We start from the raw sequence: 288,358 nt of genomic DNA on the forward strand, positions 1-288,358 counted from the left end.
GAATGTCCATGCATGTCACTTCATTGAACTTCATCACACACCTGCCTGCTTATATGTCCAACCTGTTGCAGTCCCTCACAATGACAGCACAGCTACACAGTGTGTCAATGACTCTTCACATCTTTTTATCATCTGCAAACTTGCTGAGGGGGCACACTGTCCCATAATCAGGATCATTAATGAACATATTAAACACTGTAGGCCCCAGTGTCAACCCTGGACTACACCACTAGTGACAGGCCTCCAGCTGGAGATACATTGCCACTAAAGATAATCCTTTTCAGTTTTCAGTCCACCTCACTGTCCACTTAAGGGGCCACTAATTCATCAGTCTGACCAAAGTGCAGGACCCAGCACTTACCCATGTTAAACCTCCTACAGCTGACCTTGGTCCATCAGTCCAGCCTGTCCAGACCCCTCTGCAGAGCCTTTGTACCCTCAAGCAGATCAACACTCCCACCCAATCTGGTGTCAGCTGCAAATTTACTGTGGATGCACTCAATCCCATCATCCAGATCATTGATAAAGATATTAAACAGAACTGTCCCCAGAACTGGGCCCTGGGGAACACTGTTTGTGACTGGCCACCAACTGAATTTAACTTTATTCACAACTCTCTGGGATCAGCCATCTAGCCAGTTTTTTACCCAGCAAGGGTACACCCATCCAAGCCATGAGCCACCAGCTTCTCTATGCTGTGGGAGACAGTGTCAAAGGCTTTGCTAAAGTCTGGGTGGACAACATCCACAGCCTTTCCCTCATCCACTAGGCAGGTCACCTGGTCATAGAAGGAAGCCTATGGATTTCCACTCTAAACCCTTTCATAAATATTTCCTTCTGATACTTGATCTTTGCCTTTCACTGATTTTTAAAAGCCTAAGGACATACATTCAGAGTATTTTTGAGAGTAAGTGGGGGAAAACAATAAGGTCTTTGCAGTATAAAAAACTGACCTATTTTTGAACATTCCTCTGAAAAGAGCTGAGTCTTGCAAGTGGAAATCTGGCACAAGAATGGCAGTTTTAAAAAAATCTTATGGTGGAAGTAATTGTGTTTGGTTTGAATGAGTTATGACCATTTAAATCACGTATTGAATTGTGAATGTCTCTCTCCACAGTCTGAGTGCACCAGCACGAAGGGCTGCAGCATCCACCCATATATGAATTATATATGGATTAAGTTTGCTTGTTTTAGCAATATCAAGAAGGAAAATGCCTGCAAAACTAGCTTATGTTTTTACTGTGAAGCAGAAAGAGCAGGGGCTGCTCACTGAGAGGACAGGTTGCTGAGGACCTGAACGAGGTCAGCAGGACAGATCTGGAGGTGGTGCCCAGATCCAACGAGGAGTCCAGATCATGATGCAGTACCATGGTCATGAAGCAGGTGTGGGGTCAAGCTGGGGAGTCAGTCTGTAGTGGCAAGGCTAGGACCAGATTCAGATATGTCTGGGCAGCACCATGGTGACAGGAATGGATGGGAGGCCAGCATGCAGGTGAGAGTCAGGATCAGGCCCAGTGAGGGGAATCAGAGTTAGACATAGCCTGTAATGGTTAAGGAGGGCCATGGGGATGGGGAGAGGCCAAGGCTGCAGTGGCACTGGAGCACGGACTGACAGAACTGGGACGGGGTGCTGAGAGGGTGTTCTGGGCCATTAGCACAGCCAGAGGATGGATACCACAGGGAGGCTGGCAGGGCTGGTAAAGCCCATTGGTACTCTCTGGGCCCTAAGAGATTTTTCCTTTTTTGGATTTCTATAAAACTTGTGATATGTAATACTGGTCAGCATCTTCATTAATGACTGGGATGGTGGGGCAAAATGCACCCTAAGCAAGTTCACAGAAGTTAAGAAATTGAGATGATAGATCTGATGTTCTGAGGAACCTTGGCAGGCTGGAGAAGGCATCAGACAGGATCCTCAAGAAGTTAAACAAAGTCCTGTCTCCAGGGAGCAATAGCCCCAAGGACCTAAGCTCAGGCATTTCTACTGCTAAGCAGTTGCTAAGTGAAACTTTAGTAGATATCTACATATTAGGTAAAGTCCTAAAGTATACATCTGAGGCTGCAAGCAATCTTTAAGCATTGATCCTGCACTAAATCACTTTAATTTTCAGTCAAAAAAGGCTACTTTCCCACAGGAAGTGGGTAATGAAATGTGTTGTTAGTCAAAGCCTGCCTAGGTGCCTTGTCAGGTTTTATTACTGATTGGGATCAGGTAGTCAATTCAATCAGTTCCATGGCAATAAATTATTATGGAATACAGATTTTTAAAGATGTTTAGCTGCCCAGAGACATAACAAGCCTCCAAACAGCTTCAAAAGCATTGTCTTTGTCTTACCAACAATACTTCTTTCTGGATCAGCTACTGCTGTCATTATACATAGTGCAATGTGAGTGAAATCCCAGTTGTAATGTGTGACATCTGATTTCAATAGCTTGTTTGCTGTAATTAAGAACAGAATTTGTTATATGGCACAAAGAATGATAAGATCATACTGAGATCCATAAATTTAAGTCTATTAGCCCTTCTCTGGATACTGCTGTAATTTAGATTTTTAATGGAAATCCAGTTTTAGTAACTCCTACGGAGTATGTTCTTTTCCAATTGGCAAAGAAGCAAAATCAGAACCATGAGGTACATTTTACTTGATTCATGTTTGCAAATAGCTGAGATTCATCCTTGGCATGAGAAATAATCAGCAAGAATCTATATTTTAATCAGAATTATTCAGATTGTTTTATTTTAAAAAGACTATTATTTATCTTCTTTCTTCTTTTCCTCTTCTAGGCCACCACTGCATTTTACATATCTGCACCAAAACTGATGTCACAATAAGCAACATCTGAATATTCCCAGATGGCTTCCGTTAAAAAGTTTATCTTAAAATCACCAGATGTTTATATTAAACAAAGCCAGTGAATATATGTGGCCTATTATCGTTGAATGTTTCATCAGGTAATTTCTAGAACTACAGGAAAGATTTAGTATGGCCAGGACCGACAGTGGAAGCGCATGTGAACTACCAGAAATATTACATATTGCACTGTGTCCAAAAAAGCAGATGGTGAGTGATAGGAAGAGGACAGTTATTATTTAGGGCCCAGAAAGGTTTGGCTTCATACTTTGTTTGGGAAAGTCAGGCTATGGTGTAACAAGTAGTAAGGACAGTCTGTATAAAAGTGAAATTTTAAAGAGATGGTAGCAACCTCCAAGCAGATCTAAAATATAGTCACATAAATGCAATAAACAGCTAATGCAATCCACACAGCACCATGCATACTGAACTAGTCTCTATGCCCAAAACCAGAAGCCAAATGGATACATGTTATTTGTTTAAAGCTGGAACTTGATTTCCAGTGAGACAAGTGTTTTGCACGACCTTATTCAAATGCACTGTAACGTGTTGAAGAGAATCTCCTAAAAAATACTAGAGGACACCTAAAGCATACAAATTAGTGATAGGTCAATACCTTTCCTCTCCATAACCATAACCCCCACTCAGATTATTCCCTGAGTATTGAGCTGAACTGAAGCGGTGCTGCTGGATTCAAAAATTAGTCCAGACAGCATTTGTTCTAAAATTCAGAAAGCTTCCTCCTTTTACTCATGCATTTCTACAGACCTCTGCAGAGAATTCCCAGCCCTTCACATGCACAGCCAGAAATCAGGGACAGAGTGCTGTAAGTGATTTAATGCTGTGTGTAATTTGAAAGATTTAAACACGCAAAGTTATTTTGGCTTTAGGCATTTTAAACTATAACACTTCATATCACAGTGTATTGGTTCATGTCTTATTTTTATATCTACAATGTTTTTAAAGAAAACTTGTTCAAATAAAGTATGACTGCTTTTATCAGTTTAGGCTGAGTGCAACCACTAATATCCGCATAAGAATTTTTAGCATAAACTTACAGATACCAAGAGTGAATGTTTTCTTTCCTACAAAATTTTCAAATCAAATTATAGATACTTATATGTTGGTAAATAGGAGATCCTGAGTTTGAATCCCAGTGGTGCCTTCATCTTACTCTGCTGTGCCTGGGAGCATTTTGTTAACAGCAATGGCCAGGTGCCTGGGCTGGAGATGGCCAGGGCATCACTGCTGTTTCTGTGCGGCTGCACTGGACAAGCTGGAACTCCGGTATGAACTCAAGTCAAAGGGACTGTGACATGTGGATGAGTCCATGTGGCAGCAGGACACCCTGAAGCATCTGTGGCCATGGGTGAGCCCATGCCAGAGTAGCTACATCTCCAAGCATCTGTGCCCATGGTTATGTCTGTGCCACAGCAGGTATATGTCTGAGCGAATTGTGGCCCAAGGATAAGTCCAGACTGGAGGAGGTACACTTGAAGCATCTGTGGCTGTGGATAAGCCCATGCTGCAGCAGGTACACCTTGAAGCATAAGTAGCTGTGCGTGAGATCATGTTGGAGCACCTCAAAGCGTGTGGCTACGGATAAGCCCATGACAGAGCAGGCACCCCTGGAGAGATTGCAGTCATGGGAAGGCCATGTTGGAGCAGGTTTGCTCCTGAAGGGACTGTGGCTGTGGGTAAGGCCACGCTGGAGCAGGTATACCTCTGAAGGCATTGTGGCCCATGGATAAGGCCACACTGAAACAGGTGCATCTCAAAGTGATGTGGCTGTGGATAAGTCTATACTTCAGCAGGCAAACCTCCAGAGAGACTGTGTTGCATAGATAAGGCTCTACTTGGAGCAGGTAGTCCCCTAAGGGACTGCAGTCCAGGAATAAGTCCAAGCCAGAGCAGGGGTAAGGGAGGAATTCATTGCAATGTTAAACCTGATGGTCTGTCCAGGGGTGGAGAATGTAACGGAAATACCTTTAAATTGTTGTAACCCATGATTTGAGCTGCATGTTATGGGAATTGCTATAGCAGGAATCACGTGAAACAATGGAAGACAATCCTTACATGAAGCACTGCAAGTGAAGCAGTGACTTGATGAGCTGGCTTTGGCGCTCAAAAACTCCACGCAATACACCACCTCTCCTGTCTGAGAGACCGCTAAAACAGATGGAGCCCAGAGTCATGGACTAAATTAATTCAGTAAACATTTTGTGGACATTTGCGGGCATTTGTTGTCATTTTACAGACATTTTACAGGGGAGGTCCATAGACTAAAGGAACAATACTCGTGTATTATATGAAAGGATGGAAAGGGTGGTGGTGAGTAATGGGAAAGTATTGGATAGTGTAGGACATGAGCATGACATAAATGGTATGGAATAAAGGGTGGAGAATGTGCTGGTTTTAGCAGGGACAGTTAATTTTCTTCATAGGATCTTGCATAGGGCTATGCTTTGGATTTGTGCTAGAAACAGTGTTGGTAATGCAGAGAGGTTTTAGTTGTTGCTAAGTAGTGCTTACACTAGTCAAGGACTTTTTCAGCTTTCCATGCTCTGCCGGGTGCACAAGAAGGTGGGAGAGGACACAGCTGGGACAGCTGATCCCAACTGACCACAGGGATATCCCATGCCATACGAAGTAATGCTTGGCATATAAAGCTGGGGAAGAAGAAGGAAGGGGGTGATGTGCACAATTTTGGCGTTTGTCTTCCCAAGTAACTGTTATGCATGAAGAAGCCCTGCTTTCAGGCTGGAGATGGCTGCACACCTGCCTGCCGATGGGAAGTAATGAATGAATTCCTTGCTTTGCTTTGCTTGCACATGCTGCTTTTGCTTTACATGTTAAACTGTCTTTATCTCAACCCACAAGTTTTCTCACTTCTACCCTTCTGGTTCTCTCACCCATCCCACCAAGGTGGAGTGAGTGAGCAGCTGTGTGGGGCTTAATTGCTGTCTTGGGTTAAAACATGACAATAAGCATGTGAAAATGTACAATATCAGTAGTTTATGGCCTGATTTATGGCCTTGACCATCACAGTTTTCAAACCCCTGGAAAGAAGACTGTGAAAACTGATCTATTGAATCCTTGACAAAAATGATCAGCAACAAGGTAAGGGGGAATAAACAGGTGCTAGAAGGAAATTCCTTAAAACAGATGTTCAAATTGTGTTCTCCTATCCAGCTGGAAAAACAATGAAGCCAAACTAAACCAGATAGAAGCACATTGTGAAACAGTAGGTACAAAAACCTGACAGAAAACAACACCCATCAAGTGTCTTCATCGGTTAAGGTTCAAAATCATTCAGGAATGATTGCTTCCATTTTTGTTTACTAAGGGAATTGTGTAATAAAGTAGTCAGAAATGATGTGGCAGTCTATTTCTAAGTAGTTTTGCCGATCACATTTTTGTGCAGTAAAAACTGTGGAATGAGTTCATACCAAAAGGTGAGCTTAACAAAGGCCTATTCAGTTAATGTCATTTTGCATACTCCCACCATAAACAAAAACACTAGAAATCAAGCCAAGAGGATTAAGAGAGAGTACAGAGAAGATGAGTCAGCTTATGTTAAAGTTGGTGTTAATCAGAGAAGTTAAAGGATTACATATGGGTATTTCTGATGCTCACCATGTCAGAAAGAAAAGACACTGGAGTTGTATAGAAAGCCCAGCTAGCACTACAAAAATCTGTTAGTTTGTAGCATTCAGTGATACCACCTCTGTGTGTGTGTGCTTACTTTGATAAGAATTTCCTTCCTAAGAAAACTCTGTTTAAAAATCAGAACATTATAGCCACGCCCTGCTCAGTAAACACAGCAATTGAGCTAGTCAGTGGCAGTGAGAGGTGCTTTTTAGCAAGACCTCTCAACCCAGGCCATTTTCCGTAGTCCACAGTACTCACCTCTGCCAATGTCTACAGCTATTGCTTCTGGATGTTGGAAAGTACGTCCCTGTACCATAAGGTACATCCTATGGACTTATATTCCAGGAGCTTGTCTAATGCATGCCTGAATCTGGTGATATTTCCTCTACAAGTTTGTTTAGGAATAAAATCCAGAAGTTAGTTAGATGCTGCTTAAAAAAGTACTTTCCTTTAACTGTTTTAAACTGATCTCCTTCTAGCTTCAATGCCTGAACTTTAATTATTGTAGAATTCAGTGAATGTCACTCACCTTATCTGCTTTCATGATTTTGTAAACCTCAATCATATTCCACATCACACTGTGCCCTAAATGAAGAATCTAAATATTTTCAGTCTCAACTCACAAGACAGTTTTTCCTCTGATCATTTTAGTTTTCTCTCTGGGCATTTTTAGTTGCCCTATGTCCCTGAGATGCAGAAATCAGAACTGCACAGAGTATTTAAAATGTTGGTGCAGCAAGGTCTTCTATACAGCAAAATTATATGCTCTGTTTTACTCTCCTTACCCTTCCCAATGATGTACAATATTTTCTGGGTTTCTTTTTGTCTGCTGCTGAACATGGAGCCAAGTATTTCAGAGATATGTCAACATATAGGGACATGACAATTAATGTCCTTTGTACATTTAATTTAGGTAGGTTATTAGAAATCCATTGGCGAGGCAATACTGCACGTTTTGGAACTGACAGGCTTCTAGATTTGGGATCACTGTCAGTGACTTTAAACTGGAGTATTGGAAAGGATTGTGTTATAATTATCTCCTGACTTTTTCTCTTACATTGTACCAGTTTTTCATATGACTGACCTTGAACCTACTGGGATTTTTTCCTACTGAGTATACTGCTCTAAATATGTTCTGAGATTATAATAGTCTACAAAAAAGGTTATATAGCACACTTGTATATTTAACCTAGGTACTATGTTCTTACTTTTTTCACTTAATTCATTCATTTCACCTGGGATAGTGACATAGCAAATGTTTTTACAACTCACAGTGCACAGCCATGGTAGCATATATTTAGTGGTAATTGTTACTTGGTATGCTACATGATACTTACATGCCTTAACTCTTCTGAAATGGAACCTCTTTGCTAATATCAATAATTTTGTACAAATAATGTTGTACAAACAATATACAAAAATTGCCTAATCACCTTTCTTTTTCCTCATTTTTATCTACCAGCTAATTTAAAACTCTTGCTGATATCTTTGTCAAGGTTCCTCACTCCACTTTAGAACTTCTTTGGTTTAGATCCCTGTGTTCTTCTGAGTTCCCTTGACTTGAGTTTTATTAAGACTCTTCCTCTTTGACAAGCTTCAGAAGTACTGTTAAGCTTCATCCAAAATCATCTCTGCTTTTCCTTGTAAGATCTTGTCCTTTATTGGCTTACAGTACCCTGCCATATACTGATTCATCTGCAGTCTTTATAGCTGTTCCTTGCACCTGTGCAGCATCAGAAAGCAATTCAATGGTTCTTCAGGCAATTCTTGTAATTTTTCTCTCTAAATTTGATCTAATCTATAAGCCTGAAGTTAGTGAAGATCACTATGACAACAACTTGCAGATCAGCTTCTCTTCTCCCCTCTCTTCTGATCTAATCTAAAACCTCTGTTCGACTCTCTCACTTTCTCTGTTTCTTGATTGGCATTGGCATTACTACCATCCGGCCTATCACTCAAAGCAATAATGTGGTTGCAATATTTCTCTTCAATTTCTGAATTTTAAAATCTGGAATGTGATTAAAATCCCGATGCTTTTGTGAGTATAATAACTTAATATGTGGGTGTTATGAATATTTCCTTCCCAAGTAGCCATATGGCTAAAACTCTCCTCCAGACTTTTATCATATTATGTTTCAGTTTCTGCAGCACCCTTTTCTGTGGCTTTGCTTATATGAGTCAGAAATCTTTTACAAGACGTAATTTCTTAGCTTTTTATTTTCATCTTGTAATCTACGCCTATTTCAATAGCATTATCTGCTTCTTTTAACTTTCAAGCCCCAAAATCTGGAATTCCCATTTTCCTTTCCATTTCCACCAACTATCACTTTAATGGACTCACACTTTCACTTGGCTGATAATATCTGCTCCTATCATTCCTCTTTCTAGCATACCTGTGTTTTCTCCCATGCTTAATGTACCCTTTGGAAACATGCTTAGTGCAAAAAGCCATTCAATTAACCCCTCCTAATACCATGCTTTGTTGTGATAGTCTTAAAATTGCCAGACAGTTGAAACCGTTACAGCACTACCACAATATGAACAATATTTGTAATAACAGCAACCTTTAAAAGAATATTCTGAAGATTGATTTTAAAACAATTATCATTTTCTAACAACTGCCTGTTTTGAGAAAAAAAATGTATTATTTCTCTTTAGTTGACTGTTATTTATGTAAATGAACCACTCCTGTCTCACTATGCACATTTAGTCCCACTTCAGATTAACAGGTTACACTAATATAGCTGAAGAAAAAAAAAATGAGCTCAGGAACACATGAATATTTATAAATACAAAATTGCATCCCCTGTAATATGGTGCCCTGTTTGGCTTTTCCTCCATTATTCAGTTCCAAGAATGTTACATTACTGATACTTCTGTCTTGACTTTGAAGCATTTTCAAGTGGAAGAATGTACTTAATTACACCACTCTGGCACTATACTGTAGTGTTTCAGGAAATATTTGTGTCTCATTACTTAGAAATATAAGATGTTTCTTACACTGTTGAACACTAAGTTTTATACTCTGTCATGTACAAATGTGTGCAGTGTGGGGGTGAGGGGGGTTACATTCTCAACTGCAGCTGAGAATGGTTAAGGAAGGGCCTAATTACTTCTTCCCCATGATGTAAAACTGCCAAATGAAATCTTTGCTTATATCTTCTACTTCTACTGTTGAGAGTATGGTTTACCTCTCATTTATCCAGGTAACAAAGAATGTTGGGTTTATGTTCAATTTTGACCCTTCAGGGCTGGGTGCCTGCTTGCCACTAGAGGTGAATCTCTTCTCTGAAAAACAGGATAGAAACATTCCTACCTAGCCATGTGTTTCTAATCTGCTAAACAATCATGGCTGAGATTTTGGCTTGGAAAGAATATGGAATCCTTGCAGATTCTTGAATACTGGCAAGCTGGTCAGAAAACCTCCCTTTCCCCTGAAAATTCACTTTCAGGATCCTGTACAGGCCATTACTTTGTTATCAACAATCACCACAGCACTTCAGTTTGTATGTATTGTCTTGAAAGCAACCAATTTATTCAATTTTTTTTTTTAAGGGACTTGTTATCCTTTGCATTACAGCACTGCAAACTTGACCCAGTTTATGGGAATTTGAAGTTAGGCTCCTGGTTTTGTTTAGCTGTGAGCCTTTTGTCTGGAACACAAGCAATTTGAAAGTTTTATATGTTTCAGACTTGTGATTATGCCAGAAGTTAACCAATTAGCTTGAGAATAAAATGTCATAAAACAGCTTAAAGATGTAATCTTTTAGAATATTCCTAAAGATTGGAAAGGTATTCCAGCTCCTATATTTCCTTTCTGGAAGACACTTTAACAGTAAGAAGTCTAGAAATCTGATGTCTGCATTAGATAAGAATCTGTAAAATAGCATTGAATTAAGATTTTATTTAAGAGTCTTGGCAAGCTAACAGGGAAAGAAACAACCTACCTTGTCTTACACAATTACTATATCAATTGCTGAGTTTCACACTAATGGAAATTCATTCTGAAATGGAACTTGTGAGGTGCTGTATTTAGCCTTGACTTTTGTGATCGCTGGCACTTGACCCAGTCTGGCTATGGTAATTCAGCAATATTTGTCACTGCAGATTTAACCACTGGCTGTTTTTTACTTTTTCTTGAACTAAAACCCACTGGATGAATCCTCAGGTGGACCTACTCTAACCTTAGTACCTTATTGATACTTATATCTCTAAGACTTATCTTAATCTGGGATTTATTTACTTAGGTCTGAAATAACATGTGTACTGAGTTTAGAGCTACAGGCTGGAGATTATATAAACATTCTTATCTATCCTTTTTGAAGACAGAAGAGGAAAGAGGGAAAAAATCTTAATGCGGTCACATTTCTTCTGATGATAGTTTGAACTCTTGAAATGTTTCCACAGTTATCTAAGATCCAAATCTTCTAGTTCTCAAGAGCTTTGAAAATGCAAAATAATTACCAGAGCAAATAGTTTTCTAGGTAATTATTCTAAGAATAATGCACAGTCCCCTTACAGCTACTCAAGCCTGGCCTTTGATAGGCATAATACTGATACTCATGGGGTTTTTTTTATCTTCTTCCTTTCCCAGATTCCTAACATGGGATGACTGATGCCACAGCTGTTGTGAGTTGTACTAAAGATTGTGTGGCTTTCCTTCTGAACTGCCTAGTGAGTGTTCTGACTATTTAAAGAGCAGGGTGATCCAGCACACTGAGTAGGGAATGGCAGGCTTCATTAAAGGTTAAGGAAATCTTTTAAGGAAAAGATTTCCAGTTAATGGATTTGATGTCATATGAGGACAGTCTTATGCTCTTTTCAGCAAATACAGTTTATAAATAATTCTTCATGAACACAGAAGCATCCCTTTACTAATCTGGATGCTTCATTAATATTTTTATCCTATTCTTCTCTGTTAACTGTCACATTTACATAAGATTTCTGAAAAAATATGATAGCAAATTCTTTGGCTTGTGATGTCTTGTTTTCATGACGGAAAAAGATATATGCAGCTTTTTATGAATAAGAAGTTGTTATTTTCTTTTTTGTTCTCATCCAGATATGGAGATTATATTCATGACAGCATGCTAATTTGCCCCAGGGTGAAAACTTATAAACCTTCTTGATAACAAGAAATGGAAGTAATATTTGAGGAAAATGGGATTGTTGTGGGATTTTTATGGTTTTTTGTTTGGTCGGTTTTTATTTGTTTGTTTTAGTTAATCTTGTCTACATCCTGCCTCTCTTACTTTTGGCCCCCAATAGCAGGAGGCCTAGGTAGTACAACCTCACTGTCATTGAGCAGAGAGGAGAGGACTTTCAGCTAGGTTGCAAACAGCAGATGTTCATGCATCAGACCTGGAGAATTTTGTATCTGTTCAAAAAGACATGCTTTATTGCTGTAATTTTGGAGGATAGGAATCTGGCCAACTATGTGGATAAGTTGGAGAGAAGCAAAGCACGTTTTTGCAAGTTAAGGATTATGGTCATTTCTGACAGCTTCCTTAATGAAAAATTAGAGGTTGATTAGAACCAAGTGGATTGCTGAGCTCTTCAATCCTGACAAGTTTAATGAGACAGGGAGATGAATCTTGATCAAGGGGAAGCTGCCCCTAACTAAAACTTTTTCTTCAACCCCTCAGCGTATTTTGCCATATGGGAGATCTATCCTCTGAGGAATACTGCTTTACAAGCCTTTTAGTCAATGACTGAGAGATTTCTTTTTCAAGCAGATGACATTTTTCTCCCCTGAATAGGTGCCAGAGCTATCTGAAAGATGATGTTTCAGAGGTGTTCCAATGAGGTGTTGACAACTATGTATAAAAAAGTTTGTCACTGACACTTTGTTGTCATTCCACAACAGTGTTAATCTGTATGCCAGTTGTAGGGTCCACAGGTTACAGTGTCACAGCTTCACTGACAATGACGTTAATATGATGTTATGAGGTGATAAATTTGTTGCATCTATATTATTCTCAAAATACAGGGAGATAGTATTGTTTGTAGAGACAGTACAGAATTATGTGTATTTTTTCCAAGATTATGTCCTTTCTGTGGATTTAGGACCCCATTGCTATGTGATGATTGTCACTTTCCAATTCTGCCTCCTTAGCTTGTTGCCTTCCATGTTAGGATACTAGTTGACCTGCTTTCTCCAACAGCCTCTGTTCACATTTCTTTTTTTTTTTTTTAATACTAGAAAAAGGTTGATTTTTTGCTTGTTTTTAAATCATTTCCTTCCCCTAGAATATAATCCATTTAATTTTCACAGCTAGCATCTTTGTTTTATTATTGATTGGAATGGAAGGGTTGACTGAAGGCTCTGAAGGATTGGAGAAGAACCAAACAATTGTCAGAATTACAGTTCCTCCTCACACTTAATATGAATCATTTAATTCAGAAACAGGGATAAAGTTTTGCTTCTGGAACTGGATTTAACCAAATAGCAGTTCATGACATTGACAATAAATATCATGCATAGTTATGTGTTTAAGTTATTGTCCAAATATGCAGAACAAGGGCTTCCTATCATGGCAAATTTAATAAGTAATTGTTCGGGTTTTGTGATACTACTGCTCCAAACCAAAGAAAACCATTTAAATTATTGTAGCTGTTGTTTCAAACAAAGGAAGCCAAATATAGGCAATAAACTTACTGCCACTGTGCAATCAGAACAGGAGCATCTACTTGTTAAAGATTCATCTTTAGTAATACAATAATTGAGGTTTTATCATGCAAATGCATCCATGTGGCACAGAACTGTAGTCTATTTATCATATATGTAAATTTTTTTCCATCAAAGCTGATTCTTTCAGGATGTCATCTCAGAATGTCTCAGAGTTGTCATCTCACAGTGACTGATTTTCGTTTCCTAGTAATAGTGACCTGTTTACACATGGAGAGTGCACTCAGAGTGTTTTTGTCCAGACTCATATTTATGTCTCTGGTTTTCTGTTTTTGAGTTTTGGAAAGTAGCTGTGGAAAATGTCTATACATACTTGCTCCTCTTTCCCTCTTTTTTAGCAAACGTTACGGAATAATTCTGCCTGTGCTCACCTTTCAGAAACATCAGAAATTCCAGCTTTTTGTAAGAGTGGCACAAGAAACACTGATGTGTTAACAAAGATGGTGCCTGCTCCACAGCCCTACTAAAAGTATTTGCTGAAGTTGTCCAGTAGTAAACTGAACTCGAAGAATTAAATTTCCCAAATCCTCTGTGTAAGGCAGTAATAGCACTGCAATTTTGAGGCAGTGGTCTTTCTTTGGCCCCTGAACTGAAGTGAAATTCACTGAAAAAAAGTAGAAAACACTCAGGATGCTCTACATTGATCTTATCCTCTGTCTAAATAATTTACTAGAATGTTAAAATGTCCCAACAGTGATGACTCAAATTTTAATTCAAAACAAAAACTATTATTTATGTTAAATTAATGTCAAAAGTGAGTAACGTGAACTCTAGCACCAAAAAAACCTCTGAATCCTCTAACAAATTAAGGTCAGCCTAACATCTGCTTTCACAACACACAACCATGCAAAGGACGGAGAGGTAAGAATAACATAACAGTAACAAGATTTCTTGCATCGGTATTCTTTTTAAATAATAAGATGCAGAATGTGTGACAAGTTTACCAATTTCATCAGGAAACTAAACCCATGTTTCTTTTGATCCATAAAATATACCATCTTCCACATCTGAGGGTTTAAGCCTCAGAACCTGATACAGGTAAAATAGGTGTCGAAAAAGTTTTACTAAGCTTAAAGCTACAACAATGTTCTGACTCCAAATACATAGAGCTAGTGAGCAGACACTGCTAATTATCTGCCCCAAAGAGTCAGAGACCATCACTGACTCCACAACCAGGACTTGCAGCAAGCATATATAATCCACATGGGCTTGTCAGGTTGCCACCACGAAGAGACCCCTTGAATATTTTCCTGTTTTTATTTCTTTAAGTAATGTTTAACTGTAGATACACAGAGCCAGATTGCAGGGTAAAAAAAAACAGTGAAAAAAAATTAATTTGGAATAATGATAGTGAATCTATTGAAATTCCTACGGTTGAGGGCAGCTGGAAAGTATTTATTATTTTAATATTTTCACTATTACCAAAGAAAATATGTAGGGGTGTTTATTTAGATACATTTTCCATTTTCTTAAATGATACCAGTTTTGGATTCTACCAGTCCCAGTAAATAATCTAAAATAATTTATTGAATTGGAGTTCTAAGACCATCTACTAGAAGTCATGACCAAAATGATCATGATAGATACACACAAGACAATATAGATTTATAAGAGTGAAGATGTACTCAGGGAGATTGGAGAAAAAAAAAAAAAGATGTTTTTCATGCCAAGAACATTAGCTGCTGAATGCTTTAATATCTGTGAAGTCACCACTGGAAAATACAGAAATACTTTTGTAAAGGTTATAGTAGAAATTAATTCTTTTCAAACTTAAACAGGAAATGGGGAAACAGAGGCCAATGTGGTTAGAGGATATAAAAAGTTAGTATAAGCAGTAAGCAGAAGGCTTTTAAGTAATGCAAACAATCTGGAAAGGGAAAACATTGGGAGTCATAAAAAAGTTAAAAGACAGAAGACCAAAAGGAAGAAGTGGTGTAGAATTACAGGGGATATTTCAACCACCTATAAAGATTTCTTTGAATAAAGTGTATCTGCAGTGAGCAAAAGGAAAGTAAAATAGGTATGAAAGTAAAAAATTGATCAGTAAAACGGCTGTAGAAAATCCAGCAGAAGAGACAATGTCATTTTGTTTCACAAATGATAGGATAAAGTGATCAGATGTATTTAAAATTAGAATTGTTTGATCAGTACAGTCAGTGAATTGGTTCATGGGAACGGCAAGGAAAATATTTTGCAAAAATAAAACCTAAGAAATCTAATTTTTATTACTGCAAAAAAATCTTTGCAAACCTTTGATTTAGATATTACTGAACGTCTCTTTGATCAGTGTTTGTGGTATCTGAAACACTGCCTGCCTCTGAAGACTGCACCAGAGAGGAACATAGACGGTTCCTGGAAAATCCTCTGACACTTGAGGAGCAATAGGAACCATTCTCAGTACAGAGGAAAACATTTTGCAGATCCTGAAAAATCAGGGAATGAAAGTATAAATTTCTGGTTCCCATTTATTGTCCAATTTTTTGTTAAGTATATATACAAAGAGCCTGCCTAAAGCAGAATATAACAAAAATCTCCTTTCCGTCATGTGATCTGGCAATATTGGACTTGCTAAAAGTCCTGTGACATGTGTGAGGACTACTGGCAAACCTAAAGTTGCAGGCAGCTTGTGCTGTGTGACTTCCTCTTCCTCTTTGGATTCAGTAATCTGTTAAAACAATTTGCATAATTTAATTTTGTGCCTACAGAGTGTATTCCAGAAATGTTATACACTCAAGCAGTTAATGAGGCTTTCCTAGAGAGACTACTCCAGTTCTGAATACCTTGCTATTTGGAATCTATGCCTTTCACCAATTTGTGCTTTCCAGATTTAATCTTCCCATGTTTTCAATTTTCAAGTATTCCCAGTTTTCTGAAGTTTTCTTCTAACATGATTTAAATGATTGTTTACTCCTAAATGGTTCTCTGTCAAGTCCCAGAAGCTGGAACTTGATTTTTTTATTTGTTTAATGACTCCCATGATCAATGATAGCAATGTATGCACCATTCACATGCACCTTTCAGGCCACATGTATCTAAAGACATTATAATGTGCTTTGGAAAAATTCAGTGAATTCTAGACACTTTTATGGAAACCAAACAGATGTATGCTTACCTACCAACAGTCACTGCTGCTGACCAAGTTTTGGATTATGAAAGGATGAACCTGGTTTTCATGTCGTGTGTAACTCTATGCAGAGCACCAAGCTTTTCAATTCCAACATTTTCTTACTATGACTAAAGACAAACTCTTACTTCATATGTGTACATTCCCTTCTCTTAGACTTACAGGTGAAACTATTTGTCCTTTCTTTCCCTGTAAACATCCTCCAGGAAGGCAAATAAAAGCTTTGATATGCAAGAATTGCAATCCCTTAAAATGTACTTGGACTTTTTCCAAACAAATAACCTTATAGTCATATTTTGTCTAAGTCTACTAAACTGTGAGACACATTACATTATCCACAGAAGTAACATTCACTCTGTTATCTCCTGATTTTAAAAAGACAATCAATTCTATATAGGTTCACGGACTGAATCATATTGTACTTAGAAGATGATATTTTTTGTACTAACCCTTAAATAAGTACAATTTTTATGTTTTCACAATCTGGATCTTGTGACAAAATTTAAAAAATCTAATCAATAAAGTAATCAGTTTGATAAGGGATCTCTATCTTCTTAAATTGCTTAAACACATCACTTTAAGTGGTGATCATTTGATATGCAGAGCAGAGGAATTATGTTTAACTGCCAGAAAAATGTTTTTTACTCCTCAAAGAGCAATTTAAAAGACTTTTGTACCAGGAGCAGAAGGCACAGATAATTCTCAAAATACTTCAAAACTTTTTTTCTCTGTTGTAGTCCTGGGCTTGATCCCAAGGCTTAGCCAAGGCTCGTTTACATCCATTTTGAAAAGAATAGCAGTGGGGTTGTGTACTGCCATGAGAAAGGGGCTTCACATTCAGTGAATGTCCTAGAAACACAGGCTCCCAGGATGCAGCTGAAGGTCACAGGGCAGGTGCCAGCAGTGCAGGTCTGTGGCCTGGACCAGAATTCTGCATTGTGCATTCCTTTCTCCTTTGCAGCCTGGAAGGGGCATTAATAGCATGTAGTAAGTGTAGTAGGTTATGAGCACTCGCATGGGCTAATGTGCAGATTCTGTAAACCTCTGACTCTGTTTTTGTGCAGTGTTCACGGAACTGGAGGCTTACTAAAAATCTGACTTGAAATATTTAAAAGGAAAAATCAGCTATCTTGCCCCAAGTCTGGCTCCAGTGGAGTGGCCTGTACTATAAGCTAGTGCAAAGCAGGTGCATGGAGTGTACAGTTGCAGCATATTGACTTCTGCAAGTTTAAAGATGATGTGCAAAGGGATGGAACTAAACCTGTTAGATTACAACTGTTTAGATGCCTGCTTGATATAGCAGTTGGTAATAAAGTGGATTTCCTGTGACGTGGATTCCTGTGACTTCTGACAGGGATTAAATTAAACAAATTAGTTCCATTGAATATTACATGCTAAACTAAGTAAACCACTGTAATTCTATTGCTAACTGATACAAGTACAGCTGGCTTTCTATGTCTCTGATTCCCTAGTTTCCTGTGTTCAGATCTGTTGGGTCTGGGATGAATACCCACTGCACTCTTGTAGATAAAACATTTGCACAGAAATACTTAAATTAAGGCAGAATATATTCAGAATACTTTAGAAATAGGGATCCTGAGCAATCTGCCTTTGTGCTGAAAGATTTCTGTCTTTTGTCTTGGAGTTGGAGAACTTTGATAATGTCACTACATGTTTTCACCCACAGGACATATCACAGTGTGTTCCCAGCCCTGACCTGTATTTCTGTGTTTGAACTGGAACTATTTGCCATTAACAGCTGAGATATTACGGATTTGCTTTTCTTTGAATATCTTCACTGCCATGTGAAGACAAATTTCATGTCTGACCTGAGGGAAACTATCACAATGTCTTTCATCATCTCTTTATCAGCTTTCTCTCATGGATGATTTGACTATCCCTAAAATAATGTATTTTAGGGCAGGTCAGGGGACTCCTCTGCCCTAGATGGCCAATTACTATTTGGCAGTCACTTCATATAATATTAGGTAAAAAGTCATAACGTTTTTTCTCCAAACTATGGTCCACTATTACTCCTGTCAAAAATATTGTTTTCAACAAAGCCAGCATTTTCCACCAGAAAAAAATCATTCACAGGAGATCTTCTGATGTTTTCTGGAGGATAGCGCCAGATGCTTTCTCTATTAGAGTATTGCAGTTTACATAAAACCTTCATCAGCCTATTGGTTGGGATAACACCTTTACCCTGTAACTGTTTGTTAGTTTTATCCAATCCATCAAAGAATCATTTGTATGCCACATGGTGCTGCTTGCAATAACTCAAATCATATAACTGAAACATAAATATATCATCAAAGTGATGAAAACAGGTGTTGGATCTGATTCATAACCCTGATAAATCTTTTTTTTAAACATTGTATAGCTGTAATATTTCATATTTCCATAGCACTTCCCAGGCTGTGAAGCCTAAAATTTCCCATCCAGAAAGGCAGAAAACACAAGCTAAATGAAGAATTAGAGGTGGAGTTTTCTTTCAAGCAGTTTCCTTCTAGCTTGGAGAAGACTGGTTACATCTTTGTGTACATATAAAAAAAAAAATCACTGGTTGATATCCTAATTACCACTTTAATAATTTTAAATTTAAAGTTTAACTGTCTTGATTCAAAGTCTTGGTGGCATTGGAGTCTGGATCATTATGTGGTGAGAGGTACAATTTCCTGTAAAATTTTATGTACCTTGATTTGAAGAGTGTCTAGAAAGTGGATTTTTGTTATATTCTTACATAAGGAAACAAAATCTGATTTACTTTTACAGCTTTTTTTCTGCTTTCTGTTAATATGTGGAAAGAAGTCAATCATCTCTGGAAGCTTAGAAAAAATGTTCTGAATTTCTCTTTGCTCCAAACAGATTTATCTCTCTCCAGCATCTCCAGAAGATTTTATTCTGGGCAGTTGTAGCTACCTGTCCAAAATACCTTTCTTTTAGATCTACGCCTTCCATTTTTCTTGTTCTCTCGGGAAACAAAATAGTTATCAAAAACTATACATAAACAAGAAGTTGTCTGCTACTATACATCTACTATAAGGTCTTCATTCCCCTGCAGAATATTGATTTGACCTAAGATTAATTTGGTGCCTTGTCTATTATTTTACTAAGAAGCTAAGTTATTTTTTAGCTCACTACAGATGATCATAATGAATTAAGCTTGTTCTGTTCCCACGCCTAGTCATAAGTGACTTGCAGCTTATCATCCATTTCTGCAACAGGTGCCTAAGCACTCTCTTAGAGGAGCAGAGTTTCCTGGATAAAAGCCAATGGTATATTCAAGTATCCTACAACAAGAAAAAAAAAATAATTCAAAGCCCATTTTGAAAATATATAAAGATCCAGTCCCATGGATTATCTCTGCAATTTCAAAACTGTAATACTTCTTTTTTTTTTTCAAAAAAAAAAAACACCCCACCCAAACACTATACACAAAAGTCCCCCACTGACCTTCTCCATTTTAAATTTTTATTCTGCATTAAAATACATTTCCTAGTATATTTCAACAACTCTAATAGCATGCAATAATAAAAGAACAGGGTGTCAGATTACTGGGTCAACATATTGCATAATAAATTTAAAATACTCTTTTGTATTTGAGTGGATAGAATATATCCACAGGCTTAAGCATTTCCATGTGACATCTCTGTCAAAATTACAAAAGTTTCAGTTTTTTGATGTTAGTTTATTATTCAGCTAGGCAGACATCTGCAGTGTTAGAACCACATCAGGTTTCCACCTCTTGTTAACAATCCTGAATCCCAAAGACAACATATTACAGAAGAAGAAAGGACTAACATCTTTCAGATCAGTGAAGTCTCCTCTCTATTTCATGGACTTGGAATTCACTGCACTGCTGAAGCTTACCTAACTTATGTGCAAAGATAGAGTGCTAATGTACTGTCTTTTAGGTCATCATCTAGTAAAAAGTATCAGACTTGGAAAGATTACATTTTTCCCAGCCTAGTCAATGTGTGCATATGATTCTGGGGCAACAGAATAGCCCATTTATTCTCTTAACTGTACAAACAATCCTTATTACTGCAATTATTCACTAATTCTATCAGACTCCTTGCTGAGTAATCATTAGTGTCCTGCCAAAGATTCACAAGCTTGAAATGCACATTGAGCTGAGCATAAATAATTCCTCATAAAAGTTCATCTTTTTAACCAACCCCACTGCTTGAAACGTTTGCAGCAACATGAGTTGATGTGTTAAAAAAAAATGATGGCAGACAGATTAAACAACCTGCTGACACATAAACAACCTTATTTTTCTTCCTCATTCTATAAATAACCCTACTGCTCAGGCTTAAGAATAAATGACCACTGATTTCCATTTGACATCATCTCTTCCCTAACAGACTGCTGCTGTTTGCCTTTTTCATACCCAGCAATTGAACAGGAGTTGTGTGTTTTCTACTCCAACACAGAAATGGAGAAACAAATACTTCATTTGGAGTCACATAGATTCCTTAAAGACAAAAAATGGGCATTCTCTTGAAAGCACAGCTGCTTTTAAGAATGTGAGAATTCAAACTTTATCCTGAAAATAGTTGTTGGTGGGTGGGTTTGGGTTTTTTTAAAAACTGTGTGTATTTTTCTCCTGAGTCTCTTCCTTTTAGATTAGATTTAATCTTGCCAGTGCTCTCCACAGCTTAAATTCTAATATAATTCCTTCTTTCTCAAAAAGTTATAAAAATCAAAGTAACCTTCTAGCTTCAGAAAGATTTTTTAAATGGAATTTAGACTAAAGGGGAGAAGAAAGGAGGGAACAGTACAACGGTCTCTCCTCAGCACAGAAGTGTTTAATTCTAAAGGCTGTGCTGATGGGAAAAAAGCCATACTACAGACTTGATAACTGTTATTTCTTTTTGAGCAAAGACATATGTAGCTAAGACAGACACATGAGCTCTCTATTTCACTCCATCTGTGATTTAAACTCACTGCTGATTCTGAGGACTATGCAAAAAACCTTCACATTTTTCTAGTCAGTATCTATGGCAGGCAGGATCTTAAAAGCTTCAATTTCTGATAAAAAAGGAGGGTGACTGATGCTGATACTGGGTATTCTTTTTCTAATTTATTTTTTTTCTGTTTCATTTCAAGTGCGTGGATTTTAGTAATGACAATGATACATACGGCTCCAGATTGTTAACTTTTGTTTATTGTTTTGTATTCTTACACTTAGGGAAAAATCATATCAAAATATAGATTACAATAAGCATCTGTGTGATACAGAAAACCTGCAAAACCTAAAGTTAGGGGGTAAAATTAAGCTGTATAAAGTCCCAAAACATTAAACTTCCCACCACTGAGGCATAAGGGAACCAACCTGCCTCTGAATGGGAATTCTCTGTCAATTTCTAGCCAGTCTCAAGACAGCTTTCCTTCATCCTTTTTTTTCCATTTGCAGAGGAAGGAGGGAAAGCGTGTCTGTATGGAAGCATGGAGAATTTTATTCTTAGTGATAAGGAAGTCTTTGCTTTCTTCCAGCTCAACCTGCCTACCTGACTAATTAGTGTGATACTGAAGTGGTCTTAAGACAAACTGATTGTGAACCTACTTCAAAGATCCTAAAACTGGAAGGGGAAGAGGGGACAGAATCTCTTTTTAATTTCTGGTACTAAAGGAAGAGTTCAAGAAAACAACAAAAAAATTCATGGCTTTGATTTCTCTTGAGTTGCAGGGTATTTCTTTATAATAAACTTCCAATGGGAAGAAGTTTCCACTTTTCTTTTACCTTTAGCATTCATGTATTTACTGAGATTCTAAAAGATACTTAGACCTCTAATTTCCTGCAATGTTAATTAGTTGCCTCAATACATATCTCTTAAGACATCAATTTGGTTTTAAATATCTAAATATCTTTTAAAACTGGCCCAGTAATATACGTTACTGTGTATTATTCCTTGACATTTAAAATGCTTTGAGGTACATCCATTATTTGGATGCCTGTTCATCAGTGTGACTAAACTTTCATATTATGCTCATAGTACTGGATTTCCAAGGAACACAAATCACTATGAAAAAAAACACAAAAATTTCGTATGTGATGCCACTGATGTGGCTAAGTCTTGACAGAAGCCCGTAATAATGGTCTGGGAAGGTGGGAGCTGCAACTGCTGAAAAATTAGCTAGTGAAAGGTATCCCCTCAGCCTGTGTAAAAGCAAGGAGAATATGACCATATTTTTCTTGTTCATAAGTTGAGTTAAAAACATTCATATTCTAGAGTTACTTTAAAAAAGAAAGGAGGACTATAATGGAAGGTGTAAATCTAAATGGGCCTGACTGAAGAAACTGGGCTCTGTGGTGTGGCCAGATCAATGCTGATACTATAGAAAGTTACCTGAAACAGGAACATATGAGGTGAAGCATTTGAATAAAGTTTAGTGAGTGAAAGGGGAAAGAAATTTATGTTTGACGAGCTTTTAAAATCCTTCACTAGGTGAACTATTGACTAGTGAGGGACATGAGTGCAGAGACGCTGTAGGTCCAAGATTCAAACATGGTTGAAAACAGAAACCTGCTCTGGGGGCATCATCAAAAGTCACAGTAAATGACTTTCCTTTGAATTCCAGAAACTTTTGCTGAGCATCACTACTGACGGTTGTTATGCCATGATGTTTCCACCAACCTTCCTTCCACAATGTATTGGAAGGACTTCTGAGGAACACTGTTGCTAACTAAAGCTCCAAGTGGAAAATCCTGTGGAGGAAAAGCCAAGGCAGTGGCTCTGTGTTTTCCTTTTGTTCTGTGTGGTGCTGCTGTGAGATATGAAGCACAGCTTAAACCAGATTTCATAATTACAGTTTACTGAGGATGAAATACATCACAGAAAACAAATTTGCAATTCTTCCCTTAAGAAAACACATATGTGTGTTCACACACAGGGATGTGTGACTGGAGTTGAGGGTTGTTTTTTTCTGGAACTGTTAAACTCTTCAGGAATGTTAAAACACTTGCTGTCTTCCTTCCACTCCCAGTCCTTTCACTCCCTCTCTGACTTTTGCGGTTGCAATAATGCCATTATGCTAGCTTCCAGTAAGTATGACAAACTGTTCTAATTAAGTCATTTAAAACAACAGTTTTATCGCAAACATATGTGAAGCAAAATGTGTTCTTAAATTAATTTTCCCCTGCTCTTTTGTGCAAATTAGATGGCTTCAGCCATTGTAAGTGTGGTTTAGGAAAGCTGGAGTTGTTGGAACCCACTGTTTTGTGACAAGAGGATGCATTTCTTGTTTATTGAAATATATGTGTTGGTAATATGTGTTTACAAGGAATATATTCAGTTTGTTGAAGTTTAATTCAACTAACATAAATACTCTACATAATACCTCTTAAAATATTTTAATGCAAGGAAGTGGACAAGCTGTGACTTTCTTATGTAGAAGACCCTGCCTTGTTAATTCTAGAATTAAAATGGTTTATTCAATTGGCATTTATGGCATGACACAGCTATTTAAGTATTACTGTAAAGACACAATAATAGTTTCTGTACTTTTTTAACATGTTTTAAATTTAAATGTTTACATTTGAGAAAATCTGTTTAAATCTGCTTAGTAAATATTTCATTTCTGTAAGTACAGTGTTTGGTGATGTAGCTGTCCAAAATCAAGATTCTAGACATAAAAAACAATGTTTTACCGTAAAAAAAAAAAAAGCTTGTTTAAGGATGAAATGGAAGCTTAGGAGTAGGTCTGAAAAAACTATTTAACCTCAGCATGGCAGAAATTAACAGAAGGCTCCTAACTCTACTGTAGAAACTGTTGGTTTGGGTTCAGTGTTCGAACTCTGTACTCAATACTTAGGGACAGGTAAGTATTTGTGAGGTTGGTCATCAAGAGTTCATTTGCTAAATTGGGAGGTATTTAATCTTAATCTCTAATTCTTTCTACAAATTCACAGAATCACATAATGGTGGGGGTTGGAAGGGGCCTCTGGATATCATCTTTCCCAACCCCCCTGCTTGAGCAGGCACACCTAGAGCAGGGGGCACAGGAACGCCTCCAGGCGGGTTTTCAATGCCTGCAGGGAAGGAGACTCCACAGCCTCCCTGGGCAGCCTGTGCCACTGCTCTGGCACCCTCGCAGGAAAAATGAGGTGGAACTTCCTGTGTTCCATCTTCTGCCCATTGACCCTTATCCTGTTGTTGGGCACTATTGAAAAGAGTCCATTCTCATCATCCTGACACTCTCCCTTTAGATATATATATAGGGATTAATGAGATCAATTTAGTGATTTTTTTCAGGCTACACCACTCTCAAATAGGAATTCAAAATCTGAACTCTTTTGGAAGAAAGGCATATATGCAAGATGCTTATCCCACTTTCATTCACCCAGAGATATGAGAAGCATCATTCATTAAAACTGTCTCTCTGCCTCAGGATGTGTAAACCTAATCTTTCCTTCGGGGCAGGTATTAGAAACCAGGTCTTTCAATTTCTTGAGGAATGATCCTTGTGCTGGATTTTAAGAGTTTAAGCAGTTAAATCCTCAAATCCCTAGCTGAAATGGGTCTAACTCTTACAGTATAAACAGAATAGGCAGAGTTCCTTCTCTGAAATAAGTACAGTCATGAATGGAGGACATTAGTGTCAGGAAGGAGGAAGCAATCTTATTTGTTATGTATTCTTACTTTAAAGTGATCCACAGCCCTACCACTTGCAGCTCCAGAAATGGCATTACTTGCTTTCCCAAAGTTGAGCTCTATCAGAGCTCATCACAGAGTCTTTTTCCCTCCCCTCCTCAGCACTCACATCAGAGCCTGTGGCATCCTCTCCTGCTTCAAGCCCCAAAGTGTCAAAGTACCCTGACAGATGTCTGTCTGAGGCCCCCAGGGGTTACCTGCAACCTTCCAGCTGCTGTTTGCAGAAGCACAGAATGAGGATCCAGCACAGGTCTTCAGATCCTCTCATCAAGGTTGCAAGAACATTCCCCGACTGCTGGCACTTACTGCCACTTTATCCTTGGCCACTGAGGTCAAATAAACCAACTTTTTAACCTGCAACATCAGGTCTTTACTGGCTATCCCCATAGTAACCAAATTCTATCTTCTTTTTCTGGCAAGAATTTTAAAAAAACCTCAGACACCAGCTTTACCTGTTAAAAATCTGTCAGAGGGCAGACAACAAAGATACGTCTAAAAAGATAAATACATCATCTTAAGAAGGACTATATGTTCTTGTGCTTGCTGAAAGTAACAATGTCTTCAGAATGGCTGAGAACCATGAGTAATTCAAGTGTGCCTTCTCGTCTGTCTTTTCATAATACACATCACTCTACTCAATGCACATACACTATATGTAACACATTTGCAAAATGAACCTTCATTTACCTGTTAACTCAATTTTCTTAGTTTTTGTTTCTTTAAATCCTGGGTATGGCTTAAATACACTTGCTTAAATCATTTGTGTGTAACTTAACGTCTAGCGCAATTGACTGTGTAACAGACGAGACCTGTGTTCAAGTCCTGGCTGGTTAAGAAAAATATTTCTAAGATTAGAAATGTGTGGTGGAGGCTTATCTGCAAATAAATGCTTTTATCATCTGCATGTGTGATTCTCAGTCCTGGATTTTCTTTCTAGATAACAGATATAATAATTCTAAGTGTTCAAACATTTTTAACAGAAAAGACTGAAAGTGAAGTATGACCTCCACAAGTTTCAAAGATCAGTGGTATGCAGGGTCCACCTGCACAATGGTACATACAATTTGTTTTGCCATCCCTGTGTGGATAGGGGCAAACTGCCATTGGAAGAACTCCTTTGGCGGCAGCAGCTCATCTCCAGCTGCTTTCTCTCTTCTGGAGGCTATCGGTCTATCCTTCCTCTGAGGGGCGCAACTCTCATCTTGTGACTGTTGTGCCTTGCCAGAGCATTGTTGGGCTTGCCCATAACAACAACCAAATTAAGTACCATAACATTGTGACTGATAGACCTCTTACAGAAGAATAGGCCAACAAAATTAAGAGCATGGTAGTTCTGACAAAAAAACAGAGAGCAAGAGATAAAATGATTATTTAATACTTGCTACTAATGTTTGCTTGTAAGAGAGGTAGTCATGAACATCCATACCAGACTGCAGGTACAATCTAACTGACAGTATTACAATCATTAATAGCACACAGCAATATGTATTATGGGAAAGGATTCATGAAACCTGAAACAAGGCGGCAGATGGGAATGAACTACCAGAAGTAGAATATTTTCTCTAATTTGAAGCCTGTCTACAGCTTGTATCTATGGAAGGAGGAGACTAAGAATGGGCACGCCTAGTTTTTCTATCTATACCAGCCTGTTGCTGAGGATCTTTGCCATGTCAGAAAATTATTCTGATAATGGTTGCTTGTTCTCAGCTTCTTTCTCCTTTGTGACAGAATAGACCTATTCAATAATGCTGCTAAACATATACCTATGTTTATAAGAAAAATGTGAAGAAACAAAAGTTTGAGCCTTGTGACATCAACTCCAAGGTATATGACCTGTGGAAGGGAGACCAGAAGTCACTATGGGTTGCAGGCAGGCTTTTCTGTGTTTCACAGAGAAAAACGATATAACCATGCTCCCAGAAGATATTAGGGCCAGCCAAAAGGACACACTAAGGATAGGGCTGTACCTCATGAGAACAATCAACAGGAGCACCCTGTTGGAGAACCACTTCTCCAGTGGTTCTCCAGTGGAGAAGTGGTTCTCTTCTGAAGAACCACTCAAGAAGTTATGCCATTGTATTTGTCTTTCCAAGAGCAACACAGGACTATTAGGATTTAGAACATTGCTAAACACGGTGAGCTGTTGCACATTTTGGCTATAAGTGATCAGAGAATTCACTTAATATGTTGAAGACCAGAAAATCATCCTAAGTAAATTCAGATATACAGCTTTTGCCCCATATGGAAATGTCCTAAAGAGTCAGAGAATGAAGGTGTGACACTGAGCAGAAAAAATGTCAAGACTCATAAGGTCATAAGGAGGAGATAGTAGTATAATTTTATAGCCTGAAAAGTAGGGCAATGACCCGTTCCTCATTGTCAAAGGACTGCTCTGTATATTATTCCATGTTTTATATAATACATTCGTAGATTGCCAATAATTTTTATTTAAAGTATATTATTTTATTCAATAAAGCTGTTAAAGATTATAGCTTAGTCACTGTGTTTGTATGAATTCAATTTTTAGTGTAGACTAAAATTTATACCTGTGATCAACCTTAATTATTTTCTTGATGTGATACCTCATCTCAATTGAAGATAATGTATAAAAGTCTCAAAAAATGATTACAATATGGACACACAACCTCAAGGTTTATTATTCTTTTTAAGGACTGAACATTCCATCTGAATGGAAATCAAGTCAAAAGGAACAAAAACAGATAAATAAAATAATTTTGAGAGACAGTAGTACTGCCATAAGAGTTAAAAAAAAAATTTCCTTTATGTCTGATGCAAGAAAACTTTACACACTTACTGAGTAAACCTTTTCAGGTCTTGACTGTGGCAGGAGTATGTTACATGCCAGCTGGAATAAAACATGAGTACTTTGGATGCCTTCCAAAGAATTACATGCCAGGATATTGAAAGTTCCAAGTATCCCATCTTGCCACACAACTGAGCCAACACTTTTTCCCCTCAAGTCACTGTTTTGCATCTAAGAGAAACAGAAGTGTGAGAATGGAAGTGATTCTGGTATTAGCCAAAAGTGAATGAGTGATGTCTATTTGTTTAGGTACTTGTATGGTCCTATGACTTATTATTAAGTATGTTAACCAAATATTTAAGAAAACTGATTGGATTGACAGACTTTCTTCTTACTTTAGAGACTATTCCTCTCAACTTTTGATCCTATCAGAGTGTGGCAATAGTATCTCAAATGTTTGACGAATGACAAAAATGCAGACTATCTGTTTAGTTTCATACAGCTCCATTTCTTATTATAAATTTTTAATAATAAAATAATTTTTAGAAGATGCTTCCTCCTTGCATGAATTTAAAAATAGCCAGGTCTTTAAAAGACAAATTCATCAAGCACTGGATTTTTCACCTGCTAACAGGGAATGTGAGTTGGGTTAGACCATCATGAGGTAGGTTAGTTTTACCCTACTGATCATGTGTTATTGCAAAACAAATCTTGAGCTTTTGCATATCTTGAAAATTTTGAATCCAACATTTCAGAAATTTCAACCACTGAAGCTAAGGGGAAAGAGATTAACAAGAATGTAAAGATTCACTTCTACTTATTCCCACACACAGATCTTTTGTCAGGTGCCACCCAAATGTGAGTCTGTTGACTCTCAGAGGTCTGTACTTGCAATAACTAGGAATCTAAATATCTGTTCCTAAGGATTCTCAGAAGCCTTAACCCAGAGGGTGGAGTTGGTATCGTTAGGTGCTTACTTCCTGCTCAAGCCCTGCCTTCAAGTACAGCGCACCTGCTGGGGCCAGAATACATGTAGCAATGGACAACTATGTTCCTTCTTTTCTCTGGTGGCCTAAGACAGCCTTAGGCCTCACTGAGTACTAGAGTTGATCCTCTTTGTCTCAGTGGATTTAGCACAATGCCTATTCACAAGTCCAGAAGGCAGTTTTCAATAGATTGGCAGACTGAGGGGTTTTTGAGCTGTCTTGAAACTTTAGAGATATCAGTTCCCAGTTTGTAAATATCAGTTAAATAGACATTTGGAACTTGTGTAAGTATGATCCTATATATTAGAATTTCCTGCTAGGTGTTCAAAATCTGGTCTCTAATGCCTCCTCTGGTCTCTAACTGCCACAGGAGCAGGGAGTAGTCAATGGTTAAAACACAGTTATGCTAGTAAGTGTTTTAACAAGTACTAAGCAAAAGCAACAGTAAATATAAGAACTTAAAACTCTGAATCTCATGGCTTATCACATGTATCTTCTGTAAGATAAAAAGTAAACAGAAACTGAGTTACCAAGCCTTTTAATTACTGATTTGGCAATGCTGCAGAAAAAACAAAGCTGAGTCACCTTACTCCAGATGATACATGAAAGACCCATGGCAGTTAATTCTGCAAAGACCCTTTTTGTACCATGAGTAGAGATTCTTGTGTTTGTATCTGCATGTGTATGAAGTCCTGTCAAAGGCAATGCCAAATCAAAGATGGCTTTTTATATGTGTCTCTGATTATTCTATAGCTTATACTCATCTTTTACTACTTAGCTTGGTGAATGCAAAGACATGCATCTGTGACATGCAAAAAACATTTCAGCTATAATAAACTGCTGCACTGCAACAACAGAAGGTCTACCAACTTCAAAAGGCATCACATAAAAGCCAAGGTTTGATAAAAATTTCAACACTTTAGAATAAGTGATTGTTGGATCCTGGAAATGGGGATGCATTTTTCCCCGCTTCTTCAATAAACATCCACAATAGTCACATAGTTCCTGTTGCAGAAAACAGAAGTGAATGTCAAAAATCTTAAACAAGGCAAAAATTACAAGTTTCTGCTTCTCACTCTACTGATTGAAATTACATAGATTAATTAACTCCCTTACAAAACATGCACAACAGTAAAAGGACTTCTGTCTTGACTTGGAGATACTCTGTGAGAATGGAGCAGTATCTATGTACAACCCTTCCATTAATCTGGAGAAAGGATGCTTTATCTGATGGACCTTGAGGCCTCAGGTCACCCTTTGGCTTCTATACAAACAGGATTGAGCATACAAACCCAATCTTTTCAAAGGAATCTCCTTTGTACTTAGATTACTTGATTTGTGCAGCAGCAAATTATTAAGAAACCACTAAAAGTTTGGATTCCAAAATCACAAATGCAAGTAACCTGTCCAGTAATTTCTGTAAAACTTGGATTTACAGGTGAATTTAAGAGAAGGCATAATCTCTTGGAAATTTAGGAATGGGATTATAGATTCCAATGTCTGTCAAACTAAGAAAACAACTCCCTTGAACTTCACAGAGAAAGAAGACAAGGTTTCAGTAGTAGGCTAAGGCAGCCTAATCTCTCTGTAAACTGGCTAAAATGTTGGCTCAATTGTCCATTTTATCAGATTACACGGGTTTAGGATTGTGTTTACTTTCAGTGCCTCTAGTTTAGGTAGATTCCAAATTAGAAGGTCAGAGTTGTAAAATATTTATGGAAACTTTAATCAACACTTCTCTCCTAACAATCTGCAAAATTTAGCGGTTTTAAGAAGTTTCTAGAATCCTTTGTAGCTCTTCCTTTGTTGTTTGTTTGTTTTATTAGTTGTTTTTTAATTCAAATACTGAGAAGGTTGTTGAAGTCACAAACTTACAAAGGTACAGTATACTAAATGGGGCTTACCGGGTTTGTTAGGCACACTACTGATGCATTATTTTTCAAGTGCAGAAAAAGGAATGGAAATTTTCAGAGAAACACAAATGTTTATATTAAGCCTTCTGATCTTTACTATCTTATCACGAGATGAAATCTGAGTTGGTGTAAGAAACAAAATGGCGTTAATGACACAAATAAGGTATCTTTAAATGTTAAATGCCTGAGCAATAGCAAGAGCCAAAGAAATTTCAGATCATTACCTATCTCTGGATACCAGAGCAGCCTGGGTTTGCTGTTGCTATAAAAAGTAATGCACATTTTAAAGCAAGGGACAAAAAGACAGTATCTTCCCCACCCATCAGACTGTAAATGATATGTGGGAATTTCTTTTCATTCACTGTGCTCATGCTATTTAAAGTTCTTTTCAGAGTGGAGTTATTCCATGTAATATCTTCTAAAGCAAGAATATTCAATGCTAATTAAATTTAGCATTTTTCAATGCTAAGAAATATCAGTATAGGGGATCTATATGTCCATTTACTAAATATGGTATTAGACACCTGTACCAAAAGTAATTAGGTATAGTTATTGGCTAGAAGGAGTATTCATCAATATAATTTTAGAGTGACTGTATGGGTTGAAACCTCAGGAACAGAAGTGTATGTGTATTGGGTAAGACATAAGATCCTTTTAGCCCAGTAACCTGTGTCTGGTATTGAATTACTATAGAAACAAATGTCAGTAGCATAAAAATAGAGACATCCCAGGGAAACTAAGATACAGACTCTTCTTGTGATCTGACTTTCTTAGACAGAAGTTATATTTCTGCTAAAAGATAAGATTGGACATGCTGAAGAGGTGTCACACAACTATTTTACAGATGTTTAGACCAAACTGTCTCACTTTCTAAAGGAGTCTTGTAGACTCTGGGTCAGGCCTTCAGCTAATATAAGTCAAGCATGTTAGTAATTATGGCAACTTTTCTGAAAGTAGAACTGGCCTGTTTTTCTCTCTACATTACCTACTAATCGAGTGTTTAATGCTTGGCTTGTCAAACAACCAGCCTGTATTTAAATGGAAAAAATTCAGTTTGATTTGGATTATCTTCCTAAGCCTTTGCAACATTACATCCTGTTTAAAACAAAATAAAAATCATTAAAAAAGTAAGGTAGAACTGTCTTTTGCTGTCACCTGAGTGCTACTAATTTTTCCTGATGCTTGCTAAAAAGATCAGAAACTATTCCACTGTTTTAAAAGAAAACAGATAAGCAAGGTTATGAAAAAGTTAAAGCTTTATCACTGTGTTTGTTTTGTGCCTTTCAGCCAGGATTACAAGCCAGAGAGCATAGGCTCTAGAGCTCCTTTTTCTGAACCAGAAGCTAAAAATGGACCGGTGGTAATTACCAAGGAAGCAAACAGCACACACTTGATTCTGACAATTTCTGTTAGTAATAGTTCTTACCTAGGGAGAAGGGGAGTTGTGAGTTTTCCCAGCACAGCTGCAGAGAATTGCAAATTCTCTGGAACAAGTTTAAAGCTGAGGTAAGCAAGAACAGCCACTTTGTTTGAACGAGTGGTGGATGAGACATTTGGATATCCACTGAAAATATTACTTCCTTGAAAATACCTGGCATCGCTTCTCAAAGAAGCATTTAATAAAATGTAAACAACGGTATGTGTCACTGTGCAACTGACATTTTAAAGACAGGTCATAGGTCCTGAGAGACTGCTAGAAATGATGTGACTGATTCTAGCTATATTGATTGTGGGAGTTTGGAAGGAGATTGTTTCATAGAAAATATTGTTTAAAATTAAAAGAGCATAGTGGAAGAGCATTAATGCCCAAATTAATAACAGGTGACATTAAAATTATATAATAATTTGTGGACACTGAATAATGGAAGGATCAAATATTTTTCAGTTATAATTTTCTGAATTTAGGAGTAGAATATGGGAATACTTTTCTATAGTTTGGAAGATTCTGACTGGTGCCTCTGTGTGCTTTATGGGCCCAGTTCAGTAAGGCATGGACAGAACCAGTGTGTTCTTATGCCATCACTTGGACAACAGTCAGTATCTCAAGGGACTGCTTGGCACTCACAGTCCGGTCATATGTTCATCAGGGAGTAATGGATCTTTCTCAGTTACGTTTCTGGCTTCTTTCTCTTAGTTTGCACCATGGCTTTTAACATAATTTAAATCTGGGGAGAAGGGGAAAAAGTGGCAGAGATTCATTGTCTGTTGATAGGTAATTCATCAATCTAAAATGAAAGCCTTGAATGTGCGAATGTTCACCTTTGCTTTACGGTGTATGACACAGAAAAAATAGTTTTTTAATTGCAGAAGCTGGAATGGGCTTTGAGATAGAGGCTATATAAATCCACTGTAGGCCTGCAAGTTAAAGAATTGCATTTTTTACCTTTGCATTCTTGCTACTGTACTCTAGTCCTTTCCCATGTTTGGGTTATTAATTTAATCTGGCATTTCTCTTGCTCGGACTTTTCTGACTGAGGTGCTTTAGGAGTGAATCCAGACAGTGTTTTTCTTGTGTGCTCCAGATGTTTGCAATAACATACTACTGAAATGAATGCCAGCAGTAAAGGGATATTCCTCCACAGGAAATACTTTGTATCTGTCACCAACCAATAGCTCCTTAGGGAAAAAAAGGCACCAATTTGTTAGCTGACAGTTAACCAATAAACAAAAAAAAAGTAATCTTGGTAAAATTAGATTAAGTATATAACTTCCAGTAACTAAGTTTGAAAAACAAGCATAAGAAATTACTAATATAAACTATTGCTTTAGGATTTTTGTGGAAACATATTCAGTGACCATTCTCCTTCCAATCTTACCACCTGGTGGCATCTCAATTTTGAAGAAAAAAAAAAAGAAACTTCTACTATTTCCAAGAAATTACGCACAATGGATGCAACAGAGAAAAAAAAAAAGTATTTTATCTCCCATTATTCCTATACTTTAGATACATTTTGATGGATACTTGCAAGAGAGATGCAAGAAGCGTAGTATAATCATGTTTTCCCTTCCCTGACCCATTTCCTTTCTGTTTTCAGTCACATATAGTATTCTGTCAATTTGCATTAAGACAGCTGTTTTTGCTAATTCTCTCCACCAAAAGCCTGGTCATTGAAATCAGTGTTTACCGTGAGAGCAAATACATTTCTGCATCTTTCAAGTATGTGTATGCATACAGTTCAGTTTCCTTATTCTCACAGAGTCACACAGAATCACAGAATCCCAGGTTGGAAGGGACCTCAGGGATCATCTAGTCCAACCTTTCCAGGAAGAGTGCAGTCTAGACAAGACGGCCCAGCACCCTGTCCAGCCGACTCTTGAAGGTGTCCAACGTGGCCGAGTCAACCGCTTCCCTGGGGAGATTATTCCAATGGTGACTGTCCGTCCTCACTGTGAAAAATTTCCCTCTGGTGTCTAATCGGAATCTCCCCAAGAGCAACTTGTGTCCATTCCCCCTTGTCCTCTCCATGTGACTCTGTGTAAAAAATGAGTCTCCATCTTCTTTGTAGCTACCCCTTAAGAACTGGTATGTGGTGATGAGATCCCCTCTGAGCCTCCTTTTCTCAAGGATGAACAAACCCAGTTCTCCCAGCCTATCCTCGCATGGCAGCCTTCCCAGTCCTTTGATCATCTTGGTGGCCCTTCTCTGGACCCCTTCCAGCCTGTCCACATCCTTTTTGTATAGTGGGGTCCAGAACTGTACACAGGACTCCAGGTGTGGCCTGACAAGCGCTGAGTAGAGCGGGATGATGACTTCTTTATCTCTGCTGGTGATGCCCTTTTTGATGCAACCGAGCATCCCGTTGGCCTTCTTGGCTGCAGCAGCACACTGTTCGCTCATGTTGAGCTTTCTGTCCACCAGCACCCCCAGGTCCCTTTCCACAGAGCTGCTCTCCAGCCAGGTGGATCCCAGTCTGTGCTGCACTCCCAGATTATGTTTTCTCAGGTGTTTCTTCCACATTAATGTAATACATTCGGGTTTTTTGCTTGCCTATCCAGTGGGTCATTGCCAAGTCCAAGCATTGCACTGTGTAATATTTTCACAATGTTAGAACCCATTGTATAATATGAATGGACAAAGTTCACATAACATGGACAAAGTTCATAATATCACATCACCTCTAGGTACTTGCATTCTGACTGAGTGTGATTTTATTATCCTGTCTTACTAAATCCATAGGATGTGCTCTATTGAATTTTACACTTAAAACTGAATTTTTGTTGAATTAAAACAAATCACAGATATAACTGATACTCATATTTTCTAGTAAGATGCTCCGTTTCTTTATCTAGGTACTGCGGGACTGCTTGCAGCAAATAAATAATATAAATTCTTTCTCTTGTGTACTTTTCAGAGCTTTTGACATTTTTGGAGAAATATCACTAGTTAAAATTTGACAGAAGAAAGCCCACTGCAATTTAGTGCCTGGGGAATACCCCAGATGGAGGATGGTTCATTTGCTACGGTTGTTTTACAGCTCACCAAGGAAGCATGATTGATAGAACACAAGTGGTTCAAAGAGGACTTAGTTTCAGCAAGTTTATCTTCCAGCTAGGTGGTACTTCTTATTTCCCTGTGAAGCAGTAATAAATCTTGGGAGGTGGCATTCCAATACAGAGACATTATACAGATTTTTCTTTGAACTGTGTTAACTAATGTGACACTCCATCCCGGGCAGATTGATGGAACCAAACATGAGTTATGCATTGGAGGCATTTTTTTCATATTTAATAGAGAAATGTTTGCATATATTTTCAAGTTAGGCCAAAATAACTAAGTAATTTCTTTCCACAACATCACTCAACAAAGGATTTGCCAGCTTACTTTCTTGTAAAAGTAACTTTTATTGCCACCCTCATTATACACATTACAAACAACATGCAATGTAAATAGATTTGGATTCCATAAAACTCTGCTCTGTTTTTGCCTCTAAAGGAGAACAACATACTCTAAGCTGTCTGTTCAGTTTCTTAAAAGCTTAGCTCCCTCCTTCGAATTCTGCTCTAAAAATAACTAGCCCTGCACCATCTTCACCAATATTTAAATCCTCATGAGAAATATGTGTGGATTGTGCACTTGACTAAAAGCATGATATGACTAGTTTCGTACTATACATCTGGTATGCCTGATTTTAAATCAATATCAGGAAGAAATAGGTTGGAGAAGTCACACAAGAACTTGGTGCAATGGGTGACTTTGCCTGAACCCTGACTTCCATTACGTTTGCTGGTTACTGCCAGGAAATGAGCAAACTTAATTCAGAGGTATGTAGTCTATTTTGTGAGATCCTGAGCTTCTTTGTGACAGAATAACTTGTTTTTAAAGAAGTGAAATAACAGAGTGGCATTTAATTATACCACACTTCAGAAAGTACATTTAATTTTTTCCTTTAACTGAAGAGTCTTTCAGTCTCTAGCCAAATGAATTACAACTCTTACAGTCTGGAGCGTAAGCCAGTGTGACTTCCTCAACATAACTGTTGAAGAATTTTTTAAAAATTAAGAAAAGAGCACCAGTTAAACATGGGAGCATTTTGGAAAGAGATTAGCCCACTATTCTTTTAGGATAGAAAAGATAAAAGATAAAAACCTGTGTTTAACAAGTACCTGGAGTGTAAGTTAGTGGCACTGTAGTATAGTTTAGCTCATTGTTTTAATGTAACTTATGATTATTTTTGAAGATTTCAATGAATATTTTAATTAGCATGTGTCCAATATGCAAGCCTGTGGCAACTGAACTAAACTTTCTTCCACAATTTCGTTTGGGATGAAAAAGACTGGTTTACGGTTTCAGTGCTTCACTGTCTTGTAGGTGGACTATTTCCTTTACAGACAAATTCAAAAGAGGGATAGAAAATAAATTAAGGTTTTATTTTATTATTCCTGAAATTAGTTAGATCAGCTAGGTATTTTTTTGCTTTGCAAAGTCTTTAATTTTTGCAAAGTTTGAAAGTGTTTAAAACAAATCAGAACATTCAGATTAAAAGTGTTTTCTTTGACCTAGCATACTTTGTTCAACATTTACCTTTGATAAATAGCACAAATCCCAAACAAAGTACCTTCAAGAGGCAATGGCAAATTAATTTTTAATTAATGTACCTGAAATACTAATGACTTGGGGAAGTGGGATGTAGTTCTACATATATAATTTGTAAAGTGCTCATTTGGTTTATATTGTTACATAAAGGTATGAAAATTTTATGGTACTCTATCAGCCCCTCCCAAGTAGGTAGGCATTTGGGGACTTTTTTTTTTCTTGGTTTGTTAGTTTGGTTATTTAGTAAGAAAGAATTGCCTAATTTAAAAGTAATTACATTTCTGTATTTCTGATATGACTGGTCTGGCTAATTCTCATGGCAAATTATTTCTGTGATTCATGTACATTTTATGATTATTCACGATTTCCTGCATAGTTTCCAACTCTCTTTGTGACTCCACACAAAAAATAAATAGCATAAATAAAACAGCATGATAAAATCACTGCTTTGTATGTGTGTTCAGTTCATTCTATTTGTGACACTGGGCTGAGATACAGGATTTTTTTTCCAAAAGGAAAAGTGCCATCTACTGAATCACCAAAACAAAGTTCTGCAGCATCTTGAGAGATTTTTCTGAGAGATGTCCTTTCCAATTACTGATCAGGCCAAGCCTTACTCAACTTGTGAGCTTTAATGAGATCACAGCTGGCAATGGTATGGTTGAGTGCCACATTACTTCACCAAGTGTTCATTTAATGTGTGTTTTGTTTTTGTTTGGGTGCGCTTTTTTTCTGGATTAAAGAGTGTTAGTGGAAGATCAGTGAACTGCATTTTGGAGGTCTTAGGCTTTTACTTCCAAACTAACTTTCTTCCCCAAGATTTCTAGGGAGACTTCTTGTGAACCCTCTGCATTTCCTTAATGGCCTACAGAGGTCAGACTTCCAGTAAGGAGTTACTCCTCTTTCCCCTGATCAGCCACTTCAGGTTTGGTGAAGGTACAGACTGAAAAAGAATAAACTGAATAGACACTAATAAATAACATTTACTTGCAGAGACAGAAGCAGAGGAAAGGAACAACTAGTAGATAACTTTGCTTTGAGACATTACCTATTAGATAACTGAGACGTTTAGCAAGGTATAGTACATCTTTTGAAGGCATAGAAGAATTGCTTTCAAGACCAATAGGACAATGAACTTTACTCAGGACTTAGAAAAGCTGTCATTTTTTTTCAGGGATAGGCAGTAGATACTCGGACTAATACAAAATATCAGCCACTATATAATCCTGCACACCTCTTAGAAGAATGTCACTATAAAAATGGAGGTATTGGTGAAGTGGACATGAATTCTATCTTCAAAAGTCTGGGAAGTCTCTAAACATGGCCACAGGATTCAGGAAATTTGATAACTACAGGATTATGCGTAAAGTCTTGTCATGACTTAAAACAAACTTATGAGATACAACAGGAATCAATTTTCCCATCTTAAAATAAAATTATTTAGCAGTGACAGGTGACAAGGCTTTATATAGAGGTAATAAAAAGATAAGTAATTGTCTAGGAAAAATGTGTAATCATGAATGCTCAATTAGGCTAGACAACATTTAGAGGGTCTGTAGCAAATCTGGTAGTAATTTTGTGACAAAGTAGATGATTTGGCAGCCAAGAGGGCCAACCGTGCCCTGGGGTGCATCAAGTCCTGCATTGCCACCGGGCGAGGGAGGGGATTGTCCCGCTCTGCTCTGCGCTGGTGCAGCCTCACCTCCAGTGCTGTGGGCAGTGTTGGGCACCACAGTACATTAAGGGTATAAAGCTACTGGAGAGTGTCCAGAGGAGGCCACGAATTTGGTGAGGGTTTAGAGGAGAAACCATACGAGGAGTGGCTAAAGTCACTTGGTTTGTTCGGCCTGGAGAAGAGGAGGCTGAGGGCAGCCCTCATGGTGGTCTGCAGCTTCCTCACAAGGGGAGGAGGAGGGGCAGGCGCTGATCTCTTCTCTCTGGTGTCCGATGACAGGACCCGAGGGAATGGCAGGAAGATGTGCCGGGGAGGGTTAGGTTGGGTATTAGGAAAGGGTTCTTCCCCCAGAGGGTGGTGGAGCCCTGGAACAGGCTCCCCAGGGTGGCAGTCACGGCACCAAGCCTGACACTCTTCAAGAAGTACTTGGACAACGCCCTCAGAGACATGGTGTAAGTTTGGGGTTGTCCTGTGCAGGGACAGGAGTTGGGCTCAATGATCCTTTCGAGTCCCTTCCAACCCAGGCCATTCTATGATTGTATGATTTCTACCAAAATGTAGTAGAAACTGTCCCTTACCTATTTAAGCCATGTTATGTATAGTTATGTACAGTATACTGTTATACAGTATCCTTAAATTCTGTCAGAAAATAGACTTTTTTTTTTCTGTGATTATAAACTGGATATGCACTAGCTTCTGCATGGATAATTTCACTGATAGGTTTTCATAATTTTTTCTTTTTTTCTGTATGTACACCTTTGAGGTATAGTATTCAAACATATTAATTAAAACTTACTCAATAACTTGTGGGCTGCTTTTTCCCTAATTTAGTGGTGACTGCAGTTTGGAAATTCAGATTGTATTACTTAGCTAGCTTCAGAAATCATATGATGTTGTTGCTCATACAGAAACAGTTAAGCAAAAATAACCAGCAGGAATGGTTTTAAGAGTCAGTGTTGGAAGAGCTTTTGCTTTAGTAAGATGAAAAAACAATCTACCATGAGACTTGAGGAAAGACACGGGCTGTTCTTGAACACAGCCTTCCTGAAATTGTTTAAAAGGTTTGTGAGACACTCAAGGAAAAAAAAATCTGATATATGACCACTAACAAATGATTTCAGCCAAACACTGCAGATTTTATAGTGGTGTGGAAAGATAATTACACCTGACCCAAGACAGTAAGAGGTGCTGTCAGCCCCCGTCTACTCAAATCCTAGTCCTAAACCCTTCGCAGAGACAAATTGCTCATCACCAGGTGAGGTTTTTACCATGTGCAGACACACTGCTCTGGGCAAGGTTTCTGCTTTTTCCCCTCCTGCTTTAGCTAGGTTAAAACGTCTCAGGCTGCCAGAAGTCTCAGAAGTGTTTACAGCATCGAAGTCAGTTGCAACCATGCAGGGTGATCTTCGAAGTGGGGCTTGGCGGCATGCCCTCTTGCTGTTCATAGCTAGCAGGGGGTAGAAATACCTAAAACAATTCCTTTTACCTGAACGTGCCACCTTTCACAGTAAGATGCAAAACCACCAGGGGTGAGCGGTATCTAGCAACCGCCTCCTTTTGCCCCACAGATCAATCTCTGAATAACAGTAGGGGAAGTGTGTGTTTGAAAGCAGCACTGGCTTCCACTTCAGAGAGCGAGCCAAGTAGCATATATTGGTAGATCTTCTTGCTAGTGTGCATTTTTATTTCTGTCTGATAAGGTGGAAACCTTTACTTCCCAGCTAGAATAGGGTGTACTGATCACTGTGTGCTTGTGGTGCAGTACCTAGCGGTAGGCAGAGACATGTCAGTGCCTTTTACCGATTTGGTGGCATTTGCAAAACACCGTCCTCCCAGTAGCCTCCTTATAGCAGCGAAGTCCAGAACGAGCAAGCTGCACCCCACAGGAGCGAGGATGGTTGCTTTACAGTGCAGAGGTGCGCGAGTGTCACCTCCCCGTTATGACTTTTTCACCAGAAACAGGCACTGTTGTCGTCTCCCTCGACGGGAATTTTGCAATGTGCCAGCTACTAAAAATGTTTCCTTTTGGGGGGGACGGGGACACACGACTGTTTTGGAGGCTAAACATCTTTCTTCGGCACAGCCCCCGCGCCCGGGGATTACCGTGGGGGTGCTCCGCGGTGACCCAGCACCGTGCACTCGCCCCCACCGGCGGTCGGGCGGGAACAGGAGGGGTGCGGGGGTGCGGAGACCTCCTTCCGGAGGAGTCGCCCTGCCCCCCTCCGCCCCCCGGAGAGCGCGGGCGGGGGTGATGCCGCGGGCGGCGGCCGCTCCTCCCCCGGCCCCTCTCCCCGCCGGGAGCCGGCGCGGGGGCCGGGGCCGGGGCCGGGGCCGGGGCGGGCGGGGCGAGGCGCAGGCGCGGCGCACGGCGGGCTGCAGCCGGGCCCCCGCGCCGCTCCCCGGAGCCGATGGCAGCTGCACAGCGCGGCCGCCCGGCGGAGCGCGGCGCGGCTCGGCGCCCCCGGCGCGGGATGCGCGGGCGGGCAGGCGGCGGCGGCGGCGGCAGCGGCTGCGGCAGCAGCTCCGGGAGCCGGAGGGACGGGGCCGGGCGGCCGGCGGCCGCCGCGCTCGCCTGACCTGCGTGCCCTCCCTGGCCGCGCCGGGCTGCCCCGAAGGATGTCCGCCCAGTCCAAAGCGACCGCATCCTCGTCCTCCTCGCCGTCCGAGGGGCCGCCGGCAGCCTCCAAAGCCAAGGTGAAGGAGCAGATCAAGATCATCGTGGAGGATTTGGAATTAGTCCTGGGGGACCTGAAAGACGTGGCCAAGGAACTTAAGGAGGTGAGAAGCAAAGGCGCACCCCTGGCCTGCCCCGTGGGGGGCGGGCACCCCTCGGCCGAGGGTCCTGCTCCCCCCGGGGTTCCGCTGCTGCCCCCGGGCTCCTTTCACCACTTCTTCACCGCAGGTGGAGCAACTGGTGTCCGGGCTGGGCGCAGGGCGGCCCGCGGCCGTGCTCCGGGGCGGGCGGCTGTGCCTCGCTGCGGCGCCCGGCCGTCCGGAACGGGACGGGGCGGCGCGGCTGAGCCCCGTGTCCCGGCTGCGGTGCGCCCGAGGGACGGTCGTGCTCCCTCCGCCACGGCTGCTAGGCGGCTCTTCCCGGGGACTTCCCTCCTTGGCGCAGCCATCGGAGTTGGTGTGGTGTGGGTTTTTTTTTTTTTTTTCTTTTTTTTTTTTTCCCCCGGGAGGCCGGGGGTGGGGTCCCCGCTGGGCGAGGAGGGTGTTTGGGGGAGCTGCGGGACCCGCAGCCCTGCCCGATCCCGGGCTGAGCCCGGCTGGCATCCTGACGATGGGAGAGGCGTCAGGAGCGGCTGCACTCAAGCTCTAGTGGATTTAACTTTTGGGATGCACGGTGCAGCCCCATGTTCGCCCCCGAGCAGCAGCCCGTCTCGGATCTCCCTGCCGGTGAGGGCTGGGGGCGTCCCGGACCCCCGCACCCGCCGCCCTGGGCGAGGGGACCCTGCCTGGCGCGACAAAGTCTGCTTCTGCGTTTGCAGGCAGCTTCACCGGGAGCTGAGCCCCCTGTTTATCTTGCCTGTCTGGCAAGATTGCCGTTGCAATCTCCTTTTTGCCGGTGGCGAGTGTCGTCTCCCCTAGGTTAATCTGCAGACGGAGTGTGATTACCGCGGGCATCTTCATAAGCAGGGAAATGCTGTAGCTGAAGGAAGACAATTCGGCTGTCCTTTTGGAGATTTTCACGTTATCTTGATTTTGCTACACAACTGGTCGACAGATGGTTGGATTATGCACCTAAATCCAAGTCCAGAATCTCTGTGCATTGCTTTATAATCTTGTATTTGAAATTTTTAACAGGCTGTGTTTTTTTTGCTATCAAATATTAGTTTTCTATTTTAACAACATTGTCAACAAGTTTCATTCAACAGACTTCTGCCATCTGAGACAGTCTGAAACTCACCCAGTGCTCCATATAATGTTGAAAGATGTATAAACACACAGCTCGCTAATCACAGCTGTTAGACTTCTTTCTCACCCACAGTTCCAGATTTCTCCTTTCTTCAAAATGTATCTATAATTTCTCTTTTCCTTAACATGCTGCTGTCCATGCTTTGTAATTTTTTGAGGTATTTTGAAATGGAAATAAACATGTTTTTTGTAGGGCAGTTCTTTAGACGTTTTAAAGAGCAAACTGCCCTCTCTTGCTGCAGAAGCACATTTTCAGGACCTGGAGAGAATGTACTGTGTAATCTGTCCCAGAATGTAAATAATTCTCTGCACATAATCAGTCCTAGCTTTCCTCTAGTGAGCAAACAAGATCACTGTAGGTGGAGGTCGTATGCCATCATTTACTGTGGCATATTTTATCTAAGCAAACTTTTCTGTTCTGGTTGATGGCATCTGTGAAAGAGAACTGGGTTTACCTCTGCTTGATGGGGAGGTGGCTTGTGTAGAAAGAACTCCTTTCCCAAGCAGAGCAAAATGTAAAAAGGAAGTTGTAGAGAAACGGTGTTGTAACTCTGTTAGGTGCTACGTACCTGTTGAAGGTTTGAAGGATTGCCAAGAGCATCTATTTTGAGAAAATAAAAGTAATTTTATAAAAAGGATAGTTAAAGCTTGTTCAGAACCACGAGTTTTTGAGTAATGCTTTTCTTTAAATATGTCTTACAGAGATGATAGTTGCAATACTCTGACGAACAAGGATGGCATAGGCAACTCTCTGCTTGTTTGCAATATTATCATTATGTGCTAAATACACATCGTGTGACACTTATTTTGAAAAAGCTGCAGAGGATTGCCATCTGAGTACCTGAGTCTGCCTTTTGCACTAGGGACTAAATCTGTACAAGAGCTCTTGATCTGCAATGTATACCTTTTTATGTGAGGGTTAATTGATATTATAAGCTAATAATTAGTCTTGTTCATAGATTGTTTGTAGGTGTTAGAAAACATTGACAGATCTTTCATTAAAGCATATAGGAAGTTGGAGTATAGTCACTTTTGGATTATCATACACAGGGGTATACCTGTGGTTCCCTTCACTTGTGGTTCCCTACTGTAGGACCAGGCAAAGTGATAAACTAGAGGATATAAGTTTGCACTTTCCATTTCAACTACGTATTGTTCTTCTTCAAATGTTTTGGCTAACTTTTTTTTTTTTAATTTTCACTGTGTGTTTGCTGCAGTCCAACTGTTGTGGTACAACCTTTCTGTTGTTAATTCCTTTTTCTTTTTAATTACGAATGTAGTATTCTGAGAATAGCCTCTTATTCTTTTTATTACTATTCTGTTAGAAAAGACTTCAATTCTGCTATAGAGGTAGGGCAGGAGGGCTTTTTTTTTGTGCAATTACAGTAATATTTAGTTGTGATATTGAAAATATGGCATTTGTAGAACACTGTTTTTTCCTATCTATGATAACCTTTTGTTACCCTAAATATACATTATTTAATTATTTATTAATGTATTAATGTACTACTTTAGGTATTGGGATAGACTGGATGTCCTCTCCTAGTATCTTTCAGTCTTCATTTGTAAGTTTTTATATTCAAAGTACTCTCAAACTGAAGGATAGTTTCATTGCTTCAGAGTGGACTGTTCTATAACAGTGAAGGAGTATGGTTGTACAAGACTTGTATGTCTTGTTACATTTAGCTTGTTATAGTTTACTTACATTAGTGCATTTGCATCTGCCCTTTTTTCCAAAGATTTTTCTAACTGATGCTTTGACGTTTTTCTGTATTTAAAAGGGGGAAGGCAGGAGTGGGGAGAGGATGGGCTGTTAAATCCAGATGTGCAAATCATGAAGATTACATATTTTCTGTAAAAACATAGGACTAGATAATGCGGATTAAAAGAAGTACATGTTAGGAGTTACTGTGTCTCAGAAATGGAACATCTGTCTTTTTTTTTTTTTTTCCTTTTTTCTCCTTATTTATTGGTCTGGTTTGCTTTGGCTAAGGTAACCACAAAAGACTAAGGACGGAGAGGGGGGTGACTGGGAGACATGTTAGGATGGAGTGGTCCTAAGTCCACAGTCTGAGCTTATGTATGGCTAGTCCTCTCTAGGGTGCAGTTAACTAAGGAAACTAAGGAGAGACTTGGCCCCTTTTGTCTCCTTGCTAAAAAGAAACACAGGGTGGGTGTGTACCAACAGTGGGATGTGTTTTTGTGCTGGAAGAAATTAACGGATTTAAAATGGATTGAGTGGCTGTTATTTGATGAATATTCCAAAGAAAAATCAAAGGGGTGCCAGAGGATTGAGTAACACTGACTGTTCCTTTAGTCCAGGCTGTTTCAAAATGAAGTTGGTAAAGCCTTTAATTGTGATTCTCCTCCATGGGATTGGATGAAAGACCTTTTTCTCTGGAGTCTGTCTAGAAGGATGGTTATTATTAAGTGTTGCTTTGCAGATTATATTTATCTGTCTGGTACCTAAATAATGAGGTGATGAATGCTGCTGGAAAACAGCAGATGTAAAATGTATGATGTAGCTCTAAGTCTCTGATGACTTAAGAAGAGATTGTAGGTGGTGTGCATGCATACTTGTGGACAGCAGGGCACAGAGATCTGTATCATCTTAATGCTAATATTTATAATTTTAAAGACTTCCCTGCTTTCACATTTTCTAATAATGGTTCAAATTTCTGTAGCCTTGCACTTGTTTATATTAAGGAAATACTTAACTAAATAATTTGATAAATACTTTTTGTAATAATAAGATTTCATCATGCAGAACAAATTCCTGGAAGTTATGTGTGAAATGTTTGCATAGCTTTGAATTGGCTAAATATGCTTCAACCTTTTATCGAAAGGAAGCAGCTGTGTAGCTATTGCCAATGTTTAGAATAATCCAAAATGGAAGTGCAGGAGAAACAGTAGCCCTTACAGGCATTGCACATGCATCAGTAAATTTCCAGTATTTTTGAGTCTACCTCCTCTGCTTTAAATCCTCCAAAATGTCTTGCTGATAGAACAAGTGATAATCCTCCCTCACCTAACTGACACATTTATTTTCCATAAAGATGTGATCTATAAAATTTGGGCAGTACTTAACAAGTAATATTTTCTAAGCAATCATGGAACTAGCAGGTGCCAACCACCCCTCTCTCCAAACACCACGACAAAGTTTGTTGTGGGGTAGATGGCTTGATTCCATAACCAGGCCAGTCATCATTCTTTCAAGTGGAGGATGGTCATGTATTCCATGGTCTTCATTTCTGGATCAGGCTGGCAGTTGCATATTACAGTTTCAACACCAATGTTTTCCATTCCATTTTTGTTCTGGTGTTCAGCTAACTGTCCAGATGGCAGGAAGGCACTTCAGCTTCTTGCATGTTAATACAGAAACTAGGAAGCTGCAGTTCGTATCTACCAAGAGGATTAGAGCAGCAGCAATCCTGTATCAGTATCTCTGATGTGCAGGCAGCAGTACAAACACCAACACAAAAAGTGTTTTGGGTTCATATTGCTGCATGAAGGTGGGGTGTGGGTGGGTGGGGGTATTATAGCATAGGTATAGAATGTACTATATAGAAACCAAAGAGTAGGTCTAAGAATAGCAGAACATTTTAATCCCTTCCTTCTTCTCCTGCTGATAACCTGCTCCATCTCCTTTTTGGGCTCTCTCCAGATGTCAAGGACCTGCCACTTGGTAGTGGCAGTTGAAGGAAGAGGTTCCTGAACTTACTTGTTCCTAACGTTAGACATCCAATAAATGCAGATGCCCTTCTTACATATAGATTCTGGATGCTGGCCCTCTTAACAGTGTTCCTCTCGGAGTCTTGCTTCAGTGGATGTGCTCTGTGTATATGCAGATTTTGTTAGTAGAGATGTGAGAGGGGCTGAAGCTTTCTTGTGATTTTTATTGCTGTAGCTGGCATTGTGGTCCAGTTCAGGTGGACCACGTGGTCAGGACCAGGGGTCAGGGCCAGGACCAAGGTGTCGTATGACTAATGGCATTGCCCATTCCCAAACTTGCTCATCTCTCTAGCAGCAGAGTTTTTTTTCTGATTTCTTATAGCAATTCTTAGTGACAAATGCAGTTGTGAACTGTACCTAGATGTTTATTATAAGTGCATAGTATGAGTCGTTATGTAAGACAGGCACTGCACAGCATCTTCATTGTGATCTGCCCAGGGGTCCAAATGGGGCCATGGAAGTAACAGAATTGTAATTTTCCTTTCCTTTTATTTCTTGTGGTCTATGAAGCATTTATATAGTTATATACAACAACAAAGTGCAAATGTATTACGATAAAATTCTTGCGCTGGTAGTGTTGGTAAAGCTAACGGAGCTAAAAGGTAACTGTGAACCTTAAAAAACCCCACGTTTTAAGGTTGGCAGAAACATTTTAAATGCTGATATATGACAAAGTAAGGTTGCTCCACATCTGATTCGTAACCAAAGCTACCAAAAGTTAGTAATTGTATTGTGTAACACAATGAAAAGAACGTCTAGTGTACATATAGAGCATTGCTTGTTAATATCAAGAGGCCTGACAAAGGGAAGCACACTGTTAATTTGTGCTAGCTATTTTTTAATAAACACTCATGTCAGCTACTTCATTCCCTTTATGCAATACTAAACTCCTGATAGTAATATATATTGTGCAACCGTGAGCTAAATAGAGCATATATAAATTCAGTTTTCAAATAAAACCGGTACCACAGTAAAAATATATATCTTTGTGCTAAAGTTTGAGCTTCACACAGTCTGTGCACTACGGACCGTGATACAGAAAACAAAAGTAGTGAGTAGTGAGGCATGAACTTTGGTCTGTTGCAATCAGATTTGTCCATTCGCTTCAGTAGGAGCAAAATTAAGCTTAAGGGTGAATGAAGTTAGTTTTGGGCTGCTTCATTTTTGCCAAAACTTCAGAATTCAGAGGAATCTTTTGCTGCAAAGTGTATGTATGAATGCGTCCTACAAAAACAGTGACTAGGTTGAGCACCATCACTGAAGTTTTGCAGATTTTTGCCAGTTTCCTCTGGAAATGAAACAATGCTTCTGTTCCCATTACTCATATTGGACAAAGTTCTGGAACAGTATTCTGGCTTCCAGTCAAAAACTTACAGCCAAATTGCTACTCATGGTCAATTTGTACACAACTAATTAATACTCCTCCTGGGGAGGTGCAGGAGAGGTACAAATGTCTCTGAGTTTAAAGAGTACTTTCCCATAGTGCCTTTTTCACGATACCTTAATGAAGAGAGCATCACTATATCCTCTTCTAGTTTTAATTTTTTTTTTTACAGCTGCAAAATATTGCTGGCTCATAGTCTTCATTGTATATTATACCAGTTTTTTGAAAGGCAGGTGAACTGAAGGGTCAGTGACGTCACACGTAGCTCATGTATACCCTGCTCAGGTGCCCCCATTTTTTATTTCAGCAGAGATTATTGCTGTGAGGCAGACAGAGTGAAGGGCTCTGTTTTGAATATGTGCTACTGCTGTTGCCACATAACCTGCGGCTGATGTTCAGCCATGCAACTTATCACTAGTGTAGTTACTCATACATAGCTAGGGATTTGTTCTGTTCTGCTAGTAGTCAGGCTTTTTGTTTTTGTGTTGATGTTTTGGTTGCTTTTTTGTGTGTGTGTGGTTTTTTTTTTAATAGATGCAGTAAATAGCAGCTAATGTACATTGTTTTCTTAAGGTAAAGGTCTTGAGGTAGCATTTCACTCAAATTTCAATATAGGGTGCATATTATCTATTTTACTGAATCTTTAATGTGTTAGCTGTGAATGTATGATAAGGACTGCAGCCTATACATGCCTCTTTCTTTCACAGCTCATGTCCAGCTCTGTATATCATCGACTCTGGTCATTCTTGCTGCAGCTACCTGCAATGCTTCAAAATGCCCTTTTTTACTGTACTCAGGGGAAGGAGAAAAGCAGGGCTTGCTTTCACTGTGGAAGGGCTGAGAAAATCCTCTTGCTACAGCTTCCCTGTGTCAGGCTGTGTGTGTGTGTTGGATGACGGGGGTGGGAGGGCTTGGTGGCTGATCTGCTGGCATTCTGGTTTTGATTAAAATTACTGTACTACAGCTGATGGGAGTAGTGAGGAGCAATTGCCTCCAAACAGGAGTAGTACCATCAGTTGTTGCTTTTGCAAAAATTATAGTACGTTCGTATGCCTTTAAAGGTTTACAAACTCATCCATTGTTTCATGCAGCGTGTGCCACATTGTATTATGAAGACAGAGCACTGATGTTGAATCATTTCCAGATTTCATTGTAGATTATTTCTTGGTAATCTGAAAGATTCTGCAATTTTAAAACACCTTTCTGTTTTTTCTCCTTAAATATTTTTTGATGAATCCACAGTAATTATTTTAGACTTTCAGTCATGATGGTATTATGTTCTGCTCTTCATTGTGGCCTGTTTACAGTTCTTTCAGTGAACAGCTTCAAGGTAGCAGCAGAGTAAGCCATCCTTACTTGCACTGTAGTAATTTGTGTTATAAATAAGAGAAGAAGATAATTTAATGCTTCTGAAAATAGTGTGAGAAATTTATTATTCGTTTAAAGTGAGACCATCTCCATGGGTCTCCAGGACTTTGATGGGGAATCAAAAACTAGATTTGGGCTTTACATTCAACTGCAGAAAGTGAGATAAGTGCTTAAAGTTTTCAGAATTTTGGTATCTAGTAGCATTTTATACTTTCATGGAAATGGCACTTTTTTAAAACAGGCAAAGATGGAGATTTTTAAAATGAATAAACGAACAAACAAACATTAACAAGTAAACAGTTTGGGCTTGCTTCTCCATCATAATTTATTGGTTTATAGCCATGTAACTGTGTCCTTTCTGTATAAAATTAATGTGAAAATGTGAAAAATCAAGGTCAGTATGTTTTTTACTGTGGCCTAACAAAAACCATGTATAATTCTTTCTTGGCATGCATTGTCATTGAGTTCTTGTTTAGTTGGTTTGTTTTTTTTTTTAATACACCTTCTGCTTTTTCTTGCCTTTTTGTTAAAACTGGGCAAAAAGAACACTTTTTTCAGTGTTAGTTCTCTGAATTCTTGTAAGGGCACCTGCTAATGAGAGAGTAATTGTCCAGCTAAATTAACTACTGAAAGTTCAGTGATTATTGGATAAATAATAGGAACAAATATATTTATTTTTAAATACAGAACCACGAACTGGTTGAGGTTGAAAGGATATTTTCCAACCCATTCAAGAGTCACCTAGACCAGGTTGTTTGGGATCTTGTTCTTGAATATCTTCAAGAGCGGTGGCTCCACAACTTTGGACTACCTATTAGTGTTGAATCATCCTCACAGTAAAAATGTTTTGTCTTGTGTTTAAATAGAATTTCCTATATTTCAGTTTGTGCCTGTTGACTGTTGTCCTCTCATATAGCACCACTGAGAAGAGTCTGGCTTTGCCTTCTTACTCCTTCCAATCAAGTATTTATGCATACTGGGATAAGAATCCCTTGAGCCTTCTCTTCTCCAGGCTATACCATCCCAATTCTCTCAGCTGCTCCTCATGTAGCAGATGCTCCAACCCCTCAGTCATCTCGTGAACCTTTTGCTGGACTAGCTCCAGTATATTCGTATCTGTCTTGTACTGGGGAGCCCAGAACTGCACAATACTCCAGATGTGGTGTCAAATAATCAGGTATATATGCAGTGAAAATACTATGTTACAAACATTAGCTTCCCTCAATAAATATTTCTTTATCTGAAAAATTTAAATTAGCTGAAAACCATATTTTCTACTTTTTCATTAAAGTTGCAGTAACAAATGGTTATGGACTTCTCACTGACTGTGATCTGAACCTGCATTTTTCTTACTTTCAGACAGAAGAATACATAACAGATTTGCAGTATAACTCCCTATATGAATGTAACGGATGCATACACCAAGGGTTTGGAGCTGGTGTTCAAAAGTGAGTTCAGGTACTGGGGCATGTATGTGACATTAGGCAGTGATGACGGGAACGGAGGGCTGCAGCTCATTCTCATTTTACAGGAATGCCACTCCTCTTCCTCTGTAACATCTCTCCATGAACCTGTGATCCTTTTCCCCACCTCCAAATGAAATTGTCCAGGCAAACCCAATGTAATAATTCAAACTAACTTTGTGAATCAGTCATTAATTTTGCCCTTCTGAACCAACCTCTGCAGCTGTCAGTTTTCACTTTGATTTCTCAACTTCTGTTGTATCCTATTAATCCTTCCATTTCCACAAGGCTTTTTGTTTTCCTAGCCCTTTTCCTCTTTTCCCTTGTAACGGTTTCTGGTGCTTTTGCAATGTTATCTACCTCACTGTTAGTGAGTTATCAAAGTGACATCTGGCTTGTTAAACATGGGAGTGCTTGTCTCTCCATTCTTAAATGTTGACTCAGGAAAGTCAACATCAAAGTTTTAAGATTGGTCTTAAGACTTTCAGGTGACTCTAGCATTCATCTTAGTAACACAATTGTTCTCCTCATGCATCTTTTGCATGCTAATAGGAGATTCTCCTGTGTAGGATCTGGAAGCATTGTAAGCACTTTTTTCTAGCTCAATTTCCAGTCTGGTATATGAACTGAAAACTGTGTTGTTTGGATTCCAAAGTTGTCTTGGCTATTGTTACAAGCAGAAGTTTTTTGTTTAAAGTCCATAATAGGTTAACTTAGCATTGTTTTCCAGCTTTCCAGTTCAGCATCCAGAATATTTAAAATTCACTCCCATCTTTTCTCAAAATACTATAGTGCTACTCTCTTAAATAAAAGATTTTCAGTCACCAGCTAGAGTGCCCTTTATTCTCGATGTGGTTTTACTGATGATTGCAGAGATCATCTGAATGGGATAAGTTTACCACAGCAGGTGGTCTGTGCTAGTGAGTTTTATCTGTGGTAACTGGCATGGTACAGTCTAGGCTTATTTGACTTCCATGGCTTATAGGTAATTTTATGGAACAATTTAAGGTTCAGTAAAGCTGTGGTATTTGGATAAAGAAATGTCTTGTGTATGGACACTGTGCCTGCTAGTCTGCATAATTTATTAAGACTAGGAAACTATTTGCCTCTGCTGAAGTAATAACTTTGGTTTATTGGAATCAAAGTACAGATGGTAAGGTGAACCTGTAAGGCTTACAGAAAACTAGTGTTTACTAGAACGGTTATGTTGTGGCAAGAGAATGAGGAGGTTGTGATTGTTAGGTTTTTTTGTTACCTCTTGACAATTGGTTTGCATGTGCTTGTTTTTCAGATGGTGGTTATTTGATTCCATCTATTAAAGAAATTAATAGAATTTGGATGGTTGGATAGCAAGCCTTTCAAATCGTGTGCAAACACTTTAGTTAATTATTTTCATTAGCTGTCTTAAATGTTAGCAAGCAGAGCCTTTGCTGATGTGATACAGTGTAACCATCAATGTATTTGGCTAAGCTGAGACTTTCACTTGATGAGTGTCGCGGAAAATATAGTGTACTACAAAGATATATGAGACAATAGAGCAGCACCAAAAACCTTCAGCCCTCAAGCCAATATATTGCTACATGTAGTAATCTTTAAAGCAGGGATGGATGGATAAGTTGCACAAAAAAAGTCATAGTGCTTCAGGTGCTTCAGGTGCTGAACTAGAAAAAAAAATCTACTGCACAGGAGTGAGAGCTTTTTATTTAGTACAGGCTGTACATAGTCTGTTTCTTGCTTCAGATTAAAGCAGCAAGAACAAGACAGAAAAAGTGGTACATTGAAAATACTTAGGTTGATCTTTGAGGAATGTTTGAAGGATATAGTGAACCTGAGGACGCTATGATGCAAGTAGGACAGTGGCTCAAATTACTTTCCCCCCCTGTTTCTAAGGTGGTGTATGGTGAATAAAATTAATTCGACTTTGTCAGAGCTGTGCGATCTTGTATTAACTGGCCTGTTGTCGTTAAGCAGTGTCAGTCGTTCTGGAGATTTGATATATATATGTGTGTTCGTGAAGTTGGTGCCTGATTCACATGATTCATGTTCTTCATTTTAGGAGAAATTAAAACACCAGTACTTTTATAGACAGTAATGTGTATGAATTGCAATGACGAGGTTCCAGTTCTTTTATCTGAGGCGTAAGTTCATTCCATACCAATGATTTGTAGTCTAAGATTGATTAAAGCTAGACATAGGTAAGAATTTTGCATTTAATGTTAGGTAACTGATGGAAATATCTTTTAAAAATGTCTAAAAATGTCTTCTAAAATCTTAGAAGTCCATAAAAGGACTCGTAAAATCTTTTCTTCACTAGTGAATTTTTTCTGAGTGTTTGCTGCAAGTTTGTAGGTATTATAGGTAGCATCCTAGTGGAAAAATTGACCGTCTTAATGAGTGGCTGCTATGTACTATGTCTAGGAGATGAACACTTGGCTAGCATCATGAATTTCTACTTCAAGTTTCTTAGGAATTAAAAAAAAAATCACCTCTATCAAAGTCAAAATTTATTCAGTGTACACAACCTTAGAAATAGGGCCACTTTTATGCTTTCAGCAGAATATTAAATGTACCTAGTCAGTTATTTTCTCCATAACTTGGTAGTCTGCTGCAAACTTACACTTCGTTTAGAATATAAATTATTTCTGAGATTGAATGTTTAACAGATATTAGTCAACCAAGGGCTTAAAATAATATGCTAAAAGAAAAAGTTAATAAATAACACTCTGGATGAATTCCTTCTCTGGGAAAAATGTAAACAACCTTGACTTGATGCTTTGCATTATGGACTGAGGTGTAGTTAGCAATAATCTATTATGAAAAGAATGAAGGATCTATATTTCTGTAGATCTTGTGGAACATTTGCTAAATGTGAAGAATGCTTCTGTTTAGTTTTCACCACTTCTGACAGTGACATCTCATGATATAACGTTAATGTCCTGGTAATATGTGACAGCTTTTAGAATGATTTTTGTTTCTTTTATACCTATCTTTTGAAAGAGTGGCAAGGCTCAGAGGGAATTTGGAACATTATTGAGCCTTAATTTTCTAAAATCAAGTTCTTGTTTTAATAACTGCTTGATTTGTACTTCTCCCATGTTCATCGATTATTTCTCAGCTTAATTTATTAATCAAGAATGAGGCATCATTGTTATCACTGTGAATTACAGATATGATATGTCTTCCTTCTCTGCATGGTTTCTTGTACCTAACGAAACAAAACTGTCAGTCACATATACACTAATATATTGCAATTCAATCTTGATCAAGTGGATTTTATGATACTTAAATGTCTATTTTGAACAGATTAAATTATTTCCTTGCTTTCTGTACAGTAACTATAGCCTTGCAATATTTCAGTACAATTTTTCATTGAAGAACTTTGTATAGACTTTGGGACCCTGTATGGCCAGAGGATAAGATGTCAGCATCTTGCTTTCTTCTAACATACAGCAGTAGCGAGTGTGTGTGGCTTTAAGGTTTTTTTCCAATGAAGATGATGTTCTTGGAGTCTTTGTGTGCTTCCTACTGCAGACTGCCATGGAAAATAGACATAGGAACCATAGTACAATGTTTTTATGAATGTAAACTGTTTATTCTAGGCAAAAAAAACCCCAACAGGCAAACAAATAAACAGTGACAATAAAATTTTGTTAAAATTTTAGTAGTGGTACAGGTTAGGAGGAGGTTTATCAGTAAGTCTTTTCCCCTTAGCAGTACCCTTATCTTTGATTTCCTTCTGCTTCTGACTTTTGTAAGGCATTTATTTGAGATGCAAAGTTAATATGTATGATAAATTAACATACATAGAGCACCGTGGTGTTGTGGCTAGACTACTTGCAGAACTTGTCTCCTGTGACACAGACATGTGCTTAACATAATTTTCTCTGTTCATGCATGTATGTCCTCTAGTGGAAGTGGTTGCAGATGATATACAAGGCATCCTCCATTTTTTAGGAAGCATATCCTATTTCTAGCTCCATAGAAAGAGACCTTTCTGAAGGAATGATTTTCTTTAAGGATATTAAAGGGGAACTAATTACCTTAGTGTTTTCTGAACCACATCTGAGGAACAATGAAACTGTAAAAGCTCTGTAGGGACTTGCAGCCTAAGTAGAAGTATTTACAGGATGAGGTAGTGTGGTTGTCAGTATTGTTGCAGTGTGTACTTTATCAGGAAAGAAATCTTGCAAATGAGTAGTCTGCTTTCCTAATGAGAAGACAAACGTGTTGCATTAAATTCAGCAACAATTTAACAGTTTCCTTTTATTCTCCAAAGAATACGTTCAGGATGAATGTTGACACAGTGTTATCTTTATTTGCAGACTGCTCTGGGGCCTCTGCTGCTCATCCTTGCCTTGTGTAACAAGATTGGTAGTTTTCACTACAGGTGTGAATAAAGTTATAACTACAAAAAAGAGGAATACGAATTATTAGTGAAATTTTTTAGTTCGTGATAAAACCTCAGGATGTTGTAGGTGCTGGAACTGTTGACGTAGAACGAAGAACTTGGATAAAATACAGGAAGTAAGAAAGGAAGAAAAAGTAGGGATGCTGATCATGAAGGAAGGCAGATGGTGAGAAAAAAAAGCTTTGCTGACATTTTTTCCAGTTAGAAAAAGAAGATGAAATTGCAGTAAAAGACATTCCAGCCATAAACTCAGCTTATGATATTTTCTGAAATGTCATGACTTTTCTGTGTGGTGGTCTATGTTTGATTTACAAATAGATGACTGGAAAGAGCAAACTATGTCTTCTGAGTCTAAGACCCTTCTATTGGAGGCAGATCACATGTTTCTTTGTGAGTTTACCTAGCTTCCTTTTTAATATATCCATTTCTTCTCTTGTTCTTCTCTTCCTACTGTTCACATTGGAATATTATTTTATAACAATTTATGTCACATATTGGAATCTTTTAAAATTTTTTTTAATCCCCTCTCCTTCCCACCCCCCTGCCCCAACCCACAGGGTTTATTTGCTAGTGTTGTCACTCAGCTCAGTAGCTCTTAAATATTTCTTCCTCTACCTGTACTTGTGTGTTGGTATTTTAGTAAAGAAAGTCTTACTTCTTTTACTAATTTGGTAGACTTGCTCGCAACCATACTCCTTCTCTTCAGCAGATCTCACCACTTAGCATCAGTTGCAAAGTCTAATTCAGTTTGTTAATTATGTCTTTAACAATATATCCTTATTTACTGTACAATCTTTATTTCCATGAAGTCTTGGTGGACTGTTTATCTCTGTGTGCTCTTTGAGGCGGTTTCTCACCAAATTTGTTCTGGAACTGAAGGGCTATGGTAGTTCTGATTGGTTTTGTGCTTTTACTTGAATACATTGCAGAAACTGCAGTCCTCCTCTGTATCCAGATGCATGAGCTTCTCAGTTAACCTTGTTAATCAGTCCCTTGTGTTCTGTCAACATCTATATTTTTTAAATTTGAGACCATTTTCTGTTTTTTATTATTGTTCTTCTTATTATTAATTTTATTTTTTAAAAAATGAAGTGTGTTGCCTACTGTCATATGCAGGGTTATTTTTATGATTGCTCTTTCTACTGGGCCTGAAAGGTCTGAAATGGCCTAATCTCTTACTGAAGCAGTGACTAGTTGAGAAGGATGTGTCTGGTTTCATTCTCAGGAATACATGTATATTACCCTTAACAATAGCAATGTTGCTTGTGTTACTGGGTATACTTGAGTTAGGAGGAGATGGGAAGTGCAAAGGCCGGTGAATAAGTAGTTTATTGGACAATTAAGTAGATACTGTGGGTTTAGTTGGTCTGATAGGTTCAAAGACTAATAATTACCAAATGTTTTTATGAAACAATGGTTACACCACTGTAGTATTATTAATTACAATAATTTAAATGACAAAAGTTGAGACTGCAAAGAGGTAAGCTGAAAAAGGCAAGACACGAAGTGAAGGAAACTGATGTTAGTCTTTAGAGTGTGAGTAACGTCTGTGTGGTCTGGCAAGGAAATCTGAAATGTCAGGAATACAACTTCAGGAGGGATTTCCACTGAAATTTATCCTTGCTATTCTTAATTTTATTTTTTTCTACCTCCTGTAAAAGCATCGTCTTAGTCACCTTAAATTGCAGCTTTTACTTTCATGAAGAAATATGTCCACTGTGACTTTTCTGCAGTGGTAGTCTCCTATTGTTATTTATAGACTTAAGCTCCTATTTTTTTTGTTGTTAATATTTTGTTCTTTGGATGTTAGACCATCATAATATTTTTGTGTTGTGCTTCTTTAAGGAAGCATATGTTGTGGTTCTGCTTTTTTGCTGCCTGTTTTCTCAGACCATGATTATTTTCCAAAAGCATATTTCATAATATCTTTTCCTCTTCTTCTCTGTCATTACATCTTACAGGAAACAAAGGCTATTTACATCACTTAAATTCTGTCCTTGTTCTAAGACAAAGTAGTTCTTCTAATTAACTATCATTAGGTGTCCTGGCCTGGTTTGTCTTGCAGCAAACCCTCAGTTCTCTCAGCAAGGGAGTGAAGTTTCTCAGTGTTCCTTTTCTTCTTTGAGGGTTAGGTTTCATCTGTTGTGAAACCATAGCCAAAGAGTAGCACCCTATTGGAACTGGAGTGTCCTCCATAGCAGATGTTTTTTTCCGCTCCTCTCTCTCCAGTCAGTAGACTTCTGGTAAGGTTTTTCAGGCTCTGGGAAACATTACATCAAGACATTAAATTAAAAGCAAGAGTAATAGCAGCTGAAGATAGCAATTTAAGTGGTGGTTTTTTTTTATGAGGGAGTGACATTAAGCATTTGTCTTTGTGTGTTGTTAGCAACCTACTCTATCAGTGAAGAAAATAATGTCTGAAGGACTAATTTGTTATAGTATGCTGTGTATTAATGTCAAATGAGCACTGTCCAAAATGGCTGGGTACATTTGCAAGAACATAAAATGCCGTTCTGAAGAGTTTACTTTGTTTTGTTAATTTAATTTTGCTTTGTTTTGTTTAGCAGACAAACATAATGTTACAGATAGCATAACAGATGACTAGATTGCCAGGTGCTTCCCATTATAAAATACCATTTTCAGTTGTTTGTAACTTTTTTGTTAAGGCCGAGTGGTTCAGACAGAAATTTTCAATGCTGAGTTCTGCATCATACTGGTATAATTTTTTAAAAAACCTTTATTTTAGACTAAGTTGTTGATCTATTTCAGAGCAATAAGAATGGGAAAACTTCATTGTTTCAATGCTTGAAAGCTTTTTTCCCCCACTTCCTTTCTCTACTCTAGCGAAGGAGTCTAGCCTTTGCCAGAGTATAGTTTTCTTTACCTTGGAAGCATGTATGACATGACCAGGGGATGTAAATGCCACCTCTGAGCTGCAAAGCAAGTCTGAGCCCAAGACTCTGTCTGACTTGTAAGTGAAAAGGGTTTTTTTTTCTCTCGTCCCCTGAGTAAACCATTCTACTCTGCTGAGCTAACTTGGTGAAGAGATGCATGCCTGAAATGAAAGGAGAAGGTTGAACAGCAGGTTGAGGGTAAGCTGGGGGGAGGATGCTGCAATGCACATAAACTGCATGTACAATTTACCTTTGCATAAGGAAAGGTTGGTAGAGGGAGATGGGAGAATGAGCGTAAACGAAAAACTGATATGATGATAAGGCTGTGACCAGAGATTTGCATGTTTGAAGGATCTGGGAAGAAGATGTCAAGTTTGAGACTTTTGAGCAGAATCTGTGTACTGAAGTCTCTCTCCTTCAGAGTACTGAGTGAGGAGGCTCCCAGGATCTTAGACTGTCTCCCACCTTCATCTCTAAATGTGTGAAACCCTCTAGGAAAAGGTCCATTGCTCTCTCAGATCCTTCGTATCATGGCTGTCAATTATCTTGTTTCTTTATGTATCAGGGGTCTTACAATGATCTACATGACTCAACTATCAGTACGGTGCCAGATGATGGAGTTGATCTTTTCCTCGATCTTGTTTTGCTTTTAAACTAGGAGATGCAACATGAACTTAGGGTGTGTATTTTTAAAATGGTTTCTTTATTGGTTTTGATGCAGTTTCCAGTTGTATTCTCATAACTCTTTTACGTGAGACTCGGCCTTAAAGTATTTTATGATGGTTCATGCTTGCTAAGTAAATAGCTGTGTAATACTATATTGTTATAATTATTTGGTGTGGTAGCCCCTGCTTTAGACATAGCATGATGTTAGAGCTTTTCTGAAGGGAGAATTAATTTCCTATTGGGCTTTTCTGTGATAAGCGTCATTATGGTCCTGGAAAGTCTCGTAAATGTTTAATGAATTTATTTTTGTAATACGTTTGAGGTGAGGGGGTATTATCTCCAGTTCACAGATACAAGACTGGAGGGCGCCAAATCCGAAACAGTAGAAACCTTGTTTTTCAGTGTATCAAGCACTTTATAGCTCCACTGACTTCAACTGTAATAGGCTGATCTTCAGCAAGTTGGATGTGAGTATTTCAGGTCAGAAAATAAGGAATACACATCTGCAAGGTAGGTACAATTTTGATGGCAGTGATTTCCTATGGTACCACCAAGCTGTGTGCAGAGGCAGCGGTAGAGTCAGGGTATTTTTGAAACTGATTTATTGAATTAGCTACTGAATCATCTCTCCCCACCCTGCCCTCCCTTTTATTTTTTAAAGTCTCTGTTGCTTTTGTACCTTCCAACACAATAGTCCTGGGCTCTTTTACCAAATGAAATTGGTCTAGTCTCAGGCCAGCTTGACCTTTTCCATTCAGTCAGGTGGGAGTTATGTTGAAAGTACTGTGAAATCCAAGTCTGGACCATAAAGTTTATATACTAGGGGCTCCAAGTAAAATTGTAGGGGCAATTTTGAACCAGTGACCCTAATTTTTAAGCTTTATATTTTGGTAGAAAGGACACTAAAGGAATGCAAAGTTTATATTAATTTAAGTGGTCTAGGAAAACATGAATCATATATATTGAAAACAACATCTAAACCCAAATCCGTTACTGAATTGAAGCCAATAAAAATGATAAGTTCTGAGATGGTTTATGCAAAATGAACCAAGAGCTAGCTGAAATTAACTAACTGAATTATGAAGAAGTATAATAATGTGTCTGTCTGTTAACTGTTTTCAGCTGAAGTGCTATCAAAATCAGTATGCATTAAGGGAGAAAATACCACCAAAAAGGTGACTGTGTTTTTGGGAAGAGATTTCAGCTGTGTATTTTCATTATTTGTGTTCTCAGAATCTCTTTTGCAGAGCCTTTTGCAGAAGGATCTTCTAGTGCTCATGTAATGCTCACTGATCACAAAGGCGTCAGGTATAAGCAGCCAGCTATTTAAAAGGTATTTCAGGATCTGTGGAGTCTAATCAGTCTATGGAAATATTTTTACTTATGATTGATTAAAGTAACTGTAAACATTAATTTTAAATTACCTGAATTGCATGGTGTTATTAAATCAACATTTTGTACTACTGATCTGAGATATTATTTTCTCTCCTACAGTTTAAATTTACATAAATCTCCTGGTTTAAATTTCAGGCCTGTTTCATCTCATTGCTCAAAGATAAACTAAATTATTTGCATTAAAAAATTAGTCATGCTCTTGAAGAAATGTGCACTCTTTTTACTATGTTAGCTTGATCAATAATCACCTTTAAAGATACTATGACAGTCACAGAGACTCTTTTATTCCCTAATTATAAATGATCTTGGCCACTTTCAGAAGAAGTTAAAAAAAAAGAAAAAAGGAAGTGGAATTTGCTTGCTCTTAATTATAATGTATACTGTGAAAATAGACTGGTTACAATTTTCACCTGAGTTTTAATAAAGCAACACCATCAAGGAACTAAGGTAGATGCTGTTTAAAATTGTAAATTGAAATCCATAAAAACTAAGCATATTGCAAAAAGGAAATCCTTCCCATAGGTGAACTGTGCAGTATACTATACTTTGGTTCCATGGCACATTTAACTTTCTTGTAGTGTACTTTTTATGTAGTAAAGGGACACTGAGAATGAAGATATGAATCTTTTACAGTACTCACTCTTTCTATCTCTGGTGTTCCCTTATTTCTTTCACTGGATATTGTCAACATTTTATCTCTTATTATCAAGGCAATACAGTTTCTGGCATAATATCCCATTAGGGAAGACACTGTTCAGCTACCGCTCCAAAATGTTTTCATTCCTGAATTGTGCTGTAGCATAAACCTGAAGTTGATGATGTATTTTGTTTTGCATATGTTGAAAGGCTCACCCCTACTTGGAGAAAGAGGAGAGGAGATATTTTTGGATGTTTTTGTTATATTTAGAGGTGACAAATCGCTAGGTTACGTGTAGCTAAAATTATGCCTAAGTCAGCAGTTGAAGCTGAGAAGAGTTGATATTGGTCTTTTGTTGATTTTTATATAGCTTTTGTGCTTTAAGGTTAGCAATTTTAAGCAAAACAGAGTTTAGTACAATTTTGATTTGTGTGCTGTGGTCTGTCCTTTATGCATGCCGATGCACAAGTACAGTCTGTGTCTTACCTGGTTTTCTTTAATGTAGTTTCTTTCAGATCTTCTAGTCACCCCTCTAGATGATCATTGCAGCAGTGTCGAAGGTCTGGCATGTTCACGGCCCATTTGTCAACTTTCTTGCTCAACTGGTGCTGTGCTTTCATTGATGTGCGTCTGTTCAGATGGTGGAAAGACCATTTTTGCAGTTTCAATAGCTGGATGAGAATTTCTTTTAGATTCAGTGGGAAATGGGGACTGTTGTGGAAGCAAACGTCCAAAACAAGCCCTGGTTCAGGGCTTTGGCTGCAGTAAATTATTTTTGAAAATAATTTTAACATCTGAAATTGATTCTATATTTGAAATTAAACCCTTAAGTTAATTATTTTTCCTTGGTTGACCTAGTTGTAGGTTTTATTACAAGTATAGTGCACCCAGAAATATCTCCTGACAAAGGATTTTGAAAATGAAATGCTGTGTAACATCATAGCCTAAACTCAGCTCCCCATCTGTGCACTTGGTTTGACTATATCTCCCTGACCTCACCAGGGTGTTGTAAAAATAACTGCACTGAAGATTGTAAAATGCCTATATATTATGGTAATAGGGGCCATGTAAGTACCTAAGATAGATGGATAGACAGATAGCATTAGTGCATTAGAGGGTTTCTTAGAGAACACTAACCAGATTAAGTGCCAGTGTTCTCCTATGTAGCAATGTTAATTGGCAATTTTTGGCAGTTGCACAGGCGCTAATTACTTTTTAATAGAACCAATGGAAGAAAATTTTCCACTAAGCTTTTATGGATAATTATTGCAATTTTTTTCCTTCCAGGAGCTTGAAAGTTTGCTCTTACAGCATCCATCAGATCTGTCTTCCAGATAAATGGTAGCATTACAGCACGTACAAGATTGTATTCTGTAGCTTTATGCTGTCTCTGTCTGCTTTTTAAATGATACTATTTAGAACCTACTCCTCAGTGAACAGAGGATTTATACAAATAGCACATTAACACATTGCTTTGTCTTATTCAAATGCATCATGCTTCTACACAGTGCGTTACGTAACAGACACATCTGTAGGGACTGTCCACTCTGCTCAGAGCTTTTGAAATGACACCTCATGACCATGCTGAATAAATGTACAGGATTGCTAGGATTTAATGCACTACATTTTCCAGTGTCTGTTTCTAAAGGTTTCCAGGATTTAATCTTTCTGTGGCTCGTTCCCTTATTATATATTCATGTTGTGGTCAAAATAAACAGAAGAAATTGCTGTACGAACGGTCTCAGAAAGACAAGATCCATGTAAGATGATAAACTTTAAATCATGTTAAAAGATGAGTGTGTCATTGCAGTTGGACTGAAACGATATTGGCATCATCTTACATCACCCTTCTGTCAAGGGTTTGTTACAGTTCATTGGGATTTTAATGTAACACTCATCTTTCATAATGCGTCGTAAACCAATACGCCATGTCTTCTCTGTGGTAATGAGTTAGGCTGAACACTAATGGTTTTGCCTGCAAAGCCCACTGTGGCTTCAATATTCCCCATTGGCTACAGGGTAAAATATCAGGTCTTCAACTCTGGCATATTCCTTGAAGGACAAGACCTACAGATTTAAAAGGGAATGAGGGTTTGTGTTGGCCAAATTTTGGTAGTTTATCAGAAGGTTCTTAAGGTAACAGGTATATGTAAAAAGAAGAGTGTTTTGGTGGGCTATGGGCAGGTAGGGACAGTGTGCCCCAAACCATCCCCTCTGTGGGGATTGATAGAGAGTTCACTCAGGTGTGTGTAGGCCCTACATTCACTCTTGTCCTGCATTTGGCTGTAAAATACTGCTCTGACAAGCCTGATCCTGCTTGAAAGTTTACCAGAATTTGGGAAAAAAAACCTTTTTCTTATTTTTTTTAGGTTTACTGGAATAATTATCTAACCACTAGCGAAAAAAGGGGGGAGCAAATGGTTATATTTGAAGTATTATTCATAAGGATTTTGTTCTTAATGTTTTATATAGTAATTTCAATCTGTACACCTAAAGTTATAAATTACACCATGATACAAAATGATGATTACAGACTAAGAAACCTGTGTTTGAATTAAAAAAAAATTAAACATTAGCAATTGCTAAACCTGGTTGAAGCAATGTTTGGAGACCCATTAAAAAGATCTTTTTAGTGTTTGTGTGGATAAGGATAATGTGTTTATAATATAGTGTATGCTCATTCTCTTCTCTAGAGCCATTCAGTTGATTTGTGTTAATGGCTTCCCACTGCTTCTTTCTCCCTTTCTTTATGCTTGTCATTTTTTAAAAAAATCACTCTTCCCCCTCCCAAAATCACCTTTTCCTTCCAAGCTATCTCATTCCACTGTCCTTGTAACTTGGTGGTGAAATAGTCAGCATCACAGACCTTGCTTACAATACTTCATACGGCATTCATTCACGCATTTCAAGGGGTTTAAAACTGCAGCTCCCTATGGTTTTAATCATGATGAAAAATCTTGTTATCCTGAAACTTAAATAAATAAAACTGCAAGTTATAAGGTTTGTGATGCTTTCTGAACTCTTTTCCAGAACTATGATACTTTAATCAGCTTGTACTGAAATATTTTATTAATTTTGTAAGTTACCAATTTATACAGGTGCACACAAGTGAATAAATGAGAAGGGGTAGAAGCAGAACTGGGAGAAGAGGCTTCTAGGAAAAGGAAAACACTCTTAACAGTTGGAATAGATGGAGGATGGCAGAAGCATATCTGTGTGAAGTTACCTTCAGCGTCAGGTGTAACTAATTGGACTGGTTCCCTTACCTCCTAGTGGTAGAAACTGCTACAGATGTTTCAGACACATGATGTGAATAACCTGTGCAAGGCTCTTGGGAAGATGATTAAATCTAAAAAGTGCTATTTTCCAAGACTGGGTATACATGAAACATGGAACAGGAAACAATCAACACCTATAAAAACAGCTATATGTAAGAAGACCAAGTAGCATTGAAGACAAGGGATGATATTCCTTATAAGTCACTCTGCATTTTATAACAACTTAATCCAGAACTCCGATTAACATCTGGCTGTTGGGATAGATGGCTAGCACAGGGAACAATAATGGGATTGTCCTCAGCAGCTGCCTTTTCTCATAACTCAGAATTCATTAATGGAATATTGCAGAATGCTGATACATGTAGAAGTTAATTCATCAGAACAAAATCCTGACTGTGTGGTCATTGTCCACAGTTGTATGTAGTCCAAGGTCCTCCCTTCAGTTCCAGGCCCTCAAATCATGGACCTTGATAAATGCTAGAGTTATCCTCCTATATGTTATCAGATCTGCTGATACTGCTGTTGTGCCACTTTTTCTGAAGTGTGTGTAGGAAGCAGGAGTACACCAGGACATTTGCTATATACATTTTCTTGTTTAAGACTTCAGATGTTGAATTGCCATTAATACAGATAGGATTATGTGATGGGTGTTTGGAAAACAGGATTCTCTTCTATGGTAAGAAACACTGGATGTATAGAAGGGTCTTAATTCTTACCATAGCCCTCGCTGTTTCAGAAGTGAGTTTGTCATTTATTTGAAGCTGGGTTCAAAGGCAATTCCTTCTTAATTCATATGAAGATATGAAACAGCTTACGGTTCTTAGCAGGAATGATTTCTTACAGTGGTAAAAAGCTGCAGTTTGTCACACAGAATTTTAAGCTTATAGGTAAAATCAAAGTAGAGGACAGTGGGTATGTTTCAGTAATTGAAATGTTTCCTAAATCTAAGTCTGTAAACGCTGACTAGACCTTACCAGCATAGGAAAGGCTAAAGAGATGGTGCTAAATCTAAGGAAAGTCTAATGGTGGTGTGTTTCTGCTAATAGAGGCACCACATCCTCCTTTTCTTCATTAGTGTAAAATTATTAGGTTTAATTCTGCTTTTTATTTTTTAAATGATGATGTCAAGTACTTTGGGGAGAGAATAATTAAAAATGCAGATTTTTTTTACAGTTAAAAGTAATCTTTAATGGTTCAAAATCTCCTTTTCTCTGTTTGGTTTTGATGATAACCAGAAGTTTTGTAAAGAGGTATTTACTTGTGGAGTGTTCTTTACAAGATCCTTAATTAGATTTAATCTTCCTAATTTTATCTCATTAGGTGCTGAGTAAGTTTGTCTCTAGTGACCATTTAACTGCCTGGATGATTTAGGTTGTATTCTTATTCTTATTTTGGCTCTTGCCTGAGATAAGAGAATTGCAGTGGCTTCAGCAGTTACTGATTTTTTTTAAATGCCAGTTCAGTTTTGAAGAAGTACTAAAATTACTTGAGTCGATGCTTTATAAAATATTGTCCCTTTGAAAACACGGTAATTTACGTCATAAACCTTGAAATACTAAGAATGCTATTAAAATGTCTTTCTGCAGGGTTTATTTCAGATATAGTTGTTATGATGGCAGCAAAAGAAAACAAGCTTTGGTGGGTTGACCTTGGGTGGCTGCCAGACCCCCACACAGCTGCTCTATCATTCCTCCTCCTCACCAGGATAGGGAAGAAAATAAGATGAAAAAGCTCATGGGTCGAGTTGAGGACAAGGAGATCACTTATCAGTTACCATCATGGGCAAACAGACTTAAATTAGGGAAATTAATTTAATTTATTTCCAATTAAAAACAGAGTAGGCTAGTGAGAAACAAAGGCAAAACCTAAACCAGCTTATCCTCATCTCTTCATCCTTCCCAAGCTCAACTTCACTCTTGACTGTTCTATCTTGCCACCCCTGAGTGGTGGAGGGGATGTGGCATGGATTGCAGTCAATTCCTAATGCTTTGTCCCTGCTGCTCCTTCCTCCTCATGTTCTTCCCCTGCTCCAGCGTAGAGTCCCTCCCATGGGCTGCAGTCCTTCAAGAACTTTCCAGTGTGCAGTCCTTCAGAAACAGACTGCTTCAACATGGGTGCCCAGTGGGTCACGGGTCCTGCCAGAAAACCTCCTCCTGCATGGGCTCTTCTCCACAGGCTGCAGTTCCTGCCAGGAGCCTGCTCTAGTGTGGGCTCTTCACAGGCTCTGGCTTCCTTCAGGTCACATCTGCCTGTTCCGGCATGGTGTCCACCACAGGCTGCAGGGTGGATATGCGCTCTGCTGTGGTCCTCCGTGGGCTGTAGGGGGACAATGTGCATTGCCTTCTCCAGAGGCTGCGGGGGAATCTCTGCTCCAGTGCCTGGAGCCCCTCTTTCCCCTCCTTATTCACTGACCTTAGTGTCCCCAGAGCTGTTTCCTTCACATTACTCTTACCCCTGCTGCTGTTGTGCAGTACTTTCTACCCTTTTTTGAATACGTTCTCATAAGGATGCCACCCTCTTGTCTGCTGGGCACAGCTGTGCCCTGCAGTGGGTCTATTGGAGCTGGCTGGAGTGGCAGTGTCTGGCACAGGGCACCTCTGGCCTGCTGTCACAGAGGCCCCCCTGCAGCCCCCCTGCCAGCACCTGGGCACCTGCACCTGACACGTAAGTCTTGTTCCAGAAAGTAAATGGAGTGTGCAACAGAAATGGAGTACAGCTTTGATTAACAGGTGATATTTTTAATAGGAAACCCAGACGCTGAAGACTAGAGGTAACTGTTCTCGACTTTAAGTTACACTTATAACTTTGGGATAGGTAAAGCTGTATTTCTTTTTTTTTTTTTTTTTTTTGTGTAAGGATTCCCTCTTCATGTGCCAAAAAAAAAAAATCATGTCTTATCAATAAGATGCTTTTTTGTTTGCATTATCACAGTGTATTTTGGACCTTAGTCAAACCAATATAGAACCCATAGGATCTTTCCTTTGCTTTTGGTTTCTAATGGAAAACCTGCTAGGTGACTAGCTAAATAGCACATTTCATGTGTGATTGGTCTGCTAGGCTGATACCTGGCAGGCTTCTTTTCGGTGGGATTCAAGGTTTTTTTTCTCTGCCCCCTTCAGCTGTATCAGTGTTAAGCAAACTTGATAATTTTTCCATAAATAGTTTCTTTCTTGCAATTTGATAAAATGATGAATGGTCTGTTGATGAAAATGTTAATAATGCTTTAATTTTTTTTTAAATTCACAGTGCATTAGACGTCTTAAGTGTTATGCTAGTTTCAACTCCAAGACAACATTTGGTTTTAGGTTGCCATAGGTAAGGGGTAGGTTTGGGTGAATGCTTTGTTGCAGCTTCAGAGGGACATTTCAAGTTTCCTTACAGGAGCAGTTCACGGTTCTGACAGTAAGAGCACTGAATTAATTGTCAGTGCATTCTGATGGCATTTACCCTGGGAGCTAAGAGACTTTGTTAGGGCATGAAGCCTATTCTGACTTTCCTGAAATGTAATCCAGCCTCCAGAGATGGAAGATTGTGGTTATTAGTGCAAAACTACTATTTTAACAGGTCTGATAGTAATAAGCTGTTAAAGTGAACATCCTGAACAATATCATATTAAGAGTCTTTATAAGAAAAGAGCTGACAGCTTACAATAAAGGAAAGAGAAGCAATATTAAATCAGTCATGTCACGCTTGTTTCCAGGAAGGTGATTTTAAAATTATTTTTGTCACCCAAAGTGAATTTGAATTTATAATTGACTGATTTTTTAAGACCCCCTAACATCAGCATTGTAAGGGACAAATATCTCAGGCAACCTACAGCTGAGGCAAAATCAAAAAAGTAAAATGCAGAAATTTCAGAAAGAGACAAGGAATGACAATTGTAGACCTTTATGTGTGACTCCTTGTGTAATTTTCTCAGGTGAAGAGACTCAAAGTATTTTATGCTCAACAAATAAGCTGCTTTTCTATTTATTGAATACGTTTATCTTGTGAGCAGGTGGATGCTACAGCACATCCTTGGGGAAAGCACAGATCTGAAGTATTAAAGTATTGCAGGGCCCAGGTAGGATGAGGAGAATAAAGTGAAATCGGCTTGGCCTTTTATGTTCTATATGTGAAATATTTTAGTTCAGGAAGAAAAAGCAAAACTGAAAACAGCAGCTGAGAGAGTCTGTACACAGCGTCTGATTTTGCTTCAGGGACAACCACAGCCTGCCACCAGGCTTCCTAGGTTTTGTGCAAGTATTTACATTGCTGCTTAGAACAAAATACTGCAGGCCGGAAAGTGGAATAGACTCAGTCAGTAATTGGATGGTGAAGGCAAAGAAATCCACAGGTTGTGTCCACAAGTACTTTGTGATTCAAAATTATTTATATTATTCAGTTACTTATCAGGACCGTATTGTCCCAGATACTGTAGAAGAATATCCTCAGTGGTTTGCAGTGTCAGTATAAGACAAAAATCAATGGGTGAGTATTAGCTGGAAGTACAGGAAAACAGTATTGATCAATATGATTAGTTCAGCTATTGCTTTTCACACGTTTCGTAGGAGATAGAAGGAAGATAATGGTTTTCTGCAGAAATATCCCCCCCTACCTCTGTGGATATCATTGGAGAAAGCTTTTAAATTCTCACTTGAAAATTTTATGCTGTGGGTTAATCATGGATGCTCTGCTATTACCATTCCCGCTGCAAGGCTGAGTGAGAGCACACGGTGGAGTATGGGGAAACGAAAGCAAAACAAGTAATGTCTGAAAAGGTGTTCCAGTACAGAGGAACGTCTTTTAAAATTACTTGTTAGGTTAGTCATCTTTGCAACAACATTCTGGATAGTTCTGGATGAGGCAAATTTATCTTTCTCAAGGCCTGGGAAAATGATGTTGCAATAATCTGTACAGTTGCTGGTGACTGCCCTCTGCCTCAGCCGTTGCTGATGTTTTTCATAAGACTTCTGTCATCAGAGCGTAGTAATATTTTTTGGCCAGTAATGATTATGCAGGCTGTTTAGCAAGAGTGCCCAGCACAATACATATATGTTATAGATTACAGAACAACTACCTTCTTGTACAGCGGCTCTTTCTCCATCGGTAATCACTCTGTCTTGAGGAATGGAAGCCTATATTTGTCAGTGGCAGCAAACCTGTCTCCTGAGAACAGTTCTTGTAGCATAGCAAGAACTGGATGCTGGAAGTGATATTGGTGGCTCACCTGCCCCTAGTTAACTACAGCCTTCTCTGGTGAAGCCAGAAGTTCTAGTGGACAGATGACATCACTGCATCTTTCTTTTTTTTTTCCCCACTGCTTACTCACCAGAAAACTATAAACTACAGAAACTTTAGAAGTAGTTTCTTCTCTCTCAAAGCCAGCCCTTCTCTGTTTTTGCAAAGCAATGCCATCCCCAGACACAGAATCTCCCTCTCAGCATTGCTGCACTGTCAGATTCTCCCAGTTTAGAAGGTCTCACTGCAATACCATGTTTTGTGATTCCTATTTGTCTGGTTTACTTAAAATCTCCAAACCCAGTGTGGAGCAGATATCCACCTGCAGCCCGTGGAGGACCCCACGCCAGAGCAGGTGGATGACCAAGGCAGGCTGTGACCCCATGGGAGGCCTGCACTGGAGCAGTCTCCTGGCAGGACCTGTGGCCCAGTGGAGAGAGGAGCCCAAGCTGGAGCAGGTTTGTTGGCAGGACTTGTGACCCCATTGGGGACCCACACGGGAGCAGTTCGTGAAGAACTACAGCCCTTGGGAAGGACTCACATTGGAGATGTTCGTGAAGGACTGTCTCCTGTGTGAGGCACCCCGTGCTGGAGCAGGGGAAGAGTGTGAGGAGTCGTCCTCCTGAGGAGGAAGGATTGGCAGAAACAAAGTGTGATGAAGTGACTGCAACCCCCATTCCCTGCACCGCTGGAGGGGAGGAGGTAGAGAAAATTGGGAGTGAAGTTGAGCCCTGGAAGAAGGGAGGGATGGGGAGAAGGTGTTTTTGAGGTTTGGTTTTATTTCTTATTACCCTACTCTGATTTGATTGATAATAAATTAAACTAGTTTCCCTGAGTCGAGCCTGTTTTGCCTGTGATGGTAATTGCTGAGTGATCTCTCCCTGTCCTTATCTTGACCCATGAGCCTTTCATTATAGTTTCTCTCCCCTGTCCAGCTGAGGAGGGGAGTGATAGAGGGGATTTGGTGGGCACTTGGCATTCAGCCAGGGTCAACCCACCACACATGGGAATAAGCATTGCATCATCTAAGGTTTCTGGAGGTGCAGACCCTCCTGCTTGCTTCCTTTCTGGACATGTATCACATTGTAAGCAGTACCTATTTCAGGAAGACTGTATTTTACTTATCCTATTTTTATAAAACTTTTCTAACATCATTGCTGTCTTTCGTATGTGAAGGCTGCTATTGTTTGATTGTATTTTTCCAAGTTTAAAAGTATCTTGTAGGTTGATGGCACTCTTGAATTTTTTTTTTTTTTTTTTTTTTTGAGGAGGCTTTTACTACCTAAGCTCTGAAAGCTCTAATTTGTGGCTGCGGTGGGCTATTACTTTTAATCAGCTAGCAGGAGAGATTTTAAAGAACACGGTGTGCAGAACAGCACATCTTCTGGGTTCACTTCTGTGTATGCACAGATCTGTTGCTCAGATATATTGCTGTTGCCTTTTGCAGAGCGGTTTTGAGGCATCTCCTCCTCTTTATTCAAAGACATTTAAAAACAAAAGAAAACAAAAAAAAACTAGACTGAAATTTCCTTGTTGGGCAAGCATCAGAAACGAATTATGCTTAGCTCCAGTGAATAACTAGAAATAACGTAGGAATGAAATTGGCCAGTAATGCTGGACCTTGGTTTTTTTTTTCTAGACCATGCAGGCATGATTTTTTCATATGAAACTTCTTTTAAATTCCTTACTGCTTTAAGTATGGCTTTGAGGGGAAAAGTGTTTTTCAGCATTTCAGTGTATTTGCTGCATGACTGATGCAGCCTGATATGACTTATCACAACATGACTTGTCATCAGAAAAAAGCTGAGAAAACAAAAGTGAGTTCCTGGAAGCTAATGCCAAGAAAACCAGTGTTAAGGGCAGAGCGAGAAAAATGCATGCTTTTAAGAATGGCTTCTCTCTTCTCCTCTTATTTCCTTTCCACTTAAAAAAAGCTGGCTGGTAGAAACTTGGCAAGTAGTAAACTTTTAAATAAGATTCTGGACTCGAATGCTGTTTTCTAGTGATCGGGCAAAGATAAAAATATAGAGGATATTGCTTTGCCCCTTTTTGGGGGAGGCATTAACCTCTTAATAGGTGAGGAAGGCTAATAATAAAATAACTGTGAAGGTTGTAGATTTTAAATGCTGTATAGTAATTTGAATGTTGGAAGCATTCATTTGCAGTAGCCTAGCCTTTCAATCTTGTGTTTCAATTTTTATTTTCTTTTAATTAATTTTCTAAGTTTATTTTCATAAACTTTGTGGAAGTCAAAAATGAAACAGAAATCAAAATATGTTCTCTGTAGTCAGAAGTATTTGATAATTTTGTACATATCTAAGCATGTAAATACACTGAGGAGCATAATTAGTTTACTGAGGTTGTACTGCTAACCTCTTGTATGGCAAGATGAGAAGACAGTGATAAAAGGGTTGTTAAATAATGTCTATAATGAGTTGAATTCTGTATTTAACTTGGTAAGAGTGAGTTTATTTGAATGCTGATTATACTGGAAACAAATTTGGAGCATTTTTGGAGTTATTTTAAGGCCTTTAACAGAGTCACAACCTATAACATTTGTGCCCTACGCCTTAGTATTCAATATCATATTTGCTGACCTTGTGCTTTTAATGTCACAATCAAAAGTGGGAACTAAGGTAGGATTCCAGTACAAGGGACCACTAACAGTAGACTGATATGTAACAGCATGACTTGAGAATGAGTGCTACATTATTTTAGCAAGCTACTTTCAGTCCAGGATGGAAGAGAGAGTATGAGGAAGGACATAATGAGCCTCCAGGTCTATCTGCATGAAAAAAGCAAGCTGCTGGAAAGGAGACATGAAGAGATGTAGTATGTATTCACTAACAAACACTATAATATGTCTAGCATATGATCTTATTTTGGGGATCATACAGTGTGAATATATAAAATTTCTCTTCCTTCCAAGAGGCAATGGGCACAGGGGACAAATGAGCAGGGGTTTTGGTCCAGATGACCTCTAGAGATCCCTTCCAGCCTCAACCATTCTGTCATTCTGTGATTGCATTAACATCTGTTGTCACTGGATCCTGAGAGAAGTGAATATTTAAAATTAAACTTAGTTTGGGGTTTTTTTTGTATTTTTAAAAATTCACGTTTGAATTTTAATAGCATGAATTTAAAAAGAAAAATTTTTTTCATTACATATCACTGGAATTTTCTAATTTTATGTTTAACTGCAAAATGTATAATTGTATATTTCTTAGTTGCCATTCGATTACAAAGAAAGAACAGCAGGAAAATTAAGACATAGCTTAACAAAAGAGTGCCTATATTAGAAATATTTTTTCAGTTCAATTTCCTTTCTGTGCTGTAATTTAAATGTGTTATTTACCAGTTAAGGGAATTAAAAGAAAGTAGCTTAACAGTATTTTGTAATCCTTTCTCAAATAACTCACAGTGAGTTAATATCCTAAAAGTCATGTGACTCATTGTGAAAAATTAAGTCTTGTCTTTCAATGGATGTGATTCTTATTCTGTAAGCATATCTTTTGTTAGTGGAAGCTGCCAGCTGCACTTTTTAAGGGGTTCTAGTGTATTATCGACTAATAATTGCCTTGTAGCTTTAAACAGATTCAGAGTTATTAAGGATAAATCTCAGACTTGTATTATAGGCAGGTTCTTTGACTTACATACTACAAGTGCTGAATGTCAGCTTTAGAAATCTTATTGAACTGTATGAATAAAACAGGATGCATATGAGGTAATGATTAGCCAGTCTTCTGAAAATGACACTGAAAATGTACCTAACTCAAATTTAGGTATAAGGTGTTACTGTCAATAACTTCTGAATTGGGAAGATGAAAGAAATTGCTTACCAATATCATGTGGGTGAATTTTTGCATTGCTTGTTAGAAGCCTGTCACGGAGTCTCCCAGCGTGGATGTATCAGAGCATGCTAAAAAAATCCCACTGATTTGTTTACATCACCAGTATTATAGGACAGTTTTAGGTGTTTTTTTTTTTTTGTAGCTGGAAGGTATGTTTTATTTTGGCTGTGTTGCTACTAGTTTGGTAGTTGGAGGCTTAGAAAGTTCAGGCAGTTACTCTTCACCTTTATGAACATGTTCCTTTCTGAGCTCTCTATGACTTCTCAGTGTGGTTGTAGCTAGCTTGATTTAGTTCTGTGAAATAAGCATCAGCAACATGTCAAACCAGTGACTCCTGAAGAAAAATACCCATAAGAACCCTATTAAAAACCATAAACATATAAAAATATGTCACCTAGAAATATTTATTTTTCAAATATTTTGAAGTGTGATTGTTCTTTTTTGGGTTGTATTTTGGCTCTGTGCAGAATATATGTGTGGAAAATGGCTTTTTTTATTCCCCCCAAAGGTTTCATCTAGCTTGAACCAGGGATAGAAAAAGAAAGGGGAAATGGAAGAACATGACTAAAATGCAAACACATTTTTGAAAACAAGTTTAGTGGTGTTACTGGTCCAAGTGTTTTTGCAGGGGTAAGCCTCCTTTTCCTTTTCTAGAGTTAATACATGTTATCACATGGCAGGCATCTCTTGTTTCCTCAGTTACTTTCCTCCCATCTTCCTTGCAAGTGGAGAAGAAACATTTTTTCAGGAAATACTTTCCAGCTTGCTGGAGTGGTTTGCCAGTTTTAATATCATAATAAGTAGTGTTTGAAAGCTCAGTTTAGGCACTACCTGCAAGTATATAATTTATTTTCAATATAGATAAATACTCATAGAAGCTACCTGTCCTATTCATTTAAACTACCATCTTAGGCTTACCAATTTCTTATTTCCATCCTTGTTTTCTTCCAGGTCTGCATATCAGTTGGACAGTTTGGGAAGCACAAGATCTCTTGGGAGTGCTTAACCAATTTCTTGAATGCAACTTCTTTTTTTTTTTTTTTTTTTTAACATGACTGACAGTGCTGGGTAGCATTAATTTTTTCGTTATGGGATTCGTGAATCCACTTCTGGTACGTTGAGATGGTTGAGTCCTATCAGTTGCAAGTTCCTGTAATAAGATTATGGGAACCTATTGGTGATCACTACTGGAGAAGATGATGTTGGGTCAGGATGGTGTTCCTGAGGCTGTCCTCTGCCTCTCACCTGCCTGGCGTGGCAGTGCCCTTCAACCACCTTAGTGGAGTTTGTTCATTTAGAAAGGGTGCAAAGGCATATGCAGTCTGCAGGGAGTTGCACAGGGGCTTCCTATGTGGAATCTCTGCCTTGCAAATTAAAAAAAAAGGCAGACATACCTTGAACAACATACATTCTGATGGGTTGCCAGGTCTCCTGCGTTGCCTGCACTTTTTTTCAACACAACTGTAAGCATTATAGTTTTGCATCTTCACAGTTTAAGTGATTTTGGCAGAAATACTCCAAACATTACAAAACGTTCACATACATAGGTTCTGCTTAGCCTTCATTTTGCTGCTTGGGCCAGCCAGAGCACTTCGAGAGAGTTTACCCAAAACTGCTGCTCTTCATAGAGGTCCTGGTTTGCTTGGAAGTCCCAGCAACCACTCCCTTCTCAGCTCTAATGAAGAGTTATAAGCCAAGGGGTAGTGTGTTGTGTTATCATTCATGGAGTGCTGTTTTAGGTTTGTTGTTTGCTTTTTTTTAATTCTTCTAGCAAATGAAGTAGAATGAAAATGACAAAGATTCCAGATTATATCACTGATTCTTTAATTTGTATGTTATAGAGTATATGTGAGCAGGATGGTAGCAAAGGAAGATGTGCTTACACATATATTTCTTGTCAGAAATATGACTAGAGGCAGGTTAGCAGATACAAACTGAAGGACATCTGTCTGTGCTACCTATGTGTGCCTTACTATTTAATCTCATTGCAGTCTATTGCAGATGTTCAGTGCTTGATTTAGAAGGTTAGAGAGGAAAAGGGTAGCAGCAATAACTAAAAAGGCTTTATTTTCTGAACATTGTTTTTATTTCTTTATTTCCTTCCTTTGACCTTATGTCAGGGGTGCTGAATACCTTCAGTTTCCTATCAGGTAAAAAGGAGACATCTTCCAGAAGCTCAGTATTTCTCAAAGCTAGCTATGTGTGATTTGCCTTCCTTTTTTTTATCATATATGGTGGTGGTAGTTTCTGAGATAGAAATATTAATAGTAATTTTTGAGAGGAAGTTATTTCTTCTTAGGTTAATAGGGATTTTAGGGCTAGTATCCTAGCCTATTTGTCCAAAGGTATTGAGAAAGAAAAGGTTTTTTTAATGCCTGAATGCCTGGAGACTGGTTTTGTTGTGCGGTATTGATTTTTAAGGTTTGGGAAATTTGAGATGGCTTTCAGTGAGTTGCCTTTACATCATCATCATTCTCAGCATATTTTAGCAAAACCTGTTTGTTCTTTAGGAAAAAAAACCAAACCAAAACAAAAAACCAGAATAAACTTGTTCATTTCACTACAGAGAATGACCTTTACTTTTATTAGGCTTTGAAAGGTATAAAACTAGGGAACCTAGATAAAGGAACCTTTAACTCCCTCCCTTCCCTATTCTCTTATTTGACTATGAAAAATAAAAAGACTAATTTACCTTAAACTTTAATTTGCAGGGCTTTATCTGTGCGTGGAATACTTAACTTGTTCAAGTATAGGTCAAAACAATCTAAAATTCACAGATCTTTAGAGTTCAGAATTATTCTGATGTCTGTATAGTCTCTGAGCAAATCCTTCTTTTTGTAGAGTTCACGCTAGAGGGAAGAAATGAGAGACCGCTTTGGACTGAAAGGCTGTCTGTGGGCCTGGGTAGTGGCAAGGGCTTAATGTAGGGCCTAATTTCCTAATTGCCTGTTGGCTGCATGTTGAAAGTGAAACCAGAAGCATCTCAACAGAGGGGCTTTCTGAATGGGAAAGGCATTTTTAATCCCTGACTATGGTGGGTTGACCTTAGCTGGCCATCACGTGCCCACCAAGCGGCTCTATCACTCCCCCTTCTCAACAGAAAAGAGGGAGAAAATACGATGAAAAGTTCATGGATTAAGACAAAGACAGAGATCTCTCAGCAATTACCATCATGGACGAAACAGGCTTCACTTGGGGAAATTTAATTTAGTTTGTTGCCAGTTAATAACAGAGTATGATAGTGAGTAACAAAACCAGAACTAAAACCACCTTTCTCCTGCCCTTTTCTTCCCAGGCTCAATTTCATGCCTGACTCTTCTACATCCTACCTGCAAGCAGGGAGGGGGGTGGGGGGCTGGGCAATGGGGATTATGGTTAGTTCATAATTCTTTGTCTGTGCTGCTTCTTGCTCCTCACACTCTTCCTCTGCTGCAGTGTGGTGTCTCTGCCACAGGATACGGTCCTTCACAAACTTTTCCAATGTTTGTGAAAAATGTTGTGTTCAAATCCTTCCCACGGGATGCACTTCAAGAACTGCTCTATTGTGGGTCCCTCCCATGGGTTGCAGTCATTCAGGAACAGACTGCTCCAGCGTGGGTCCTCCATGGTGCCACAGGTCCTGCCAGAAAACCTGCTTCTGTGTGGGCTCTCCATGGGATCACAGCTTCTTTCAGGGCACATCCACCTGCTCTGGTCTGGCATCCTCCTAGGTTTGTAGGGTGGATATCTACTATGGCGTAGTCCTCCACGGGCTGCAGAGGGACAGCCTACTTCACCATGGTCATCTTCTTGGACTGCAGTAGAATCTCTGTTCTGGTGCCTGGAGCACCTCCTCCTGCTTCTTCTTCACCAGCCTTGGTGTCTGCAGTGCCGTTTCCTCTCACATTTTCTTACTCTTCCCTCCCAGCTACTGTTGCACTACATTTTTTACCCCTTCTTAAATATGTTATCGAAGCGGCGCTACCACTGTTGCTGATGGGCTCAGCTTTGGCCAGCAGCGAGGTCTGTACTGGAGTTGGCTGGAACTGGCTGTGTCCAGCATGGGGAGAGCTTCTTGTGTCTTCTCACAACAGGCACTGCTGCAGCCACCCTGTTACTGAAACCTTGCCATGTAAACTGACAAAAATACATGACAAAAGTAACAAAGCTTCCATTTTGGTAGCAAGTCAGTTGATTAGAGCATCATTTACACTGTGACTCAGTAGAGAAATAGACATTTTGGCTCATGGTATGAGACCAAAATTCTACTTTGGAAAATACTATTATACATGCCAATTTGATACTAAAATTTTCCTGTGTTGTATTTAAAAATTTATTCTACAAGACTATTGCATTAAAAATACCCCAGAATTTCAATTTTTTGTCTTGCAAATGAAATAGATGAGGTTAAATTTGGTAGATTTTAATCATTTGGCAAAGACACTAGGGCTGCCAAACCTGGAAGCTTAGTAAATAATTACTTGTAACGGTTTCAACACTGAGTAATTAACATTTTGGTGGAGAAAAACTCCTCTGCAGACTAGTAAACTGTTAGCATATATGCTAATGTAAGTCTAAAGCCATGATGATCCATGTGAATTTTAATACGGTAGAGGCTGTGTGAAAGGTTGATAGATCTTCCTTCCACAACTTGCTTGTGGAGTGGATCTGCTGTACGCTAGTACATCATTGTCTGGGTATGCGCAAGAATGGTCTGTGCACTCTCGTGAGTAAAGCAGTTGTCTCGTCATTCAGCAGAACTAACGAGATTTTTGGTGAGTGACCCCTTTTTTTTTTCATGTCGTAAAAAAATGCTAATATGGATAGTTTCCAGCCATTTTCGGATTTCAGTTGGATCTAGCAACAGCAAGCTAGCTTGATATATAGCAAACTTAATCTGTGTTAAACAATGAGAAGTTAGTGCAAGTATAGGTGAGAAAGTTTATAGTAAACTTTTAAGATGGTGGGCAGAGTAAAAAGTACTGGGAGAACGGGAAGCTATTCCTCTGTTTTATAGTACTGCACATTCTAGAGGATGCCACAAAGCCTTTCTTGGAAAGCTTTTTATGAGAAGCCCTGGGACTTGTCTGTGGTGACAGTGTCATGCATTCTGTACCACCCATTGTAAGCCATGCAGTATTTCCCCTTCAATTTTCTCTATTTCAAGATGGGATGTCAGGAGGGAAGAGGTTAATATTCAAACTGCACGTTACGAAAAGATATTTTGTAAGTGACAGGACTTTTTTTTTTCCTTCTTCTCTGCAACCTGCATATCTTTATTAGAAGGTAACAATAAGTAGCATTCACTGTTGAAGCTTGCTTGAAGAAGCAAGCTCTGCTTTGCTTCTTCAGCCAGCACTTTTTCTTCTAGCTCTAAAATGGATATACACTTCATAATTATGCCTTCCTTTTTTTTTTTTTTGTTTTGTTTTAATAGGATATGAGATCCGTAAATAAGTACTGTTTCTTTCTTCTGGAAAGATATTGTGGTTTCCGTTTAGTACTTTGGTAATATAAATGGGTAAACGAAAATGCCATTTGCAAAATATTTTAAATTCTTTCTGTTCAGAGTATGTTTGACACCATAATACAGATCCAACTTTGTAGATAGATTCCAGTACTTTCCACCCCTCTTACTCAGCAGCTATATTTTTGAATTAATTTCATTACTATTTCTTACTTTTTATGTCTTGTTTGGCATGTTACATTCTTTAGAAAAATCTGTAAACAAAAACGTTTTGTTGGAGTATTTGCGTGAAAAGATGGTGTCAAGCCTTTTTAGTAAAGTATTCAGTCCCATTTGTTTTTTATAAGGCAAGACAGTGGGAAGCTTGGCAAACAAGCATAACTTAATTTGCTTTCCAAGATGTGAATGCCTCTTGAAGTGAAAACCCACTCTGTTGCAAATCTAAAATTAGATTACTTATAATACATTCAAAGCTGACAAAATAAAATTGCTCCATGATGAGTGTCATTTTGTTGATATGAAACTTATTTTTAAATCCTTTTTATGTGGGCTTTTTCATTTAAGTTTAAGCTGGTGTTGAATACTTCAGTCCTTAGAGTCTTGTTCTCTGATAGATTTATATATCTTTTTATCTTAAAATAAAAGGAAGGGAAGTGAGGAAGTGACTGGAAAACTTGTTGCACATTCCAATATGTGCAATCTGCTGGATTCTTGACACAGCTTCCACAGCCTTAACCCCTGAGGATATTCAAACCCAATAATGGATGAAAGAAATTACAGAGAGAGAGAGTAGAGCATCCTGTCTAAACCAGGCTTTTCTGCAATGAGTCTGCTCCATGTCAAAATTTCCACAGAGAAATTTCCACATGGAAAATTTTCACTGATACTTGTGTTTTGTTTTTACCTCTTCTTTATTTCAGGTTGGCTCATGTGGCACTAGAGACTTGGAAAAGATGAGTCTCTTAGGACACGTTAACTGTGATGCAGGTGTAACAGGAACAAGGTCAAACCAAGTCCATGCCAAAGCAGGTATAGCTACATGGTGCTGCACCACTTAGCGTATCTTGTTGGCTTGCTTCTGAGCCTTCTGGGAATTTTACAAACAAGATGTAGTAGCTCTGTGGGATGGATCTCTTTGACACAGCTGATTTAAGCAAAATGTTGTAGTCTTTGGTACAAGATAACCATATCTTGCATTCTCTGTGCTGCACTAAAGCATAGTTTATTGACACTGAAAGCAGTCAACCCACTGAGTTAGGTAGGAGTTGAGAAAATGATGCATCTGGAGGGAGTGCACCCTAATTCAGGCATGGCTGTATGATGCTTGCTCCAGACTCACCCTTTGTGGCAACAGATAATGAAATACAAAGGTGCTGTGTGAGCGATTTCACACCTACCAGTACCATCTTTTTAGACATCTCGTCCACAATATATTCCTTTCTGTGTATTCGTCTTCCTGAGAGTTAAGTTGCTGTTTCATAAAGGTACCACATCGTGAGCATTATTCCACTTAGCAGTGGTAGAAGACAAATAAATTAAAAATGAACAGGTGTAGTATTTTGCAACTTCCTTATTTACTCTTGTCTTCAGCAGATAACTGGTTTTGCTAATAACCTTCTTGTTTATATTCTCACTTCCTGTAACCCTTACATCACTTATCTTAGTTAAAATCTGCATTTGACAACTTGTCTTTCCCCAGATGGTTCTCTGTACATTTTTGGTATGCTAAGGCATGTATCTGGATGGATTACCCATGCCACAGATTGAGCATGAGATTGATTTAGGGACAGAAAGTGGGTCATGTCAGGCTAGCCTGAAAACTATAGTAAGGATTTAGATGACCTGCTTTATCCAGTGTTTTGTTTCAATTGTGGTTTACCAAAATAATTCTTAAAATAGGTACTACTCAATGTCACCTTTTCTCTAAATGATGCCTTTGCCAAGACAAATACCAGTTTAGGGGAACATCAATATATATCCCCCACTGATTTATTAAGGAAGTGAATCAGATATCTTTTCACATCTTAAAGTGATTCTCTTACTTTAATGGCTTGTGTTAGCATGTATATTAAAAGGTGGACTTTAGCAGATAAAAGTTCTTGTCCACTTGCAAATGTATGTATTTGTACCTGGGTCAGCAGCGATGACACACACAGTAGCACAGGAGTTACAGAACCTAGCACAGCAGGTGGACTTAGAGCTGTAGCTTGCAGAGCAGACTTTCCTTGTTTACCAGCAGTAAAGTTCCTAAATTATATCATTAATTACTTTTCAATATTTGCTCAAAATCAACAAAGTATGGATTGCACTTATTACCCCAAAATAATACTAAAGTAAGCCTCAGTGAACAGAGTTGCCCTTGTAATGTGTATGGATTATATACTTCGTATAATTACTCCCTATATGTAGACTTGGTATTGACTTACAAATCAATTAGTACAGATTTACAAGACTTTGTCTCAGAGATGTTATACAAACAAAACAATTAGATCAATGTTTGGCCTGTGTTAGTCATTGATGAATTTTATATTTATTTAAAATCATCTACATAAATTTATTCAGGTGAAATCTTTATATCATGTCACATAATTATATGTGCACATGTATACATACGGAATTAAGTTCTACCTGAAGTATTTCCATAGCTTGTTAGTTTTCTTGGTTTTGTCAGAAAGAAACTTGTGCAAGTAATTTATTAGCAATTATATTGAGGCATTAAACTAATTTGACTGCGTTACCTAAGCACATAAAACCCACCAGGAAGAGAAGAGTATATTTATGTACCTTATGGGCTTTATACACAGGGTGTGGTTCAAAATGCTAACATGAAATAATGATAATAGAAAAAAGATATTAATGCATAACTGTATTAGAATGCAATGCATAACTGTATTAGAATACAATGCATGACTATAAACCTTTGGCTTCTCAGAGTTGGATCAGTCAGGGCATTTCTGTCATGCAGGTTCACGCAAATATCTCAAAAGAGTGAATAAAATACTTGCTTTGTCACTTTCTTTGCACTTCTTTAAAAAAAAACAGTTAACAAGAATGAAAGAATTTTTTAAACACTGAGTTTGGTTTACGTGAAAGGCAGGAGGTCACTGTCAACCTGTCTGTGCTTAAACTGGATATAAAAGAATGTATTTAAAACTCAAATGTTTTGAGAATTAACAGTACACGAGTGCTAGTTTCCTTATTTTTTCTGCTCTGCAAAGCGTAATATAAGTTCTGTGTGTATTTGAAAATAGGGAGTTGTGACCTTTAGAAGACCTGAGTTCTTAGGCTGAAAGCTGGTATTAGAAGTGATGGATTTGCTGCAAATACAGAAGAAAGGCATGGACTTTGAAAGCAGCTGTTTACATGTCTGTTATGGAGCAGATCATACTGAGTGCCATCAAGCGGCACGTACAGGACAACCAGGTGATCAGACCCTGTCAGCATGGCTTTATGAAAGACAAGTCCTGCTTGGCTAACCTGATCTCCTTCTATGACAAGGTGATGCATGGAGTGGATGAGGAAAAAGCTGTGGATCTTGTCTACCTAGACTTTAGTAAAGCCTTTTACTAAAACCGTTTCCCACAGTGTTCTCCTGGAGAAACTGGCTTCTCATGGCTTGGATGGGCACAGTCTTTGCTGGGTAAAAAACTGGCTGAATGGCTGTGCCCAAAGAGTTGTGAGTGGAGTTAAATCCAGCTGGCAGCTGGTCACAAGTAGTGTTCTCCAGGGTTTAGTATTGGGGCTGTTTCTGTTTAATGTCTTTATCAATGATCTGGATGAGGGAATTGAGTGCATCCTCAGTAAGTTTGCAGAGAACACCAAGTTGTGTGGGAGTGTTGATCTGCTCGAGGGTAGGAAGGCTCTATAGAGGGATCTGGACAGGATGGATTGATGGGCCGAGGCCAATTGTTCAGCAAGGCTAAATGCCAGGTCCTGCACCTGGGTCACAGCAACGCTAGAGGCTTGGGGAAGAGTGGCTGGAGAGCTGCCCAGCAGAAAAGGACTTCAGGGTGTTAGTTGACAGCTGGCTGATATGAACCAGCAGTGTGCCCAGGTGGCCAAGAAGGCCAACAGCTTCCTGGCTTGTATCAGGAATAGTGTGGCCAGCAGGAGCAGGGAGGTGATTGTGCCCCTGTACTCAGCACTGGTGAGGCTGCACCTCGAGTACTGTGTTCAGTTTTGGGCCCCTCGCTACAAGAAGGGCATTGAAGTGCTGGAGCGTGTCCAGAGAAGGACAATGAAGTTGGAGAAGGATCTGGAGAACAAGACCTTGTGAGGAGTGGCTGCAGGATCTGGGGTTGTTTAGTGTGGAGAAGAGGAGGCTGAGGGGAGACCTTATCGCTCTCTACAGCTACCTGAAAGGGGGCTGTGGTGAGGTGGGAGTTGGTCTCTTCTCCCAATAAACAAGGGATAGGAGAAGAGGAAATTGCCTCAGGTTGCACCAGGGGTGGTTTAGGTTGGATATTAGGAAAAACTTCTCCACTGAAAGGGTTGTCAAGCATTGGAACAGGCTTCCCAGGGAGGTGGTTGAGTCACCATCCCTGGAGGTATTTAAAAGACATGTAGATGTGGTGCTTAGTTTAGTTTAGTGGTGGTTTAGTGGTGGACTTGGCAGTGATAGGTTAACCAAATCCAACCATTATCTTAAAGGTCTTTTCCAACTGAAATCATTCTATGATTCTGTAAAAAAAACAAAATGCTACATTGATATTTATATGTTAATTAATTAACATCATGCCAGGGGTAATCATAATTCAGATGACTTGTATGTTTCCTTTCTAACTGCTGTATTCTGTGCTTTTTAATACTTGATGGCTTTCGTCTAGCCAATAGCATTTCTGAAGATATTTTTGGTGCAATACTTGATGAAAATAGATCAGTCTTGTAGGATTCCCTTTAGATTTGTTTTTTTTTTCCTTTTCCATACCTTTGCAAAGACTTTCTATGAATTATCGCAGGACCAAGTCAATAGCATTGTAAGACTTCTTTTTTCTTTTATTTTTGAAACATGTCACATACTAGATGTAATCTGAAGTGTATGTAAGTAGAGCTGATTTGAGAAGAGCAATAGCACATAGTCAGGTCTTTCTGGACATTAGCATGTGGTTGTATTGCAAAAAGGAGCGCAGGGTAGAGATTTCTGAGGCAGTGGAAAGTCCAATTAGTTATAAACTTCAGTTGAGTACCACAGGAGAAATCTTTAGCAGAGAAACCTCTTCGTGTAATCATAAAATGCATCTGATTTTTTTTTTTCTAATTTAAAACAGTGGGGTCATGCTTTCAGAGGTGGCATACTATTTTGTAAACTGGAATGGTACTTCAGTGCCACAGTAATAAGGTCTTATTAAATGGGTAAAATAAAAACAACCTAGGCATGATGATATATAGTGGAAATCCATGATTTGTAAGGGAAGACATTGGCGTGGTTGTTCCTTCTACTGTATAAGTCATGAAAAGATGTCAAGGAAGATTCTCCCTCTTGCTAGCACTGAAACAGGAATCACAAATACAGGATGACTCCATTGGGGAGGAAGCTTGGGAGGTGTCTGGTGCAAGGAGCTGGTCACAGTGGGTGCAGCCAGAGGGTCAGAGCTCAGGGCTTTGTCCTCTTGGGGCCTGAGACCCCCCAAGGATGCACAGCCCCCAGGCAGCCTGTGCCACCACTTACCTGTCCTCCAGGGGAAGGTTTTTACTACAGCCAGTCCTAGCCTGTCATGTCCCAATTACTGCCAGTTATCCTTGTGGCCTATAGGGTAAATGAAAAACATAGCCTGGCAACCAAAATGAAAATCCAGTATTCATATAACCAAAACCAGGCTATTATTAACTGGACCTAATACATTAAAAGTATTCAACAAAGGCATTTCTTTTTGCGTTGACATCCACTTCTGTGCATGGACCATTCTCTGTGATACTGATGATATAATTGCAATACTTACAGGGTCACTGTTTCCTGCGGTGAAAACATCACAGCTTGATCTGAGCATTAACTACATCTAGCAACAGGAGTTGACAATGCAAGTAGGATCCTTGCATGTGTTAAGAGGAGGTTTGAAAGTAAAAAATGTGAAAGTGGTATGTTGAAAATTATTCATTTGGAGCACTGTGTCTGATTTTAGAACTGCTTTTCAAAGGTAAAAAATAACATAATAGGATCAGGTAAAATAGATTAGAATGGCTAGTGCATGATGAGATTTACTGCATATGAAAGTGGAGATTACAAATAAGTGAAAAAAAAACAGGATTTGGGTAAAACTCTCAAATTGTAAATAGCTATGAAAATGAATGATTCCCTTTTCTTCTTTTGTATAAAGAAGTGAAATTATTATGGAATAGAATTATCCGCACTTCTGGTCTGTAACAGCCTCTGGCACAGTGGGTCACTGAGAAGTGGTTTACAGATGAGTATTTTATTTTCAGCATTAACCCGTGTGACTAGTTGCTCAAGTTTAAATCAACTGGGTTTATCAGTTTCTATGATTCATGTCATAAACTGAAGACTCTGGGGTGCTCTGAAAAGTTGAGGCTCTCTAAATCAGGATTTTCTTCTTCTGTTTGTCTGAAGTTCTTCAAAAGCTGTGTCTGAGAGCGGAGTATCAGATAAAAGAGTACAATCAAGTGTGGCAAGCACAATGCACTGTAGAAGGGCAGTGTTATAAACATTAAATCTTTTTGTATATTTTAACAGTGAAAGCTCAAATGTATGTTTTAACTGTTACACGAATGTTGAGCTAAGTGTCTCATGCTGGCCACTTGCTAGATTTGTCAGGGAATCCATTTCTGGGCTCTTACATGTTTTTAAAACCTGTGAAGTCTGTGGAGCAGTTCTGGGTGCTGTCTCCCACTGCTGCAGCCTCTGGCTGTGCCCAATGGCCTCTGCCTCTCACCTGTAGACCCATCTGGCTGCCTCTTGCAGTGTCATGGGATAACGTGTTTGGGGGGAGCTCAGGTGGTACGGGGTGCAAGGTGCTGCCCTTGCAGCAAGGATCAGCCTGGGGTCAGACCAGGCTGCTCAGGGAGGGAGGGAGCTTGCATAGCCTCCAGGCACCTCTGCTCCTGGGGAAAAGTTTGTTTGCAGCCAGTCCCAGCCTCTTGCTTCCCTCAACCTCCTGCCATGCCCTGCTGAGAAAAGCTCAGCTCCCTGGCATCTCCACATAGGCACTGAGGGCTGCTGTTAGGTGACCCTGGACCTGCCTCCTCTTCAGGCTGAACCAGCCTTCATCCTCCAGCCTCTCCTCACAAGGTGAGTGCTCCAACCATGACCATGTTGGAGCTTACTCTGGTTTATTGATGTTTTCCTCATGGTGGGAGGCCTCAAACCGGACACAGTATGTAGACCAGGTCGAATGAGTGCTGAGTAGAAGCAGGGAAATCCAATCCTTTGATTGACTGGCCATCCTTCTGTTTGTACATCCCAAGATGCTGCTGGTCGTCACTGTCCACTGGTTCAAGCTTCATATCCAAGTCATTGCTGAAGAATAATCTTTCCTAGAGATGCACTTAAGCTTTACATTTCAACTGCACAAAGCACTGGATTTAAGCAGTAGATGTTGTGCATCATTTACCAGCACAGCATTATCTCTAGCTGATAAGAAAAATGGTCATCGTGAAAATCTCATATCCTAAAAACAGCCCCCTATTCAAGCTTGTTGTTTCCATAAGAGTCTCTGAAGTGTGTTGGAGTTTTGGGAGGGTGTCACTAGAAAGCTTCCCCACAGCTTGAGTTATTGAAAGTACCAACAGAAAATAAAGAATTCAGATTTGGCAGTCTTGCAACTTCCAAGCTGATTACCTGGGCAGCATCCACAGTATCTGAGGTAACCTTTTTGTATACCAGTTCTGACTCCTGACAAACCAGTGCTTCTCTACTAGGAGCTAACCTCTCATCTAGAGTAAACTATCATTCACTAGCAGTGAAAGGATAGTAGTTGGTGCCTAGTAGTCAAAGGGATGCCTTTTGCTGAGATCTCAGATGTTGAAAACTGCGTATCACCTTTTTATCATGACAGTTTTTGTAGCTTATGTGCTTTTATATAAAAGAAAATGGCCTTTCCCTGATGCCATGAAAATGTGAACAAATTGGAGCAGTTCTTGAATTTGGCTTCTTACAGAATTTGTTATGTAGTCAAACAGCTATCATTAAAAACCAAACACATAAAAGAACCAAAAAAGAAACCCCCAAACCTGAGAAATCTGTGGTTGTTATGGATTGGGGACATTTTTGGGCTGAGGTAAAAAATCTCAGCTTAAGTTCTTACTCTGGAAAGTGTCAGATAAATAGTGTGGAAATCAGTCATTTGTGCAAATTCTCTTCAGGTTTTTCCCTTTTGTGATTATTCAAGCCTCTTTGCTTTCTGTAGCTGGGTTTTTTGTTTGTTTGTTTGTTTTTTAAAGCAAAAACATGATTTCTGCTTTGGGTGTTCTGATTTACAGCTGGTTAATCAGAAAGGTGAAGTACCAGTGTCAGAAAGCTTAGTGACAAAAAAAGAGTAGAATAAATATGTGGAGTTGCTGTAGTGGACATCTGACAGAGAGCCAGACCTGCTAATAGGCCAAAACTACCTTTTTTAACTCTCTGTCTAGTGCCAAGAATCACTGAATAAAACAGCTCAGTAAACTATGAAACTTGTAAGAGCCAGTTAAGTTACTATTTTTGCGCTTCAAAAGCTGGCAATAAATATGCCAAGATAGCCTTTCCTGTTTTTATTGTTCCTCTGAATCTTTAAGACTGTTTGTTTGTTGTGGTGTTTCTTCGGAATATTAAGATCTTTCCTCCGAATAATTATTGCTAATATATTTAAATTGTTGGGGTGTTCTGATGGAAGCTGACTACTTTTTCTTTAGTTTTAGGAGGAAAACAACACTCATTACTTACATTAGATTTTTCTGTGTTCAAAGTTTTGCAGTCATTAACAGATAACAGAACCCTTGGTGGAGTTGGATTCAAAGGATAAATTAAATGCAAGACTTACTACATTCCAATTTTTTATTTTTATCAGAATATTGACAAATTTGAATGGATTCATTTTTCTTCTGTTGAATGGAAGCTTTACAGCCATGACAGATACACTAGTTTTGATTTAGTTTCCAGAGGTAAAATTGTACTTTTGAACGATTTAGCATGCAGAGGATATTTCTAAATCTAGGCTGCTAGAACCATCATCCCAAACTACCTTTTGTTATTTTTTTAATTGATATTAAGTTCAAAGTCATGTGCTATTCTGAATTTTACTGTAATGCACATTAAAGACACACAAATTTGTATTTTAATATAGTTTTATATGTAATGCAGTCACCTGTCTCATCTTGTGTTAGCATTCCCAGATATTGTAGAAAATGTGACATTATTTAAATGCAGATTGGTGTGTCTGATTGCTCATTATTTGTTCAAAGGCAATGTACAACTGAGTTACGTGTTTATGAACTGGTTTCAGTATTTCCATGATCCATTTTCATATACAATTCATTTTCAGTATTGCCACATTTTTAAACTTAATTATGAAGTTTATACCAGGAAGTGAAGTGTGGGGTTTGTTTTGTTTTTGGGTTTGTTTTTTTTTTTAAATGTAGTAAAACATGTGTAAATTCTTTTCTATAAACTGGAAAAGGCTGCTCTTGAGTAATTTTCAGGTAATTTTCATGTTTGTGACTACTTTAAGTAAAAACAAACAAGCATATTGTATCTTAAAATTATTTAATGTGTATATTTGTAGCAGTAGTTGTTCTTACGGATCATTTATTCTCAGCTTGGAGAGGGACAGTGATGCATAAAGCGTGTTCATATCACATTGCAGTATTACCATTTATGAAAATGTTTCATTTAAAAAAATACAACATAATGGGTTTTTTGAAGCTGTGATGCTTTTCCTGTGTTGGTAATCCTAATTAAAGCAACGTAAGTAGGAATTGACACAAACTGGTGTAGTTCATTTTACCAGTAATCCGTTGTTTAGAGGTCCCTAAAATCGGTGTGAAGGTAGTTGAACCACCATGTTAGTGGTCTGCAGATAGATTGGCTTTTTTGTCAGTTTTTGCTAAGCATATTTTGTGCCCGTAGGGGAAAGTTTTACAGGATGGTTGAAAAATTATTGTCTATAAACAAGCCTCTGTAAGTAACTGAAAAAACCCTCAGATAAATAATCTGCTAGGTGTTTTGCAATCATTTGCTTTTGTTAAGAAATGTGTTTTATTTTGCAAGAAATAAAGCTTTTATATTGATTAACAGACTTTCAAAAATAAATGGCAAGCACCTGTTAAGGTTATCTCAAACTGTTGCAATACCTAAGCACAACAAAATGAGGGGAGGGCTGTGTTAGTAATTATAATCTCTGTAACTTTAGAGAAGCTAGGTGTTGAAGGTACATGGTTTAAACATGAACCATAGCATTTACTGCTGTAATTATCAGACTGGACTTTTAAGTTAGATAATGTATTGACATCTATGTAACTGATTATATGTGCCTTTTGGAAAAAAAAAATCAAGTGCTGCCATTTGTTCTCGTCATCTCTTGCAGATACAAAATTCAAAAGATATTTAAAATACTGATTGCACTAAGTGATGCAGTAGGAGATAGTTGCTGAGTTATTTGAAAATGTCAGGCTTGCATTAGCATACTTGGCTTTTTTAAGGCAATGTTGTGACAACTTCAATCTTAAGACTTGAGTTCTGTGGGCATTTTAAAGAAGAAAAACACTTGGGAAAAAACCCAGATGAATTGATTAAATCTCTGTTTATGGGTTTATCTTTATCATGTACTTTGAGCAAAGTTTTGTGATCCTTACAAAACAAGAAACTTCATGAGTGAAATCTGAAGGGCAGCTGTCACGGACAGCAAAGCCCGAGAAATATTTTGGTATAGTAGACACAAAGATTTAGGGAAGATGTAGTGGGAGGTTTTGACTAAACCTCTGTAATATATATTCACTAGTTATGGGAAAGTAGGAAGCTGTTTGACATAAACGATGAGTTGGAGGTAGGCATTCCAGTGTTGTATATGCCACCATCTGAAGCCATAAAAGGCAAAACTGTGGTTTGCATGTTTTATGGGCATCCGCTGGTTCTGGGGTTTTGCGTGACTTCATAGTACCTGGGCATCTCAATAGCTTGAATGTCTGAAAAAAAAAATCTGTGAGGTTTGAGATGTGGTGTAGACATTGTTGTCCGTAGCTGGTTGAGCTTGGGTTTTGCTGTGCGTCAGCATCTAGATCAGCATCTGGATCATCATGTACCTATATGTTTAAATCATGTGATTTCAGGAATACTTCTAGTTTTCAAGGCCACAGTGTGCATGCTGGCCGTGTCACAATTCCCCAGCACAGTAGGAACAGGGTGCATGCCAGTCCCAGAGCTCCTACCCCTGGGGAGGACACCTACGTGCACGGGACGGCTTGCTCTGGCTGTTCAGTGTATGTGGTGGGAAAGGAACAAGAGTCAGCATCTTCCACTTCCTTTGTGAGTATCTGGACTGACAGAATATTGTTACACTTCCAGATATTTCTCATTAAAATCCCTGAGTGGTGTTAAGATGATTTGTGTTGCTGAACACAGTAACAAATTAATAACTTAAACTGATATTTATCTCTCCTTTCTATCAGTAGCCAAGTACCTACCAGTTCACTTATTTCCACAGCAACTTCTGTTGTATGAAATATGTACCCATATTATAGTGTTGGAGAAATAAAGATAAGGTGACTGATCTGAAGTGAAGTTCTTGGGTTTTTGGTGACTTAGGGAAGATGACTGTTGCAAAGACAAGATCTAGCTAGATTCCTCATGTCTCTGTTCTGCTCTTAGCTGTTTCCTTCCCATGAAATAGACAAACTCCTCTGAACACTGCCGATATTTCCCCTCTATGGGGCTCCCAGAAATGAACAGCACTGGGTATGTGAGTGCAAGAACTGAGAAATACGTCCCTAGAGGCCAGGAGTTCAAATATCCTGTTCAACTCGGAGTCAGTGAAGTCATAACAAAGTTACTGTGTCCACATAGCATAAAAGGAACCAGGAAAGCAGATCTAAATGTCTACAGTAATTTAACTCAGCCCCTTTTTCTCTGATCAAGAACTTCATCATTTCACCATGGAGAATTTGTTTTTGGATAGGAGAACTGACCCATGGCCCAGGAGAAGATGTAAAGCAACATAAATTCCTTTGAGAACCTTTTCAGTTTCCACTTGCTTAGCTGACAGAGCCCTAAGATGAACAGATGCTCTGGCAGATGTCATGCTTCTCAGAAGCAAGAAAGTCGATGATTTAAGGGTTTCTTGACTGGCAAATATCACTAGCAGAAGATGTGTTAGCTGATTGCTGTTTATACCCATCTAGATTGCACTTTAAGATTGGTGACTACCAGAAAATAGGTGATGGGCATAATTAAAAGGAGGTTAGGAGAAATTAAATGCATGAACACCAGGCACAAACTCATTAATTTCCTGACGGCAAGAGTCTTGATGTATGTAGGGTATAAAACATTAAAAAAAAAAAAACAAAAACCCAAACCATAATTAGACCCAGGATATGGGCTCTGAAATTCATAGCTGCAGCCAGGTGTGGAGGTACTGCACCTCTTCCAAAAGCTTGGTATTCTCAGTGTGTCATCTGGTAATCATAGATCCTAATCTTAGCCTGCAGATGTGAATCTCAGTAGTGGTGAATGCCCTTCTCCTCTTAAGCTCCTCCTAGTATTATTTGTGATGCAGAGGCAATGGGAAAGATGACCTGTTCTTTCTGGTGTAACAACATGACATGGTCTTACAGACGCAAAACACAGCTGGCAAGGCAGAAACTTAGTTTGTGGGAGGCAGGTTTTAAATAACTGATTCTCCTGCACTTGACTCTGCAGAACTTGATTGAAGGCCAGTAAGCAATTCTCCATCCTAATGAAACTCACAAAAAAAGACTGAAACTCGGGAAATAGGGTTGCCACTAAAGTTAGGGTCTGACTCCTTTTGAAGAAGTTGAAACCTATCTCAAGCATGATCAGTCTAAAATAAGCAAATTTTTTTTTCATCCTAAAATGAAAAAGTAGATGTTTCTGCTTCATAAATTGACTAGATTGCAAGACTTAAAGAATCAGTGTTACACAACTGTATCTGTCCTGGTCACTCACTTGGAGATTCCGCACAGCACAGATCATGGGGGTACCTGTCAGTCCTGCTCTATTTTAACCAGCAGGGAAGGCTGTTATTTTCCATTCTTTCAGCTGGTGGACAAGAAGCTGGAAGATGGACTGTCAGCACACGAGAGCTAACACTGTAATGGGCTTTTGTTTAAGACAGAGTTTGTGGGAGTTTGCTGTGATGGGGTAGGGTCTCAGGCTGTTGTTTCACTTCATGAACTTGCTGATAATGACAGTCAGTTCATGTGCTCTAGCAGATGTGGACAAAGGACAGACAGGTGTTTGCAACTTCATGGAGGGCTGACTGAAAGTGAGTGTAAGTGATACATAAGACCATAATGGTTAAAGGGAAAAATTCCTATTGAGAGGCACCTAAAGGGAACAGAGGTGGTGAATTTTATTTTGTATTTACTGAGGACAGGTACACCAGCTGAGTGAAACCATCACTCTCATTTACTGAAAAAAAACCCCAATATTCTTTGAGAGATGGCTAACTTAGTTGATAGCATTTAGGACTAATGATGTAGATGCTCTAAAGCAAAGAAACATACAAAACCCCTTGATTTATTTTTACAAACTTCAATTCCTCATAAAATGTGTCAGTTTGTTATTTTAAAATGGTTAAAGCATGAACTGCTTTTTTAAGAAAAGAACTAAGTGAGAGTGGGGAACCTTTTTTTGTTAGAATAAATGAGTATTTTGCGCTTGTCAGTGAACAAATACAATGAACATTTAAAGAAACGTCCCCATGTTGTATCTTTGCACCTGTAACTGATTTCCATGTGTTTAATATAGATGTTTTTAATTGCTGCTTTCTCAAGGCAATTCTGGTTTTTAGTACAAGTACAGAGGGCATTGAAGTAGAACCAATCAATTTCTTTAATTCTGCCAGTGTATTACTCCTCTTCCTATGAGCCTGCAAATCAAAGGATTTCTTTGATGAAATATTGTGGAATGAAAGAGTAACTTTACACATTTTCTGTTTGAAAAGAATTTGGAATTTTAAAAATGATAGATACACCAATATCACAACCAGGTGATGTGCTTCCTACATTTTAAGAACTGTAATTCATTTGGGGCACAACTGATAGGAATTCAACTGAGGTAACAAGACATTAATTGCTAATAACCGAGGTAATTTCTTCATGTTCTTTTTCTACAGGTATAGATATATCTAGGTAGAAGTTTAAGTGTTTTTCAAAAATAAGTTAGTGCATTGTATTTTACTACAGAATTATGAATGTTGAGCTGAGGTTGGCAATCAAAATGGCTAGTCTGATTCTTCACCAAGTTAGAGACTCAAAGGTATATCTTTTCATTAGAATTAGAAGATATATCTGGTAATTTGGTCTGTTTCAGATAATTTCGGATATGTTTCTGATCATTTCAGATGCGTTTCAGATCATTCCTATGAAAAATTAATGTTGAAATTACAGTAATTTACAATACATTTGTAGGATGGTGATCATATTTTTCTAAGCATGTGAAAACTTTAATATGAAATTGAAAAAGCATGTGTGGGAGAAATCTGACAATGTGGGTAAGTTCTTACTCTTCCTGCAGGTATAAAATGCAGTTTTCTGTTAAAATTGGGAACTGACTTTTCTATATAGCAGAACAATAGGAGCCCTCACTCATTCAGGGTCTCTTCCCCAAACAGGAGTGAAATATGGTTAAAACTGGTATGTTTGTTGCTGGCCAAACCCAAGTCAATGCTGCATCCTTAGCAGAGAATCAGCTGATCTGCAGCTCCATCAGGAGGTCACAGGCAGCAAGCATAGGTTTGAGAAGAATGGGGGCAAAATACAGTTCTTCTATGAACAGGTACCAAAACAGGACAACAAAAAAGGGCAGTCATGCCTCCTCATGCCGTGGAGGAGGTGATACTAATGTAAATCATAAATTGATCAACAAGTTAGAAATAAGTTGGGCTGTTTTTTACAATTTTGCTAGGGTATCCTATTTAGTTTTGATTTTAATCTTAGAAATGGCACTTTTGCCAGCCAATCTAAAGGTAAATCAAGTCTGTGCTGGAAATTCACACCATCTGCTTCATATATAGAATTTTAACTTTAGGACAAATGAAATAGAAATGTTGCCATCATTTGTTTAACCCTATTCACAAACGTCTTTTATGTTTTCCTACCTGTTTTCTCGGAGACAGTCCCTTTCTCTTGGAAACCTTTATTTTTTTAAATGCATGGTCATTGAAATGTATATTTCTTTTTACATTTGCTGAAAAGTCTAAATTTAATACAAAAAACATGTTTCATTCTTCCCCTGCCCTCCCAATACCAGAAATCAAGCTAGCAACTTTCACAAAGTTAATGAAGGGAGAAAACTTCTAATCTTTATCAACAGCTGGACTGTGATAACAGGCATAACTTGGGAATAAGTGATCTTGTCCATGTTTGCAGACATTTTCAAAATCTGTGGCATTTTTTTATCCCTTCTTGCCAGCTTCCAAGTCTGTGTATTCAGGTACAGAGTACTTAAGAACATAAATGTTGAAAAATAAATATTAAAGGGAGGGGGAATGTCAGTGTAAAGGCGTTTGCTCGTGCTTCATTAAAGCCCTTCCTACTTCTAAAAGTGGAACATCTAGAAAAAAATGTACATAGTGCATGCCTTCGTCTGAGGTATGGCTTTAGAAGGAACAATATAGATGCCCAGGTTAGTTATCTATACCAGCAGACATATTAACTCTTTCTGCTAGACTGGCTAAAGGAGATTGAAACAGCTGAAGGAAGCTTGGCTGCGAAGGGAAGAAAGCCGAGGAGAAAAGCTGCTTGCTCAAGCTGGGCAGGAGGGGTTTGGCTCTTTATTTTTACCACGGGAGGGAAAACTGCTGTCACTGCCTCACTTCAACCTGATAACTGAGGTTGTCCCTGATCACAGCTATGGGCATCTGTGGTCTGTATTGAATAGTGGTCTGTATTGAATGAGATTTAAAGATGAGGCATTAAAAATGTTTCATGCCTAGCTCAAATGAACACCAATAGTTGAGTCAAATTCTATTACAGTAAAGCTTACAGGGAAAACTTTATTTGCACTTTAGGCCTCTGTTTTCATAGCTAGAAGATACTTAATATTGGGAAGATGGAAGATGCTTGATATTTTATTTCTACCTTTAAAATGAAATAATCTGAGATTCTCAATTTGACAGAGGGGTGGAGAGATTTATGTGCACTAATCTATATTTCTCTTTTTATGCATGATGTCATGGTTCACTTTTTTGTTCTTTGGTGCTTTTGATTAACCTTGTGATTAACCTGGTTCTGTTCAAAGACGGTTGGGTTATCTGTCATTTGGCTAATGATGGAAGGGAAAAAATGGCTTCACAGACTATGGTTTAAAAAGGTGGCTGGGTTAATTTTGACAATGAATTTGATACTGGCCATAAACATATCAATTTTTCTTTAGAAAATTGTTCTCTTTTCTGTTTGGTGGTATGCCCATCTAAACACATTCCACTGTTTTGATTTTAAATAAAAATATAAAAGTGTTTTTTACATTTAATTGTATCCCAAGATGTTCTGCATGTGAGCATTCATCTTAATGGATGTGGTAGAGATGCAACTTCAATGAGTAAGAATATAGCCACTAAAGATGTCACAGATGTAGAGACCCACGCGCACCATAGATGCTGTATGAAGTCTGTAAACAATTTATTTGTGTTCATCTGAGTGTTGCTGAAGTGTAAGCCTTAATGTCATTTTTTGTCATCTCGTGAAGAATGGCTTCTGTGTATGCAAGGAGCCTCAGTACCTCTGTGCTCTTCTGCGTTGCTATACACTGTAGATAGGAGGCTGCTTGAACACAGAAGAAGCCACAGACCTGAGTACTTAGGCTCCTTGTGTAACAATTCAGGAGATTTTGGTATATTTAATTGGGGATTGCAACAATCAACAGACAGGACAGGGCAGCTGAACTGGTCAGGAGAAAATGCTTTTGACACCATGTGTGTTTTAATCTCGCCTGTGATCACAGGTTGGATGTCCAACTCCTTCCTAGTGCGAGTGCTTCCGTTCATAAACAGCAGAGGCATCACTTTGTTATAGAAGATGTCAGGAAGTGTATGGAAGGTGGTATCTAAAAATAACAGTGATAATTGCTTTCTGCTGGTGGGAGGTTTTATTTTGGAACACAGTGAAAGGAGGAAGGAATGGAAAGGCTGCAGTCAAGGGAAACTGCAGCAGGCTTTAGCCCCTGTTTGGCAGTACCTCTCAGTTACTGCAGATATTTTCAATGCTGACTGCTTCTGTTCTCAGCTGATGTAAAATTTCGTAGCACAGACAGCTGACCAGCTTCTGATGAGATGTTTGTGCCATTCTTTGTTGAAATAACCACTCTGCCTTGGCCATTGAGCTAGAGGGCATATAGTGCTGGTTGCTGGGGAAGCAGCCTGCTGTCCGGTGCTGAGCAGCGTTCAAGTGCAAAAACCCCAAATGGTACTGGAGAATCAGGGTAAGTTTATTGGAAATGTTCTGGAGGAGAGTAGGTAGAAAACTGGTAAATCAGAAGATACATGTCCCATTTTAGTCTGCAGGATTACAAGACAAATGGTTGAGACTATCTCCACTACTCCAGCGCTAGGAATAGAGATTACAGCTGTCTACCTATCTGTCTGTGTAGTCTATTGTATCTTTCATGTGTTAGTGCCTGACAGAATGAAACTGGACAAAGCTTGAGAATTTTGGCTCAAGTGATGATATGTGATAGTATATAAGTCTCCAGTGAGTTGCATGTCTGGTGATGTTTAAGGATCACTGAAACAGTGAAGCATTTCTTTTTGTATTGTGTCATGGCTTAGCCCCGGTCAGCCGCTAAACACCACGCAGCCGCTCACTTGCTCCCCTCACCCCAGTGGGATGAGGGAGAGAATTGGAAAAGCAAAAGCAAGAAAACTTGTGGGTTGAGATAAGAACAGTTTAATAATTAAAATAAAATAGTAATAGTAATAATGGTAATGAAAATAATAATGACTATGATAATAACAATGGTTAATAATAATATAATGAAAAGGCAAATAACAAAAGAAAGAAATGAAACCTGGGGTGGGGGAAGAGTGCTGCAACCGCTCACCACCCGCCAACCAGCACCGCCAGTCCCTGAGCCTCAATCGCTGCTTCCCTCAGCCAACTCCCCCAGTCAATATACGGGGCATGACATCGTATGATATGGAATATCCCTTTGGCCAGTTTGGATCAGCTGTCCTGGCTGTGCCCCCTCCCATCCTGGCTTCTTGTGCCCCTGGCAGAGCATGGGAGGCTGGAACAATCCTTGACTAGTATAAGCCCCACCTAGCAACAACTAAAACATCAATGTGTTATCAACATTATTCTCATACTAAATCCAAAACCAGCACTATGCCAGCTACAGTGAAGAAAATTAACTCTATCCCAGCGAAAACCATGACATATTGTTAAAGGTAAGTACCTGTTAGCATTCTTCTTTTTCTTAGTTGTTATTCTTAGCACCTTTAAGATGTTGCAAGTCTGCATATTTATCAATGTCAAGCCGTATTTACCAAAACTAGATGTGCTCAGGTTTGTGAGATACACTTGCTCTAACGTTTGCAGTACACACACACCCCCACAAAATGTTAAAATGCATAGCACAAGTAGTAAAATGCAAAATTTTAGGCTTTGCCAATTTTTTTTTTTAAAAAACCCAAACTTTTAGCTACTCTAAACTGATGTTGTCAGATCCATTCTGGCCAAGTAATTAAATATTTTAGCTTTCCAATCCTGAAATCAAAACGGAAATTAGGAGATGATCCTTTCCCCTCTCTGTGTTCTAAGGCTGGATCAAAATCATGTCTTCTATAAATATCTCAAATGGGGTAGATCACACAAAATTCCCAGTTGATCAGGTCCAGTGTTCCATTGTCCTTACTGTTACAAAGGTTTTCTTAATGGAGTCCTCTTCGCTGGATTTTAAGCTGATTACTTTTTCCCTACTCCTTTGATGTATAAAGCTGTTGTTCACTGCAGTTTTCTTTGCAGGGACATCTTGCAGCAACTGTTCTCAAATGTTCTGATCTCTTTTTCTATTTTTCAGTGTACTGCACTGGGAGTATGCAAGACTGATAGGAAAGAGGGTTGTAGAAAGAAAAAAAGAAAAGTGTGCAGCAGAAAAGCATGAAGAAGTTGGTGAGATAGAGATTACAATTTTACGGGGTTTAGTGACTGATCAGTCGGCATAGAGGATTGGTAGTTTGGATGACATCTAGATTAATACTAATTGAAAATTGTTATCCAGTGCTTTAGTAAAACATCCTAATGATTTTTGTTTGCTTTATTGTGGATATATCTGAGAATTTGGTCCTTTTTGGTACAAATTTGTTCCTCTTTTAGCAATTTTAATGAAGATAAAAAATTGCAGATGAAGTCTGAATTGGCCTTTCCATAGGTAAGGGTTGAAGTACATTGGCAGTGAAATTTCTAGGGCACATCTGTCTGTGTCAGACTTGTATTGGGCAGAAATACAATACTGTTTCTGGATCTGTCAGTCATGCATCTTTCAGAGGTAATGAAATGCAAGAGACATTCTTCTGAATTAGGTCCTATTCTGACACTCATCCCACTTTTGAAATTTTACTGCTGTCGCAGAAATGCCATATTTTTTTTCTGAGATGGAATAGCAAATTTTTCCTTCCTTGTTGCTATGTTAGAGTACTGTTAGCTATAGATGTTCTTAAATCTTTTAATGTAATATCTCGTATGTAGACAGCCACACCTGGAGGATGTATCTCCAGTAGATGCTTCATTATGACCCCTCCCAACCTGTGCCTGTTTTATTTTTCACTGATTTCAAAAAGCAATTTCTGTAGCAGTTTTATATTGCAAAATGATGGGAGCTGACTGCAGCCTATGAAGTGATCAAGTCTCCTTTTGTCATTAAGTTTCCATGTGGTTTTCCCGACTTGTTAATTAAAAAAAAGTCACAAATCAAAAAAAGACACAAATGAAGAATAGTACTCCACATTAAACACAACTATTTGAGACAGCATGTAAGTATTTATTGCATGGGAATTAGAAAAAATAATCATACAGAAATTAAAAAAATTGTTTCATAAGCATGATTTTAGTTTTTAAGTTTGATAGCTTTGCCACTGCTCTGGGAGTAATTCTTGTTTTCTCTAAAAATCTCAGAAATTATATGGATTTGTTTCTTTAAGGATGTTAGTCTTTGCTGACTTTGAAAATGTAATATTATTCTCATGTAATTATGGAGGTTGTGTATACAGACATGCAGGGAAACCGTTCTGTTTGTGAGGTGATGACATGACAATGTGCTTTTTCATTCATTCACTTGTTTTATTCAAACAAAATTATAGCTGATGCAAATGTCTAAGTAACATTAGTTTCTTATCTACAATATCTTGGGTTATCTCCTTTCATGTCCTGGATTTGGGACAGGAATGTCAAGAAGTAACAGCATTTAAAGCATTATGCCCTGCTTCCTGCAGAATTAGTAAGCACAACGTCAGCAACAAGAACAGAAACTTGAGCTTCATGTGTGGCCTGTGAAGCTCACTTTGATTTCTGGAAAGAGGAACCCACAACATACACCTGCTGCTGGTATATATTAATCAGTTCTGGCATCAGACCCCTTGCTTCTCTGTGTGCACAGGAGTGTTGGACAAAGCACGGTGATTGCGCTCTGTGTGAGACTGCTCAGTGGCAAAAATTCTTTACTATGTCTGCTAAACTGAGCATATTATGACTCAGGCAGTGGTTTTTGACACTGTGGGAGTATGCCAGCTATACAGCAGCTCATGGAACTCCCATGCTCAAAGGGAGGCTCCTGTCCTCTTCTGTTTCAAATTAAAGTCAGTCAAATGAAAAATAGGTTTTATTTTACTGTTCCAGTCCATGCAGCACACTTCCGTCTTTTCATTGTGAACTGTTTCAGCTGTCCTGCTGTGATCCTGTACATCCTGTAACCCTTTAAGTAAGTTCTTTCTACGTCTGCCCTCCTTCACATCTGGTGCTTCATTTAACACATTTTACAGTCTCTGAATTTAGCCAAGAGTCTCCTGGATTGTTTTGAAATAATTTTTTTTCAGTGAATCTTCTAAAGCCCTCTGCATATAATCAATGTAAATCTGCACTTAACCGGGTCAGATAAATAAAATGTTCATATTTCTCTTGGCTTGAAATTTGCAACAGGATTCAAATGTCTGTGAGGTGATTTCAGGAAACAAGGATTTCCGAGGATTAATACAGAAATTCTCTTAACTCTTTAATCTGTCTGCCAGCGTAGGGTAATCTCAGCAAAAGACAGAATATCACAGTATCCTAGGGAAATATTTTAGTTGTTATTACTTATTATATATCAGAAATAGTGAATATACTGTGGAGAAAAATCCTTTTCTGATACAGCATAGCTATATGTCAAAAATTCTTGTATTATTTAATGCTGGAATATCTTTAAGCATTGATGACAACTAGTTGCATCTAAAAGTTGGTTAGGCTGTGAGGTAACTGAGGTTATTATTTCTGTAAATATCCAGAGATTGCCAGATGCACCTTTGTATCTTATTGTGAAAGAAGAAATTTAAAAAAAAACCCAAACCAACAAAACCCACATACTTTTCATAGTTAAAGAGGCACCATATTCCTGCATAAACTTTCTAGTTGGTCTGCATTACATTCAGTCCTGGTTTTGGTCCAGCAACACCTTCCATCAAATACAAATATTTGTCCTTTTACTAAATCTGACTAAATCTGCTGACTAGGTTTTTATAGACATTTGTAACCTGACTAGCATTAGAAACTGGGAAGTAATTTTGAAAGAAGTTGAATCCACTGAGTTGCTGAGGCTTTGATGAAGTCTTTTGCATTGTTAGAGGAGGCACTTTTTGTTGTAACCTCTTTCTGATATGTTGGGGATTTTCAAGAGTTTTGGGTGGTTTTGGTTATGGGTTGGTTGGTTGTTTTTGTAAAAAACTGCTTTCATGACTAATATATGATTTACTGTCAGGATCCAAGATTTTTTCTTCAGATTTAGCTGGTTTTTCCTCGTCTTGTATTTGTCCAGCTGATTATTTTCTTATCAAGGAGCAGCACACAGTTGGCTTCCATCCTATCTATTTCAGATCACATCTCAAGCTTGTGATTTGAATTCTAATCCTTCCCTACAAAATAACCAAGCTGCCAGTGTCTGCAGATTTAAAAAGAACACTCTACTTTTCTCTAAGGTGTTAGTGCTAAATGGCAGCAGACCTAAACCACATACCTGAACAGTCTCATTTGGTCAGTTGTTCCAGTTTCACTATGACCCGTTGGCAGGTGCTGTTTTGGTACAGTGCTGCAGTGAGTTTTGGGGCTGGTATAGTGGGATGACTGTACAGGATGGTTGAGAGTCTGGAAGTAACTGCAGGCAAGCTTCCCCTTTCGCAGCATGCTTTGGGAGCAGTGGCAGTGTGCAAGCGTAATTTTCCCAGGTCTGTCTGGTATACAGGCTTATGCTACACTTCAGCTTGTGGGGCAGCAGGGGTGAGTGGGAAGGATTTTTCAAGGCACTAGGATTGTGGCTGTATTTCTGACATGGAGAAACCTTCATGTCACCTCTTACTTTGGGCTCCAGTCTCAGAAATGGAAGGCCTGCATGGAAGAGGTCCTAGAAAAAGGAGGAGAAGAGCATAGACATATCTCAGGTGCTTACAAGATCAATATCAAGTGGGTATTAATGACCTTGATGCACTGTGCAGGAAAAGATCATGCACAAATTCTGTGCCACTGGGTGTATTTGCAACACATGTGACAATGTCAAGCAATAGACTTTATCTGGATTTTTGTTTTTCTGAGATATCCTAGTATCCCTTTTCCTTGGTTAATGAAAAGTTTATTTTTGAGTTCCTTTATTAGTCTAGTCCCAAATAGGCACATGGGGGGAAAAATGTAATAAAACTTAGCTGTATCTATAGCAGACTGTATTTTCCTAACTAGCTTAGGAGGATGACACATGAGGAAAAAGCCCAAGAGTTATTGCACTCTTGTGTCTTTCCCATCCGTTATACCTGGTACCCTGTCACAGAAGCAAATTAGATTTGTTTTGACATGATTTGTTCTTGACAAGCCAGCGTTGGCTATTACTCATTTCCCTGTTATTTTGTCTGTGTTTACAAGTAGTTGGTTTGACTGTTTCTTCCAGTTGTTTTTCAGGAGTTGAAGGGTTTTCAGTAATTCCTTGGGTTGCTGTTCTGTACAATTTTAAAGGTAGGTATTCTTTTTGTCCCCTTCTAGTCATCGTGGATCACAAGTTTTCAAAACACTTATTACTTTGTCATCAGTGGAGATAATTACTTAGATGTCCTAGAGTGATTTTTCATCAGGCCCAGGTAACTCAAAAAGCTGAAGTTTAGGTAAGTAGACTCCAAACTCTCTAGCTAGTCTAAATTGGAGTCTTACTCCTTTGTTTGTTTAATTACATTTATTAAGAATTAAGTATGTTAACCTTCTCGGGGTCAGGTTTCTAATTTTTTATTTTTTTGCTGTTGCCTAATAGACAAACTATTTCCTTGGTCTCCTGTATGTTGGTGTTCTCCAGGAATTACTTTTTCATTCTATTTACTGTGTGCTACATATCAGCTGTTGATTTTTTAATTATTATTTTTTAAAAATATTTGGTCTGGTCAATTTTATCCATACACCTCTATTGCTATAGCCTTCATACTTATCCATAATCATTTGATCTGTTGTTCGCATTTTAACAGGTTGTTTTTGAGTTTCAGCTGAATAAAAGGATTGTGTTCTAGTCCATTTAATTTCCCTTTAAAATTTGTTTCCTTGCATTAGGATAGATTGTGATTGTACATTCTATACGGTTTAAGAAATTAAGAGTATTTTTTTCCTTAATCTGTTATTCCCATGGGATCTTGCTTATCAATTCTTCGAGTTTATAAAAGTTTGTTTGCTGGAAGATGATTATCTTTATGCTTAACTTCCTGCCCTGCCCTGCCCCAAAAAACCCCAACCTCCAAACAAACAAAAAAAACACCTGGGGGAAAAAACCAAACCAAACCAAACCAACAAAAGGTCTGAAAGGCCTGTGGAGGCCATTCAGTCTGACCTCCTGCTCTAAGCAGAACTAGTTTGAAAGTTCAGTCAGGTTTCTCATACGAGGTTATTTCTATTCCTATGAATAATATGTTCCCTGTTGTGTGAGCTGCCGTTTACGGTTTGACCAACTTATCCCTTTTATTCAGCATTAAATCTAGCAAAGCAATTCCATCTTTTATTTCCAGTCTTTTGTATCAAAAATTTTGAGGAATGTGCTGGACACACTGCCATATTATTTTTGAAAAGATGTCATTAAATGATTAAAACCAAGTCCCTCAGTCCAGACAGTTCTCTCAGTGGCTCAAGAAAAGCCTTTTCTGTCATAGCTCCACTTGCTGGGCTGACTGCAAGTCACTGCTGGGCAGCGCTCTTTTTCTTCTCTTCCGTCCGGAGGTTTGGGTTAGTGTAAGATGGTGCCTTATTGCTTTTCCTTCTTGGTTGCCTGCTTTTCCTTCTTGGACATGCTGTATCCTTCTGTATCAATTTCCAAAGATGCTAATAATCTCATCTGTTACTGTCATGCTACCTAAATCACCTGGTTTCTAGCGTGCTCTGACCATACTGTAAGCTTCAACCAAATCAGCAGATTGAACATACTCACCTAGAGTGATCTGGGATTCACATACTCCTGCTAGGAAATACAGTTGTTCATTCTTCCATGTTCCTCAGCTTCCTGTTTACTGCCCCTTGTTTTCTACTAACAGCATGTTTGCAGTGGCAGCCTTAAAGAAGGGGAACAAAACAAAATACAGCAAAGCACAACAGACAGCTGTATGTTGCTATATTATTTATTTCCAGTCAAGAAAGATTAAGTTATAATTCATGAGAGGAAAGACACCAGGGTCAGACTTCTCTCAGCAGAAATAAATTGTGCATTATATATGGTTGTCCACCATTTTTGGCAGTAGCTACTACTTACCAAGCCAGCTGTAATATTCTTTATTTTGTCACTTCACTTCAAGCTGAGAATTTTCTGAAGGTGGAATTGCTGATGTTTTGTGTCAAAGATGAAAAAAACCCCAAACCAGAATAGGAAATTACAGACCAGGCATCAAACACCTCAGAGTCCTTACACCTGCAGAGAAGTCATGAATGGAACTGCATGATTTCATGTGTGTTCAGATGCACAAGTCTGATCTTTCATGGCTAAGTAATCTTTTAAAGTAAGGGTCCAGTTGGTTGTTAAAATACGTAGTTTATATGCAACTGTTTCATCCCTGAGTTGAAAATATATCCATACAAGTAGACTGTAGGTTTTACAGATGGAAAATAGTTTTCTGTACAACCAGTATTCTTGTATCCAAATTGATAGGTAATGCTGCAGAAGATATTTTCACACAAAGTGGAAGCTGGCACTAGCATGTTTAGCAACTTGATGTCGATGGTGGTACCTGAGTAAGAACTGTGTGATAACCTCTGCTACAGCAGTTTGCATTTTTAGCCTGTGGACTGTTGGGATCAAACCAGAAAGCCTACAGTTAAGATGAAGAGTTTCTAGGCTCTCAGCCAGGTAGTTAAGAGGACTGGCTCCAGTTTTTCAGCTTCATGCCTTTACTCTGTCTTGTGTTTGAACTGTTGAACTAAAATGGCTGCATAGTCTTGCAAAAATATGGAAATGAGTTTCCAAGAAACTAGAATAAACTGTAGTTTTCAGTTTTGAACATTGTTTTCATCCTCTTTTTTTACATTACACAAATTCCCTTTGAAGAGATTAATCTGGTTCTTAAGTTGTACTTACCAACAGTGCAGTCAACTTGTCATGTATTAAATAATCAATAATTTGGATTTTTTTCCCTCCAAAATCATGATTTTCCATGTAAATGTGAAACGGGAAAGTTAAAATAATTTCAGATTAATGATTTTCTAAAGACAAGCTAACTGACAAGCTGTGGCTGTACTGATTGCTTTCAAACCTCAGTTCTTTCACTGTAGGTTCCGTTGTATTATCTTAAAAAAAAAGTAGTCATAACTGAAAGAGGGCATGAGGGGTAATGATAATCCTGAATGTAAATTTAAATAAAAATTGTGGAAGACTGTATTAATCTTATGAGCATTTGAGGCAAAGTGTACTGCTTTTGCTGGAAAAGAGGTCAAGAAATTTAGCTCTTCAGTGTAAAAAAGAAAAATAAATCCCACAAGTAGCTTCTCCTTAGAAAGGTATATATACTTTCTGTGACCCTCTAAGCAATCAGGTAGGTACCATCTTTGAAGTGGGGGATGTGTCTGTGCATCTGCAGCAGGTACACTCTTCTGAGGGGAGCCAAACCAGGCTTGTTTCAAGTGAAATTTCCAGTATAACTGTTACAATTATTACTTGGAAAATACTGTGTCCTAAAGTGATTTTGGATATTATGATTAAGCTGCTTGTTGCATACAAATTAATTAGCTCTTTTTTACAAGAGGGTATGTGTCTGTATAAAATACCATAAACCATTATTGTTTATTAGTAATACATTTAGATGCTTATCCAATGTATAGCACGCTCAGTTTTTCCAGCTGATAAGAGGAGACTGATGTGTTCGCTCATGTGAGAAGCATGTGTGTTAAGCAAATGATGCAGTGACAGAGGAACTGCAGTTACAGCGTGTCTGTATGTGGAAAAAAATATATCTTTTGTCCTCTGAGTGCGGCAAAGCTTCCAGGACAGTGAAGCATTATAGATTCATGCTTTTTCTGTGACCTTATTCTCCAGATGAAGCTGAAGCTCACTGCTGAAGCTAGGCAATGGTTTCTGTTCTGTTAGGTCTTAGAGTGTAAAACAGGAAGGTTAGGAGAGCTTGCAAATGCCCAAGATGTGGGAGGTGCAGCAGGGAACTGGATGGTCTGGTAGCATGTGAGGCTACAACTTCTGCTGCATCTGGTTACTGCATTTATGACAGAGAGAAAAGAGGTTTTAGCTGGAAGTGGCAGTTTGAATAACTTGAAGGCATACACCAAACTTGGATTGATTTCTGACAGATCTGCAAGCAGTGGGAAAACACACAGTGGGGCAAGACTTCATCATCTCCCACTGCTTGTTATCTGCAGCCTCACCAGTTTCACAGGACAGCAGAGCTGCACAGCATGACTAGAGAAAAAATGTAATGTAAAAATACATTGACAAGTTGTTTCCTAATGGTTTAAAATGTGGATTCATAAAAATTCTCCTGGCTTATTCTAATAAGTGTCTAGAAATCTCCTTAGCTTGAACTAGCTTTAGTTTGGACTCTGCAAACAGTGTCACCGTGCCAGCGCAGAGGGCAGTGCAGGTGCAAAACCCACCCAAGTTTTACGTAACTGATTTACTAACCAGGGAGGTGGTTCAGGAAGGCTGAGCTGAGTGTTACCATGGAGACCTTGTTAGCAACTTTACTTTAAAGCTAGATTGGGTACATCCATGTGAGCTGCATTTGCAGCAGTAACTGCAGGGAAGAATACCCTGAAGGAGGGATGATGGGATTTTTCACTTTCCTTAATCTTAAGTGGAGTTTTGTCCAGCTCCTCATAGCACTGTGATAAAAATGTTTAGCTTCAGTTCTCCCTGATGCTGGGGGGCACACCTTATTTTGTATCAGCGTTTGTGTCCCCATAAATTCTGGAGTTTTGTGTGAACACCTTGTTCTGCGCTCAGTGACAAGCTGCTGCTTCCACCTCACCTCTGTGTCTCTGTACTGTAAGGTGCTTTCCTTCACATACCTGGTCTCCTGCAGCTTTGCTGATCAAGTACAAGGCTTATTGCACCACATTTTAGCCCCTGCCCAGTTTCATATGCCTGGTCTCAAGACTGGCAGCAGTCGTACTGGCTTATGTTCACAGATACTCGTAGCTGCAGGAACCTGCCCAAGAACCTCTCTGAATTATAGCCTAGGATGTGCATAGGGAAGAAAGTGACCTATTTTGACTCTCCAGGGGATACTCCCAGCATTTTCACTAGGATTATTCTTTGCTTCTTAAAGAGAAAGTTGGCTTAGACTGCCTGTAGTAGTATACTGAAGGTAAATTTGCTTGCTTTGTACATAGGTAGGTATTATCTGCAGACTCTGGATGACCTTTTAGAGAACTTTCCAGTGCTCAGATGGAAACCAGTGTTCAAAAGGCGCGGTCACTGGCAGATTTTATGGTGAGGGAGTGAGACCCTACTGCAACTGTTACTGTTTTTCTGTGTTTCCAAGAAGCTTTGGACCTGTCAGTTGGTGGGTATGTGTCCTCAGATTGTCCCTTGGTATTATTATTTCCATTATCTAGTGTATCGAAGGGGCTGAATTGCTGTTTTTTCATGGGAGTATTCATTTTGTATGGCTATATAGACTTTGGCTGGGTAGTAGCCATTCTGGATGAGTCCCTTATTTGTTAGTGATTCTTACTATGTCTTATACAGTAATATAAAGGAAAACCTTGCTACTTTTTCCAGCAAGGATTTGCTCTGCCATCTTTTAAATGTATTTTGAATAGGAAAATATCCCAGTCCTAGTATACCAGACCATTCTTTTCTGCATAATCTTTTCCTTTCTGGAGGATCCCACTTATGTTTAGATTGTAACTGCAGGGTAGTTCTTAGCTGGCAAAGGGCCTCTTCCTTAGTTGTGCAGCTGTCAGATGCTTAGTGAAAACCTTTTACAAAATATAGCCTTAAATTTGGCATAGACAAGCTAGCATTTAGTATTGTGATTGACAGCCTCAAAATTAATTTTCAGCCAAGCCCTCTTTTGTTCCCCACACAATGCAACAATTTGAGGAGAGTTTTAGCAAGATTGGCTAAGAGCAGTAGTGTGTCTGCTCTAGCTGTTGCAATTGAGAACCTGAACCATGGTTAAATTTTATGTGGTAACTTACCAGTCCAGTTGCCAGTTTTATGTAAAGACTAACAGATTTATATCTTTCAGAAACAATATGAAGTTCTTCCCCAGTTTAAAGATTTTGGAACCAAATACCAAGAGAATGGCTTTACTCAAACTCTTCAAGAACAGCCTTTGCGGTTAGCCTATTCAAAATCATTAAAACTGAGTCTGCAGTGCAGTAGGAGAAATAAAGTGAAGTCTATAGCAGGCCAGCACAATCAATGTATATTCTTCTCATTCTTCTTATTAACAATACTTTTAAAATTCTTGTAGACACCCTTCTTCCTGCCTGCCCCTTTCCTTGGTGTTATGTTCAACTTCTATTACCACAGGATGAGTGGTCCCTATGGTGGTTGGCTTCAGTTTTGTGTGGGTGGTGATGGTACAAGCAAGCTGTCAGCATGCTTGTCATGTACCAGGCGGGATATGGTGTTGATACCCTTCTCTCTGCCAAGGGAAGAAGCATGATGTTGGTATCTTCTTCCTCCTCTGGAGTCTAGGGGGAGTTTCCACCACACTTTGCATGAGGCTCATTTTCATTGGTCTGTACCTTCACTTTACATTGGAATTTGAGGTGTGTGGTTGGTTTTCTGTGTTGGGTAGTTGTTCTTTGTTCCTTTTGCTGTCCCTAATAAAAATGCTTTTCCCAATTCCCAGGTTTTCAATGCCTTTAACTGATGGCTAGTGAGTTCCTTATAGCCATGGGATCTCCATTGTCAGCCTCTGCCCCCTCGTATCAAATACTTACCATATATTCTCTGCACTTCCTCTTCATCCTGTGTCATCACTTTTGAGGCTGCTGTTGTCACACTGTGGGTATTTTTTTTATTTACCTGACATCTTTGTGGCAGTCAAAAGGATTTAATTCTATGCAGTCTAACTGCTTGTTACTACTTGCTATAAAAAAAATACGGTTATGCCACTTGATTATGCAAAAATAATTAAAAGTTAAACAAAATAGACAGTAGGCATCTAGGCTTTTCCAGCTAAACCAGCTAAAACAAATCTCTGCGCAAGCTAAGACATACTCAGACAAAGCCTGACAAGTCCCGAGGCCTTTCAGAGTCAGTATGAAATCTATTACTAGCAGTGGTGATACTGTAGTCACAAGGCTACAGGGTGACAATGCAAAGCATATGCAATGCATATTTCATATGATGAGTAATTTGTTGTATAACCGTCTTAAAGAATTCTCAGCAGTCAGGAGATCTTTTAAATTAGTATGAAAGCCAACTGCGAAGCAATTGAAAAACATGATGGAGGTAGGGTAATAAGAGAAGGACTCAAAAACTCTCTTTGCCATTTTTCAGCTTGCAGCCTGACTTCAAAGGCAATAGACAGAGGAGGTATGCATCATCAAAGTTATGTTTTATTTAAACAGGAAGCAAACCACCCCATTTGTTATAAAAACTTGATCTAAAAAAACTTACTAATATTGGCTCAAAAGCAGGGCACTATGACAAAAGCAGAGTAAAGAATAGAAAACTGAATACAGAAAGACTAGAAATGCTTGAAGGCAGGACAGCATGGGGAGCAGGTCACTAGCTTTCAAGCTGGCTTTAGGACAAGATCCAGAAAAAGATGGTAGTTATGCAGACAAAATCACAGATCTGGTGACCAGTCTGTGTCTGCTGGACCTTTGATATGAAAAAGTTGGGAGTCCTAATGCTACAAAAATGTAGGTGAAGATTGCATTTACATATTATTTTGTCATGATGTTTCCAGTTTTATAATTGAAGCTTAACCTTAGAACTCCGTGGAATTTGTTTTTACCCTTTAGTTTGTCTGAAACTGCAGATGAGTCTGAGTGGGGTCATTATGAGTGCTCTTCTTTAGAGAAAATTGTTCCGGAAGAGAATTGTTGCCTGCTGTGTTGAAAAGTTTAATACATGTTCAGTGTTTCCAGGATTTTGAGAAGAGTTATGCCCTGCAAAGTGTCTTTTGTACTGTGTGCAGGTGGCACAGAGAAAGCCTTGCAGTCATAAGCAGACCCTCAAGTGTCATATTAGCCCTACATTTTCTAATCCTAAGTAGCCCTATCCTTTTAATACCCTAAAGGGATTAAAAGTATTGATGATGGGTTTATGTGTATGTCTCCATTCATCATGATTTTCAGCATCTTAATCTGCCTTATGGGCTTTTTTGTAACTTAATTTCAGCTGCAGTCTTTTCACAGGTGTGTTAAACCTAAATTAAATTACTAGGTCTCTAATGGAAGTAGTCTTAAGTGTGTCTTGTGTAATTGTAGGCTTAATTTCTCTTTATATACTGAAATATATAGATGCTGTTATGGCTCTGTGTGGAAGGAGAACTAGAAGCTTTGGAAAGAAGAGATCGGAGGTAGCATAGGAATGAGCAGGAAATTCCTACTGAGTAGTTTGGAAGTCTTGCATGCTGCTTATGCTGAGTTAATTTGGTATAAAATAGCAAAACCACCTTTGTTGTACAGATCCCTGAATTTCAGAGTAGATAATAGTATCACAGGAACAAAAGCAGTGCTCCATAGAATACTGTTTCCTATTCTTTATATGCATGTGTACTCTTGAAATTTTAACTTTCTCAAGCAATGGATTTCATTTGTTTTCTTGATGCTGATTACAAACTCTCAGGATGTTGGGGTTCTTTTCGTTTTCGACACATGATGAAACTTGAATCTTACTTTACCATCTGCAACATACAGAAGTTCTGAATTGTTTTCCTCCTACTGTAGATTTATACCTATGTTTGGTTCCCTCCTATTTTTTTCATTGAGAAGACCGGAATTTTCTTTCTCAAATTAATAAAGCTATTTAAAGATAGTGCCCTAGAGCAGATAAGATATGTTGTTGGAATTATTGTTCTCTGAAAGCCTTCCAGTGAAACCATGTTTTCAGTAAAATGGGGCATGTCTGGATTGAGAGGAGCTCTGTTATTATAAGACACCTTTGTGTTCAGTAGTACATTTGAACCTGTATTTACAGTGTAACAGTGGATCAACTAACAGATATTATGGGAAACAGCTTATCACCATAGGCCTGGGGATGGAGGGAGAGTGAGCCACATGTTTCTTCTTCACCTACAGATGAGAATCAGCTAACCAGACTGCACTAAAGGAGTCACATTTTAGCCAAAGTGTAAATGGGGTAGATGTGCATACACAAGACAGTTGGTACCACTTAAAAATAAAACTCACACCTCTTGTATCTGAAAAAGTCTAACCCAGAACCCTGAGTTTTGATATGTTTTTATTCTTTAGGTTAGCTGATGTCCTATGAATTGACTCGTAGTTTGCCTCCCCAGACAAGTTAAAAAATTATCAAGAGAATTATGAAATTGTCCTCTTTTGTCCAAATATATGGTTTCTTTTATAGGGGCTCATGACCTTGAGTATGGGTTTGAAAGATCTAATATAGAAAACACATTACCTTATTGAAATGCAGTAATGTATTTCTCCATAAGTGTTCTGCTGGTGGAGGAAAGCCTAAAGTCTCTTGACTTCTTCCTGTACCAATGGGATGAATTGTGAAAGTCTTGCAGGTGATTCATCGTGGGTTTCTACAGACTGAACTCCTTTGTTCTGACTTCACAGTGCTTATGAAGACACCAGTGTTAAGAGTTTTACTGTTTTGACTCATGGGATTTTTTTCAATAAAGACAGGAAACAGAATCAGAACAGAACGTATTTACTTTAAAAGGGTTTGTTTTATTTATAGACATGTTCTTAAAATATTAATATGGGGAAAATGTTGGAGAAAGTTTAAAAAAGCAGAATAATACTGAAGCTAACATTTTCTGCATGATTAAATAATTTTTAGGTTTCTGAGATGCTGGCTATAAATATGTGATTTATTTCAAGGAAAGCAGGCAGTAGTAGCATTTAATAGTTCCTTATCTAAGTTCAGGTAATAAAAAGCATTTCTAGTCTTGCTATAAGACCAAATGCTGCCTCTGAAATTAAAGACTGGTAGTTCTTAGCTTTCCTCAGGAATTCCTGTGTATTCTCCTATCATTTTTCTGTCATTGTTAATTATACAAAGTTTAAGATGAATGTGATGGAACTTGGTTTTGAAGCTTTGGAACCCAGTTATTAAATAAAAATTAGCTATTTAAATGCTGTGAGGACTGAGAATGTGTGTAACAGTTTTCCTAAAGATCTTTAAATTACATTTAAACTTAAGTATCATTGTGTACAGACCTTTCTGAGTGGTAAGATTAACTGTGAGAATTCTCCAAATTAAAGATTGCTGGGTTAGAGATTTAAGAGAATTCAGTGGCAATATCAGATCCCTCAATATTACTGAAATAAATTTTAAGAGTGTGTCCTACAGGTTTTGTATGTCCATGACATAAGTCTTTTTTCTTAAGTCTCAGTATCAGTAAGTTGGGAATGATAGAAAATGATACATCAGAGGTGCTGAAACGTGAAGGTGCCAAGGTAGTAATAAACTTTCTGCCCCAAAGTCAGCATCTACCAAGGGAGGCTATCAAAGGCTAAAATGGGATAATATTCTAGTTGTCATGCAAAGATACTGAATCAGAGAATCACATTAGCATGGGAGGACCTGGCCTTTAATGAGAGGCTCTGACTAAAGAAAGAAAAGATAGGGCATATCTCTAGTGGAAAGCGTAAGGGAAGTATATCTCAGTTGAAAACTCAGAATTTTGTATCCTACCCCAGGCAGAGTAATTTTATATGGCAGACTTTGCTTCAGTTTTATATGTAAAAACTCTTACTTTGAACATGGAAACTGTTGTTGCTGACCTGCTGCATTCTTCTTCTTACTGAAATTACCCAATTTTGTGCTGCATATCAGCATCCTGTGAAGCCGTGTTAATAGAATCGGTCTGAAAACCATATGCTATATTTCAAACTATCTTTTTTTCTGGGAATATAAATGGCTAGAGACCTTATAAAATGTGTCTGACAATCAGGGAAGAGAAAGTCAGACTAACTCTCATGGGTTATATAGAAGCTGATCCATTCAAAACTATGTATTATGGGAACAATGAACTAATACTTTTTTTTTTACTGTAAATGTTAAATGTATTAAGGTGAAAGACATGCAGGCAGTGGAATGCGAAGCAGAAATATCCTTTTCAATTTTTTTTGAAAAATCACAAATGGAAGAGCTGTCAGTGGTTTGTGTGCATTCATATTGGAAGTGTTAGAAAAATAATTTTCCACTGATGACTTTTTTTTTGTATCAGCAGTGCTAATTGTTTAAGATTGTAACTAATCAACACTAAATGTTCTAAAATTTTCAACCCTTGCTGCACCTAGCAAGCTTTGGTTTCTTGAAATAAAAGATTTATTTCTGTCTGTAAGAACTTTTTCTAAGTGCAGAAAGAACAGATATGTATTGCTATGCTCTTAGAAGTGCTTTGTCTATGAAAGTACAAAATTGTACTTTGAAATTCCAATAAGTGTCAACTCTCAGACAAAGAAATTTTACTGTAAATATAGAATATGAACCAGTGTGTCAGCAAGATGTTTTTTAAATACTCAATACATTATTGATGCGAATTGTTAATAGTTAGGTTTCTGAAAATCTCCAGAATATACTGAATCCAGAAAATCATACTATTGTAAAAACAAAGAAAAACACTTTTGAAAAATAAAACTTAATGAAATAATATTACTAAAAAACTCATGAACAGAGTACCAGCGTACTGTTGTGTCATTGCTATCCAGGATTTTCTCTTTATGGAATCCTTTTGTGGCTCTGCTGCCCTGAGATTACTGCTTTAGGTTGTTGTACGTATGCAGAGAAAGTTCATTCTTTGCTCTCGAGATTATTTGTTGTATAGGTGATGCTCACTGTATGTCTTTGCCAGCTGCATTATTTCTTAAAACATCACCTAAACTCCACCTGTTGTATTGGTATTGCGATGTGCTCAAGGGTACTGGGTACGTGATGATTAAAGGATTGTTGCTTAGTTATGCAGCAAGTGAATCATATATCCCAAATGCTGACAAAACACGTTACAAACAATATCTAGAAAAAACATGAGAGCTACTGTGCATTTGAAACACCTTTTGGCTTCATAAGTCTAAAGTTCTTCTGTTCGATCAGCAGCACTCTGAGGTCTCTACTCCTGAAAGCAATTCGAAGCCATAGGAATTCTGCTCTCGCAATCACATCTCTTGTACCTGAGGGAGGCTAAAGCTGACTGTCTCTGTAAATTACATTGGTTCTCCTGCACTCGGTGTTTATTGTTGTTCTTTTTTTCCTTGACAAATGCTGCTTTGATAAATTCAGTTTGGCAGGCATACTTGAGGAAGAGTCTTTGTATTTATCTCTCCTTTATATACCTGATTTATTTTTCTTAAAATCAACCACTGATGTCATTCCCAGTATCCTCTCTCAATCTATCAAATTACTCCTGGTAATATACATCAGCGGTAACTGTTTTTTTTTCAACTTAATGCTGGGTTCCAATCATAGCCAGCTATCTGAAGGGAAGCTGATTTTTCAACAGTATCAAACAGTACTGTTGAAGCTAGAAGTGGTTAGTAGTGCTGCAGCGTGTGTCAGAGCACATCTGGGCTTCCTGGTGTCTGGTTTTGGGTGCCCCAGTATGAGAAAAACATTGCAAGCTGGACAGAGCCCAGAAGGCTTTCTGAGTGATGGCTAGCGGTGTGAGGAAGGACCGGAGGATCCGTGCTTTTTGTCCGGCAGAGGAGAAGGCTAAGGGTGGGCAGGGGGTGCCTGGTGAGTGTCTTCCACTTCCTAGTGGGAGGTTTTGAAGAAATTGGAGCCAGACTCTTCTCAGACATGCGTAACAAAAGGACCAGGGACAACAGGCACATTGCAAGAAGAGAAATTTTGTTCTAATGTTAAGAAATCTTACAGCAAAGATGGTGAGACACTGGAGCATGGGCCCGGAAGGCAGAGGATACTTAGAGTTTTAAAAATAATTTATTAGTGTGAAAAACATCTCAGGAAAGTTGTAATCAACCTCAAACAAATAGTAACTTTAAAATTTAGTTTACTTAGAATTTATTTTTAATTGATCCTTGATGAGGTGCTTTAACAAAGGTAGTTGGACAACTTGTAATAAAATTGTGCAGTACCTATAGTAGTACATTTAGGGACTAAAACTTCTAGGTTCTGTGACTGATAGGGCCTTTTCATTTTTTCATGAGGAAATAGCCTTGGTGAGGCTTTTTATTTCAGGCTGTAGAAATCGTGTTCCTTCTCCTCTCTCTTAAAAAAAAAAAAAAAAAGACAGTTAACAATATTTTATTAAACTGGATTTGTTTTCTATGGCTGTTGACTTTCAGTTAGGGTTATTAGGAGAGTCTTTAAAAAAAACCTGTGTCATAGGAACCCAGTTGAATGCTTTCTGGTAAGGACAAAATTAGACTATACTCAAAAAAGAGTGATACTGGTCATGTGTTAAAAACTTGTGGCTATATTCTAGGCATGCAGGAGTTCCTATGATGTTGAAATAAAATGGTAAATAACTACATTTCAGTATTGAGAGAATGTGATCATTTTGAGGAATAGCAGTGCAAGCACACGGTTGAAGATGCTTTAATCATCTTAAAATGTGAGTCTACAATTATACTCTGACTCCCAGAGATCTTTTCTCTTTACTTCTGAACACATACATGGACTTTCAATCCACAATGATGGGGGATAATTTCTCGCCTTCATATTAATGCTCAATTATGCTTAGAGGCTGGAATATGTTTCTGTGCCAGACCACGGAAGGGAAGTAAGTAAAATTTTAAAAAGAGACATCAAGTCTCATCTCCAGTTACTTTGTAGTGTATCCTGTCATTAAGCTAAATGCAACAGCATTTATGTCAGGGAAAATTTGGAATTTTCTATTTTGTTTTGTTTGTTTGTTTATTTGTTTTTAATGTCATTCATCAGGTGGAAAGGAATGTTGGAGTCAGATTTGTGTCCATGACAGAATTTACACCCCTTCTGGAATTTCTGGACCCCACTATGGGTTGATTGTCTCTTGGATTCCGCAAAGTGGTCTTAAATGAAACTAGGGGTTAATGAAAATGAATCTGGCAAAGACTTAAAAGATCAGGAAACAAAGTCAGAAATTGAGTTAGATCCAAGAAATGTATAGTCCAGTATTGAAAACTTTGTAGCAATGTAAGCCGGGGGTGGAGAGGTGGGGGAGGGAAAGCAGCTCCTTCCAGTCCATCAGAACGAGTTCTGTCAGTTTTGGCTGGTTAAAGAAAGATTGATTAGTTTTATGATTGGCTTCAGGTGCTGAGTACTTCGGCACTCCAAGATGCCTTTCAGATTAACTTGAAACATGTTTAGAACCTAGAGGGTGTGATATGTAGCGGAAGGAGGTGGGTTCTTGTTCTGGTGATCTGGCAATGAGTGCATTTTTATCCAAAACTGTAGCCCAAATGTAATCCAAATTTGATGCATTCTAAATTGCTACAGAACAGCTGTGCTAGGTAAGATTATATGCAGCCTCCAAGAGTGTGCCTCCAACGGCAGCCAACAGTGAATATCTGGAAAAGTGACACTTGAATAAAATTAGGTGAGATTCATCCATTTTTCTTATGAGTTTAAAGATCTTTCAGGTATTGTCTGCTTGTACAAAATGCTGTCAGTGTTTTCCTTACAATTGTTCAGAGAGGAAGCCACTCCCATATCATATTTGTCTGATTTGTTTCTGTAGCAAGACTCAGCCAGCCATGCCTTAACCTGGCCAGCCTTTCTGATGGTAACTCCGTCTCTTCTCCCTATGGTATGAATGAAACCTAGGCTTGTCCGCTGCTATCGTTACTGAGCCCTCCTCTTGTGAGTATCAGAGCTGGTTAGGATCATGTGTAAAATGGCACACTGGATCTAGGTCACTCCAACCCTACTGCAGTGTATGTAAAGAGGGATGCCATGGAACACGTTGCTTCTAGCAGTATTGCAGCACAGCACTGTCAATCAGAGCTTACACGGGAGCCCTGCCATCGTCTAGCCCCAGTCATCAACTAAGCACCACCCAGCCACTCACTCACTCCCCCCACCCCTGAGAGATGGGGGAGAGAATCAGAAAGGCCACAGTAAGAAAACTCATAGGTTGAGGTAAGAACAGTTTCATAATTAAAATAAAACATCAATGGTAGTAATATTAATAATTGTAATTAAAATGAAAACAATGAGAGAGAAAGGTGAAACCTTGGGACAAAGGAAAAAAAAAAAAAGTGTTGCAACTGCTCACCATCAGCTGACCTACGCCACTGGTCCCCGATCCTCAGTCGCTCCTTAGCCGGGCCAACTCCCCCCAGTTAATATACTGGGCATGACATCATATGATATGGAATATCCCTTTGGCCAGTTGGATCAGCTGTCCTGGCTGTACCCCTGGCAGAGCATGGGAGGCTGGAAAAGTCCTTGACTAGTACAAGCGCTATTTAGCAACAACTGAAACATCAGTGTGTTATCAACATTATTCTCATAATAAGTCCAAAAGACAGCACTATGCCAGCTATAGTGAAGAAAATTAACTCTATCCCAGCTAAAACTGTGACAAGCCCTTATATCTACCGTCATTGCTTCTTGAACATTTATGATTAGTATTAAAGCTTGTTTTGGAAGAATAAAGCATTTAACAGAATTATTTTTTAACAATCTTCCATTCTTACAGCTGAGACACTTAGAATTTCATCATTTGCTACCTTACTGTTGAACGAGGCAGTATCTCCTGCCATGTAGATATGAATCCTTTGCAATAACAGTTAAGCAAAACAAAACAAAACTCCACAGCAAGACCCACTGTCTTGTACTGGGGGCCCAGCACTGGGCCCTGAAGTCCTGATGTATCTCACGAGTGCTGAGTAGATGGGACGGATTACCTCTCAGGAGGCTGCTGGCTTTCTTTGCTGTAAAGGCATGTTGCTTGATCGTGATCATGGTCAGCTTGGTGATCACCAAGACCCCCCAAGTCCTTTTCTGAAAAGCTGCTTTCCAGCCGCTGAGCCACCTGGTGCCAGAAGTCATGAGCTTCCAGCCCCCTTCCTCGTGGGACTCCCACCTGGATAATCTCAGATTTTGCCTGCTCCTTCTTTGTTACCTTGGAGGTTCAGGCCTGCAAAGCCACGGGGACTTGGAGGAGATGCATTCAGTCTCCTTCTTGTGACCTCTGATGCTGTCCAGGCTGCTTACTTCCTCTGTGGCACAGATTGTCCACCAGTGCATACCTCCTGCAGGCACTCTGAAGATAAAACTTTCATGTTGTCTTCACCTCCTGGGAGGCTGAGACCGATACTGGTATTTCATACTAGTTTAAAGAAAGGTGAAGGTTCTGTTTAAGACCCTGCACTGGAAATGTCAAGTGTTCTCCTGTCCTCTTACACTTGGTTTTTGGCTGCACGTTTAACCTTGTCTTTTGTCATGAACAATAATTATGAATGCATCTTTGCAAAATTTGACTTGTGATTTTGTGACTTCCTCCATTTATGAGTCTCTGAACTTGGTTAGATCCATTGTTTCTTGTGTTTTTGTCCTTGACTGAAATTTTACAGATTTCACAAAAACGCTGCTTAATTTTATTCATTTTCTGTGGAGCTAGAAGCACTGTTGGTCACAATGCTGGCTGCTATGCAGGCCAAGGAGGTTTTCGAATTTAAAGACTCCTTTCTCAGAAGGGTAACTAACAGGTTGCTGGATGAGAGGAAATGTCAGTTATTCCACCACAGTACAGAAGCCCAATAGCTATGAGCTGAGGAGATATCTACCGTGGCTTGAAAATAAGCTTCCCCATTCATGTAAAATTAAAAAACAGCAAATAGTAAATAATCTGAATTTATATGACAGCCTGTTTTCCTGTGGCATCTGGCTGATATTATGTTCTACTCTTCTAAATCCATTTGTTAGGGTAGCCTGCAGCTATGAGGAGAAATTGAAGTTCTGTAATGTTATTTGATAAGAGGTTCATGCCTTTAATTCCACAAACTGGAATAGCTGACCTGTCTGTAGAGGTCAAATAATACATAATGCCAAATAATAAATCTTATCAAGGATGATAATTGCTATCAGCTTTTGTTTATAAATATATGTGTTCACTAACATGGCTAGAAATTTTTTAAATTAGAAATGCCTTTTCAGTGAAGAGACTTTTGGGGCATTTTGTTTCCATGCATGAGAAATTAATTGGGTAATTCTACAATGGCGTATAAAGATTGTGATTCTAATGTAAGCTAAGAATTCTTGGCTTTTGTAGTTCAGATGTAGTGTTTAATATACTCAAAGTTCCAACTATGCATTTTTGCACTCCTATTCAGTCTGATAGTCCTTTACATGGATATCCACATTTCTGAATGGGCAGCCAGCTTCTGAGGAGAGGCTGCACTGCTGAGAGGCTCTTTACCCTACTTTCTGATGAGTAGTATTTTGGAAACCTGAGTCCAAGTACATCTTTTTAAAAGATTAACAAAAAAAAATCTTGCCTTCTTACACGGTGATACTAGGAAAGAAGTGCTTCAGGCAAACTAGGGCAATAGGGAAAGGCCAGCTCCTTTCTGGGAGGTTTCAGCCATGCAGACATCCCATTTGTTACCTTACAATCAACATGATGTGAACAGGGAGTAAGATGCTCATAAATTCAGCCAGTCCATCTAAGCAAAGATTGTACTGTTTGAAGGTGTCTGTTCTATGTGTTTGAATACTTCAGTGCTCTTTGTATTATTGAGCATGCCACGTTTTTCCTACTGCAGCACACAATGGTCAAAATACCACCCTCCAAGTGTATTAAATGCTGTGTTTCGTTTCATCAGCTATTGCAGTATTTGCTTTCAGGCATAGTTTATCAGTGATAGTCACTGTGTGTTTCCCAAATGTGAGTGAAAGTACGTGTTAAAGAAACATGAAAATGCAGTATTTTAAAGTTTATTCTGCCATGTGAGAGGCAGAGGGACTTCATAGCTAAAGTCTGAATGTTTTTTATTTGATTGCCTTGTAATCTGAATCATCTTTAGGGATAATCACTGTACATTGGGGCCAAGGCACCCTGTTCTTCCTTTCATGGATAATTTTCCCAGGACAGAATATTACTCAATTATGGCATTTAAAATGGAGGTGAATAAATTTTTTCTCTAAAAGCTAGTTTGCGAACTGTTTACTAATTCAGATCAAGTTAGGCAGGAAAAGGCATAGTACACAATTATAAAAAGAATCTTTAGGCTTAGCAGATGTGAATTCACGGTAAAAGGAAATGGCAACTGAAGTCACTAATTTTGGTTTTTTCCTCTTGCCAGAGATACATAGATAAAGTATCAGGAGGAACACATTTCTTCCCCTCTACTACATAAAGGGAAAGTGGCAAAAGTACAGAAATTGTGTTTATAGAACTGCTATTCTACGGAAAGGGTAGCTTGAAACTCACCAGTTGTAAGATGAAGTCTAGGAAATTATTGCCCTTTCAGCAAAAGTCTAGAAGATACCTGAGAGGCAAAATTAAATGTACTTGGTGCTTGCAGTGTCTCTATCTCTTCATGTCATCAGCTTGTGTTTCATCAGGTTTTATAAAATGGCAGTTTTCTAGTAGTGTTTCAAAAGTTCTACCACATTATCATCATCCCAGGCCACATTATGATCTCTGTAAATTGTTCCAGAGTCCTTGTATCCTCAACCTATAGATCCCCAGCATTGAAAAATGCCCACAGTGGAAAATACAGAGTGGTAAACTGGGGTGGATGCTCCCTTGGCTTCCCTAGGCAATTCCCATTCAGCTTTGCTATTTTTCTTTTTTCATATAGATGTGTTAGAAAATGGCCAATTAGAGCACTGACATCCTTTCTGTCTCAAAATCTAACAAGGAAAGAGTTATGATAAAATTTTGCTCTTCTCTGAAACTGTTCTGTAAGTTCCAGTGTTGCAGGTGTGGTGTTAAATCCAGTAAATCCAGTGTGATTCATAAGTTTGAGATGGCAGAAGATGCTGCTGACTTGTCAGCTTTCCCTTGCATAGCTGAAGCTGGCTCTCAGTTGTAGTTACTATTGGTTAAATGGAAAACAACATAGATTTTCACAAATATCTTAGGCAATGTATATGCAATAATATATTTTCAGTAACACTTCAGGAGCTTGATGTGTATGGCTTTTGCATGTAAATTAAAATACCAAGATATTTACTCAGGGCTATGCATACTGTATTTCAGTGTATATTGTTAGAGATAGGAAATACATAATCACAAAAAGTGAACGTTTAAAGAAGTAATTTTGTATATGATGCCTTCCTGTGTATTCTTTTAAAAATAATCTCTAGTACCATACTGCTTTTCAGTATTTCTAAGTATTTTTTTTTTCCTCATTTCAACTGTTAACACCCTGACATTTGTCTCAAGCAAAGCTAAAATTTTTAAGGCCTTTTCCTTATTGCTTTACATGCATAAGCTCCATCAGAAATACTATTATTACTAAGGGAATAGTGCCAGTTGATTGTTTCTTGGAATTGAATCCGCAAGGGAATAGGCACACTGCTCTTGCCCATCCTCATAAAGGCAGTGATTGTAATGCACTTGCAGATATTGTTTTAGTTTCTTTATGGAAGAAGATAAAGTAATTTTGTATTGCTTTGAATGTAAACAGTTGATGCTTTAAGGTTAATGTTATGGTGTGGGTTTGCCTATTTATAAGATACACGCAGAGATGAGAGTTTTCACCGGTAGAGGGTTCTGTGTTTGCATTGCCTTGGAGTAGAGGACAACGTTGCGTAAAATAATCTCTGCATTGTTGCTGTGTGAAGTCTGTTCAAATTTCAGGCAAAAGGTATACTATGCAGAATTAAAGGGTTTGAAATTGGACTGCTTTGTCTTCATTCAACCAAGGCATTTTATTTTCAAACATTCCCCTTCATTAAGTAACAGCTGTCTGAGTCCAATGAGCACAGTGCCTTTGATTTAGATTTCCAGTGTTCCATTGTTCTGAGGCCTGATTTTATATTTAAAGTCTTCCCTGAGAGACATGAAATATTAGAAACTGAAAGTAAAGTGTGTAGGGATTTAAGTAAATTAGCAGAAAGCTTCTGAAAGCAGCGTGTACGGAAGAAGTATATATATCTTACATTTTGGTATTTGGTATTTAACAACTTATTTGATTTTTAAGTAAAACACTTCTTTTACTATTTTATTCTTTCCATTTCCACCTTTCTATGCAAGAAAATTAGTATGTTTAGTGCTAGGAAGTCATTACTCTGAAGGCAGCCAATCAAAAGTGTGTAAAAGCAAAACCGTGTTTGCCTCTCTGTGTTAACCCAGAATAATTGTATTCCCTTAAGGCATGACTTAATTTACATGAGTGAATGTTACAATAAATAAAGCAAATGTACTATAAGTAGTGCTCTTCTTGCATCTGAATGGCATTTTTTTTTTAGTATATAAGTATATATACTTACATACTTTGAGTTTATAAGTACATAAGATGTTTTTTTGAATCTGCTGGTGTTGCAGATGAACTGAAATGGCACATAGCTTCATCATGATGAGCTGCTTGTATCTCATCATGTCTGAACAAATGTAGAATATCAGTTGGTAGTTTTTAATTTCATGCAAATAGGTTAGATTATTCAATTTTAACATCTGAAATGTATAGCTAAACATGTTCTTCCATTTATCCTGATGGACATCTGTCTCTAGGCTGCATGTGCTCAAGGATAGTTGCTGATAGGGGCTGCTGGACACATCAGTTACATCAGTAAGTGTCCTAACATTGTCTTGTCTTGACAATGCAGTTTACTTTTTCTGTGGAAAATGCCTGGAAAAGATAGTAATCTGTAATTCATCCTAGTTATCTGCAGCTGTGATCCTGCTCATGTTTCATTAATCCCTCCTGTTGCATGTTTTCACATTTACTCACATAGGAGGACAGTGTGACTCTCCCACTCTTTGGTCAAGCTTTGGCTTATATGTCCTTAATTATATGTCCCTAACTACCCCAAATACCTGTCTTTATTCAGTAACTCCTCATTCTTCCTTTTTGACGGAATTGGGCAGAGGATAGTGCATGGTTGGAAGTGAACAGGGACACCTAACAGTTTCCTTAAATCGTAATACTCTGTGTGTGTCTTTTTTTTCCCCCTAAAAACCATTTACTGGAGGAGAACAGATAATCTATTGAAAACATTCAAGTTCTAGTTCAACTTTCTTAAAGGATTTTCTGCACTGAAGAAGAACATAGGAAATATAAAAGAATGACTGATTTTACCTAAGATAAGAATTCCAGTTATGCTGTGTGTTGAAATTGCATCTTGATAGTTTCATTTAATGCTCCTTATGTTCTGCATTATGAGAGTGAGTGACTAATCCATACCTTGGTAGTGGTGAACAGGAAAAAGATTAGTCACTCATGCTAAGGTGGTGAATAGCAGTTTATGATTTTATTATATTTTCCTTCAGCTGTTGCTTTTCCCAGCTGAAGAATCTTAGTCTATTTAGGGGTTTTTTTGGTGTGCAGAAGCCATTTCATTGCCTTTGTTGCCCTTCTGGCTACCTTCTATAGTTCTACTGCGTTGTTTTGGGGATGAGGCACCAGAACTAGTGCATCAGTCCAAATGCAGTACATTTTGGATTTATTCACTGGCCTCCTGCTTCCAGTAACTAAATTCTTGTTGCAGCTGAACTTCTTTACCTTCGTAGCTTACTGGGTTTGGGGGTTTGCTAGTCCTTTGCTGGGAGCCTCCTTGCTGGATTTCTAATATCTCCTCTTCAGTGACCGAAGAGGGAGAAAAAAACAAAAGAAGAAAAGGGGTAAATGTGTGCATTTCAGCTTGGTGCAGTCATACAGAAACATTCAGAGCATTTAATGTTCTCTGTAACTTGTATAGTTACAGCTTATTTGGAAAATAGTTACAGTGATAGTGAGCTTATTCATATCAAAACAAAAAGCGGTGGGGGTGTTCCTTGAATCTGATTTTTAAATCATACTGAATTAAAAAATAGAAGCAGCATGGTGCCTTTTATCACAGAACAACTGTTGAAAGTTTGGTTATCTTTTTATTTACCTGTTCTGGGAAGATTCCAGGCATTGTTGAATGCACCTAGGGGTGGGTAAATAAATAAATAAATAAATAAATATATAAAAGAGAGGTTATAAGGGAAGCTTCCACCCCAGGAAGCTTCTGCCAGGAAGACCTGCCACACAACACTGAGCAGTTTTGTTTGGAGGTCTGTTTGGTGTAAACCTTAGCTATTTTCTAACAAATTGGTGTGGCAGCCTGTCATTCTAGCTGGAAAGCAGCAGTAAGGAACACCAAGAGTAAATAAAAGATTAGTCTGAGTTGTCTTTCGTATGATGGGTGATAATCATTGATTCTGATCAACAAAGAAATTTCATTCTGGGTTTCCTAGATGAGAGCTTATAGAAAAATTTATGTACTGATATTCTTAGTATTTCTAGAGATAAACTCATCAGATTTTCTTTTCATAAACTTTCATGAGTAAATAGGTCATTTATAATCACAAGTATTTATGAATGAATAAATGCCTGTTTGTGAATTCAGTGTACTGATCTAAACATGGAATTGCAGTAATTTATGCTGTTACTATAAAAATAGTCATATAGTAATGAACAATGAACTCTGACCTCAGCCTATGGAAATCAGGCTTATTAATTCATTTGTGATGTTCCTGCATAAAATTTTACTGCATAAGATCTTGTTAATTCTTTGTCAAGCTTATTTTTTAAATGCCCCAATCTGCTGTGCTTTTTACAAGCATTCCCCTCAGCTGACGTTGCTGCATACACTTTTAATGCTTCTGTATGATGAGGTACACATAGAGAAACACAGAAGACTTTCTAATTTTGTTAGTTCTTCTCTGGAGCAGGGGACTTCCATTCTCATTTTCCTGTTTCCTGGGCTGGGACTGTCACATTCCTCTCATTTCTTCACAGTACCTGATTCCTCCCACCTCGGTCCCTCCCTTTTGGTTAAAATTTGAAAGGCACAATGGGATTTTTTTGTTTTCTGGTGATTATTTAACTTTATGGTGGTATCTGTCTCAGTGTATGCTTGGGGAATCTCTGCAGGTGGTACAGGTGGGAAATCCTCTCCGGAACGGCTGCTGGTTGAACCACTTCAATATCCCCCTCAACACCTTGTTCTCTCCAAATCTGATGCTTTCCTTGGGCTCATCCAGCTGCCTGGGTCCTTAGAGATGAGATATGGGAATCAAACCTAGGGTGACTTATGTAATGGTATTCTTAGATCTATTTGGTGCTTTAATAATTTAAAGGCTTTTTAGAAGCTATTAGTTTCTAAAAACAATTCAGGTGATCTCAGTGATTTAATATGCTGCCTCACTGAGCACATTGTGCATGTACTATACTCGGAAAAGAGTGTACATCTTCAAAAGAAGGCCTTTTATTTATTTTTTTTATTAATGAAGTAAAATAATTTCTGGGAGACAATATGTTCCCCACCACTACCACCAACTAATTTTTTCCTTATGTTTCATTCTTTGTTAACTGGCATATTTATATGCATTTTATGCTTTTATAGACTATTATTTTGCAAGTACTTGCATGAATTTAACAGAATACTTGATATGTTTATATATATGTATGGCTGTGTGATTGTTCATAATAAACTATATATAATATTAATATAAATTGAATAATAAGCCAGTTTTAAGACTAAGTGCATTTCTCATACATAGGAGAAATATGGTACAAGTTAATGTTTTTGAGATGAGGCACTGTATTCAATAAGGATGAAATAATCTAAATGGCTTATTCCCACTTTTGTTGAATCTGAAGGCAGTTAAACTTCTTGGGATTTGACCGTATCCTTGGACATACACAGCCAGTCAACATTTCCTCAGCCGTGGCGCCTTTTTGGTGACACAGGCTTTAAGCCTTGTGCCAGCACCCTGGTGCTCTTGTGATTTGTCTGGATAATCACTTTCATTATCAGTCACCTTACAAATGCTGTTTGACCAATGAAATCTATTAAAAAGTTAACTAATGTTTGGCCGTATCTCCTCAAAGGAAACTGCAATGACTGTTCTGAGTACTCTTTAGTCTTGTTCATGAAAATCTTCTCTGAGGCATAAGAAGCTTTGCAGAGAAATAAACCCAGATCATAGTATTTTCCAATATAGTACTAAGCCATCATTTCTACAAGTAGAAGTACAATCTTCTATTAATCATTTTTCTCTCATTCTGTAAGAAAACTCTTAGCAAAACACTTAAATTGACAAAATTTTTTCACTGGTGTGTGAACTGGCATAATTACGTGACTTCTTTATAAGTAACAAGGCAGTTACTAAGGCCTTGAAGGTGAATAAAAATAATCCAAGTGATGTGTTATATGCAAACTTTTACTTAGCACAGCCAACGTTCTACAGCCATCTTTTCTATCTACATAAAATTTATATAATATCTATTTATTATCTTGATTTCTGTAACATACTATCACTCCCAAGACACCATATTCTAATTAAACTTGGTATAAACTTAAAACAGAAGTTATGCAGCAGTAGGAAGAAAAACAAGTAATTACAAGCAAGAAGAAACATTTTGTGTTTTTTTGTTTTTTTTTTTGTGATGTTCATGTAGTCAGTCAAAAAATTAATATCAGAAATCACAGAATGGTAGGGGTTGGAAGGGACCTTTGGAGACCATCTTGTGCAAGCCCCCTGCTTGAGCAGGCACCCCTAGAGCAGGGGGCACAGGAACGCGGCCAGGCGGGTTTTGAATGTCTCCAGGGAAGGGACTCCACACCCTCCCTGGGCAGCCTGTTCCAGTCACTCTCACAGGAAGGAAGTTTTTCCTCATATTTAAGTGGAACTTCCTGTGTTCCAGCTTGTGCCCATTGCCCCTTGTCCTGTCACTGGGCACTTTTGAAAAGAGACCAGTCCCATCGTCCTGACACCTTCCCCCTAGATATTTATAAGCACTGATAAGATTCCCCCTCAGTCTTCTCTGCTCCAGGCTGAACAAACCCAGGTCTGTCAGCCGTCCCTCATAAGAGAGGTGCTCCAGTCCCCTGATCATCTACATCGCTCTCTGCTAGAATCTCTCCAGTAGTTCCCTGTCTTCCTTAAACTGCGGGGCCCAAAACTGGACACAGCACTCCAGATGTGGCCTCACTAGGGCAGAGCAGAGGGGGAGGATAACCTCCCTCGAGCTGCTGGCCACACTCCTTTTAATGCAGCCCAGGATACCGTTGGCCTTCTTGGCCACAAGGGCACAGTGCTGGCTCATGATTAACCTGCAGTCCACCAGCACTCCCAGGTCCTTCTCAACAGAGCCACTTTCCAGCAGGTGAACCCCCAGCCTGCACCGGTGCATGGTGTTGTTCCTCCCCAGGTGCAGGACCTTGCACTTGCTCTTGTTGAATTTCATTCAGTTCCCCTGGGCCCAGCTCTCCAGCCTGTCCAGGTCTTGTTGGATGGCAGCACAGCCTGCTGGTGTATCAGCCCCTCCTCCCAGCTTGGAATCATCAGCAAACTTGCTGAGGTTACACTCTATGCCTTCGTCCACATTACCGATGAATATGTTGAACAGGACTGGACCCAGCACAGACCCCTGGGGAACACCCCTAGTTACGGGGCTCCAACCAGACCCTGTTCTGTTGATCACGACCCTCTGACCTCTGTTTTTGAGCCAGCTCTGTGTCCACCACACCACCCACTCATCAAACCCACCCTTCCTAAGCTTACCTATGAGGACGTTGTGGGAGACAATGTCAAAAGCCTTGCTGAAGTCAAGGTAAATGACATCCACTGCTCTCCCTTCGTCTAGCCAGCCAGTCACACCATCATAGAAGGCTCTCTGGTTGGTCAAGCATGATCTCCCCTTGCTGAACCCATGTTGACTACTTCTGATAGCCTTCTCCTTTTCTGCATGACTGGATGTCACCTCCAGGATGACCTGCTCCATCACCTTTCCAGGGATGGAGGTGAGGCTGACTGGCCTAGAGTTTCCTGCGTCCTCCTTCTTGCCCTTTTTGTAGACTGGAGTGAGATTGGCTACCCTCCAGTCCATGGGCACCTCTCCTGTCCTCCATGACCTTTCAAAGATGATGGAGAGTGGCTCAGCAAGAACATCCGCCAGCTCCTTCAGCACTCATAGGTGCATCCCATTGGGCCCATGGACTTGCGAGGACCCGGTTTGCCTAGGTGATCTCTGACCCAATCCCCCTCAACTAAGGGGAAGTCCTCCTTTCTCCAGAATTTCTGTCTCACCTTTGGGGGCTGGGATGCCTGAGGGCCAGCCATAGCAGTAAAGACTGAAGCAAAGAAGGCACTCTGTAACTCTGCCTTCTCTGCACACCGTGTCACCAGGGCACCCACCTCATTCAGCAGCGGGCCCACAGTTTCCCAAGAAACAGTATTTAGTGGAAATATACCAGATGAAGAGGAATCAGAAACAAGGTTGAGTTTGAACCAGTAAATGAAGATAATGGAAATACATTTAATCCTCTTATTTGGAAAGTACAAAAAGTCATTTTGTACATTTTAAAACAATAAATTTTAACTATTCAAATTCTTTGGTGACTAGTTGTAAAATCTAAAAACTGTATTTTAGTACAATGTAAATTTTAGCGTATTCAGAAAAATAAAATTTGAAGACATTATTTTTCAGTACTGACTATATTTTTAGAGTTTTTCTTACCCTTAAATAGACAGTTCTGTCATTCAAGGCAGCCAAATTCTTTTCTACAGGTTAGGATTCAGGAGTTAGTAAAAAACATGTTCCCAGAATCCTATGTCAGAACAAATCCTGGATTTGAGCTCTGGGGTTGTTGGGATCAAAATAACTTCTTATTCACTGTTCTGTCCCCAAACCTGATTGACCAATGACTCAAGAGAAGCTGCAGTTCTGTTCCTTGGTAGGGTACCATTTGGTAGGGGATACCTTTCCCACCTCCTGGGTATCAGAGGAGAACTAATGGACAGTGCAGGAAGATGGCCAGAGCTGGGGCTTCCAGAGTCAGGGGCGAAAGTCCGCAAGCATTATGTTACTCTTGCTAATCCAGCATGAACCCTGGAGACTGAAGATTTTGCCTACTTATATTCCAGTTCATGTGAATGATTTTTTGATATTGGAAGTTGCTGAAAAGCTACGGTAAAGTCTCCTGCCTTCTTTATGCCAGTTGTCTTGATGGCAGCAGAGGCTTTTGTAGTGCAGTCACAGTGCAGGCCAATGGAGGAGACTTTTCCACAGACATGGCTGCGTACCCCACGCAGCACAGACCACAGCGCAAAAAAGCTCCCTTTAACTGGCACCATGCTAGCTTGATCCATGGCTTTGTTGGCAGAAGAGATCAGGGCGGGGAGACCTGTCCTCAAGGTCTATCTGATGTGGTTAGGCCAGCAGAACTTTATAGCATGCAGCTGGTCCAAAATGTGATGCCTATCATTACACTGTTGGCTGCAGGGTGGGCAGCGCAGGGAGAGTGCTGGGCATAGCTGTTGCATGGGTCATGGTCCTACCTGACAGGTCTAAGCAGTGCTGGTACGGGAGCAGTGAATAAGGTAAGGTAGATGTTTTGGTCTGTGAAGGCTGCACAGTGCGTTTCACAGCCACTTTACATTCAGGTGGTGAACAGATTTTTGCATTTCTGACAGTAATGGATTCCTAAAATCCTCAGGAGAGTTTTTGTTAAGTTGTATTTTCAGATTAACGTGTCTTGTAGAAGTTTTGCTCTTCAAAGTCTTCCTTCTGTCATCTTGCTGGTAATGTACTGGCAAAAGTGAGAAAGATTATATGGATATATTGTTAACTGGCTGATTTGTGTAGTATCATTACTTTCATATGGCTGTAATCACTATATGACAGTTTTCTCCCTTCAATCATTCTGCTTCTTTCAGTGTTTCTAGGTATCAGACATCCAAGAGAAGCAGGAACGTTACACTCCTTCATGCAAAGATGCATTCTTGCATATTCTTCTTACTGTCTATTAGAAAGCAAGACTATTATCTAGCATTCAGTGATACACTCACTACTTCGAAGGTCATGACTTGTGTAGCTTTGAAGCATGGAGCAACCTTATGACAGTCAGCATATTTCTTAGAGTTGGGTACTACTAATGATTACTGAGCTTTGAGGAATCTGAATTGTTCTTACACTTTTACTTGCTATTTGGATGTTGCACATGCGTGGTACTATCGAATATGAAAATTATAATGTCCGGTTTAATATTAGCAGTGCAGTTACTTTGGTACCTCACAGTGGTGCAATCTGGAATACTGATGTCTTGGCAACCATAGCAATTAGTAAATCTCCACGTTCAGATTTTATGAATATGAACGTAGTAGCTTGTGCCAGTGATGAGAACATGAGCTCAATGGAAAAAGAATTAATTTCATTATGCATATTAATGAAGTTATTTTTATTCAGTTTAGCTATAGCTGCTTTAAAAGTTGATCAATGTAAATGTCAGTTATGCTTTAAACTAACACGGTTTTACTTTTGCTTTGGCTCAAATGTTAAATATTTTGTACTGGATCCATGACTGCAGGAAAGCTGTTTGGCAAAAGATAACAGTGAAAGGTCTGAAGAGCAAATAGGTATCTGAAATGTCAGATACTGAGATCACAAAAACTGGGTTTAATTTTGTTCACATTTCTGATCAAAACAAGGTGGAGGATTAAAAATTGTGTGATAGAAGTGGACAGTGTAATGGACAGTTGCAATATCTGCAAATAATAGATTTCAAAAGATTTGACAAGGCAATGTGAGTCAGAAAATAGAATTGCATGTGATTTTCACTGAATGTTGCTCCTTTGATCAAAATACTTCATAGCTCATGGACTGAAGACAGATATGTCTTCATTTCTCGTAATGAAAAGAAATGATTTCTCCCCTGACTTCTGAGATCACAAGAATTAATTTTCACCTCCTTTTTTGACAGAATGCACAAAATGAAAAGTTGGAGCATAGTGTCTGGTTTTAGTAAAAAATTTGGATAAGCCAATCTGCTTTTTTTCCGCTTTCTTTTTTAAAGTTTTCATTTTATTGAGAGGAGGAAGTAGATATATAAATGAGTTGAACTGGGCAGAAGGCTGGAAAGAAGTAAAACCTAAAATCCTTTTTCTTTTTTCCTTTCTTACTTACTAAAATCCTGTGTGTTTGAAAGCCAGAGTCCTTTGTTCCAGCCATCAGCTGGTCTTATAAAGATAGTACTGCTTGCTTCTTTTTGTAAGTAAACACATTAATCTGAGAGTGAGATAAACTTCGGTGTCTAGCTAAGCTGAGTGTTTTGGTTTTTTTTAAATTAAAGTCTAATATATAGCTTTCTGCAAACTCTCCTGATTTATTATGAATACAACAAATAATTGCAACCTACCCTAAATATATATTATTCAGAAGATTAATTCCCACAGCCTGGATTTATTTATTTATATGTTCATGAACTCTCTTATATAAACTCTGCCCTTAGAGAGAAGGATTAAAGGTAACTCTACTGCTGTTAGTAGCAATGGAAATAACTGTGTTATTGGGGATTTTTTCTAATTAGGATTCACCCTCTACTACAGCCCAGTGAGAAAAAACTCCCAGGTTCTAATGCTCTGCAGTTCTCTCTTCCACTCCACCAGTAAAAACTGTCAGCATGAATGAACATGTTGTGTATCTCCACAACATCTTGGCTCATGGATTCCCCTTGTTATTGCCTCCTTTATATCATAACGATGTTTTCTTTATTCCGTTTCTCTTTTTTTATATAGCAGTGCTGGGACTTCACATTATACTTATTGGTTGTGAGGAACCTAGTTTTATCTGTGGAATCAGAATCTGATGTCATTGAGTAGAAACATATTGATTTAATTAAGAAGGGAACTAAGTCCCTATTTCATTGTCTGTAATGTGGGTGTAGCTTTTTACAGGAATCCACTAGTCACAATGCTTAAAAGATTGTCTGTTAGCTGCCAGGACTCCATTTTGCCTATTAACTCTGTTTATCCTAATAATTCTAGGAAGCCTACTGCTACTAGATAATCTGAGTGTAACTGGGCTTTGTTCTTGCTAAGACTCTGAAAGACCTGAATATCGGCTGCCTCACTAGAGACAGAACATCCTTACTGCTTACCTCAACCACTTTTATTATTTAAAAAAAAAAAAAAAAAAAAGAGGTAAGAAAAACCCTAAAACCTCTGTTTTATACAAACTGCTTATTTGGTGCTGCCACGCCTACCTAGATCTGCAGGCTGTCCTTTTTCAGTCTCAGACTGGCGTATACATTACTGTCGTATTATTAGGTGTTATTAGGTCTACCTGTCGTAGTGAGTCCATCAGTAGGACACTACCTTTTTTTTCAGTCACTCAAAGTTGTGAAGTTAATTTTTTCTAGTTTTCATAGTAAAACTGGTCTACCTAAACATCTAAGTGAAAAATCCCACAGCTAATGCTTCTTGGCACCCAGTTTTCAATTGTTTTGTTTTTTTTTAATTATTTATTTATTTTTAATACAAACAGAAAATGTGTTTCTCATTTTAGAGGTAGCACTACAGCATTTTTCTTTTATGGTACATTAAACTATCCTGGTTCTGGGATTTATATTTTTGTATGTCAGAGGTGCTAGAAATTCTGAGTTCTTTATATACCTGTGCTTAAGGCAGCCCAAACAATTCAAGCTTATGAATAAGCTGAGCAATTTTTGTGCTTTATTACGTTTCTGCTGTGACTGTTTGTGTATATGGATGCAACATGTGTACTTTTTTTAATATTTGATGTAATATCGACTTTGGAATGAATGCATATTTGTGCTGCATATTTGTTTCTGCTAGTCACTGAGATACCACACTGGTGTTTATTTTTTTTTTCTTCGGAAAAAATGCTCACTACTAATTCTGATAGTGACTTAAAAACAGCTAATTAAGTTAGAGCTGCCTCATCTGTGTGCTGTGTAACCAATGAATGCATGGGTCTCAGTGCATCCTGGAACTCGGTGCCAGAAGCTGAATGATGTCTGAGAAGAGCTGTGCATGCTCAGATAGGTAGGATTGTGTTGGTTAACATGTAAAGAAAAGTTTACTTGATGGAGAATTTGTGAACAATTTTATGTCAAGAGATATTTATGGTTTTATTACTCCTAGTTTAATAAGAGTTATGGATACCAGAGCACGTTCACAGTTTTCTGAGACCTTGGAGCAAGCAGGGGCAGAGAATTCGTAGTGTATATTTTAGATAACCTTGAAAATGGACAATGAAGTGGGTATAGAGACATGATAGCTTCAGAAAGTCCAAGTGATTTTGACACAAATTCTGTATCCCTTTATTAACTTGCTGTATAACTTGCTTGTACTGCATGGAAACTTGGAGCACCAAGCCAGAATGTAATGAAGCAGAAGTAGCCTGGGAGATCAATAGAAAATATGAAAAGTGTGGCAATGGGAACTTCTGCGGTCTGATACTTTGCTGTCCTTTTCCCTCAAAGCATGGCAATTTTGAGAGGAATAGTCCTGTGAAAGCTGAAGCCTGAAATTCTTCTGAAACTTGATTGGAAAGTTTTCTCTTTCAGTACCAAAGATAACATGGCTCAACTACCAAGACAGGTCACTCTGCTGTTTTGCTGTTAGTTCATGTGTCTTCTTTTCAACTTATATCCATCTTTTGTAACAAGTTTTATAGGCTTTGTTCTTGTTCGAACGTCAACTCAACTCATACACAGGAGTATTTAATCTCCCATTTAATGAGTGTATTTACTTTGGATTTCTTCTTAAAAAAAAACAGTGGTATTGCTTTCTTCTTGAAATTTGGATTCTGGGGCAACTGTTTTAAATCACTTGTTGAGAAGTTAGGCAGATATGAGTAGTGTTTGAATGGGAGCAAGATCTAAGACCCCAGATGGGGCTATGAGTGTACTCATCAGTGTCTGTGAAAACATGGTTTAGTGGTCAGGGATGGTTTGATGCGTTCAGAATTGCCATGGGGACTTCTAGTATTATGTAGCCTAATATGTCATATACTTACACCTTGGTCTTGAAAATATGTAATTTCCACAACTACTTAAAACAGCTGATACCTAAAGCATAATTTCCACAATATATAGTTAGATGGAGGGAATTTTGAGTGGGTTTTTTCAATAAAAGTTCTAGTGCATATGTTGTAAGGAAATGTGAGTGAAAGGCATATTTGAATTTTGAAACATTTACGCTTGAAAACTGACTATAAATGTTTTATTTATCCTGCTGTAGAGAGAACCTACTAGCCAACAAGATTAGCCAACAATGTTCTGCTCTGAAATAGTGTTGAAGAATAGTAACAAGTAGCACCTTGTTGCACACAAGAAAAGTGTAACTCTTGTTGCAGAGTGTACAGTGTAAAGGGATGAGAGGCACAGGAGTAAGGATTAAAATGGCATCACGTAAAGACGGACCTTCTTTCTCAGGTTAGCACAACAGTTATGCCAATAGCAGAGTTAGAAATTAGAAACCACTGGGCGTGCATCTATTTCCTGTGATCTTTTTTAAGATAAACTAGATTACACGTTATTTGAATAGGTAACAACTACATTCAAAGCAATTGTGATTTTGTTTTTCTGTCATAAACAAAAAAGAGATGAAGAATATGTTATAAATTATTTCTTCTGTTGCAATATCTGTGATTGGATAGAAGCATGTTCAATGACTTAATGGCATTGCATTTTTGCAATATCATTGTGTTGGTTTTGCGCTTCTTGATCTGGAGGAGGAGGAAGTTTTTGACCTTAAAAAAAATACTTACGGAATTAAAATCAAGAGCAACAAAACTAACTGCTGTAGTCATGTGGAGGGGAATCATCAGTGAACACCTTTTTTTTGTAATGGTTTTATCAATGCAAAAAGCCCACTGTTGTAACTGTTAGGCTAAAAATGTAATTCAGCCTCTGTATGTTACTAACCTAGTGAAAAGAACAAAGAAAATACAGTGGTCACCATGTTAACCAGCTATATTATAAATATTTGATAGCAGGTGTAAAATATGCATATAATATTGCATATATACATTTAACAATACTTGTATAAATTAGGCATATAGAAGAAGATATGAGTTGCGGAAAATTTAAATGCTTAATATTTGTGATGTTTTGCAGAGCTGCTTTTGTCTTAACTGTTTTGACATTAATAATAGTAGAAATAAGTGTGATACTTATTTGAACATTCAAGTTGAGTTGAATCTCCTGACATTTTCTCTAGTACTCTCTGTCAAGAAGGTAGTCGGGGTGTGTCACAACCATAGTGCACAGAAATAAAGCGTGAGATTAGACTCAGATATTAAGTAGCAGCATTTAGTACATAGTACTAGTGTCATACCAATAAAGTGTTAACTCGTAGTAATTAAAATCTACAAAATTATAGTCTCTAAAAGATAAATTAAATTTAAATGTTATTTAATGTTAAATTTTCTTTATCCCTGAATTTTTATCTTTAGTAAGTTATGTCTAGTCCAAAAAAGAAAAGTCGAAACTCCTACCAGGAAGATACAACCTACCTAGCTGGGAATACAGTTTTATCTTTTTGAGCTGCCTAAAATGTCAGATCTTACACTTCTAACTTAAATAAATATAATTGTTTTGACTAAAGCTAATAACCTCTGTTATGCATTTTAAAAACCTAAATGCAAGTCCATAGGGTTTTCAATGATTTTCATTTAAAACTTCAAAATAATTTGCAGTACTTTTTCTTTAGGCATTTCAGGATTCCTTTGTTTTTCAAGTACAGATGATATTTTTCAGAGTTTGCCGCACTTGCTTGTATTAGACTTATATACTCTTTACCTTAGTATACTGGCCTGTTTTATGGGTCTCAACCCCAAGTATCTAGATTTGCAGCTTATATTTACTTTGCTAAAAGGGCAAATCTTAGTTCCAAAATTCCAGATCTCAGTATTAAAATATGAATCCTAGCTATAAAGCTTACCTATATAATCTTCTTTTCACTGATAGCCCAGAAAACAAAATTCTTATTTGTCCACTGCTATCTGATTAAGTCTGGACAGCAATAGCAGATGAGATTTATCATAAACTGTCAATGCATATACCAGAGGTTTGCTGTACTAAAGTGTTCTTGCCAGCCATGTTCTCCTGAATAGTAGAACTGCATTTTTGTTTGAAATAAAGCAAACCAAGATGACCTCCATAGGATAGAAGCAGAGGCAGTCACTTGATCTGTCTTCCTAGTGCTTCTCTGTGCATCCTGCCAGCAGCACTGGCAAAATTCCACTCTTTGCATCGAAGGACCACTTCAACATAATAGGTACAAAACATTTCATTCCTGTTGCCACAAGATCTGCAATTATAAGAAGGGGATTGGGAATTATAAGGACTGGATGTGAGGACTCTTCAAAGTGGATTAGTAATGTGGGTGGCAATCAAAGAAATGATTTAGTACTTGAGGGATTGCATAATTAACCTGAGCAGAAGTTATGCTGCTTGCATATTATATGGGGTGGGAGGGGAGAGGGGAGTATTAATGTCTTGTAAATTCCAGAAGACAATGTGAAAGAAAGGTCCAGCAAATATAGAAGACTGCTTTTTTTCTCTTCTGTCAATGAGGTTTGGATCAGGATTTCCTTGTGTTGCCATAGTCGCTACAGAAATAATTATTTATATATATAACTTTAAAATAAATATTCCATAGCTTTTTTTATCAACATGCTAACTCAACTGAAAATGTTTTGTAGGGACGGCAAAAAACAGAACAAAGCTTCAAATGCTAAGTATCAAAAATTCATTTCAAGAAGTGAATCATTTTGACTTTATCTTTGGCTAGATGTTTGCAGTAGCTGTGATGAAACTTGCCTGCAGTTTGCTACCCTGCATGACCAAGGCAGGGGGTTCCTCCCCAACCCCTCAAACCACTGTGTTTTTGCAAATCTGTTTGGAAATGGTTTTCTACTCTCTGCATCAATGTAGTCTGCTACTGCAGTTTCCCCTTTTAATGCAACGATTCATTTATTGAGGGAAACAGACCTCTTGAATTTCACCTTCAGCCTTTAATTAATGCTTCTGGTAAGTCATGCCTGTCTCTTGCATTGAAAATAGCAAAAGGAAGTACACCAAAGGGAAACATATGCCACAGATGCAGAGGCGCCTGAACTGAATACACAGGAGAGGGGCTGGACCACAAGCAGTGAAAGTACAGTGTTGTGGTACTGAGTACAACACACCATGTACCATATGAGATGGCCATATTCTCTTTTAATAGTTCAGTGGTGCTGGGAGTGTAAGTACATTACAGGCATAACAGGTCCAGCTTCTTTGCAGACTGTGCAAAAGCAAAGAACTTTCTGGTTTCTTACATTATAACCTACCTGATGTGTAATCAGAAATAAAATTGGAACAGCAGGTAATAGTGCCAAAAACATGAGCTAATGGTCTTATAAGGACAAAAATTTATTAGCCATTGCTTGAAAAAGCAACCACAGTATTGTGTTTTAGGACACTCTGGAACAATTACCTCATTCAAAAGCGCTGGAAATATCTGAGCTACGGATTTCCTGATTTTTTACTGGTGGGGTGATTAATAGTACAAATACTAGATTTCAAACCAGAATGCTTCCGAAATCTTGAAGATGTCTTAAAGACATTAGATAAGCATTTTTAGGGGTCAGCAGATAGAGTGTGTTTCTCATTGCAAACATTAGCTGTAAACTCTGCTCCTTTACCACCCCATGCATCCTTCATTTATGGTTTTTGTTAATTGTTTTTGACTGGAAGGCAGATGGAAAGCTTTTTTCAAGCTCTGAAATAAGTGGTTTTGATTAAATTCAGCTTTAATTATAAATCAACCGTCTATATAAAATTGTAACATTAGATTACATTATATACTTTGAATTTTTTAAACAGCTGTCTTGGCACTGTTCATATTATGCTAATGTGACTACCATAATTACTGCTAAATCATTTAATTATATTATTTATTTAAAAAAATCCTTAGCTACAGTTTGTTCTTATTCACTGTTTGAAATACATATAAAGCTGGACTTGAAGAGATCAGATTTAGATATCTGCCTAAAGGGAACAAAAGTTATGACTAGATGATATTGTTATTAGCTTTCTTCAGATAATTAACATATTGAATAAAAAATGTTGTTCAAGCCAAAGCCACGGAGAGCTGAGACTCAATAAACTTTTATAGCATTTTGACAGGTGTGATGTATATAGAACCAAGGATGAGATAAAACTCCTTATTTTTATATTTCCTGTGTGCACATGTATCTTTGTATTTAAAGGAATCTGAAAAAAAATGTTATCCGTAAATATTAAGATAGAATAATCTGTGACTTTTAATTCCTTAAATATGTTGTGATGCAGTGTGAGCAGAAATCATTTAACTTGGAGCAACTAATAATTAAAAGGCAACCAAGTATTAATTTCAAACCTACATGGTTCATAGCAATTACTTTCTCTAGTAGCAGGATTTGGCTGGTTCATTACTATTATTTATTAGTGGTGTAAGCTCACCATGGGCTATCTCCTCTTGTGTATTCTGCCCGCTACATCCAGATGGAAGAAGTCAATTTGAGTCCCAAGAAGCCTTCAGTAGGATCAATATTACAACATCTTTTTTGTTCTCTCATTCTTGGAACAATGTCTACAGCAAATTTACTTCCAGATGTTGCCAGCAGCTCTCTGGGAGAGCAAGGGAGAGAAGGCAGCTTACCCATTTTAAGAACTCTCAGCTGAAAGAGTTATACACATTTTTAATAATAACCATCATTATCAATAACATTATTTCTATCCAGGCAGATGGTTCAACCTATTGCATGAGCAGAAGCTCTTTCTTTCCATGAAACCATATCAACAGAAAGAGTATTACAGGTGTATCTGAAGAAAAAACTATTGCTTTAGTATTTTTTCACTGTAAAAAAAAGAGGTGATGCTGTCGCTTCATCTAAAATTTGCTTTGAACTTTGGATTTGTTCAAACTTTTAATTAGAATGAAACTTAAAGGATTGTGCAATTTTGGGTCATGCTTTGAAGCCAAAAGTACTGGTTAGAAATGTGTCTACTAAGCTAAATCCTCAAGTTCTGTTCAGCTCTGTTGAAACTGTATTTTAATAACTGTCCAACACGCTTGGAGTTAGTACTTCCAGATTAATGTAAATTCATTGCACATTTCTTTTGAGCTCAAATATGGCTTTGGAGCTGTAACAAAAATGGTGCCGAAATATTAAAATACAGAGTCCTTCTAGACTCGGAGTAGTATTTCACTAATAAAATCCTTTCAGTCAAAAAATCCACCAGCCCAACATGTGGTCTCCAGAAAGATATATTGGTTATTCGTGGGGAATGTCTTTTTGGTTTTAGAACAAAAGGATATTAAGCATTTATTACTGGAGTCTCTTTTAGACTGTCGGAGGAGAAGGAAGGGTGCTGGTCACTCTGCCTAGTGAGGCAGTTTATTTAAAAACAGAGACGTATATCCAGTGCTTAAGACTGGAGTTAACATAAAAGAATTGCAGTAGGAATAGGACTTCTTTACCAACTTCTCAGAAAAGTCTTTTGGGTGCTAAGTATTTTAAATTCTTTTTCAGAGCTATAATATTATGAAGGTTTTTTTTTTTCCACAATAGCTGTTATTAATGTATCTGAAGAGTGTACCTAGGAAACTATTTCTGTGATTAGTGGCGTATTTTTTTCTAATCCTACAGAGGAAGTTTCAGTCTCCATGGTGACCATTAATAGTTTGGGGATGCACATACTTTAAGTAACTTCTGCATGCTGTTCACATTAATAGTTAAGTGTTCAGACAAATATTCAGCATTCATTTAAATTAATATGATGTCTGATTAGGCAAATCACTGTATTTGTAGCTATTATGAACCGATGCTTATAGCAAAGGTTGTTATGTAGGGACTAAAATCTCTAACATTTTGTGGTACTGTATTTTCAGCTGTTTGGCAACTTCTGTTCAGAAAACACTAGAAATAATGAGAATGCACAGATTAACCATTTCTTAGTTTTTGTCAACATGCAGCCATTTTCAATTTTGTTACCTGTTTTGAGAGAGGAAAGCAGTATTAAGCTGCAGGTTCTAAAATGTTGGTGTAGAGAGATACATTTGATTCAGAAGACACACCGAAATCTCTCAGCTCTGGTTTTCTCTGGGAGACCCTATATTAAATAAAAGAATTCCACTGTCAGGGAGTATTATTGTAACAGGGACACAAGGGTTCCACACTAATTCTCTTGACTTTTTTACAAGGAAAGCTTTTAACTTGTAATTAAGTATACGTTTAAGCATTGATGCATTAGCAATTTGTCTCTTGAATTTCTTGATTTGTGCCAATGAATTAAAAAATTATGTATGGAGGAATAGTTGATCAAATGCGTATTTACCATGTCAGCTTTATCCTTTTCAATGTCTTTTCTTATCTAATAGCATAAAAATAGAGGTCTGCAGTCTTGGTGTTTCCAAAAATGTAATTTCTAATTCCACAAATCTAGGACAAAATATATGAAAACCAAATAACAAAGTAGTTGTACCCTCTCCTTATTATAGTCTTGCATTAGGCATTTTCAGAGATAGGATCAAGAGCATATTTCAGTGTCTCCAAAAAGAAAATGAGCATTGTTCCATTACTTTCATGAGCTTAAATAGTCACACAGGCTATATCTACGCTGTCAAATCTAAACTCAAAGAGTACAAAAATTAAGTATAATTGACATCAGTATAACAATGAAGGGAAAATTGCTGATTTCCCATTAAGTTGCAGTTTTCTTTGTGAGTCACATGAAATGAAACTTTATTTATATTTTATTATCTAGTCTTCACTTGTTTTTCCAGTACTTAAAAGCCCTTTTTTCCAGTTCTGAGTTTTTTGTCGATGTTCAGACCAAGTTGTGCCAGATTCACTTGCTGCTCTTGGAATCTGTTCTTAAACAACTCTCAGTGAGCAGTGCCGCCTGTAGAGATATGCATTGAGCTTGTTATTTCAAATATATGGATTGATTTCCTATCCTTACACAGTTTTGGTGGCTACATCATTATGCACAAGAGAGCAGAGCAAAGGAAAGACATCACTGATAACTGAGGGTGAGACTTCTCTTTTAGTGTTGAGTCTGTGTTGCAGATTGTCTTTCAGCCTGGGTGAAGAGCTATGTGTGAAATCATTGCTCTCCCTTACCAGAGTTAAGACAAGGGTCATCCCTCTGTGTCTCTAGATGTGACATAAAACCAAATTTAATTCCCTTTACTTTTGTGAAATTAATTACTTTCCTATATTGCCAAATATGAGGTGATGTGAGTATTTCACTGGAAGTGTGAAATTCTATTACCATTCATAACGAACGCTGTCTTATTTCAGTTGGTATTTTAGAAGAGCTATCTTTTTGTAACAAATATTCTTTGAATATGCTTTTCTAGAAAGGGACTTTTTACTGTTTTAAATTTTATTTTATCAAGGTTTCTGTTTGCTTACCATAATTTTATCAGGGTTCTTTTGTGTGTGACAGGAACTATAATTGTTATATTCTTCATGCTATGAACACCTGCCACATACCTGCCTTTGTCTTGCTCTCTGATCTTCCAAGCAGCATTCCTAACAGACTTCATCCAAAAGGGTACACAGAGGAATTACCATGGCTATGTTAAGTTCTCGGAGGGGAACACAGAGACCAGCTTACTGCCTTTTCTATTTTTTTTTTTTTTATTCCCTCATGGAAAAGAAGGCTTTTTCTTTTAAGATTTTAAATATGAGCTTCTCAGTTTGCTTTCCTTGAAATGCTAATGCAGGATGATGATACTGAGCTTTCATGGCCTTGTTAGATTCCCAGGAGTCCAGCATATTCTTATATTTCCATTTATATGTTTATGTCCAGCCTAGCTTGGTGTTCAGTCTACTTCCAAATGTCAGAGTACAGTTTAGTAAAGCCTGTCATTGAAAATTATGTATTTCTAAATTTATTTATCTACAGAGGGTAAGGTTGAATTAATGATTGTATAATCTAGTCCAAAAGGTAATACTAGTTTGCTGAAGTTACTAAAGTATCCTTTAGCAAAAACTTTTTGGTGGCAGCAACAGCATGTGGGTGTTTCTTCTGTTATTTATCAAGTTGGGATGTTTGTAAGTGTGCTTAGGATGGTGTTGAACTTTTAGATACCTTAACGCTGCCAGGTCTCACACTAACTTTGCCCTTTGCTGGCACTGCAGGGTGGGTGACTGAGCTGACTGAAATGCTACTGTTAGAGTCGGTTTCTAAAGCTGAACTTTGATTCTTCCTGGAAGTGTGTATTAACTCAAATACCAGATTCATCCCTAGTGCTGTGTTGGAATATTTTAGCATAAACAGACGTGACTATTTATTAATAAAGCTTCAGATACAAAGATGCTGCTGGATACACTGTAAATTTATTCTAAAATTTTAATGGTGGCAGGACTGCTGGGTGTAGCCAGGTATTTGAGTCTTTGTTTCCTTGTGTAAGGTTATTACTTTTTGTTCTATAGACATTTATCATGTTTTTGATTTAAAAAAAAATCAACGCAAATTCCAAGACTTAGAGGGCTTTCATGGCTGTGGTTTAACAAAACATCTACAGCTTAAGTATTATGCAAGTCCACGAAGCACTTTGTAAAAGCTTCTGTGTTTTTTCTCAAACAGAGAGAGGGGTAGTTGGTATATCTGTATAATGAAGGTGGGAAACCACAGGATATTGCGGATGCTAAAAGCTTATACGTGTTCAAGCAGAAATAGGCAAGTCCATGGTAGATAAATATGTCAAGATCTACTTAATGCAAAATCTGTTAAGTCCTTGAGTTAGAAATTGTTTGAGACTGGGATAAGATTCTACAGAAATATTTCTGTGTGACTTTTCTATTTTTGTGTTCTTGCCTGGGCACCTGCTTTTTGTAATTTTTCACAATATTGTACTAAGTAGACCACTTCTCTCTCCTAGCACAGCTCCTCTTTTGGTTTCTTTTTGCAATTTTTTGGCTTACACAACTCTATAAACGCGTTTCTAGGCTAAATTTGGTTTCATTTTTCTTTGACCTGGAAGCTGTATTCACTGGGGATGAGGGGGGAGGGGCAGTGTTGAGAAGTTAGCTGTGGCACATGCAAAAGATGTGACCATGGATGACAGAAACTGGAATATAAGCACCTGAGAACAGGGTCTTATTCTGATGTTACGCAGCTTAAACTCTCTCACTGTTAATAGGGACCTCCCTTTCATTTGTTTTTAGCTCTGTGGTGGTTCAGGATATACAGGCAAAGACTTCGTGGGGGAAAAGCTTCATTTGTGTTCTTTTAGTTATATTGAATGCTCATTTTTGTCAACAAAGGACTAGTAACTCTACAGGAAATAATGAGCTAAGATGACGGGAAGGTAAATAGTTTGACAGCTTGTCTTAAAGATAGTAATTATAGCAAGTGAACAATTTCTTGTAGGATTAGAGATGCAATCATAAGATATTAGAGCTACTGACAGAGGATGTTTGCCAGTTCCTTACTTAAAGGCAATAGTAGCCTCTCTGTGATAGAGCTGATTGCTGTTTTATTGTTAATTACATGTTTCTTCTTTGACTTGTCATGTAGTTAATTTTTTCATGTACAGTGCAAAATTTATCTATGTCAGACTTTGCGAGTTTTTGGAATTGCTTCAAAAATAATGAAATTAAAAAATTCTGATTGTACTAATTTGAATTAAAGAATACCACCTACTTTTGTTCCTTTCCCCAGTAATTTTTTAGTTCAAAGTAAGAAAGCAAAAACTTGTGCTAGTCTCATGTCCTGACTTGATTTTTGTTGATATAAAATAAACATCAGTGTCTGTCTGTAACTATTCTTTTTCTAGAAAACTTCCATCAAAATGTTAAATCAAATCTCATAGCTGCACACTGCTGTGGTGTAGTACTAAACAGTAATATATGGATTGTAACTATTTCATCTCAGAAGTAATATCACAGCTAAATACCATTTCCATTTTGCTTATGCAGCTTTTTTGGGAAGTACTAGCCTGTGCAGAAACAAGTAATTTTTAAAAAAGAAAGCTTACTCATAAATCCACGTGAAAATCTGAAGAACATACAAAACAGTGAAGATGGCTGTGCATCTTAGGAAAAATTATAGTTTTTAAGTTCTGTGTACTTAAAAATTATTAATCTTTGAGAGATTTCTTTCAGAAAAGCAATTTGTTTCTTTAATAAAGAGTTGAAAAAAAGCACAGTTGTCAGTGGTGGACTGAGTGCTGCTAGTGGTTTATATATTCATTGAACATCAGCACCTTACTGCCTTGTTTCCTGCTGCCTTTAAACAGGAGGAAAAACAAACATGGTGAAACATTTATTTTAAGGAGACAATAAAATTCTCAGTTGATTACATCCTCATTTGTGGATGTGTATTGCATAATCACACAAAGAGAAGCACTGCAAAAAGTGTTTGTGACTAATTGTAGTTATACTTTTCAGAGAAATTTAGGGATACAATTAAGAAGTAAAAGAACTTTCTGTGTCATGTTTTAGTCTTATTATTGCCAAGTTAGATTCTTATAATGAGATCCTGGCATTCAGTAAAAAATAGGGAGCTTTGAGAATTGGTCTAATTGAGATCAGATATTCACCCACAGAAGTGCCTAAGCAGAAGAGGTAATAACCAGACAAAACTTCTAAGTACAATTCACACAACGGAAGTAATGGGCCAGCGTAAGCTGCTTTTGATAATCACAAGATATTTTATTGGACGATATGCTCCCTTTAAAGAGGGACTGCAGTTTGACCTCAGTGGAAAAGCAATACGTAGGCTACCTCTGTATTTTCAAGCAATCTAACATATGAGTTTGATAATATTGAGGGATAGGGTTAGTAGTAGGATATCTTTGCATTCCAAATTGTTTGCAACTTCAATGTCACCTTTATTTTTCCAATTTTTTTTCTTTTTTTTATTGAGAGTGGATAGTATTTATGTCCTTTTGACCTCCTTATTTGATAGAAATTCATGCTTGACAAACTGACAGCCTTCTATGATGGTGTGACTGGCTGGCTAGACGAAGGGAGAGCAGTGGATGTCATTTACCTTGTCTTCAGCAAGGCTTTTGACATTGTCTCCCACAACGTCCTCATAGGTAAGCTTAGGAAGGGTGGGTTTGATGAGTGGGCAGTGTGGTGGACACAGAGCTGGCTCAAAAACAGAGGTCAGAGGGTCGTGATCAACAGAACAGGGTCTGGTTGGAGCCCCGTAACTAGGGGTGTTCCCCAGGGGTCTGTGCTGGGTCCAGTCCTGTTCAACATATTCATCAGTAATGTGGACGAAGGCATAGAGTGTAACCTCAGCAAGTTTGCTGATGATTCCAAGCTGGGAGGAGGGGCTGATACACCAGCAGGCTGTGCTGCCATCCAACAAGACCTGGACAGGCTGGAGAGCTGGGCCCAGGGGAACTGAATGAAATTCAACAAGAGCAAGTGCAAGGTCCTGCACCTGGGGAGGAACAGCCCCATGCACCGGTGCAGGCTGGGGGTTCACCTGCTGGAAAGTGGCTCTGTTGAGAAGGACCTGGGAGTGCTGGTGGACTGCAGGTTAATCATGAGCCAGCACTGTGCCCTTGTGGCCAAGAAGGCCAACGGTATCCTGGGCTGCATTAAAAGGAGTGTGGCCAGCAGCTCGAGGGAGGTTATCCTCCCCCTCTGCTCTGCCCTAGTGAGGCCACATCTGGAGTGCTGTGTCCAGTTTTGGGCCCCGCAGTTTAAGGAAGACAGGGAACTACTGGAGAGATTCTAGCAGAGAGCGATGTAGATGATCAGGGGACTGGAGCACCTCTCTTATGAGGGACGGCTGACAGACCTGGGTTTGTTCAGCCTGGAGCAGAGAAGACTGAGGGGGAATCTTATCAGTGCTTATAAATATCTAGGGGGAAGGTGTCAGGACGATGGGACTGGTCTCTTTTCAAAAGTGCCCAGTGACAGGACAAGGGGCAATGGGCACAAGCTGGAACACAGGAAGTTCCACTTAAATATGAGGAAAAACTTCCTTCCTGTGAGAGTGACTGGAACAGGCTGCCCAGGGAGGGTGTGGAGTCCCTTCCCTGGAGACATTCAAAACCCGCCTGGATGCGTTCCTGTGCCCCCTGCTCTGGGTGTGCCTGCTCAAGCAGGGGGCTTGCACAAGATGATCTCCAGAGGTCCCTTCCAACCCCTACCATTCTGTGCTTCTGTGATAGTACTGATTCATTGTGCATGCACTGGTGTTTGCAGCACAGAATTTCTGAATCTAAATGCACATTGGTAAGCGTTTTTTTCAGTAGTACATAACTTTATCTTACCTGTGTCTACAACAAGGAACTTTACATTTTCTCTCACATTTTCATATGCTGTGCACTGCCAGAGAAGGACAACAGGGAAGAAAGTTGTCTCCCAACAGTAATCTTTAGTCTCTGTTTACTTACGGCTCTATCTTACAAATGTCACACGAATCATATTCATGTTTTATCTTAGTGAAGTAGGAACAAAAACTCAGTGTTACTGTAGATCTTACATACCATATAAATTTAAAAGTAATGTGTATAAACTTCTGCATGCAGTCTTTCTCACAAATGCTTATATAACTTTAGCCATTAGCTCAGATGTTCTGTCATCTCCTTGTGAGATGTGCTCTTACATGGCTGCCTTTTCTTTCCTAAGTTTCTTTACACTATTCCTTCGCTCTCAGGAATCATGTTTATAGCATTCATTCACTAATTCGCTTTGGCTTCTTCAACTTCTATGCTCTATTGCTCAAGGGTATCCAGAGTGCAATCACTGTTTTATTTTGCACTCCCATCTTTAAATCCAGTGACCTTACCTCATTGCCTACCCTTAACTCCTTCCGGGCAACTTGTCATCAGGAAGCAATCCTCGGTTACTTCATGTTTGCTTTTCTTCTTCTCAGTGGCTGGTTGTTAGGTCCTGCATGGGTACTTTATTTCATATGTGTACTCTCTGGAGTGTGGAGTTTTCACTTCTACATGTCCTCTTTGATGAACTTCTAATCTTTTTGTTTGTTTATTTTCATTTGTACTTCTTTGGTGGATACTATTCATAGCATTTATTTAGCAGAAAATTAACACTGAATTATGTAACAAATCAAGCACAAATTTGAGATTTAACCACACATCTACAATTTCCCTTTTAGCTGCATTTTGTTCTCATTCTTTACTTTTCTCTGTCTAATCCAAACCTGAAATTTCTTGAAGCAGACAGAAATGTGTTATTTTGCTTGTCTGTAAAAAATCTCAAGCATCTATGGCAGTCTCTAAAGATTTAGATTTTACTGGTATGAGGAAAGTACCCTTGATTACTTCCTACCATCTTTTCAATTATATATTTCTACATGCTTTTAATATTCAAGTTATTAGTTTAAGTACCTTGAGAAAACCTTTTGAAATAGAGATTTTAAAAAAAAGTTTAAAAAATGCATTTAAAAGTATAAAAAGTTACTGCAGTGACGAGCAAGAACTCAACAGCAGTGGTGTTCATTTGCTTTAGCAAATATCTGTGATCTTCCTACAGTCATACAACACTTTTATTTTCCCTTCAAGCTGTTCTTGTAGTTCAGTACTCAACAAGGAGGCAGCTGGCAAGGTGAGTTAGTCAGCCCCTCTGAGTTCAGTGATTTAGGAGCACTGGTGCATATGAGTGCTTGCCTGTTTCGTAACTGGAATGTTCATAATCTAATTAACATTTTTTTTTTCCCAAATCCACTGAAAGGCTTGAGTGTCTACATAAAAACTTGAAAGAGCAAGAAAAGGCAAAATAATTGTGAATCATAACTCTAATTCTACTTTTGTTGATTTCTTTTATTTTTTTTTTAATTTGGTAAAATGCTGTTAGTTAGTGTTGGTTTTTAAACGTACCCCTGCTGTTTTGAGCTTAGGTAGAGATGAGATTTAATTCACATCAGTTGATTGCTCATTCTAAATGGTGATTAGAAATTCTTATGTACATGTTTTACAGATGCTGTTGTTGTTGATCTTCTGTCTAGTTTGAGCGTTACTGGAAAGAAAGGCTTGAGTGTCTACATAAAAAATTAAAAGGACAAGAAAATACGAAATAATTTTCAATCAGTAAAATGGAGATGAAGGATAAACATAATATCTACTTTAAATTTGCTTTATCTAAACATTTGTTTTTTCTGTTCATTGTGTGGTAGGGATACCCAGTTGTTGTCAAAATAAAAAAAAAAAACCCAAATCAAACAAGCCCAAAACCCAGCAAAGCCCCCCTCATCCAAAAACTCCACACATATTTCTAAGGATAAAGTGATGCTATAAGTGGAGATTTGACTGGTTGAATGATTTACATTTCAGGATAAAATATTTTGGGTCTGTACATGTGTTAACAGACTCTGATAAATTTCTTGGGGTCAGCTAGAGAAATCCAGCTCCATCCCCGCTGAGCATAATATTGTTGTCCAGTAACAATCAGAAGGGGGGTAGGAATGAGCTGATATCCTGGCTCATTCAGGAGTGTCACACTGGATCCTACAGAGCTTGAAGCCTCAGGATATTGCTGGCAGGGGGGAAGTGGGCATCTCTGCAGAGCTCAAATCCAGCTAATGGCTAAGGAGCTCCTCAGGCTATAAAAGGATGTCTCCCCCGTGCTCGTACATGTGAGTCAAGTCCTGTTTTATTCCAGAACTGAAAAATGGAGAGATTCTGCACAACTAGAGCAGCTTTTTTGTTTCCAAATATTCTCTCTCTTGCTTGCATAGGAAGTGCATTGTGAAATGGAGGCTATTTTTTTCAACCTGCTTTTTTTCTTTTTTCTTTTTTTTTTTTTATAACTACATCAGTTTCACTGGGCCACTCACTGGCTCTCTGTTACTTTTTCATCTTGTTTCAATTTTTCCTTCTGGGACAAAAAAAGCAAAAGAAATAACAGTAAACAGAATCATAACTTGTGATGGGAATGAATCTGGACAGATAAACTGTGTTGTTATGTCAGACCCATATCGGGCTGGTTTTATGTTTTACAAATGGATAGGTGACAAAAAAATTCTGATGTCTACTACACATTTGCCCAGAGGGCAAAAGACAAACTCTGTAGTCATTTAAATTCAAGGTCAGTTCATAACAGACTTCCCTGTTACTCGAGAAAATTTTTGCACTGTCAGAAGGACAGTTTGAATGGATGCAAATTTTCTCATCACCAGGGTCTGCCATTTTATGACTCATGTGTGCTGCATAATTACAGCTATATCCTCACAGCACCAGTGGAATGTCACCTTTAATGTATCAGTCTCAAAATAATAAACACTAGGTTTTGCTTCTCTAGAATTACATTGCATGGAGTACATATATTTTGTACAGTGTGGTACAGGGATGGTCATTGTTGCACATGAGGCCTAAACCAACAAAACATCATTTGTGACTGGTTTAATGGCAAAAAAAGTTCATTAAATTATTAGATTTTTGTGTATGTGTTAAAATAACATTAAAATGCATTTTTGTTATTTTATTTTCTTCTTTATTAGGAATTTATATTGGAAATTGTGAGTGAATTTTATTAAGGTAAGGAAGATTTAGTCTATTATTTCGATACTCTCAATGAGATTTATCCATAGCTAATTGTGCAATAAACATGTCAGTGGTCTGTGGCTGTCTTTTTCCCCACATGTGTGATGTTGGTTTCTAAGGTCCTGTAGGATTGCAGTACCCTTTGAGAGTTCTGTGATGGTAGAAGATAGAGGAAAAGAAAAATTAGATTTTGTTGGAATAAGCCAATTGCAAAGGAAACAAATTTTTTCTTGGCAGTTTAACATAGCTCTTATTAAACAATGTGAAGCAACCAAATACCACTTACTACTATCTAATACTGCAATATAGGCCAATGTACTGTCACCTGTACAAGCTATCCAGTGCTCCTGTGTAGAGCATCCTTACGGATATATCTTTCCTTTCTCTCTTGCCTTCAGCTGTTCAACGGCTCTTTTTTGTTTCTGTGTTTGCCAAGGAGTTTCTTTGGTTTATGGTGCATCAATCCATTCTGTAGCTCTTAAGCATTTATTAAAAGATTACATATTGGATTTCAGGAGGGGATTCAATAGTATATTTAGCCATATGTGTGCAGACCCTAACATTTACACAAATCCGTACTAGATTTGCAGAGGGCTGCTTGAATTTCAGGCTTAGTGCCCAGAACACAACTGTCTTTTCCTTGTTCCTTTAGATTAACTACTTCATTTTGAAAAGTTATCTCTGCCTTGGTTTGCATATGTAAAGTAACGTGATAATGTGACTTCTTTTTCCAGCAAACTGTCTTTCTTGCTCTGAATTTTGCACTCTCTTGTACAGATGAGGATTTTCTGCCTTTATTTTTAAATTTCCAAGAGTAGCCATATGCTGTACCCTGGAGGAGAGTTCAACTGTACCTTTCAACTTATACACTAATATTTTAAATCCTGATTGTTTGGGGGAATTAATGTCTGTCTTTTAAAAGTATAATTTTTCTCTACTCTTTATTATATAGAAACTGCAATGCAGCATGGTATTGAGCTTTGAATAGTGAATAAATGACTAGCTGTTTTTTTTCAAAGATGTCTGAAAGTTCTCATTCTCAATCGTGGTTATCTGCTTGTTTTCTGTTTTCAGGAGAAGGAAGGCACTGAACTGAATTGTTGCATATGAATTTTTATGAATTTTAATATACACAACTCAGCTACTATATGAGCAGTGGAAGCTAAAGTGCTCTTTCATTCTGTGGTGGTTTTGCTTTCATTATTTACTGTTTACTACTGGGCACATAAATGAGTTACTGGTTTGACGGAATGAAGAGTTGCTGCCTTCAGTAATGGCTTTCACTTTTTTGCAGTTGACATATGGCTTATACTCCTTCAAAAACAGGCTTAGTTTGAAATCAATAGTATTAGGACCAAGTTATTGAAAGTAGAAAGTAGAAATGAAAGTCTCAAAAGGGTAAGAACGATTGATTCAGTGGTACAACTGGAGGCTTCTAGTTTCATTTCAGATATACGTGGGTACCCCCTCCAGCTTTCCCTCCAGAACATCACAGATGGGGACCCCAAACAATGGCACAAGCTTTTCATTCGCGCATCAAAGATAGCAAGTAACTTCTCAGTTACTGATTACTTTATGTATATCCTGTGAGGATGTAGAGGATAAAGATCAGTTTTTAAATGTGTCTTTATTTCATGTGGTGTGTGTTGTAGTTACCTGTAGATTATAACTACGGTTGTTCAACTAGGTAGTGAGTGAAATGTAGTTTTCAGGAGGGGCTTTTAATTGTCCTATGAAAAATTTTCGCGACCTAGTAAAGGCACCATCAGTTGCATGTCCTATAAAAAACTGAGTAGAAAAAGGAGTCTAGAAGATTACGAGAGATCTAACATTGTAGAAGCTACAAACAGATAAACGTGAGGTAGAGGAAATCTTGGAATAAAGTACCTGTGTTAATAAATTCTTGTAACTTTGGAAATGAAGCTACTTTTCCTCTTTTCTTACAGCAAGTGCTATTTCAGGATTTCTTCAGAGGATCTCAGATCTTAAGGAAAATATTCATAAACGGAGATAATGCAGTCTAATACCAGAGGGAATGTGTTTCTCGGTACCTTATTTATGTTAAAAAATTGTCAGGAAAGAGTGTACCAAACTGATGATTGTAGGTGTATAATATCACCTATACAGAGATGCATATTTAAATCTAGACTGTGTGAAAGGTCAGAGCTAAAAGATACTCTGCAGAAGACTTGGATTCAGAAGCTGTCATGTAGAAGCTAAAGTTAAATAATTCAGTCTTCTCATGCACTGGAAGGCAAAGCATAATATTGAAGGATTACAGTTCACTTGCAATGATATTGCCAAGTAAACCCTAGAGGGAAAGAAAAGGAATTTCATTCTAGAGTGTTTCAAGTTATATTTCTTGTATTCAGGTGGTGACCTATCAAACTAGCTGTCCCTACTTCTTATTCTTCTTCTCAGTAGTGGTAGTGGTAGAGGAGTACTAGCATTTTATTACTTTGGCAAGAAAAAAGAAATCATCAAAAAGTTTGATCCTTCAGTTCTGAGAAGGACAAAAATGATAATGGAGAGTGCTTTTTCCCCCCCCCCCCCCCCCATGCCTTCAGTGGGCAAGCTTTTCTCACAGTTTTCATTCTGGCTGTTGTGCAGGTGGTTGACCAGATCGACACGCTGACGTCTGACCTGCAGCTGGAGGATGAGATGACAGACAGTTCCAAAACAGATACACTGAACAGCAGCTCCAGCAGCACAACAGCTTCCAGCTTGGAGAAAGTCAAGGTGCGGGGCAGTGCACCGCTCATCAAGCCACCTGCGCACCCCTCCGCTATCCTCACTGTGCTGCGAAAGCCGAATCCGCCCCCACCACCGCCAAGACTGACGCCTGTCAAGTGTGATGAGCCTCCGAGGCTGCCACCTTCAGCCAACCCTGTCAAGACTAATGGTACCCTGCTACGAAATGGTGGCTTGCCAGTTGGGCCCAACCGCATCCCAAATGGAGATATGTGCTGTATACCAAACAGTAATTTGGAGAAAGTTGCGATGCAGCCTCTGATGCACAGACCTGAGAAAGAACGGTGTCCTCAGGCAGGAGCAAGGGAACGGGTACGATTTAGTGAAAAAGTGCAGTACCATGGCTATTGCCCTGACTGTGATGTTCGGTATAACATTAAAAACAGGGAGGTGCACTTGCACAGTGAGCCTGCCCTGTTTATGGGAAAGCTGCCACACCAGTGCCCTCCTCTGCCGCCTCCACCACCTCCACTGCCTCCATTTCCTCTGGAAAATGGAGGGTTGGGGATAAGTCCCAGTAATAGCTTTCCTCCTCCAAGACCTGTGACTGTGCCTCCACAAACTGCACCAAAACCCCAGAAGACCATCCTGAGGAAATCAACCACCACAACAGTGTGATGTATGCCACTTGAAACAACTTTGTTTTTTCCTATATATAAACATAAATAGGTAATAAGCACTTTCTACTTGAGCAATAAAATGACCCAATATATTACACCCTGTGACCAGTGAAGTGGCATAAAAATCACATGGTAAGTACAAAGAGGAATGCTTGTTCATCTTACTTCTACGCAACAAAAAATGTCATTATGGGAAAGGATACTTAAAAAATATACATGCTTTAGCTCAGAGTTTGTAAATGTCTATTGCTTTTTCATATCTGTCGTGTGGTTTAAAACACAGTGAAAAGAAAGTTCAGTTTGAAAATGCTGAGTGGTGATTCATGATAGATTTTGGTCTATCTGACATAAAGGAATAACTGTTGCTCCTGGGTTTTAGGAAACATCCTGTTTCTAGCAAGTACCTTTTAAAATGTCATTTGACAAAGCAAAGTGGAGTACCAGACAGCAGCTTTTGACTGAATTCTAGCAAATGCATTTTTCTCTGTCTGACTGCTTGAGCAAAGGCATTGTATGTGGAGCAGTGCAATAAGATGTAATCACCGGACTTGCAGGCAGCCTGATCTTTGGTGGGGAAGTAAAGAAATGATTGAAAGCTATGTTGACATGTCTTTGGAAAACAAAATTATCTTGCATTTTGTTTCTCACTTGCTCAATGTACTATAGTCAAGGTGAAGTACAGAGTTTTCAGGTGAGCACAATAGTTTCATTCAGTTCCCCCCTATTTCCACTGCTCCATCTGCAAAATGTTAGTAATATTTTATCTCATGTGTGATTGCAGTAGATTAAAACAACAAAGTGCAGTCCTGGATTTTTCACAAAGCTTTTGTGTGGTGCAAATGTCTTTTTGAAGGCAAAGAAAATTTTGCCTGTGGCCTTCAGGGACAACCACTTAATTCATGTAAAGAGCTTTGAAGTTGAAAAGCTCGGTGCAATTATAAAGCATTAACATGCAAAACAAGATATTTTACATGTTATCACATTTTGATGGTGAACCCAATTAATATTCTTACGGGTTGAAAAAAAGTCCTCAGTGTTTTTAGTTATTTTATGAGAGAACATTCTTTTATTCTCACAAAGGGAATTGCTGGCACCTAGAGTTAAAAAACATCTGATCAGTGAAGAAAATCTGATAATAAACCTGTTATTTACAAAAGTTGTGCCAAATTAATCTCAAATGGCCCAACAGCAGATGCTATATAAAAGCAGTATGCTTTTTTTCAGCTGAAATGTAAAACATACTCTATGGCAAAACAGAAAAAACTAGACAAAACAGATTTTCATTTTAATGCTGCCACACTGGGAATTTTTGCCACTTCGCCTGTGTTATTATTTATGTAAACTGTATATCATAAAGTTAAGTTAGTAATAACTATGATAAATAAAATCTATCACTAGCAAATACCTATATTTGCATGTAGATTGGAAAAAACATAATGACTCTTTCAAGTTCCTTAGTTCTGAATCACTTGTAATCACTGGTAAGGAAAGTGCAGTCTTTAAACTGAAGGACTTGGGGGTGTGGGGTCCAAAGTGCTAATGCTAATGCCATCGCACCCAATGGGGGAATAAGCAAGGCCAACCAAAGCAGCAACAAATGTGCCTTGGCTGCCTCATCAGATGACAATGAGGAGACCAACCACCTCAAGGGTGTGCATGAACATAGTGGATCCTCGTGCACCTCTCCAGGGAAACCTGCGTGCTTTATTACCTCTCTGAAATGCCTATACACCAACACACGCAGCATGGGGAATAAACAGGAGGAATTAGAGGTCTGTGTGTGGTCACAGGGCCATGAGCTGATTGCAGTTACAGAGACATGGTGGGACAGCTCACATGACTGGAATGCTGTCATGGATGGCTACATATGTTTTAGGGAAGACAGGCCAGCAAGGCAAGGTGGGGGAGTTGCTCTTTATGTGAGGGAGCAACTGAGATGTATTGAGCTCTGCCTAGGGGTGGAGGAAGAATGAGTTAAGAGCCTATGGGTAAAAATTAAGGGGCAGGCTAATATGGGTGACACTGTTGTGGGCATTTGCTACAGGCCACCTGATCAGGAAGAGCAAGTCGACGAGGCCTTCTACAGGCAGCTGGAAGTAAACTCACAATTGCAGGCCCTGGTTCTCACAGGGGACTTCAACCACCCTGATATTTGATGGAAAAGCAACATGGCGAGGCACACACAATCCAGGAGGTTCCTGCAGAGCTTCAAGGATAACTTCTTGAGTCAAGGGGTGGATATACCAACGAGGCAAGATGTGCTGCTGGACCTTATGCTAAAAACCAAGGATCTGGCTGGCTGAGGATGTGAAGGTTGGGGGTAGCCTTGGCTGCAGTGACCATGAGATGGTGGAGTTCAAGATCCTGTGTGGTAGAAGCAGGGCAGCAAGTAGGATTACTAGATCAGGATGTCCAAGAGAGCTGGTCAATATTCAAGTACCACTCTCTCCAAGCTCAAGATTGGTGCATCCCTAGGAGGAAGAAGTCAAGCAAAGAGCCAGGAGTCCCACATGGATGAGCAAAGAGCTTCTAGAGAAAATCTAGTGGAAGAAGGAGGTTTACAGTATGTCAAAAAAAAGAGACTGACCGCATGGGAAGAATACAGGAATGGTGTCAGTGTATGCAGAGATGCAATGAGGAAGGCCAAGACCAACTTGGAACTAATTCTGGCAAGGGGTGTCAAGGATAACAAGAAGGGCTTCTTCACATACATCAGCAGTAAAAGAAATACTGGAGAAACCATAGGCCTGCTGCTGAATGAGGTGGGTGCCCTGGTGACACAGTGTGCAGAGAAGGCAGAGTTACAGAGTGCCTTCTTTGCTTTGGTCTATACTGCTAAGGCTGGCCCTCAGCTATCCCAGCCCCCAAAGGTGAGACAGAAATTCTGGAGAAAGGAGGACTTCCCCTTAGTTGAGGGGGATTGGGTCAGAGATCACCTAGGCAAACCGGGTCCTCGCAAGTCCATGGGCCCAATGGGGTGCACCTATGAGTGCTGAAGGAGCTGGCGGATGTTCTTGCTGAGCCACTCTCCATCATCTTTGAAAGGTCATGGAGGACAGGAGAGGTGCCCATGGACTGGAGGGTAGCCAATCTCACTCCAGTCTACAAAAAGGGCAAGAAGGAGGACGCAGGAAACTCTAGGCCAGTCAGCCTCACCTCCATCCCTGGAAAGGTGATGGAGCAGGTCATCCTGGAGGTGACATCCAGTCATGCAGAAAAGGAGAAGGTTATCAGAAGTAGTCAACATGGGTTCAGCAAGGGGAGATCATGCTTGACCAACCTGAGAGCCTTCTATGATGGTGTGACTGGCTGGCTAGACGAAGGGAGAGCAGTGGATGTCATTTACCTTGACTTCAGCAAGGCTTTTGACATTGTCTCCCACAACGTCCTCATAGGTAAGCTTAGGAAGGGTGGGTTTGATGAGTGGGTGGTGTGGTGGACACAGAGCTGGCTCAAAAACAGAGGTCAGAGGGTCGTGATCAACAGAACAGGGTCTGGTTGGAGCCCCGTAACTAGGGGTGTTCCCCAGGCGTCTGTGCTGGGTCCAGTCCTGTTCAACATATTCATCAGTAATGTGGACGAAGGCATAGAGTGTAACCTCAGCAAGTTTGCTGATGATTCCAAGCTGGGAGGAGGGGCTGATACACCAGCAGGCTGTGCTGCCATCCAACAAGACCTGGACAGGCTGGAGAGCTGGGCCCAGGGGAACTGAATGAAATTCAACAAGAGCAAGTGCAAGGTCCTGCACCTGGGGAGGAACAGCCCCATGCACCGGTGCAGGCTGGGGGGTTCACCTGCTGGAAAGTGGCTCTGTTGAGAAGGACCTGGGAGTGCTGGTGGACAGCAAGCTGACTCTGGGCCAGCACTGTGCCCTTGTGGCCAAGAAGGCCAACGGTATCCTGGGCTGCATTAAAAGGAGTGTGGCCAGCAGGTCGAGGGAGGTTATCCTCCCCCTCTGCTCTGCCCTAGTGAGGCCACATCTGGAGTGCTGTGTCCAGTTTTGGGCCCCGCAGTTTAAGGAAGACAGGGAACTACTGGAGAGATTCTAGCAGAGAGCGATGTAGATGATCAGGGGACTGGAGCACCTCTCTTATGAGGGACGGCTGACAGACCTGGGTTTGTTCAGCCTGGAGCAGAGAAGACTGAGGGGGAATCTTATCAGTGCTTATAAATATCTAGGGGGAAGGTGTCAGGACGATGGGACTGGTCTCTTTTCAAAAGTGCCCAGTGACAGGACAAGGGGCAATGGGCACAAGCTGGAACACAGGAAGTTCCACTTAAATATGAGGAAAAACTTCCTTCCTGTGAGAGTGACTGGAACAGGCTGCCCAGGGAGGGTGTGGAGTCCCTTCCCTGGAGACATTCAAAACCCGCCTGGATGCGTTCCTGTGCCCCCTGCTCTGGGTGTGCCTGCTCAAGCAGGGGGCTTGCACAAGATGATCTCCAGAGGTCCCTTCCAACCCCTACCATTCTGTGGTTCTATGGTGCTGTGATTTTTAATTTAGAACTCTATTTACATGCAATAATAGGTGTTAAACTGAAAACCAATTTTTAAGCAATTTTCCTATATAGACATTATAGTACATTTTTAGTATTTTAACTAAAATAATAATAATATAATCATAACAAAAACCCTAACAGATAACTACCCTTTGAACACCTTTGCGGTGAACAAAGGTTGTATTTTGTGCAAATAGACATTTAAAGTCTAAAGCTTTATAGTGTATTCCCTGCATAAAAACTGCAAAGCAAAAAAATAGTCAGAAGTTCTCAATCATGCTTTCCCCAATGGTCCCCATGTGTTTTTTATGATGCACTTTACTTTTTGTATTTTTTTACGGTGCTTATTCTCGTGAGGGCTGGGCTGTCGCCAAATGAATTCATGATTCCTGCCCTTGCAGCAGGAGGCAGTAACTCGTTTTGCATGTGTGTGAGATCTTTGCTGCGTACATGAAGTTTCTGTTAGCTGAGGTCTGCATGCGCCCTGGGACTCCACAGCACCTCCCTTCCTCCCATATTGAAAATTACATTTAAAATCTCTGGAAAAATGTGTGGGCATATCCGCATTGCTTATCAACCATGTTTTCTTTTAAAAAGAAAACTTTTGCTCTCTGTTTGACTTTGTCACTACTCTGGAGGTCATATAAAAACTGTTACAAACTAGTTTAATTTTTTTTTTCCTTCGTCAAAGAGCTGCTGTGTACAAGGAATTATAGGATAATGCAAATCAAACATCTCATATTTTATATAAAATATTTGTTTTTTCTCAAATTAGAGAAATTAACACTGAATAATTTTGGGTGGGAGGGTCTGCTGCACATGTCTAACTTCACTTGGCTCTATTTTTCCAGCATAAGCTCATCTCTGACAGCAGAGCATGGTATTTCTCTGGATTCTGTCTCTGAAAGTGTCAGAGTCTCATGAACACATTAGTACCTACACATTAGGTGCTGTACTCTATGAATATGCATTGATACACATATAAATTTTACTTCTGTTGCAGTAAGTTTACAGTTCTCAGCTCTGGGAAGTTTAAGTGGCATCTGACTTTCAACATTTCATGTTCAGTTTTGGCATCCAAAATCTTCCACCTTGCACTTTATTCTCTCTTTCAGAGGGGCTTTCTTGTCTCTCTCCCCATGACTCCTGAGTACCCTTTCACAAAGTACTGCCCTTCTTTGTGAATTTTCATGGGGGGAAGAGTGCTGTGCTATAAAAACAAGAAATACAGCTTTTAAAATGCAGTGCTGCTTTTGGCCAGAAATGCAATTTCCAAATGTGAAGGAAATACATTGTTTTTCTGCAAAGTTTGCTAACCCAGGCTTTCTTTAATGCACCAAAGTGTTCCAAGGTTCTGCTAAATCATGCTATGAATGTTGAATCGATTCTTCTGTTCTAATGAGACCGTCTTTCATAGAACTGTGTCCTATTGTAAGCTATTTTTATTTTATAACAGTTACATGTTATTAACATGACAGAATAAAATTCAGGCTAAAACAGGTAAACCTGCAAAGCATGTGAAACAATTAAGTTTTGCAGCACTGTCTGGAAACTTCAAGTAAGAACTCTAAAAATAAGGAAGAATGCAATGCTATATTCAGCCAGCAGTGTTTTTTACATCTATATTTGGAATGTAATCTCTGTGTAGCATTTCTGAACACCTATAACATAGCTTGTTTCACACCTTACTGAGGAAAACACAATAAACTAAACAGAACCGGACAAGAACTGTCTGCCTTTGAAACGTAGATATAATCTCTTTGAGATTTTATTTATTGTTTCACAAAGTTGTTAACACCTGAAAAACTGAAAGGCCAGTAACAGTCCTCAGAGCTTTAATTCAACATTTGCCATCTCAGACTGCTCCTCAGTTTTGATTCCCTAAAGGTATTTTAAAGTCTGAATTGTCCATATCTAGACTTCTCAAATGCAAATAGAAGGAGGTGGTCGTTTCTATCAATTTAATGAAGAGGACAAGCTTAGGAAAATGGAAATAAGCAATGAAACTTGCTTAATTTGTAATAATGGTATTGATTAATAAAAAATAGCATATGGATGCTTTATAAGAAAGGAACACTAGGAGAGTAAAATCCAATAACAATCCTTTTTAAGGACATAAGGTGAGAATCTTCAAAAAGATTGTGGATCTTTTTATCACCTAGTAAAAGTCACTGTTCTTCCTTCTTTCTTGGCTTCTGGAGTTGTTACAGCTCTCATCACATCGTCCATTGTTCATAGAAACAAAAGTTTCCAAATCTTCATCCTCCTTCTTTATAATTAAATCAATAGTTTATTTAAAATGTTACAGGTAGTAAGTAAAGTAGACTACAGCACTTGTTAACTTCCTTCAGATAACTTGGTGATTGGTTTTGAAGCAAGCAGAGTGTAGAGTGAGGTCTTTACCAGAGGGAGCTGTGTATGCCCTCTGGACCTGCTCAGATCTCTTTGTTTCCATGTTCTAATTTCACTTTCCTTTCAGTGGTACCATGAACAGTAAGTTAACATGTGGAGATAAAATCACACTATGGTTGCTATGTCACACATCTGATATACTCTTAAAGTAGCTGTGAGTATTGGGCACATATTTTTACAGAGACAGCATTTCTCATTCCCTGTTTGTATGTATGCTGTGATCCATGCTTTTTCAGAGGCTGGGTGTGTGTGTAGAAGTGAATACTTATCCACTGTTCAAACTAGTACTAATAATGAAAGCATCAGGCTTAGAGCTGCAGCAAGGTCTTGTAAGTGAAATAATGTGCGAAAGCATGCAGTAGAAGAAATGTCTATGATAAACTATGTTAGGCACACTGTTTAGAATACTTAATCTGAAAAATACTTGGCACCTGTTGAATAACCACATTGTATTTTGTAGGGCAATGTGTGATATATAGCATGCAAGAGTTGTGTGCTGCAGCCTACCGTTTCTGAATCTTACTAGCACAGGCCATGCAGTTCATAACAGACGCAGCAGTGGCAGCCCTGGAGCAGTGGCTCAGCCTGCTGCAATGCAGTGCATACCAACTGCAGTTGAGCCTCATCTTCGGTAGCAGTTACATGGTGATGGTTTTTAAATGGGAAAGACTACCAGGGATTCTATCTACTGGTCTGTTTTGTGGTGGAGAAGAGCCTAAGAGAGCAAGTTTCTCCCTCAGTCGTAATTTTGACAGGTATCTGTAGTGGTGCATCTTAGGATAGCTCTGGGAAGCACATGCAAGTTAACTTTCATTCCTGATCTTAAACAATCTGGCTACCTCATGTTGGTCAAAGAGCTCTCTTGTTAGGTGAGGCTGGAGCTGCTGGGATAAAGGGACCAGGTATCCTGCTGCAGGAGAGTGGCTTGTGCTGTTGTCATCTACTACTGTTCTATTTTTTCACATTTGTTCAGGTATGGCAAAGTCCCCATGTTACTACACGGTTGGAGGGTTTTGTGAAGAAATTACACCATGCACTGTATCCATCAGCTGGGCTGCATTATTCAGTGGTGTAAGCAGGTGGGACCTTGGCAATATTTAGGTTGCCCAGTCTTTTGCAATGCTGAATCTTTGGAAATTTTGAGGCATAGTTTTCTTATTGTTGAGGTAATCAGTCTCCTCTCCTATCAGGTTATAAAAATAAGGTAAGAATCTCTCATGCAGGTGTGACCAAGAGGAACTAGAACCTTTCATATTTTGCAGGACTGTGTTCGTATTGCAGGACTATGTGTCTTTCGTAGTGTGAAAATGTTTTTCGTAGGTAGATGAGAAAAAGTAAGGTCTGATGCAGTAAAAGAAGTAGAACATAAATTGCACCTGATAGCCAGCCAACAGGAGTGCTTTGAACAGTGAGTAAGATCAGGACCATTCTGCTGCCTTGTTTGGGGAAGATAAAGAGCAGAGCTCCAGAAATTGCTGTATCTTCTCCTCAAGAGAAGAGTTTTTTTCTTTTATCCTGAAATATTTGATGTATATACTAAGTCTTTTCAAGGAACTGAGCACAGTCTGCTTCACTGTTGGTTGTAAATTATATTAATAATAAGAAATTGTATTTATGTAAGAGTTTTCTGATCTCAGATCTGTCCCTTTATGTTGTTTGCCTCATCTTTTGACTGACTTCTTTTGCAATCTTGCAAGCAATAGTGGAAAAAAATAATTTATGTAAGAGCAGAAACTTAATAGGTAAATTAAGAAAAAAAGGAACTTTGAACAAATATGTTTAAGTATATTTTTCAGCAGTGCTTGCATGATGATGACTACATCAATCTCAGAGTTTGTTTTTCTTTAAGTAGGGTTATTATGCATTGCTTTAAACGTAATCTTGAATCACTTTAATCATAAGAGAGCAAGAAAAAATCCAGCCAGTGTCAAAATTTTTCAAAGAAGTGTTTATTTCCTTTCCAGTACAATGTTGACTTTGCTAAGTAAAAGTTATTAATGCATGTCAGTCTCCTTCCTGGAAAAATTAACATGTGAAAAACAAAACATGATGATAATATCTTTTTGTATAAATCTCTATTTTATGGAAATACAGCGATGATTGTGTACTGGAGTTACAAATAGCCTTATCTCCTGTCACCAAGGAGTAACTAACATACTGTAATTTTAATGAACGGCTGTTTTCCTTCAGTTTCACAATTTCAACATAATTGCATAGTTCAACTTTATAATTTTAAGTTTCAGACCCGTGTGAGATAGTGTTGTGTTTAGCAGTCATTAAGATGAACTGCAGCCAACACCAGTGGAAGCTGACTTTTGAAACAAAGCCAGTGTACTTTCCTCACACCCACTGCAAAAGGATTGGTTGCAGAATCTTTCTGGTACTACATAAAAAGCTGTTTGTATGTCTGTGTATTCCAGTTTCTCCCTTGTTTGTAAAAAACACTCTACAGTGACATCTACTTCGGTAAATGTTAGATTTGCAAATACTTGGTATTAGGAAATACTGATTCATTGAAGATAATACAACACAAAAGAAAAACCTCGCTGATTCTCACAATATCATGTATTTAGTCTTACAAGAAAACTATGTAGCAGTTATCTCTCCATAGTGTATAACAAGACACATATGAAGAAAGGCACTTATGCTACCATGTAGCAATTGTTACAGATGAAAATTCATTTCTTTTACACTTGGTAGCAATGCATCTCTCTGTACTGATTAAATGTATGAGGGAAATGGACTTGGAGATGACTTCGAAGTTCAGCCATATCTGCGTGGACCAGCTTCTTCATACAGTGCTGTTAAGCCAGTCCAGTTGAATCAATACCAAAAAATTAACAGAGAAAGTGTTTTTTGTTTTGCTTGCTTTCTTTCTTTTATTTTGGGTAATAAGGCAATGTGGGCCTTTCTGTATCTGTTAATGACAGAGGCTTATTTATTTTTATTTGATTAAAGTATGGGACATGAATATGCTTGTGAAATGAGTCTAGCACTGGGAGCAGTGGGTATAGCACAGACAGAATCAGCAAAATTCACCTGAATTTGAAAGCTGCCTCCATTTAGTCCAGAAGTTTTAAAGTACAGCAGTTTTGAAGAATGTTCATAAAGAAATCTGCTGATACCTTAATTTGTCCTACATTACCTAGACGGGAGAGTATTTGAAACATTTCCCTCTTTTTATCTCACTGACTAAATAAAGGAATAAAAGTCACGTTTGCTGTTTAGCATATAATCGAAAAATAAGGGTGATATCCTCACTAAAAGTAAGTTCCTGTGCTATAACTGAAGACACAGAAGTATTACAGAAAGCTAAGTGGCGTTCAATAGGAATTCCGTAATTAACAGTTAAGGGGACTTTTATTATTAGCCGTCAAGTGAATGTAGAACACATTAATGAATGCATAGAAAACATGAGATTTAATAATATATAGTAGATAAAAATGTGGTTAAGTGCTTTAAATCCTGTCCTGTAGGACAGTAAAATGATAAATTTAAAATGAGATTCTAATGAGTTAGTAAGACTCTAATATCTCTGGGACTTGTGCTTTAGATACAGAGTGAAAGAAGGTGTAATGCATAGCCGCACTGCCCAGGATCACTGGAGGCAATGACAAACTTCTTCCTGGAGGGACTGTGTTCCTGGTGCTGCAGCATTTCTAGACCTCATGCTAAATCAGATATAAGGGACATTATATCTCAATATCCCTCACATAGCCAGACACTTCTTCAGGCCAGTGTAGTAAGAAGGCAGTGCCTCAGTGCACTACAGACAACACAAACCACACAATTTGCTCAGCCCAGGGTTTCATTCTACCAGAATTATACCGTATTCAGGTAGTTTGAAAGTTTGGCTTCTTGTACCTTTCATTATCTTCTCGTTCCCTACTACCTTTCTTTCTGCACAAATGCACTGTAGCATAAGAATGGGATAAAGTTTGCCTCTGATTTTAGCTTTATTTAATGTGGATCAATATTAATAAAATTTATGAGATGTGACAATAAAAATGTTTATAAATGATATTCTGATACCATCAGTTCACTTTTAACTGGAAACATGCCAATCATCAACAGCCCATGCTAGCAATTGAACAAGAGAGAAGAAAATTTACCTTTCCTATCTTAGCATGCATTGACTGATACCAGGCAGCCAGTTTGCCTCCCTATGCTATCACTGAGTTTACCTTTAAGCAGATGATTGAAACTAAGGTCTCTGTGATTGTCACAAACTAAAAGTGTTGTATTTCACAGATTGATGGGCTCCTTGATTGTCTGTCACCGATGAAAATATTCACAGCATTTTGGTCAGTGCTTTTCATCCTAAGTATTCAGAATAAAGATTCGGACACCATCCTTTATACTTGAGTGTTGGAGGACAGAAGAGAGTGGGCATTTTTTATTCTCTCTTCGAGCAACATCAAAAGCTTTCTGTTAGAAACTTATGTAGTTTCTTGCCAGAACTGGCCTGGCCTTCTAGACTCTGATTTTAGCCTGAAGATTAAATGGCTGACGTTCCCAGGGGCTCTCAACTTACTACCAAAGTACTGGTATCTCAGGAGGTCTGTTTTTGAAGATCATGTAGTAAATCTATCAAAAGACTGAAATAAAGCACTTCTTTCCTGAAACGATTTTAATGGTATATTTGCTTCCATGAATTTTTAATAACTGTTTATTTTCCTGAAGTGAAATAAATCTTCTATCAAAATGCTATAATTCCCTACCAGTACAAATACTCCTATCTTGTGTCCAGTAAAGTCTTTCAGACAGCAGGTGTCATGGACAAGAAAATCTTACAGAATTACTGCTGCATGTGTAAGAACTGTCTTGTGTGTTTGTTTAGTGGAGCATAGGATTGCTTACTGCTCTCATATCAGCCCTTATTTCCCCAGTGGATGTTAATGGGACAGTACAGATTTGGAATTGCATTGGAAATCAACTCCTTTTTTTTTTATATCTGTTTTGGAAGAGCTGTCATATTCAACGTGTGGCTCATGCCAAGCAGTAAAATGCAGACAAGCAAACTTTGCATACTCCAAATGTCCAAATACATGATCAACAAAAATCTTCTAAAATATATTCACTGATAGGGCTTAAACACGCTTAAAACTTCCCTTGAATAGAAACTAGGAATCCGGTATTTAAAGTACCCAAACTCTGCTACTTTAAAATGCAAGGATAAAAATACTGAGTTTGTTTCATTCAGCGAGGTTTCCACTTGTCCAGGTTTTAACCTCGAAGTGTGTAGTAATCCTGATAGAAATGAGTAGTGACAGTCTCTGCCTCTAGAGAATATACTAGTCTAGATTCAGGAAATATCTGACACCATGAAGCTAATTTTATACTAGCTGACTTAGGAGCAAGAAAGTATTAAAACTGGACAGCCTGTATAGGGTGCAGTCCTTCAATAAAGCACATTTTCAGATTAGAGAGATCTAAAGGATAAAAGGATACCAAAGAGCAAATTACAGACTTCTCACATTTAGCAATGCATAAAATGATTTTAAAGCTCAGTTTTCATTGGTATTGAAGCAAAATTAAGTGGTTTGGAGGACAAACAGATTAATGAATGCTGCTGAATAGGTCTCAAAAGTGGAAAGAAAAATGAAAAAGCAACATAAAAACATTTAACAACTGGCCAAAGTGCAAATTTTCGTTTAGCTCCACAACAGTAATGTGTTAAAAATACAAAGCTTTGTGTTTTACTGCAAGATAGATGGTAGAAGTAGACACATATACTATGATCAACCCTGCGCAACAGAGCAGAAGAGCTGAAAGTGGATGGTACATCTTGACTTCTCTGGGCTTTTCCATTGGGATAGGTGTTGCTCATTTGGCTGTTGTTCCATGATCATTTATAGCTGATGTGCATCTACCAGGCAGCTTTGCAGCTGTACACCCTTGGTCTGATGCAGGTGTGCAGGCCTGGTGACATTTCAGTTGAATTAGTCTGTGTTTCTGGGTGTCGGTGTCAGGTTGCCATTGCCAGGTGCACCAGCTGCTACCCACTGCCCGTTATTCCTCAAGTGAAGTGGCAGTTCTTGGAAGAGTGTCCCAGGCACTGCCAGACCCTATCTATCTGCCGTTTTCATGTCTCAGCTTGGACACAGCCAACCTTCTCATAGAAGGAACAAGACTTCTTAGGAGTCCATTATTATCCCTGGTCTTGCTGTAGGCCTACTTCAGAGTTTTTCCTCTATCCTTCCAGTTGCAGGCAGTGATATTGGAAGAAACAGACAGATCCAATCTATTAATACAAGGCTCTGAGGCTGGTATTACCACCAGAATTTTGTGTTTTCGTTAATGGGATATTCTAGATAGCACCAGGCCTGCTGGCATCAGATGGGGATTCATCCTTCTCAAAAGGGGAAGAGGGTCTTGTGAGGCTGATTGACAGAGCTTTAAACTAGACTTGAAGGGGGAAGAGGATGATATGGCCTCACCTGTGACAAGCCATGGGGTGGCATGCCAAGGTTAGAGGGATGGGATGATAGTGAGGCCCTCAGCCTGCTGCTCTGATACTTCCTGGGTACACTGGTGCACATTTGAAATCTTACGGAGATGAACCAGGGCTCCTGAAGTAATAGTAGCCAACAGGGAACACCAATTAAATACCTCAAAGGAATTAAAATGTGTTCCTCTAAAAAGGCAACATGGCTGACAGCCCAGCTGAAGTGCTTGGTGGGATGAATCCCATGATGGAAATGTGGCTATCAATAGCTACGAACTGTTCAGAAGGGGTAGGCAAGGAAGGAGGGATGGAGGGGTTGTCCTCTATGTCAAGAGTTTGATAGATTGTGAAGAGCTGTCTCTGAAGAATAGCCATAAGCAGGTTCAAAGCTTATGGGTAAGAATTAGAGACTGAGGCAACAAAGGGAACCTTGTGGTTGGTGTTTGCTACAGGCTGTCCGATCAAGGGGACACTACTGACGGAGCCTTCTTACTCCAGCTACAGGAGGCATTGTGCTCAAAGCCTCTTGTCCTGCTGGGGGACTTTAACCATGCCGACATCTGCTGGAAAAGTAGCATGGCAAGCTGTAGGCAGTCCAGGAGACTCCTGGAGGGCATCGAGGATAACTTCTTGAGCTAGGTAATGGACAGCCCTACCAGAGGGAATGTCTTACTGGACCTGTTGGTTGTCAACACAAATGAGCTAATTGGTGACAGCAAGATTGGAGGCAGCCTGGGCTGCAGTGATCATGCACTGATGGAGTTCACAGTCCTGAGGGATATGCGTCAGGAGAAGAGTAAAATCCAGACCCTGAATTTCAGCAAAGCAAAATTCCAGCTGGTTAAAGAGTTAGTCAAAATGATCCCTTGGGAAACTGCCCTCAGGAAAAAGGGAGCAGAACAGAGCTGGCAGATCTTTAAGGTCTCTTTCCATAAAGCGCAAGACTTCTTGATGCCCATGTGCAAGAGACATGGAGAGAGGAGCACCCTGGGAGCTACCAACCTGTCAGCCTCACATCTGTGCCTGGAAAGATCAGGGAACACATCCTCCTAGAAGCTATGCTAAGGCACATGGAAAACAGGGAGGTGATTTGATGGTTTGAGACAGCCAATATGACTTTACAAGTCTTGCCTGACCAACCTAGTAGCCTTCTATGATGGCGTGACTACATCAGTGGACAAGGAAAAGACTACGGATGTCATCTATCTGGACTCCTGTAAGGCCTTTGACACGATCCCTCACAACATCCTTCTCTCTAAATTTGAGAGATATGGATTTGATGGGTGGACTGTTCAGTGGATGAGGAATTGGTTGGATGTTCACATCCAGAGGGTAGTGGTCAATGGCTGTATGTCCAGATGATGATCAGTGACAAGTGGTGTTCTTCAGGAGTCATACTGGGATCAGTGCTGTTCAATATCTTCATAAAAATGATAGTGACATAGGCTGTGGATTGAGTGCAGCCTCAGCAAGTTTGCAGATGACAGCAAGCTGAGTGGTGAGTCTGAGGGGCCTGAGGAATGGATGGGATGCCATCCAGAGAGACCTGGACAAGCTTGAGAAGTGGGCCTATGTGAACCTCATGAGATTGCACCTGTGCTGGGGGAAACCCCTGTATCAGTACAGGCTGGGGGATGAAGGGTTTGAGAGCAGCCCCACAGGGAAGGACTTGGGGGTACTGGTGGATGAAAAGCTGCACGTGAGCCAACAATGTACACTTGCAGCCCAGAAGGCCAACCATATCCAGGGCTGCATAAAAAAAAAACATGGGCAGCAGATTGAGGGAGGTGATTCTACCCCTCTACTCAACTCTGGTGAGACCCCACCTGGGGTGCTGCATCCAGCTCTGGAGCCCTCAGCACAGGAAGGACATGGAGCTGTTGGAGCGGGTCCAGAGGAGGCCACAAAAATGATCCGAAAGCTGGAGCACCTCTCCTATGAGGACAGGCTGAGACAGTTGGGGTTGTTCAGCCTGGAGAAGAGAAGGCTGTGGAGAGATCTTATTGCGGCCTTTCAATACTTAAAGGGTACTTATATGAAAGATGAGACAGACTTTTTAGTAGGGCCTGTAAGGATAGGACAAGGGGTAATGGCTTTAAATTAAAGGAGGTTGGATTCAGACTATATGTAAGGAAGACATTTTTTACGATGAGGGTGGTGCAGCACTGGAGCAGGTTGCCCAGAGAGGTGGTCAGTGCCCCATCCCTGGAGACATTCAAGGCCAGGTTGGACGGGGCTCTAAGTAACCTGATCTAGCTGAATATGTCCCTGCTCATTGCAGGGTGGCTGGACTAGATGACTTTTGAAGGTCCCTTCCAACACAAACTTTTCTATGATTCTATGATCCTGTCCACTTGGCCTATGCATGTTCCTAAGTATGGACTGTATAATTCTCTCACTTCAGAAAGCAGGGAATTGATTTCTGAGCTGCTAAAATATTTATTCACATCAGTACTTTTGCTTGATGTATGATGACAGGATTGGCAATTAAATTGTGATTAAGAACTTGGTGCAGAGGCCTGAAGAAATTAGCTTCTGTGGGCATAGTATAAATATTGCCCTGGCTCATGCCACTGAAGAGGTGTGAATGGTTCCTCTTCATGGTCTTTCTGATGCTCACCCAAAGATATGTTGGTGCTGTCTTACAAGAGTCATGGTATACCCACAGTGATTTCTTTTTATAGTGGTAGTATGGTGGCTGGTAGTGTAACTCTTGAGTTAGATAAACAAATACTTCTTCCTGTGAGTGAACATCTCCAACCTTTTAGAGTCTTTAGTAGCTCAGAGCACATCTTTCTAGGAGAAAGTTATTAATAAATTACAGCCATAGCATTACCAAAATTAATAGATTAAAATAAATATAGGAATGCGATGCAAAAAAACCCTCTGTACGCTGTTCAGCAAAGATATGTAGTACCAAGAAAATTAGGAAAAGATTCCTAACTGAGAGGGTGGTCAGTCACTGCAGCAGGGTCCCCAAGGAGGTGGTCATGGCCCCAGACCTGTAGGAGTTCATGAAGTGTCTGGATGATGCTCTTAGTCATATGGTTTACTAAAAAGTAGTCCTGTGAGGAGCAGGAATTTTAATTGATCTTTAGAAAAGATAATGCAATTTAATTTTTTTTTTAATTATTTCATACTCTTATAGCTTTCCTGGAAGTTAAATTTATCTCAATATGAATTGCTTTAACTTAAAATGTTCAGAAGGAAGATTATTCATTAATTCAGTGGAAATCAGGTTTCTGACAGCAGAGCGAAAACACAAGGTACTGTTGCCTAAGTTAATAAAATCATGCTAGCAATAAGCTAAATACTCTTCACAGTGAGGTGTGTAGGTACTGGAGCAACTTACTTGAAAAAGTAGTCAGTAATCCACACAGTTAAGTTTTTAAATTAAAATCAGATGTCTCTTGAAAAAGAGATGCACTAAGTATGAGGAAGTCACTTTGAAGATCTACCTTGTTAAGCAGGAGGGTAAAGTAATTTACCCTAATGCTCCCTGTTAGCCATTAAAAGAAGTGATACACCTTTCATTAAAAAGCAGATGAAAAATATACCTTTCTGATGTTTCCAGCAGGTGAACTTTTGTACTTAACAAAGAAGAGACATGAAAAAAGCAGTTAAGCATGCCAGAAGCAATGGAAAATTAAAATGTCAAACTTGATTTTATGGACAGGCAGGAACAACTTAGTACAAATTGGGCAGAGTGTTAATGAATTACTTCTATTTGTACAGTGACTTGAAATGAAGGGGTTGGATGCCTTTATTGGATATCTATGGAAGTGTCTGTACTTTTAGAATTATGATTTCAGAACAAACCATCTCTGTATCTGCATGTAAAATCTATAGCAGAATGGCATGCTCCAGATCAACCGTAGTGACAAATCCTTTGGCAGCCAAAGTGCTAGTTGGCTGTGCAAGGGTCATCCTTAGAATCAGTCTGTGGATGTGGCCATAGACACATGCTCTTCAATTCCCAGTGCTGATGTGGCTTAGTATACATTTAACCCTGCACTGTGTTTTGGAAAGGCATCTTGATCCACCTTTGCTCCTAATTCTTGTGTCACCCCTACAATAACTCAAATGCAGACATTTTTGCAGTGAAGCTGTGAACCAGATGGGTGACCCAAGCTGTCTAAAAAGGTGTTTATCCCCCAAATTGGTGACTCAGTCAATGAGACAGTCTGTGAAAGAGGAGAGAGTGAAATTTTTTTTTGGGGGGGGGGACACCTAATCCTTACGCGTCTTTGCTTTTTGTCCCTTAGATTATGTCCATGTGAAGTAAAGATGTAATGAACCCTTTAGATAAAAACAGGCATCTAAGCCTATGTGCTTCTATTTGATTTTACCTTAGATGAAGGAAAAGAATCAACCTTATCACGCAGATGTGGGTTTTTGTCTTGGCATGACTAGTATCTAAAAAGCATGAAAGGATGCAGGAGATACCATGATTTATTTCAAAAAGGTGTTGGGCTTCACCAGTGTAACTGAGGAGCAAATATAACTAAAATAGAAATTTGAGTTGTGTTTTGATGTGATTTCAGCAATCCTTCTGGTAAAATGTCTTTTTTTTTAAGAATTAAGGTAAGATAGCATGCTACTCCTAAGAAATTTGTAACTTGTATTTCTGCACCAAATTGTCATAATACCAGTAAAGCAATGAATACATTAGAAAAAGCTTCTCGTGGATGTTTATTTTCTAAAACATAATCCCTGCAGATATGCATGAAACACAAGTGGATTTTTAGCAACAGAAATAGTACCACTCATATTTGCATTAGTAAGATAGTAGTCGAGCTTTTTTATACTAGGGACTTGTTGGGAAATTTTTTTCTTTTAGTCCTACGAAGTATAAGGCGGAAGTTGTTGTTTGTTCTGTTCTGTTATTTTCTTTTTTTTAAGTCTTTAATTTTGGGTTCTTTCTATCTAAAACCATCCAGGGGGCAGGGGGGAAGAAAAGAAAGGGAGAAGAAAAAATCTGCTGTATCTTTGGTTTCTTTATGATATGTAACCCATTATGTTAATCCATTTTTAAATACACCAGTAATTCTTACATTGACTCCTCCTGAGAAACTCTGACAACTGAGTGAAAAACTGACCTACAAAAAGGTGAGAGTAGCAATCAACAGAACAATAAATACATTGAAATTTTGATAAACTTACATAATATCAATTATTACTAAACAGGTTGGGCAAGAGACTAATCTGATAAAGATTCAGTGCTCCCATGTTTTTTGATAAAAAAGGTCAAGGTTCACAAAAAGAAATTGTGGGACCCCTCCGACAGCTTTTGTAGAATGTTTTGTGCTTTTACCTGCATTGAGATAGTAACTGGTAGATAACATTGGTTATGAGTCTCTATGGGAAAGCTTGTGTAGGCCAAATTTTGATGATGCATTTATTTTCATAATTCATAATAGATTTTCATAATAAATCCATTTTCATGATAAATTCATTAATAATAATTTTTGGAACCTCAGTCATAATATGTTACTGAGAAATTAAATTATATCACTCTGTGACAGATTTCTTTAAAACTTTTCAATAATCACACCTCCTGTATGATAAATGAAAAAATACAGCTAGGATGATTCATAACTTGTAATTTATATATTTGAAATCTATATAAAGAATTGAATATATATCCTTTAGAGACTGATGATTTTAATTTTCTTTTCCCAGTGGTGACCTGATTTTTAAATGCAAGCATAGTATTTCAAGAGTATGCCTAACTTGCAGACTAGTAATTATACAGCGCTTGGACTCTAGCTGTGCTATTTGAAAACTATTTGAACTTGGCTTTGCAAAAACTTGGAAAACAGTCATAAATACTGAAACATTCCTTTTCTTGCATAACAAAGCATTGTTCTAAGTAGAAAAATATTTTACTATATATGTTGAGTAAATTATTATGTATGTGTATGGAAAGGATATTGTGTCTTACTGGCAGGAAGGGATGAGAAAGTCATGTTAGGAAAATGAGGATGCAGTGTCTTCACCTGAGGGCTGGTAGTTAACATTCACTGCATATTGTTCGGTATTTTAAAATGCATATATTTACATTTTGTTTTATTGTCACTTAGGTTTGAACTTGTCACAGTGGTATACAGGCCAATTATGCCACTGTTCAGATCAAAAGTACAGAAAATGAAAGGCTCTGTTCCAAGTAGTTTATGATTTGCTATAAACCAAGGACATTCTGACTATATTGACTCTTTGAGAATAGGTCTACTAAAACCATTTGCAGTTCTTCCACATGGGAAACATCTTTTAGAGCCTGAATTGTATTGGTGAGACAGAAGAAGCATTAAGCAAGGGAAAAGTTGAAGCAGAACAGTAAATATGGTAAGCCAAACGTCATATGAACTTAAAGCTCAACATGTAAATTTGGTAGTATTAATCATTTTACATGCATTGTTCATTTTCTGCCTCTTCTTTTTCCTGTTACTCAGCTCCAGCTGTACAAAGACGTGCTGTTCAGTCACTTTTTTTAAGGCTAGGGGAAAAAAAATAAGGTTGTAAATAAATTACAACTGACTCATTGATTTCTAGGAAGAAGACTGCCAACATAACAAGCTTCAGTGCTGATCTTACAGTCTGAATTCACAGGCTGAGGCAGGAAAACTATTAGGAAAGCATTTGTATACACTAGTATCTCTTGTCACAAGTTTGTTTCACTATCACTCGTGAACCATACATGCAGGACATTAATTATAACTCTCTCAGACATGCAATTAATCTTTTAAATCATGTTCAAGTGAATACTTTATGAGTTTTCCACAACTGTGTTTTGCATGGTACGTTTTCAAGGAAAATTTGATCTGTGTGTGGAAGCTTTAAGTGTCTAATACAAGGCGGAGACCTTTGTCATAATGCCATAAGATTCTAGGACATAAGATAAATATTATAAAGTACTGTGAATAGGAAGGTATTGTACTGGTTTTCTGTTTAACAGGAAATTGCCTGTTTGATATACCAGCCTTGCACCACTGTGCTTCATCTATACTGACTGGGAAAACTATTATCAGTAGATCTGATTCCACTGCCTATACTTGCAAGTAGTCTCATCCCTAGTCTAATCTGACCTGTGGATTTGTGCGTTGGTGTGGAAGATGGTCTCCCAGTTGTGTTGATAAGACCACACATGGTCAGCTGTGACCTACAGCATCCTGTGTTTTGATTGCATAGAAATTGGTGCATGGGAATAGGAGGCAGAGGAGGGACACTGCTGCACTGTTGGCTTTTGCCAGGTAGTAATTTGGCATCGTTCCTACACAGACTTGGACTAGGAAACTTGGAGTGCTCCTAGGGTTCCAAATCTAGATAGGCTGAGGAACCACATGTGTTGGGGTTATGTGGCAAGGTTCTGGTAGTGAGGGAGGCTGCCTGTGAGAAGAGGCCTTAAGCTGTCCCCATGTTGAACAGAACCATTTTGAGCTGCATCCAAGACAGACCCAATACTGGCCAAAGCTGAGCCTGTCAGCAATGTTGGTAGTGCTTCTGTGGTAACATATTTAAGAAGGGGTTAAAAAAGCTGCAACTGAGCAGTTGGGGGAGAGGAGTAAGACTATGTGAGAGAAACAACTCTGCAGACACCAAGGTCAGCGAAGAAGGAGGGGGAGGAGGTGTTTCTGAGCAAGAGCAGAGATTCCCCTGCAGCATGTGATGAAGACCATGGGGTAGCATGTTGTCCCTCTGCAGCCCATGGTGGTCAACAGTGGAGCAGGTATCCACCCTGCAGCCCATGCAGGACCCCACGGTGCAGCAGGTGGATGTGCCCTGGAGGAAGCTGTGACCCTGTTGAGAGCCCATGGTGGAACTGGCTCCTGGCAGGAACTGTGGCTCCATGAAGCGAAGCCCACTCTGGAGCAGGTTTTCTGGCAGGGCCTGTGGCCCCATGAGGTACCCACGCTGGAGCAATCTGTTCCTGAAGGGCTGCACCCCCTGGGAGGGACCCACGGTGGAGCAGTTCTTCAAGAACTGCAGCCTGTGGAAAGGACCCATGTTGGAGAGGTTTGTGAAGGACTGTCTCCTGTGGGAGGGATCCCAGAGTGGAGAAGGGGAAGAGCATGAGGATGAGAGAGCGGTAGAGACAACATGTGATGAACTGACTGTAACCCCCATTCCCTGTCCCTCTGTTTCTCAGGGAGAGGAGATAAAGAAATTGGGAGTGAAGTTGAGCCCAGGAAGAACGGAGGGGTAGGGGGAAGGTGTTTTTAGATTAGTCCTTATTTCCCATTATCCTACTCTGATCTTTAATTGGCAATAAATTAAATTAATTTCCCCAAGTCAAGTCTGGTTTGCCTGTGATGGTAGCTGTTGAGTGATCTCTCCCTCTACTTATCTTGACCCGTGAGGCTCATGTTGTATTTTCTCCCCTCCTCTGCAATCGAGGAGGAGGAGTGGCAGAGCAGCTTGTTGGGTACCTCGTGGCCAGCCAAGTTCAACCCAGCACACCACAGTGGAATTTATGCCTAGCTTTTGCTGTTGTACTGTGTAATACGTTATTTTTTTCAATATCAGTGAATCTAAGGTAAAGAAATGTTTCTGAGTCTCTTCCCAGAAATAGGAGTTGGATGTTAGTTAAGAAAAAGCCGATACCAAGTAGAAATATGAGTGAAGTCTCATATGCGCTCACATAATGCTGAGAATGTAAATTATGTAGTATTCACAGAATCACACAGAATCACAGAATCCCAGGCTGGAAAGGACCTCAGGGATCATCTAGTCCAACCTTTCTAGGAAGAGCACAGTCTAGACAAGGGGGCCCAGCACCCTGTCCAGATGACTCTTGAAGGTGTCCAACGTGGCCGAGTCAACCACTTCCCTGGGGAGATTATTCCAATGGTGACTGTCCTCACTGTGAAAAATTTCCCTCTCGAGTGTTTTGGCAATCAAGATTCCATGCTTAATATTTTTGTTAGAATGCTTCTGATTTTTTGTAAATCCTGTGCGCTTCCATCAGGAATGAGGGAGAAATTAATAAAATCAAACCATAATACTGACAGCCATTTTCTGATTCTCAGAGAAACAGTTTATACTCGACCTGTTTTCAAAATATATGACATGAACAAGATCAAAGAAGCATTTTCTTTATGTTTTAATTTTACATAGTTATGCTTTTCAATTTGTTATATTAAAAGGACTGAGTAGAAGGAACACAGCACAAGAAATAGTTTTTCAGGAAACTTTTAATATACAGATATGCCTTGATTATGAAATTATATACTGTATAATCTCTTATTTGTGGTGCAATGACAAAGGCTTTTCAAAACTAGAGCTGCCTCTTCCTTTTCCAACTAAGGTGTCTGACATCAAATTTGCTTTAAAATTTTTCAGAATAGGGCTGACTGACCATCACCAGGTGATACATAAGGTAGGCAAGTAGTTTGAGTTTTTTACATCTGCAGAGGAACCTCACAAATTACATTGAATATAAGCAAACAAAACACATGAGTTTTGGTTACAATCAAATGCAGTTGCTTTTTGATGCAGCAGATATTGCAGTACAAACCAAGTGTATATACAGTACCATATTGTTGCTGTAGTTAAGCATTGTAGACTTAATATATGGGTGGAGAGACCAATTATGAATATAGTCTTCAGCACAGCTTTTTTTTTTTTTCCCCCAAGACTTGTAGTAAATGGAAGCATGAGCCCTGGAGAATTCATTCCTGGGTCAATTTGGATCCACCTAAAAGCAAGTAGCAGTGAGATGCAAAGGGATGATGAGGAAGAGTGCAGGGAAGGGGTGATGAAAAGCTTATTTCCCAAGGAGGAACTGAAAAGGAGAGAAACACAGCTATTGGGTGAACAAAGCAGCTCGTGTGCCACAGGTGGCAGGGATTTAGTTGTTCACTTTACTCCTTAGTTTCTTGGTTTGGATCCAGTTTACTGCGGTAACTTGTTTTTCACTTACCATCTGTTTCATGTGAAGTAAAACAGTGAAAAGTTTGTTTGGCCTCTTTTCTTTGGAGAACTTTTTGGTCATTTCTCATTATTTATTCATGCCTTTATGAACCCAAGAGCTTAAACTGACTTATCAAAAAGTAAGAGGTTTTGCCTACTCACTTTTCATCAGTTTTGCTTACTGTCAGGGTTTTTTGGCTGCCCAAAGTGTACAGGGGCCACATTCATTTTACATCTGAAGCTTTTCAACATGTTCAGTAGCAAGTATTTTGGCATAGTGTTGAAATTTTAAATGTGCTTTCTTTCCCCCAGCTATTATGGCATGCCAGTGTTTATATGCAAACAAATATTTAAACGTAGCTAACAAAATATTAGGAAAACTAGGAAAAAATGCTTCTTTGGTCAAGGTTTTGAAATATGAGCCTTCTTTCCTGGCACATCGTTGTGGAAGGCTGCTTTAATAATTTATTTATAAAAGCCAAAGCTCCAACTTGAACGGGATAGTTTGCTACTGTTTCAAACACTAAAAATTTAAAAACATTTATAGGCGTTTCTGTGTGTACATATCTGTACATTACAGTGTCATAGCAAATAACTGCAAGCTTATGCTGTTACTTCTTGCCCTTTTTAAAACACTGTGTTTTAATGAGTAGTTATGATTTGAGTCTCTTTAATACCTGTCAAAGGTTATTAAGTGTCAGTTGTCAGAACGTGGCCATTGCTGAGGGTTACATGTGTTGAGGAGCTGCTGATTGCAACAAGTACTGCACAGAGCAGGAAGCTGACTCCTAGTCCCCCCTCCAAAGGTCCAAACCTTAATTTACATCACAGAAACAGTGTACAAGAAACAGACATTACGCTGGCCAAATGCCCATTGTCAAAGTCATGCCGTGACACTGCAAGGCTGAAAAGAGAGACCTTTGGGGATAGTGAATAGGCAAGATTAAGAGCCAATGAAGGGAAAGACCCCACTGAAATGGAAAGTGGAGGGTGAAGTAGAGGTGAAGAAGACAGGGTGAAAGAAGGATGCAAGAACAGCAAGCCCACCTAGAAAATATTCTCACTCATCACCACAGTCTGACATCCCAGCTTAGATTAGTTTTACAGGTAATATCTAAGTAACTTCTTCCAAAATTTCTCCCTAAAGACCACATGGCATGAGATGACAAAATATTTCACATTTGGTGTTTTTTTTGTTGAAAGTATAAGAAGTAGGCAGGGAACATTTGCTTTAGTTCTACATCTCCTTGTGTTTGCTACTTTTTTTTTTTCTTTTTTTTTTTTTTAATATTCATACAATGCCTGGAAGTCCTTGTAGCTGAACAGGAAGTTTTTCTTTTGAACTTTTCTGACTAACATAACCACAGGAAACCTAAGAGCATTGCTGGGACTTCAAAGAAAGAAGTGCAGCATGAAATAGGTAATATTTCATAAAAGCCATAGAGGTGGTCCTGGGAGTAAACGGAAATTGTAGAAGTACAGATGCATCTTATAGAACATGACAGTTAAGAGGGAATTGGTTCGAAATGTCATTTTAAATAGCTTAGACAGATATTAACCCTCTGAACAGACAAGACTGAAAACATCCCTAGAGCCAGTGGCTAGATTAGTTACATCAGGGTGAACTGGGCCCACTGTACTGATAGGATATGGAGCTTGAAAAGGGCATAAAAAAGATGAATTGGAAACAGATGTCAGAAAGAATTTTTAGAATCATGCATTTGTGAAGTAGCTACTGGGCAAAGCAGTTGATGGAAAGCATAGGGAGACAAGAAGAGGAGAGAGAGATTGACATCTCTTGGTAGCTGCTTCAGATAAAATGATCTGTGCAGGTGAAGTCTGACGTCGCTAGCAGATCTTTTTATTCACTGCCACACTGAGGTGCAAATCAGCAATACTGAAACCCATTTAATACTTTCACGTAAAAATTTGTTTGTGTAGAATCATAGAAAAGTTTATGTTGGAAGGGACCTTCAAAAGTCATCTAGTCCAGCCACCCTGCAATGAGCAGGGACATATTCAGCTAGATCAGGTTACTCAGAGCCCCGTCCAACCTGGCCTTGAATGTCTCCAGGGATGGGGCACTGACCACCTCTCTGGGCAACCTGCTCCAGTGCTGCACCACCCTCATCATAAAAAAGGTCTTCCTTACATATAGTCTGAATCCAACCTCCTTTAATTTAAAGCCATTACCCCTTGTCCTATCCTTACAGGCCCTACTAAAAAGTCTGTCTCATCTTTCATATAAGCACCCTTTAAGTATTGAAAGGCCGCAATAAGATCTCTCCACAGCCTTCTCTTCTCCAGGCTGAACAACCCCAACTGTCTCAGCCTGTCCTCATAGGAGAGGTGCTCCAGCTTTCGGATCATCTTTGTGGCCCTCCCCTCGACCTGCTCCAACAGCTCCATGTTCCTTCCTGTGCTGAGGGCTCCAGAGCTGGATGCAGCACCCCAGGTGGGGTCTCACCAGAGTTGAGTAGAGGGGTAGAATCATCTCCCTCAACCTGCTGCCTGTGGTTTTTTTATGCAGCCCTGGATATGGTTGTCCTTCTGGGCTGCAAGTGTACATTTTTGGCTCATGTGCAGCTTTTTGTTCACCAGTACCCCCAAGTCCTTCCCTGTGGGGCTGCTCTCAATCTCTTCATCCCCCAGCCTGTACTGATACAGGGGTTTCCCCCAACCCAGGTGCAGGACCTTGCACTTGGCCTTGTTGAACCTCATGAATTCACATGAGCCCACTTTGCAGCAATTACTTAGAACATTCGGCATGTGCCAGGTAATTAAGATTATGGAACTCATTTCATGGCTGCTTTTTGTAACTCCAGCTTGAATACCATTTTATTTTGAGGGTCTGCTAGTAAGATGTTCAGTTATTTATTTTCTTCACATTCGTCTGAGTGATTTCTTTCACACTGGCCTTTATATAAGGTATACCGTACATAACCATGATATTCCTCCACTTCTAGCAATGTTTTCCCCTTCTGTAGGAAGAACAATATAGAGAGATCCCATTATCACCAATAGCTCTTGATTATTTGTCAGCAAACGCAAGTCACCAACCACTGGTCACCCAAAAGAAATTCTCCCTATTGTTTGTGGTTTTGGTTTTTTGTGTGTGGTGTTTTTTTTGTTTTGGTTTGGTTTTTAGTTGTTTTGTTTTTTTAATCACTTTATTTTCTTCCTTTTGGTTTTGGGCTGTTCAGGGTAAATCATCACAACTTCAGGATAACCCAGGTTGTCCAAAAGGGGACTGAGACATTCATATATATTTGAGGCTATCTTCCCAAATGCCTATGGTGAGAACATGTGAAATGGTTTTTCCTAGATAATGTTTCTGATTAGACTTAAAACAATGTTTGCTGTATCCAAATCTTTTGCCATTTAAACCACTTTGTAATAATCTAGTAAGAGGATAATGACTCACACAAATGTCAGATACCTTTTGTAGGGACAGAAACTTCAGCATGAGGTATTGATTCAAGGATTCTTTAGAGCAGCAACGACCAATTATATAAAAGTATCATGGAGATTCCGAGGTTCATACGTAGTGACAGATGTGTCTGTGTATAGGTTAGGGACACAAATCCCTAGTAACTTGAAACTTGAACAATTCCATGGTACTTCAAGTAACTCTTTGGTAGCAGAAGAATATTATATGAACTGCTTGCCTGCTTAGCTGCTTAGGCTCGCACCATTTGAAAGCTACTTCCAGGACTGATTTAAGCACTAAACCACATACCAGATAACCAAAAATGTAATTTAGCTGAACTGAGGTTTATGCTTTTCATTAGGCAAGGAAAATTGCATTTTGGTCATTAAACTAGCACGACTGACAACATTCAGTGAAATAACATGTTTAATCTGAATTTTTCAGAGCTATGAATATTCTGGGAGTAAAATCCCTGCTGCTGTTTGCCCTTTCAGAGGAAATAAAGCCAAAAATTGCCAGGTATTCAATATGTGTGCATCAACTGTGTCACTTCACAACTTGTTGCCCTGTCTCTGATGATACTGAAAAAAATGTGTCCCACTCACCTTGAGGAGGTGGTCTTCACCTGGTTGTCCTCACCTATGAAACTTCTGAAGGTTCTGAAGACTTGAATAGTTCATTTTCAGTTGCTATTCCGCCCCTTTTTGGTTTAATTGTTTAAAAAATTATATCTATTAATTTTAAATTTGAAATCAGGACTTATAAAATTCAGGATCCTTTTCCACATAAAATTCTTTATGGTACTGGATATATCAAATTTCATTCAATATAGGCACCTCCTGTTACCATTGTTTGGATCAAAGATAATAAAAGTGTCATTCTAGTTTTGCAGAAAAAGAAACTTTTATTCTGGAAATTTATTCTTTGGGTACCATCCATTACTTTATTTGTTTTGCCCAAAATTACCTCTTGGAAGAAAGGAATACGAAGTGTTAACATTTCCTTTTGTACTTTGGATTTGTGGTTGCAAAGTGCAGATACTCATGCGGACTGACAGATTCTATATGTAGAATATGTAGTTGAAACCTAATGATAACACAGTTGAAAATATTACAAAGATAATATTATATGGTTTGGGGGTTTAGTTTTTTGTTGTTATTGTTTTTAATTTAATTAATTGAAGGGGAGTTTGTTTTGTTTTAAGCTATTTTGCTGGAAATTGTTATGTAGCAATGTTTAAAAGCAGTGGGCCAAGTTGGAAGCTGATAAACAAATCTATAGTTTCATGTGTTTTTCCCAAAATATTCCATGCTTCATTTAAATGTCCAACAAAGTAGAATTGCAATTGAACCACCATGAATCATAATAAAAATATAATTTAATTTTAGAATAATTGCAACTTCAAATCCACATGCTAGTCTGTGTCAGAACAGTATTTTATATTCACTCTGCTCTGCTGTAAATGTTGCTGAAATTTGAAAGTCACAAATAACTGTGCCTTGCTATTTCGGAATCATACCCTGCACTTTGAACAGAGACTGTCTTTCATTGTGAAAATCCTTTCCGCAGTAGAGTCTGCAATAAGTTTCAACCTGTTGCCTTTATATGTTAAATAGTTCATGGCTGTAGCTCAGGGCAACCTCTTGATTATAAACCTGTAACCAAATTCAACACCAGCAGACGCAGGCAAATTTCACCAGTGTAATCGTAACCCTTTATACAAAGTGTGGTTTCGGTCCATTAAAAGCATGAGACCTATACTCAACTTTCCCACAATTTAAGTGTTCCTTAGCTGTCCTGTAATATACTGGGAAAGTCTCTTTGAGATCTTGAAGATTAATTACTGAAGTTTTCCTCAAGGTCAGGTACCTCCTATCAGTTGTTCACCTGGACTGGTTTAAAAGGACATTGCTTTTAAGTATTTTTTTAATGCCTGCTTTTTCTGAAATTTTAAAGTCTTAACATAAAACCGTTTCCTCTGCTATCTCAGGGAACAACAATTAATGCTGTTGGAAATGCTGCTGTTCAGTAAAATTTCATGTTCAGCAGGGCAAAATGATGCAAAATTGCATCTCTAGAGTTAAGGTGAAGATGAATGACATTAATTAGATGTACTCACAAAAATTTAGAAAAACCTGCTCATTTAAGCAAATAAAAATATTAGTGTCTTTAGGTTAATTAGGTTAATTCACAGGAGAACATAAATAAACTGTTTATTCTACTCTCTGTGACAGAAATCTTAGGTCTCTGCACAGTTATGAAAACATTGCTTCTTAAGAAATATTCTTACATTCAGTTATTTTTGAAAATGGAGGCATTCATGTTATAGGCTGTGGAACAGCTTATGTAATAATTAGGGAAAGGGGGCTAAATTGTGTAGTTGAGGAATGGGGTGGTAAGGTCTTAAATTACCTAAGTAATAATTATTTATTGAAACCATCTACATTCAAATGCCACATATTTCAGAATATTTTGAGACAACACATTTGAAATCTACATAATAGAATTTTGACTGTGTTGTCTGTTTAAGCAGAAAGATTTCCTAAACAGAGCTGTCAGAGTAAATCAGCTTTTCTTGTTTAAAGAAAACCCTTCAAGCCTGCTTCTTAGTTCCTAATTTTGAAACATGGAAGTTTGCAAGTATCTTGCAGAATCACAGAAAAGTGCTGTATATCTGTCTTCCATCGCAGTCACTGGGAAGTGGAGGAGAGCTCCTCCTAGGGTCTGGCCTCTGATGGCAATGCCATAAGGTGCCCTGCTGCTCTTTCCTGCCAAAATATATTCCAGCAAGTCTATAAGAGATTCTTCTCCAGAATTACGCCAGGCTACTGAGGTGTGAGTACACACAGATTCGTAGTGACGAAGTGGATAGACTTACACCACAAAAATTTTTAAGATGAATTTTTAAGATAAATTAATAAAACGTAGTATCTGTTCTGGGCAACCTGGAAAGAGTAGACATTTTTTATAAATTATTGAACTTTATTACACTGCTTTATCAAAATACTCTTTCTTCCAAAGTAGATTTTTGGTGATTCACATGAACCATCCTGATTTTCGTCAGATATACTGTTCTTCAGGGTTTTAAGCAATGTATTGCTGATCATCATGCAGATTTGTAAATTACCAAGGCAGGTACTATTTTTCACAGAAACAATTAACTTCCATCCATGGGATTTATTCTTCATGTTCATAGTTTCTCTATATATTTTATTGTTTTGTTTTGTTTTGTTTTGTTTTTTGTATTTGCCTACCATATTAAAAGAAACAGCAAAGGAGATACTATGTAACTGGTGTTGCATTGTAAGGTAGACTGGTAGATATTTCTTAAGTATTTTCATTTCAGAGATGAAATTCCTATATCCTCTGAAAAATTTCAGGGAAACAGACATATTTTGAAAAATACACTGAAGTGTCTATTCTCAGACCACAGATCTTTTTACAAATGTGTATAGCAAAAATGAAATATATGTTGGGAATTACAAAACTGTATACATTTCAGGGATGTAACTCCACTTGATACCTTTATTTTGCAAAGACAGCCTGAAATTGGACTTGCTACAGCATTCAGAATCCTTTCTGTGCCAAATACCTGTTTTTAAAAGACCCAGCAATAATTTTGCATTTCACAGAGGTGTTATATTTTTCTTTTTATACATTACTAACACCTCCAAAGGAATATTGCTATAAACAATTTTTTCATCTTGTATTCGCATGTGAATTCTGCAGAGATCCATGTTTCTAGTGAAAATTATATTTTATTTGCTAGAAAAGAGTATTGTAAAGAAAACATATATGTACCATGTTAGATGTTTATGTTTGTAAGGATTATTTCTGCTGAAGCTTCCCCCCACTCCCACCCCTAAACCTGAATTACGTTAAAATTCAGTAATGGGGAAGGAACAGCAAAATAACATAGTGACCTGTGGGTAGAAAAACCATGTACGGTGGGTGGAAAACAGGCGTGATTAAAAGGGAAGGCCAAAATTTTGTCTTTTTTCAGCTACGTGTAGTCGCAGGTACAGCATAAGTTCAATTAAGAGTCCTGCAAAAAATTTAGCATAGACAGTAAAGAAACCAAATAGGCAGCCTACTTGCTGTCATAGACAATTTTTCTTTAAAGCAGAAAAGTAGATTTTTTTTTCAGAGTAGAAGAAAATGAGCATGTCATAAAAGCCTTTAGCATTTTTCCATAGCAATAAACTAAGAATTCTCATGTGAATAATAATGATATTAAATTCTGAAAAGTCTTCCTCTTATTGCATATCCTTCAACGGCAATAACACTGAAATCATATTACTCTAAAAAAGTACTTTTTACAAGAAAACAGCACGTTCACATGTGGAGGACCTCTTGACCGCTTGGTTGGCTGTAGGCTTACATACTATGGAGACCTTCAAAGCAACAGTAAACATAGATCGCCATGTTGGGTTCAAAATCCCTCTTCAGGAGTCAGTGGACATGAAAAGTCTTAGTTTCAGATTCCTTTTTAGATTAATTGCCTTAGGTCATAACTACGGACTTAATCATAACCAAATATAGAATCATAGAATGGTTTGGGTAGGAAGGGGCCTTAAAGATCGTCTATTTCCAAACTTCCTTCCATTGGCAGGGATACTTTCCACTAGATCAAGTTGCTCAAAGCCCTGTCCTACTTGGCCTTGAACTTTTCCAGAATTGGAGAATTTTGAGCTGTTATCATTCAAGCATCAGAAAACAGATGTATTTACATATTTTTCTTATGCTGAGAGCAGGTAAGCACTGGAGGCAGATGCTCAGAGTCCCATGTTGTATCCATCCCTGGAAACATTAAAATTTCTTTGGGACAAAGCCCAAAGTGACCTGGTCTAACTGTAAAGTCTGCTCTGCTTTGGATTGGACTCCACCTATTCCTTCCAGCTTCAGTTTTGCTCTGATTTTGTTGTCTCAACAACCTGGTTGGTGATAACTAAAATGATCTGAAGAAATTGGCTTAGAAAGTTGCGGCCTATTACAGCATCCATCAACTTGAGGAGTTTCACTAACAGATAGATAATAATGTCTCGTATAATCATGAAATGCTCTCCAGAAGATATGATTGAGATTGTTAATAGGAATTTTCTAAACCATGTATTAAGCCTGGTTTTGCTCAGAAATTAATGTACTGTGAAAGGTAGGTATTGATGCATGTGTATGCCATGGGCTATTTCAGATTTAGCAATCTGGAGAAAGCTATATTAGAATTCTCTCATGTATGCAGTGGTTCTGGATGGCTTGGTCTTAGTTTTCTTTAATTAGTTGAAAAGTGGTAAGAAGATGAAGTGTATGTTTCTGTGAGTCTGATTTTCCCTCATAAATTTGCAGACTGTGTTTCAGTCTTTCTGTGTTAACACTGAGTATTGTCTGAAGTCATGTTTACCACCATTCTTTTTCCTGCTCTAAGAATATCTGCTCTAAGTATATGAGCCTGTCCCTTCAGGCTGTTCACTGAACGCTTTCCACAGCTGATTCAATCTTACCACCACCATGTACGCTCTTAATTTTGTTGCCTTGTGAATTGAAATGAAAACACTGTGTTGCTATATCATTTGTACCATATGTCACTGTTGTTTATACTTAGAGCAGAGAGCATAACCATCAGAATTTTCATTAGTTTTAGTTAATGACACTATGAGCAGTATTATAATTTAACATTCACTTCCTTCATTGTGTTATCTCATAATAATGTCATTGAGGGTAATCATGCCTTTCTTTCCGTTCCTTAACACACAAGCATAGACATGTGCCTTCTGTCACTCCAGTATTCATTAATATTGTCAGTGTACTGTCTGTGGATGCTCTGACCCATTGAATTCATTTAATAATGTGCAGAGTTAGTGACTGGATGTGGTTTTTTGATAGATGGGTACTACATGGAAAGTAACTTGGTCAAAAAAAGATGCTTTTTTCTGGGTTATTTTTTACGTAGAAGAAATATTTCATTTTTAAGTTTACTAATAAAAGTTGCATAGACTATAATTGTGTCATATCAGTATACAAGGCTTGAGCAAAATATCCTGTGTCATTTTAAAAAAAACAAACAAAACAAAAACAAAAACAAAACCCAAACGAAACAAAAAAAACCCCAAAACCAAAAAAAACCAAGAAAAAACCAGCTTTGCCTCTGCCTATGTTGGAAACTTATGGAACACATAAAGTTTCATTTCAGTTAGTCACCTCTTAGTCCATTTGTTTTAATAGCAATTCAACATTTTTCAAAAGTGTTGGGCACTTAGAATTACTTTGCAAATATTACCGCTGCATTCCAGTAGCACTGGCAGGCATTGCTGTCTTGAATATCACAGGTGATAAAGCAACCTGGTGGTGCAGTGTTTTCTTTTAACAGATCAAAATTATTGTAATTGCTGAAGTAACAGCAGATCTTGTTGGATAATTTTTGATGCAAGTATTCATTTACTTTGCACTCTCATTTGCCTCGCAGAGAGAGAAATTCACAAGTGCATAAAATAATCCCAAAGCCAGCTCATAAAATGTTCAGGCTAGATGAAAGGTTGTGAATTGTGGTCATTAAATTTCTACAAACAGCAGCTCAGGCACTTTACACATACAGATGAACGCAAATAGGTGGAAATTATGTGAAATCTCAACACTTGATTGCTTCCCAAGATTCTTACTGCAGTAACTAGATTGACATAAAACTGAGTTTCTGACTGTTTCCCTAATCTAGACTTTTTTCAGGGGCTCATTTACCTGGAAAACTTATCCAAAGAAATGCCTGACGGAAAGATTATCTGGCATTTTCTATTGCCCCTATCTATAGGACTGTGTTTCTTTATCTATGTATCTATCTATCTATCTATCTATCTATCTAGTTGTTTACTAGTGGTCAGTAGATCCTGGAAGAGTATCTAACAGGGAAATATTACTTGTTCTCTTATATTGCTATATACCAAAAAGTCAAACATTTATATATATACCAAAAAGTCAAACATTTACAAGAAATACTAATCTTCCTTGTGTCTTGTAAATGCTGAAGAAATTACCAGTCGAAGCAATCAAGAAGAATACAAAATGAGGAGGCAATGATATGGATGATTTGGGCTTGACTCCATATTGGAACTGCTGTTTTGTCCTGTTTAGTTTCATGGGGTAAATTGCAGTGTCTGTGTTAGGACACCTTATGTGTCTGGGTGACAGCTGGTATAAATGTGCTGTCTGTCCTCTTTTTTGTTTTAGTTTTTGGGCACTGTTTACGTGCTGCAGGGACAAGAGGTAATGAGAGTAGGCTATGCCTCCTGAGCAAAGTTCTGCAGTACCTGCAGAGCAAGATGTCTGGGTATGTGGTATGGAAATTTTGGAATGGGCAGAGAACATGTAGCACTGTTGCACTGGCAGGACCAAGGAAGGCACAGTTATAATATATAAAAAATATATAATATGTAATATGTAATAAATATGTAATATGTAATATATGCTATATATATTTAAGATTATTGACTTGTAGGAAGTCACCAAAAAAATGCTGAATGTACAGCAAGCATGGAGGGTCATATTGGCCAAGGGGACATTTGTTCAAAGCCATTTTCATTTTGATCCAGTCTCACACAACAGATCCAAATTGTCTTTTCCAAATGTTACCTTTTTCCAGGAGCCCTAATGAAACCTAACATTAAAAATTGAAAGACCTTTTGGTGTTTGAAGCATATTCAGTTTAAGGAAGATGCTGGCCGATCCACCTGAAAACTGCATCCCATTTCAGGTCCTAAGAGAGCATTTTTACTTATAATTTCTCTGCTTAATGCCCCAGGGTAGCTGTCAAAATCCTTGTGGGCAGCACAGTATTAGGATACAAATGAGGAGGGAACAAGTCTGGTTTTCGTATAAAATCTGTTTCTTTGTCTATAATCCTCTTTCATCAGAATCCTCCCATTACCTGCAGTGAGTCATTAACTGGAGTCATGCTCTCTCTTGCTCAAAGAGTCATGCATTGTTTTCTGTGAAAGTTGTATAGTTACAGCAAAACCAAAGTGAGGAAATCCCATACTCAGTGTACTTTGTAACTGGGAATCATGGTTGTCTTCTAAACAGAAGTCTGGTTAAAATCCAGTCACGGGAGGGAAATAAGCATTGCTTTTCTCACTACTAGAGGTATATTTTAACATTTTAAATCTGGTTTAATCTCTTCCTTCTTCCCTTCTCACCCTTCCCTCTCTCTTCTATGTGCCTTCTCTGGATACATTTCCAAAGGATAAAAGGGCTCTCACTTCATTTTGGGCAGACCTCATCTGGACAGGTTTTACTAGGAAAATCTATGTTCACAGGGAAATTAGGTACAAGGATGCTTGTTTCTGAATTGCAGTCACCCATGGATGTCAGCTGGGCAAAGTAGCTCAGCAAAGCGCTTTTGCATATCTACAAAACTCAAAATATGTAAGGTTACAAGCTTCAACTTCTATTAAATAAAGGCGAAATAAAATTAGAATTCAGTATTGACTAAAAACAGGCATTCAAGCTGGTAATCTTGAATTTTGTCCTTGGGTTGTTTTCTGGGCATCTGTGCAATGAGGTTTCACTTGCAGCATGTCAGGTAGGACTAGATGAACTTCAAACAACCCTTCTAAGATAAACTAGCGGTTTTGTCCTGCATCACTACCTGAAATCCTAATAACCTTTGGAAAAATTCAGATATGTCTAGGAACAAAACTCAACTTAAGTATTTCCTTTTTGCCATTCTTCACGTTGACAGAGCGATGTTTCTCGCTGCTCAGTTTTACTGGAAGTGATTGCTTTTTCTTGAATATTTGGCACATACATTGCAGAGATTATACTTTCAGTTGGCTGATACCTTATACCTATAAAAGCAAAACTGAAGTAATGTGTAATTTTATTTTCATGTACAGTCTTGTGTCTTGGGAGTTTTAGTTGAGAACGTGTAAACAATTTGCTTTCTTTAGAAATATTCAGCAATAAGTATTACTGTTCTGGATATTAAATTTAGATTCCCTGAAAATTGCTTTGTTTGGCTTACACCTGTATTCTTGTATGTACAATCAGTATAAATTCTATCCTAAAGACTTATGATGAAAATCAAAATACAATTTGGCCCAAGCAGACTTCTTCTTCTGCCTTCTGATATATATTAATTTTCATAGCAGTTACAAATTCTCCACCTCAGCATAACACAACTTTGCTGTGTGCTTTTGAATGTGCAAGGATCTACTTTGCTGTAGACAGCTTTCTTTTTTGTACCTTGGTAGTAATATTACATACAATTCTGATATAATATGTATTACTTAATGCTAATAGCTCTATTCTGGTGACTTAATTGCATCTCTTTCCTGTCTGGCTCACTGGAGCTGAAGGCTGGGTTTGGGGAAAGACCGTGCTCAGTTGAGCAACACTACATTCAGTTGTTGTCATAGCCAAATGATGACTTCATTGTCTTCACAAATTCTATCTGCTCTCAGAGGGTCTGGTAAATGTGTCTGCCCAGCGCTGCTTATGTGGCACCACCACAGGCATATGGGATAAATGGTTGCTGCTGGGGCGAGTTCTGCAGGTCATCCCTGCAGGTGAACACTCTTGAAGTCTAAAAGGTACCCAATATTTCTCTCCACAAGCTGTGATGGCAAGTTCAACAGTGAATTTTGCCTTGAAGTACTTTGTATTAGAAATCACTGCGAAAATACTCTGCAACATTTATATGGCCACTGTATTCACCACTGAGGGGCCCAGAAACCTCTCAGGTTGTACGCTCAGCTCCTGAACAAAAAACTGGTCTTGAAGTTCCCTTCCGAATAAGTTGTAGGATTACTTTTTTGCCTTTCTGAGATTTGGGGAGGGGAGTGGTGGTGGTGGTGGAAAAAGAGTGGACGTCTGTTAGCATGTAAATGATTTAGCGGTTTTCTCATTGCAGGATCATCAGTAAGGATGGGAATAGCACATAGGCTTTCTTTCCCTTGGGATCCAGCCAGGTCAGGTAGAAAAAAGTGTAAGCAGTGGCTTGGGGTGTTAATCAGGATGAATTTAAGAGCAAGTCTTGTCACAGGAGTGAATTAATTCTATAGTGGAGATGAACTTCAGATAGTCCACATGGTATAATGTGTAATGTGGCACCAGCTGTATAAAATATAGACATTTGGGGTAAGTACAAACCAATTTCAGTCCTGTGGCCATGATTAGAATTGTATTACCAAAAAAAATATTTATCTGTTAAGAAAATGCCTATTATGAAAATGTGAATGATTGAAGGTCAAATATAAAAAAACATTATTTTTTTTCTGTTGCTGTACTGATGGTCACAAGTGATAGCATTTACAGAGGACTACAGACATGTTACTAAGCCCATGTATTCTTTCCGATAGTACAAATCTTGTGTGATCTAAAAATTCTTATCTTCAGAAATATTGCCGGCACTTTAACTAGTTGAAATTTATCTTTTACAGAAATCTCATCAGTAAAGTAAAAAGCATCGTGTCTAAACAGAAATACAATTACTGGAACATTTCAAGGTGACTAGTGGCTCTTTTGTTAATCAAGGTAGAGGGCTTAAGCAAATATGATCATTTTAATATTTGTTTTGAAAAGTCTTATATCAACTTCATGTTATATTTAAAATGCAATAATGTAATTGTTAGTTGTGCATTCAGCAGATTTTATTGAAATGAAGTAGTGGTAAAGAAAATATATCACTTGAAAGTACTGTGAAACTTGTTATACTTAATGTTAGTAGGTTAGTTTACTGTAGAAGTAAGTAGAAAGTAAGTTAAAAACACTGAAATTTTAAGTAACCTAAGCATTTCTTAACTAAATTCTGGGTTAAATATCAGAGCATCTAGTTCAATCCTTTGCAGTTATTTGCATTTAGATATTCTATAAATAAGTTATTAAATGTATTATTTAGCAAGTTCTAGCCCTCTGATTTGTGCAGTGGGTACAAAATGTGATGGCTTTATGAGTTTCAAATACACATTGAAGTGGTTAATGTTACATAGTCATTAAAATCTCATCTTATTTTCTATGTTCAGCCTAGGATTCCTTGCTATAACCTTCTTAAAATTAATGGATAACTCTCTTGTGCATTAGGATTTGAGTATCACTGTTTTATGGATGTTCTGTAATAATTAATGCTGTACCATCTGACACCAAGACAAAATGGTGTTGTTAGAGGTAATGAACTTTGCACTTTAGAAAAGAAAAATATTTCTGTGCATGTCCCAGAATTAAAAAAAAAAAGGAAAAGAAAACTTGAAAATAATATTTTCAAATATTATTGGAAGTGTGAAATATATATGAACATAATCTACAGGAATGTTACTCAGACATACAAATACCTTACCTCTTTTTATTTTCATAATTCAAATTGCAGCAGGGCATGTTTTTAATAAAAGAAGAAAACAGAATATTCCACTAATTTTCTTCTGTACATCTATTATTGCTTTTAGATAGAACTGAGCCAAGAGAAACATTAAGTTCAATATATTATAATGATTGTGCTGTAGAAAACAGTAGTGTTTTCAGCAACTGTAATAGAACTTCCATGCTTAAATGAAACATGTTTCTGAGTGCAGATCGGTCACTGGCACCACACAGAGTCAGCACTGACTGCAGAATTCCTCAGCAGCTGCGGGGGGAAGCTAGCTTAGAGTAAGTAATTCTAAAGTTAGGATTGTAAACGCCTATGGAAGTGTTAAAGTCTAGAGAGATAAAAAGAATAGAGGTGAAAAAAAATCTTACAGGCCCATCTGTACATAAATGTTTTTTTAACAGCGTCTGCATCACCCTTTCTTTAGGAAGAGATTAGAAATATTGGAGGGCCTCCTGGTCACCTCAAGTAGTCGTGGAACAGTAGCAGTAAAGATCAACAGGTTGGCAGGGTTTTAAGAGTATCAATGTACGTTTTCATGGAGTGAAAACTTGCACTTTTCATGAAGCAAAATAGGAAGCATTGTGTCACAACAATATAGTTCACCTCTGTTAAACAATACCTTGATGGCTGTATTTCAGTAAATACCACAAGAAATAAAATGACAAACCACTACTCATTGTTATATAGTGGGGATTTTTCAGATTATTATTTTCCCAAGTAAAAGCATGTACTACAGTTAAAATGCTCCACCTTGGCTGTGAGTCTGCCTGCCCTCGCAGGAGCTGAGACTTCCCAGGCAGGTGGGATACAGGATGCTGTTGGGATGGGAATGCTGCACCCCAAACAGCCATTGTGTGTGTACCCAGCACTGGTGGCTGTAAACACACTCTTGGGTGTCTACTAAGAGACAGTACAAGTCATCACTGTCTTACCTTGGGGTTACGTCCACAACTTACGTGTTGTTTGATTTCTTGCCGATGTAGATATCCCACTTGTTGTCCAGGCTGTACTCCCAGCCAAGTTGCAGGCTTCATCTAGGTGGGTAGGTATCCACCTGGTGGGAGACATGACCAGAAGTAACAGTGGAACAAACAAAAGATAGGTGCAGTGGCCTTTCAGGTAGCTGCTGTATTACAGTCTTGTTTGAAAGGTGCAAGTGAACCTGAAATACACCACATGAAGCATAACTGATTCAGCAGTCAGAAAGATTAAATTATATGATTAATACATACTCCTGTATCTTTCATCAAAACCCATCAGTTTCACACTAGTAAGGTATCACAGAAGAAAAGAAATGAAAAGTCTGTTGTAAGAGCATTAAATCAAGCCATGATTATTTCAGTTGAATTTTGTTTGGAAATAGCTTTTTAAGTACCCAAGTATTTTTTAAGTACTGAAAGGTAGCTAATATTTGTATGAATAAGTGTGATTACTGAATATAATCTAGATTTCAAGTTTACTAAAAATTTTTAATGTTAGGGGACTTTTAAACATAGTTTTCTTAATTGCTGAAAAATTAAATGGGAAATTTAAATATTATTGACCATGATTAGCGTACTGGCTCTTTCTTATAGGATCCAACATTAAGAATTGCATTTCACTTAACACAGATTGCATAAATAACTTCCCTGGATTTTCCTTCTAATTCCATTTCAGTTAACAGGCCATTATTTTTAAATCCTATTAAAGGGGTTTTATCTGTTTAATCTTTTAATTCTCTGAGGGAGAACTTTGTGGTATTGCCTTGATCAAGATCAAGAGCTTATTGATCCTCCTCCAAAAGCTTTTATGTTACTTTTTTCTGATTGCCTATTTTTGAAAGGAAAAAAAATCTGCGACACCATCATCCCACTTAGTTTTTATACTGCTACTATTTGACAGCTGCAATAAAATAAAATCATTACTAATTGCTTCTACACATAGATATATTAAAGAATTACCATCTGAACAGCAGAAGACTTATATTTCAATTAAAACATCTAAAGCAGAAACCACATTTTAGTTACTGCTGATGCATTATCAGTTACTAGAGTATTCAGCTAACTCTTAATCAGTTTGCACTTTTTGAACTTTCCTATTTATGGGAGCTATTCATGGGGTAAAGGAGGGAGGATGATACATGCAAAAAATTATTCACCTCTGATCTCTACTGTAGAAAATCCTTGCATGCAAGATAATTCCCTTTTTATAACTAGTGTATAGTTTGACTTCAGCCACAGGCAAGACAGAAGGTTTGCTTTTTTGGTTGCTATCTGTAGCTCTACTGCTATATTTCTGTTAACATGAGAAATATGAGAAATAGAGGTATCACAGTACTGGTCTTAGAGTCTAAGTCATCGAAAGGAAAAGAAAAGGTGGCAGTTTTACTTTTCCGCTGTCATCACCATCTAAGATGGCTGGTAGGAGGCATTCTTTCAAGCAATGCAAGCCAGCAGGGCCAAAGCGTTCATTTGCATCCATCCTGTTTAATTGTAACTCAGCAAGGAAAGCCAGTGTATTTTGATTCACAGTGAAAGTAAAACATGGACTGTGTATTTGTGTGGCCAAATGAAAAACTGAAATCTGTCATTCCTTTCAGCATTTAGATGTTCTGCCTGACACAAATCCAACTGTTTTTCATTCGCTCATAAATAAAGCATGGGACAGATGTGCTAGATTTACAGATTGCTGGAGAAGGAGATGCTGTTTGTAGACTGCCTTTCTTTTGTCCTGTGTTGGTAGAGATAAGAGACATACAAATTGAGTTGCTTCCTCTGCCTGAGGCATTTTGAACTCACTGCTTCCCTGAGTCTGAAGCATGCTCTGTGTTTCTGTACTGAGCACTAAGGCTCCAGCTGCTCCTGGCTACACCTGTAGCATCTTTGAGATTTTGGTAGAGGAAGGTGCTGTGAGAGAGGAGAGAGTGCCAGGATGGTTGTTTTTTTGGAAAAGCAATAAGCAGCACATTGAGAGGGCAGATTTTTTCATCTACTCTATCTTATGCCTGAAGGATTGCTTGAATTCTCTTCTGCAACCTCCACAAACATATACGCCCTTCAGTTTGTTGAGAGTTATGGATGCACTGCCAAGGGCACTCCATATTTTGGGGCATCACATCTAAATCCTCCCCATTGCCAGCAGTTCCCCATCAGGGCTCCTCCAGGCTCTGAGCTGCTGCTTCTGCAAGCATGACCACCCAGGTCATGCTTTGTGCAATTTTCTCCCTTTCTCAACAGCCACAAATTAAAAAAAAACAGCATGCAAAAACCTGACCAAATTCTGTCCTCCTGTCCTTCCTTCTTGGGTACCACACCAGAAGCTGACTTTTCCAAAGCCAAAAAGATTGGGTGGTCTTCTAACGCTTTAACTTCCTCCCTCTTATCTCCCCATCCCTTTAAGAAAAGCCATATTCTCTTGATGACTTGGTTACCTGATGCTCATTGCAGGAACAAAGGCAGCTGAATGTCTTTTCACCTGCTCTCTGCTGGATTATATTTAGACATTCCCTAAAATAGTCTAGAATTTGGTTCTTGAAGAAAAGTAAGTTCACATTTATCCTGAGACTTTTAATAGAAGATTGCAGGAGGATGCAGCTAGCAATTTACTGTTCAGAACGTAGTCTGTGTTGGTGGGAGGAGTGGTAAGACTTCACTCAAAATGGAGGCTGGTGTTGTGGAAAAAGGCTTTTCAGAAGTGGGCTGTCAGCTTGTCGTTTGTCCATTATATAGTTTGTAGGTTTGATATGGTACGTGAATATTTTGTTACACCAGCAGTGAGCTTTCGGCTGATTGCTGACTTAGAGTTGTGATTAGTGCAGTGATTTATATACCCACATGCTAAAAGCTTGTTATATTTCTTCCTGTTTTTATGTTTCCTTGTTTTCTTGTTGGATAATGACTATGATACAGGTAAAACAGTTTACAAAGGTAAATTTAACATCTTTACTTTTAGTGATGCTTTCACAGTGATGCCTGTTTTTTTATCTAGGGAATGTATTTTGAAAGTTAAGAATTTCTTTGTAAGCAGTAAGAATAGAATTCTAATTATTGATACAGATGATTCAGTTTATTATCCCAGCTTATTGTCACAGGACACGTTTGTGGGTATGAAATATAACTATTGGAATAAAAGTAAGATGTTCCTGTTTTCTTCACTTAAAATCTTTTGTGCTGCTTTTGCTTAGAGGCTTTTTTAGGCATTAAAATTTAAGAGGCTTTTAGATAACTTTAAAAAGAAGTGATATTAAGGACTAATACATTTTTCAATATTAACTGTAGAAGAAAGTTTCATCAGGCCAAAGTTCCAGCTTCTCGTGTTGGGTTTGCAAGGGAAATACAAAGCCATTTAGTTCTCATTATTATTTTAATCAGGTAAGAATTTTCAAAAGGTTACTCCCTTCTCCATTGTGCTATCCAAAGTACAATTCTTTGCACAAAAAAAACTCAAAAATCCAAAACCCCAAACCAAAACACAATGGTGCATTGTGCCTGGAGCGGAGTTGATTTTCAAGTATTTGCAAGAGAATTATCCAAATTATGGATTCAGAAGGCTTTCCTTTCTCTTTTGCTTCTGGGTGCACTGCTTTGTCACACAGTGCTTAACACATGGTGCATGCTGTCTTTACCAGGCTCTGCTCACTGATGTCTGAAATCATGTCTGGTGTCTACAAAAAATTTCAAGAAAGTTCATAAAAAATGAATTTATGTTTTGATTACTTAATTTACTTCAATGTTATAGTATTGTATATTTATTTTTCTTATGTGTGGCTTACTGCACCATCAGGGCAACTGAGAACCCACTGTGCAAATTCCTTTATCTTGTTGTAGTGACTAAATTGCTGCTTTTCACCAAATACATTTAATTTGTCCCATTGTCATATTTGATACAGCAATTTCATATGGGTTGGGCAATTCTGCTTTTCCTGAAAGTTGCCCCACCTTACGTAAGTTGGTCTTCTAACTGCTGCTACATGGTCAGTTCCTTGGATGGGCACTGCTCTCTGTCTAAACTAACACCAGTCTTACTTTTTGGACATTTTAGTATTAAAAGGAAAGAAGGAACATAGGAAAACAGTATAATCATGAGAAATCTAAGATGATCTACTTGTCAGGACTACTGTTTTTTTAATCTTTCTGATAGGTAAGTGGCAGTTTATTGTCTTCCAGACTCTTCCAGGCTCTGACAGAGATGGTCCACAGACCTTCCGGGGCCTCATATCTTTTTCAGTTTTATTTCTTGTGTTGCTACTCACTCTTACACTCTCCATTCCATGGAAAGGAAAGATGGACACTGGAGAAATCACTGCGGACACACAGACACCTCTCAAAGCATCTGCAGAAGCATCAAAACAGTGATGATTTCCCATGACTTCAAAAGAAGAGATCACCTTCCCGTTAGACATTGGGCTTATGTGTAACTGAGATTTTACTTGGTTTCAAACACAGAAACTGAAAGTTAAGAGGCTATAGGGTAGGACTTAAAGAACAATGGTGTACAAAGAGTAAATTCTGAAAATCTGAAATTTGTGCATATAACTTTAACTATAACCATAGACCTTACAAAATTTGGGCATCTTTCTTCAAGATCAAGTTCTTTCTTCTAATAATTTTGACTAGTTCAGCAAGAACAAACCATTTCTCGATTACAGGAAAAAAGCCAAGTGTCTTTGCTGTATATCATGGCATATAGAAAGTCCATCCTACTTGAAAAAGAATTAACAGTGATTTTGGCCTTCTGTCTTGTGCAGAGGAGGAAAAGCTTGTAGAGATGTTTCAAATATGCAGAGGACCATCTGTGACTTATCTGAAGAGGTGCAAACTCTTTTAGTTTGAACTGTGGCTCAGAAAACAACATTGAAGAGGACCTTAGCCAACTCAGCAGGCACACAATAGATTCAGTGCTTCAAACATAATTCCAATCCACGTAGCCCAGAGCATGTACCACCACTCTGAATGGAATCAGGATTTTGCAGCAGGCTTTCTTATATATCTGACTAACTGATTTAGATAAATAGATGCAGAGGTTTTATTCTTGTTTTCAACTCAAGGCAGTCCATCAAAATTGCTGGTGAACAGCTAAAAGAATTGCTGGCCCAATAGTGTGTGGTATTTTAGTGGCCAGACAAACACTGTGTTTGAGGACTGTGCTTAATATGCAAAGCACTGCATTGCACATTTTGCTGGTAACCTTTTCCTGAATAGCATTAGCAGGAGAGTTTAATAAGCTCTGTTTGAATTCTGAGCTGCTTTTGTTGGCCGGAATATCTTTTTTGTTAAGCAAATCACTCCAAAGCCAGATGAGCATGGATACTTGTGTTCAAGCACGGATGGCCAGCGATTTTCAGTCAGCAAGCCAGCCGGCACTGGCAAAGGTCTTGAGGTTTGCATATGATGATATTGTAAAAAACCAAAAACCCCAACCAACCAACCAAAAAAAAAAGGATTTAATGTTTATTGTGAGCCAAGCCTTTAAGCATATTTGATGGACATTATGAAAGGCATAAGGCAGAGATGCTTTATGGCTTTGAATTTTTCCTATAATAAGGAAAGAGATCTGCAACTGGGATAGATAATTTCCTGCATAATCATCCCCTTTTCCTGCTGGAGCTCACCATAAATGGCTACCTATGTACTCAAAGTAGTTCTTTACTACATTTTTCATGTGTAGATTTTTATAGGGATGTCTGTGCTAATAATTGAGAGAAACTGCATACCTTAAAGGCTAAGTGGAAGTAAAATTTATTGCTGAGCCTGTGTCTGACTGTCACATCCAGTTGTATATAACATTATATATCACTGAAGCTGGGTGGAGAAAATCAGTGATCACTGAATTTGTCTAAAAATATTGTTTCATTCAAGCCTAGACTCCTGGGCATTGAGCTTAAAATGGTTAAACTACAGAAGTAAAGTGACCCATGGCAGATCTGAAAAATAATGTATTTCAAATATAGTGTGACGTCACACATACATAACAGAATCCTGGAAGCTTATTTTTAGGATTACTCAGAATAAATTAAAAGGCATCATTTTAAATGCTGAAGAAATAGATTAATACTGATATTTCTGATAAACTGATACTGCTGCCTTTTAAACATCAGTTGCATATGGTTCATTATGCTTCAAGTGGTAGATAAGCGGAATAAGACAGCTAATAAGTAGGTTTTAAGAAAGAATGCACATGCACCTGAGAAAACATAATCTGGGAGTGCAGCACAGACTGGGATCCACCTGGCTGGAGAGCAGCTCTGTGGAAAGGGACCTGAGGGCGCTGGTGGACACGAAGCTCAACATGAGCGAACAGTGTGCTGCTGCGGCCAAGAAGGCCAACAGGATGCTGGGTTGCATCAAAAAGGGCATCACCAGCGGAGATAAAGAAGTCATTATCCCACTCTACTCAGCGCTTGTCAGGCCACACCTGGAGTCCTGTGTACAGTTCTGGTCCCCGCTATACAAAAAGGATGTGGCCAGGCTGGAAGGGGTCCAGAGAAGGGCCACCAAGATGATCAAAGGACTGGGAAGCTGCTATATGAGGATAGGCTGGGAGAACTGGCTCTGTTCTGCCTTGAGAAAAGGAGGCTCAGAGGGGATCTCATCACCACGTACCAGTACTTAAGGGGTAGCTACAAAGAAGATGGAGACTCATTTTTTACACAGAGTCACATGGAGACGACAAGGGGGAATGGACACAAGTTGCTCTTGGGGAGGTTCCGACTGGACACCAAAGGGAAATTTTTCACAGTGAGGACAGTCACCATTGGAATAATCTCCCCAGGGAAGTGGTTGACTTGGCCACGTTGGACACCTTTAAGAGTCATCTGGACAGGTTGCTGGGCCATCTTGTCTAGGCTGTGCTCTTCCTAGAAAGGTTGGACTAGATGATCCCTGAGGTCCCTTCCAGCCTGTGATTCTGTGATTCTGTGCGATCTCTTGATTTATATACAGGTATTTGAAGAAACTGTTGAAACAGAAGCTGATGTAACTTAAAATGAAAGTTTGCATTGAACCATTGTATATCTGCAGAAGTTTTAGCTTCCTTTGTCTATTTTTACAGTCCAGAAAGCACATACATTCTAGTAGAGTATGTACCACTTCACAAATCAGAGCTCTTTACCAAGGTTTACATTAATTGCATTTGAACATTCCCAGAAAATATGTAGTGCTCTCCCTAAGGAGGTTCTTTCATATATCTTCAATGTCAGTGTCATGTCAGGTTGATCTCTTTCATGCATATTGTCGCTGAAAACACAAGGCATATGAAGATGATAGGTAATTTATTGATGCTTAGCTATGGGGTTTTTTTCACCTTCCAATCTAAGAATATATTCAGTTACATTTTTAGAATATCTTCTGCTGTTTCCATTCAATTTCTTCTTGATACCATTATCTCCTAGGAGCTCAAGAAAGTAGCTGGTTAAATTGTGGTAAATGTATGTGTAGAAGTTTCAGCATTATTCTTTCACAATGCTTGAAGTTTCAAGCAGTAGATGCAACCCTTTCTATTGCTCCTTGTGGTGGAAGAGGGCTGCAGCTGGTGGTCAAGAAGTCTTCCAGCACGCTGCTGAAGTGTGGACACCTGTACTAAACACTATACCATGGCTGGATGGCCTCAGGCCTCCCTTGCACCTATAGGCTTCTGCCCAAGATTCAGATGGGAGCTAGTCGGTAATTTCTAGCAGCTAAAAATTCCTAGCTACAAAGACAGAACCTCCCAGTGTCCAGAAGCATCACAGAAACCCCTTTTCTTTTGTAAAGAAAAAAATTTTAAGTGTGTTGACTAACCAGAACAGTAATGAATCATTGTGAGCCTTTAGTCACATTGGCACGTTTAGGGAGAATAGGATAATGTAGTTTCAGTAATTTCTGAATCTCTACTGACATTGAAATTAATTATTTTATATTAATTATTTTTCTTGTGTGCCAAATGATAAAGCAAAAAAGTAAATCCTGTAAAGCACTCAGTAACGTGTGTTAACGTTAGGATATTATCAGCTAGAATCATAAATGATTTCATCCCTTAATAGGCAACCCTGCAGAAAGGCTGCACCAAAGTATTTACAGATATCTGCTGATGTCTTTTAAGTCCTTTTGGCTTGCAAAGTAGGCCTAATCGTACAAGAGTGCTGGATTGCTTGAGCAATTTGGAACAGATGAAAGAACAGTAAGTGTCAAAAAAAAAAAGCAGAAATATTTGCAGTTATGTTGTCTCCTACATGGCTCCTTTCACCCATATACATTTTTTTCTTTTTTTATATAAGCAAGTGGAGGGCTGCCAGCTCACTTATCATCCGTCCTTCATGGATTCAGCTCCAGGCTGAATGACAAAAGGTTACACCTGTCATCTAGAAGATGTACTCTGGGGAGAATGATTTTCAAACTATTCTCATGTCACTTGAAGACATGTAATTATACAAAAACCTCTGAACTCTAAAAATTGAAACATAAACCTCAAAATTTTTAAATAATAGAAGATGCATGTCCTTCAAAACATTTAACTGTTCTGTGTGAACTTTCACTTGCCCTGAGACTAACAACCCTTTCAGTGACTGATAAAAGGTTTTTTCCATTAGCAAATAGATTATGACATACACTCAAATTATTTTTATTCAGTGAGTGTAGGTTCACAGATATTTGTATTGTCATCCTGGTTTTTGTTACATAGTCAGCTTCAGGAATTGACTGATTTAAAAGTAAACCACAGGAAATCTGAATTTTTACAGAAAAAGCACTGAAACATGTGGGGTATGGGGTGGTGGTGTCTTTTCTTATCTGTCAGACCTTCCATCTCTTTTAGTTTCTGCTAACAACCAGAATAAAAGATGGCGATGATGGCAAGGTCCTTAGATTAAGCAAAGATGTAATAGGTACAGCATTGATAGGAAACTTCCCAGCAATGGATACTGGATATAACATTCTTTGGCAACTCATTGCAAATGCAAAGCTACTCCATACTTAATAATTTTGTTTCATTATTTGCTTGCTATGGCATTGCCTGTGTTAAACTAGATAGATAAAATTTGTAACCAGCTCCCCAAGTGTGTTACTAGCTAATTTTTCACTGATCATTAGAAATAGAAAGTTACTTCTGTCAGGGACTTACCTGTCTTTTGCATCTCTTTCTTTTACTAATCTTTGTTCTACCTCCATTTGACACAGATGTGCATTCAAGCTAATTAATGAAATTTGCTTTGACTCAGCATGAAAAGGAGGGCAAAAATAAGGGCAGAAAGATTGAAGTAGTACCACGTATTATCTAGCTCTTGTGTTTAAAAGCCCATTTTTAAAACAAAAAAAATGCAGTAAGAATGAATAAGTGGGTTCCCTGGACCATATTGTTTTCTATATCACTATAGAAGATTCTCTTTGTGCATTTCAGATACAGAACTTCAGTTTGGGAAAGTGTCAGTAGGCCTCAAGTTTACCTAGCCATGCATCCACATCCCTCAGATATTCCACAGAAGGATGCTGCACAAAGCAAGACTTTGTTTACCACTAGCAATATAGGGTTTGTTTGTTTCTGTTGTTTCAAGAGGATAGAGAGCCCTCAACAAGCATCAAAACTCTCTTTTTTTTAGTGTTTGTGCTTGTACGTTCAGTGTTTCAGAGAATTTACCTTCAGAAAAGATAAAGAAGAAATCTGTAGAATGAAAGGGACAAATAAAATGCTGTTAACTTGTAACATGCAGATTAAAAGTACTGCTTGGATCTCAAAGGAAGCCTGAAGCCAAACGAGAAAGTGGACCCAAATTTCCTTTTATATAGTTAAGTGCCTCATATACAAGGCTAGCTTTACTGTTTAATTATTGTCCACTGAACACTTGGTATAAATTATTTCAGTAATCCCTCATAAAGGAATACTCAAATACTTTCTGTATTAAAAGACCTTATAGCTAAAAGATTTATATTTACTGTTCAAGAAGCATCACCAGATGTTTGAGTGGCTATCAGTACATCAAATTAATTTCCAAACCGTTAATTGTTCATTATAGACAAAAATTATTCTAGAGTAGTTCTCAGAACCACTATTCTGTTGGTCTGCATTTTGTTGTGCAAACACACAAGGATGGTAAACTTCTACAAATACGTTATTTAAGCAGTGTGAGTTCATTTGGAAAATATTTAATAAATGCTTTCATCATATACTCTCTGACATGATTTACACATTTCTATTAAGGATTATCTTTAAAGAGCTATATATAGAACTGGTTTTAGAGAAAGCTCTAGAGATATCAAAGCTGGAACAACAGAGAACTTCATAATCACATTAGGGAAGTATTGTTAGGAGACATTAGCAAGATTATAAGGAAAATACTACTGTAGAAGCTAATACATGCTGTCAACGTATAAATGAATTATAGTGTGTCAAGAAAAAAGGAGAATGTATAAGTTAAGGTATTTTGGTTTTTCATGGCATTTACAACCTCTTTCAAAGCTTTTAAAGAAAAAGAAAAATTTCCAGTAAACAACTGGGAATTCTTGTTTGCTCATTGGCAAATAAATTTTTTACAGACCGAAACAGTAGGATGAGGTAATCACACATAAATAAGCATTCTGAAGCTTCTGAGGAAAAATTAGGAAGAATTATAAAGAAGTGTGGTGGTGGATTTGTTAATATTCTGTGTTACTTAGATTTGGTTGGTTTCGTTTTTATAGAGAAAGATGTCTCAGCAGTGCTGTACCACAGAACAGAAAAATGCTAACATTGGGTTTGCGTTCAGAAGTCCTTTAATCATAAAACATACATTTTTCTCTGAAATGTTCTGGCTTCTGATTGAAGTTGTGTGTCTTCTGAAATGCATTATTTAAATTTATACCTAAAAAAAAATACACCAGGGGTCATGTTGGGGATTTCTTGGGCAACAGAAACAAGCAAAAGAAACTGTACTAAAACTTCCCCCCTTTCAATAATTCTTTCTTCTCTTGAAGGAATTAGCATAGTAATGCATCTTATCAGAAAGGAGTAAAAAACCTAAGGTAATATAGATAAAATAGTTTATATCTGAATCTAAATATTTCTGTATCTTTCAGGTATAACTGAGTAACTGAAACAGATGTCATTACTATTTAAACAATATCTGGAAAATATGTGCACTATATTTAGGAGGATTTATTACTATGTGATTTTATTTTTCCCCTTAGGAACATTCGTTATACTCTTAAATACGTGAGTACAGCTAATAGTTTGGCACGTGCTCTGACTGCTAGTGTGCTTATGACAGGTAGTAACATATGTCCAAATTATGCCGTATGTGCTAAAATAGCCCAAATAATGGAAATTGTAATTAGGCTAGTCTTTCAGGTGCTTTTATCAGAGTCTTAAAATGATATGAAAATTATACAGCTTAGTATTAATCAAGTAAATCTCTCAACTGAATGTGAAGTGCATTTCCTAGTTGTTTTCTCCTTTCTCTTGATAAAAGGCTCTAGACCCAGCATAGAAAGTTGCATTTAAAGTATCCTTTTTGGTCATCACTGGCAGTCACCACTGGACTCATCAGTTCAAAGTTGATAAATGTCTTCTATATAATTTGCTTGATGTCTTCCCATCATGCCACTATAGAATCAAACTGCATTTATTATTCTTTAAATACTCTAAGTTGAACCTAAGTATCTTCATATCTGAGTGCCTTTAAAACAAAATTTGTTGCTTATCCAGCTAAGCTTGGATAAATGTCCCCTTCTATCATTTTCATGTTTTGTACCAAACCTGTAAATTACTGTTCAACTTATGCTAACCACTGTATGCATAACCATCCCATAGGTCTGACATGAAAGCATAGTTCCCTGTAGTAGCCTTTTTCCTTAATATTTTCCATCTGCAGTGTTCTACATAGCAGTATGTGCAGCAACACTATCGTCACGGTCATGATGAGGAGGGTGTCATGGTAGGTTGGGCTAGACTCACTTTCAGTTTTTAAGAAAACTGTGACAAACGGAAGAAGAAAGGAGTAGATTTTTTTTGGGTAATACTGGCAGAGAACTAAAATATAATTTTTTATTGTAGAAGAGATGTTATCTGGTTTAGAATGGGGAAAACAGTGACAGTAGTTTCTCTGAGTCTCTGTTTTTTGGAACTAAATACTGATGCTGTAGAAGGAGGAGAATGACCCAATGATGCTACCAAAGTCATGAAAGGGAGAAGAAAGGATGTGAGTGAACAAAACAATCTCCTACAAACTGTCTGAATACTAGCTCCCTAGTAAGGTCAGTTTTTTTCACTCTGAGGATATTGAGAAGGTATGGTGTAATGAAGGAATTTTGTAACAATGAATTAAATGTAGTGATTTGAACGTAAAGCCTTGCTGTCAAAATAGTAAAAAATGTAGAATTACGAAGTAGACAGTTCAGGATAGGAATCTAATTAATAGGAAATTTCTTTTCAGTGACTGGCCTCTTTGTGCCTCAGTTCTTCATGTGTACAATAATGACTTGTAATTACAGATTTTTTTGGAGATGGCAAAAGAAAATGTGTCTTCTGTTTTTAATGCAGGCATTGCCACCTTCTGAATTTTTCATTGAGCAAGCTTAACGAAAATCTTCCAATCTGAACAAATTCTTTATTAATGGGAAGAGGTGCATTACATTTTTCACAGAGATGCAGTTTGTATTTTTTAGCACAGATATCATAAGAAAAAAAAAAAGGTGGGCTTTTCTTCTTTGGTAGAATGTTGATGAAATGAAGGTGGATGTCATGTGGTTGTATGACTGGGAGTGAATCAAATTCTGTGGTTGACGACTGAATTAGAGATATGCTAGAGGAATCCAGGTATACCTGATATACCACTTACTGGTTTTGTGGGCATGATATTGAATAATTTATTAATTGCAGCCAGAGGAAAAAAAAATAAGTTTGAGGAACACCTGTTTACTGACAGAGAACAAATACTATTTGTATATATCTATTATTATTATTATTACTTTTGCATATAAGTTTGTTATACCTTACTCATCTTGTTTCATGAGCATTAAGCTGAGTTCAAGGGCAATACCAACTTTTATTTTGTGATTTTTATGATGTATTAACGTACACAAATAATTAGCCGAAATGTAATTGAAGCTAGAAACTGTGACAGCAGAAAAAGTGTTGTGTGTTTCTAATGATGTGAAGGCTGTCCTCAGTTAAAAAATAAACTGCCAAAAGATGCTTAGGATACTCTTCTTTTTCATCAATAATGTGAGCCAAACCCTAAATAGTTGACTAGGAAAAAAATTTCCTTTTAGGCCAATTTTATCATAAATTTATTATACTATGTTTGCTAGACTGTTGGGTTACATTGGGCCACTGTTACAATACTGAATGTTAATTAAGTTTCCCTGAATAACTGCTATTTTGTTTTAGTTGTATGGAAAAAAATAAGAAGGGTTCACAGCACACCAACTTCAGATTCTTCTTTTTTCACTGCCAAACTGAAATTCTGTCCTACCCCTTGACAATCTTTATCAAATTGAAGCATTCCAGGCAATATCAAACAAGAGGAAGTGTGAATGAAAGGCTAGATTCATAAAATTAATGGCAAAGAAGTAGTTTTCCTCCCCCTTGTATTATGTACCTCTGTGTGTAAATCACCAGCAGTGGAAGAGGAAGTTCTCATTCTTTTCCTCAGGAAGTCTGAATTTAATCATCTAACCCAAGTTAGTGCCCTAGCTACCAACAAGTAAGTATCCCAAGGTATCTCTTTTTGCTGCTGCTTTATCTTGCCTAATATATAAAGTAAGGAATTTCAGTGAGTCAGTGAACCTCAGCACCAGATTGGAGCATTATTCTCTTTCACTGACTCTAGGACTATTTTAGTGTTTTATACCAATTAAAGCAGTTTCACAAAAGGGAATGTGAATGACCTAAATCAAAATTTTATATGGTATTTTAGTGATTAGGAAAAGGAAATTTACCTGTCAGGTGAGAAACTTCTGCTGAATTCACTTCTATTTGAGAACAAGGATTAGAATCCAGATTCTCAGGTTCAATTCAATTAGACTTGAATTCTTAGAGTTTGTTTCAAATGCTTAAAGTATAGCTCTTTACTTTTAAGATCTCAGGAGTTCTTATTTCATTTTGTGCCCTAAGGCATATTGTTAGAGCTGAATTGTTTTGTTAGGTAGATTAAGAAGGGTAATCTTCTTCAAAAGAATAATTAAAATATATTAAAAAATCATAATTTCAAGATCCCCATATACTCTGGCACCTAGGATAGCAATGATCAGTTTCTCAGGTGGTGTAATACAATGTGATTCCAAAGACACCATTGAAGTTAAACCCATTTACCCCAGCAGAGAACCTAGGCTTGTATCAATAATAAAGTACAACTATAAAAGGTTAAGTTTCAAAATATCATAATTCTTTGAACTCTTGTTTACATGAAAAATGGATTGATCATTCAGAATTCTGTTTTCTTTAGTATTAGCTTTATCTATTTAAAGTAACATTTTTATAACATTGTCCTTGTCTTTTCTTTTTAACAGCACCTTCAGGCTTGAAGGAATATCTATATCTGGAGGCACGTCAGTTAATTTCTTGCATATCAGATTCATCATTGTGACTTGTTGCAGGCCAGATCTGAGAAGTAACCAGGAACTTGACCCTCCATGGGGAATGGAAAAGCCCTTCAAGTCAGAGCACAATGGATCACGAGTGTAGCCTGCACTGTATCATCTTTCTCAGATCTGACAGTTACAAGCTGAGTCCTGGCAAAAGTCACAGCCTTAAATTCCATTTAGTGGGAAAGAAGAATAAAGAGGACTAAATATCTTGCCCCATTGCAGAAACTGCTCTCGCCGAGCCTGACACTAGAGTTTGTGCTGAGCAACCAGAGTAACAATGAGTTTTTCATGGGTCCAGCCAGCATCCAAAAATATTTCAATATGTAGCCAAAAGGAGAAGTGAAGCACTTAAGCGACAGTAGAAAATGAATGGATTTACTGTAACAGAGGAATGTTACTGTCTATGGGGAAAGAAGACCTCTGTCATCCCTTGTACATATTCAAAGCCATACAGGAACAGGGCATCAGTGATGTTAAATTGCTTAAAAGGATGCTGTCTCCTGGCCTCCACCCAACTTTGAAGAAGTCCAGCTGTTAGAGATTGCATCAAAATGCACTTCTAGTATTTGCACTGTCACTTCCATTCAGGGTAATGATGTGCGCCACCATTTGCACAGATGGCCCCAGGAGATTTTTTGACTACAACAAGCTATATTTTGCCGGGGCTCCAAAAGGAAATAAAACGTTAGAACTGAAGAAAAATATTTGCGCTCTCTTTCACTATGGGGATCTCTTCACAGAAAGGTCTATGGTCCTTTCTTAGGTTTAAATAAATACATACATATACATACATGTATAAATGTATGTATATATATGAAAAAGCATCAACATGATAAGGTGTATTTAAAAAGGGGATATAATCTTTTTTAATAGCATCCATTTTTTATCATATTAGCAGCCAAGAAATTTAGTCTGTTGAATTATAGATCCAAAATATTCCTACTGAACATTGACATAATAGTCCCAGTTACTGTTAAAGAAGTCATTTGTAATATGTATTTGACATAAAAATTTTCTAGCCATTTGTCTATACTTCATGGAGAAATCTAACAGGCAAGCAGCATTTTCATTTTATTTTTCTAAATAAATGTGTTGTTTATATTATTTGCCGTCACTCATTTTGGCTAGTTTTTGTTATCTCCAAAAATGATTTAAAGACAGAACCAAAATACAGGAATTGTTTGTTGGTGTTAAGCTGTAATGATTTGCTGACTGAAAGCTTTAATATAAATACTGTAATTTGTAAAATGATGAAGTATATTTATACAGGCAAATATGTATGGAAAACAAGAGGAGGTATTTTAACTCTTAATTTCAGAACATAGTTTATTTTAATATCCACATGAAGAAATCTAAATATATAATGGGATAGATTTTTTATTATCAGTGAATTTTAGCAAGTGAAGACTTGGATGTTTAAGAATGAAAGGAATGTAGTCTAATTATGGTGGTTTCCAAAATTATACAGAGACCTCTTGTCAGCTGTCTTATTTTATTCAAAAACTGGTTTAGTTTTTTGGGGTTTGGTGGTGGTTGTTTTGGGGGTTTTTTTTGGTGTGCATGTGTGCTAGGGCTTTTTGTTTTGCTTTTTGTTCGTTTTAGCATACTGACAAGGCCATGAAGTTGATACTATTTGGTCACAATTTGAGACGCTACAGAATAAGAGGTTGTTCCTTAGAACAATCTACAGTTTACAGTTAAGAACAGTCATTGTTATCCATCTACTGCAGTGTTCTGTTACTGAGTTATTGAACATTTCAATGCTAGAGCTGTTTTGAATAAAAATATATTTTTTCCTTTTTTCTTAGTCCATTAGCCTGTGTGTAATTTTAAGAGAAAAGTAAAGCATGTGATTCCCAGTTCACTTAAAACATTCATCTTAAATCCAGTCATATGTATCTGATTTATAAAGCTGAATAGGTTTTTCTTTATTTTTATTTGCTTTATGGAACCTATTAAGTGCTCACTAACAGAAAAAATGATCTTTCAACAACAAAAAAATTGAAAATTCAAGCCTTTTATAATCTGTGGATTAACTTTGTAAAGGGCAGATATTTTAAAAATGTGTTGTTCTGCTCTAATGTACTAACTACTGTATGCGTGTGTGTTTGTGTGTGTGCACGCATGCGCACCCTTACCTGCTGATGAATGAAATGCCAGCTCTGCTGAAGTAAGTGCCACAAGTCCTGTTACTTCAAAAGATGCTCATGGTATTGTATTTTTTGGAGAAAGACCTGAGCTCTGTCTTTGCTTGTGACTCTGAAGCCATAATTAGCTTTTACAGTTTGTCAGGAAATCACAAAATTAATGATTAAGTGAATGTTAGCCTCCCTTATTTGGGAAAACTTGGGATCATCTCATGGTTTGAGTCTCTAAAGAACGTTAGTGGTCAATTTCCATTGGTGCAGTGGATAAATGCAACTTTTGTATTTGTTAAAGAGTGATGGCTGTGTTTTGTTCCCACACATTTTAACTTGTGGTTGGCTTACAGTCTTTTAACTGTGATTTCATTTCTGTGTCATTAGAATAACATATTTGGACACAAAACTTGCATGGGCTTGGTTTTGCTCCTTCTTTGCATAACCTGTATTTTAAAATTGGAGAGCTTACTCTTTGAGACTAATATTTAAAGTTGTTTAAAAAGGGACAACATTATCAAAACAATTAAAAAATTTCAGAATTTTAATTTGAGCGCTTCCATTATTATCTAATAATAATATTTGGAAAAGCTCTTATTTTTGTGAACAGAATGCATTCATCTATATTTGAAAATAGCCCAATAAAAATCTAGTGAAATAATTCATTACTACTTGCAAATACTTTTCTGCTGTGCTGAGTTCTAGATCAGCTTGTGTGTGAAATTCTTATTGTACAAAAACCACGTGAAACAGTGCATAATTTTCTTCAGAAAAATACAACAGATATGAAATATAATGACCTGGTCCCAGGAGTGGTTTTACACAATGTGTGTAATGTAAAATTAATAAACATATACCAACATGGAGGCCTTATGTAAGTGACAAATATAGTTGGAAGAGGACACTGCAAATAATGGTTCTTATCAATCATATGCTGTTGTTTACTGTTGCATTGACTGGGGTTTCATGCTGGAAAGTAAATTTCAGTGCATGTGCACATACATGCACTCACATGTATCATATCTTATTCTACTACCAGTGACACTGGGGTAAATTCAGGTTTCTTGATTTTTTTTGCAGATTTAAATAATTAAATCTTTGGGTAAAAGTATTCACTATCATGATATACATTGAGCTGATGTCTGTATACTATGCAGATACTCCCCTGAGATAACACTTCAACACAGAATAATAAAACTCTACTGAATTTCAGAAATTGTTGGCAAATAATCAGCACTGAAATATTTTTTATAAAGTGTAAAACCAGAGGGGACAATTAGATTACCTCATTAAAGAACAAAAATTTTGTGTTTTTCCATTATATTAGGCTAAACATTTTGACAAGACCAGCAGAATTTTTTCAGCTAAGGTGACGTTATGGTGACTGGTGGGTCCTTTTGTAGGTTTACAGGCACTGTATATATGAGTTTTTGCAAAAGTGGTTCTAGAATAGTGCAGTGTTTCATTATCTAGCATCTGAAAAGCTATCTGAAGCAACCAATATGCTTGAACTGATGAGGTGTGCAAAACAAAAACTGACAGTTCAGCACTTGAATTATTTAATGGAACATAATCGTTCATGAGAAAAATAGAGATATGTTAAAATAGCTATTTTGTAAAGTGGAAGCAAAAGATGGTAAAAATCTGGTGATCATCATGATGTTACAAGTGTCCCTTTCCTGATACAAATAATCGCTTCAAGTGTCACATGGCATGAATATTCCCAAGGGACAGATTATTTTCTCTGACGGGCTACAAGCTCTGCCCATAGCAAGGCTCTCCAGTGACATTGTAAATAAAATCTGTTTGCAAGATAACCATGCTAGTTTTGGGTGTGGGAGGGCATTGCCTGGGGGGGATGGGAGGAGGGCAGCCATCGCCCTGCCCTGGCTTTCCCACTCAAGTTAGGAGGCTGTTACTTGGGCATCTGGCTGAACCAGAGCCCATTGGGGGACAGCTGTGTGATAATGTGCCTGCCGACTGTGAGGTAGCACATATCACCCAGTATTAGGACCAACTGCTAGCCAACAGTGAGGAGGAGTGAGGGCACATGGACCCTCTGGGTGTCTGTGACAAGAAGAGGAGACAGGAGCTTCTAGGGCAAAATGTAAAGGATGTTGGGAAGAAGCTGCAGGCTTAACATGATCTAAATCCCAAGAAGACCCTGGGAACTACCAACCTGTCAGCCTCACATCTATGCCTCGGAAGATCATGGAACACATCTTCCTAGAACCTATGTTAAGGCACATGGGGGACAGGGAGGTGATTAAAGGCAGCTGACATGGCTTCACCAAGGGCAAGTCCTGTCTGACCAACCTAGTGGCTTTCTATAATTGAGTCACTGCATTAGTGGACAAGTAAAGGGCTATGGATGTCATCTTTCTGGACTTCTGTAAGGGTGTTGACATGGTTCCCTACAACATCATTCTTTCTAAATTGGAAAGATATCGATTTGATAGGTGGACTGTTAGGTGGACAAGGACCTGGCTGGATGGTTGCATCCAGAGGGTAGTCATCAATGGCTCAATGTCCAGATGGAGACCAGTGACAAATGGTGTCCCTCAGGGGTCCATACTAGAACCTGTAGCAGGACGGAGTGTACCCTCAGTAAGTTTGCAGATGACACCAAGCTGAGTAGAGCAGTTGAGATACCTGAGGGACGGGACGCAATCCAAATGGACCTGGACAAGCTTGAGAAGTGGGCTCATGTGAACTTCATGAGGTTCAACACGGCCAAGTGCAAGGTCCTGCGCCTGGGTTAGGGGAAACCCCTGTACCAGTACAGGCTGGGGGATGAAGGGATTGAGAGCAGCCCCACAGGGAAGGACTTGGGGGTACTGGTGGATGAAAAGCTGCACATGATCCAACAATGTGTGCTTGCAGCCCAGAAGGACAACCATATCCAGGGCTGCATAAAAAAAACACAGGCAGCAGGTTGAGGGAGATGATTCTACCCCTCTACTCAACTCTGGTGAGACCCCACCTGGGGTGCTGCATCCAGCTCTGGAGCCCTCAGCACAGGAAGGACATGGAGCTGTTGGAGCGGGTCCAGAGGAGGGCCACAAAAATGATCCGAAAGCTGGAGCACCTCTCCTATGAGGACAGGCTGAGACAGTTGGGGTTGTTCAGCCTGGAGAAGAGAAGGCTGTGGAGAGATCTTATTGCGGCCTTTCAATACTTAAAGGGTGCTTATATGAAAGATGAGACAGACTTTTTAGTAGGGCCTGTAAGGATAGGACAAGGGGTAATGGCTTTCAATTAAAGGAGGTTGGATTCAGACTATATGTAAGGAAGACATTTTTTACGATGAGGGTGGTGCAGCACTGGAGCAGGTTGCCCAGAGAGGTGGTCAGTGCCCCATCCCTGGAGACATTCAAGGCCAGGTTGGATGGGGCTCTGAGTAACCTGATCTAGCTGAATATGTCCCTGCTCATTGCAGGGTGGCTGGACTGGATGACTTTTGAAGGTCCCTTCCAACACAAACTATTTCATGAATCTCTGATTCTATGATAAATTACGGAGCGGCTGGGAAAGAAAGGTCAGGTTATGTTTACTGCTTTTAGGTACCATTATCCTTTTTCGGGTTTAAGAGTGATTTATTTAGAGAAGTGTCCACAGCAGGGGTTCAACAACATTGGCTCAGCAGAACAGGATATCTGCAGTGACCTTCCCTAGTTACGGAGTGGCTGAAAGGGAATATTTTCATGTATATACTTGAAAAAATGGTGTATGGAGGTGACTCATCCTTAAGAAGAGCCAAGGAGTCCTTATGAATACAGGAGACTGTAAAGGAGGATTGGCACTTAAATTGAGATCACAAGTTAGTCTAGCTTAAGAGTGGGGAAAAGGTGATAGGTAGAGTTGAGCACATGGTTTGAAGTGACAAACTGGGGGAAAACTAGAAATGAGTTGGAAGGACAAGGCAGAGTCTTAGAGAGAAAAATAGATTGAACACACTGACACTTACATGCATTACAGTAAGTTTCCTTAGAGAGCTGCTGACATCAAGTTACTGATATTCATGGACTGGATAGTTGAAGATCCCATGAGCAAGGAAGCAAAATCCAGGTGGATATGGTAAAAATCTTCCCCTAGATTCAAAATCCTTGTAGGGCTGCAGCAGCCAAGAAATCTCCCCACAGTTGTGCTTAACTTCAGAAAGAACAATTATAAAAAAGGGCTCCTGTAAGGAAGAATCTGGAAGGAATCACTAAGAGAGTTAAGTCATGGCAGATGGCACAGAGACTTTTTAAGATATTGTATTGCAGGCAGAAAGCAAATACATCCTGCTTAGCAAGAAAGGCTTGAGAAAGGGCAAAAGGGAGCCCGTAAGGCTAAGCAGCAGGGTATCAGACTGCTGAGGGCAAGCAGACATCCTTCAGGTAGCTGAAGATTTTTAAAGAAAATGTATGGACTGTAAACTTCTTAAGATTAAATATAGATAAATAAAAAAAAAATCCACAGCAGGGCAAATCAAAACAATTGCAAGATACATAAGAAATTTGTTAACCAAAATAGTTGCAAGAAACATAAGAGTTAAGAAATTCTATTTCTACAATAGCAGCAGCAGGAAGTCTAGCAGAGAGCCTGTAGTGCCAAAAGATAATCAAAGGAAACAGAAGCACTTAGAAGAAGTTATAGGAACAAAATTGTTCTGCTTTTTCTTAGAGGGTTTTGGTAGATTCTCACACAATTTACCTCTATGGGGGAACTCATCTGAAGTCATACTTTGTCAGTATGAGGTGGTACAAAGGAAAATTAAGAAAATATCAAGATCAGATGGCATACACCTATGATTTTTAAAGGCATTCAGAGTGAAATATTCAAAATGGTAACTATGGTGTGACATTCATTTTTTAAAACTATTTTGATAGCTTTTGAGATGCAAGGTTGCAAATATGTTGCCAATTTTAAAGTGAATTTGAGAGAAGTTGAAAGAAGAGTTTAGGCCATTAAGTCAGTACTGGGTAAATCAGTTAAAACTATAGTAATAATTTTTTTAAAGAACTAGAAAGTATTTAATAGTGTCAGTTTCACCAAGCACTGCAGGAAACAACACATATGGCTCAGAAGAAACACAAAGAAAACCTTGCAGCTGGCTGAAATGAAAGTTCCTGCATTCATAAAAAATGTTAAAATATGGGAGAAAAGGGTGATTTTTTTAATGGTCTGTTTTCACAGTGGGAAGAGGCCAGAAGTGAAGTCCCATAGGACATATACTGGGATCCATGCTTCTCAAAATATATATTAACATGTGAATATGCCAGAGAAGTAGTAAAGAGTTATTTGGTAAATTTACTGATCATATTATTACAGGTATTAAATATGAGTGGCCTGAATGAATGGTTATTAAAATGGCAGATGAAATTCAGTGAAGAAAAATGTAAACTGATCTGTATGAAAACTAATTTTTATTTCAAATTTTTCGCTTAGCTTGATATTTAGCAACTAAATATGTCAAAATATCAGTCCTGTGCTTACAAGGTTACAAAAAATGGAAGTCTGTAGTTAAGAATTATTAGGAAAGCAACAGAAAATAAGTGAATATCATTGTATCAGTCAATATGTGTATGGTAGGCCATGATATTTGACTTTTTAAATACTATGTGCAGTTCTGATTGTCATCTGGAAAAAAAAAGAATGTAATCAAAGTAGAAAAGCTTCAGAGAATGAATGACAAAGGTAGTCAAATGGTAGGATTAGATTCTGTCTAAGGAGTGATAGCAGGCAGTGATTCTTCTACCCAAAAGAGAGGTGTGAAAGGGAAGTACAATAGAGAGCAATAGCACCATGAGTGGCATCAAGTGTGCAGTGGTGGGGACATCAAACAAAGCTAGCTGTTTGCAAGCTCAAAAATAACAAAAAAGTGGTTATTTAAGCAATGTGGTGGAACTCTTTCATGCAACATATTACATATGCTGCAAGTTTATGGGGCTCAGCAGAGGTGGTAAGAAGCAAAGTGAAAATAGTCATTGAGAGCTACTAAATGAAATTATCCTATTTTTGGCTCAAACATGACCCACTGATGTCAGGAAGAGTATCATGAAGATGAATTTCTACGTGCACGTTTGTGAGCACTGTCAGCTGCTTTGGTGGCCCAGCTACAGCACTGACATGAGCTGAAACCCTTGGTCAGAAAATTCTGGGTTTGTAATGCTTACTGTGCACTTCATAGAGGCATTGTTATCACTCCAAATAAATTGACAAAGCTACCCAAGAGTGTACGTATGGAAAGCACAACAAAACAGTCTTAAGACAGGTAAGGGATGTTGTTCTGAAAGTTATATAATGATTAAAAATTCACCTATGTATTAGTTCATTAACTTGTTGCATTCATGTTTAGGTACTGAGGCTTAAATAGGCATATGTAGTAATTAAGAAGAATAATGCCAAGCAGGGAAAGGCATGCTTCAGAAAGTAAAATGTCCCCTTATTAACATAACTTACAATCTATTGATTAGTGCTAAATATATATTTATTTAAAGTAAACACATCCGTTATTTATTTCCTTAATTTTATCACTGCAATAAATATACTTTATTCATAAGTGCAGTTGCACTTTAGGTTGTGAATTGAAACCATCTGAATAATCAGAATGAGGAGCTTATAATTTACTTCTGAGACCCATGTTGGCTGGACAAACTCCCTTTGAATTACCTGCATTTGAATACCTAGAGAGTTTTATATGCTTACACAGTTTTTACATGCTTACACTGACAGACCTATTATTTATAGTGAAAACTTTACTTAAGCACTTTATTTTGTTAGAATTATTCACAGTTAAAATTAATCTTACCAGAAGACCTAGCCAAAAGAATTTAGAACTTTTGAAACTAGTTTTGAATGGCTAGACCAGATAAGATTCTAAAATGAAACGAAATCTATATGTACTACGGAATGTAACAGAAGTTATTTGATTTGACCTATTATCTGTTTCTATTTAAAGAGATTTTGCAGTAGCAGTGCATAGGTTGTGCAAAAACTAATTGTGTAATAAGATTTTTTTCATAGAGAAAAATATTTTTGAAATGTAACTGGGAAAGTCAGTAAATAATTTCTATTTATTTTAATTAAATGCAATATTCACTATTGTATATAACACAGTGGTGGTGTTATTGCTGAAATAATGCAGTACATTTGTTTTAAAGCTGTTTTTCATCTATATATTCTTAGAAAAAAACCCTCGTTTTTTTTCCCAGTTCCTCTATAAGGCTGTCTGCTTTCATATTGCTAACAGAGGCCTCTGTTTTCTAAATTCCTCTGTTTTCAAACTACAGTTGTCATCTGACACATTATAAACCTAACTTAATTCATCTGTTGGGAATTTATTGCATGTTGATCATATGCCCTGTCCTTCCCTCTGAAAACCAGATATTGCAGATTGGTCTTGTGTTAATAGACTTAGTTTAATGTAGCTTGGACCAATTTTAGTTTATGGAAAAGTAAGTACACAGTTTTTGTGTGGAAAACCTAACTAAAGGCACTGTCTTTGCTTTTTTAAACAGACTTTTCTAAGAAAAAACTAGTTCAGTATATCTTGGGAATGGAGGAAAAGTTTTTCCATATACCTGGTTATGGCTTTATTCCATCTGAGCTAACAACGTGATGTTTTGAATGGAACTGAATGAAATCACCGCTATATAACTAATCTGTTTCTGGTTTGCAAAATTTTTACTTTTCTTATAGTGTAGAGGATGTTAGCTCACATTAAAACAAGGTTCTAATTAAGGTTTTAAATTTCTTCATCTTTTTTTATTGTGTGCGGAGAAGAGAGTAAACAAAGAATGATAAAACATAGAGTGGCAAAAGAGAGATCTTCATAAAAGTAAAAAGAAAAGAAAAAAGTAAGAACATTGTTTTCGAAAGATGCAGTCACAAATGAACTGAAAATGCATTGTAAAACCCATAGCTAAAGAAATAAACTGTACAGGGAAGGTCACACTGACTATTAGGTTCCTGGAACTAAGGCCTCCAAAATGTGAGTTAATAAATGGTAAAATATAAAACATATATCACTCTGCGTTCAAACTTTCAAACTTTTGCAGTTAGGGTAGCTGTGTCCACAGAGAATCCAAGGAATTATAAAAAAGCTGGTTAGAAGGGGTGTCTGTTCTGGTTTCCCTTTGGAGGTGGACAACCAAACCTTTGTCTTCATAATCTTCTCTGGTGGTGTGTCCACACTTTTTATGGATATCCTGGTGTAGTGCTACACTGTGAATAAGTTTTTCCATATATATATAACCTGATCTACCCAGCTCACACTTCAAGGCCACTGTCTCTTGTATAGTCCCCTTTATATTGTCTGCTACTGCTGCAAAGGGTTCAGCTCTGCTATTTTTGCATCTGTACTTCAAGTATGGCCCTTAGCTTTAATTTTGCCAGACTAGAAAGAAGTCAATTCACTCAACCTTTCCATATCAACCATGTGCTTTAGGCCCCTTGTAGTCCTCCACTGAGCATTCTGCAAAGCTCATTTAGCTCAGGGCAGGAGCATGTTGGCCTTGTGGTCAAACATCACCCTCAAGTCCTTTCAGCCTGGCCGCTTCTCAGCTAGTCAGTCCCCATGAGCCACAGCTATTCCACCCCAGGTGCAGAGCTTGGCCCTTCTGCTTGTTAAACTTCATGAGGCTTCTCTTGGCACAATCCATAAATTTCCCAAGATCCTGCTGGCTTGAATTTTTGAAATGCATTATGTCAGTCACTCCTCTTAACGAAATATCCTACAGAAATCTGTTGAGTTGCATTCTGTATCATCATCCAGGTCCCTAATGAAAGGACACCGGTACTGATCCTGTATGTATCATGGACATTATTAAGGCTGGTGGAGCATAATTTTCCATTGATAAATCTGTGTGTATTGTTTCTAATGACTGATTTGTCTTCCATGTGATTGGAAATTAATTCCAAATGAATGCCATCTGTGATCTTTCCAGTGTTGAAGGTGAGGCTGCCTGGTTTAGAGTTCCCCTGATCTCCCTTCCTTCTTAAGGTGAACATTTTTGCCTTTTTCCAGTTGTTGAGGGCCTTTCTTGAACACTGTGATTTTAATAGATGATAGTATCATTATGCTCACTTAAGCCATCCTCCTTTAACCTCTTCAGGTGAATTTGGTCTGGTATCCTGTACTTGAGTAAGTCCAACTTTTTTAAGTTGTCCCTAACTTGTTGAGCTCCTGGCTGCCTCCTTCCAAAACCAGGCTGATACATGCAGAAGTTAAAAAGTAGGCTTTGCCTGCAAAGACTAAGGTGAAAAAGCCATTAAATAGTTTAGCTTTTTCCATATCATGTCAGTCACTTTTCTCTCCCATTCAGCAGCATTTATTTTCTGTGAACGTCCTTATGATACTAGCATACTTGTAAGAACCATTCCCGTTAACCTTTTATGTCCCTAACTAGTTTTAGCTCTAATCACATTTTGGTTTTTTGTGATTTTTAACCTCAACAGCATGAGCAATGCTGTTACAGTCTTCATTTCCTGTCCTTATTTTCAATTCCTGCATGATTTCTTCTAGCATTTCTTTAGGGAGTTCTCTGCCTAGCTGTTCTGGCCTTTGGTTTAAATTCCTGGTCTTCCTGCATGAAGAGGTGGCTTGCTCCTGAGCTCCAGCTAATTTTCTTTAAAAGTCAGCTAGCTATTCTGATTGCCCGTTGTAGCAGATTCCAAGAGGATTATCCCAGCAGTATTCTAAATAAGCCAAATCTGCTGTCCTGAAGTCTAGAGCAAAAGTCCGTGGTTTACCTTCTCAGCCTTTCTCGATATCTCAATCCCAGTCTTCTCCCGGTCACTGCAACCCAAACTACCACCTGTGATCACATTCACAACCATTTCTTCCTCATTGAGCAGCAGGTCAAATATCCCTGGTTGGCCCCTCTAGCATTTGCATTAGGAAATCATAAGCAGTGCCCTCTAGACACTTCTAGGGTGACTTTAAGAATGGTATTTCCTGTTCAGCAGGTGTCCAGATGGTCAAAATTCTCCATACAGACCAATGGCTGTGATCAAGGAATGCCTGCTAATTGTCTGCAGACAGCCTCAGAGGCATCATATTATTCAGGTGGGCTGTAACAGACCTTCATCACAACATCATCGGTATTGCATCCTCTTTGACCTAGACCTGGACAGTCTCCACAGACACCTCCTTGGTTTCACACCACGTCTTTGCTCAGTGAAGGATGTCCTTTACATAACACACATCTCTGCTTCTTTACTGCCTACCTTCCCTCAGCAGTCTTTAACCATGTACCTTGTGAGGACAACCAGTTCAGTCTACTGGAAGCAGCAGCCCTATGGAACTGAAGAGGACAAGAAGTAATTCCGAAATGGCATGAAGTTCAAGTTGGATATGAGAAAGTTTAGGACAGAAAAGCATTGGAATGTGTCTCAGTCTTCATCTTTAGAGGTCTTGCAGCATACGGTAATCTGACAGGAAAGATTTATGCATGGTTGTTCAAGCACAGAGGCAGAGGAGTGATCTAGATGACCTTTCTCTGAATGGGAGAGGAGCCGACAAATGGGATATGAGGCTGGGCAAGTAGCATGGTAAAAGAAGGTGGGTGAGAGCTCAAGAGTAAATGTGAAAGTTACACTTTAGGTGCACTATCAGGGTTTCAGAAACCTGTGTCGTGCTCATTATGATGCACGTGAATATTAGCAAAGAGGCTACCTGACACAACAGGATGACTCAAGCAGAAAATATTTGGTTGTCAGATTTTATAAAATATGTAGAAGTTATAATCAAAATGCTGCAGAAAAGCTTAAAAGAATGTGAAATTTGCAAACATTGAGTATTGCCTGTTCTGCTGAATGAAGATTTGAGATTAAAATAGTCTGTCAGGCAGGCAAGCACAGAACCCCTTGGAACACATTATCTGAATTTGCTTTTAATTCTTTTGTGCTCAGCCCATATGCCTATGAATGTAGATGATTTTCTGTGTGGACAAAATCATCATGAAGGGCAGAAAAAAATGAAATTGTTTGGGACTTGGTTATCTAGCAGGGTGAAAATATTTATGTCCTGCCACAGGTATAAGGATAATTTGTTCTCATTTTAATTCTGCTTTCTGTTGACAGCATAATGCAAAAGGATTTATTTAAATGACAATGTGTCTTCCCTCCTCACCACTATTGTTTTATCTTAGTCAACAGCAAATTGAGTAATCTATGTCTGTTTGGCTACTTGTAGGATAGCTCCTGAATTAAAGAAGAACCAGGACCATTGGTTCCTGGGAGGATCTCAGTGAGGTCTGGGAACAAATAATGTTTCTTTCTCATCATTTGAGATGTATTACGTAAGAATTAGAATTATCTTCCTGATATACATTCTTCCACTGGCATGAAGCATGAGCAGATGGGAAGCTGGTTCAGATTAGACACTTCATCTTAAGTTAACTGATGCTACATAAGATGAATCCTTCTTTATTCAAGAATATCACTTAAATAAGTTTTGAGCAATTATTCATGGTCATGTTTAAAAATAATTTAGTAATTTACAGCCAGATTCACTGAGCATAAAGAGTAAAGGTAACAGATAAGCTGGGTTTTACCAGGACTATTGTAAGACACAGTGGAAAAATTAATTTATTGTTATGACCTTGTCATATTTGCCATAACTGGAAACCATATTGATGCTAAAACCAAAAAGTTTACTTCACCCAGTTAAATAGAAAATAACAACTTTGTAACTTCTCACATTCATTAGACTACAACAAATATTACTAAATTATCATCGCTACTTGTCTGCATTAATATTTAATAGGTGTCCTTTCTAGAACCTACCCTAGCAATTAGTATATTTTTCTTTTGGGGGTATCGTATTGACAAAGCAGAGACATGGACAGATGTATTTATGTGGAATATGTAATTTACGTGTGAACATTTCTGAGCAAAAGGTGTCTTCAAAATCTTTTCAGAGCCCTATTAGTATGAAATGGGCATCAGTATAATTCTTGAGGGATGATATTTTAATTTTGATTGAAACAGGAAATGCAATTTAATGATGCCTCTAAGTTCAGAAAGACTGGGGCTCCAGGCAGAAACATAAAGAACATAGGGAGTTTCAAATGCATGAACTGCAGAGGTAGTAAATTCTGTTCTTATACAATCTGGACTCATGTCTTTGATTAAAGTGCACTTATTACATAGATGTAGAAGGATAAAGACTATAGACATCACCTGCTGTTCCTCTGCTGCATCTTCATGTACTACTTTGTGTTCATAGAAAAAATCATTTTACCAAAGGGATGTAGTAGTAGTAGTAGAATTATCAGTTTTGAAATTTTGCCTATTAGGGAGTTAAATATTATGATTTTTTTAAACTACTATTTACCCTGATATCTGAAATCTCCTTTAATTCTCTGGAACAAAGGTACTGAAAGTGGTTTATTTTGCTGAAATCTTAAGTTCTCAGCTATGAAGAACACTTGGACCAGCTAATGTGAGTGGCCAACTTTATTCATATAAATTCTTGTCTATTATTTTTGGATTGGTATTAATCAGATCTGAGGTTCTTTTTTGCATTTTTCAATTTTTTATTTAATTTCTCTTTCAAACAAAAAAAACCCCTTTATTTGCTCAACCGTTTTGAATCATCTGCTTTCCCATTAAGAGCTGGCCACCAAGATAGCATCATACCAGTTTTTGATATATCTTTTTATCCAGATGTATATGTATACGAACATACTTTGTGCTGGAGTGGAAGTTGCACGAACATACATTTCTAATGTCTGAAATTTTTAGGTAGTATATTATTCAGAGCCACAAAGATTGCAGGCACAGAGCTTGCGTGTTTAGATACATTTTTTTAGTTTCACATGAAACAGTTTTGACGTTTATCTTTGTTGTCATCCTGCCAAGGGCAATTCAATTTGTTTAATATCTTTCTGAAGAATGGAATGACAACAAGTATTGGACTCAAGTATTAGACATGATACATACTGTAGTAAGGAGTATTCCTCAGGCAACATTAATGAACTAATAGTATTGTAGAGTACGAAATTTAGGATTACTTTCCTTTGGAATATAGAAATAAATTTTTTTGTCCATTGCCAATATCCAATCTAGAAATGATGCTGAGGGTGTTTATTGAGCCTTCATGAAACTGCAGTTCCAGTAATAGATACTTCTCAGAGGGTGCTTGTACATAAATCATGATCATCTGAAGACAGAATATGCTCAATATTAGTTAGAATTGAGAGTCTGGGTATAACTGTAAAGCACTGAATCCCTGGGAATTTACGCCTTGGAATCCCTAATAGTTATTTCTTTTATAAGGATGATGTATGGAGGAATGGGGTTAGTAAGCTAATGACATGGGCAAAACACTCAGTAAGAGGCATTTTTTTGGTACTGCTAAAGCACTGCTAAAATGTTAGAAGCGGCAAATGAAATCAATATGGAAAATTATTTTTGAACACATAAAGAAAATATTACTTTCACTGTAAATGGCAAAATGATAGTCTTATGTAAGCACTGTAACATCCTTTACAGAACCACAGGGACTCACAACTTTCTTGCCTGACTGGCCTTTGCTAAATTTTTTTCCCCCAGATGAGGGTTCTGCTGCTTGGAAGTCTGTGCTATTATATACTAACGAATAGCTGTGGTAACAGGCTGCTATTTTACTGAGTGCCTTAGGATCTAACAAAAGAATAAGGTCTGCTGAATTAGACTAGAGTTCCTTAGAAGATGCCTTTTTTTGTCCTTTCCCCACAGACTTTCACATCCCTAGTTTCTAAACTGTGTCCAAAGAACTCCCCCGAGCCTTCAAAAAGACCAGGAGAATAATGGCAGCTGAGTCTCAAAGTACCAGCACTGTTTCTTAGGTCCTTCATTAAAACTGTCATTGATTTGTGTCTCCCCAAACAAAAAAAGTTTGGATCTTCCAAGAAGTAACTGTAAAACATCTGGTTTAAGCCCACTGGAAGTGCACCAGTTTTCCTCTTACTCTGTAAAGAATAATCCTCTGGAGTACCCTCCTCATACAATACTGGTATCACTATGGACACATTACTACTACTCATTTAATCTCCTGCAGAGACAATGTGGGTAATTCTGACCAGATATTCACAGAATGTTCTGATGTTATTAAAAGTACGAAAGAAGAGGGGCGGGGGGAGCCTCTATATGGACAAATATTGTGCCCTTATCAATTAAACATGACTCTAAAATAATTCCTGCAGCGTCTGGACTAAACCTGGAGACTGTCTTTCCAAGCATCATAGTTTCATGCACTTTCAAGATAAAGGATCAGTCCAGAAAGTTCAACTTTCTGATAGCTAATAATTATGTATACAGAAAGGTCATGTATTAAATAGCACTTTCAGTAACTTTTCAAAGGCTAATAGGAGTTCAAATAGACAAAGAGACCTCATATTCCATGTGCCTCTAAATCCACATGCAGTTTGTCCAGAACATGTTTTCCTATGTTTCACATATTGGAATCCAAGAATGTCAGGGAAATCCATAAATCATTTGGAAGAAACAAAGCTCTAGGCAAAGCCAAATTATTTAACAGTTATTTCAGACTGAAAAATATAAGGACATTATTGAAAATTACATACACATTAACTAAAGTCTTCCATAGACGTAGAAAGAAACCTCTCTGGTTGAGTTTGAGAAATAATATATATCTTAGTGGGTGAATGCAGGGTATAGAAAGTGGCTGTTTCAGAATGGAGCCACAGAAGCCAGAATACACACGGAAATGCAGTCTAAAAGAAATACTCCACTCAGGAGCATGCCTTACATAAGGGTGACATCATATGAATTCTCGGTACATATGAGGTTTTGATTGCTTATGTTTTCGCTCAAGGGTCTCTCCCTATGGTTAAGTATCTTCTTGCTTCTCTTATACTTCCTTTCAGGCTGGTTTCTAATTGCTTCCTTACTGTTTAATTCAGCTGATGGTTATTCTGCCATTTAACATGTTTAGTTTTGTGTATTCAATCTACATACGCCCTATATATGCTCACGTTCTTCTTTTAACAGGTAAGGTGATGTTATCCAGATTATTCGCCAAGGGTGGGTACCCCTTCCATACACTAGTGGAAGGAGTGTCTTGCCAATGCCCAAACATTTTCCTGAAAATAAAAATACTGTCCTGAAGACTCCTTTCTTTTATGAACTAAACAGAGAATATTTCCTGCAAAGAAAATACACAACTTCTATGGCTATGGCCAGGATGTAGAAAACGTGGTTTTAAGTTTTTTCCTTGCCTTCTGATAAAAGTGACCAGGCAGCAGGGAGCTGATTACTTCTTAGGAGATGGGTGATCTTTAAGACAGCTTCTCTTTGTACAAAACAGATACTTTTGAAAGAAAAAGAGATTGTACAGAATTTTCTGTCCAGCAAACATCTGCTCTCAGGAGGCAGATTTTATAGTAAACAGTTCTTTGGGTGTGTTTAGCACAGTAAATTTTGGCTACATTTTTGAAATATGGTCCTTATTTATGTCACAGCAGTCTGCTCTGCTGATTAAGATAGGTCTATTCATAAAGCGTATGTAACATACATACCTGCAATGAGCTGGGTATTATAAGAACCTGGAAGTAGAATGGGCTGACTGTCCAGAACAGGGGAGTCTCAAAGAATACAGACAAATAACTGTTAAATCTCTGCTTCCCTTGGTCCAACTTCCCTTACTGAAATAAGTACTCTAAATGATAAAGGCTCAGTGCCATCACAAGGTATTCACTGGGTAAGTGTTTTATTTTAGTTTGGGGTAACCTTGTTGAGTGGGATCATCTGCCAACGGCCTACATTTAGAGTAGATCTAACAGAAAAAATGAATTTAAAATGAAGCCAAGTATAGGAATGTTCATGGCTTCAAATACTCTAGATATAAAGGCTTTGACACCATGCACACTAGTGTGTATGTAGAAGAAACTAAATGGAAAAGCAGTAACAGCATCCAGGAACAGAATAGGAAGACTTGTCTTAGGCAGCACTGATGTAATGCCAAGTGGGAAAAGTAATTAAATTAATAAATTTTATTTAGAATGCTAATGAATAGGCAGGAGGGGAAGGCAAGCCTGTTTGCACAAAGAGAACTTTTCTTGAATTTCAGTTCCACCACAAAAAACCCTGATGGCACCATCACATTTATTTCTTATTGAAAAGCTCCTTGAGACCCCAGTGTTTTTTTACAGTCTTGGGATCTTTTTCTAACTTAATAATTATAGCTCAGTTTAGTTTGGTGTTGGGCCTAAATATACACATCTGATTTCACAATTTATGTACCATATAGGAACTAGACTGCTGGTTACAACTCGGTAGGACTACATATATATTGAAGGCAAAATATATTGAATTTTATTTATGAAGATGGCTGTGCCATTATTGTTTAGAAATAATTCAGTACTAATTGCTTTCTCATATTCAGCTTTCCTACAATGACAGCTAGATGGCAGATTTTATTATTCTTGTGATTTATTGTTCTTGTAATATAACTCTAAAGCTGTATTTTTACATGCCAGATGAGAGAGGAGTATCAGAAGAATAACAATCAACATCACTGATTTTCTAAGACACTTGCAATGATCACGACTACTTTCTTAACAGTTAAGAAAAAACCCAACAGCATTTTAAACCATCCTGCAACACAGGAGATGGCTATTCAGAAAGTACTGACTCCATCTGTCTCAATTATAGAAGCTTAAATACGGTAAACTCTGAATCTCATACACCTAGATATAAAAAGAGCATAAGGAAATACTGGGTCAAAGAAAAACCCTTCTGGCTTTAGCTCTGTTGTATTTATACCATTGAATGTTCCTTTACTTTATTCTTTATAAAGTACTCAATACTTTATCAGAGCTGTAAAAGTAATTTGACTTCAGCTGTTCCAAATGCACACAAAAGCCTTCCAGCAGTATAGCATCACTAAATAACATGTCGCTCTGGATGTATCCTCTTCAAGAAACCATATACATTTTTGCTTACAGGTAACAGTTTAAAATTGACAGAACCCTCTACTCTGGCTTCTTGAACACCTGGCCCCTAATGTAAATAAGAACAAATTCTCTCTGTCCAGAACTTATTGTCGGTCTACCATCAAAATAAATAACTTAATGGTACACAAAAATATTTGGAGACTAATTTTATCAAGATTAATTTTATTAAGTCATATTGGAATATAGGTTAAAATACCAAGGCCCTTCTCTGGTGTAGGTCTTGACGAGTGTAAAGTACATAATTCATCCTATCAGTTATTTTGCAAATACACTTTATTGTGAGAATTAGGAATTTTTGCGTATTTACATGTTACCCACTGAAGAAATAACTATTTTCCTCCATTCCCTTTGATTCTGTGTAATCAGTTCCTTGTAAGGAAAAGCCTTTTATTTTTCCAGGTCCTGTTAGATAAAAAAATCCCCAAAGATATAAAATTTGAGCCCCGGGTTATTGCTGAACGTGAAAAGTTGAGCAGTGTAAAAGCATTTAATCAAGAGTGCATTTTGCTCAGCTTCATCAAGATAGCAGCTATTGTACTAGCTGCAAAGTTACAGCATGTAGTATATCTACTACACATTTGGGCATATGAGTCAGGTTGGGAATTTAATTTACAGCTTATGTTGAATTAAGTCCTTGTCTGTCTTGACTGCAGATTCATTCACTGGAATGAATGTTGGCTATCTTGTGAATCTGTTTTTGTCTCTGGAAGACTTTCAGAGTCAACCCTGATTTTGCCTTTTTTAAAAGTAAAATATCCTGGTAATAATCTACAGCTAGAAAACCATGTCTAGGTTGAATATGAGAGAAAAGAACATTTGCTTTTTTGGATCAGTGACATTTCCATGGTCACTGGGAGATTTGGAAGCAGGAGTCAGTCCACTAGGGCCCCCAGTAATGCACTGTCTTGATGGCTAAGGACATGCATTCTCTATTTTGCCAAATGCTTGCAAGTGCCTTCAACAATTCTCAACAGCATTAAACCCAGATAGGTATTTTGCTTTCTGGCAAAAAGACTGTAATCAAAATGGCTTCATTGACCTGAATGTCAGTGATATTCTGATGACCGTAGATACCAAAACATCTTGCACCAATACTGATTAAAGTAGGTAAGAAAAGTCTACTTCAGACAAGAATCTGTACTCCCTATAAGAGAGAAACAGCTATTATCAAAATGCTCTAAAAGGCTCGTGCATCCCTTGTCTTAGTCAAATGCATGCCTTACAGATTGTTTAAAGGTTGTTTTTCTTTTTTTCCTTTTTTTTTTAAAGTGTTTTTAAGCAGTTTGACAGTGCCATTAATATTGAAATTATACTGTGTGCGGTTGCAAGGCATTTCTTAAATGCACTACTCCACTAACCTAGGACATCATCATCTTGCTGTTAAAAAGTGTATATTTCATGTTAAAACTCCATTATGTTCTTATGCAAATCTTTTGGTGTGATAACAACAGTTATCTTTTCTTTGGCTTTGAGCCCTTAATTTCTCTAACAGATTATTAATAGAGCTGCAAAACCATATCCCTCTAAAGAGAAAAAAATTGAAAGCATAATGTATTGGTGACTTTGCAGTAAGTGTACAATGGAGCTGTAATAATATCTGTCATCTCAGTCTGCAGCCAAGACACTTTGTATTACCACTGTAATAAGAAAAGAGGCAGAGACAGTTGCTATGGTGTGAGAGCATAAAAATCAGCCTGTTTTCAGATAGTGTACTGTTTTTGAAATATCATCTCAAAGAAGTGATCCATAGAGTATTTTCTGGTGGTTTGTTCAATGTTATCTCATTATAAGATGCTGGCATGCTTCCTGGATTTCAGCTGTTGAACTGCATTTTAAGATAGCTTAAGCAATGTAGAATACTTGCTTAATATTCCTTTTCATGTTAAAAATTGTTTACCCATTTTGAAGATGCTTATAGGAAAAGGAGTGTCCATCAAGAACTCTCTATTTTCAGATCTGAACTGTCAAAAAAAGCCTTTGCCATTCACCACTACCATATTTATAATACACGAACATTTTCTTTCTTATTAAAAAAAAACCTTCAGCACGTCCATTTTGGTATGTTCCTTATAAAATGGTATATTCCACCAAAATGAAAGTGTTTAAAATGCTTCTTTCCTCCCTGAGTACAGAAGCTTCAGAAGAGGTTATTGGCAAAATGCTTAAAGAAATAAATTACCTGGTTCACTATGTAATAGCCATCACACTTGTTAAAAGGATGAATGATTCATCCCAATACACACCATTTCTGTCAGGTTATGAGTGTGCTCTGGAAAGACTTCATATTGACTTCTAATTCTGTAGTTGTTAAAGAAGAGGTTTTCCCAGATACTGCATCAACTATTATTCTTGGGAGCAAGGAACGTCTGCACCACAAGTTTAGCTCTGCTAGTGGTTACGCCATTTATTTTGAATGTCAACATGCAGCAGCTTAGCTGGCAATTTATAATATGACTGCAGCTTTTCAGCCTTTCGGCCACTGAGCACTGATCACAGTATATTTTCAGCCCAAACAGTTTTGTTTCTTTGGAATTTTTGTGGTCACTATGTCTACTGGAGTAACGTTCATCCCAATGTTTGAGTATATGTAGAATGCAATTATTCCTTACGGCAAGGAGCTGGAACACTGCACCTAAATTCAGTTTTCCCCATTGTTCTGGTGCTTTCAGGCCAGGGCAAAGTGCAACCTCGTCCACTTACAAGCAGACTGAATCAAAATGTTGGAAGTTAGCTGTTTTGGTTCTTTCTGTTAAAATACAGAATGAACCTTATAATGACACCATGGATTTTAAAATAATGTGAAGAGCTAAAACAAGGTTTTGTTTTCCTTTCTTATTTTTTTGTAAGTGTATTTCAGTGAAGAATATTGCTTTTGAGAATATTCTACATCTTAATACAACCTAAAACATGTCAGTCTGCATGTTTAGCAGGAATGAAGTAAAAGTAATATCATTGTATCTGTCTTGCTTTGGGACCAAGCATATTGCCTGTAAATCAATAAAATTAGGGTAGTTGTCCTACTGAGAGCTCTGAATAGCTCTCCTACTCTACTAGATGATATGCTATATGCCAGGAGGGGAGGGAAATTGGCTTAGGGAGGGAAAGGGCATTGGAAAGAGGAGCTTGGCTGACAGATCTTGTCACAGTGAATCAGGTAGCTAGTCCTGACTTTGTAATCAAAGGTCCTTCATTCCCATTATTTTTATGTTTTTCAGCAAACCAAGCAGAACAGGCATTAGTTAGGATTATTTTGCTTAATGTTTGATCTCTTTAATCCAGATGTGTTTCTTTCAGGTTTTGGGTTGTTTTCAATGTAGCATCCAGCCACAAAGCTTAGATAAAATCCAAACCATCTGTTAAATCTCTGCCTGAAACGCTATAGATTAAAAAGCAACTAGCAGTAATTCAGAAAAATACAGGTCTGGCCCTCTAAATGACATGCTGATCTATGTAGGTTTAAGTGAGTATAGTTTTTATTTTTTTTTATTGAAACCTTGAGAGAAAAACAGACATGTTCATATTCTTCATCTATTGTTTAAAGTCTGTCTCCACTGAATCAGCTTTCACATACAGATTCTATGCTTCCATGGGTTATTTTATTTTAGTTGAACATTATGCTCTTCATTTGGTTTCCTCCCTAGTTCCCTGAGGAAACAAGCCCCATGAAATTGTGTTATCTGCCTCCTTGTCTCACTTTTTGAACTCTTGGCCACCATCAGCCAAATCTGACATAAGGCAAGGGGCTCAATGATGTGGAGTTTCCAAGGCCAGCAGAGAGGGAAATGAAACATTTGTGTTGCTGCCCAAAGGTTTAGCTCAGCTCAGTCCTAGAACACAGCTGAGCCACAGTGTGTGCAGCAGCCACCCTGCCAGTTAGGTAGGGAAGGAGGTGCGATTAAGGAGAAAAGGGAGAAAAAGGACAGGCATCCTTTGGAGACTACTCATTGATGGTTTCTCTACATAGGAATGAACCTGTTTCCTAGCATACTGAATTTTGAAGGTTGCAGTGTGACTATGGTTCAAAGAGTGCAGCCCAAAGGAAATTAAGCTGGCAGAATACCAGTATGATTTTGTCAATGCAAATTAACCTATGCCATACTTTTAATTAATTAAATTTAATTAAATTAGTTTAATTAATTAAATTAATTAATTACAGCATCTAACTTCTTTTTGTCCACTGAAGTGACTACAGTTTTAACATTAAGAGTTAGCAGAGAAAATCCTGTCATGCAAGTCAAATTGTTTTGTCCCATAAGCAAACAAAACAATTGCCAAAATTGTGTGATGCTGTTGTACACTGTTTAAACTTCTACATCAAAACACTACTGTGCTCACATGGAAATGAAGGCAGACTTGGCTCCACAGTGGAAACATCCATACCAGTCTGTTTCATTACCTATTTCTATTCTTTTAGCTAAGTTGCCTAAAATCAGTACACATAAAAAAAAATAATTATTTATATTTCGTATATTTCTTGTATAAGGAAAAGCCTAGATGAATAGGAAATGGGAAGGGGAATGAGGACTGGAAAGTATTTCTATGGTAATTTTCCTTTATCTGAAGTATATGATGTAATGAACATTTGTAAACAGTGGCTTGAGATCAATTTAGAGATATTTAATTATACAAAGGATCATGCCCCAAATGATCCTAGATTGTTCTTGGAATAGCACTGAGGACCACAGAGATAAACTGGTAGGCTTTTGTGTAACTTAGGCCACAATTTAATCTATTTTTCTTCAGCAGGACTATTCATTATAAACACAATTTTCCATAAATCATGCTGGACTTGCAGACTACATTTGTCTGATAAGTAGATACATAATCCCAAAGAAAATGGGCTATATTCTTTGAATTACAACCAAGCTACAGCAGTACAGCAAAATAAAATATACTACATTCTGCAAGAGCTTTTCACACAGTAAGTGACAGCAGTGTATGAGGCCTAAAAAAAGCATTCTGACCAAACAAACAGGGTCATACAGCTCCTAGACATCAAGTAACAACTAATGCAAGATTCCAGTTTGCAGATAACACAGTTAGCTCCAAGGAGGAAGAGAAAAAGGAAGATGATGAATGCTGTCTTTTCACATCTTTATGCTGTCTTAAATATTTGAAGGCATTTAATCACAATGTTGCAATACCAAGGTATTGAGGAACCCTTTGCCATCTCAAAGTCTTCGCAGCTCTAGGAAACTGTGTCAGATATCAGAAACGTTTCCCAGATGTTGAAGTCAGAGTGCCACTGCTTTGTATCAAATTAGATGCCAACAGTGTTCTAGAGGAAACTTGTGCCTGAGTTAATTTGCTGCCAAAACTAAGTTTAACTAAAAATCCTTTGATCAATGTTTTTGAACTAACTCAGCATCTGAAATGAATGCTTTCTATCTTTCAGTGGTGTGTGAGAAAATAAAATTGTGCAGCATGAAATAGAAGTACCAGAAGAAAACTGTACTGTGTAAAGTGTTGCTTCCAGCAGTACAAGTAGTACAATATATAAAAGTGCATTTCTCCACAGTGTTAAAGAGAGTTTGGGCTCTCAAAATACAGCTTAGCTTCAGCTTACTAAGAATTGCCTATCCTGTATAGCCACAACGGGCAAGTCTGTACGTACCAGTACCCAACAGGAATTCTATTGCGTTAGAGGGCCAACATAACGCTGATTTTCAAATGAGAAACCTGTTCTGTTGCATAGGTATTTTATGTCTTTCTGTCATGACTAACATCTGCACCAGCTTCCCTCAGTAAGAAAGGTGGGAAATTGGAAAAAAATGCCTCTAGCTCCTTAAAAGATGAAGGCTGTTTACCATAAAGGTGGATTAATTTGAACAATGGGAAGGCGTCATGATGACAATGGTAAATTTGTGTGATGGCAGACAGGGGGATATCAGTTTTATTTTAATGAACATGATGCTTGCTTCTGTGTGCATATTCATTTTGGTAGTTTATTTACTACTTATATAGTCATTACAGGAGATACGCAGGCAACAGATGGAAAACAAAGATTATGCGTAACTAGGCAGAAATGGGTAAATTGCAGTTTGGCTACAGGACAGGTAAAGACGGATTTTTTTTTTTCTGCTTTTAAACCTAGGTTCTATGTTAGACCATTACACGTCCTCTAACCTGGAATACGGGAGGAAGATTTATGAAGCCTAGAGAAATGGAAAAACACCATCAGTGAGGACTTGTGTGGGATATGGGCTTCATCTGTCCTAACCCTAGCCTGGAAAGTACATGGCAACATAAAGCAGAAGCACTGAGCTGTCAGGTGTGATCTGGGTTAAATCCAGACATGGTGTAGAGATGTTACAGTTCTGGAGCCCTGTTGAGACTTGGGAATTATTAGTTCAGATGTAATTCTTGAGTTAATGTACATTTCCCAAGTCTAGATCTGATCTGACATGGCACTTCTTTGATCTGTGTGGATTTGTTCATTTGGGATTCCACAAGATGAAGCACTGAATCTACAGCAAATGGTCCATCACTTGGCTTGCAGAATAGTCAAGGGCATAAATATCAATGCATGTTTGCATAAAGAATGCATAAAACACCAAGGACAGGTAAGATAGTTTACATATAAAACTCACCTGTTTAAAATATTTTCAAGGAGTGTGCACATTTTGGCCAACACTCACAGTTTTTATTTTAAAAGTTCTTACTGTGCCTCCACATTCCAGTTGCCATTTACAGCATTTTCAGGGAAAACTTCTGGAAATGCCATGTCCCTGGGGACTGCAGCATATTACAGGTAAAAATAATACGGAGACACCAATGAAGGCGATCCTGTAGGAGGATCATGGATTGTTTTCTCAAGGAGAAACTGAAAACCAAAGCTGTCATTTCAAAGGTATGTACTCTGGAGTCTGGAAGGAAGAGTCATCCTACCTTTTAGGCAAAGAGGTACCTGGGATCCGACTCTTTTGTTGGATTATTAGGAGATGATATTCAGTAATCCATGGCAGTTTAGTTTACTGACACCACTACAAGCAGCACAAGGTATCTGGGGGAAAAATTGAACCAGGGAAGAGGAACAATATTCCAAATTATACAGCTACATTTCTCAGTAGCTACACTTGAAATTGCCTTTTTATTTTTTATTATGAAGACATGCATTTCTTAGTTCTGAGTAGAATTCTTATTTTGTGGAGTACTTACAGGTCCTGATGCAACAGTGCAACTCTTAAAAAATTACCAAGCTTACAAATTCTGACAGAAATTAGCAAAGAAAGACAAAGCTGTGCCTGCTTAGAAAGCTTAGAAAAAAAGTTGAACTTTTTCTATAAACTGCTTAAAAATGGCTACCTTCTACAAAAGCCTCTAAGAAATATTTACCATTCCAGTAGAGGTTGTTTCATAATTTCAACTAATCAAATTAAGACTAGCATTCCTTTAAATTCTATTTCAATACTTACAAATTGACAAGAAGGAAACTAAGATGTACATGAAGAACTGTCTCCTTAAAACAGAAGAACTACTTTCGTGTGACAACAATTACTGCAAAATAACACCAAACAAAAATGGTTTACAATTAGAAATGTTATTTGTTTATCTTTGTCCTGTGATACCTTTACAATCTCAAGTTGGCTGGGAACACCAAAACAGTGCTTCAAATCATTCACCAAATTGAGCGTATCACAAAATATTTTAAATAAGTCCTCAAAAAGTAGCTAAAATAATCTCCTTTTTGGCTCTTCTTTTCACCTTGCTCCACACGCTTTATATCCACCCTTTCCCTTTTTCCAGCAGTAAGGGGTTTGCCTTTGTCCCTGTAGCAGTTTGACCTCTGTCCATAGCAGTCAGCAGAACCGCTGTACAGATGTGCTCCAGTCAGTCAAGGACACTGTTGGATTTGATTGTGTTTCCACTCGAAGTAAAAACAAGTTGTGTGACTTACTAGCCAAGGCTAGTCTGAGAATGCCTTCTGTAAAGCTCGCCCAGGAAGAGCTCAGAAGTTTGTAAGGGCTGATAGAAGATGATGCCTCTTTAGAAACCAGTGCACACATCCAGCTATCACACAGGTTCTGTTTTCAGGTGTGAACCTGTTATTAAAATATTCTGAAACAGTTTGCCCAGCTCCTAGTAAGTACTATGTGAATGTGTAAAAGAAGTGGTGATATTTACAAAGTCTTTAAAATTAACAGTGGAGTATTTTTATTTATAGCATCATATACAAATGGCTGTGTTCCACCTGAAGAACAAAAATGCTCATAGAAAATGGTGTAGTAGCTAGTTCTGTATTTTTCTGCCACAGATTGTCTTCAGAAGACTGTTTTACCACTATCAAAAGAAAAAAGCTGCAGAATATAAAATTCTGCAATTTTTAAAATTCAAACACACAAACATTTGTGAAAATCCTGCCCTTCCTTGGTCTAGGAATTTCAGAAGTAGACTGGCTCTTCTGTGAAGAGGTTTTTCAAACAAATCCCTGAGGATATATTTTCAGAAGATGACTTGTGCTAAATTAACAGCTCTTCTCCACTGAAAGATGCATGACCTGTTTCCTTCCTCCTACCTGCCTACCTTACTTTACGACCTCTTTGGCACTTATCTGATCACATAATAATGTGATTCAGCTCCCCAAAAGAGAGGAAAATTAACATGGCAAGCAGGAAAGATAATGAAACATTCTCTGTTGGGCTAGTTATTTTAGCTCGCTGTGTGATCAGAAGAGTATCAGAAGCAGTCTCCTCCCATGACCCCCCGACTCACTTGAGACCCTACCAGCTTTCTTCTGGTGAAGACTAGGTGTGTTCTTATATTCATCATTGAATATATCATCAGTTCTTGTCCTTTACTTATATCAGCGCTGAATTAGTTTTCTTTTCTCTCCCAGCTGGTATTGTGACACATAATTTTTCCTTCATACACTTTGCTCTTTATTTATTTAACATACCCCTGCCTCAGCAAATCCTTGTCAGTGCTATTCTTATGTTTGGTTTCCAACAGTTTTATATCTTGGTATTATTTAAAACATTAATATTTACTCTGAAGTGATGATAAAATGTGTCTGAGCATATATTATGGATAAAGCCATTGAAGGTTTACACTATTTCTATCTACAAAACAGGTTTAGATTAATATTAAATAAATCAAAGGCTGATTCATTTTCAAAAGAGATAACTGCTGAACTGAGAGAAGAGTTTGTGTTAAAAGTTTTGCAAAGCTTTCTGGAAAAAAAAAAAGCAAAATATAATACAACTTGTATGATACAAACCAGATCTTAAAAAAAAAAAAAAAAAAAGCAATAGCAACTCAGTAACAGATTACCAAGCTTTCCGGAGACTCCAGCTTTGGTTTCATCATTTAACTAACCAACATTCACCCAATACTGTCCATCAAATAACGTCTAATTTCTTTTACATCTCTGAACATGTTTTTTTTGCATTTGATATAGGAGTAGAGCCTCTTTGAAAGCCAGGCTTTAGTTGTTTGTGCCAGACAGAGGTGAACAGGTATTGCCAAATGTATGGTGAGTGATGCTGTGGATGGTGCAGGCCAGCAAGCAGCAATAAGCTAATACCATCTGGGCCTAGTATGTCCTCAATTTTCTGTTTTCCAGCACAAAGGTCAGCCTAGGTACCACAGCCTGCAGTCCATCATCCCACCCCCACGGGGCCCTGTCAGCCCTGGGGTGGGTGGCACACAGCCAGGCCCCATCGTGATGAGAGGAAAAAGGCTTTCCTCAGTGCTGAGAGTGAATGGATACATTTTGGGGGCCTTATAGTCTACAACAGGTTGCCAGCCAGCTGTTTGGAGTGCCCCTGTGTTGCCTGGGTTGCAGGCACAGCCAGATTTTTCTTTCTTCATGTCTTGCTTTCCATGTGCTGGGACCAGCAAAATGCTGCCACAGTGTTTTGGAGAGCTGACTTCAAGGGGATGATCCTGGCTGATGTCCTAGCTGCTGGGATTTATGGTATATAATCTTTCACAGAAGCCTGCCTCTTTTTTCATTTTCGTGGTGAGAGGGAAAGTATAATGCAACACTGTAACTGATTAAAAAATAGCATGTAGGTAAAAACCAGGAAACCACATGCCTATGTAAATGTTAATCCCCTTATTCATCAGTATGTGACACTAGAGAGCATCCAAAGCTGTGAAATCTGCCAGGCTTCATTTGTTTAAAATCCCTCATGTGAAAGAAAATCTCAGATATTATTTTTAGGAACGATTTTTCTATTTGTTTTAAGAAATACTTTATATCTTGAGATTCATAACTTCAAGAAATGCAGGAATGGCTAAACTGGTGGGGTTTGCAACATGAAAAAACAATACTCAAACCACAAGCTAAAGCTGTTCTGGCAGAAATACTTTCAATTTTAACACTTTTTAACCCTGTTTTTGCCTTAGCTGCTTAAATATGCAGCCCTTTTTAAGAGTTGCACAGATGTGTTGTGCTTATGGGTAAAAAAGCAGAAGCAGAAAAAATTTCTTATTGTGGTTAAAAATACTGAAGGCAGCTGTGTATTCCGTTTTCCTAGAATAAATCTAAGTTCTCATCACACACAAGGAATGGCGAACTAACTCCACTGTAGAAAACTGTATTGTGTCAAGCTAAAAGCAATTCTTTGAGTAGGAGGATTGACTGAACATGTTTTTTGGAGCTTTGTGAATACATTTTCAGCTCATTAGCCAAACCAAACTCAACAATAATTCTAAAATGGATTTCTGATTGACTTAAATTTGCTCAATATATTCATTTGACATCAAGAAAAAGATGTACAGATAATCACAATTAAAACCCAATTGCAAAAATTATTGCAGTGTATGTTATAGGTTATATACATATACTCAAGAAGCTACGTCAAAATTGAACTTGCAATTTAAGTTTTTGCATGCTTAACTCTTGAACATTATCTTAGTAGTATTATTTATCATGGTTGGGTTTTGTGTGCAAACTTCTTATGGCTCTGACTGTTCATCCTTGAACTATATTACAGTTCCTTTCTAAACTATCTGGTTCTACTCATATTGACACTCTTGTTTTCCTGCTGAGAGATTAGTATCTTAAATATTATTTAAACGAGTTTTTCTCATATCTGCAGCTCTTCTCTTCATTCCTTTCAATTTGGCAGTAAATTTCTGTGTACCAAACCATTCAGATTCTCATATTAATGTGGTAGGTTAAACAGTGGCAATGACTTATTAAAAGAGAACTGTATGGAATATTAATTTGGGGTGTAAGTTCTATTGAGCTCCTTTGGTTTCAAGTTTCTACGAAACTGTGTCTAATTTTCCCTCTACACACTACCTTCAGAGAATCCTTTTCCATGTCCCTCTTATTGACCACCAGCTATAAGAATTCAGAATAATATAACGTGATGTATAAAAAGCTGGAACAGCCTGGGACTGTGCTAGAATAGCAAGATAATGGATAATAAGTAGATTATATATATCAATCTAATATTAGGGGTTTGATTCTGATGGCCCAGAAAGCTGTTTTCCCTTTTATATCCTAACACTTTTCTGATCTTCTGCCTGTGGTTCTCCTTTCTGCTAATTTCTTTGTGGGTTGTTGTTTGTTGTCGTTTTGTTTTTGGTTTTGGTTTTGGTTTTGGTTTTTTTTCATCTCCTTGATATTTACAACTCTGCTCCATTTAGAATCATCTACAGATTTGATTGAAACAACTTTCTGCATCCAGGTTTATTTAATGTCTTTATTAATGCTCTACAAGCGGATTAAGCTGTTTCAATCAAATCTGTGACACAGCATTCTGGCTTTAGTCTTTACCCTTTACCATTTTTTCTGGCCACCACAAATGTTACAAGGAAGTAAACATTTTGTGCAGTCAGAACAATTGAATAGAAAGCAGAGCCTATTTCTCTCGTGGCTGAATAAATCCTATGAGAATTAAAACAAAAAAAATTACTATGGGGAAAAAGAAGAAAGCAGCCTGAATAGCAGGGTTAGTTATAGAAAAATATCTTTACCCCTCATATGTCACCACTGTAACCCCTGAAACTTCTTTTTTTTGGTCACGTGAGGGTGACTGTTGCTGTAAGTCATCATAGTATCTAAGCAAACATAACGTTAATCTCAGTACTGTCAAATATGTCTGTAGAGCTACAAGCACTGTGAACCATATGATTCATGACAGTCTACTGGGAGAGGGTCTAATGTGTTTTTTAATAGTTATTTACAAAACCTATTGCAACATAATTGCAATGTCAGCCAATCTATCCAAAAAGATCCTCCCAAAATCAACAAACACTCTTAAAGACTTTATCTAGTCTACCATGCTGTGACATAGCCATTAAGAATATGGTATTGCCTCCTAGCCTCTAAAGAGTTATTTCTAAGGTGAGTAAAATTTTCATAAGCTGAATCTGAGGAAAACATATTCATTTTCACATACGCATGTTCATGTAACTACCCAGGACAGTTTTAGCCAAGTAAATAAAAAGGATAATGCCTGTAGTAATTTCATTTTTGCCGACACTGAACTCTCTACTGGAATGGGAGACTGCTTTGTGCAAGGTAAATGAACAAGTCACAAGATATTCATTCAGTGGTTTTCAATGATGACACTTAAATAAAATAATACTTCTCATGATGGGCTTTACACAGAAGAACTATTCTGGTAAATCTCAAGCATATTAGTGTTTTTTGTCATATTTCATATTCTTTAGATATACTAAAATACTCCAGTGGATTAAAGTGTGAATGAACTCAGTTACAAGAAGATTTATTTTATTTTAAACAACAGAAATCTGAAAGAAATCAGACCACTAGGAGTGTTTACTGAATTTGCTAAGAAGAGATGCAGTCTCTTCAAATTCTGTCTGTACAGTGGGTAGAGGTAAATGAATCTTGGTTTAATATCTCTTTTGAAGCCATACTCACTTAATAGTGAAATGAACTCCTTTCCCCCTGTATCTGCTACAGCATCATCAGCAAAGTAAAGACAAATTAAAATCCTGGAGTCCTGGAGTGCAATTAAACTAAACTGAAAAACTAACCTTGATATTTGGCCATAGTATTTGCTCTGCAAGTAAATCGTTTCCCAAGTATTTATCCTAAGGAAGTTGGCACTGAAAACTGGTAATTTTGGAAGAAAAAAAAAATTATAGTTCTACAAAATATAGAGCAGGAACTGAGTCACTGAATTACCTGGTGGTAATGATTGATGTTATGAAAGGAAAGATTAGCCTAGCCCACTTCTTTGGCCTATTTCCTTTCTTCTCTCTCACACATGCATACATAAGTTACCTTGTCTATTCCATTATCTTATTATCTGTGAACAGTTGAACTGTAGTAAATTCACAGTTTGAATGCCTTTTCATTACCTTATATGGCAGAAGGTGATTTAATTTTAGGTCTATGTCACCAAATGAAAGAAGAAATCAAAAGGGGGCGAAAGAGTATTTTAGGTATTAAGGCCCAGATTCTCAAATATTTAGTTGTGTCTAATTTCCACTGAAATATTTAAATTAAAGTGTATTGTAAGACTTTAAAAAATCTAGATCCAAATAATACCTCTGCAAAAGTATTACACTGTAATTTTCCAGTTCCCTTGTACGAATGCATGTTTACTGTGAAGACTGCACACTGACTCAACAGTGGCTAGGAAATGGTGTTCTAAAAATTCCCAATTATTTTGTCCTCTTTTTCTTTTTTTTAATAAACTACCTCACAGCCTAGTATACAGAAATATGTTTTCACATAAATTATCTTGACAGTTGGTGTATGCAGAGGATCTTCTAACACAATTAGAGCCATTGCACACAGTACAGATTGTACATAGGCTTTGCTTTATGCCAGCCACTAGTAATTCCAGAATTATAGTCATGTTTGTCTTTTCTTTTTTTTTTTTTTTCCTCTTAAGGAGAGATAACCCCCATTTGGGTTAAATAAAGTGCTGCCCTCTTCAAGAAGAGATACCTTAAGTCCGTATGGCATATCTTCTGCAGATGCCAAACTGAGGCTAGTTTAATCATTAAGGTAGCATCTGAAGGTCAGTTTGCTACTACCTGTATGTCTTTTGATTTTTTTTTTCACTGTATTTTATACCTGCACTATACTTTCAACCTGCAGAGGCTGAAATTCTCCTGAAAAACATTGCATAACACAAACAAGAGTGCTGGGAACACCCATTCATGGCACTAACAAAGCTTCAATTATACCAGCAGTAGAAGTGAAAATGCCACAGGCTCAAACCTTGGCCTCTTTGTTATTCTGTAAATCTTTCCGGTTCATTTGATCTTGTGAAATGGTTAGAATTATGTGAAAGTTTTAATGGATACCCTTTCCTCTTTACAGGGAGTTTGGAAAGTCAATTGTTAGCCCAGAGTAGTTAATTCTGGAAGTTTAATTGGAAGATTGTGTTTCAGGGAGAAGGAAAGGAAGCTCTGACTAAACTTCAACAGTAGCATAGAAATTTCTAATGCAGTTATGCCATCCCTTATTTTGAACTTGTAAAACTACTTCGGGTGTGATGTTCTCATTTCCAAAAATAACTCAAGCAATTAGAGATTTTTATATGTTGGCCATCAGTGTGAGACATAAATTGAGTCTACTAAAGAGCCAAGCAGCCTGCATTCTGCCTTTTAGTCTTCTTGTCCATTCATACAAGCCAGAAACTCATATAAATATATTGGCAAAGACTTGACTCAGAGAGACAGGAAGGAAAGGAACTGCTTGTATTATCAGGGAGGTTAAAAAGTAGAGCTTCTTAAGAGAAAATCTAGTATATTCCAGTCCATTTATTGTGATTTAGCTTTTTGTATAAGGAAAGAGAACATAATATTTTCAATAGATTTAACACATTAATTCAGAATCTTTGGTTAATCTCCAGCCTTCTGTGGACATCATCTTTTTGGTAAGGAAAAAAGGGCTGTTCCTCAGACCGCAGAACAGACAGAAGAAATCCCCCTTGTTTCAGTGTGAGACTGTAAAGTACATTATAATAATAATGAGACAAACATTGTGAACTGATCAGTTCTCCACAGTACTCTTTATAGAGCAAAATAAAAATTAACACAGCACAGTTCACTCACCAGACCAGAGGAAGTAAAATACAGAACATCAAGTTTCATTAAGTTTATAGCAGACATGAAAACTCCAATAGTAATGTAAGTAAAATGAAAAATGCAAAAAAGTGAAAGTAGCTTCATAGGATGCCGTTTGTGTTGATTAATGCCAGTGTTCACAGTAATGAGGAAACTTCAGTAAGTATAATGGAAAAAGCATATGAAGTTTTCTGTTATTAGTCTATGATTTCACTGGGGCTGAGGTACCTTGCTGGGTGAGGGTGCAACTGTAATGCTGTCCAGTACATATGGGTATAGAAAGGCTTAGGCAGAGAAGGGAAAAAGGCACGTGTCTCAGAGTTAAGTCGCAGAACTGTGCAGACATCTCAGCTGCTGTGTGAGTAAAGAGTCTTGGTGATATCTGTGTTCTGATTAATCAGGCCGTGTTTATCCTCTTGGAGAAAACAGGTTGAATGCTCCCATCGTAAGAAGCTTAACATAAAAACGTATTAAGTGAACCACATAGGGGAAATCAAGATTCCCAATGCCAATTGGTTCAAATAAATTAGTGTTTGCAAACTGAAGGAAAGAGAAGTGGGCCACTGCTGTTTGCGTTTCAGTAAAACACCTATTCCATTTCCACAATCCCAGAGGCTGAATAAAAGCTGTTTATTCAGAGAGGCCCTGAGGCTGACTGTAGTCTTTTGCAGTTGCAGAACTACATGGAAAAGACCAATGGTTCCTTAGAGCCACATTTCAAATAAATTCAGGATTTATGCACACAAAACTTATTATTTAAAGTGCAAGTTCTGCTCTGAAAGTCATTGCATAAGAACAGCACAGAGTAAGATGACTTCATATTTATTATTTCAAAGCATACTGTATGTTGAGTATCAGCTGTGTCTAAGTATTCAAAATATCTTCCTATGACCAGTTATCTAAGATGCTATCTTTCCTGCCTGCCTTGGTAAGAAATATGCAGCTGGAACTAATTAAAAATTTTACTGATGAAAATGTATGCCAAGAAAATAATCTAGCAAGCTCTTCCTGTATTTCATTGTCACGGCTGAATAAAAAGACTGAACGGTAGCAACATCTTTCTATTTCTCCTCCCCAAGAAACACAAACCTGAATTTTTATCAAGAATAAATTAATGCAACATTTCAAGATATTTTTTGATCGATATCTTATTTGATTTATTTTTATTTGCATTTTCTCCCTTTTGTGTACAGCCCTGCGAGCAATAGGCTGATCAACAGTCCCTGGACTCTTAACATCCCTAGGGAGTTCACATAGAGCGAATTGAGTGCAAAGATTGGTTTAGGGTATTGACCTCACCAAAATCCTTCAGAATCTGTGGATGTCAAAGTTGGGGTAGCTGGACTTCTGTTATCAGACTATACTGGGTGTTCAAGATGCCTAGTAAGGACCAGGCTGTATACTTGCAGAGGTGATAGGTAAACAAATAACTTTCACAGCTGGATGTTAAGTACTGATTATGCTCTAGAAACCTCATGCTTGAAGCTTCTGAGAGGAGATATCTGAAAAACAGAAGTGAAATAATTTGATTTTATTATGCTCTGGGAACACATGAGACCATACTGAAATGTTAAATCTGTTGACTGGAAATTTGTGCTAACTGACATAGATCTTCCTTCCTGTTCAGAACATTTGTTTGTAGAGAGAAACTGAGACTTTTTTTTGTCAAAGACGTACCAAACAAACATGTGAGGCACAAATACTTATGTATCAATATATAGCTGGGATTCAAGGAAAATGAAAAGGAAGCAAGGAGGGTAGTTGGAACATGGGTGTTGTGGCTAACTTATTTTATCTCCTCTGTAAAAAATGATGATGAGGCTAGCTTAATTTAAACCACCATTAGAATGTAATATGATCTCTCATGAGATTTGCACTAATAAACACTATAATGTCTTGTCTGCCTGGAGACATTGTTTCCCTCAGCTTACTCTGCTTTGAGCATGTATTATGTAAAAAGGAATTATGAAGACCAATTTTGCAGTTTACAGGCTCACAAAGCTGTTGTGTGAAAATGTAGCTGCCCCATGAAATTTAACATCTTTGTTCAGCTTGCATTAATTGCAAGCATCTTTTTCCATAAAGAAATGAAAACACATATGTGCACTGGCAAATACAGAAATGGCTGATGGAAGGGACAGCAGTTCACAGGCAAATCACTACAACACACAACAAATGGCTCTGGCACTTTAGACAAGGTGACAAAATCCATATTAGACAAGGTCTCATTGTTTTTTGACATGTCTAATGCAAAGCAGCAAGGGACAACACTGGCCGCCAATTTTTATTTCATTAGGTTTCTCAAAAAATTCTTAGAAGCATAACTCTGTATTTCATCAAAACAATAAAAAAATCCTGTCTTTGATTTTCTGGGTTTATTTATTTATTTACTTGTGCATTTCCTGGTAGCATCATGCTTTACAAAGTTAACAATCTGGTTGTAGGAGTAGAGTGGTTTATTTGCTTAAATTTGTCAAGGGTAGCTTGTAGTTCACTAGTTTTATGTGAGACAAATACCTCTTCCACTCTCGAGCTGCTTCTGTACTGTGCCACACTGATCAAATACTAGTTAGTAATGGACAAAATTAATCATCAGCGGTTTTTTGATCTAAAAGGGATGCAGGTGTCTGTATGACGATGACAAGTAAATAAAACTTGATCCAAAACCCAATGAAGTTGATTGAAACATTCTCATGGAATACAATGCACTCTGTCTGATACATTACAACTTCTGAATAACCTTTGCGTGGATTCTGTGTATCAATGAAAAAAAAACCTGTTATTGAACTATCTTTGTCTGAGTGTGGATCCTGCAAAAGAACAACTGTAAAAAAGGAGGCATGATTATCCTCAACTCCACAACCACTGCGTAAGTGGTAATGGATGCGCTATGAAATTTGCCTGAAAGAAATCTCATGTATTTTTCTAGGTTAGAATATAATATATATCTTCATAAAGATCTGAATCTAAATCTGAAACAAATCAATGTGAAAAAACTATTAATTCAATAATTAAAAGAATTCTGTTTGTGGTACAAATATGGTTATATATCATAAATACATAATAGCATATTACATATAAAATAATATTTTATATTAGTGATGTAAATAAAACCATAAAATTAAAATCAGAAGTAGTTTGAGATGGCAATTTTTGTTATTCTTGCTTTTTTTTATTAAAAAAAACTATGGAAAGTAAAAACTATTATTATTTAGTGAAACTACCTATTATAAAAAGGCCCAAATTTTTACTACTAACTAGAGCAGCACTGTTAAGCAATTTTTGCTTTGCAATCTTTTTGAAGCTGAATTTGTTTATAATTGCTGTGAAGTGGTTTCATGCAGAAGACATTTGAGAACTTTACTCTATTCTATTTTAAAAGTTATATGCTTCCCAGTAATCATTATCCTTATAAACACCTATATCATTACCCCTCTGAGAAACATGCTATTTTTTACATTAGGAAGGAGTTCTCCATATTATACATTTGCATATTTGCAGTTGGCAAATGAAATGGAAGGAAAATTAAGTATTTCTGCTATTCTGATATGGAAGGAAATCCCTTTACTGATTCATGAAATGGATAATATTTCTCTGGGAGGTGGGAAATTCTTTCCTGGTTACTGCAGTCATCTATCAGAATCTCAAAAAGTGTGTTAATATGACACGAATAAAAACAGTAATAAAAAGTTGAGAGAGAGAAAATGGGAGCTTGTGAATGTGTAGATAAAATGGGAGGAGGGGTATGAAAGTGATAGCAAACAAAAGTAAAACAATGTAAAGTTCAAAAAAATTATTCCTATTAGGTTTCAAATTCCACATGGACTCACATGATGGGGTAGTGAGGAGAAGGTCAGCAATGCAGCAAAAGAAATTTTATAAAAGTTAAACACTGGCCATGTTATTAATAAGAATACTGAAACATCCCTTAAATTTTATTACCTTTTATTAAAGTGATTGATATGTCTTCAGTCAATTCCTGACTTCTTTCTCTGCCAGCAACAGCTCTAGTGGTTAAGGGACAAGGCACAGACCACAAAATAGGTAATGCATCAACATATGCTACGTAAGCATATAATATATGGCTTATAGAGCAGTTCACTATCATTGTATGTACATTTACTTATTTTTCCTTAGTAGGTGACAGAGATAATGAAGATAAATAACATTTTTCTTTTAGACATGAGCACTCAACGTTTTTTTACTTCATTTTAGAGGGTGACAAATAAAGGCAGACTTCAGTCAAGATTTCAGATACTATCCTTGAATTCAAAAAGACTGGCCTCATTACCTTACTATGGTCCCTATTCTTTTTAAATATTTCCTACTTCTAATCAAAATTTGAAGACCAGAATTACAAACGCACAAAAAAGAAAAGTAGTATGGGTGATGATGTATTGCTTGAAACTTGGCTTTCACCTTAAAGTTAATCTGTTCACACTGACCTTATGCCCAATATTATCATTTATTCTCAGAAAACAGGGAAACTTGCTATATCCATGTCAAGCTTGAGCTGCTCAGTATCACGTTTAAAATAGAGACAACCCAGAAGCTGTCCTACTGATTAGGAAATTCGATTCAGGCAACTCTGGAACCTCATTTTTAATTCCTTGAAACAATGGAGACATTTTGACTTAGACTTGTTGCAATTCACTTCTAATTAATATGATTAAAAATTGCAGCCTTGTAATGTTTTGATAGAATTGTTTGCCTTCATTTGCATGCATCATTGGACAGTTAAGGATTTACGCTAGGTAATAAGCAAAACGTGATTTGCAGAAGGCATGATCATTTATTTTGAAAATAATATTTACAAGGTTAGAAAGTTGTTTTCATTCAACAATCTTAGTTCTTGGGTTGCTTAACACATTGCAGGATTAATTCTCATTATACTAATTGCTTGATGAGTACATTAGGTCTGAGTCTTCTGAGTGTGCTTTTACATTTAAATTCTTATTAATTTTTCTACTCTGTTATTCTTTCCCAAATTCAGTCTAATGTTAGAAATAATCTGTGAGAGTTTACAGGGAAATTTGTATCATGACACACAGAACAATTACCCATTTTTTTTGGCTGTGGAACACCTGTTTTCAACTCCTTTTCAATTCAGAAAAGAATTCAGGTCTGGAAGTCTAATGAAGTATTTTTTGGTAGCGGTTCATAGGATCACAGAACAACCCAGGTGGCAAGAGATCTCAGAAAGATCTTCCAGTCCAGCCTTTTGTGAGAAAGGAAGCCTACATGATATTATCTGCCACCCTGTTTGATCGCAATTTGAAAACCTCCAGCTGTGTGGACTTCACCATGTCCCTGGATAGGTTGTTCCAGGGAATAATTGTTCTCACTGTAACAAAATGCTTTCTTCTGTCAAGATGAAACCCTTTCTACTGCAATTTGTACATGTTTCCCCTTGTCCTCTCCACATGGCTCGTTGTGAAGAGAGAGTCTCCATCCTCTTTGTAGCTGCCCTTTAAGTACTGAAATACTGTAATGAGGTCCACTGGAACCATCTCTTCTTCAGGGAGAAGTAACTGCTTCAGTCTTTCCTATTAGGGCAGGTTCTGCAGCCCTTTGGTCATCTCTGTGGCCCTCCTTTGGACCCTCTCCAGTCTGTCTGTATCATTTTTGAACTGTGGGGACCAAAAGCAGGCACAGTACTTCAGGTGCAGCCTGACAAGCACTGAGTAGAGTGAGAGGACCATGCCTCTTTCCACTAGAAATGCTCCTGCGGATGCAGCCCAAGATCCAGTTTGCTTTGTTACTGCAGCAGTGCATTGCTGACTCATGGTCAGCTTGTTGTCCACCAGGAACCGTTAAAGCAAGGCTGCTCCCCAGCCACACTGATTGTAATGAATGATGTAAGCCATCAGTTGGTATTGGAATCTGCCTGTTATTAAGGGCTTATTTTATAGATTCATAGAATCGTTTAGGCTGGAAAAGACTTAAGGTCATAGAGCCCAACTGTTTACCTAACACTACCAAGTCCCTAAGTGCCACGTCTACACATCTTTTAAATACCTCCAGGGATGGTGACTCAACCACTTCCCTGGGCAGCTTGTTTCAATGTTTTTGAAGCCTTCCAGAGAATAAATTTTTCCTGGTATCCCATCTAAACGTCCCCTGGCACAACTTGAGGCCATTTCCTCTCATCCTATCAATATCTACTTGTGAAAAGAGACCAACACCCACCTTGCCACAACCTCCTTTCAGGTAGTTATAGAGAGCAATAAGGTCTTCCCTCAGCCTCCTCTTCTCCAGACTAAACAACCCCAGATCCCTCAGCCGCTCCTCATAAGACTTGTTCGCTAGACCCTTCACCAGCTTCATTGCCCTTCTCTGGACACGCTCCAGCACCTCGATGTCCTTCTTGTAGTGAGAGGCCCAAAACTGAACACAGCATCCAACGTGTGGCCTCACTAGTGCCAATTACAGGGGCACGATCACCTCCCTGCTCCTGCTGGCGGCACTGTTGCTGATACAAGCCAGGATGTTGTTGGCCTTCTTGGCCGCCTGGGCACACTCATGAGCATCTTTTCTTTGTTGGCATGATTTCAGTGTTTTCAATTTAAATAGCAATAATCCTTAAAGATTTTTTGTAAATATAATATAAGTGATCAAGAGAAATCAACTGCTGTGGCCCAGAAACTCATTTTATTATGAATAGATTCTAGACAGGCATGAATGTGATGTGAGAAATACTTGAAGGTGCTTTCCTTTGATAATTTTTAAAGACCCAAGTGTTTGTTAGATATTTCTTAACTATAAAGGGACTTTCCTCTATTTTAGCAACTTCATAAATTTTTCCAATTTGGTAGTAAGAATGAATTTTGTGGGTTTTTTTCCAGTTCTGCTATTTTTCCAATCTGAGATTTTCATAACTGCCTTCTATAGAACTGTTATTGTGTTTTACAACCCTCTCAGGATTATTTTCAGTAATCTCACTACTTAAAGAATGAAAAATGTCTAGCATTTAAGACAAAGAATTTTCACAATATTTCTCTTCTTCAGGATTTTGTTCCGGTGTTTTTGTGGGTGCAACGCTGTTATCACAAGTCAGAACTCTGTAATGTTAAGGTGATTCAATCATTCTGGTAAAGTTAGAGAGAAGAAAAAAACCATGCAAAGTAATGAGATTATAGTTGTTTATTATTATAATCAACTGAAGTCACTAATGAAGTTCAATGTACGTAAAATTCCTGAAATTAAATGCATGTTTATTTTTCTTTATCTTTTTGTATTCTCAAAAACAACCACAACATAAGTGTCTTAGATTCTTCCTGTAACTTCAGAAGTTTTCTCACTCTAGTTGTCAGCCTGAATTCATAAGAGGAAGACTCTTAAAATTAAGAGACAGATTTTATTAATTCTGTTTGACAATCTTGCAAGGTTATAATGAGAAATGATAACAACTAAAGTAGTCAATAAATACAGCTCATTAGTCTTTGGTGGCGTGCTGCTATATTAAGAGACTGGGATTTTTGTGCCTGTTGCTTATTCACCTCTTGCAGGTGAATCTCAAATACTTTCTGCAAATCATCTTCCTTTTCCTTATATACTGTCAGATTGAATATATACTGTTAATTCCACTGTAATCTGCTTTAAAAATTCCATTGTCCTCAGACTTCTATTTAGAAGAATAACTTTCAACACAGTTAAGACAATGACAAGCAAGGAAAGCAGGAATCAAGCACCTGGAGGCTGTGAGCTTGTCAGTCAGACCACAGGAGGATCACAGCATACACGCCCTTATAATTCTTTTTCAAACATTCAAGGGACAACAGCATAATCAGAAACAGTCAGCAAGGCTTTATGAAGACCATATTTGACCAGCCTGATTGTCTTCTGTAACTGGTTACATAGGCAGGAGGACAGTAAATCTAACATAAATTTAGTTAGGCTTTTTGACATCATCTTCCACAGCATTCTCATCTGAAAACTGAGAAAGTAGAAGCTGGAGGAATGGACTGTTTGTAGGTTGAAATGTAGCTGGCCCACTAGGCTCAAAGGGTCATTACTGGCTCAGTAATTATGTAACTGGTTAGCAGCCAGTTGCAAGTGGGAGCACCCCAGAGGTCTGTGAGAGAGCCTGTATGTTCAATATCTTCCATAATGACCTGGATCACGAGGCAGAAGGCACTCACAGAAAAATTTATGGACAGTTTCATATTAGAGATAGTGCACCGCTGGACTAGGTAACCCAGAGAGGCTGTGGGTTCTCCATTACTGGAAGTTATAAAGATTCATCTTGACAAAACTATGCCTCATTTGATCTGTTGTTTGCTGCTATTCTTCTTCGGGTGGGCGATTGGACTAGATGACATCCAAAAGTCCCAAAGAGCTTGTTTATGATCCTGAAATTCTATTACCTGTGGATACTACAAGGTGGTGGTATTTTCAGTATTATGAGTCAGATGAACTTCCTCTATTAACCTTTTACTATAATCAATAGAAAGTACAATCTTAAAATCACCACCTTCAAACAGCAGCCTGCTACTTTGAAATATTACAAAACACCTTTCATTTTTTCTTTGTGAAATAGGTGGATGGAAGGGCCAGAAAAACTAGGATGTTATTCTGTCACTTGTTATTATGAAGTAATTGCAAAAACATTTCATGCCATAAATCAACTTCATTCATCCTAAAACCCCTGGTCTACCACATAATATTTAGTTTTTTGTAAGGGGTTTTTTTTTGGCCACTTAATTTGTTAACTAGTTTTAAAAAAGAACATATATAAAGACCTATTAGTCAAGCTGAAGAACCTCCCCCTTACTTACTATAAATAGCAACAGCCTGTCTGTTAAGGAGCAGAATGTGATGAGGGAGAAAAGTAGGCTAAATCACTAGAGGGTTTCTTCAGTCACATTGAGTAGTAACTTACCTCTGACATTAGGTTCAGATGAGAATCCTTGCAAAATTAAATACTGCTTATCATGGGTAATAATGACAAGATCTGATCTAGAGTTTGCAGAGAGTCTCCACTGTTTTCATGTTTGGGTTTTTTTGCAGAAAGAAAAGTGTTTGTAAGAAGCGTCATACTACATAGCCTAGAATTGATGGTACAAATAATAAGGGTAATTTTTTGCCAGCCCTAGCTTCTTAACTTTCTGATGATTTTGTTTCTCTTACCTAACTGAAAATAATGATCCAGAGTGTTTTTTTAAGGGAGCAATTTTCAAGAGTAAGACCAACTCAAAGTCTCAGGCAATTAAAACATTATGTATATAGCTTGGTAACCCACTATATTATTTCAAGTAAAACAATACTTGCTAGTAGGCTCAAAACCACTGTCTCTTATTTTTCAGTTCAGCTCCGCTACTGAATAAATAGCAGAAGGATCTCTCCTTTGCTCCAGCTATAAAATGATGCTTTGCATTGTCCTTAGGTGCTTGCATTTACAGAGAAAAGCAAAGGAAAGTCTAAACAGAAAACCTTCAACAGCTTGGAAATTAAACTGAGATTCACTATGCAAGTTACCAATAAAGCATATTGCAGGAAGGAAATGAGTATGCATTAAACATAGGACATTCTTTGTCCTCATGGAAATACTATGTGCTTCAGCAGTGGGTAATCTAACTATTATTCATATCTTATGGATTTATAAAAGAAGAAATAAATGGAAAAAAGATAAAACGTTTTCACAAAAGTATGTAATTCTGCTTATTAACGAAGACACCTCTATAGCTAATTAGTGTTTATCAGAATAAACAGGTGCAGGTGTTGACACAGTGATCATAAATTTCACAATTATTCCATAATTGTGTTTGGAAGCAAATGTAATATTTTATTACATTCATTTATTGTTTCATTAATTTTTTGACAGAACAAGGTCACCATTGTATTTTATGGTTTTCTATTATTTTCTGCTTGTATTACTGCCTCTATCTTAAGAGAAAAAGGTTTACCTTAACAGGACAAGTGTGCTGATTAGAATATATTACCTGAGTATTAGGTTGTATTTCAACCTAATGGTTGAAATGGAGGGAAATTGTCTATAACTGTAAAATTTACCTTGTCGAGGAACCTTCTTAATTTTTACCTCTTAGTTCTATGGTATTACAGTTGTTGTTGTTGTTGTTATTATTTATTACTTAACCTGGGCAGTGATTTGATTGTGAAACACAAGTCATAGCACAAATCAGGATTTTATGGAAATAACATTTGTCTTAATCATTTGATTATCAGTTTGTTTTGTCAGGCTTTAGATTTAAAACCAGTGAGTAAGTAATAAAGCAAGAAGTGACAGAGCTGAAATGTTAGTTTCAGTCCTGCAACACTATTTACTTTCAGTAACCTCTTTCTCAAAAATCTTATATCACTGCCAGTACCTATCCCAAATCCTCCTCAGCTGGTCTCCTACTTACTAACTCCTGTGAAAATTCACAGCTACAGACTACTTCAGCACTTACTTGTTGCATCTATTGAGAAAAATCCATACTCCTGAATTATTTCAGACTTTAAAATAATACAGGGTGGTTCTTATTATTTGATTGGGTTTTGGGGGTTTATCTGTGTGGTCTGTGGGGTTTGGGTTGTTTTGGGTTTTTTGTTTGAAGTATTTTTGGGGGGTTGTATTTTTTATTTGTGAGGTCTTTTCCTCCTTCTTTTTTCTTTGTGGAATGATCTTAATTTCAAAAGGCAGGAAAACCAGTTCTGTGTGATTTTGCTCAGTGTTATTCTTGGCATAATGGACTATGGTAAGTGTAAGAATGACATCCTTTTCCAATCTGTATTAAAAGGTACTTCTGCCTTGTTCTACTATTATAACTAAATTTATTACTGCTGCTACCACTGACTTGTTAGTATTAAAAGTCACTAAGAGGATAATAGTTCTTATCTCCCTCCCTCATAGTATTTGAATTGACAAGACTTTGAACTGACATACAAGGACCTACTGAAGCCTTTCTTTTTCCTCCATTATTAAAATACGCCCAAAGTATCTATTTTGGGGAGATAATAATTGTAGTTTCAGTGCTTTTATTCTTTTTAGTTAAGTGTAGGTATTAATGCCAACAAGTAAATATGAGTAATATTAATTGCATACTGTTTTGTTGACTGTTTCTTTTCTTCAGCCGTGCTAATAAGGTAACTGAATGTCAGCAGTCACTAGGTAGTAAGACAAAACCTCCGGAGAATTTGGCAATGTAGACTCAAAAATATAATGCTGTGTTTGTCACCTCACAGTATGAACATCAAGCTCTCTTGAGCTATCTGAAAAATCTGCATTGGCGTTGTGGTTTAGCGGCAGCTCAGCCCCACACAGCCGCTCGCTCACTCCCCCACCGGTAGATGGGGGAGAGAATCAGAAGGGTAACGCTCGTGGGTTGGGATAAGAACAGTTTAATAATTAAAATTAAAAGAAACAACAACAGAAATGCAATGTAAAGGAGAACAACGAGAGGCGCAAAGCCCGGGGGCGGGGGAAGGGAGGGGAGAGGGGGAACGAACCGCCGGAACAAACCGCCCGCGCCGCAGCCGCTCGCTGCCCACCGACCCGACGCCGCACCGCCTCCGCGCTGCCGCTGCCCCCCCTCCATATACTGGTCATGGTGTCACGTGGTACGGAATGAACGTGCCATTGGCCAGTCGGGGTCAGCCGCCCCCACCATGGCCCCGCCCCTCCCAGCCCCCCCCGCCACGCGGCAGAGCGCGGGAAGCTGGAAAGGTAGCCGACCCCCACAGTGAGGAGAATTAACCCCTTCTCAGCCAAAACCAGCACAATTGGTCACAGAGCACACCATTAGATATACACATTATGGGACACCTAAAAAATTTTATTTAGAAGGTCACAGAAGTCTTCAAAAGTCTAGATTATTTTATCATAGCTATTATAATCAGGAAAAAGAAGAAAGCAGTAAATATGGGAAAGAAATTGATGCCACAGCCACACTGAGAATTTGGATTTATAGAATATTGGAATTCATTATGGTATGAGGATTTTCATCCTCACTGGTGGAGTGAGGAAGGAACTTAACATTAACATTAAAGAGGAAGTTAGATCAACACATTGTACACAGATGTGTGTGTGTGTGTACATAGAAGTCTACATACAGATACAGAAAGATGTAAGCTTTAAATCACAGAATCACAGAATGGTAGGGGTTGGAAGAGACCTTTGGAGATCATCTTGTCCAACCCGCTTGCTTCTGCAGGCACACCCAGAGCAGGGGGCACAGGAACGCGTCCAGGCGGGGTTTGAATGTCTCCAGGGAAGGGACTCCACACCCTCCCTGGGCAGCCTGTGCCACTGCTCTGGCACCCTCACAGGAAAGAAGTTTTTTCACATATTTAAGTGGAACTTCCTGTGTTCCAGCTTGTGCCCATTGCCCCTTGTGCTGTCGTTGGGCACTATTGAAAAGAGCCCAGTCCCATAGTCCTTGTCCTGACACCCACCCTTTAGATATTTATAGGTACTTATGAAACTCCCCCTCAGTCTTCTCTTCTCCGGGCTGAACAAACCCAGGTCTGTCAGCCATCCCTCATATGGGAGATGCTGCTATCCCCTGATCACCTTGGTAGGTCTCCACTGGACTTGCACAAGCAGTTCCGCATCCTTCTTAAACTGGGGGGCCGAAAACTGGACACAGTACTCCAAATGTGGCCTCACTAGGGCAGAGCAGAGGGGGAGGATAACCTCCCTCGAACTGCTGGCCACACTCCTTTTAATGCAGCCCAGGATACCATTGGCCGCCTTGGCCACAAGGGCACACTGCTGGCCCAGGGTCAGCTTGCTGTCCACCAGCACTCCCAGGTCCTTCTCAGCAGAGTGGCTCAACAGTAGTTCAGCCCCCAGCCTGTACTGGTGCATGGGGTTGTTCCTCCCCAGGTGCAGGACCTTGCACTTGCTCTTGTTGAATTTCATTCAGTTCCCCTGGGCCCAGCTCTCCAGCCTGTCTAGGTCTTGTTGGATGGCAGCACAGCCTTCTGGTGCATCAGCCACTCCTCCCAGCTTGGAATCATCAGCAAACTACTTTATCCCATCATCCAGGTCATTGATGAATGTATTGAAAAGGGCTGGACCCACTACAGAACTGTGAGAAACTCCACTAGTTATGGCTCTCCAACCAGAATCTGCACCATCAAGACCCTCTGAGCTCTGCCATTCAGCCAGTTCTCTGTTCACCTCGCTGTCAACTCATCAAACCCACACTCCTTAGTTTACCTATGAGGATGTGATGGGAGACATTGTCAAATGCCTTACTGAAGTTGAGATTTGTGACTTCAGTTGTGACAACATCCACTGCTCTCCCTTCATCTACCCAGCCGGTCACACCATCATAGGAGGCTCTCAGGTTGGTCAAGCATGATCTTCCCTTGGTGAATCCACATTGACTACTTCTGATAACCTTCTTTTCCTCTGTATTCCTGGAGATGACCTCCAGGATGAACTGCTCCGGGGATGGAGGTGAGGCTGACTGGCCTATAGTTTCCTGGGTCCTCCTTCCTGTCCTTTTTGAAGATTGGAGTTATATTTGCTTTCCCCCAGGCCTCAAGCACCTCTGTCCTGTACTTGCTTAGGGTCTTGCAAACTCATCAAGCTAATGTAGAAAGAAAGCTTAAGAGAATTTATTTTCTTGTTTCAACATTATATGTGACAAGAACTTACTCTATGCAATAGTATATTAACAATTATAACAATGTAGAAAGATTAATTATTCACCGAACTGAAATTTGCTTTTGCTTAGCGATCAGGAATCATGATTCCTTTATATTCAACATGGGCAAAGAATGAGTAAAACTGTACATCTACACAAAGGAAAACACATATTTTATATTTCAAGAATGAATTGAAATAACGAATTAATAAAATTACATTAAATCATGAGTAGGATTTGTCAGTAGGGAAAGAAAAGCAGAAGATTACGATGACAGCTGGGAAATCTCCCATTTTTTGCATGGACAGGTAGCCATGATTCAACAAAGAATAAGAAGGAAGAAATATGTCTAAAACCTTATTCTGGTTCACTAATAATTTTCCTGAAGTCAGAAAAAGTGTATGTAACTAAATTTAAAAAAAAGGTGAAATATATAATGAAGATGTAAAACTCACACTGTGGAGAAATTTTATAAGCTATTGTAAAGATAGTAGAGAATGGTTGACTCTAATTAGTGTTATGTTGTAATTAAGGCTATTTTAAGTTATATTGTGGTAAAAAATTAATCATACCACTGGCATACACGTTTTTGATAAAGATGACAAAATTAAAATGAAAAACTTTAAAATTATTCAGTAAGTATTTATGTCCTATATTTGGAATTAAGCATACTGTTATGAGGATTAAAAAGGAAATTGGATATTTTTATTAAATAAGAAGGATATTAAGCATTGTCTAATAACAGAAAATTTTAATAAATGGCATCTGAAAGAGATGGCTGACAAAGTCTGTGATTAAATTTCTCTAATCCTGGAACAGTGAGAAAATCTATGAAGTCTAGCTTAAAATTAATGTTATATTACCATTCAAAAGCTGACCAATGTAACTACCGCCAACTTTTATCCTAAAGACTAGTATATCATTTGTGTATTTATTTGGCAAGAGTAAACAGTTGGCACACTTGGACAGACAAAAAAGTCAAGCTGAATATCACAGAATCACAGAATCCCAGGCCGGAAGGGACCTCAGGGATCATCTAGTCCAAGATTTCTAGGAAGAGCACAGCCTAGACAAGATGGCCCAGCACCCTGTCCAGACGACTCTTGAAGGTGTCCAACGTGGCCGAGTCAACCACTGCCCTGGGGAGATTATTCCAATGGTTGACTCTCCTCACTGTGAAAAATTTCCCTCTCGTGTCCAATCGGAATCTCCCCAAGAGCAACTTGTGTCCATTCCCCCTTGTCCTCTCCATGGGACTCTGTGTAAAAAGGGCATCTTCTTTGTAGCTGCCCTAAGCTTAAGTACTGGTACATGGTGATGAGATCCCCTCTAAGCCTCCTTTTCTCAAGGCTGAACAAACCCAGTTCTCCCAGCCTATCCTCGCATGGCAGGCTTCCCACTCCTTTGATCATCTTGGTGGCCCTTCTCTGGACCCCTTCTAGCCTCTCCACATCCTTTTGGTATAGAGGGGACCAGAACTGTACACAGTACTCCAGGTGTGGCCTGACAAGCGCTGAGTAGAGATAGAGAGGGATAATGACTTCTTTCTCTCTGCTGGTGATGCCCTTTTTGATGCAACCCAGCATCCTGTTGGCCTTCTTGGCTGCAACAGCACACTGTTCGCTCATGTTGAGCTTCCTGTCCACCAGGACCCCCAGGTCCCCTTCCACAGAGCTGCTCTCCAGCCAGGTGGATCCCAGTCTGTGTTGCACTCCCGGATTATGTTTTCCCAGGTGCATGACCTTACACTTCTCCTTGTTGAACTTCATAAGGTTCTTGCTGGCCCACTTTTCCAACCCATCCAGATCTTCCTGCAGAGCAGCTCTCCCTTCTGGAGTGTCTACTTCCCCACTCAACTTGGTGTCATCAGCAAACTTCATCAGGCTACACTTGATCCCGTTATCCAGATCACGTATGAAGATGTGGAATTACAATGGGCCCAGTATGGATCCCTGGGGGACCCTGCTTGTGACAGGTTGCCAGTTTGAAGAAGAGCTATTTACCACCACCCTTTGGGTGTGGCCTGTCAGTCAATTCTCCACCCACTGCACAGACCACTTGTCTAGGCCATAATGCATTGATTTCTCCAGAGGGAGGCTGTGGGGAAACCCTATTAAAAGCCTTGGAGAAGTCCAGTTAGACAATGTCCACCGCCTGCCCCATGTCAACCCAGCAAGTCACTTTGTCATAGAAGGCCACCAAGAATATGTTCTGATCCATGATTAGGTGCATAGTAATGGAATTGAAAGGCACTTTTTTTCTAATTATTTATCATAATAACTTGTGAAAATAGATATAATACCTGTTGAAAAAGACACTGGATTTAGAAAAGATAGAGAAAAAATCAAATGGGAAGAAATTAACCACTTCTAAATAGTGTATCTTTATAGTTATCACCCCCATAGCCTGGGGTTTTATACCTGAAGGCAAGGAACCTTTGTGAATTTATTTGCCATGTGATAGAAGGGTACCTTGCCTACTGTAGTAAAAACCAGCAGCTTCGAGCACCAGTTTGCGGCTTGGCCTGTGCCTACTGAGCCACAGTTCACTACTATCAAAGCACTGTGGTTGAGGCAGGGACCCAGATCACCTCTGAGGGTGCCATGATTGAGGCAGGGATCCAAATTACAACTAAACACAACAGTTGAGGCAGGACCCAAACCCCAACTACAGTAATTACCCCAGTAGTGACAAAGAAGCAGTGGACATGGAGGTTGATAAGTCTATATCATCAATTAACAAGGAAGGAGGAGGAGAAAGAATCTGGTCAGGAAGCCAGTCCTTCAGCAAAGAAATGGGAGGAAGAAGTGAGAGAAATTACCCAAGAGGAGGAAACTATCCATCCCTGACCCTGAAAGAACTTCAAGACATGTAAAAAGATTACAGATGCCAGCCAGTTGGGCAGATTGCCAGCTGGCTGCTCCAATGCAGCAATAGTGGGTCCAACAGACAGAAATTAGAAGGTAAGGAAGCTCAACAGCGGGGATGCTTCCCTAGGGACCAGGGAATTGACAGAGAAATTAGAAAAGAAACAGCAATTCACAATACCTGGAGGTAGCTCCTGTCAAGCACGAAGCCAATATATCCTTTCAGGGAAGTCCTTGTGAATTACCCAGGGAAGTGGACTACTGCTGAGAAAGGCATCCAGTACTGGGGAGAATTAGTGGTGTTGAAAGTCATCTACAGTGACCTAGATCACAAGAAGTTCTCCAGAGATATGGATGACAGCCTGCATACACTGGCCTTGTGGAGGAATGTGGTCCAAAATGCACCAGCATCGGCTTTCAAACAGCTTGACAACAATGTATTGCCCAGATTTGGGTACACCAGCTGTGGAGAGGGCATCTTCCTGGCTCTGAAATTCTGCAGAAAATCTCTCTGACTCCTTGTCTTCTGGGACAACACCTTGGCTGTCAGGGGCATCACATGGAGCCCTGGAGAGAAGGAAAGGGAGCCCCAGATACATGCTGCTTGACACATTCTGGTTTTTCCTGCATGACTAAGGGGAGGTCATGATGAAATGGGATAGTATGCCTACCTTTAAACTGCAAGCCCATCTATGCAATCTGAGGAGGAAGGCAGCTGCAACTAAGATGAGGCCATCCAAGAAGGCTGTCAGTTTAATTGCTGTTGAGATCAAAACCAGCAGTGATCCCCAAAACACAGAAGAATAATCACTTAATCCCGGTGAAGAGACCTCTGGTCTGGCAGTGCAAGGGTCAGACAGTGACTACTCTGAACAGGAATAGAGGGTCCCTGCCCTTGACCAGGAGGAGGAAAGGGATGAACGAGTGTACTAAGCTGTGTGGGTGCAATGGTCTGGCATATCAGATCCACAGAATTAAAAGGCTTTATTACTTGTGCACAGTGCACCATAATGCCATCAGGGTATAAGGGCATGGAACCCATCCGGATGTCTGGAGTGACAGGGGGTCCCAACAGTTGTCTCTGTTGGACGCTGATGTGAGATCAACAGAAGACAAAAAGCAAAAGTACCTGTCATGACCATCTTAGAGACCCTATGTATGCTTGGCATAGACTACCTCAGGAGACGGTATTTCAAGGACTCAAAAGTGTATCAGTGGGCTTTTGGTATAGCCACCATGAATACAGAGGAGATCAAACAGCTGTCTACCTTGCCTGGCCACTTAGAAGATATCTCCGTTGTAGGCTTGCTGTGGGTTCAGGAACAGCAGGTGCTGATTGCTACCATGATGATGCACCAATGGGAATATCACACCAACCAAGATTTTCTGGTTCCCATCCATGACCTGATTCATCAATTGGATAACCAAGAAATGATCCCCAAGTCTTGCTTACTGTTTAGAAGTCTCATGCCAGTGCAAAACTCTGATGGAGGGTGGAGGTTAATAGTGGACTATAATGGCCTGAATAAAGTAATTCCACAGATAAGTGGTGCTGTACTAGACATGCTAGAGCTCCAGTATGAAGGCAATGAAGTGGTATGCTGAAATGAATCTGTCAATGTGTTTTTCTCAATTCCTTTGGCAGCTGGGTACAGACCACAGTTTACTTTCACATGGAGGTGTGTCCAATACACCTGGAATTAACTGCGCCAGGGATGGAAGCACAGCCCTACCATTTGTCATGGAATAATCCAATCTGCACTGGAATAGGAGGATGCCCCTAAACATCTGCAATACACCAAAGCATCATCAAGTGGGCCACAAAGTAGAAACATTTAGAAGGGAAAAAGCATAACTCAGGTTCTTCTGAAAGCTGGTTTTGCCATAAAAAGAAACAAAGTCCAAAGGACGAGCACAGGAAATTCATTTCTTGGGAGTAAAACGGCAGGATGGGTGTTGTAACATCCCTATGCATGTGATCAATAAGATAACATTTAGGTCCCCCTGGTTGATAAAGATTCAAACAGATGTAACTATTTTTAATTACAAACTGAGACTAGAAACAGGCTTGGGTAGATATTGACAATTCAACAGACTTTGTGTTCCATGAGATATTTTTAGGAAGCAGATTTTAGTTTATGAATTAACCAGAAGGTATGTGGTAGATCATAAAATTACTTTTTAATCTTTTCCTATTCCTTCGGGCTGGGATATCTAAAGGTCTAAAAGAATTAGGCTTCCAACCCTTATTGCCCTTTAATGGAATATGGTCACATTAAAGACAAGTCTGGAGCACTTTCTCAGTGCAGGAGTTGGCTATTGTTCAAAATGAGAGATATGTTCAAATTAATAATTCAAATTGATTTGAAGACCCATCCTTAAATTACTAAGTTCCAAGCATTTTTTAAGGACAGTAAAGAAAATAGAATATTTTGTTAGTGTAGATGTTTCTTTCTAAATAGAACAGTCAAAACAGCTGAAGAAAAATACTACCTATGTAATCAGTTTATAAATCTTCTGCTGTTGCTTTTTTTGTGATTTGGGTTCAAAAATGTCATAGACTTCAGGCTTTTGGCAGGATCCTAAAAGCTGCCATTTATCAAAAAATCTTACTTTTTTTTTTTAAAACTAACTTCTGTGCCACAATGTAAACAAAGGATCATATTAGGATGTTGTGCTGGTTTTGGCTGGGATAGAGTTAGTTTTCTTCATAGTACATAGCATGGGGCTACGTTTTGGATTTGTGCTGGGAACAGTGTTGGTAACACAGGGCTGCTTTCTTTATTGCTGAGCAGGACTTACACAGAGTCAAGGCCTTTTCTGCTCCTCGCACCACCCCACCAGTAAGTAAGCAGGGGGAGCACAAGAAATTGGGAGTGGACACAGCTGGAACAGCTGACTGCAGTTGCCCAAAATGATATCCCATACCATATGATATCATGCTTAGCAGTAAAAAGCTGAGGAAAGAAGAAGGAAGGTGGTGGGACATTTGGAGTGATGGTATTCATCTTCCCGAGTAACCATTACACTTGATGGAGCCCTGCTTTCCTGGAGGTGGCTGGACACCTGCCTGCCCATGGGAGATAGTGAATGAACTCCTTTTGTTTTGCTTTGCTTGTGCTGTGCAGCTTTTTCTTTCCCTATCAAACTGTCTTTACCTCAGCACATGAGTTTTCTCACTTTTACCCTTCTGATTCTCTTCCCATCCCACCGGAGTGGGGAGTGAGTGAACGACTGCATGGGGCTGAGTTGCTGGCTGGGGTTAAACCATGACAGATGTACCTACAGAAAAGCATAGTGACACGTGGAGTAGCAGACATGTGAATCTGGGCAAGATGGTTATGCTGCATTCATAGACTGAGGTAGCACAATTGTTTTTTCACAGCACTTCTCCACAAAGTAGATACGACTGTAATGAGTAATCCAATGCTCTTGTTTTCAGTTAGGTCTGTTTCTTCCTTTATTCTTCAGTAATGTCAGTTTTTGTAACTGTGCTGCACATATTGACACTGATTATACAAACTAAACTATGGCAGATGCAAAAATGAGAGCTGGGGAGTAATCCTGTTTGAATAAACAATGCATCAGGTGAAGTCATGCAGTTTAAAATAAAAATCAGAGATACAGGAACAGACTAAAAAATGTAAATGTAAAAGTAAATATCTTCTTATGTTACTTTTTCTAGACCTAAGGTTTCATCTTTTCTAGAAGCAGATGTTTCTAGTTACTCTATGAAACAATTCTAAGTCTGGTAGGCAATGAATAATATTTATTTCAAAATGTGCTATTTTAAGATTCCAATATTTGTTTATGTCTGGAGCTCAAAGACCCCAGGAGAGCATCCATTAGCCTTTCTTTATTGGGTAAACAGAAATCTGTGATTCCTTTTGTTGTACTGACCTGGGATGTTGAACAGAGGAGTACCTGACCACCCACACAGCGGTCTCTTCTTAATTGGACCATGAATCTATTCAAGAGATATTTGTGGAATACAGAAGGAAAAATTACAAAATACCATGTATACTAAAAATCAGTAAAAAATATTCTGTTTTGTTAGTGCCAGTCACCTAGTCAAATACCTATTTTTGTATTCAGAAAATCAACAACAAAAAAAAGTTACTATCAATGTATCTGGCCACCAACTGTTTATCATGATTGTAGGGATGGCACTAAGCTGAAGTAGAAAAGATACTGCCTTGGATGGTTTATTCAACATTTTGGTATTTTAATTTTTATTTTTATTTTGTTATATTCACTCCAAATTTAGAATCAGCTCATGCTTACAAATGTAAATATTAGTTAGAATCTGTCATTATTTTATAACAAAAATAACAAATTTTGGCACATTATGGATTTGGGAAGGAAGAAATTGTGTTGTATACATTATTTCTCTTGAAGCAGGGTTTTAAGACTTCTTTGATAGACATATATTTAGGAATTTATTTTTTTGTGTATTTTCAAGTGGATTTCTTTGCAGTCCTAGTGACTTTGGCACATGGGAGGTGGTGGATTTTCCAGGTAACTGCTTCCCAGAAAAGCAATTAATGTATTACTGAGGCTGAGTGTTGAGCAGCCAGTTCAGCATGTTAGCTAGGGTTTGGTGAGATTTGGAATTTAATTTAGTGGGTTTGCTAGGAGAGGGTGAGTATCTTGGACAACCGATGAAACAAAGAAGCGCCTAGGGACCCAGCCCAATGTTGTAACTAGAATTCTATCATTCACGAGTTGTGGCCACTGTAATGCCACATTTGCATGATATATTTTTTTCTTATCATAAAGTAGGTCATTTATGCCACATTCATAAACTTTGAAAGAAGTAAAGAAAGCATACCTCCATCCAATTTGTCTCTGGTATTCTAGTTCTTTAGCTCTGCAACTACATCTTTCGAAATTATGACCTAGAGATATAATCATATCAATCTCAGCTTCTTGAAACAAGAGGGTGAAACATTTCTTTCTGCAAACTGATTTAATTCAATGAGTATGCTTTTCCTTTGGGAATTCTCCTTTTGCTTAAGCATTCTATTGCTGCAGACTGACAGGGAATAAGTGTGCAATTTAGACATATGCAAGCAATAACTAATAAAAAGCACTTACCAGCCATGAAATAATGCAATTTGAGAGTATAATGAATTAATGCCTCTAAAAATTACTGGGTAAAATAATTTACAAACTTTTACAGAACAAAATAAGTTAACAGTATGCCATGAAATACTGGATGATCTCTCCAGACATGGATAAACATTTTATTCCTGGTCATAATCAAGCATGATTCATAGTAAAAGCTTTCATCAGAATTTCCAGGGAGTGGTTATTTAATTTATTCTCTAACAAACAGAAAAATACAATGTGAAAAAGTAGTAAGAAATAATTCAAAGTCCTCAGAAAGAACTTCAGTTCATATTACAATCTCATTATTTATATTTTGCTATATTCAGATAGTTCATAAAAATGCACATTTTGGGGGAGAAAGGCATACATAGTCTGAAATGTTATTAAGACATCTTCTTAAGAGCATGCAGATTTGAAGTTCTTTTGATCTTATACATGCATTGTTTCCATGCTTCAAGAGATCAGTAACTCACATGTCAGGATGCCTGCCTCTTTTATGCACACTTTTTTTGGTGTAAGTGAAAATTATTACTCATTGGCTGTAACTTTTTAGGATGGAGATAAAGGTACCCAAATTATTCTTTTTCACCAAGCTTTCACACAGTTTTAATCAATGAGAGAGGGGAACTTCAAGCTGAAGAAAAAATGAGCAATGAGCAAGAAAAAAATAAAATAAAATATCCTGTTTTAATGTAGCTACATCTGCCAAGATTTCAATTAAAAAATTCAGATGTCTCAAGTGGTAAAGTAATGAATATCTAAAATAAATGTAACTAATCTGAAAATAATTATTAGGTGCTTTTTTTTTCCCAAATGAAAATAAATTAGCTGGAGTATTATATACAATTATATACAATAGAGAACACTTAAAGTGGATTTCTTTTACTCTTTCTGAAAAGAGTTAGAAATGTCTGTAATATTAGTTTTTTGATCCATTGCCTTCTAAGGCTGGTTTCCAAAATTAAGCACAAGGCATGGTAAACAACTCTCTACCTTTGATCCCAACCTAAAAAGGAAATTTTTATACAGCATGTAGCTTTTCTAGAGAAGACTTATGATGCTTCACAGAGCTTGAAACCTTAATAAGGACTAATCTGTAAATAATTTGCTGTCTAAAAATAGAGTGAGGGGGAAAGTTAAAAATGCCTAAGTGGAAATATTTAGTGATATTAATAAGGACAGATGATCTAAATGGAAAATGAAACAGCACTTTGAACGACGTCGGTATGTGAGATCTAGGGATTCAGAATTACTGAAAGGGTATTTAACATTTAAGGATTACAATTTACATTACACCTTACTTTGCATTAGATTACACATACATGTTTTTTTCTATCTTAAGCAATAAGATATATCTATCTTTAAAACAAAAAGATTTGGGAAGGACAAGGCTGATCAGCCTGCCCGGGTGAAAAATGACTCTTCTTCAATCTTTCTCATGGTTCCTGAAAGAAGTCATTGTACTGAAGACCTCTAGGTCAGCAGCTGAGGATATTATTCACGTCTTCTGGATGACTGAAGAAGAGCAAGCCATGTAGCAGACTAAATAAAGAAATCTGAAAAAATTTATTGTACAGGAAGAAAAACTCTTCTAACTTTATGGCTTTTGGGAGATGTTTGTTTTACATTAAACAACAACTACAACAACAAAAAGAAACGCCAACACAAAACCCCCAAACAACCACAAAAAGAACAAACAACTGAAGGTTTTCTAACAGGTTTGAAACCTGTGAGTCAGAAATGTAGTAACAGACCGCTTGTGAATCTGTAATGTGGCATCAGAGTTGAATCTCAAAGCTGGAAAAGGAACGTTTTGAGAAGTCTGGGTTAAGAGAGCACAAGGGAAATGTACATGGCTCTGAAACAGCAATTGGACATACAGGAAATGGTAGAAGAAAAGCAAGACAATAATAAAACAAGCTGATTTACCCAACCACGAATCCACACAAATCTGCCAAGTAAGAAAATTAAATAAGTAAAAATTGAGACTCCATAGAGAAATCTGCTGAATTGTTTTAAAGATGTGGTATAAAACACTTCACTGCCATAGAAGAGAACGCAAACCAAAACTGAGTCCTGTGTTTGGACAGATCTGCTGTTTTGAAAATATCAAAATTAAAGACTGCTTATCAAGATACTGCCTGACTTCAAGTACCTAATAGTTCTAAGCTATAAACCTTAGAAGTTCTCTATAATAAATACAGAAAAATAACCTTTTTAAGCAATAGTTCATGTGACTTTAGACTTTTGCCTTATGGTGAGATGAATATTGCCTTACAAGCTCTCTTCGGTTTATATTAATGGCAGGAGTAGCTTATAGTTAGCCTGAAGGAACTTGCTCAGATGTAGACATCTGTACTGTAAATGAAGTTTACAGATAGACAGACAAATGAATGAAATAAACAAATGTTCAGATAGACAAATGAATCTAACAGCTGGTGACTGAAATAACATATTGAATATAATATCTCTCTTACTACCCATAAATGGGATGCTGGTTCAAAGATGAATGTATATCTGAAAACAGAATGCAGTCTTTACAGAGAAAAATTTAATCCCCTTGAATATACCCAGAAACAAAACCCAGCATTCTGCTAGTCAATAATAAACTCCAGCTCTGCCACTTAGATGTAGTTCTAAAGGATACCAAAAAATATCAGAAAAGGGAATATCTATTCTGAGGCTGAAAACAAGTGAGATATAAGTAATAGTTCTTACTGAGGAAAGTTGTGCTAGGGCCAAAGATGCACAAACTAAAAGTAAATATATAGACTAAAAAAAACCAACACAAAACTAAACTAAATTTTAGAAATAACAAAGAAAAATAAAAATGGTAATTACAGACGTTAACAAAGGTGATTTGACTGCTACAAATATTAAATACCATGACATGGCACACTCCTAAATGCATTAATGGATTGACAATGCTGTAGTTAATATTACTTTAAGGAGGGCAGAGAAAGGTATACATAAATCGATTAAGAAAACTTTCTGCTTTGAGCTAGAAACTATTAACATCAGCTAGTGCCAATAATTTGACACACACTCTTCCTTCATAAATATTTTTACCACTGTTTCCTTTACTTATGTTTTCTCTCTTGAAAACAGACGCCAGATTCTAAATTATGTTCTAGAACCCTTCTTCATAAACACCTCAGACAGAATCTAGTATCTATGCAACAAAATACTTCTCCATTTCATATAAGAAATGAAAATTTATAAGAATGTTTAACTGAAAGAGCATCCTAGAGAGATGCACTCTTCCATATCTACAGCTTTTTCCATTTGCACTGAAGAATCTTGAAGAAGCATGGCTAAAATATTTATGATGAAGAAAAAAACCAGTATTGGATAAACTGGGAGGATTAGGAGTCCTTTGGATCTCAAGCTGCTGTGCTTGGCAAACCATTTGCCTTTTATTTCTTTTTATGACCAGTACATACACATAACTCGGGTTAATCAGTCCCTTAAGTGAACTTCATTCTGTCAAATAAAAAAAATATCTTTGTTTTTTATGATTCTTCTAATGAAGGTTTGATATCATATAACTATAGTAGGAGAGCTTTCTGGTTGTAACTGGTGGTGTTTGGATTTTTTTTTCCTAACATACTTTTCTATATTTTTGCATCCACTGATTATCTGAGATAAAAAGCCTTTTTTAGCTAGTGGAAACTTACTATGCGAAGGTTGTGCATGATAATTCTTTTTTCAGTTGGAGCTGTATTTTTGTAGTATCTTGCTTGTGTGAAGCAAACTACCACCTTTTGTATGCTCGAGCAATCTTCAACCTTCTAATTCCATAACCATTCTGTTTTTTCAATACAGGTAAATTAAGGACAAAAAGACTTCTAATTCCAATAAAGCGCAAAATGTTATGGTATTGTGACAGTGATTGGAGTTAGTGATATCAGACTTACTTATTCAGCTAATAATTCATTTATTGTTTTATACTTTGTGATTAGTTTGTCTCCAGAAAATGGCTAAAGACTTGGGGTTTTCTCTTGTAAGACAAGGGGAAAAAAAAGGAGAGTTGTTTGTTCTGCTAACTACATCACTGCAAATCATATTTTAAATAATATTTCTTGAAATATGTTAAGGAATGAGGTTTATTTTGTCAGTTTTTTTCAGTGCATAAAATATGTCAGAGAATATGTACTGACATATTCACTGTATTTTTCTTTAAAGTCCAGTGCTTCTATTCGTGATGTGCTTCTTTATCCACTGGAATCACTGTATGCACATGATTATTCTTTGTATGTGTCTTCACTTGTTATTATCCTGAGAACTTGTGTAATAATAAAATTTTATGTGATAAATCTTGGAAATAGGTATCATTGTGCATATGGATGTTCGGTTACTAACTTTATACAACTTCTGACATTTACTTCTTGATTGTGAGTATGCAAGTTCACACGTTCAGTCTAGTATTGTTGCCATTAGACTTTCTCATTCTTATTTCTTCAACAAAATTATGATTCTGAATAGATTTTCCCTGCAGGGCATGACATTTTACTGTACACGTCCTTTTTTGCCCTATTTAATTGTTTTCTCCTCATTGCTTAGTCAGTTTGATTTTCCTATTTTAAAATGTTAGATTTTCTCAAAAAGAGCAAGTGTATTATAGTGATTGTAAATGTCATTACAATACATGAACTAGTTGGGACTCTAATCAAGCCTTTTTCTTTCATTTTTGTCCAGCTCTGCTTCAAGTAAGGGGGAAAAGAAAGGTCAAACTAAATGTTTGGGTGCAGTGCTTTTTAGCCGCAACAAGGCAAAAGGATGGGTGTGATGGCAATTTAACAGACCTTAAGAGAATTAAAAATAGCTGTGGTTCACAATACGTTCTGCAAATGGCTTTTCTGACTGGAAGACTTATCAGTTTTGTGAACTCACTTGCTGCATAGTTCTTTCCCCATAGTCAACCTCATCGAGTCCTCATCCAGACACCTTTTCATGTAGAACTTTGTATGTAGACAGTGTTTAATGACTCGGATGGTTTTGAGACAGCTTCTTTGAATGACCTGTGAGAACAGAAAATCTGGGGGTAGAGGGAACTTTCACTCCAAACTCTCATGATTCAGTATCTATTTGTCTTGCAGCAAAAAAAATTAAGAAATCCTCCTTGATGCGAGTGAAAATTGCAATTATTCTGAATAAACACTTTATTTCTAGTTAGAACTTTTTAACAAATGCAAAACCAGGAAAGGAAAGTAAAAAGGAAAGGGGAATGATAGGCCAAGTTTAGGCATTAGTCAGAAAAATGTTCAAGGAGAAGGAAGAGCTACTTTGTGTAGATTAAGAGAGCTCCTTATTGTACAGGAGACCTGTATTTACCCCACATCTACGTCCACTCAGAAAAAAGGGCTGTGATCATCAGGCTAGATCGTATTGTGGGATTAATTTCTCAGTCTATTTTGTAAACATTTTTCTATCCTGGTTACTATTCCACTTTGTATATAGTACTGAAATATTAATTGGACTGGAGACTTGCACACAAGTGTCTCACTTCTCAGCTGACATTCCCTGAAAAGACAGAGCCTTTCTTGTTTGGCATTTTGGGTTTTTGTTGCTTGTTTTGTTTTCCATCACATTTATACATCAAATTCAATGTCTTAAAAATGAATAATCAAAAGTGACAGTAGCTCACAAGCTGCAGGTTACTTTCTCAAAGACACTGAAGCATGTCAATCTCAATGAACGATCTGTGTTGGAATGCCAACATCTCCCAAGAGATTTTGGCTTTCCATGGTGGATTCTATAAGGTGAATGAACAAACCTCAAAAGGTCACATGATTTGAAAGCCACTTAATAGGAAGCCCAGGATCATGCATACTGTGTAGTAGTGCACAAAATAAAGGCAGAAAGGCACATAAGCAGAATCTTATTCCTATTCCATTCCCATCTTTTTTCCCAGTGTTTTCCAACTTCTAGTAATCAGTGTTAAATTAGGATTTCTTTTAAATCAGTATCTTGCTCTTATCCTGCCGGACAGAGAAAAAACTTTGACCTATGTGAAACAGAGAAGGCTGCAAGTATACGGTTACTGCCACTAGGCTCCATGATCCATATTATTTTCGATCACTTTCCAAATCACTAAGACTTCTCTGATCCTGGTTCTTCTATCTTCCCTACTAGAAGGATAGGTATGGAAAAGCTGTTATGATTGTGTGGTTTCACTTTCTCCTGTTCTGTGCAAGAATATTTAGTCTGCATTCAATACTAGCATCATTTGTTTCTGCTCTTCACTTGCAGAGTCAGCTCCCAATGAACCCTCTAATGAGGCAGTAAAGGGTGAATAGTACCACTGTAGCTTGTCATTCACCAGGGTCCGAATACCAGACTTCTCTCTTATTTCCTTTTACCTTAGCTGTATGTTGTTATTGCATATTAGTAAGAAACGTTCTTAGGTCTGCCAATAGATGGGGCTACAGATTCTGTGTTTTTAATGGTATCTTCTGCTTTGCTTTTATGTTGTTCCCCAAGGTTGATAAAAATGCTGATTATTTACCCTCAAGTTCTATCAGATATAGATCAGTGATTAGTGACTCACTTCTGATCAGTGAGTATTAGTTCAAGGACACAATTTGTCTGGCATTTTTTTAATTAATAAAACATTATAATAATACATTAAAGTTTACTTTTACATTTAAGCCCTTTACTAGATTTGCACCTTAGAGTAAAACTGATTGCTGAAATCACCCACAATAATTTTCTTTTACTTGTTGTTCTCATGTCTTTCTACTATGAACTTCATGAGTCCCAGGCTTTTTTTTGTCACTTTGTAAATACATCCCATCAGACATATAATACAGAAGAAAAAATAATTTTCCTACCTGATACTTCAGTATTTATGATAAATATATTCTCATATGCAAGGCATCCCAAACTTTCATTGCTTTTGCCAGTCAGCACAGAATTCCACATTATTTTTTGTGTAACTAAAGTTATGAAGCTCATGGTCCCTTTTTGTGTCTCAAACATGAAGATATAACCTTTCACAGCATGTCAGTTGTAACTAAAATAAATTACTTAAATTTTAAAGCAAGTTTTGCCATCTTTTGGTTATCTTACAAATAAGAAAACATCTTTTTATTAAAAAAAAAGAATTTCTAAAATCTGAGAATCACTTGGAGTCACTTACCTGTAGTTTCATATCACCTGTGGTAGATGATTGCAAATGGTGTTCCTCTCTTAAAATGAAAGAATCATGTAACTAAAGGTTGCATAGTGGTTTTATGTGAGGTTGGGGCTTTGTTTGTGGGGTTTTTTGTTGTTGTTCGATTGGGGTTTATTTTTGTCAGCTCATTTGCTTAAAATACTCCTCAGAGGAATTTCTGAACCTGAAATTTTCAGTCTTGAAAGTCTGTATGCTAGAGACTTCTCTGAGTTAATGTGAAGAAAAAATACTATGCAATTTCCATAACAGAAATTGCAGAAGTTGCCACATTCAAGTAACTACTAACTTTGCTCTCTTTTTGGATCAGCTATTTTATATAACTAATACTAATTTCTGGTTAAGACTACTAAAACTTATTTTTAACAGTTGTCTAGATTTTCTGATATTTAATAAAAGGTTTCAGTCTCTAATTTAGATTTCATTTTTCTACCCAGTTGTTAGTTTTCATGGTAATTGTTGGAACACAATGTCTTTGATTTTACAGCTCTGTAAAACAGGACTGAAATTCAATAATGGATTTGAAAATAATCTGAAGGAATCAGAGTCATGGAGTTAGACACCTGCAGACATACACAGTGCACATATGCCCCTATTCCTTATAAAAGCTGTTTAAAATGAAGTCATAAGCAAGACTACTCAACTGAATGTAAAAATCCCAAATACGTATTAAACATGTTACCCAATCAAGTAAAAGAAGAATACAAGTCAACTTTGTAAATCAAGTACTAGTTGCTGAAAAAATTGCATATAAATCCAATATGAGAAAGGGTTTTGGCAATAAAATTATTTGTTTACTGGATTTTGTTGTAAAATGATTTACAACAAATAATTCAGCTCTATCTGTTTCACTGTAAGACATAGAATACCATTAAAGCCATTGCATTTGAGCTGGTACTACAAATGCTTTAAAAAATCAAACAAACATTTAAGCAATTTACATGCCAGGATCACAAAATGACACACAAAACCCCCTTTTGTCTGTCAAGGTAACATTTACATTGCTAGTAAATGCAAGATAATGTGTTTCATCTCTTTTCCACGAAGTGTGCTTAACCATATTTTTACCCATATGGGTACTCCATTTTTTGCCGATGGTGTAAGACTATGGCTTATTAACTTGCAGATTCTCACAGAAGACGGGGCAGGCAGAAGCTTAAGCATAAAAAGAGTAGAATTTAATATTTGCTATTGTGACCTACTGCCAGACTTTTTGTGTTCAACCTCACAAGCATGCCGTAATGATCTTTGTACTTCCCCCTAAAAAATTGAGATTAAGATTGAAAATTGCAAAGATACTATGCTTCAAAAATTATAATTTCATTACTGCCTTTTAGTAAGGGCTCCATAGACCTTTCTATATCCTGTTGGAAGCACTTTAAGCAACAATTAGGGAAACTTGCATAAATTCTGCCTCCTCTACAAAACTGGTAAGATTTCAGCATAAAAGTACTACTAATAAAATATAAATGAGCAAATCAAGCCCCTGGAGGATAAACAGAACACTTACGATGGACATGCATATCCACTTAATAAATGAGGAAAGCAGAAATATCAACTAAACACTCTACTACTGAATCATGTTGATATTTTTTGTGACGTTACTTTATAATTTGAAAATGCACGTACAAATAAGCAGGAAGACTCTTGGAAGTAGTTTGGAGAATTTTTACAGCTTCTCTCTCCTTTATGAAACTGTATATACAAATTGCCTTTTATACAACTTGAAAAAAAGTCTTTGGAAGTACAACAAATACATGTGGTAAGAAGGCGGCAGAACCATGTTTTATGATTCCCTTCATGACTTGTCATTTCAAAAGTACCTCAGGTATATGCCAGAATATTCACCAAAGAAACACATTCTAGGAAAAGAAACTGCCCCAAAATTCAGAATTCTCAAATAGTCACTCCACCCACTGTTGTGGGAAGTTCTTAGGAAGAATTTATCAGTACCCGAATTTCCACACTATGATATTCTGGGAGGAAAGGAGGAAAACTTGGGCAACTTATAAATTATACATGTAAAAAATGTGAAGTTGAAGTTGTGTGGAATGTGCAGTAGCTACCATCCTCATCTGTATGAACAGTGCTGATAAACTTTTTTAAGAACATTATTTCTGCAGTTAATTCTCCAAATTTAAAAAGAGACAGAAAAAGGAATAGTTGAAGGTTGTGCTCAAATTGCTTATTTCATCTCACCTTCCTAAATATCTAACATTATAGCAAAGTTATCTTTGGCCTGGCAGCAGCTGGTACTTTCAGTTACTCTGTTCAAGTACTGTTAGTTTGTTATTCCTACTAAAAGTATGTCAAACAGCCAATGGGCGGTTTGCCTGCAGCTATGGATATGCATCAGTATATGAGCTCCACCTCATTCCTGCTGTAAGGATTATCCGTTGTTCTGGCTATAATGAAAACTGTGTATTTCCAGGCTTTTCTCATTAAGAGAATTAGAACATACTTTGTTCTTATTCCAGACAAACTTCACCAACATGAAAAAGAAATATCACAGAAGTTGTTTTATTCAGTGAGAGGAGCACATCTGAGTGGTTTCTGACTCTCAGAAAAATAAACAAGATCTGCTTTACTCTATCTGCAGCATGTAAGGTGACTTGGAGAACAAATTTACTGAAAGCAACATTCTTAGCCGCAGAAAATTAGAAACCATCTCAGCTGCTTTAAAGATGGAACACTGGCAATTGTAATGCAGTTGCTGCTTTCTTTCTAGCATTTTAAAGACCTGACAGAGAGATTTTGAGACAAAAATGCTATAAAGGAAGAAATACCTTTCTTTTGAAAACAAACAAACAAATGATAAATTAAGAGGTACCTTTATGTTTCAAAACTATAAGATGGATTGATGGGATCAGCTTAACAGGAGTTTACTTCCACAATGTATACCACTTTGGAAACTGTTGCAACTGAGTCAAACACAAAAGCTGACTGGACTAATGAGATCAGACTCTGGATAGGAACAGGAATATCACCCAAATTATATTCCATAATCTCATTCGAGTACAAGCACTAGGAAAAGTGGCAAGGTGCTTCTTGATTTTAATATATGAAGTGATTACTCTGAATATTTAAGAAATATAGGAGGATATTTTAAATTAAAGGCATCGTTCAAGATATAGGAGTACCAAAACCCCTTCTTAAAATTACTAACTTTAAAACAAGTCACCTCAAATAATTTCCATGATAAAACTTGTATTTTTGCCTGCTAGATATTTTGTATTTCTGGCATAGATGTCCCTCAGGAAGCACAAGTTTTGCTTATCCTACTAAGAGGTCTAAAAAGTAAACTGTCAGTTGGGCAGCTATACTGAAGTTATACACTCTGAAATGCACTGCTGCCTGCAGTGTTTTACACAGATGTCATTGTAAGAAACAACATAGACTGTAATTATTTACGTATATAGTTTTAGCGAACTACATTAAACCCTGTATGTGTGTATATATATAGGGTATATATAACCATGTACAGAGCTGAACAATGGAACAGTTTATTTCCAACTGAAAGTATGGTTAATCCATCTTTCTAAAAATAAATGGTGTTAATTCTGTAAAAATGCAATTTATGTAGTCAGATCAATATTTTACAGGTTAAAGCCTAGCATAACATAATGGATGCAATCTTTTACTTATTTCACAAGAGCAGTAAACACAAAGGGATCTATAGCTTACACTCAGAGAATAAACATACCTTCCTGCCAAAATACAAAAGAAGAAATTTTACCAAAAGCTTTAGTCTCCGTTCTTCAAAAAACTCAATTAAAGAAAAAATGCTTCGAAAAAAAAAAAAAAAAAGAAATACCTAAGTCTCCTTTAGAAGGTTTATAAGAAATAACAAAATGATGTTCTTCTGAAAAGAAAAAGAAACTATGAGGCAGATGAGTTGGGATCCCTCCCTTGGTTAAGAGGTAAGACTGACTGGAAGTTTGAGAACCTTGTGACCTGTTGGTCAAGTCATACTTCTTGGATATCCTGGAAAAAAGACTGGAAATTTTGTGTCCCCACCTTCTAGAAGTCCACATCATGAGTTGGCTTTGAAAGGCTAAGAGAGTTGGCTTTGTTTGAAGGCTCCAGTGTTTTTCCCAGGGAGCCCTGAAAGCTGCTACTTTAACTCTTAGCAGTTCAGAATGTCATGACTGCAAGTACCTGTCTACTGCACAGACAAGGAGGCAGGAAATGGGCTTTCAGTGGTACCTTCATTATTGCATTACTATTCTTCATATCAAGGTGGGGAAATTGCAATCTTTTGAACTACTGATTCTAGATTTTTTTTCTTCTTTATTATTAAGTGCTAAGAAAGCTTTAATATTATTAATGTTTCAGAATAGAAACACTATTTGCCAGACACATGATAAGTACCATACCACAGCTGGATATTGTTAACAAGCCCTGCCTTAAACAAATCCTGCATTTTTGCTAGGGAATATAATAAGGGAAAATAAGGGAGGAAGTTCCTAACGGTCAACCAAAATGCTTTTAAAAATTGGTGATTAAACTCTAAATGGCACACATGGCATTGCTATAACAGAATCAACCACTGCACATTTACAGAACAAAGTTACTTATTTATAACCTTCTCCATGGCACTCTTCTCTGTAGTACCTGAGCAAATCAAAAACAGTGCTGGATTTATCCTATCTGCCAAGAACTGCTGTGAACTTGGATAATATTTCATTCCCACAAGGTGTGAATTGATTTGCTTGTAGTTGCAACAGAATCACAGATTCACAGGATGGCAGGGGTTGGAAGGGACCTCTGGAGATCATCTTGTCCAACCCCCCTGCTTGAGCAGGCACACTCAGAGCAGGGGGCACAGGAATGCGTCCAGGTGGGTTTTGAATGTCTCCAGGGAAGGAGACTCCACAGCCTCCCTTGGCAGCCTGTTCCGCTGCTCTGTCACCCTCACAGGAAAGAATTTTTTTCTCAAGTTTAGAGGTTCATCAGAAGTCCCACTTTATGAGTTGCTGTTTACTTTATTAAGTCTCTATAAAGAATACATATTCTGGGCCTGAATTAAAACTTAGTGTTAGCAGACACTGTAAAATCCATAGGATCTTAGGTTTAAGTTTACTGGTGGTGTTCTTTTGATTGGTATGTGAATGGGAAAGGAAGTAAATTTTGTTGCTTTAGTGCATATTCTGCCACCACTGATCACTATCATGTTTCTGCTGCTTACGACACAGTGGAGAGACAGGTAATGAACGTAGTCCAGGGTATATGTTGACTGTTACATGGTTTGTCTGATACATGTTATTCCATGCTGAAAAGAATCACATATTCTTTTAGAAAACTTTTGCCTTATACCAGTGCTTAGTTTCCAGAGAGAAAACTGTCCTCAAAAAAAAAAAAAAAAGAGAAGCAAGAAAAATAATCTTCATCAAAGAACAATTGAAAAACTAACCATTGGTCTGTTTCCTCCTTCATTCAAAATTCAAGCTTAGAGTACTTCTTTTTTATTCTTCTTTCTATTTCTTTTTTCCTAACAACTTGTTCTGACTTCCAAAAACTGAAGTGAGAAGGCTACAGTGAAAATGTGCAAATTGAAGTGAAGTTTGGTACACATTTTAAGTTGTAAAATACCCATAAGGAAATGGAATTAAAATGCTAAGAAAGCTAATACAGATTTTTTTCAACATGTGGTGAAAACTAGAAGAGAAAGGGCAATATATGTGCAGGAGAAGGAGACACTATGCTCCAGACGTGAGGACTTTTTAGGACAGAGGATTGAAGAGGCTCAGGATTGTCTGAGGGATACTCTTACACACAGCTGCCTACTTCAGTCATAGGTAAAGCCAATACCGGAGTTTCTGGGGCTTCTGAATATAACAGAAATAAAATCTATAAAGAATAAATTCTATATTATTTATATGAAGAGTGGTTATGGTTTCTTGTATTTGTGAACATTGAAGGTTTGTGCAAGATATCTCTATAATATGCTATGTAATGCATAAAAGAAATTCTTACATGATTATTTCATGATGCAGTGAAGCATTAAAAAAGGATCTCATATATTAGATTTCCTGAGAGGATTATGTACAGCTTGATATACTTTGTGAAAATATATTTGAAAGGTTGATTGGATTTGCTCGCAAAACACTGTTCAAAATAAAAGGTGTACCTTATTATTCAGAAATCACACTTAAATGGTGTATTGATATATTTTAATCCATTAGAAACAGGACCAATGAAGTCAGTCTGCTAAAAAATTCTGTAAAATTTCTGAAAATCACATCTACTTTCTCTGCTTCTAAAATTTTATGTGTTGACTCCTTCATTTTTCAGTCACAAGTGGTGTTCCTTGGGGCTCAGTGTTGGGGCTGGTCCTATTCAATATCTTCACTGATGATCTGGATGGGGGGATCGAGTGCACCCTCAGTATGTTTGCAGATGACACCAAGCTGGGTGGAAGTGTTGATCTGCTGGAGGGCAGGAAGGCCCTACAGAGGGACCTGGACAGGCTGGATCGTTGGGCCGGAGCCAACAGTATGAGAGGCAACAAGGCCAAGTGCAGGGTCCTGCACTTTGGTCACAACCACCCCATGCCATGCTACAGGCTTGTGGAGGAGTGGCTGGAGAGCTGCCTGGAGGGAAAGGACCTGGGGGTGCTGGCTGACAGCTGGCTGAACATGAGCCAGCAGTGTGCTCAGGCAGCCAAGAAGGCCAATGGCATCCTGGCTTGTATCAGGAATAGTGTGGCCAGCAGGAGCAGGGAGGTGATCGTGCCCCTGTACTCGGCACTGATAAGGCCGCACCTCGAGTACTGTGTTCAGTTTTGGTCCCCTCACTACAAGAAGGACATCGAGGTGCTGGAGCGTGTCCAAAGAAGGGCAACAAATTTGGTGAAGGGTCTAGAGAAAAAGTCTAAGAGGAGCGGCTGCGGGAGCTGGGGTTGTTTAGTCTGGAGAAGAGGAGGCTGAGGGGAGACCTTATTGCTCTCTATAACTACCTGAAAGGGGGCTGTGGCGAGGTGGGCGTTGGTCTTTTCTCCATAGTAACAAGCAATTGGACGAGAAGAAATGGCCTCAAGCTGTGCCAGGGGAGGTTTAGGTTGGATATTAGGAAAAACTTCTCCACTGAAAGGCTTGTCATGCATTGGAACAGGCTGCCCAGGGATGTGGTTGAGTCTCCCACCCTGGAGGTATCTAAAAGAAGGGTAGGCGTGGTGCGTGAGGATATGGATTAGTGGTGAACTTGGCAGTGATAGGTTAGCGGTTGGACTCAATGATCTTAAGGGTCTTTTCCAACTTTAACGATTCTGTGATTCTATGATTTTCACCTGGCTGTAGAACAACAGAACAGCACCCAGTACCATCAAAATGGAGCAAACTAAATGGAGTAAATGACAACTTCCCAGCCTCTTTGTTAATTCATAAATAAATAATGTGGCTCAGTGCGGTGTGCCAGAGGGAAATTTATAGGGACATTTATTGTTCCTTTCCCTTTTGCCCTCACATCTCATCTGGATTTGTGACATTTCCTTTTTGTTGGAGATCTGAGAAAGAAAGGACTACAGTCCATAGTGCAAAGGGATAAATTATTTCTTTAATCCCATCATTGTTTCTATCTTGTTCAAAAATAATATTTTAAGTCTTTTTCAACTTTGTTTCTTAAAGACAATGAGGAAAGCATTGTTATAAACCAAAAGTAGGATTCAAATAGGTACAAGAAATATTTATCACAGTCTGATATTCCAATTTTACACAATAAATATTTTAATATTCACATATAATTTTCAGTCTTAAAACTGAAAGCTATAATACTGTAATGTATCTTCAAATTACATACCTTGAAAGTGACCACTTGTTTTTATTTTTCATAAACACGGTTTATTTCAGGAATCCTACTGCTAGCCTATTTCAAGATTTTATTTCCTGTGAGAATTAAAACTGTCTGATGAATATATTCATACCTATTATATATCTAGAGTCTTGATTACAAACACAGTGGAAGAATGAGAAGGTCACTGATGTGCAATAGCATGACAGATTACCATTTTTAATTGCAAACAGGTAGGTATATGCCCTTTCATCACATTTTATTTCTAGGAACAAAGTGTCATACTACTTATAGTCCTGTAAACATAGTTCCTTTCTCCAGTTTTTTTTCCCACGGGGTTAAGTATGACCAAAAACCAAGGTGAAAGCTTGGTCCGTGTAAAGAAGGTATTTGCCTGCCTTCTTCAAAGCTAGGTGCCTCCCAGTTCATCTCCCAGTGTTAATACTGATGTCAGCTATTGTTTACAGTTTTTGGAGCTGCCGCCTATTACTATTAGCTCACCATTTTAAAATGAGTTTTGGCTAGCTGGCTGATGGTGTATAGCCATTAGGCAGGGCATTTACAGCCCAGTCACATACACATGACACAACTCTGAATCTTCTAACTTCCTCTGACTAATGAGAGACCTAGTTCTCTGATAAACGATCATTGTTGTCATTGACCATGAATAGCTCTGCCTTTATGCATAGTTTATAACTTCATTTTCTATTTCAGCTTCCTTTTTTTTGTGAACTTACTGTTTTCAGCTGCTGAATTTCCTAAATGTTTTGGAAATATATTCCTCTCTTGCAGAGAAACATGTCAACTACCTAAGCAGCATCACAAAAGACAAGACGAGAATTAAGTGAGGTGCATAGGATCGACATGACTTACTTTCTGTATTTTCTCTCAGCTCTAAAACAATACTTTAAAACAAATTTTCCCTAAATATATAATTAGGAAGTCAGTGACATCAGTTGACTCCAAGTCATGCCATGTCATCTTCCACTTGAGTGACTGTATTCAGTTTCTCCAGTCTCTTCTCAGCTCTCTTGTGAGCCCAACGTTCAATTTGTTGACTGAAGCTTTGCAGAATGCTTCCTTCAGCAGGAAGAGGGAAAACACATTAAAAAATTTAGTAAGGAAAATTGCATGAACAACTCTGGAGAACAGAAATTAGATATAAATTAAGCTCCAATCAAATTAGTGGTATGTCAGGTTCCACTGCTAATATAAAGGAATGAATACAAGTCTAATTGAAATTCAAACTAAATGACTCAAAGAACTTCTTACCATTATTGCTGGTTTACATTCTGCCATTTCCATAAAAGATGATTATTCTGATTCTCAGTTTCTAAAAATGCCCTGGTGCATACAGTAGGGAGAAATGCATATCACTGCCAACCAAACCATGACTTAAGAGAAGATGGGCAGGGTGCAGATAGTCAATATCCTGTTTGAGGCACTGGCCAGCAGCAAATGTCTAATGAAGATTACAGCAGTGAGGTACACCTTTTTCATTTCTGATTTGGCTTTAAACCCAGACTGTCCAAGGAGAATTTCCAGTTCGCCTTGTAAGCTTTGTATATTTAATAACCTATTGGCTCAGTCTGATACTGTCAGTGACAACAATGGAATCAACTTACTTACTCATCCTGGCTGCTCAAAAAGCATTGTCAAGTGTGTTCCTCATTTGAACTGGAAATACTAGGGAAAACTTCCAGCCTTTAGACCAGCGTATCACTTCTTCTGTTCATAAGAGAACAGGCCTTTCAGTAGGTCCCAGAAACCATAATTCAGACAACCTTTCAGTCTTCACAGCCAATGGATTTACTAGAGTGGAATCAGCCAGGAAGATAGCAACTAATGCTATACTTACCTGGCCAGCAGCCAATAATAAGGGGTTTTCCACACAGAAATTGCTGCATCCTAAGTTCCAGGAATTGCTAAAAGCTGTACATATAAACCTTAAAATCTGTGAAACTGCCATATGTACCAGTACAAACTGTATTCAGATGAATTTCCTGAATCAGTAGGAATCTTCTATTCTTCAAGGGCAAGGTTTGTGAATCACCCTCTGTATAAGACCTACAACTTATTGTATCATGATTCAGTCTTGGCAACACAGTTCCAAAGACTACGGTTGGATATCAAAATATTAATCTTTATTAATTTAAGGACCTTGGAAATCAAGCTTTCCACCTATAGACTATATATACATATATATATAACACCCCAGAATGACTTCTTGAGTCCTATCAAGATGGTTGAGTTCCATGTGGACTACAAGCAAAGCAGTCTTTTGCACTTACTTCTGTGTATACAGATGCACTATTTGAAATTCTTATCCTAACGTACGAAGAAAAGAATCATGTTAACTCATTTGGTAGATGATCATGTTTAATTTTTTCATCCTTGTTTAAACAAAACCCCTTCCTGAATACCACTATTGTCTGCTTCCTCAGTGATAAGGACATTAAAAAATATAGGTGATATCCATCTTCTTTACTTCTTTTCCTGTAAATCAGAGGATTCTGTATTTATCAGATGAAAGAAAGTGTGAATAGTTAAGAAAATCTGAAGGGCAAACTTGGAGATATATTTAAGGTTTGAATTCTGAGACTGGAAATAAAAGCAAAGGAGACATTACAGTTCATTAGCAAGACGGACAGTGAGAAGAAGGTTATGTATCTGTTCTTTCCACCAAAAACCTGTGTGAGTTTGAGCTTCACAAGATTCATTGCATTAAGTTTAGCGTTAACTGTCCCTTTAGCAATAGAAACATGTTCAAACTGACAAAGAAAAAGGGCAAAATTATCATGATGGGAGTTCTCAAGGAGACAAAAGTCTGGATGTTAAATCTTCACTATTTTTTCCCTTTTTCTTTCACACGTAGTATGATTTAATCATGAACTATGTCTATGAAACATTAGCTACAAATGGCATAATAATAGGTACATGAAGATGAAAGTAATCAGATTTCTTCACCTACCTGACTGATTTCCAAACTCATCTATTTGACATAACAGCATAACTTTCTCAAATTTTGATTAGTTCAATTTATTTTTTCAGTATTCAGATAACATGAAGCTCTTTTAGAAATTTAACAGAGACACTATTGTCCTCTTTAAACACTGTAGATAAAAAGCTCTTGTCCACTACATTTCTATATGTCAGGTTCAGTCCAAAGTTTCCTTTCACTCTGGGTGTTCCCTGAAATTGGTGAAAGTAATTTTGAAAAAGAACTAATTAGCTTCCAATGGAAGGTGGTACCACCAACATTTGTGCTGTAAAGTGAACAGAGTCAATGGATTTTTGGCATCGCTAACAATCAACTATAACGTAAAAGAAAAAAAACCCCACATGAACCCAAGTACTTTTTCTTAAAAATTGCATAGTTACTGTGGCTTGTTCTGCTATTAAGTTTAGGAATTAATATATTTCCTGTAGCTTTTATTACCATAAAGGCTACCAAAATGCAGTGGTGAAGCCGAAGCAAAACAGTTGTTTTATTATTTATTATGGTGTTCTTCAGACTAGAGTGACAGAGTAATGGAAGAAACTGGAAAAAATCCTTAATTATATATGTCTCACCATATACACATAGCATGTAAAAAAAAATTACTGGAATTAATTATATAATATTGTAATTACAACTAATGCAAATATGATCTAGTAAATCTTGTTTACACATACAGATGATTTTGATAACTATATTTTTAATACAGTTCATTTGGGTCAATGCTACTAACTACAAAGTACAGGAAAAAGTATGTACAGCATGCTTTAGATCATTTATTGGGCTTCTAGGCAAACATTTCCCTAATCATAGTCTAAATAGTATTAGTAATCCATGAATGACAAGATACAGGATTCTATAATATTATGTATCAACTACATATTTAGAATAAAGTTATATAATAAATTGTTGGTAATCAAACCATTCAGTTTACATAATATTTTGAAGTACAGAAGTTACTTTTGAGACTTTTTATCTTTATGTTTTCTACCATTTCCTTCACGCTTTCAAATTTCTATTACAGTTAAGTCTTTTTATTGTTACCATCATTACTATCCTCCTCTTGCTTCTGAAATCTTTTCTTTGAGCTTCTTTCTTTGCTGCTGTGTCTTTTGTGCTGAGGGTTATACCCTAATGTTGTGGTTCAGCCCCAGTTGGCAACTAAACACCACACAGCCGCTCTCTTACTCACCCCACCCCTGTGGGACTGGGGAGAGAATCAGAAGAGCAAAAGCAAAAAACACTTGTAGGTTGAGATATGAACAGTTTAATAATTACAATAAAATAATAATTATAATAGTGATTATGAGAATAATAACTATAATGCTAATATAATAAAAAGGGAAAGGGTAAAAGGGAAAAAAAACCACAGAAACACAAATGATACAACTGCTCACCACCCACCAACCGATGCTGCCTGTCGCCAAGCTGCGATTGCCACTTCCCTTCCCTAGCTAGCCCCTCCCCGTTCACATACTGGGCATGACGTCACATGATATGGAATACCCCTTTGGCCAGTTCGAATCCGCTCTCTTAACTGTGCCCCCTCCCCTCCTGGCTTCTTGTGCACCCCGCAGAGCATGGGAAGCTAGAAGAGTCCTTGACTAGTACAAGCACTGCCCAGCAACAACCAAAGCATTGGTGTGTTATCAACATTGTTTTCATGCTCAGTCTAAAGCACAGCACTGTGCCAGCTGCAGTGAAGAAAATTAACTCCATCCCAGCTAAAACCATGATACCTAACGATATTACAAAACCATTAATGGTAGGTTAGTTTTCTGTGACCCCCGTTTTAGCAGCTAGAGGCTATTGTGCTACACTGATATGTAGGTGATGAAGCTTTCAAATGTAGCAATAGCTATATAGCACCAAGTTATTAAGATGCACATACAACTGAGGACTTGCAGTATTTTTATATAGCTGCATCATTGTAAGCATTGAGAAAACAGCAAAACAAACAAGGCTCCCCACAATGAAACAGAAAACACCCACAAGGCAGTTACCTGGCACCCTAAGCCCTCCCTTTGCATGGACAGCTAAAAGCAATCGCTGCCTGTGGCCAGGTGCCTTACATGCAGCAGCTGGTCGTATTCCAGAGGGGCAGGCTTGTGTGAGGGCTACAGCAGGGAGAAGATTTTCACAAAGTACAAGCAACAAAGCTAAAAAATAGCAAGAAAGTTTTGTGGAGGATTATGGGGGTGGGGGTCAGGGAGGATGAAAGTCTCGGTCTGTTTCTTCCTTTGTGTGAAGTTAAATGGATAAATAGACTGTCCTATTTTAAGTGAGTGAAAGCACAGTGTGGGAAAGCTGCTGGGCTTCATTACTCCTTTTTTGATAACTTTCTTAAAATCTCATAAGGACAAGAAAAGATCTACTATGTCAGACTCTGATGAGGCATTCTGTAGATGTTAACATTATCCTTTGATGTTGCTTAGTTAGGAACATGCTGGTATACTCTGAAATACAGTAGGAGAGGCTGTTAGCATAGCAGGAGCATATGTCTTGTCTGTAATGGAAATACACTTTTTTTTTTGTCTTTGAAGGATAGCGGCTGGTGCTCTAAGGAGCTTTGGAGAACACTTGAACACCTGTTCTCAGTCAAAGAGGGGGACAGTAATTAGCAACAGCTGTGTAAGAAACAGGCTTACATTGAAATGTAAAAAAACAAACACCTCTCATGAAAAGAATATTGAACAAGCTGTCTGCTAGAGTAGGTATTGTACAGCCACAGGGAAAAGTATTTTTTTATATATAGGGGTTATTTCCAAACATTTTTTATTAGGAAAAAAAAATCCTAAGCAACCTGGCCTTGACTTTGAGCTTGAAAACTTTAAAATTCAGCAGTACAGATCCTGCTGTTTACATATTTTGGTCCAAAGGCATAATACCTTTGTGTACCCAAGCTTGGAACGAGCTGAGGCAAGAGTTGCGTGAAGATTGACTGCTAAGCTAGTGAGCAGAATTTCACCATAAATGTACTCTGGGCCCTGGGTCCATAACTAAGGATTCCTGGGAGGCATTTCCACCTGTGTGTGATTCTGAGCATGGATTTCCTCTCCAAGTCTATAACTCCTCTTATTCCAAGGAACCAAGCAGGGCCTGGTCTCTCCTTTTAAATATGGTTATGGAAGGATCTAGTGGTAGATTTAAGATATCAACCTGGATAACCCCCACAGTTAAAGCCCTGTTGTGGGCTTAGCATTCCCCTTAAGATGAAAAAAGTCCTAACCATTAAGCTATAGGTTTGGGTTGAATGAAGGTAAACTTCAGTGCTCTGTCTTGTGCTGCTGCACAGAAATTTCCAGTGATTTAAGACTCATGTGGTTTCTACTTGACTTTCTACCCCAGTAATAAGGACATTTGGGCAGGATGGGGAGCTTATTTGCTCTAGTAACTGCTCTTGGGATTGTTTATGTCCTAATTTAAACTCTCATTATACTAATTTCAGGAGCAAACAAGCTTAGAAATAGGTTTGGGAGCAGATAATTCCGAACTCCCTTGCTACCAGTTAAGTGCCTGAACTACTCAGCTGCTTCTTCTGTGTGTGTTTGCTGTATTTCTCTCTGGTCCTAAATATCCTGAGTAATTTATTGTATAATGGCTTTCCTCTCCAACCCATTGTGATGATAAGGGAATAAGATGGGGTTAAATTTTTCTGCTGACAGATACAACTTTATTATTTGTACTAGTTTCTACCAACCACTTATTTCTCTGTATGATTTATGTTATGCTGTCCAAAGCATATTTGACATCATTTAAAACAAATGGTCTCTTCATTTTGTCAGAGATATACAGTTAATTTTGGGCAATATGTAAGAAATCTAATAAACACTGTAAAGATATAGGTGGGATGGGAAAACATTATGCATTTTCTATGTTGAGCTCCTTAAAATAGTTTAAATGGTACTTCACAAAACCAGTGACCCTGGCTTCATTAGCATATTGTTGAGAAGGATTAATGGGGGAGAAGTAGAACAGACTCCAGAGGAATATAAAGTCTCCACATAAAATCATTCCTGCCACATGCTCTGTGCTGTGTTACACTTCAAATTTCATGGCAGAAGGCTGTACTTGTCCTTCACTCTTCTGTTTCTCTTGTGGGTTTTTTCCCTCTTCTTTTATACATGCAAAACACAAAGGAAGAGGAGTGTGTGTATTTGGATGCCACTTCACATAAAAAATGAAATGTAAAATTAGCACTTTTGGGAGAAAGCTTCCCTTAACAGACTGCTTTACCTCTCATCGTTTCTATAGTACTGCCATTCACCATGATATTTGCTGTCATTTTCATGATCAGCAGTGACTTGAAACTGATAGGAGACATAAATGGCAATGATGTGGATTTCCCCTTTGCTTTTGTGTGTGCATGCATCTGGGTTTTGTAGTTTTTCTCCCTTAACAGAACTTTTTAATGCAGAAAGCAGAGCTAAATATCATTTTGAACCTAATGAACCTTATTCAAGTTAATTCTGATATGAAGTCGTCAGTCATGTAGGGTAAAAGTTTTCACAGATCATTTAAAATTTAGTAGAATTTGTGTGATAAATGTGTGTAATTAATTATTGGGTGTTAAAATCAGCACTGTGAATATCCTGTCTTTAATCCTATTATGTGAAACAGATTTTCTTGGGCACTCTTAAAACCAAAACTTCAATGTTTGACCTGAACACTAATTCTCAAAAAAAATATTTATTTTTTTTAATATGCTCATTTTTAGTAAAAGCAGAAAAAAATGGGAGAACTACTGTTGCCTGATTTTTCATATTTTTTTGCCTTATTTGTTTGACATGATCCAACTTAAGATGAGGGAGGTTTAAAAATGTAATTGAACTTCTAAATAAGCTCATGTGGAAGTCACCATCCTTTTGCTTTCTTTAAGATGCCATTGCTTTCAGAAATAGACTTGTTATAGTCTCTAAATGCAACAGGACAACTCAACTAACACAACAGAACTGAAATAAGGTACTTTAACCAGAAACCTGCCATATAGTATTATGATAGCAGTGGGGAAGGTGGGAGAGCAGTAGCGACTATACCTTTTCTTATTTTAGTTTAGTTCACAGGCTGAAATAACATGCTTCTTGTGAAGGAGTCTTCTGTTAAACACAAGAAATATGGTGATACTGTAACGTCTTTGTGAATAACAGGTTTGCTTAGAAATTGACCCAAAAAGTGTGATTAAGAGAGAATTTTTCTCTGTTGTGGGTTTTCATTTTTTGACTTAAAAACATACTTTGAAAGATTAATCCTACATATTAAAGAAAGGATGGAAGCAGAAACCGAGGAGCCATCAAGATGGTGTGTGTGGTTCAAGCTAAATGTCAACATGCATGTGAATTAATATTGGTTTCAAGAACCCACATCTATTCCATTTTTTTTCTGAGCCAAGTGTGGAAATAACAGGTCATTGAAATACCTGCTAAGTTTTAGAAAACTGTACAGAAAGAAAATAGATTTTTAAAAAGTTAGAATAATTAATTATTTGGGAATTCACATACTGGGATTTTGAAAAGACATAAAGTATTCTTTTGATATTCTCATTTTGCTTTCATTAGACCAAAGTATACACTCCTTTTAGTTATCATTTGAAGCTGAAATATGTATTTTTCTTTTGTGTGAACCCTGTAGAGTCTTTATCTGACAATGTGCAATTATTTTAAATTCCTTGTTAAATTCATTTCAAGGTCTTAGAAATTGTTCTGTATATATTGCCTATTTGTGATTTTACCCACTGCAAATAAGAACAAACAAAAATGTTGAGCACTGTATTCTGTAGCAAAACAGTGGAATGAATCTGATCTTAAGAACCAGGTAAAGAAACAAATACTTTGGACTAGAGATCTTTAAACGAAGAGAAGTCATGAGAACTTTTATTCCACTGCTTGTCTAACCTTACATCTAAAAAAAAAAAAAAAAGTAGGACAGCCTAGTCTGGAAATGTTTGAATATAACCTGTACCATATTCTGTACTATCACTATATCCTTTTCTCCAAAGAATTTTTTTTCTCTTCTAAACTTTGAGTATGTAGCAGTTAAGCACCCAGTGACAATAGTTTTCCAAAAACTTCTGAGGCAGTACATGTATTTTAAATCAGGACATCTTGACTTCTTGTGACTAGAAAGAATTACACAGGATGATTTAAAAGAGTAATTTAGCCTCACACTAACTGTGACAAACTGTATAGGTAGGGATTGAAGTAAATACTTTCAAACAGGCAACCTACTTCATCATTTGGATAGTGTTTCTGTGGTGTTATATGTTCTAGCCTTAACTTCTGCAATTCAGTGCTCTCTTCTTAGGTAAGAGAGTTAGTTAAATTTCATATCATGACTCTCCATGAACTTGACGGTTCCAGCTGAGGGGTCAGGAATAACCTGTTTCCTTTGAAAGTTTTTGCATCTTCAGCTGCACCAGTCCAGATATTCCAAATATGCTCTAAAAGGGTGTTTAGGATATTTATATTCTGGTTAGTTTTGTCTGAAGCTATTTTTTGAGAGCTTTGTTCCATTTGCATGTACACCTACATTTAAATCACAAAAAGCTGATTTTTTTGCAGGTGCTAACCGGGAAAGAAGAATTTCTTACCTGGGTCTGAAGCGAAAAGATGGTTAATGCAGAGTTGTGCTTTAACTGGTCTTGGCTTATGTGTGAGGCTACTGGAAGAAGGGTTAACATGCATTATGCATCCAATTATTAATATTTAAACAACTTTACTGACTTGAAAGATGCCTAAGCTAGTAAAAGTGGGACTAGGGCTCCTTAAAAAGAGATCGCAACTTCTGTCAATAGTGTGAAATGTAATTGAAAGGTAACACTTTTAGAAAAATAATAAAAAACCCAGCTTTGAGTAAAGTAGTAAAAGATAGCTCCATTGAGTAACTGCCTTGTGATACAGTGCAAAGAAGCTGCATAACATGCATGCTTTGATCTCAAGTTGGATGACCTGTTGAAATAATTTTTATACAAATGCAGAAAGAATTAAGTGGGAGCAAGACTCTAGCACTAGGTTCTTGCTAGGTTCTCCAATAAACTGACAAAAGAGGAGGAGGATTTGGAGTACATTAGAGACCTATGAGGAAATGGATTCTTGTTTTTTATCTAACTGAATTTTTGGTGTTTGCTCCTATTGCTACATTTCATATCATATTTCTGGTTTAGAGATCAGTTAATATATGTTAGTGATAAAGAAAACTTACAGGGGTTTGAATACATCTAGAAAATGATCCTGTCAGCATAATCGCTAGTAGGTGTGCTGCTGGAGAAAGAGAATGTGTTGAAAGTAGAAGATTGTGATGTTACCTATGACACTTGTTGTTAAACCAGATATTAAATCTCACCTATTTCAGCAAGCATATGGGCAAAACAACAGAACAGACTATGGGTAAGTAATGAAAAAAGAAAAACTGGAGGAGTGAAAGTAAGCAGATTTAAAGAAAATAAGTTTCTGTTGTCAGTTTAACAACTTTAAGTTCTTTATTTTTTGTAACCAGTGAATAAATTTTATTCAAATATATGGATATATATTTGATAATGGAGGGAAGTAGATCTCATGCGCCATTCCTACTTTGTCCTTAGTTATTAACCAGTAAAACTTTCTATTTTAAGTATTGTATTTTTAAATTTCTATTTTAATTTAAAATTCTATTTTAAGTAATGTTGACATTTCTAAAAGATAATGTATTAAAAGTCTTTCTCTATTTCCATTCTTTTTTTTTTTGTACATGGCCCTTACATATTTTGTCTGAGGTCGTTTGTATCTAAGAAATATCAGTGGACAGGAGAAATGGGTTTGTATCAATAAACAGAGGCAAGATTTAAAGTGACAAAGGATAGAAGTTCTTAGGAATCACTTCTGTAAGCTTTGTTGTATTAGTTCTGCTAACAGCACATTTTTCAAAATTACTGTACCCCAGCTTTTTTCCTGTAAGAAGGGAGTGTTAAGAATATTGCATTTAAACGTCTGCAGACATGTGGTAAAGAGCCATCTATTCTTCTAAAATCCTGCAGGCACTATGGAACTGCTTCTGAAAAGAGAAAATTCTAAATTTCTGTTTTTACTTTAGCTCCAACAGCCTCACTAGCAAGAATGCCTGTAAGCAGTTGTCGAAGATGGGGATTCCCTGTTATTTCTTAGATGGATACACTACTTCACTTTGAGCATTACTTATCATGATCCAGAGTGCCTTATGTAAACTTTTAAACTTTTCAAAATATATATAGTAGGGCTTTATTTCTGAATGGTGGTAGATAGCTTATATTAGTGGAATTGTGTAATTGTTGCCTATTCTCTGCCATACATGGCAAATTGGTAGCTACACTTTGCACATGTGTTCTGACTGTCTTACATAACTGAAGAAGATGAACGTGGACAAGAAAATACCTGTTTTAATGAAAACTCTAGTTGTGGAGCCAGCAGTGGAATGAGAGAAGGAGGAAATATCTTATTGATGGCTCTTCACCCAAGATTTAGAAATTTAGAAACACTAATTGGTGTTCTGTAATTGTGTTTTCTGGGGTAATTTCTACCCACTCGAAGAAAGAAAGGTTCATGTTTGCAGTTAGTTCACTTGGAGGTTACAGATGGATAGTCATCACGAGTTGCTGTTCATATCATGTATGTGTTTGAAACTCCTTGGTAGAGAACAACTTTGGCCAACAGGGTAGGTAGGGATACTGTAATTTAGTGCTAGAAGAAACAACCCTTAATTAGAGGGAAGGGAACCTACAAAGCTAACAAAAGATTTGAGCTGAATGAAACAAGTAATTGGCAAGAAAGTCATACACTGGCTTTTTTTTAAGCAACTGTTTAAGAGTGATACTTCCTTAAGAAAGTGAGTGCTGTATAAATCTAGTGACAAGCACTTCAGATATGTAGCAATACAGGAATAAATATCCTTTCAAATTTGTACTTTCCATGAGAATTTTTACTCTAACTTGAAGATTGTGATTTGTTGTCTTCTGCCTGTAAAACTTCACAGTGCCTGCTGTTTCATGTAGTGTCTAATGGATACCAGGTTAGTCCAGAAAGCTGATACAAAGGAAGTATTTTTATAATGAAATAAAATTTTGCTCCTTAAATAATAAGTAGCACGTATATAAAGATCTTGGATTACATCATTTGTAGTGATAAATAAGATTTTACAGGGAAGTCAGGGTTTCCAGGAGGCCATCAATTAATGTTTCACTGCTTTTCCATAACACCTGATGTCACCAGCTGTCAATGAACCATCATTACTGACTCTCTCAGGGGAATCTGTGAGGTTGCTTTATGCGCTACAAGAGTGGTTGTCTGGTGTGTAAATATACCCTTACTTAATGTCCTTTTCAGCACAGATCATAAGATTACTAAGGATTGAGAGCAGTGATGATGACAAATATGTACAGGAATTACAGTTCTATACATCCTGCGTGGTTCTGT

At 38.1% G+C, this 288,358-nt stretch overlaps 1 protein-coding gene across 1 annotated transcript; it reads left to right on the forward strand.

The window, feature by feature from the left end:
- Window positions 1–40,598: 40,598 nt before the first annotated feature.
- On the forward strand, window positions 40,599–207,108 carry PRR16 (proline rich 16). Its single transcript, XM_075079053.1, is given in 4 exon segments — window positions 40,599–40,934; window positions 40,937–41,125; window positions 150,991–151,883; window positions 205,232–207,108. Coding segments are annotated over 3 exon segments (1,284 nt in total). The 3' UTR covers window positions 151,750–151,883; window positions 205,232–207,108.
- Window positions 207,109–288,358: the final 81,250 nt, after the last annotated feature.

The sequence above is a fragment of the Phalacrocorax aristotelis genome, chromosome Z (assembly GCF_949628215.1).
Source record: "Phalacrocorax aristotelis chromosome Z, bGulAri2.1, whole genome shotgun sequence".
NCBI classification, from domain to species: Eukaryota; Metazoa; Chordata; class Aves; order Suliformes; family Phalacrocoracidae; genus Phalacrocorax; species Phalacrocorax aristotelis.